At 48.6% G+C, this 239,169-nt stretch overlaps 13 protein-coding genes, 1 long non-coding RNA gene and 1 other non-coding gene across 45 annotated transcripts; 8 read left to right on the top strand and 7 right to left on the bottom strand.

Annotated features, from left to right (window-relative positions):
- The first annotated feature begins 14,159 nt into the window (after positions 1 to 14,159).
- RNF212B (ring finger protein 212B) lies at positions 14,160 to 47,532 on the top strand. 2 transcript variants are annotated; one of them, XR_014810809.1, is made up of 15 exons: positions 14,160 to 14,215; positions 15,993 to 16,093; positions 19,725 to 19,777; positions 20,935 to 21,009; positions 29,224 to 29,339; positions 30,196 to 30,256; positions 31,494 to 31,522; positions 32,400 to 32,446; positions 32,814 to 32,874; positions 33,843 to 33,910; positions 41,813 to 41,852; positions 42,141 to 42,241; positions 43,740 to 43,801; positions 45,913 to 46,662; positions 47,301 to 47,532. XR_014810809.1 is itself a non-coding variant. In XM_021099238.2 (15 exons), exons 2-15 carry the CDS (start codon positions 15,994 to 15,996, stop codon positions 45,976 to 45,978), a joined length of 903 nt encoding a protein of 300 aa, XP_020954897.1. In that variant the 5' UTR covers positions 14,163 to 14,312; position 15,993; the 3' UTR covers positions 45,979 to 46,528. The 2 variants fall into 2 exon arrangements, 1 of the variants encoding a protein (XP_020954897.1); XM_021099238.2 differs by lacking the exon at positions 47,301 to 47,532 and adding an exon at positions 32,608 to 32,650 and having other exon boundaries at positions 14,163 to 14,312; positions 33,843 to 33,891; positions 45,913 to 46,528.
- Positions 47,533 to 47,598: 66 nt separating this feature from the next.
- Positions 47,599 to 56,358, bottom strand: HOMEZ (homeobox and leucine zipper encoding). Its single transcript, XM_003482254.5, has 2 exons — positions 56,213 to 56,358; positions 47,599 to 50,349 (listed from the first exon to the last, which is right to left on the bottom strand). The coding sequence occupies exons 1-2, from the start codon at positions 56,250 to 56,252 to the stop codon at positions 48,752 to 48,754; spliced, it is 1,638 nt and encodes a 545-aa protein (XP_003482302.1). The 5' UTR covers positions 56,253 to 56,358; the 3' UTR covers positions 47,599 to 48,751.
- A 6,540-nt stretch (positions 56,359 to 62,898) lies between these two features.
- On the bottom strand, positions 62,899 to 74,804 carry PPP1R3E (protein phosphatase 1 regulatory subunit 3E). 19 transcript variants are annotated; one of them, XM_084969201.1, is made up of 4 exons: positions 68,274 to 69,049; positions 67,218 to 67,971; positions 65,496 to 65,636; positions 62,899 to 64,338 (listed from the first exon to the last, which is right to left on the bottom strand). In XM_084969201.1, exons 1-2 carry the CDS (start codon positions 68,688 to 68,690, stop codon positions 67,549 to 67,551), a joined length of 840 nt encoding a protein of 279 aa, XP_084825327.1. In that variant the 5' UTR covers positions 68,691 to 69,049; the 3' UTR covers positions 62,899 to 64,338; positions 65,496 to 65,636; positions 67,218 to 67,548. The 19 variants fall into 19 exon arrangements, with proteins under 19 accessions (XP_084825327.1, XP_084825328.1, XP_084825329.1 ...); XM_084969202.1 differs by having other exon boundaries at positions 65,496 to 65,633; XM_084969203.1 differs by having other exon boundaries at positions 65,496 to 65,574.
- A 119-nt stretch (positions 74,805 to 74,923) lies between these two features.
- On the top strand, positions 74,924 to 79,855 carry BCL2L2 (BCL2 like 2). 2 transcript variants are annotated; one of them, NM_001444961.1, is made up of 4 exons: positions 74,924 to 74,985; positions 75,286 to 75,373; positions 75,851 to 76,290; positions 76,918 to 79,855. In NM_001444961.1, the coding sequence occupies exons 3-4, from the start codon at positions 75,859 to 75,861 to the stop codon at positions 77,065 to 77,067; spliced, it is 582 nt and encodes a 193-aa protein (NP_001431890.1). In that variant the 5' UTR covers positions 74,924 to 74,985; positions 75,286 to 75,373; positions 75,851 to 75,858; the 3' UTR covers positions 77,068 to 79,855. The 2 variants fall into 2 exon arrangements, with proteins under 2 accessions (NP_001431890.1, NP_001431892.1); NM_001444963.1 differs by having other exon boundaries at positions 74,924 to 75,006.
- BCL2L2-PABPN1 (BCL2L2-PABPN1 readthrough) lies at positions 74,924 to 93,847 on the top strand. The gene is given in 8 exon segments (NM_001444960.1): positions 74,924 to 74,985; positions 75,286 to 75,373; positions 75,851 to 76,290; positions 89,812 to 89,926; positions 90,661 to 90,728; positions 91,027 to 91,133; positions 91,675 to 91,762; positions 91,850 to 93,847. Coding segments are annotated over 6 exon segments (972 nt in total). The 5' UTR covers positions 74,924 to 74,985; positions 75,286 to 75,373; positions 75,851 to 75,858; the 3' UTR covers positions 92,012 to 93,847.
- On the top strand, positions 89,088 to 93,847 carry PABPN1 (poly(A) binding protein nuclear 1). 4 transcript variants are annotated; one of them, NM_001243548.2, is given in 7 exon segments: positions 89,088 to 89,451; positions 89,812 to 89,926; positions 90,661 to 90,728; positions 91,027 to 91,133; positions 91,675 to 91,762; positions 91,850 to 92,001; positions 92,927 to 93,847. In NM_001243548.2, coding segments are annotated over 7 exon segments (921 nt in total). In that variant the 5' UTR covers positions 89,088 to 89,100; the 3' UTR covers positions 92,967 to 93,847.
- Positions 93,848 to 104,507: 10,660 nt separating this feature from the next.
- Positions 104,508 to 110,703, bottom strand: SLC22A17 (solute carrier family 22 member 17). The gene is made up of 10 exons (NM_001436010.1): positions 110,464 to 110,703; positions 109,755 to 110,264; positions 109,558 to 109,661; positions 107,428 to 107,582; positions 106,664 to 106,829; positions 106,323 to 106,468; positions 106,057 to 106,162; positions 105,680 to 105,897; positions 105,283 to 105,394; positions 104,508 to 105,136 (listed from the first exon to the last, which is right to left on the bottom strand). Exons 1-10 carry the CDS (start codon positions 110,557 to 110,559, stop codon positions 104,848 to 104,850), a joined length of 1,902 nt encoding a protein of 633 aa, NP_001422939.1. The 5' UTR covers positions 110,560 to 110,703; the 3' UTR covers positions 104,508 to 104,847.
- A 3,296-nt stretch (positions 110,704 to 113,999) lies between these two features.
- Positions 114,000 to 124,340, bottom strand: EFS (embryonal Fyn-associated substrate). Of its 2 annotated transcripts, XM_003128532.5 has the most exons (6): positions 123,167 to 123,322; positions 118,685 to 118,963; positions 118,337 to 118,477; positions 117,499 to 118,218; positions 117,063 to 117,152; positions 114,000 to 115,255 (listed from the first exon to the last, which is right to left on the bottom strand). In XM_003128532.5, the coding sequence occupies exons 1-6, from the start codon at positions 123,182 to 123,184 to the stop codon at positions 114,821 to 114,823; spliced, it is 1,683 nt and encodes a 560-aa protein (XP_003128580.3). In that variant the 5' UTR covers positions 123,185 to 123,322; the 3' UTR covers positions 114,000 to 114,820. The 2 variants fall into 2 exon arrangements, with proteins under 2 accessions (XP_003128580.3, XP_013833662.1); XM_013978208.3 differs by lacking the exon at positions 118,337 to 118,477 and having other exon boundaries at positions 123,167 to 124,340.
- A 115-nt stretch (positions 124,341 to 124,455) lies between these two features.
- IL25 (interleukin 25) lies at positions 124,456 to 135,158 on the top strand. Of its 4 annotated transcripts, none has more exons than XM_084969218.1 (4): positions 124,456 to 126,281; positions 131,410 to 131,469; positions 131,645 to 131,889; positions 134,366 to 135,158. In XM_084969218.1, the coding sequence occupies exons 2-4, from the start codon at positions 131,461 to 131,463 to the stop codon at positions 134,619 to 134,621; spliced, it is 510 nt and encodes a 169-aa protein (XP_084825344.1). In that variant the 5' UTR covers positions 124,456 to 126,281; positions 131,410 to 131,460; the 3' UTR covers positions 134,622 to 135,158. The 4 variants fall into 4 exon arrangements, with proteins under 4 accessions (XP_084825344.1, XP_084825342.1, XP_084825343.1 ...); XM_084969216.1 differs by having other exon boundaries at positions 131,304 to 131,469; XM_084969217.1 differs by having other exon boundaries at positions 124,456 to 130,716.
- A 649-nt stretch (positions 135,159 to 135,807) lies between these two features.
- On the top strand, positions 135,808 to 138,485 carry CMTM5 (CKLF like MARVEL transmembrane domain containing 5). The gene is made up of 5 exons (NM_001244546.1): positions 135,808 to 136,157; positions 137,139 to 137,291; positions 137,713 to 137,805; positions 138,008 to 138,092; positions 138,196 to 138,485. Exons 1-5 carry the CDS (start codon positions 136,032 to 136,034, stop codon positions 138,207 to 138,209), a joined length of 471 nt encoding a protein of 156 aa, NP_001231475.1. The 5' UTR covers positions 135,808 to 136,031; the 3' UTR covers positions 138,210 to 138,485.
- A 2,650-nt stretch (positions 138,486 to 141,135) lies between these two features.
- LOC100736765 (myosin-6) lies at positions 141,136 to 168,845 on the bottom strand. Its single transcript, XM_084969193.1, has 39 exons — positions 168,524 to 168,845; positions 167,898 to 167,948; positions 167,365 to 167,577; positions 165,752 to 165,895; positions 165,351 to 165,507; positions 165,227 to 165,254; positions 164,850 to 164,961; positions 164,464 to 164,556; positions 163,497 to 163,560; positions 163,136 to 163,234; positions 162,593 to 162,696; positions 162,369 to 162,507; positions 160,484 to 160,752; positions 160,078 to 160,248; positions 158,357 to 158,666; positions 156,966 to 157,036; positions 156,596 to 156,683; positions 156,389 to 156,506; positions 156,147 to 156,270; positions 155,728 to 155,864; positions 154,254 to 154,509; positions 153,866 to 154,108; positions 153,545 to 153,721; positions 153,112 to 153,257; positions 152,776 to 152,866; positions 149,837 to 150,226; positions 149,359 to 149,485; positions 149,151 to 149,269; positions 148,629 to 148,825; positions 147,914 to 148,097; positions 147,584 to 147,749; positions 147,318 to 147,442; positions 145,826 to 146,134; positions 145,408 to 145,611; positions 143,672 to 143,797; positions 143,313 to 143,588; positions 141,819 to 141,914; positions 141,571 to 141,705; positions 141,136 to 141,210 (listed from the first exon to the last, which is right to left on the bottom strand). Exons 3-39 carry the CDS (start codon positions 167,563 to 167,565, stop codon positions 141,187 to 141,189), a joined length of 5,820 nt encoding a protein of 1,939 aa, XP_084825319.1. The 5' UTR covers positions 167,566 to 167,577; positions 167,898 to 167,948; positions 168,524 to 168,845; the 3' UTR covers positions 141,136 to 141,186.
- A 1,895-nt stretch (positions 168,846 to 170,740) lies between these two features.
- On the top strand, positions 170,741 to 176,229 carry LOC146401701 (uncharacterized). Its single transcript, XR_014810810.1, has 2 exons — positions 170,741 to 172,884; positions 173,363 to 176,229. It is a non-coding gene; the product is annotated as an uncharacterized LOC146401701 (long non-coding RNA).
- Positions 172,714 to 194,781, bottom strand: MYH7 (myosin heavy chain 7). 3 transcript variants are annotated; one of them, NM_213855.2, is made up of 40 exons: positions 194,732 to 194,781; positions 193,476 to 193,528; positions 192,859 to 193,067; positions 192,422 to 192,565; positions 191,982 to 192,138; positions 191,793 to 191,820; positions 191,065 to 191,173; positions 190,889 to 190,981; positions 190,722 to 190,785; positions 190,270 to 190,368; positions 189,933 to 190,036; positions 189,135 to 189,273; positions 188,914 to 189,032; positions 188,653 to 188,802; positions 188,247 to 188,417; positions 187,336 to 187,645; positions 186,798 to 186,865; positions 186,117 to 186,204; positions 185,364 to 185,481; positions 185,122 to 185,245; positions 184,704 to 184,840; positions 184,222 to 184,477; positions 183,396 to 183,638; positions 183,069 to 183,245; positions 181,907 to 182,052; positions 180,681 to 180,771; positions 179,510 to 179,899; positions 179,171 to 179,297; positions 178,900 to 179,018; positions 177,980 to 178,176; positions 177,241 to 177,424; positions 176,911 to 177,076; positions 176,644 to 176,768; positions 175,791 to 176,099; positions 175,362 to 175,565; positions 175,118 to 175,243; positions 174,759 to 175,034; positions 173,635 to 173,730; positions 173,387 to 173,521; positions 172,714 to 172,845 (listed from the first exon to the last, which is right to left on the bottom strand). In NM_213855.2, the coding sequence occupies exons 3-40, from the start codon at positions 193,057 to 193,059 to the stop codon at positions 172,828 to 172,830; spliced, it is 5,808 nt and encodes a 1,935-aa protein (NP_999020.2). In that variant the 5' UTR covers positions 193,060 to 193,067; positions 193,476 to 193,528; positions 194,732 to 194,781; the 3' UTR covers positions 172,714 to 172,827. The 3 variants fall into 3 exon arrangements, with proteins under 3 accessions (NP_999020.2, XP_084822848.1, XP_084822849.1); XM_084966722.1 differs by having other exon boundaries at positions 192,859 to 193,119; positions 193,455 to 193,528; positions 194,732 to 194,775; XM_084966723.1 differs by having other exon boundaries at positions 183,396 to 183,663; positions 184,068 to 184,477; positions 194,732 to 194,775.
- Positions 177,757 to 177,836, bottom strand: MIR208B (microRNA mir-208b). Its single transcript, NR_038551.1, has one exon. It is a non-coding gene; the product is annotated as a microRNA mir-208b (primary transcript).
- A 21,403-nt stretch (positions 194,782 to 216,184) lies between the features above and the next one.
- Positions 216,185 to 224,293, top strand: NGDN (neuroguidin). Of its 2 annotated transcripts, none has more exon segments than NM_001244788.1 (11): positions 216,185 to 216,225; positions 216,580 to 216,639; positions 217,243 to 217,314; positions 220,983 to 221,120; positions 221,348 to 221,432; positions 221,513 to 221,565; positions 221,809 to 221,932; positions 222,020 to 222,188; positions 223,317 to 223,473; positions 223,613 to 223,670; positions 224,124 to 224,293. In NM_001244788.1, coding segments are annotated over 11 exon segments (948 nt in total). In that variant the 5' UTR covers positions 216,185 to 216,213; the 3' UTR covers positions 224,144 to 224,293.
- Positions 224,294 to 239,169: the final 14,876 nt, after the last annotated feature.

The following is a 239,169-nucleotide window of genomic DNA, read 5'->3' as shown; positions in this document are numbered from 1 at the left end:
TAATCATCTTTTAGAGATATATGCCAATATATTTATGGATGAAATAATTTGATGTTTTGGATTTGCTTCAAAATAATATAAGGGGAGGGAATGGAGAGGAAGTTTATCAGTGAAAGAAGGCTATGAGTTGATATTGTTTAAGCTGGTGATGGATTAGGAGTCCTTTGTTTATTTCCTTACCATTATCTCCCTAATGCCCAGAGCAGTATTTGGTGTATAGAAAAAATTCAATAAATACACTTTTGTTTAATAGTCATTGCATTTTGAACCAGTTAGGAGAGTATATTTTCAAGATAAATAGTAAATATTTACTGCCAATTATTGAAATCAAAATTCTAAGTTCCAAAGGAGATTTTACAAAGACTTCTAGACTTTGCATCCAAGAATATCTGGATTGTGAGAATGCCAAAAACTAAACTTTTTTTTTTTTTTTTTGGTCTTTTTGCTATTTTTTGGGCCGCTCCCGCGGCATATGGAGGTTCCCAGGCTAGGGGTCAAATCGGAGCTGTAGCCACCGGCCTACGCCAGAGCCACAGCAACGCGGGATCCGAGCCGCATCTGCAACCTACACCACAGCTCACGGCAACGCCGGATCGTTAACCCACTGAGCAAGGGCAGGGACCGAACCCGCAACCTCATGGTTCCTAGTTGGATTCGTTAACCACTGCGCCACGACGGGAACTCCCAAAAACTAAACTTAAGCAATTTTTAAAACTATAGCTTGAGGGAGTTCCCATTTTGGTGCAGTGGAAACGAATCCAACTAGGAACCATGAGGTTGCAGGTTTGATCCCTAGCCTCGATCATTGGGTTAAGGATCTGGCATTGCCATGAGCCGTGGTGTAGGTCGCAGACAAAGCTCAGATCCTGCATTGCTGTGGCTGTGGCTTAGGCTGGCAGCTGTAGTTCCAATTGGACCCCTAGCCTGGGAACCTCCATATGCTGTGAGTGCGGCCCTAAAAAGATAAAAAGACCAAAAAAAAAAAAAAAAAAAAAAAAGCCATCAGAACAAGTCAGGCTTGCTAGACTAGTGGAGGTGAGAGATATGCCTCAAGTCATTGGGTGGGGGATGGGTTAAGCCTGCATTCAGGTTCAGACCCAGAGCAGAGGTTGAGGACTGCCCTTCCGCTGATTTTAATAAGCCCCTTGACCCGATACTAAGGAAGAGCTACTACTGAAAGAAAGAGGAAGAGGCAGTCTTTTCCGACCCCCACTCCCCTTGGATGATAAAATTGTGGCCCATCTGATCCTGGGGGCAGAGCCTCCTTGCCTGCCCACTTGCATCTTTCACAAGTGCCCTCTCTTAATAAATCTATTTCTTACCTATTCAAAAAAAAAAAAATCTACGTATGTATGTATGTATGTATCTATCTATCTATTATCTATCTATCTATCTATCTATCTTATGGCATTCCCATTGTGGCTCAGCGGGTTAAGAACCTGACACAGTGTCTGTGAGGATGTGGGTTTGATCCCTGACCTCACTCAGTGGGTTTAAGGATCTGGCATTGGTTGTGGTGTTGGCCAGCAGCTGCAGCTCCATTTTACCCCTAGCCTGTGTGAACTGAAATTTGGCACTTGTCATCAGCCTCTTACATGGAATAAAACATGAACCACTGCAACTACCAACCCATAGCACCCCCTGAGTGGAGCTCAGGGTGGAAACCAGGAGTGAGGTACCCTCTGCTCTGGGAAAACTGAAGAATAGGCCTCCAGATAGTCACAGTACTTTCAGAAGAAGATTTTATGCGCCCACTTCTTGCATCTTCTCATATCTAGAAAAACACTAAAATCCTTCACGGTGATGTCTGCTCCTTGTGACAGGTAGTAGTAACCTTCAGGACATCAGCAACAAACTTTTGTAAAATCTGTGTATGTTGCATGCACCTCCCCCTCACCTTTACCATATCCTGACATTCCCCCTCTTCCTCTTTGGGTGGTATTTCAGAGCTGTCTGTAGTTGAGAATAAAAGAATGCCACAGCCTTCTGTGCATGCAATCACCTCCAAGGGTGAGAGCCGATGAGTCCTGCAGGCTGTGAAAACTCAGGATACTGGCCCTGATAGCAGAGGTGCATATCAAAGGAATGATTTCCCTGAGCCCAGACCTCTTTTGTTCCAGCTCCCTGCCCTTTGTTGCAAAGACTCCTATATATCCTAGCTCCTCCCTCACTGCTTTGGAGAGGATTCTCAGGGCTACTTGAGATGCTGTCTCTGTCTCCCCTTTGGGCTTAAGTCCTGATTTCACCCCAAATAAAACTTAACTCTCAACTTTCAGGTTGTGGATTTTTTTAAGTCAACACCTGGGAACTTCCATACACCACAGGTGCGGCAGTAAAAAAGAAAAAAAGAGAGAATAAATAAAAATATAGCTTAGGAGTTTCTTGGTGGCCTAGTAGTAAATATCTGGTGTTGTTACTGCTGTGGCTTGGGTTTGAGCTCTGGCCTGGGAACTTCTGCATGCTGCAGGTGCAGCCAAAAACAAAAAAGAAAAAAGAAAAAAAATATATAGTTTAATTTCTTACCTTTTTCTCACCAAATCATGATAATTAACTGCAATCTCCTATACTACTAGAATTTAGTAGCAAAGTTGGGAAGAAAATACAAAAGTCTAATTAGGTGAAAATTTATGGACCCAGTCATTTGAAACTTTTGTGTGGTAATCACTAATATAGAATATACAATCTATAGTAAGAGAATGTAGTCTTTCAGGAAATTTTCAATACTACACAATTAATCAGACTAATACAGGAGTTCCTGTCATGGCACAGCGGACCCGACTAGGAAACCATGAGGTCGAAGTTCTATCCCTAGCCTCACTCAGCAGGTTAAGGATCTGGTGCTGCCCTGAGCTGTGGTGTAGATTGCAGACTCAGTTCATATCCGCCATTGGCTGTGGCATAGGCTGGCAGCTACAGTTCCGATTAGAACCCTAGCCTGGGAACCTCAATATGCTGCAAGTGTGGCCCTAAAAAAAATCAGATTAATACAGGAAGAAATTCTAATAGAAATTCAATATACACTCAGGGATATGCTAAATTAATTTCAGTTGCATATTCAGCCAATATAGATCAACTGTTTACCATGCTAAATACTGGGAATATAATGATGAACAGAGACCATCTGCCTTCAAGGACTTCAAGGACTCTGATGATTATTCAGAGGGTGCCTAAATTAAGCACTATTTCCGGATGTGTTTGTCAGAGTGTTTCTGGATGAGATTAGCATTTGAATCAGTGGATTCAATAAAGCAAATTGTCCTTCCCCACATAAGCAGGCATCATCCAATCTGCTGAGGGCCTGAAAAGTAGAAAAGGCAAAGGAAGGAGGAATTCACCCCTTTCTGCTTCCTATCTGCCTGCTTGAGTAGAGACATCACATCTCATTTTCTCTACTCCTCAGATTGAGATTTAAACCATGGGCTCCCCTGGCTCTCTGGCCTTTGGACATGGACTGACTTACACCACTAGCTTTCCTGAGCCCCCAGCTTGCAGACAAGACCATGGGACTTCGCAGCCTCTGTATTGAGTAAGCCAATGTGCGATAAATAAAACTCTCTCTGGAATTCCCGTCGTGGCTCAGTGGTTAACGAATCCGACTAGTAACCATGAGGTTGTGGGTTTGATCCCTGGCCTTGCTCAATGGGTTGAGGATCCAGCGTTGCTGTGAGCTGGGGTGTAGGTTGCAGATGCAGCTTGGATCCCCTGTTGCTGTGGTTCTGGTGTAGGCCGGCAACTACAGCTCCGAATCGACCCCTAGCTTGGGAACCTCTATATGCCGCGGGAGTGGCCCAAGAAATGGCAAAAAGACAAAACAAACAAACTCTCTATGTGTGTGTGTGTGTGTGTGTATATGTGTATACATACACACACACACACACACACACACACACATACACACACATATATTTTTTTTGTTCTTTCCAGGGCCGCACCCATGGCATATGGAGGTTCCCAGGCTAGGGGTCTAATCAGAACTGTAGCCCCGGCCCACACCAGGACCACAGCAACACGGGATCCGAGCCAAGTCTGTGACCTATGCCACAGCTCATGGTAATGCCAGATCCCTAACCCACAGAGCGAGGTCAGGGACCAAACCCGAAACTTCATGGTTCCTAGTTGGATTCATTAACCACTGAGCCACGATGGGAACTTCTCTCTCTCTCTCTCTTTCTCTCACTTTCTCTCTCTCTCTATATACATATGTCTCCTACTTCTTCTGTTTCTCTGGAGAACCCTGACTAATACAAGGATCTTAGGTGCCAATGCTTTATTTTATTTTATTTATTTATACATTTTTTTGTCTTTTTGGGGCTGCAACTGTGGCACATGAAGGTTCCCAGGCTAGGGGCTGAATTGGAGCTGTAGCCGCTGGCCTACTCCACAGCCACAGATCCTGAGTCTTCATGGATACTAGACAGATTTGTTTCCATTGAACTACGTCAAGAATTCCAAGATGCCAACACTTTAGATTTTTTCTCTTTTCTCCTAAAGTCCATGTACAGCTTAGTTGCCCGTGAGACAGGAGGAAAGGGAGCAGGATATATATATATATATATATATATATATATATATATATATATATATTTTTTTTTTTTTTTTTTTTCAAATTTACTTATTTATTTTAGGACCACACCTGCAGCATATGGAAGTTCCCAGGCTCGGGGTTGAATTGAAGCTGCAGCTGCCGGCCTACACCACAGCCACAGCAACGCCAGATCCGAGCCTCCTCTCCAACCTATACCACAGCTCACAGCTCAAAACAATGGCCAGATCCTTAACTCACTGAGTGAGGCCAGGGGTCGAACCCACATCCTCATGAATACTAGTTGGGTTCTTAAACCCCCGAGCCATAACAGGGATCTCCTAGGGCACAACCTTTAAAAGAATGACTTAGCTATTGAGGATATGACAAAGACTAGTTAGAACTGACTAGGTCTAAGACAGTGCAAGATTCGACTTCCAGTAGACCTTGAGCCTCATTGTAGAATCACTGTCACACATCAGCTAAATGACATGCCCACAGGTGCCATGACAGTTCTGAGGCTGACCATAAAAGGCCAAAAAGTGGGTAGTGACCCAATTCCTGGAAATTCCTGCCCCTTCTCCAAAATAGTTAGAATATTCCTTCCATTCAGAGTATGAAATTACCCAGCCCATAAAAACTAACCACCCCCACAGCTCAGGGCCGCTCTTGCCTTCTGAGACAGCATTGTGCCTATGGAATGTGTAGCTTTCTAAATAAACCGGCTTTCACTTTACCATGGATCGCTTTTGAATTCTTTACTGTGCGAAGGCAAGGACCCTCACTTGGTGGCCTGTATCAGGGACTCACCTGAGACCTGGGACGCGACTATCCTTTCTTGCTACATTTCCCTGCAACATCTTTTTTTTTTTTTTTTGCTTTTTAGCGCCTCACTCATGGCATATGGAGATTCCCAGGCTAGGAGTTGAATCAGCACTGCAGCTGCCAGCCTACACCACAGCCACAGTAACGTAGGATCTGAGCTGTGTCTGTGACCTACACCACAGCTCATGGCAATGCCAGATCCTTAACCCACTGAGCGCAGCCAGGGATCAAACTGGCAACCGCATGGTTCCTAGTCGGATTTGTTTCTGCTGTGCAACAACAGGAACTCCTCCCTGCAACATCTTGATTCCCAACAAAGGATCATTGGACATTTGAGGAAAGCTCCAGCATGAAAGCCATAGACAATAACAAACATGTGATGCAAGGAGCAGAAGAAAACGTCCCTAAATTACAGTTACAGTACTCAGAAAAGGGGCTTAGAGTGAGGAGAAGATAGGACCCAGTTCTGAGGCAGGTAATAGCCCCATTAAGTCATACCAGTCATTGGGTTCAAAACCAAACTCTTCTCAGTTCCCCAGACAAAACCACACTCCAATCTTCCTCTTTTCAGCATAGCGGTCATGATCCTATCATAGCCTCATGCTCTCAAGTCACGCAGGCCTGAGGCCTTCATCTTTTCCCCTCATACTCTCATATGCAATTGGTCACCAAGTTCTGTGGATTCTGCCTCTGAAAATTGTCTCACAGCTGTCTTCATCTTCTTGCATAGATTCTGCCCTATTCCAGAACTTGGAGTTCCCGTCGTGGCGCAGCGGTTAACGAATCCGACTAGGAACCATGAGGTTGCTGGTTCGGTCCCTGCCCTTGCTCAGTGGGTTAATGATCCGGCGTTGCCGTGAGCTGTGGTGTAGGTTGCAGACGCGGCTCGGATCCCGCGTTGCTGTGGCTCTGGCGTAGGCTGGTGGCTACAGCTCCGATTCAACCCCTAGCCTGGGAAACTCCATATGCCGCGGGAGCGGCCCAAGAAATAGCAAAAAGACAAAAAACAAAAAACAAAAAACAACAACAAAAAAAAAACAGAACTCTTCATTCCTCTCCAGTCCCATTGCCATAGCCTACCAATTAATTTTCCATCCCTTCATTCTGTCTTAAGAGCTATGTTTTATAAAACATGCGGTTGTTTGCTGTATACCTGAAACTAACCACAATATTTTAAGTCACCTATACTCCAATAAAACATTATATATATAATATATACCTATGTATAAAAACATATATATAATATATACATATATATGAAAAATATATAATATATACATATACATATATATATATATATATATATATATAAACATGAGGTCGATCATGTTTCTATCCTGTTCAAAATCCTCCGATGGTGGTTCTCTTTTTTTTTTTTTTTAGGGCCTCACCTGCAGTATATGTAGGTATATGTAGCCACCAGCCTACACCACAGCAACTCGGGATCCAAGCCGTGTCTGCGACCTACATCATAGCACCACAGTCAGATCCTTAATCCACTGAGTAAGGCCAGGGATCGAACCTTCATCCTCATGGATCCTAGTCGGGTTCGTTAACTGCTGAGCCACGAAGGGAACTCCTGATGGTTCTCTCTTGAATAAAGCAGTGGTCCCTAAGGCTGGCTGAGTGGGCATCATAATCACCAGAGGAACTTTTTCAAAATATACTGGTCACAGGAGAGTGCTCAGGGAGATCTTCCCCTATGGTACCCTCTGGTGGCAATTTCTTGCAATGGCCTATCTTCATTTCACCCACAAAATTCTCTCTGAGATTCTAATTCAGATGGGTCTGCCTATTGTTTGGGGGAACCACTAGTTTAACAAATAAAAGTCTAAAGTCTAGTACAGAGGCATCAGTCCATATCTCTAACTTTTCCCCATGATATCTTCTTTTCCTCACCATCTGTCTTCATGTCCCATACATGCTTCCCTTTAGCCACACTGGACCAGCCTACACTTCCCCATATTAATGTGTTTACTGGAGTTCCTGTTGTAGCTCAGTGGTAACAAACCTGACTAGTATTCATGAGGATGCGGGTTCAATCCCTGGCCTTGCTCAGTGGGTTAAGGATCCAGTGTTGCTGGAAGCTGTGGTGAAGATCACAGACATGGTTCAGATCCTGTGTTGCTGTGGCTGTGGTGTAGGCCAGCAGCTGTAGCTCCAATGTAACCCCTAGCCTGGGAACCTCCATATGCCTCAGGTGTGGCCCTAAACGTTAAAAAAATAAAATAGGAGTTCCCGTCGTGGTGCAGTGGTTAACGAATCCAACTAGGAACCATGAGGTTGCCGGTTTGGTCCCTGCCCTTGCTCAGTGGGTTAACGATCCAGTATTGCCGTGAGCTGTGGTGTAGGTCGCAGACGTGGCTTGGATCCCACGTTGCTGTGGCTCTGGTGTAGGCCAGTGGCTACAGCTCCGATTGGACCCCTAGCCTGGGAACCTCCATATGCCACGAGAGCGGCCCAAGAAATGGCAAAAAGACAAAAAAAAATAAAAAATAAAAAATAAAAAATAAAATAAAATAAAATAAAATATGTTTACTGATGCTTTCCCCCTGCCTGGTATGCCCTTCCTCTCCACCTCTGCAGGATAAAACTTTCATATTTTTATTTTTATTTTATTTTATTTTTTGTCTTTTTTATGGCTGCACTTGTGGCATATGGAAGTTTCCAGGCTAGGGGTCAAATCAGAGCTGCAGCTGCCAGCCTACGCCATAGCCACAGCAATGCCGGATCCTTAACCCACTGATTGAGGCCAGGGATTGAACCTGCATCTTCATGGATGCTAGTCAGATTTGTTTCTGTTGAGCCATGCTGGAACTCCAACAGTAAATTATTATTTTTTTTATGTATGTATGTATTTATTTATTTATTTGTCTTTTTTTAGCTATTTCTTGGGCTGCTCCCGCGGCATATGGAGGTTCCCAGGCTAGGGGTCGAATCGGAGCTGTAGCCACCGGCCTACGCCAGAGCCACAACAACTCGGGATCCGAGCCACGTCTGCAATCTACACCACGGCTCACGGCAACGCTGGATCATTAACCCATTAGGTAAGGGCAGGGACCGAACCGGCAACCTCATGGTTGCTAGTCGGATTCATTAACCACTGCACCACGACGGGAACTCCCCCAACAGTAAATTAATAAAGATGTTTACTGCATCATGTTTTTGCAATAGGTAAAAACTGAAAACACCTTAGGTCCATCAATATGGGATTGATTAATTAAATTAAGGTAAAACTAATCAAAGCATGAAACTTTAAAAAAGAATGATACATAAAGGTAAAAATGAAATATTAACTAAAAACCAACCATAATATCTATGTATAATATCACATTTTTGTTTAATGTGTATAACATCTGTGTTGTGCATTGGTATATGCATTGAAATTCTGGAAGGATTTATATGTTTGTCTTTGAGAAACAGTGTTGGGGTGATGGGCTTTCACTTTACAATTTATAAACTTGTGGAGGTTTTTTTTTGTTTTTTGTTTTGTTTGTTTTTACTTTTTAGGGCCGCATCTGCAGCATATGGAGGTTCCCAGGCTAGGGGTCAAATCAGAGCTGCAGCCACTGGCCTATACCACAGCTCACAGCAACCCCAGATCCTTAACCCACTGATTGAGGCCAGATATCGAACTTGCAACTTCATGGTTCCCAGTCAGATTCGTTTCCGCTGAGCTACCACAGAAACTCTTGTTTTGAGGGGGTTTTTTTGGCCATGCCTGTGGCATGGGGAAGTTCCCAGACCAGGGATCGAGCTTGTACCACAGTGGTAACCAGAGCCACAGCAGTGATAGTGCTAGACCTTTAACCCACTGAGCCAGTAGGAGCTCCTTCATTTTTTCTAATGGACAGCTAAATGCAACATGTGAGCCTGGACAGAAAAAAACATTTTTGGGAGTTCCTGTCGTGGCTCAGCGGTTAACAAATCTGACTAGCATCCATGAGGACCTTGATCACTGGGTTAAGGATCCAGTGTTGCCATGAGCTGTAGTGTAGGTCACAGATGCTGCTTGGATCCTGCGTAGCTGTGGCTGTGGCATAGGTAGACAGCTGTAGCTCTGATTCGGCCCCTAGCCTGGGAACTTCCATATGCCATGAGTGTGGCCCCCCCAAAAAAAAGGAAAGAAAAAGAAATAAAAACATTTTTTTCTCCTTCTATAAAGGACATTTGTGTGACAATCAGTGAAATTTGAATATGGTTTTTAGATTAGATAATAGCACCATATCAATGTTATTTCTTTGATTTTGATACTGGTACTGTGTTTATGGAAGAGAATGTCCTTGTTTATGGGAAACACACACTGAAATATTTAGGAGTAATGGAGCATTGTGTTTGCAACTAATTCTCAAATGGAACAATAAAAAAGTAATAGAGGAGTTCCTGTCGTGGCGCAGTGGTTAACGAATCCGACTAGGAACCATGAAGTTGCGGGTTCGGTCCCTGCCCTTGCTCAGTGGGTTAACGATCCGATCCGGCGTTGCCGTGAGCTGTGGTGTAGGTTGCAGACGCGGCTCAGATCCCAAGTTGCTGTGGCTCTGGCGTAGGCCGGTGGCTACAGCCCCGATTGGACCCCTAGCCTGGGAACCTCCATATGCCGCGGGAGTGGCCCAAGAAATAGCAACAACAACAACAAAAAAAGACCAAAAAAAAAAAAAAAAAAGTAATAGAATAACAAAGCAAATGTAGTAAAATGTTATCTTTTGGGGAATCTGGGAGTTCCCGTTGCAGTACATCGGAAATGAATCTGACTAGGAATCATGAGGTTGCAGGTCAATCCTTGGCCTCTCTCAGTGGGTTAAGGATTCAGCATTGCCATGAGCCGTGGTGTAGATCGCAGATGCTGCTCGGATCTGGCTTGCTGTGGCGTAGACCAGCAGCTACAGCTCCAATTGGACCCCTAGCCCAGGAACCTCCATATACTGCGGGTGGGGCCCTAAAAAGCAAAACCAAACAAACAAACAAAAAACATTTGAGGAATCTGTATGAAAGTAAACAGGAATTCCCCGGCCAGGCACAGTGGGTTAAGGATTCAGTGTTGGCAAAGCTGAATTTGATCCCTGGCTTGGGAATTTCCTTATGCCACAGATGCGGCAGAAAGAAGGCAAGAAAGCAAGCAAGCCCGCTCCTGGGGGAGGTGGAGGGAGAGGATGCTAAGTAGAGGCGTAGCTTGCCTGACTTGCAGGGAGCCCTGTCTCAGGCTGCCTACGTTATCTTATTTATTTATTTGGTTTTTGATCTTTAGGGCCGCACCCTAGGCTAGGGGTCTAGTCGGAGCTATAGGTGCTGGCCTATGCCAGAGCCACAGCAATGCCAGATCCAAGCTGCGTCAGAAACCTCCACCATAGTTCATGGCAATGCTGGATCCTTAACCCACTGATCGAGGCCAGGGATCAAACCTGCCTCCTCATGAATACCAATCAGATTCATTTCCTCTGAGCCACGACGGAAACTCCAAAATATGGACATTTTCTTACGTATCTGCAAGGTCACTACCACACCTAACAACTAATGATAATTCTTTGGTATCAAACTTTTTAAAAATTGCTTTACATGTATACTGGGGTTAATGAAACAAGTAAATGTATAATGGGTGTTGGGTGTCAGAGTTCTCACTGTCAGAAAAAGAAGGAAAGGAAGCAAGAAGGGAAGGCTGGAATGAATCCTGTGGTAATGGATTAGAGACAGCGCTATCAGTATGGACTTATTTAGCTAAATATACATGCAGATGTGACAGAAATAATGATAGAAAAGTGTGTATCCATGAGTTAGTATACACACATATATTACTTAGTTTTGTCTACCGCGAGGGTGTTAGAAGCAATGACATCTCCTGAGTAATGAGGATCATTTATGCCCAAATTTTGGTTTCAAAATACCATTCTCTATAAAGGCAACCAAGGATCTTTGGAGAAATGTCTAATTTTAGAGCTGGGGCAAGGAAAATAAAAAATGAATCCAGAGCATCTTGTAGTACCAGAAGGGAAGGAAATTGTTAAAAATTTTATTTTATTTATTTTATTTTTTTTTGTCTTTTTGTTGTTGTTGCTATTTCTTGGGCCGCTGCCGCGGCATATGGAGGTTCCCAGGCTAGGGGTTGAATCGGAGCTGTAGCCACCGGCCTACGCCAGAGCCACAGCAACGCGGGATCCGAGCCACGTCTGCAACCTACACCACAGCTCACGGCAACGCCGGATCGTTAACCCACTAGGTAAGGGCAGGGATGGAACCCGCAACCTCATGGTTCCTAGTCGGATTCGTTAACAACTGCGCCACGACGGGAACTCTGGAAATTGTTAAAAATTTTAAAAGGATGTAGGACTCAACCTAAAAGAGCTTCCAAGTGGCCAAATGGAATAATTTGAGTAACAAAATAAATAGCATAGTATTGGATTATAATCCAATGTATGAAATAAATATACATGAGTCCATATGATATAAATAAATGACTGAATATGCAATGGAATTATGGAGTAGAAACAAATCTTTATGGACCAATTACAAATAATGGACATACATACTCTTCCTTACAGAGGTAGTACTTAACCACTTTTTTTTTTCCTTTTTTTAGGACCACACTTTTGGCATATGGAAGTCCCTGGCCAGGGATCGAATCTGAGTTGCAGTTGCAACCTACACCACAGCTGTGGCAACACACGATCCTTTAACCCACCATACTAGGCTGGGGAGTCGAACCTATGCCTTGGCAGCAACCCAAACAGCTGCAGTTGGGTTCTTTACCCACTGCGCCACAGTGGTAACTCCTTCTTTGTTTCTATTTTATTTTATTCTTTTTTCTTTTTCTTTTTTTCTTTTTTTTTTTTTTTTTGTCTTTTTGCTATTTCTTGGGCCGCTCCCGCGGCATATGGAGATTCCCAGGCTAGGGGTCCAATGGAAAAACTAGTATTTATTTTCTCCTGGATTTTTCAGATATACAGTGGTATAATCTGCTAAAAGAGGTATTTTTCTTTTATCCCTTTAAATTAATGCTTTGATACCATGTTAACTCATAGTAGTATTCTTGTCTCATTCCCATCTAACAAGAATGCCTCTACTGTTTCCTCATTTAAAAGACATGTTGGCTTTTTGCATACATGTGTTATATATCTCTTAATTATGTTAAGAAGGTATCAGTTGATTCCAACATCATTGAGATTTTACATCAGAAATGGGATTTCCCCTGGTGAAACAGTGGGTTAAGGATCCGGCATTGTTGCTGCTGTGGCATGGGTTCAACACCTGGCCCTGGAACTTCAGCATGCTGCAGGTGCAGCCAAAAAGAAGAGCTAAAAAACTTTAAAAGACTTCCTATTGTGGTTCAGTAGATTGAGAACCTCACATAGTCTCTGTAAGGATGTTTTGATCCCTGGCCCTTCTCAGTGGGTTAAGGATCTTGCATTGCTGCACCTGAGGCATAGTTCTCAGATGTGGTTCAGATCTGTGTTGCTGTTGCATAGGCCTTAGCTGCAGCTCCAATTCAGTTCCTAGCCTGGGAACTTCCATAGGTCACAGGTACAGCTATAAAAAGAAAAAAAAAAGATTTTAAAATATTGTATAATGAACTATGTCAGTATTTACTATTGCATAATGAAATATGTCAATATGTATAACTCAGTGAACCAGTATTTTCCAAATGACCAGTTGGGTCTAAATGTAAATTGTTACATGTTCATTGAAAGGATGTTGGGTCCCATGCTGCAGCTAGCTTTTAACAAACTCCCACTACTCGATTTTGGTGGAGTATCAAAGAAAAATGTTCAGAATTATCTAAATAAGCTATTAAAGTACTACTCCCTTTTCCAACTGCATATTTGGATGAATCTAGATTTTCACACACTTCAACCAAAACAATATACTCTGACAGTGATTGCAGAAACAGATGTGTGAACCCACCTTTCTATTAGGTCAGTGAGTAAGAGGTTGTAAAACTAATATGAAAACAGCAAGCACTAGGTTGAAGTTTTCCATCTCTTTTGTGACCACATTTTTCTAGTGTGTTATGACCTATTACCTATTCAACCTTGTCGTTTCTAGTAGCACGTATGGGATTAGATCCTGTTTCTTTTTTTGTTTTTGTTTTGCTATTTTTTTGGGCCGCTCCCACGGCATATGGAGGTTCCCAGGCTAGGGGTCGAATCGGAGGTGTAGCCACTGGCCTACGCCAGAGCCACGGCAACTTGGGATCCGAGCCGCATCTGCAACCTACACCACACCACACCACACTACACCACACCTCATGGCACACCTCATAGCACACCACAGCTCATGGTAACGCTGGATCTTTAACCCACTGAGCAAGGGGCAGGGACCGAACCTGCAACCTCATGGTTCCTTGTCGGATTCGTTAACCACTGCGCCACGACGGGAACTCCTAGATCCTGTTTCTTACTTGTTCCTAGATTTTTTTTTTTTTTTTTTTTTTTTTTTCGCTTTTCAGGGCAGCACCCAGGGCATGTGGAAGTTCCGGGGCTAGGGACCTAATCTGAACTAGAGCTGCTGACCTAAGCCACAGCCACCCGGGATCCCAGCTGTGTTGGCTACCTACACCACAGCTCACCGCAACGCTAGATCCTTAACCCAGTGAGCGAGGCCAGGGGTCGAACCCACCTTCTCATGGATCCTAGTCGGGTTCGTTGATCACTGAGCCATGAAGAGAACTCCTGTTCTTTATCTTAAATGAGGTATACCTTCCTGTACTGTTTACGGGAAGCTGGTTTGCCTTACGGCCGCGCCCAAGCCTCACTACACACCGGCCCCGCCCATTCCCGGGCCCCTCCCACATGCTTAGCCCGCAGCCCTGGGCCCCGCCCACATCGATCACACACCTCAGCGGGCCACGCCCAGCTTCTTGTCGCTCCGGAGTGCCAGGTTTGCTGTTTTTTTCCCGCCATTTTTAGCTTTTTGAGGAGAACTGGTTGTTTTAGGTGAGATCCGAGGCTTTCTGAGAATCACGGCGGCCAAACGGGTATGGAATGTAGTTTAAAAAGAGCTATTGGTAAATTTGAGACTCTGTTAAATTCCCATCACCCTAGAGACCAGGCAAGTCTTGCCCTCACAAACGCTGTTAGCTGGCCTTTGAGGGGCTTCATTTTGTCAACTCATTTGATTAAAATTGTTCTTTGTGCCCCTAAACAAGCCAGGGCATGAGTACTGGGACCTTTTCAGTAGTTCTTTATACTTACTTTCTGGTAGCAATTAGTATTATCTGTGAGAAACAAATAGAAATCTGAAACTCACGCCTCTATGTAATGTCTTTGCACTGAAATGTTTATTCAGTAAGTTTTTATCGTGAATCTTGCCCTCTTGTGACAAAAACGTTCAAGAATGGCACAAATAGCCAACATTCTTTGAGCAAATGTCTCCATAAACTACTTAAAACAATTGTTTTAAAGAAAAAATTTAGGGGAATTCCCGTGTGGCTCAGCGGGTTAAGAATCTGGTGTTGGAGTTCCCATTGTGGCGCAGTGGTTAACGAATCCGACTAGGAACAAAGAGGTTGCGGGTTCGATCCCTGTCCTTGCTCAGCGGGTTAAGGATCCGGCGTTGCCATGAGCTGTGGTGTAGGTTGCAGACGTGGCTCGGATCCCGCGTTGCTGTGGCTCTGCCGTAGGCCGGTATCTACCGCTCCGATTAGACCCCTAACCTGGGAACCTCCATATGCCGCCAGAAGCGGCCCTAGAAAAGATTAAAAAAAAAAAAAAAAAAAAGAATCTGGTGTTGCCAGTGGTTTGGGTTTGCTGCTGTGGTGCAGGTTCCATCTCTAGTCTGGAAGCTTCCAGATTCCGAGTATGGCCAAAAACAAACAAAAACACCCTCCCCCCCAAAAAAACTTACCAAGTTATATTTACATAATTACATATTTATCAAATTTATGGAATTCGTTTTGGCAGAAAATATGGGATGTATGGTTGCCATGTCTAACACAAAAACTTACTTATATGGTAGGAAGAACTTGACACAGAAAGTGAGGAGATTTGGATTCTAATTGCAGAGGTGCCACTAACTAAAGAGGGGACTTCAAAGTTTAATTAAATTTCAGTGAACATCAGGTACATCTTTTGAAAAATTATTGGATTGGACAAAACATTAAATGATTTCAAGTCCTTTCTGGATCTAAGATTTTGAGTTTCTGTAGCGAAGAAGGAAAAATGAACAAGCTGAGATATTGTCATTCACAAGCCATGTTTCCCTTAGATAAAATGTGTCCCAAGTAACTAATATGTGATCTTCTGTGTTTGGCACACTGCCTCCTTGCTCCATCTTGTCATATCACAGGAAGCTATTAGGAAAGAAATAGATTTTTTTTTTTATCCCACACTCCCAGCATTCAGAAGTTCTCTGGGCCAAGGATCAAATCCACAGCACAGCAGTGACGCAAGCCACAGCAGAGACAACGCCAGATCCTTAACCCACTGAGCCACCAGGGAACTCCCTACTTTTTCTTTTTAAAAAATGGTATAGCATAGTCTTCAGTCTGCTTTTTTCACTTCAGAGGTATGTGTACTTCCTTATAACCAATTGGAATATCCGTAATAATATGCCTACATCCCAATAAGTTAGCAGAAGCTAAGCAAACATTGTTAAGTAGATTTTAGAAGAGCTATAATGATGTTATGCCCTGGGTTATTATCTTTCTCTTCTCCAGAATGGATTGGTTTCACTGCAACCGGTGTTTCCGAAAAGATGGGGCCCATTTCTTTGTTACCAGCTGTGGTCATATTTTCTGTAAAAAATGTGTGACTCTAGGTAAGTGACTTAACTGTTTTCAAATCAGGCAAAATGTATATTTTTTTTAACCTAGAAATAATGATTAGTCATTTCTCTTTGTAACTTGGAAAAAAAATCACTTAGTAGGCCAAAGATAGTGTGATATATAATAGGAAACTGTTCCTTATGAAAACTGAAGGAATCTATTAACAAAAACTGATTTAGCAATTGGAGTATTTATTATTTGAGCATCAAAATGTTCTTGTCAGTGTTCTGAAGCCTGTAGTAGGGAAAGCCTCAAGGTTATCAGACTGATGAGAGAAATGAGAAAAAAATAAAAATACTGAGTAGAAATTGGGAAAGTGGTTGATAATAAGCCATTTTTGGCAGTTCCCATCATGGCTCAGTGGAAACGAATCTGACTAGCATCCATGAAGATGCATCCCTGGCATCGCTCAGTGGGCTAAGGATCCGGAGTTGCCATAAGCTGTGGTGTAGGTCGCAGATGCAGCTCGGATACCGAGTTGCTGTGGCTGTGGTGTAGGCAAACAGCTACAGCTCCAATTCGACCCCTAGCCTGGGAACTTCCATATGCTGCAGGTGCGGCCCTAAAGACAAAAAAAAAAAAAAAAAAAAAAAAAAGAGTGAGAGAGAGCCATTTCTACTGGTAAGTGCCATGATCTGTAAAATAATTTTTTTTTTTTGGTCTTTTTTTTTTTTTTTGCCATTTCTTGGGCCGCTCCCACGGCATATGGGAGGTTCCCAGGCTAGGGGTCGAATCGGAGCTGTAGCCGCCAGCCTACGCCAGAGCCACAGCAACGCAGGATCCGAGCCGCGTCTGCGACCTACACCACAGCTCACGGCAACGCCGGGTCGTTAACCCACTGAGCAAGGGCAGGGACCGAACCCGCAACCTCATGGTTCCTAGTCGGATTCGTCAACCACTGCGCCACGACGGGAACTCCCTGTAAAATAAATTTTATTAGAAATGTTGATGATGATGGTGGTGGTGTTATCTTTACGGTTTAAAAAGTATTTTCACATGTACCAATTTTTTGTATCCTTACCAGAATCTAGGAGGTAATTATTAGTGGACATATTTTACAAGTGAGGAACAGGTTCAACTAGTATAAGTGATTTGACCAAGTTCTTAACAGCTATTAGTCTTAGAATTCTTAGAAGTGAGGCTTAAATTTAAGGTTTTGTGTGTGTGTGTGTGTGTGTGTGTGTTTAATGCTAAAATACTTAAAAGGTATGTATTGAATTCTGTATCTATGTATTCTGGGAATGTTTGTCCAGAAGAGGGACTTAGGATGCTTTGATCAGGGAAGGTTTCATAGAAGAGGTGTTGCTTCAGTAGGTTTTGAATAATAAACTGGAGTCCGCCAAGTGAATTAAGCAGGGAAGATCATTCTAGTTTAAGAGAACAGCACGGGAGTTCCTGTTTGTGTCTCAGGATTAAGAACCTGACTAGTATCCATGAGGAAGTATGTTCTATCCCTGGCTCCGCTCAGTGGGTTGAGTATCTGGCATTGCTGCAAGCTGTGGTATAGGTCACAGATGTGGCCTGGATCCTGCATTGCTGTGACTGTGGTCTAGGCCGGGAGCTGCAGCTCTGAAGTGACCCCTAGTTTGGGAAATTCCATATGCTGCCAGTGTGGCTCTAAAGAGAAAAAAAAAAAAAAAAAAAAAAAAAGAACAGCAAGTATAAAGGCATACCCTGTCATAAAACTTAGTACAGGGGAGTACACATGGTTGGGATTGGTAGAGTTTGTAAGAATGAGGTAAGAAATGGCCAGAGATGAGGCTAGAGAGGCAGGCAGTGGCCAGATGATGGAAGGCTCTATATAGCAGGCTAAAGAACCTGAACTTTGTCCTGCAAGTGATGGAGAGCTATGTAAGTTTCTTCGGTTTTTCTTCCTTTCCCTTCCTTCCTTCCTTCCTTCCTTCCTTCCTTCCTTCCTTCCTTCCTTCCTTTTCTTTTCTTTCTGCTTTTTAGGGCCGAACTAGCGGCATATAGAAGTTCCCAGGCTAGGGATCAAATCGAAGCTATAGCTGCCAGCCTACACCACAGCCACAGCAATGCCAGATCCAAGCCGAGTCTTCGACCTACACCACAGCTTACGGCAACGCTGGATCCTTAACCTACTGAGCGAGGCCAGGGATTGAACCCACATCCTCATGGATACTAGTCGGATTTGTTTCAGCTTCGCCACAACAGGAACTCTCCAATTTGTATTTTTCTTAAGTAGAAGAATGACTTGCACTTACTGGCTCACTCTGGCAATAATATGGAGGGAAGAGGGGAAAGCTTTATGCCCAAGGAAAGAAGAATCAGGTTAGGCAGCCTTTGGAGAATCTCTTTCTCCATGTCAACCTTATGAACCTTTTAAGTTTTCTGCTAATATAACAAAGCTATTTACTGTGGTAGCAGAAGCGTGTGTCATGTGATGTTTTCTCCTTATATGTCATTTATCTTAATAACCAGCACCACTACTAAAATTTCAACTAAAAAGGGAGATTAAGAATTTTAATTTTCAGAGTCCCCATAATGGCTCAATGGTAATGAAATTGACTAGTATCCATGAGAACACAGGTTCCATCCCTGGCCTCACTCACTGGGTTAAGGATTCTGTGTTGCTGTGGCTGTGGTGTAGTCCAACAGCTATAGTTCCCATACGACCCCTAGCCTGGAAACTTCCACATGCTGCAGGTGCAGCCCTAAAAAGAATTTTTTTTTTAAATTTTCACATCTTACAGATTGGGTTAATTAGAGAATGAGAGTAGGAGAGCTTTAAAACAATAGGAATATAGCAGAGTGAGAACAGGGCAACAATAATTGGAGAGTTTCTTACGGTACCGAATGTGTGCCTACTGTCAGGTAGATGGAATAAAAAAATAGTAACTTAAAGTGGAGATCGGGGGAATTCCTATTGTGGCTCAGTGGTTAATGAATCTGACTAGCAACCATGAGGACTCAGGTTTGATCCCCGGCCTCACTCAGTGGGTTAAGGATCCAGCATTGCCATGAGCTGTTGTGTAGGTTGCAGACCGTGACTCGACTCCTGCATTGCTTTGGCTCTGGTGTAGCCCCGCAGCTACAGCTCCAATTTGTCCCCTAGCCTAGGAACCTCCATATGCCAAGTGTAAGGCCCTAAAAAGGAAAAGAAAAAAAAAAAAGTTGACCTCGGAGTTCTCACTGTGGCACAGTAGATTAGGTATCTGACTACAAGGGTGCAAGTTGCTTCAGAGGCAAAGGTTCAATCCCTGGCTGCGGTACTTCAAATGCCACAGGTGTGGCCATTAAAAAAATAATTATAATGAAGTTGAGATCACTGGTACTTTTGTACCCTCCCAGACCATTGTAAATGTACTCCAGTATTCCTGTTGGAAGTTTACTCCCTCTCCCCTGTAGAAGAAAACTGGGAAAAGGGAGATGGCTAGAGATACAGTGTGAAAGCCTTACTTCTCATCAGCATAAAAGTTTGGAAAGAGTGATTTAGAGAACGGAGCTCAAGTTGATGTCCTTTTATAGCACAGTGACATTCTGAACTCAGTAAGAACCTGCTTTTCTTCTTTAGCTAGCCTATTTGACTGTATCATGTATTTTAGGAAAATCTCACCTCATGCCCATGAGAACAAAACATTTTTTTTTCCCTTTCCCCTTTAGAAAAATGTTCTATCTGCGGAACTGCCTGCAAGCATCTGGCTCTTTCTGATAGTGTAAGTTTTTTCCTCCCCTCCCATGAATCATCTTATCCCATTCCTGGCCTATAGGAAGTATACAAAGAATACACTGACTAAGAACTGAAAATTGGAGTTCCCATTCTGGCACAGTGGTTAGAGAATCTGACTGGGAACCATGAGGTTGCAGGTTAGATCCCTGTCCTTGCTCAGTGGGTTAAGTATCTGGTGTTGCCGTGAGCTGTGGTGTGGGTCGAAGACGCGGCTCGGATCCCGCATTGCTGTGGCTCTGGCATAGGCAGGTGGCTCCAGCTCCGATTGGACCCCTAGCCTGGGAACCTCCATAAGCCATGGGAGGGGCCCTAGAAAAGGCAAAAAGACCAAAAAAAAAAAAAAAAAAAAAAAGCGAACAAAAAACAAGACAAAACTTGTAGATAGCAATTGTTTAAAAAAAGTGTTGAGGGGGAATTCCCATCGTGGCTCAGTGGAAATGAATCTGACCAGCATCCATGAGGACACAGGTTTGATCCTTGCCCTCGATTAGTGGGTTGGGGCTCCCACATTGCTGTGACTGGCATAGGCCGGCAGCTATAACTCCGATTCGACCCCTAGTTTGGGAACCCCTATATGCTGTGAGTGCAGTCCTAAAAGGCAAAACAATACAAAACAAAACAAAAAAAAGTGGGAGGATCAACAGTAGATAGAAGAATGATTTGTGGCCCTGTCACAGAGCACGAGGTTAAGGGGAATTAGGACTTATAGTCTATGTCTAGAGCAGTGGTCCTCTTAGCACAGTGAAATTATTTAATACTGGGTGCTTTAGAAAGGGTGGTACAGGAGTTCCCGTCGTGGCTCAGTGGTTAACGAATCCGACTAGGAACCATGAGGTTTCGGGTTCGATCCCTGACCTTGCTCAGTGGGTTAAGGATCCAGCATTGCCGTGAACTGTGGTATAGGTTGCAGACTCGGCTTGGATCCCGCATTGCTGTGGCTCTGGCGTAGGCCGGTGGCTACAGCTCTGATTGGACCCCTAGCCTGGGAACCTCCATATGCCGCAGGAGCGGCCCAAGAAATGGCAAAAAGACAAAAAGAAAAAAAAAAGAAAGAAAGAAAGAACGAAAGGGTGGTACATCCTTCACCATATTTGGCAGTATTTTATTTTGTTCCATTGTGGATGTGTCTTGCTCTCTTCATAGCTGAAACCTCAGGAGAAGATGTACTTCAAAAGCCCTGTGGAGACAGCTTTGCAGTATTTTAGTCACATCTCTCAGGTATGAGAAATCAAAGTGAAGAAAATCTGATTTTCCAGGCAAGTCCTGATTGCATCTTATTTCTTTTCCAAAGGTTCTCTTTAAACTGCATTTGTACATTTGCACACAATGGGGAGAAACTGGCTGCCCTGTTTGCTTTATTCCCTGATGATATAAATCTCAACAGTTAACTTTTTACTGACCCCGAATCTGTGATAAGCTGTAAAAACCACCATGTAAGAGTTCTCTTGTGGCACAGTGGGTTAAAGATCCGGTGTTGTTACTGTAAAAGCTTTGGTTGCTGTTATGGCATGAGTTCAGTCACTGGCCCAGGAACTTCCATATGCCACAGGTGCAGCCAAAACAAACAAACAACAACAAAACCCCACTACGTAGCTAACATCTTGCCTTGTATGTCCTAGTACTATTAGGTAACTGTAGAGAATAGAGAGAGTTCTAAGGGGAGTTCCCATCATGGCTCAGTGGTTAAGGAGCCTGACTAGGATCTGTGAGGACTCAGGTACGATCCCTGGCCTTGCTCAGTAGGTTAAGGATCTGACAGTGCTGTGGCTGAGGTGTAGGCTGGCAGCTGTAGTTCCAATTCGACCCCTAGCCTGGGAACTTCCATATGCCAAGGGTGCGGCCCCGAAAATACAAAAGAAAAAAAAGGGGGGGGGGTTCTAGGGAGCTTTGTCATCTTTCTGTGCAGATTAATGAATCTTCTAAAAACTGCTTTGAATATATAGGCCTGATCCTGCAAACGGGTTTAGTGGCCTAAGTTGCAAACTTTTGCTTATAGACCTGAGTTCAAGAAGGGATTTCTTGTTCCTCATTATTATTATTATTATTTTGTCTTTTTAGGGCTGCACTGCAACATATGGAGGTTCCCAGGCTAGGGGTCTAATCAGAGCTGTAGCCGCCAGCCTACGCCACAGCCACAGCAATGCAGGATCTGAGCCGCATCTGTGACCAACCTACACCACTGCTCATGGCATCGCTGGATCCTTAACCCACTGAGCACAGCCAGGGATTGAACCTGTGTCCTCATGGATATTAGTCGGATTCGTTAACCACTGAGCCATGATGGGAATTCCTATTCTTATTTTTTCTTTCTTTCTTTTTTTGGCCGAACCCATTGCACATGGAAGTTCCCGGGCCAAGGATCAAACCCACGCCACAGCAGTGACAAAGCCAGATCCTTAGCCAGCTGGTCACTAGGGAACTCCCCCATTCTTATTTTTCAAAAACTCTTATTAATGCATATATGTTTCATTCTTTATTTAGTGTTTACAACTGGTTGCCTGAATTTTAGAAGATATTTTTCTTTTCCTGATGCATAATATGTTGTTATGCCATTGACTTGGTCAGGAGCAATAAGATTGTAGAAGGAAGTAGGAGATAGGACAACCATTTGAGAGAGCCCCCAAATTGTAAAAGCTTAGGTTTTCCCTTTCACTCTCCAGTTCTCCACAGAGATCATTTCATAGCCTTATGGGATTCCAATCTGGGCATGGTACTTGAGATTTTTTTTTTCATTTTTACGTCTGCATCTGTGGCATATGGAAGTTGCCAGGCTAGGGATCTAATCGAAGGTGCAGTTGCAGCCTACATCACAACCACAGCAATGCCAGATCCCAGCCGTATCTTCCACCTGTGCCACAGCTTGTGGCAATGTTGGACACAACCCATCGAGTGAGGCCAGGGATCCAACCTGCATCCTTACAGAGACTATGTTGGGTTCTTAACCTGCTGAGCCACAATGGGAACTCCTATTATTTGAGATTTGAACACTTTTTCTTCTCTATTTTTTTTTTTTTTTTTTTTTTTGGCTTTTGTCCTTTTTAGGGCCGCACAGGTGGCATATGGAGGTTCCCAGGCTAGGGGTCTAATGTGAGCTGTAGCCACTGGTATACGCCACAGCCACAGAATACCAGATCTGAGCCGAATCTGTGCCCTACACCACAGCTCACAGCAATGCTGGATCCTTAACCCACTGAGTGAGGCCAAGGATTGAACCCCAAACCTCATGGTTCCTAGTCAGATTCGTTTCTGCTGCGCCACAACGGGAACTCCTTTCTTCTCTATTCTTACTTCTTATTCTTTTTTTTTTGTTGTTGTTGTCTCTTTAGAGCTGCACCTGCGGCATATGGGGGTTCCTAGGCTAGGGGTCCAATTGGAGCTGTAGCTGCCAGCCTACGCCACAACCACAGCAACTCGGGATCCGAGCCGCATCTTCGACCTACACCACAGCTCACAGCAACACCGGATCCTTAACCCACTGAGTGAGGCCAGGAATCGAACATGCCACCTCATGGTTCCTAGTCAGATTCACTTCTGCTGTGCCATGACGGGAACGCCTTACTTCTTATTCTTATGGGACTATTCCTATATTAAACATGAAAATTGTCCTTTGTCATGTTTGGCTGAAGTTAGTAGATTTAATTTTTGGTGTCTCACCCCTCAATCCTGATTCTGTGGATAGAGTGAGGGAAATTAAGGCTTTCACTGTATCTTGACTTTAGCTGTTTGGGTGAGCCATCATATTTGAGATACTATTTAACATTATGGGGAGATAAAAATCTAGCTGAGACTCAAGGAGAAGTGTAAACAAGGTCACATGAATAAGAGAAAGAGCAGACCTTTGGTTAATAGCTAAACCCAGGGTTAGTTAATGATCAGTGGAGAACTTCAGTGTAGTCTGAATTCTAACCTGCCTAATCACGGGACCAATTACACATGGTCAAGTAATCAAGTTAAAATAAATGGAAAGGGTCAGTTAATCATCACTTAAGTGAAGGGCCAGTTTGGTGAAGTCAGCAGTGTCTGACAATGTGTTTTCCTAATCCATGAAGTTGAATAACTGATCCAAGAATATTTAGATTGTCTGATTCAGGCTTCTGCTCACATTTTCCTCCCATAGTCACACCTTTATTGACCCTCATATCTCAAATATCAGCCCCAATTCTACTTCTTACCCTGCTTTATTTTACATCGTAGATGTTACCTCTCACATTTTATAATGTACTTGTTTATTGTCTGCTTTTCTTAGCATAATGTTTTTTCAAGGTTAATCCATGTTGTAGCTTATATTAGAACTTCATTAATACCTCATTCCTATATGACCAAATAATATCCCATTATATAGATGGATATGTTTTGTGTATCCATTCATCAGTTGAGAAACATTTAGGTTGTTTCTACTTTTGGGCTGTTATAAATAATACTGCTATGAATTTGTGTACAAGTTTTTGTGTGGACATATATTTCACTTCTCTTGGATATATACATAGGAATTGGATTAATGGGTCACATAGTAAACTTTCAAAAAATTTTTGTTATAATTGATTTATAATATTCTGTCAATTTCTGCTGTACCCAGAAATTGACCCAGTAATACATTTATGTATATTCTTTTTTTCACATGAAACTTCCATCATGTTCCATCACAAGTGATTAGATACAGTTCCCTCTGCTATACAGCAAGTAAACTTTTTTTTTTTTTGGCTGCACCCGTGGTATATAGATGTTCCTGGGTCAGGGATCAAACTCAAGTCTAAGCAGCAACCCAAGCAACTACAGTAACTGCCAGATCCTTAACCCAATGCACCAGAAGATAACTCCTATTCATTCTCTCCCATTTTGTTGGGCCCTTCACTTTATTATTATTATTATTATTATTAATGGTTGCTTTTTAATTTATTTTTAATTTTAATTAATTAATTAATTTTTTTTTTTTCTTTTCAGGGCCACACCTGTGGCATATGGAAGTTCCCAGGCTAGGGGTTGAATCAGAGCTGTAGCTGCTGGCCTAAACCACAGCCACAGTAATAATAGTTCCAAGCCATATCTGCGATCTACACCACAGCTTGCAGCAATGCAGGATCCTTAACCCACTGAGTGAGGCCAGGGATCAAACCCTCTTCCTCATGGATACTAGTCAGCTTCATTACTGCTGAGCCACAAAGGGAACTCCAAGGGCTCATCCACTTTAAAATTAAGTACATGAAGTTCTGGTTGTGGCTCAGTGGAAATGAATCTGACTAGTATCCATGAAGACACAGGTTCAATCCCTGGCCTTGCTCAGTTGGCTAAGGATCCAGCATTGCCGTGAGCTGTGGTGTGGGTCACAGACGCTGCTTGGATCTGGCACTGCTGTGGCTGTGATGTACATAGGCCATAAGATCCAATCTCATCCACAACTGCCACGTCACAGCTTAAGTGCCAATGTAAGGTCTTACATAGATTATCTATTACCTAATTTACAGGGTAGGTTTAGATCTTTGCAGTTCTTTTATACATCATGTAGTTTCATACCTCTATGCCTGGAATGCCAGCCTGGCTTCCACACTGAAGTTATCTCTTAATTATTATTTCTATATTTTATACATACTTCTGTGCTGCCTATCAGCTTGTTTTAGCTATTGGTTCACATGTCTGAATGTCTCTTGTACTATATGGCGGTAGCTACCAAAGGATAGAAACCCATACCATGCCACTTAGCAAAGATTTCAGAGTGAATCTTTAGAAGATGGGTACTCTTTTATTAAATATAACCATGTTTTTGCTAAAATAATGATTCCCTAGTATTGTCCAATAATCAGTCAGCATTCACATTTCCTCAGTTGTCTGCTAATTATTTTAAAACTGTTTGAATCAGATTTCAGTAAGGTCTATATAGTTGAGTTGGCTATTATGTCTCAAGGGTTTTTTTGGTTGGTTGGTTGTTTTTGGCTGCACCTGCAGCATATGGAAGTTCCCAGGCTAGGCATCAAATTGGAGCTGTAGCTGCTGGCCTACTTGACAGCCACAGCAATGCCGGATCTGAGCCACGTCTGTGACCTATGCCACAGCTTACGGCAATGCTGGATCCTTAACCCACTGAGCAAGGCCAGGGATCAAACCTGCATCCTCATGGTTACTAGTCGGGTTCTTAACCCACTGAGTCACAACAGGAACTCCAAGTTTTTTATAAACTATAAGTTTCTTCTCCTTTCTTTTTTATGTATGTATGTATGTATTTATTTTTGTCTTTTCAGGGCCGCACCTGCAGCATATGGAGGTTCCCAGGCTAGGGGTCTTATCGGAAACTGTGGCCTAGGCCAGCAGCTGTAGCTCTGATTTGACCCCTAGCCTGGGAACTTCCATGTGCTGAAAGTGCAGCCCTAAAAAGCAAAAAAAGAAAAAGAAAAAAAGAAAGAAAGAAAAGAAAATGAATATACACATATATATATATAATATATATATAACATATATATATAAAACTAAATCACTTTGCTCTACAGCAGAAATTAACACAACATCGTAAATCAACTATACTTCAATAAATTTTTTTTAAAAAAGTAAAAATTAGGAAAGCCATTCTTTTTTATTATTTTATTAAAGTATAGTTGATTTACAATGTTGTGCCTTTTTTTTTTTTTTTTGTCTTTTTGTCTTTTTCCAGGGCCACACCTACGGCATGTGGGGGCTCCCAGGCTAGGGGTCTAATCGGAGTTATAGCCACTGGCCTACGCCCGAGCCACAGCAACTCGGGATCTGAGCCGTGTCTGCAACCTACACCACAGCTCACAGCAACACCAGATCTTAACCCACTGAGGGAGGCCAGGGATCGAACCCGCAATCTCATGGATCCTAGTCAGATTCGTTAACCCCTGAGCCATGACGGGAACTCCTGATTTACATGTTGTGCCATTTTCTGCTGTATAGCGAAGTGACTCAGTTTTACATATATATATATATTCTTTCTTTTTTTATATTATTCTATCATAGTCTACTTCAGGAGATTAGCTATAGTTCCCTGTGCTATACAGTAGGACCTCATTGTTTATTCATTCTAAATGTAATAGTTTGCATTGTGGTTGCCAAAGGAGAGGGGGAGGGATTGGGATGGACAGGGGAGAAATTCTTTAGTTAAAAAAAAGGTTGGTCAAGTTAATATTCATTTCCAAAGTATACATTTTAGGGAGTTCCCTTGTGGCTTAGCAGGTTAAAGATCTGGCATTGTTACTGTTGTGGTTACATCTGTGGCTCAGGTTTGATCCCTGGCCCTGGAATTTCTGCATGCTGCAGGTGTGGCCAAAAATAAATAAATAAAGTTTTTAAAAAAATCTCTTCAGTAAATAAAATAAAAATTATGTCCATGTTATCAATTCTAGAAGGAGTGGGAATCCAGAGCATGAAGACCATGATACCCTTAGCCGGTCCCAGTATGGAAATATAGGAAAGGAATCTGAGTATTGAAGTAGACAGTTGCATGCATTGTTCCGATAAAACAATATTTAGCATTTGGCATTATCCAATGTTTAGTGGTATCAACAAAACTACTTTTACTATTATCTGCTCTAAGTTATTATTTTAATAAAATAATCCCAACTTTTAAAAAAAGCCAAGTAAACAAAACTTGTTCTTTTTTTTTTTGCTTTTTCGGGCCACACCCAAGGCATATGGAAGTTCCCAGCCTGGGCCTCAAATCAGGGCTACAGCTGCCCGCCTAGGCCACAGCCATAGCCATGCCAGATTCAAACCGCATCTGTGACCTACACCATAGCTCACTGCAACTCTGGATCTCCGACCCACTGAGTGAGGCCAGGGAGTGAACCCACATCCTCAGGGATACTAGTTGGATTTGTTTCCACTGTGCCACAATGAGAACTCCCCAAAATTTGTTCTTTAGGGGAAAAAAAAGAAACTAACCTTTTTATGAGGCTGAAGAATTTGAATAAGACAGAATAATGAGTTTGCTAACAGTCGAGATTTGTAAAATACTGAGATTCATTCCCGAGTTAGGGTTTAGAATCTTTGATGGATGTGTTTGAAATAGGCTAAACATTTGTACTCCAGTATGGGACAGAATCCCTTGTTTGTCTCTAACGCTTGTTCTTGTTGGTGGTGGTTTTCTGGATTGGTCTTTCTTCCTCTTGGAATGGTTAGCTCTGAGATTTGGGTTTGAGTTTAGGGGGTAAGTAGGTGAAGCATGCAGGCATGCTTAGGCCTAGGTAAAAGCACCCACCGCCCCCTACCCCATCCCTGCCGGGCATAGTCCAGTCTGGCTCTCTGGAGTTCCATGGAGTGTCTGTTCCCCCTTCACACATGACCCTTGGTGATCTTTAAGATCTAGGGCAGGATTTGGGCTTTCTTTGCTCAAGACTGATACTAAATTTTACCACAAACTGATCCCAAGAGCAGGTTAGGATGTTTGGGATGCCGTTTCTTGGCTATATGCGATATCTATCTGTACTATCTATTGATCCTTAAGCCTTTGCCTTTTTAGATAACTCCCAGGGTTGAGTGCCTTTTTTATGCTTTGCATTATTCACATTTTCTAAAATGAATATATTTTACTTTCATTGAAAACAGTAACTTAAAAAATAGACTACAGTGAATTCTTATCTGTGTAGAATTAGTTTAGTTTGCTTTTGAATGGAAAGGAAAGAGGCTAGAGACTATTAAAAACTCTGAAGTAGATTTCTTTAGTCAGATGCCAAGAGCAACCTGCAAATTAGGTGAGAACAAAAAGTTTATGACAAAAGTACCAGATCTAGGAAGGACCTTAGACAAAAGGTTTATAGTCTGAGTAGGGAGGAAACAGATGAGACATAAATACTGCTGTGTATTCAAAAATAGAGCCTGACAAAGCTAAAACACCTTCTAAATATTAACTTTTGATCTGATTCAATGATCGCATGATAGGCACATCAGTATATCGAATGGTAAACTAAAGCAAAAGATAAAATTATTTGCTCATGCCCAGAAATAGAATAAAATTCTGGAATAGGTAATCTCCTTCTGCACCTCTTTGCCCTTTACTGTAGTGGAATAACAGCCTGCAGATGTCTTCATGTGAGTATCTGAGGGAAAGTAAATTGGTTACCAATACTTTGTAATAGCTAGGAATGTGGAAGCTGAGTCCAAACTAATAGTAAACAAGTGAGATCAGAACCACTTCTAAGCTTGACACTCTTCTTGCTCAAGATGAATGATTATATTTTTAAAGGGCTATTCTGTGCCAGAATATTCTCATTAAGATATTAGGAAGGCATTATCCTGCAGAGGAAAACCTTTGGCTTTTCCTAGAGCTTTGTGTCAAACCCTCTAGTTTTGGGGAGTCATGAATTAAGTCAGACACTTCAGAAGAAAATGGTCAGTAATAAAGTATGGATGGATTTCCTTTTGTTGCCAGGAGTAGGGGAAAAAGAGTTCTGGGGCATATGTCAAAGGTGTGTTTTTTCCTAGTAGGTGTGGAGTTTCCAGAAGAAACAAACAGATCTCCTCATTGCCTTTTTTAAGCATAGAATTACAAAGTTAGAAGCATCCTTACAGGAGGCACAGCAAACATTGACCAACAAGGACAAGTAAGTGACAAACCAAATCACTAGAGAGCTTTTTTTCTTTTCGGAGAAGCTGTAGCCCCTATTTCCTTATGGTTGCAAAGCCTGAAAATTGCTCCATATGTGTTATATTTGTCTTGGATACAGAATTTTTGGTCCCTCAATCTCCATTTTATTTTTCTCTTTCTTCCCTCAAGGGACCCTCCTCACTTTATAGCTTTTGTCGTCTTCATCCTCTATCAAAAATTGCTTCTTCAGAGAAATCAGACATAGCCTTTCACAGTGATAATGATGGGAGATGGCTTTTTTTTTTTTTTCTTTTTTAGGGGTGCAGGAAGTTCCTACGCTAGGGGCAGACAGAGCTTCACCTGCCAGGCTGCACCACAGCCACAGCAAGGCCAGGACTGAGCCAAGTCTGCAACCTATACCATAGCTCACGGCAACACCACCCACTGAGTGAGGCCGGGGATTAAACCAGAGTTGTCATGGATACTAGTTGGGTTCATTACCACTAGTAATGAGACACAACAGGAATTCCCAGGAGATGCACTTAATACCCTCTCTAGGAGGGTATATTTTGGAAATCTTAAGCTAAAAGATAAAAATCTCTGATGGAAATTTTCAGACATCAGCAGGCCAGGGGTACTTGTGGAGAGGAAATGCAATCCTGTGTAGACTCCTCTGAAATCATTCCAAATAACTGCTTATTTTGTTCACCTGATTCTTCTCACCACCAAAACCTCACTGAATGCCTGGATCTCTGGCAGAAACATCTTGTAAAACAGCAAGCATTAACTAGATGCTGATAATAATAAAAATCAGGGTTTTTGTTTGTTTTTTTGTCCCACTGACCTGCTGATTGTTTCCATCTTTTGCCTAGAGAGCTGTCAGTCTTAAGGAAAGAGAATGGAGAACTGAAGAAATTTCTAGCCATCCTAAAGGTGAATAAAACAGATTTTCCTTACTATCATTTTCTCTCCTATTTTGCCCCTCTATCTAGCTGACTGTATAGTGTTTCTTAACCTTTTTCACATTATGGCACGTACAGCTGATAATATTTGTACAACAAGCACACCATAGTAAATGGACAAGGCCATGAAGACCTTAGAGGGATGAAAGGACTAAATTTAGCATACTGGTAACCCAATTTGTTTTGCTTTTTTTTTTTAGGGCTGCCCCTGTGGCATATGGAGATTCCCAGACTAGGGGTGGAATCAGAGCTCTAGTTGCTGGCCTACACCACAGCCACAGCAACGTCAGATCTGAGCCGAGTCTGCGACCTATGCCACAGCTCATGGGAATGCAGGATCCTTAACCCACTGAACGAGGCCAGGGATCGAACCTGCTAGTCAGATTGATTTCCACTGAGCCATGATGGGAACTCTGGTAACCCAATATTGAACATCAGTGAGTGATGACATGCCACTTGGGAAGCCTTCTTTGTTTTTGTTTTTTGTTTTTTTTTTTTTTGGTTTTTAGGGCCATTTGTGCAGCATATGGAAGTTCCCAGTCTAGGGGGGTTGAATCAGAACTGCAATTCCTGGCCTATGCCACAGTCACAGCAACGCCTGATCCTAGCTGTGTCTGTGACCTAACCACAACTCACGGCAATTCCGGACCCTTAACCCACCGAGCAAGGCCAGGGCTTGAACCTACATCCTTATGGATACTGGTCAGCTTCATAACCTGCTGAGCCACAATGTGAACTCCGGAAGCTCTCTTATAGAGGAAATGTCTGTTAGAACTTAAAATTTCTCTTCAAGAATCCCAGGACACCTCAGGATCCTTCCTCTCCCTCAAACTCTATTTCCTACACGTTTCTCTCTTCCCAAAGTTGTTCTTTGTGTTTATGTAACGTTCCTTTTGATCTTACTCTCGTAACTATTCTAGCATGTTGTCATCCTGTCATTTTCCTTTCTCTCCCCATAGATTATTTCCCCCACATGTATCAATCTACAGGGTTGCCAATGTGTTTTTGTGAAGAGGAACTAAAATTTTCTTCTCCTAAAGCTAATAATTTTCTAAGGAAACATTGCTGCTCTTTTTTCTCCTATTGGGAATCTTAGAGTAATCATACAACTAGAGGACTTTGCAGCTTAGTTATGAGACAAGCAAGATCCATTAATTGGGACCCTTGAGCTATATAGCTTCCTTCACTCCTGTTTTTTTCACCTACAGGAATCTCCAAGTTGGTACCAAGGAAGCAGGTGAGTTTTATCAGGCCCTGTACTAGCCCTCTGAAAATTTCTGTCCTTTCTTGACTCTTGGCTATATCTCCTATGTAGGCTCTGAGGTGGAGGAAATGGTTTATGAACTTATCTTTTATGTTTCCAAGAAATACTGATGTAAAATCTGTTTGTCTGTCTGTCTCTCTTTTTCTTTCTTTCTTTCTTTCTTTTTTTTTTTTTTTTTTGGCTTTTTAGGGCCGCGCTCATAGCATATGGAGGTTCCCAGGCAAGAGATCAAATCAGAGCTATAGCTGCCAGCCTGCACCACAGCCACAGCAACTCAGAATCTGAGCCCGTCTGTGACCTACATCACAGTTCATGGCAACACTGGATCCTTAACTCACTGAGCAAGGCCAGGGATCGAACCTGTGTCCTCATGGATGTTAGTCGGGTTCATTAACGACTGAGCCACAACACAAACTCTCTAGTTATCTTTGTAACCTCAGGGTCTGAGACATATAAGCACTAAATAAATGCTTGTAGACAGATGGATGAAGGTATGGGAGGGAGTAAGGAGGTGGTAGATGAATGAATGGATGGACAGATGGATAGATAGATATATAAAGTTGGGAGTACGTGGCAAGGCACTGAAGGAAGGGAGAAAGGATTTTAGAACTTCTATTACAGGCAATAGAGAAGTGGAGAATGTTTCATTTAGGGAGGTGGAGAGTCAAGGAGTCCCATATGGAAACCTTGCCTCCATATTTTGGTCTGATAACTGTACTACATGATAGTAAACAACTTGTATTCAGTGAGGAAGCGATATCTGTAAACTGTGATCTGTTTGATCCTTTAAGGTGGCGCTAACATCTGCTTAGAAAAATTAGTACTGCCTTTCTTTCTTTTTCCCTTGCAGATCAACCACACCTCGACCAGTGGGCATTACCTCTCCATCACAGTCAGGTAGAGACCATGTTTTGTCCAAATATCTGTGTGAGATGAGTAAATATCCTTTTCTCATATGGAAGGTTGTACTTTCAGATACACACTTGCAGTAGATAGGCTAGGAAAACATGCCACACTATTAATGGCAGTTTTTGATTCTTCATTTTATTCCCTTTCAGTTACCCCACGACCCAGTTCTCAGCATAGTAGCCAAGTGGTCAGGTGAGAAGAAAACTACACAGCAACATTAACACTGTTGGCAAAAGTTGAAACATGAAAGAAATGCCTAGTTGTGGCTGGGGTAGGGACTGAGGAGCCTTTGTGCCTATGTAAAAGTTTAATACCAGGTTTGTTTATTTTTCCTTTTTTGTTTCACCTTATATAGTCGATCCTCCTCAGTGGAGTCTATCCCTTATAGAGTGGCTGGCTTTAGTAACTTGGGACAAGTAAGTATTATTTACTTGGTCTTTCCAGGTAGAGATTTCTTTTTTCTTTTTCTTTTTTTCTTTCTTTTTTTTTTTTTTTTTTTTTTTTTTTTTTGCTTTATTTTATGGCCACACCTGTGGCACATGGAAGTTCCCAGGCCAGGGATTGAATCTGAGCCACTGCTGCGACCTATACTGCAGCTACGGCAACACCAGATCCACTTTGCCAGGCAGGGGATCAAACCCGAGCCTCTACAGCAACCAGAGGTGCTGCAGTCCCATTCTTAGCCCACTGTGCCATTGTGGGAGCTCCCAGATTGAGATTTCTAATACTAAACAAAAGCCAAGATTAAAACAAGAGTAAACTTGTATTGGTTTTGGCATGAATTACCTGATGCCATGTCTGGACTCTCTTTTCTTTTGGCAATGCAGACCTGATGTTAGAAACTGACCTATTTCATGACTCAGAATGAATATAGTGGGCTGCATTAACAGCTTCCCTCATGTTCATTTTGGAAGAAGTAATGTGTGGATTCTTCTTGGACCAGCATACCCACTCTGGGAGAACAACATATGCTTTGGTGTATAGCTATAGCAAGAAATATGGAAGCCAGGTGTTCCTCTTGTGGTGCAGCAGAAACAAATCCAACTAGTATCCATGAGGATGCAGGTTCAATCCCTGGCCTTACTCAGTGGGTCCAGGATCTGGCATGGCCGTGAGCTATAGTGTAGGTCACAGACACAGGATCCTGAGTTGCTGTGGCTAGGCCAGCAACTGTAACTCCAATTCAACCCCCAGCCTGGAAACTTCCATGTGCTGCGGGTATGGCCCTCAGAAGCAAAAAAGAAAGAAAGAAAGAAAGAAAGAAAGAAAGAAAGAAAGAAAGAAAGAAAGAAAGAAAGAAGGAAAGAAAGAAAGAAATATGGAGGCCAGAGAACTGGGATATATTCTGGGATATATTTATTAATGTTTATTATTTGTCCCTCAGGGAGTCAGAGGCCTGCAGGCTAGGAGCACTCCCAGAGACTCTTATACCGGTGAGCAGGGGGAGAAAAGGTATCAGAAACCAGCATATTCTGTGCAGATACCAGTAGATTTCTGATTTTCTGTGCATAATATAATGCCATTTTATTTTGCTTTTTCTCCAGACAGTGATTCTAGGTATCCACATATGTATTCCTCCTTTTCAAATAATGATATATTTCTTTTCTCAAACTGATAAGGGGAAACTTGAAATGTGAGTAAAAGAAAGACATTGAAAATCTCTGGTCAGGAGACAGATAACTTTGAGTAAAATAATTGATGTGGATTTTTTTTTTTTTTTTTTGGCTTTTTAGGGCCACACCCACAGTGTATGGAAGTTCCCAGGCTAGGGGTCAAGTTGGAGCTACACTACAGCCATGGCAACGCCAGATCTGAGCAGCATATGCGACCTACACCATAACTCACAGCAACGCCAGATCCTTAACCCACTGAGCAAGGCCAGGGATCAAATCCGCATTCTCATGGATACTAGTTGGCTTCATTACCACTGAGCCACAACAGGAACTCCTGACGTGAATTTTTAAATTGCCACAAGATGGCGGTAGAAGTTAAGTCTAAAAAAAAATAAACTCGATGCTGATTATGTTAGCCTGAAGGGTATCTGGCTTCTTCATTGTGTATCAAACATAAAAATAATTTCAGAGAAGAAATATTTTGATTCCACCCAGTTAAGCTCTTGTCTCTTTCTCCGTAGAATTATTACTGTTTTCAAAGTATTGCGCAATTAATAGAGAATACTTATCAGAGAGGATTTCCCTTTCTTTCCCTAGAGGCAGTTTTGAAATTTACAGATCTCTTCTTGAATAACCATTTTTGAAATGTCATCAAATGGTCTCTCTCCGATTCTTTCACATCACCCCTTTGAAAAATGTAGGTGTTCTAGCCAATTTATTTCTGCCAGATTAGTACTAATACTTTCTCTTTCATTCCTGATTTTGTTATCTTCTTTTTCCTTGAGCAGACTGACTAAAGATTAGTTAATTTTATTGATCATTTCTATGAAACAAATTTTGGTTTTCTTGATTTTTCTACTGTTATCCTATTCACTATTTCATTTATTTCTGCTCTAATTTTTATTTTTTTCCTTCTTCTTTTGGGTTTAATTTTTCAAGTTTCTTAAAGTGGAAGATTATTGACTTGAGATCTTTTTTTATTTACCTCGCCCACAGCATAGAAAATTTCCCGGGGCAGAGGTCAAACCCCTGTCACAGCAGTGACCCAAACCACATCAGTAACAATGCTGGATCCTTAACCCTCTAGGCTATCAGGGAGTTCATATTTATTTGTTTTACCCATTATTGAAAGTGGGGTGTTGGAGTCTCCAACAATTTTTTGTTGTTGTTGTTGTTGTTGTCTTTTAGGGAGGTTCCCAGGCTAGGGGTCCAATTAGAGCTGTAGCTGTCAGCCTAAGCCACAGCCATGGCGACACCAGATCCAAGCTGCATCTGCGACCTACACCACAGCTCATGACAGCAACACTGGATCCTTAACCCATTGAGTGAGGCCAGGGATCAAACCTGCGTCCTCGTGAATGCTAGTCAGATTCTTTTCCACTGAGCCACAACGGGAACTCATTCTTTTTTTTTTTTTTAGGGCCACTCCTGTAGCATGTGGAAGTTCTCAGGCTAGGGGTCGAATCAGAGCTGAGCTGCCAGTCACAGCCATGGCAACTTGGGGTCCGAGCTGCATCTGTGACCTAGACCACAGCTCTCGGTAATGCTGGATCCTTTTTTTTTTCTACTTGCTTTTTAGGGCCACACCTGCAGCATATGGAGGTTCCTAGGCTAGGGGTCAAATCAGAGCTGTAGCTGCGGGTCTCTGCCACAGCTACGTAGGAGCTGAGCCGTGTCTGTGACCTGTACCACAGCTCACGGCAATGCCAGATCCTTAACGCACTGAGCAAGGCCGGGGATCAAACCTGCATCCTCATGGATGTCAGTCAGATTTGTTAACCACTTAGCCACGACGGGAACGCCACAAGGTTGTCTTAAAGTACATTTGTCTGATATTAGCCATTCCAACTCTCTTTTGTTTACTGGTTGCATGGTGTATTTTTTCCTGTCCTTTTACTTTAAATTTATATGTGTCTTTGAATCTAAAGTCTTTTGTAGGAATTCCCACTGTAGCCCAGTGGGTTAAGGATCCAGCATTATGGCAGCTGTGGCGTAGGTCCCAGCTGCAGCCCAGATTCCACCCCTGGACCAGGACCTTCCACATGCCTCAGGTGCAGCCAAAAAAAAAAAAAAAAAAAGTACATGTTTTGTAGATAATGTATAGCTAGATCTTTTTTCACCATTTGGCCAGTTTCTGCCTTTTAAATTGATGACTTTAGGAGTTCCTGTCGTGGCGCAGTGGTTAACAAATCCGACTAGGAACCATGAGGTTGTGGGTTCGATCCCTGCCCTTGCTCAGTGGGTTAAGGATCCGGCATTGCTGTGAGCTGTGGTGTAGGTCGCAGACGTGGCTTGGATCCCGTGTTGCTGTGGCTCTGGCGTAGGCTGGTGGCAACAGCTCCGATTAGACCCCTAGCCTGGGAACCTCCATATGCCATGGGAGTGGCCCAAGAAATGGCAAAAAGACAAAAAGTAAATAAATAAATAAATAAATAAAAACTGACGAGTTTAGGAGTTCCCATTGTGATTCAGTGGGTTAAGAACCCAACTAGTATCCATGAGGATGAGAGTTAAATCCCTAGCCTTGCTCAGTAGTTTAAGGATCTGGTGTTGCTGCAATCTGTGGTGTAGGTTGCTGATGTAACTTGGATCTGGCATTGCTGTGCCTGTGGTATAGGCCGGCAGCTGCAGTTCTGAATGGACTCCTGGCCCCCAGAACTTCCATATGCCACGGGTGCAGCCCTAAAGAGACAATAAACAAACAAACAAATACATAAATAGAAGAGTTTAATAATTTACATTTAATGTAATTACTGATAAGAAAAGACTTCTGTCATTTTGCTATTTTCTTCTTTTTTTCCCTTTATTACTTTTTTTATTACTCAAATGAATTTATCACGTCGTAGTTGTATAATGATCATAACAATCTGATTTCACAGGATTTCCATCCCACAGCTCAAGCACATCCCCCACCCCCCAAACTGTCTCCTCCGGAGACCATAAGTTTGTCAATGTCTGTGAGTCAGCATCTGTTCTGCAAAGAAGTTCCATCTGTCCTTTTTTCAGATTCCACATGTCAGTGAAAACATTTGATGTTGGTGTCTCATTGTATGGCTGACTTCACTTAGCATGATAGTTTCTAGGTCCATCCATGTTGCTAAGCATGCCAGTATTTCGTTCTTTTTAATGGCTGATATTCCGTTGTGTATATGTACCACATCTTCTTGATCCATTCCTCTGGTGATGGACATTTAGGTTGTTTCCATGTCTTGGCTATTGTAAATAGTGCTGCAATGAACATTGGAGTACATGTGTCTTTGCGAGTCGTGGTTTTCTCTGGATAGACACCCAGGAGTGGGATTGCTGGATCAAATGGTAGTTCTATGTTTAGTTTTCTGAGGAATCTTCATACTACTTTCCACAGTGGTTGCACCAATTTACAATCCCACCAACAGTGTACTAGTGTTCCTTTTTCTCCACACCCTCTCCAGCAGTTACTGTTTGTAGACTTTTGGATGATGGCCATTCTGGCTGGTGTACGGTACATCAACGTGGTTTTGATTTGCATTTCTCTAATAATGAGTGATGTTGAACATCTTCTCATGTGTTTCTTGGCCATCTGTATGTCTTTGGAGAACTGTCAGTTTAGATCTTCTGCCCATTTTTTCATGGGGTTTGTTTTTTTGGTATGGAGCTGCAAAAGTTGTTTGTAAATTTTGGAGATCAATCCCTTGTCAGTTGATTCACTTGCAAAGATTTTTCTCCCATTCTGTGGGTTGTCATTTCATTTTGTTTAGGGTTTCCTTTGCTGTGCAGAAACTTTGAAGTTTGATTAGGTCCCATTTGTTTATTTTTGTTTTTATTGTCATTACTCTAAGAGGTGGATCTGAGAAGATGATCTGAGAGTGTTTGGCCTCTGTTTTCCTCTAAGGGTTTTTAGTGTCTGGTTTTATATCTAGGTCTTTAATCCATTTGGAGTTTATTTTTGTATATGGTGTTAGGGAGTGTTCTAATTTCCTTCTTTTCCATGTGGCTGTCCGGTTTTCCCAGTACCACTTATTGAACAAGCTGTCCTTTCTCCATTGTATATCCTTGCCTCCTTTGTCGTTGATTAGTTGGCTATAGGTGCGTGGGTTTAATTCTGGGCTTTCTATCCTGTTCCACTGATGTATATTTCTGACTTTGTGCCAGTAGCTATTTATTTTCTAATAGGTCTTATGTTTGTGTTGTGCCTCACTTCCTCCATTATTGCCTTCTTTTTTTCTAAATAGCTGTTGTCTAGTATACCACTTCCCTTCCCTCCTAGTTTCTTTTACTATATATTTTGAGTTATTAGGGATTATAATTAACATCTTAATTTATAACAATCTAATTCAGATTAATACAATCTTAATTTCAAAAGTGTACAAAAGCTTTGCTCCTGTGTAGTTCCATTCCCCTTCCCATTCCACTGTCCTGTTATCATATAAATTATATCCTTAAAAATTGTGTTCTCTTCAACAAAAATTTACAATTATGTTTTATGCAGTTGTCTTTTAAATCAGAATGAAGGAAGTTACAAAAATACACTTAGGCTTTATGCTTACTCATTTGATTATCTTTACCAGTGATTTTTATTATTTATTCATGAAGATTTGAGTTACTCTCCAGTGTCTTATCATTTATGCCTGAAGGACTCTCTTAAGTATTCCTTCTAAAGTCAGTTTGATAGTGATGAATTCTCTCAGTATCTTAATTTCTCCTTCATTTTTGAAGGGTGATTTTGCTAGATTTAAAATTTTTGGTTGACAGTATTTCTTTCAGCATTTCAAATATATTATCCTCCTATGTTCTGTCCTGCATAGTTTTTGAGGAAAAATCAGTGCCAGTTTTATTGAGAATCCCTTGCTTGTGATAAATGTCTCCCCTCTTGCAGCTTTCAAGGTTTTTTTTTTTTTTGTCTTTAGCTTTCAACAGTTTATGATGAGTCTAGGTGTGGATCTCTTTGATTTATCCTCACTGGGGTTTGTTGAACTTCTTAGATGTGTAGATTTATGTTTTCATCTAATTTGGGACGTTGTTCCCAGGCTAGGGGTCGAATTGGATCTGTAGCTGCCAGCCTACACCACAGCCACAGCAATGCCGGATCTGAGCTGCATCTGTGACCTACACCACAGCTCAGGGCAACACTGGATCCTTAATCTACTGTGGAAGGCCAGGGATCGAACCTGCATCCTCATGGATGCTAATTGGGTTTGTTAGCCACTGAGCCACAACGGGAATTCCTGGAACCCTCAATTTGCACATGCTGCTATGCTCGGTGTCCCACTAAGGTCTCTGAGGCTTGGTTCAGTTTTCTTCATTACTTTTTCTTTTTCTTTGTTACACTGATAATCTTATTTAATCTTTAAATTTGCTGATTCTTTCTTCCACCTGCTCATATCTCTAGTAAAATTTATATTTTAGTATCATACTTTTCAATTTCAGATTTTTTTTTTTTTTTTTTTGCTTTTTTAGTGCTGCACCTGCAGCATATGGAGGTTCCAAGGCTAGGGGCCAAATCAGAGCTGTAGGTGCTGGCCTACACCACAGCTCACAGCAATGCCAGATCCCTAACCCATTGAACAAGGCCAGGGATTGAACCTGCGTCTTCATGGATCCAAGTCAGATTCGTTAACTGCTGAGCCATGACGGGAACTCCTAATTTCAGAATTTATATTTGCTTCTTTTAAATATAATTTCTATTAATAGTCTCTATTTGATGAGATCATTCTCATACTTTCATGTGCTTTACACATGGCTTCCTTTAGTTATTCGAACACATTTGAAATAACTGGTTTAAATTATTTATCTTAAAGATCCAATGTATCTGGGCTTCCTCAAAGATAGTTTCTATTTATTATACTTTTTTCCTTTATGTGGGTGATACTTTCTTATTTCTTTGCATGCCTCATTAATTTTTTTATTGAAAACTGTACATCTAGGAGTTCCTGTCGTGGCGCAGTTGTTAACGAATCTGACTAGGAACCATGAGGCTGCAGGTTCGATCCCTGCCCTTGCTCAGTGGGTTAATGATCCGGCGTTGTAGGTCGCAGACTCGGCTCGGATCCTGTGTTGCTGTGCCTCTGGCGTAGGCTGGCCCCTAGCCTGGGAAACTCCATATGCTGCGGGAGCAGCCCAAGAAATGAAAAAAAAAAAAAGAAACTGTACATCTAAATAATATAACGTGGCAACTCTAGGAATCAGATACTTCCCTTCACCAAGGTTTTCTGTTGTTTGTTTTGGTAACTTTCTTTTTACTTTTTTTTTTTTTTTTTTGTCTTTTTGCCATTTCTTGGGCCGCTCCTGTGGCATATGGAGGTTCCCAGGCTAGGGGTTGAATCGCAGCTATAGCCGCTGGCCTACACCAGAGCCACAGCCGAGCTGCGTCTGCAATCTACACCACAGCTCACGGCAACGCAGGATTGTTAACCCACTGAGCAAGGGCAGGTATCGAACTTGCAACCTCATGGTTCCCAGTCAGATTCATTAACCACTTCGCCACCACGGGAACTCCTGTTTTGGTAACTTTCTAAAACTAGTTCTGTAAAATCTGTATTCCTTGTCATGTGTGGCCACTGAAGTCTCTATTTAGTTAGCTTAGCAGTCAGCTAATGATTGGACAGAGATTTCCTTAAACACCTGCTACTAATAAGTCTCTAAGTCATTGCTTAGGGACCAATGTGTGTTGGGGTGTTCTTTGAACACTCAGCCAGGAAATTGACAACTGTGTGCCTTAGCCTTTACTTTCTGCTTGATGACCTCAAGGTAAACCCAAGGTGAGAACTTAGGGCCTTTTCAGGTATTTCCTGATCGTGCACACAGTGCTGTGCATGCACATGGCCTAGACTCCTAAGAACATGTTGTTCTTTTTCAAAGCCCCAGTGGACAGCTCATTCCACAGCTTTTCTTTGATGCTTTTTGGTTAGCCTATTATTTGCCCCAGTTGATATTTACCTCCTCAGGCAGCTGAAACAAGTGCCTTTAATTGTTTGCAACAAACACTCCCAGGAAAATGCTTTTCACACTTGGTGAACTCTAAACTCCAAGTCCTGGTGAGTTTGGTTCCAAGTCAGGTCAAATAAAGGCAGCTTTGCAAGTGAAGTCTTCCAGTGAACCATTAGACAGGTCAAGTAATGACAGTTCTCTGGGAATGAGGCTTTGAAAGAGCTCCCACCACATTACATCCCCTCTGGTGACTGCCAGACTATTGATTTTTCAAGGCTACCATGGAGCTGGAGCGGGAGAAATGGGAACAGGGCAAGTTAAGATGCCACAAACCTCACTGTTCTTACTCACATTCAGCTATTTTTCTGGAATAAACATCCCTCAGATTGCTAAAAGCACTTTGCTAATTTCAAGAATTCTGAAAAAGTTGGTTCCAAAATTTTTTTTCCTAGTTTTCTTATTCTTTTTATGGATAGAATCTGTGGAGGCCCTTATTCTGTCATTTTTGCTGATGTCACTTCCAGCCAATTTAATGACCCTTTTTGCCGTTCTTCCCAGTAATCTTCACCTTAGAGGGGAAACCAAGGCACAGATACATTAGGGCACATCAAGGCAGTGATGGGCCTGGCACACAAATTCATGAAAAGGAGAAGAAAGCACCTTTATGATCCCCTGCTAGGTGATTTGTGGGTGTTTTTACTTGCCATTCGTCCCTTAGCCTAACATGTATACAGGAAATCTTTGACCCCCTAATCCTTTGCCCTGACCTCCAAAATACCTGAATCTCTTTCTTGGTTCATGGATTATCTGATAGGTTCATTTTTATGCTTTCCAGAAACCCCTTCACCAGCTTCTACTCACAGCCTGTCTTATAGGTAAGTAAAACTGTACTTGAGATCTGTTCACACTGACACTCTGCCAGCAGCCCTGGGGTTACTCCTCTACTGGCCTATACCACTGAGGTTTATAATCTACTTTGTAAACAAAAGAGAAGGTTGAATAGGACTGTGTCTAAAATACGTCTGAATTATTTAATTGTATTCTCAGTTGCAAGCAGGGGATTTATTTCCTCGCTGGCTTAAATGTATAGACTCTTCTTTTACATGTGCTTTTTACTTTAACCTTTCTTTTTCTCTGCTGATGCTTTTATTTTTCCTCCTTAGACCTTCATCTGCCTCCTCCGGACAGGGGATTTTTTCTTTCAGACCATCCCTAAATGGTGGGGATTCAGATCTCACAAGAGTCCTCACCTCCAACAATTCAGGTACGTTAAATAACATTCCCAAAGGAGTGGAGCTTCAGTCATTGACATATACACTAAAGTGAAGATTTTCAAAGTGAAAAATTGGGGTTTGCACACTCCATCCCCTGCAAAAAGCACTGACTCAAGTTTGACGCCTTAATATTCTTTAAGAATTACTCCATTTCCTTCATAGTGAAGGAAGGCTTTGGATTTTGCCTGAATCTCACTCATCCTGTATCACCAGGGGTTGAGTTCTGCTATTTAGCCAGAAGGTCAGCACATAGAATTAAACTGGCTTGGAGTTCTCGTTGTGGCGAAGTGGAAACAAATCCAACTAGGAACCATGAGGTTGAGGGTTTGATTCCTGGCCTCGCTCAGTGGGTTAAGGATCCAGCATTGCTGTGGGCTGTGGTATAAGCTGCAGACGTGGCTCAGATTTGGAGTTGCTGTGGCTGTGGCCTAGGCCGGCAGCTATAGCTCCGATTTAACCCCTAGACTGGGAACCTCCATATGCCATGAGTTCAGCACTGAAAAGACACACACACATTCACACACACACACACATAAAACACAAAGAATTAAACTGGCTCTTTGTTTGTTTCTTTTGAGATCCCTGTCTTGGAATGTTGTGGGGAGGTCAGTACTAAAAGAGAATGATAAAACAAGCTTGCTTTTTTCTCCTCATGTTTTCCAAAAAGGTATCTCTGCTACCAGTCCTCATGATAAGGGTCTGTCATCTTCCCCTTTTTTTCTTTTTCATGGCTACACCTGTGGCATATGGAAGTTCCCAGGCTAGGGGTCCTATCAGAGGTGTAGCTGCTGGCCTACACCACAGCCACAGCAATGCCAGATCTGAGCCTCATCTGTGACCTACACCACAGTTCATGGCAACACCAGATCCTTTAACCCACTGAGCGAGGCCAGGGATCAAACCTGCACCCTCATGGATACTAGTTGAGTTCTTCTTTTTTTTTTGTCTTTTTGGGGCCAAACCCACAGCATATGGAAGTTCCCAGGCTAGGGGTTGAACTGGAGTTGTAGCTGCTGGTCTGCACCACAGCCACAGCAATGCAGGACCTGAGCTGTGTCTGTGACCTACACCATAGCTCACGGCAACACTGGATCCTTAACCCACTGAGAGAGGCCAGGAATCGAACCTGCGTCCTCATGAATGCTAGTCAGATTCATTTCCACTGAGCCGCAACAGGAACTCCCTAGCTGAGTTCTTAACCCGCTGAGCCACCATGGGAATTCCCAAGGGTCTATGATCTTCCAATCAAAATCTTTACTGCTCTCTCTACATCTTTCTACTCAACTCACAGACCTCCATGTCAGCACCCCGTCCTTACAGGAAAAGAATGGACTTTATAACCCTCTTCTTGAATTGCTTAGCTAACAGTCTTTTCCCTTCTGAGTAGTGTACTACAGATTAAGAACCACTTATTTATCCTGATCCATAAATAACAATACTGAGGAACTGCTCCAGAAAGTTCTTTCACCATTCCATTCTATATTTTAGGTCAGAGAGAGAGCAGAACCACCCTAGAGAGTCTTCCTGGTTTCCAGCTACCAGTCCTGCAGGTGAGCCCTGGCTAGACTAACTTGGCTGCACATGAAAAACACACAGTTAGGCCTGCACACTAAATGCCTCATTCTGGTCTAGTGTTAAGGTGATAGAATGTAACCAGTGGAGAATGACATGGATTTCAAGTGTGGTAATGATATGTACACAGATATGTACACAATTTTCCAAAGTGGTCTTGGTTTCAAAGATTTTATCCTACTGTCAGATTAGTTTCCTAGTTTGGGGTTTAAAAATTAGGTCACATGGTAGTGAAAGGCTTTAATTTTTTTTTAAGGGCTGTATCTGTGGCATATGGAAGTTCCCAGGTTAGGGATTAAATCAGAGGTACAGCTGCCGGCCTACACCACAGCCACAGCAACTTGGGATCTGAGCTACCACATACCACAGCTCACTGAAACACCAGATCCTTAACCCACTGAGCGAGACAGGGGATTGAACCCAAGTCCTCATGAATACTAGTCGGATTTTCCACTGCTGAGCTATAACTGGAACTCCTAGTGAAAGGTTTTAAACTGAGAGGTCCTTGAAGGGTACACTAAGTATGTGACACATGACATTCCCAAAAGGTTCACAGCTAATTATTTTCAGTGGGATATGTCTTTTGGATAGAGGTACTGCTTGAACTAGGAAAAATTATTCTCATTTCTCCAGTGATAGCTAGAATAATTAATGTCTTGTTAATTTATGAGACTATGATTCTGATCCAGGAAACAAGAGGAAAATGGCACGGGAATGAGGAGTGATTTGTCAGGAGCTCTATTAAATGAAAAGTCCAATTGGAGTTCCCACTGTGGCTCAGTGGTAACTAACCCAACTAGTGTCCAAGAGGACTCGGGTTCTATCCCTGGCTTCACTCAGGGTTGAGGAACTGGCATTGCTGTAAGCTTCAGTGTAGGTTGCAGATGCAGCTTGGATCTGGCGTTGCTGTGGCTGTAGTATAGGCCGGCAGCTACAGCTCTGATTCAACCCCTAGCCTGGGAACTTCCATATGCCAGGGGTTTGGCCCTAAAAAGATAAAAGAAAAGTCCGGTCTTGCTTTTTAAATTCACTTTTAAGGCTTATGTTTTGAGAATATTTAGGCCAACCTCTTGGTGACCTACTAAGAGGTAAATATTTTGCTTTCAAATTCCAAAATGCCCTTTATTTTCATCAGCAAGAAATTAGGGTCTAAGCCCTAAGAGGCAACACTAGGGAAATAACATCCCTCTAATATCCTCATAAGGGATTAACCTGCAAGTGAAAAAAGACTTGAGACATATAAACCTTCTTAAATAAATGCCCCCCACTTGGATCTTTTTTTTTCTTTCCCTGTCTTTTTTGTCTTTTGAGGGTCACACCTGCAGCATATGGAGGTTCCCAGGCTAGGGGTCGAATCAGAACTGTAGCCTCTGGCCTATGCCAGAGCCACAGCAACAACAGATGCGAGCCGCATGCGTCTGTGACCTACACCACAACTCACAGCAACGCCAGATCCTTAACCCACTGAACAAGGACAGGGATCGAACCGCCACCTCATGACCTCATGGTTCGTAGTTGGATTCATTTCTGCTGCACCACAAGGGGAACTCCTGTTGAAAGTTAAATGATTGGGTTTTGCTTTGATTTAATCTAGTTGAGAGGGGCAGTGAGAGAGTAGGAATGAAAGAAAATTGGCTATGAGTTGATTGTTGAGTGATGAGTACATGTAAGTCCATCATACTACTGTATTTTTGTGTTTTGGGAAATTTTCCATAATAAGCTTTATAAAAGAAAGTTATTGAAGAAAGTACCACTTTCTCAAAAGCATAAGAATTCTGCCTCCCTGGTGACTGTCTCTGGGTATGGTAGTCATGTGTTCCAGGTTTCCCAAAACAGAGTTTGATTTTCAGATATTCTGCTTATCACCACCATAAACCACTGAAATGTTCCAGGGTCATAAGTAGCCTTTGTCACACTAGATGTATCAAATATTAGTTTGGAAAAGTTAGTTTCCATGCACTGGAAATCATTATGGAGAAGCAACAGTGGTGGTTTACTGTCATGATAAATTTCATATAATGACTTGCAAGGGCCTTAATAGCCTTTTTTGTTACAAACACCCTTAACTGCCTTCCTGTCCTTGCTGCAGAATCTCTACCAACAGAGGCAGATGGGATTAGCCAGGGGGAAAGAAGTATGGAACACTCCCAGATAGACCATGTTCCAGGTCTGATCTATATATACGGCTGAAGGACGGACGTTAGCATCTAAACTCGTTTAGACCTGATGGCCTGGGAAAATGCACCCCTGCCTTATTTCCTGGTTTCACTCTGTATCTTCTTTCAGTCTTTACCCTGTATACCCTGTATTACTTCCTACAAAAGGGATCAGGTCAGTGCTTCAGAAAGATGTCAGTATCTTTCCTATAAGATATACGTAGCTCCCTTATTTCCTACAACTTGAAACAAAGGTTATAAAAACAATTCTTGGCATGGGGGGGTGATGGTGGTAATATGCTCATTAACCGTGTTTTATTTCCGGATTTCACTTTTTAGCTTTGGATATATTCTCCCATTGCCAGTGTTAACAAGCAAAAACTCTGTTCCTTGCCCTAATTGAGTATACGTTTTCTGTTTGCCTCTTGTTTCCTCCATGCCTGGTTACTATTAAATATGTTAATTTTTCTTTCTGTCTGGTACCAGTTGGAGGCACAGGCTTTCAGCTTACTAAAGTACACAGATAATAAAATAAAGAGGATGCCCTTTTACTGCTACTGCAACTATACTGGTATTACAAGCTCTAGAATGGTGGGATGGGCAAAGAACACTACCACTGAGATCGAACATTTATTTTTCTTTGGGTACCAAGGGGTAAAATGAGGAGTTAAGGAGTTCCTGTCGTGGCCGCAGTGGTTAATGAATCTGACTAGGAACCATGAGGTTGCGGGTTCGGTCCCTGCCCTTGCTCAGTGGGTTAACGATCCGGCGTTGCCGCGAGCTATGGTGTAGGTTGCAGACGCAGCTCAGATCCCATGCTGCTGTAGCTCTGGCGTAGGCCGGTGGCTACAGCTCCGATTCGACCCCTAGCCTGGGAACCTCCATATGCCGTGGGAGCGGCCCAAGAAATAGCAAAAAGCCAAAAAAAAAAAAAAAAAAAAAAAAGAGGAGTTAAGTGGGTGGGCCACTGGCAGGCATACCTTAGGCGAAAACATTGGTAAAGTGTTAAAGAGAGCATCTGCCAGAAATAAATGAGGTCTTGGTAATGACGTTATAGCTGAATAGGACCCCACTACCCTTTCTGAAACTGGATTTTTTTTTTCTTTTTTGTCTTTTTGTCATTTCTTGGGCCACTTCCTCAGCATATGGAGGTTCCTAGGCTAGGGGTCCAATTGAAGCTGTAGCTGCCGGCCTATGCCAGAGCCACAGCAACACGGGATGCAAGCTGCATCTGCAACCTACACCACAGCTCATGGCAACACCGGATCCTTAACCTATTGAGCAACGCCAGGGATCGAACCTGCAACCTCATGGTTCCTAGTCGGATTCGTTAACCACTGAGCCACGATGGGAGCTCCTGAATTGGATTTTTAAAGGCATTTCTAGACTCCCCCTCTTCTGAGCAAGAGGCTCTGCTGTAGCAAGTGCAGGAAACAGTCTGCCTAGTAATAGATACTGATCTACTGTCTTTTAAAATTTTTGTTCTTTTACTTTAACTCAATATATCCTGATGCTTAAAAGATAAATAAATAAAAAGTATACTAAATCAGAAAGTTAATGGATTTGGCTCCATTAATCTCTAAACGATTAAAGTAGCAAAGTGGAGGAGAGAGAAACAATTTTATTTTTGGCCTTTTTATTATTATTCTAGTAATTGGGGGCTTCCAACCTTTTATTTCCAGATGGTTAACCCACTGATATTGTTATAGGTGACCCCATCTGATGAAAACCATTCTAAAACATCAATTAATTCAGTTAAAGACCATGGTCCCTCTGTCCCCAAGACAGATCCTATCAAGAGAGGGAAAAGTCTCTTCTCTGGACACAAATTAAACTAACATGAAAAAGATAAAAAATCAGTCTCTGTCAAGCTAGGCAGGAGGGAGTGTCAGGTTTGTAAAACCAAACCTGGTACCTACCTTCACCGTCCTTCCAAACAGTAGAAACCATTCCCTCTCCTCTTATCCCTCTGTAATCTAATTCATTTTTAAAAGGACATCTCGCCTAAATCCCACCTCCAATAAATATCCAGTCTAAATTATTCTCCACCCAATTATTAAACTTTTTCACAAGCTCTGGGGGGAAGATTTACCCTGAGACAAATAATAAACAGAATGGGGATTCTGGAAAGATAAAAAGGTACAAGGCATAGTGGTCCCAGCATCAGAAATGAAAACATTCTGCTCCCTGTGTGACTCGATAAAAGCAGCAGGAAAACATATAAAGTCAAGCTGATATGAGGGAGAGGAAATATTTGTGACTGATGGGGACATGAGATTCTTAGCTGCATTATGCAAGGACCTGTGCTTGGAGAGAAAAGAAGGGGTGCAAGGCAGCTTTATGTTCCAGGGAAAATGGTGGGACTGGGGGATGTACTGGAATCATCAGTGAATCAAAATTCTTTACTCCTCCTTTGCCTTCCCCCATAGACATGGGCCAAAGCCTGGCCTCTCTGTAGTACAGTAGGGAAAAGTATGGCAGATCTGAGAGGAGAGCAAGAGCCTTTTCCGGCCCCATCATTTGGACCAGACCCTTGGCACTCTCTTCATTGAGGCTGCAGGCCTGGATTCCTGCCCATCCAATCCCCACCTCACTTTGTGCCTTGGTCATCCTTCCTGGTTTCCCTCACTACATCCCCCAGTCCCGACCCTCAAGAACACAAAGCTTTTCAGTTCTTTGCCACAAGGTAATTATAAAAAAATGTGGTTTCTTTGTTTAAACAGTTACTAAGTTGGTTCATCTTTTAGTAACAGACCTCCCCTCGCCCCCCACTCAGTCCTGGATGATCACATCATCGTCATCATCATCATCGTCTTCTTCCTCCTCCTCTTCATCCTCACAGTCTTCTGGCAGTTCTTCCTCCTCCTCTTCCTCCTCTTCATCTAGACAAACCACCACTTCAGCTGGCTCAGGTAATCGAGAGTCAAACCAATCCAATACCTGCTGGGTGCTCAGCCTTGATGCCTGACTCAGTTGAGGGATATCGCTCTGCCGTAGCTGTTGGTGGGTTGACCAGTACCTCTCCAGGGGTCGTATATCCGGTGGGGGTGGGGGATTCGGCAGAGGTGGTGTCTCAGCCCAATCATTCAAGGAGCGGGTTGAAGGTGGTGGTGTGGGAATTGCTGGATCCTGGAAGCTAGGGGCCCCAGGTACTGCGTTGTCCCGAAACCATTTTAGTTGCCCATGCTTCAAGGCATAGCGTGTGTCACCAAACCACTGAATAATCTCAGGCCGAGGTAAACCAGTGATCTGCTCTAATTTATGGTAATCCTCACGCCGTGCCCACTGGCACTGTAGGAAAAATGATTTGAGGATAGCCAGCTGCTCTTTGGTTTTGCGCTTGGTCTTTCGCTGGCGCTGCATATCTGGGGAAAGGTACTCTGCAGGGCCAACCCTCCCTGGTGCTGAGTTATGCCTTAGCCCCTGGGGCCAGGCTGGCTCCAGATGTGGGGGTAGTGCCTGTTCCTTGGGTGATGGTGGCTGTGGGATACAGCCCAGTGGCTGGAGGGGTTTAGAGGTGGCAGTAGCTCCATTAGCCAGTACCTGGAAAGAGGAAGAAGAGGTAGAGGAAGGAGGAGTCACATTAGATGCGGACTCCTTCTTGCAACTACTGGCAAGTAATGAGATGGGCGGGGGCTTATCCCGAGCTCGGGGCTGGTGGACAGCTGTGGAGTGGTTCCAGGAAGCAGTACCTAGGCCGTGGGACTGGTCGGGATCCCTGCCTGCCTGCCCTTTAGAGAAGCCACTGCTCTGAAGATCCTGCCAAAAGTTTGATTGGTGGGGGAATGTCCCAGTGCCAGGTACCAACAGGGGCTCTTTTGCTTTCTGGTGACTCAGTGGCTCTGAGGACTCCTCAGGCTCTACCTTCAATCCTTTCTTCTGGGTGGGCTCGCTAAGAGTCAGGGGCACTATTCCAAGACCCACTTGTTCTGGAGGTGGCATCGGAGAAGGAGGCACCTCCTCTGGGGGCCGCCCTGCATGATGAGTGAAAGAGAGAAGGGATTTGAAGTGGAGTTGGTCCCGATGGTAGACCACACGGGCTCGAGTCTCTTCTATTTCTTCGGATGACCAGCTAATGCCACAGCGGAGGCGCTGGGCCATGAACCAAGTCTTGACTTTCTCCATCTGCAGCCCATAGCGTAGGCAGAGAAGGGCAATGTCTGCTAAACTGGGATAGGGAAAGTAGCTGAAGGTTTGTAGCAAGTGTTCATTGCCATCCAGCTCACTGGTCTGGGCTGCTTGGGTCCACACAAGCTGTAGCTCCTCAGAAATTGGAGGGAGACAGATGAGCCCCGCAGGGGAGCTATTAAGACTGCTGGCCTCTTTATTAGGAGGCATGGTGCTTTCTGACTTGTGCCCTTCAGAGATCGCTGTAATAAGAAGAAAAACAGTTCAATCACTGGGGCTCCTCTTTCAGCCCATTGCTCACTTTCTACCAAACAAAATGTTTGGAGTCCAAAACAATCAACTTTCTAGGTGTACTGTGTTGGATTGCTTTTAAAGTGCTTAACAATTTCTCATTTAATTTTCATAAACTTCTGAGTCATCAGAGCCTGCCATAATTCCTGCTATACAAAAAAACCCCCAAAGTCCATAGAAATTAAATTATCCCAAGTCACAAGACTATCAAGTGTTGTTACCAGGAAGAAAAATCTGTCTTTAGAGGTTAAGAAGGAAAACATCCTTATAGCCTTTATCATTCCAATTCAGTTCACTTCATCCTCTAAGTTCATGGAACCAGCGTGACAAATTGAGGACTCAGAATGAAAACAAGAGGTGTAATCTCAGAACACTTTAGCTCCTAACAGATTATCTCTAGTTATCTCTGGAATTACCTTTGTGGCTCCACAGGTCAATAACCTGACCAATATCCATGAGGATACGGGCTCGATCCCTGGCCTCACTCAATGGGTTAAGGATCCAGCGTTGCCACATCCAGTGTAGGTTGCAGATTTGGCTCAGATCTGATGTTGCTGTGGCTGTGGCGTAGGCCAGCAGCTGCAGCTCTGATTTGACCTCTAGACTGGGAACTTCCCTATGTCGCAGGTTTGGCCCAGAAATAAAAGTAGTTATCTCTATAGATTACCTCTAGAATGTGGAAAGGTTGGGAATACAACATGTGAAAATCTAGAAGGTGGGACAGCTCTGTTCTCTGCCCAGCCCCCAGCCCCCTTTTCTTTCCCTTCTTGGGGGTACAGTGGGGATTGATAGTACTTTTAAACCCTTTATTTTTTCAATCAGCAGGGTGAGATAGGCCAAGTATCTGAGATAAATGGGGCTTACTCTCCCCAGGTTTTGGTCCAGGGAAGGTAAAGAGAGGGGAATGTTTCCTTCTGCAAGTCATCATCCTGGGAACAAAGGTTTATCCCCCTCCCCACAGCCTTTGTCTCTTCGAGCTGCTGTGTCTCTCTCTCTAGGGAGCCCAGAGAGCTCCCTCAGACCTTGACAGCCCCCTCCACACAGGGTGGGAGGCCTGCAGCCTCTTATCTCTTCAGTTCAGGTGGGCAGACTTAATATAAATTATAACCAAGCTACCCAGCAGCACCAGGGCTCCTAGGGTCGTCATGGGTATGGGGACTGCAGGGTAAGCCTCTGACTGCTTCATTCCTGGAGTACCCGCTCAAGTTATTTCCCAGAATAATTCTATTGACCAAATTTTAACTCTGATCCCATATGTGGGTATTAGCAACTTTAACACATCTTTACTTTTAGAGGAATCTCATCTGAGTTTATAAGTATTACTTCTGATATGTTAAGGATAGGACAGGATTCCTGTGTAAACGTTACATGATGAACTAAGAAAAATCTCAAGTCCAGAAAAGTTACAGATAGAGCAGTATGAGGGATTTTATATGATGATCAAAAAAAATTTGGAAGCATTCTAATGTGTGTCACTATCCTCTTTCAACAAGCAAATCTTAACAAATTGAAGGTCATGCAAACCCTAAAGGCACTACAGCTTGAAGAGAACCTTAAGAGGCTAAATGAAGGTAGCATGGCATTGTGGCTAAAAATATGATTAAGGTCAACCTGCAGTTTGAATCCCAATTCTTCCACCAGCCATGTGATCTTGGGCAAAAGCCACTGAATTTATAGGAGCCTAAGTTTCCTCATGTGTAAAAACCGGAGATAAGGAATTCTCTGGTGGCTCAGTGGGTTAAGGACCTGGTGTCACTGCTGTGGCACAGGTTCCATCACTAGCCTAGGAACTTCCACATGCCACTGGTACACCCCCCCACCTCCCCCAAAAAATAGAGACAGTGTTGAGTGTATGTAAAGTTATGTATTTTTACAAAGCACCTATTATGTGCTAGCTGTCTTATACAGGTGGGGCCTAAACCTGTTAGAGGTAGATGTCTAGGGTGAGGCAGATTTGAGGTGAATCACAGCTTAACCACTTGCTAGAGGGCTCTCAGTTTCCCATTAGAATAGAGGTCCTAACAGCATCTACTTTGTAAGTTTATGACTAAATAAAAAAATACACCTGGCATTATGCCTGGACCAAAGTAAAGGCTCAATAAATAACAGCTTTTATCAGTTGCTTTAGCCTCATGTGATTCTGATATAAGGTACTACTCCTAGACAACAGGGGAAGTGAGGCAAAGACTCCTTTAAAATTACTGCTATTGCAGTCTTAATTCTAATGAGTAGTAGAGAAAACCAAGGTAGCTCGGATTTTGTACTTTTTATATTTGCAGAGTTGGATATAATTCCAAAAAGGACTTTGCAGCTTTAAGGAAATATCCAAATCACTGCTTCAGAACTGAATCCATAATTTAGATATAAATCCTTTTCGATTGCTAGGTGAATTGCCAGTGTGGTGGCTCTGCCTTTATCCTTCGGGTTCATCCCAGGATCAGCTGTGAGGAATTCATTGCAAGGCCAGGCACTAAACCACCATTTATTTATTCATTTATTTATTTTTGTTTTTTAGGGCTGCACCTGTGGCATATGGAAGTTCCCAGGCCAGGGGTCGAATCGGAGCTACAGCTGCCTGCCTATGCCACAGCCACATGGGATCTGAGCCGTGTCTTCGATCTACACCACAGCTCATAGCAATGCCAGATTCTTAACCCACTGAGTGAGACCAGGGATTGAACACACATCCTCATGGATCCCAGCTGGTTTTGTTAACCGCTGAGCCATGAAGGGAACTCCTAAATCACCATTCAGAAACTGTGGCCGACCAGGAACACCATCAAATCTAAACTGGAGAATATGATCCAATACTTGACATCCACGTAACATTATCTGTGTCCTTTTCTTCAAGGCAATAGTAACACTTCAGATATGAGGAAAAGGTGGCATAAGGAATAAAGCAGTCCAGTGTGAGAAGACTGCCAGATGAGAAATAAAGCAGGCACAGCTTATCAAACAAAAAACTTAAGTTTTTGCTTTTATTCATGTGGTCTGCTATCCTTCATATTCTCATGGCATCAGTTTGATAGTTCAGTATAACAAGGCCCTATTTGTTACACTGCATATATCCACAGTTTTCCAACTACACAAAACACAGTTGTAGATTTCCTGATACAGAATGGTGGCTTAAATCAAGGCACAGCTGTATAGCTGGCAACTCCCTACAAGAATCTGGCTTTGAAATAAGAAGAAACCAGGGAGTGGCTTATGAGAACTCCAACAAGAAGGGTAGATTCTACAGTAATCACAACCACAGTGAAGACACTACAGTGTCTTGTGTTCTTGTACCTCCTTTGGAGAAGGTAGGAAAAAAGGGAATCAGAGCTAGAGAAATAAATCCTCTGGGCAGAGGTGTCCATGTCAGTGGTGGTATTATCAATTCTGAATTACTATTAAGTTTGCATCCTTATTAAAAATGCCCCCAAAAATTGCCACATATGTCCCACTGCTACTTAAAGTCATCAATAAATACAGTCAAGATAACACTCTTACTTCCCTTTGGGCTTTCCATACCCCTGGGCAGATGGCAGAAAAAAATGGGTTGCCTTAAACTTCTGATGTTGATGTTCACAATAATCCTAGAGAAAGGAGGTCTTCAGAACTTGAGCCTAGGAGTTCCTGCTGTGGCACAATGGGATCAATATTCTGTAGCACTAGGACCAAGGTTCAGTCCCCAGCCTGGCACAGTGGGTTAAAGGGTCCAGCATTGCAGCTGCAGTGTAGGTCGCAAACTGCGGTTCAGATAACAAACTGCAGCTGGGATCTGATCCCTGGCCCAGACAAAAAGGAAAAAAAAAAAATTGAACTTGAGCCTAGACTTGTGGTTAAAGCAAGAGATCATTCAAATAAGAGAACAGATATGATCCTGCTAAATTCCCTAAATGTTTACTCAGAGAACTGAAGTATGTTTTTGAATGAAATGTGTTTTGGTGAGAGTTTTCAGGACCTTAAGGGGCTTTTAGTGATATTCATGTGCTTCTTAAGTTTTTGGATCAAGGAACTCTTTGAAAATCAGAAATTACAGACCCTCAGAAAGTTATGACTTATACCCCCCCACCAATAAACATTCACACTCTCATATTATATATAGTATAATCTCAGGGGGTTCACTGAGTGCCCACAAGCCCAGGTTAAGAAACTCTGCCTATGTCCTCCCGATTTAATAAATAAAGGCAATGTGTGGTAATTGCTTAAAGAAGAAACAACTTTTTATGAATGAATCAAAAGAGTGGATGGAAGCCTCAAGAGAATCTGAATTAGCCTTGAAGGGATTAGGTATTGGTGATATTAGTTGGAAAGAGTGGCAGCCAGGGATGTTCAACTGGGCCAGGAGCCTGACTTAACAGATCCTCACTGGATTACATGGTAATCCACACCCACAGGGCACTGGAAACTAGAGGCTGTTAGGCTACTTTCCAGTGTGCCAAAATCACCTGCTTCCTTCAGTCGTTCTGTGTCCTCAGGCATGGTGTGTGATATTCCAAGCCTGCTTAGGCCTATTGTTTTTCTGTGTTTATATAAATTCAACATCACATAAACCTATGAAAAAATTAGTATGTTAAGAATTGTTCCTATGAAAACAGTCACATGCTTTCAAAAGACGTAATACAAAGGAGCGTACATTTTAAAAAACTTGAGAGTAGGCAAGACAACTGTAAAAGAATGGAAGGGGCAGGGGACTTAAAAATCTCAAGAGGTATTCCATTCAGATTTAAATGTTTTTAAATTTGTGTTTAAATTTCCACTTCACTATAAAGAAACGAAACCTGGAAATCACAGATGAGAGGCAGTGGCTCCTGTCTCAGACTGCACATTAGAATTACCTGGAAAACTGAAACCAGAGCATTCACCTCCTCACTCCGACTTAATTAGCCTGGACTAGGGCCCAGGCATAAGTAGTTTTAAAAAGTTCTCAGGGTGCAGTCAGATTTGAGATTTGCTTATGTAGTTTATACTACAAAGGCAACTGGGACTGCCAGTCAGCAGAATGTACACAAAGAAAACGCCTGGACACTAACCCAAGAGATTGGTGAAATGAATGTACTTTTAATGACAATGCTTAAGATGTGTATGCATCATTTAAAAATTCCCAGCTGGCTTTTTTGTTTTCAATTACTGCCACCTACCTATCTTAACCATAAAAAGCGCTTCAAAGGTATGGTGAGAAGGGGGGTCATATGATAAAAGATCTCATCTGGGCCCACATTACCAAATAGGTCTCAGCTTGAGTCTTTCGGTTCAGAAGTCTCAGATTAGGACGCAACACCAGGAACCTCTGAAGACTCAGGTTCTCACTTTACTGGTTTGATTTTCTGAGTATGGCTGGGTAAAGGGGTCAGAAGGAGTAGTTTCTCTTAAACCTTTCATTCCCAAAGGCCACTGCTCCCCAGGAATAAGGCCAGGTTTCTGTGCGTGTGTTGAGGTCGCCAGGAGGTAGTCGTGGAGGGGAGGAGGGGAGGCCTTGGGAAGGAAACGTTTCTCCTATCCTCCATTTCACAGGCAGTCTAGAAGGCTCCGAACTGGGTCAGAGAACAAAAAGTTGCTGCACTTGGGGCGATGAGCCCCAGAGAGCAGGCGAATCTTTATCCTCCCCTTTCCGAGGGCGTCCCAACCCTGCTTTCCCCTCCTCCCTACACACCCACTCACCCTCCCCCAGTTACAACAGGGAACCGAAAAGTCCAGAGGAGAAAGGAGAGAGAACCGGGCAACTTCGAACCCAGAATTCTCCTCCCCCTAGCGCGGGGATGGAACTCCAGAGGTCGGAGATCGTACACGGGCTGGGAGGGGAAGTCGAAAGGGCTGGGGATCACTCACCGCTGTCCGGCCCGGGCGGCGGCTCCCAGCCTCGCACCATGGGCCGGGGGGAAAGGGGGAGAAAGGGCAGGGGGCCTCCGGGGTGAGAATAGGGTTGCTGCCCGGTGCGGCCTGCTCCGAGCCCACCCGCGCCGAGGGCCAGGACCGGGACTTGCCCCCCTCCCGCCCCCGAGAGCGCGCCGGTCAAGCCCAGCCCAGCTCCAGCGAGTTGGAGGCGGGGCGGATGGGTGGGGCGGGCCCCAGGGGCGGTGCCAAGGTGGCCAGAGTCCTGATTGGTGGGTTTAAGGAGGCGGGCCCCGGCGGAAGGGGCTGAGCCGGCCATTGGCAGCGTGGGTCTCTGTTGAAGTCCGCTATTGGCTGCGTTGTGCCTCAGCCGGGGTGACTATTGGGTGCGTGGGACAGGGAAGATGTCCCCCCGCCGCTAGGGTGCCGTGAATGGTACTCCGCCCCGCGCTCCCCCGCCCCCCCCACCTTGTGGGCACCGGATCTTCGGAGTCCACAGGGCCCTGTTCCTGCTGGAATTCCCCAAGGAATTCACAGCAGTTTGTTGAACTGTCCAGACCGCCTACAAACTACTCCTTATTTGTTTCCTCCGGAAGGAAGACTTTTTCTGTATTCCTTTCCCAGCTCACACAAGGAGGCGCGCGTTCCCAGCTGCCGTCGGCGGCGTCACTGTAAACGCGTAGAGCAACCGGGAACTTGTATAGAATGTCTTGGCCACCCCGAAAGACAAGGATCCTAGCAGCCTGGCACCTTGGGCCGCTTCCCGGGTCCAGTTGTCACCAGACGGATGTTCTCAAAGAGGAAGTGCTGGAGGGGTCACCTTGTTTAGGACACTCCACACCTCCCCAGGCCCCCCTTTCTGCCATAGTAAAGAGGACCTGGAGCTGTAACTCATATTTGGGACCGTGGGTTTTGCTGTCAAGAAAGGGTTTACACTAAAACAGTATTCCACACCACAATTCTGGGCCGTAAATTTGTATAGTCAGGATTCTCAGTCTTCTGACTAAAACTTGGGAACAGTACTTTTTTTTCCTTCTTTCTTATTGTAGTCAATTTACAATGTTCTGTCAATTTCTGCTGTACAGCAAAGTGACCCAGTTATACATATATGGGAACAGTACTTTCAGAAGTGACTCTTCTGTATTCCACAGACTTCACCCCTTCTCGTGTACCCCCTAAAATTCAGCCATCATAACTGCTACTTCTGATTCTTCACCACTCCACACTAAGGTCTAGAGCTTTTTTAGGATTGCAAAGCATCAGAAATATATCTGTGCTTCAGCTCAGAACCCTATTTTCTTTTGTGTGCCTTGCGTTTGCCCATTCCTCTCCTCTCTCCCTCAGCACATTTAGTAACAGTCTCAGCTCCTAAAAGCTGTGTCCTTTAAGCTAGTATCCCACAAAAACATCATAGGAGTAAGCAACAGAAACAATATTCTCAGTTTTAGAATTAGAAACTTTTAATCTCTTAGGATTAAGCCAGGGCTGTGGCATATACAGATCTTCTCTTAAATCATGACTTATTACAATATCCCAATGGTTTGTATGTAACGAAAGAAGGGAAAAGTGAAATATTTCAGGCAGTGGCTGCTCGCAATTGTCAGTTCATTCTCTTATAATCCAAACAATGAGCTTGTTTGTCTGGAAAGCCGGGCAAGCACTATAAGAATTTAGTGGTTGCCCCTGAAGGTTTCAATCAGTCACTCTGGACATCACTGATCATGGGCTGCGAATTACGAAGGGTAGACAACTCAGCCACCTTTCTTGTCTCAGAAGGATACTCATTCCCAAGTTAGGAGTAGGGAACAGAACTGAAGACAGATTTAGGAGAAGAATCCAAGGAAAGGAGAAGAAAGACCTCTGGCAGTTCTGGAGAGCAGGCTAAAGCCTCCCTCTTTTGTGTGGGTTTCATCCTAACACTTTAGAAGATGGAGTAGATTGGGATGGGGGAGGGGAAGAGAGGAAGCGGTCCAGACTGACATTATCAGAGAAGGGAGGGTCCCACCTTTTGCAAGACAATAATCTTCCCAGCTCTTCTAAGGACTAGGGCTGCAGAATTTGGATTTACCAGGTCATCCTCAACCTTTGGTGAAAACACCCTCTCCCATTTGCAGGGTTCAGTAAGATTTGCAGGGCTGATCAAACACATAATTTACCCAATAGCTGAGAAAGCTAGAGGAACTTAAGGCCTCTCCCTTGCACTCTTCCAAAGCACTGAAAGAGTCCTAATAATGTGTTAATATAGTCATAGGTTTTTGTAGAATTTGAGAAAAAATAATTTAAACCGCAGTTGGTCAATATTGATGTCTCTTTCCTTTCTGACTTCCCCTCCATCATACTTCTCCTTTTATACAGTGGCAGTGGAGAAGCCATGGGCATTTTGGGATTGACTAACAGTGTTGAGTTGGGGATGTATTTAGTTTGGGTTTAGGAGGTATGCATCTGTGGTTTGCAGTTACTTCTGTGAATAGTTAAATATTAAGTGTAGTGTTATGGGCTGAACTGTGTCCCCTTGAAATTCTTATGTTAAAGTTGTAACTCCCAGTACCTTGGAATGTAACTGTATTTAGAGATAAGGTCTATAAGGTAATTAAAATGAGGTCTTTAGGAGTTCCCGTCGTGGCGCAGTGGTTAACGAATCCGACTAGGAACCATGAGGTTGCCGGTTTGGTCCCTGCCCTTGCTCAGTGGGTTAACGATCCGGCGTTGCCGTGAGCTGTGGTGTAGGTTGCAGACGCGGCTCGGATCCTGAGTTGCTGTGGCTCTTGTGTAGGCCGGTGGCTATGGCTCCGATTGGACCCCTAGCCTGGGAACCTCCATATGCCGCAGGAGTGGCCCAAGAAATAGCAAATAGACAAAAAAAATAAATAAATAAAAAATAAAATGAGGTCTTTAAGGGTGAGTCCTAATTCAATGACTGCTGTCCTTATAATAAGAAATTTGGATGCAGATATGCAGGTAGGAAAGACCATGTGAAGACTTAGGGAGAAGATGGCAGTTTACAAGCCAAAAGAGAGGAACCTTGGAATGAAATCAACCCTGCTGACCCAGATCTCAGTGTTCTAGCCTCAAATCTGTGAGAGAATTTCCACTGTTTAAGCCACCCACTCTGTGGTATTTTGTTATGGCAGCTCTAACAAACTAGTACATACAGCTTTCAGCAATACTCCTAATGTCAGCAATTCAGAGTTTATGACATTCATTATTGCAAATTTGAAAATGCACCAAAATCTTACACCACACATATTAAAGAAATCTGGGGGCGTTCCTGTTGTGGCTCAGCAGTAATGAAACTGACTTATATCCATGAGGATGCAGGTTCAGTCCCTGGCCTCACTCACTGGGTTAAGGATCTGGTGTTGCTGTGAGCTGTGGTGTAGGTCACAGACGCAGCTCAGATCTGGTGTTGCTGTGGTGTAGGCCAGCAGCTGCAGCTCTGATTCAACTCCCCTAGCCTGGGAACTTCCATATGCCACGGGCACAGCTCTAAAAAGACAAAAAAGAGAGGGAGAGAGAGGGAGAGTGTTGGTAGTGTTTTTCCAAGTTCAACAACAACAAAAAAATTTTAAACAGTGACATTTTGGAGTTCCCTTGTGCCACAGCAGGTTAAGAATCCAGCATTGTCACTGCAGCAGCTTGTACTGATGTGGCTTGGGTTCAGTCCCTGACCTGGGAACTTCCACATGCTGTGAGCAAGGCCAAAAACAATTGTGGAGTTTCTGCCGTGGGTCAGTGGGTTAAGGATCTGGTATTGTCTCTGCAGAGGCTTGGGTTGCTGCTGAGGCTCAGGTTTGATCCTCGGCCCAGGAGGATCAAACATCCACATGCTACAGGTGCAGCCAAAAAAAATTGTGACCTCATTACTTACAAGGTGTGAAGGTGAAAAATTATCAAGAACACACCTTGGCATATGGAAGTTCCCAGGCCAGGGATCAAATCCGAGCCACAGTTCTTACCTATGCCATAGCTGTAGCACCGTGGGAACCTTAATCCCACCGTGCAGGGGATCAAATTCACAACTCTGCAGCGACCCAATCCGCGGCAGTCAGATTCACAACCCACTGCCCGACAGCAGGAACTCCAAGAATTATTTATTTATTTATTTTAATTTTAATTTTTTTGTCTTTTTGTCTTTTTTTTTTTTTTTTTGCCATTTCTTGGGCTGCTCCTGCAGCATATGGAGATTCCCAGGCTAGGGGTCTATTCGGACCTGTAGCCGCCAGCCTACGCCAGAGCCACAGCAACGCAGGATCCGAGCCGCGTCTGCGACCTACACCACAGCTCATGGCAACGCCGGATCATTAACCCACTGAGCAAGGGCAGGGATCGAACCCGCAACCTCATGGTTCCTAGTCGGATTCGTTAACCACTGCGCCACGACGGGAACTCTGAATTTTTTAAAGTGATCATAGGGAAGAAAGAATTACCTTTTTATGGAAAAATTGTATATAATCATCATATAAAAAGATTATCAAAGACTATGCAGCCAAAAACAAAGTTGTAGTAAAAAAAACCATATAGGTTTGCATGTAGGTAATTTAAAAAATTTATTTTTCTTGATTTTGTGATATTGGTTGGGTTTATTTGTTGTTTTGCCCATGGCATGCAGCAGCTTGACATGGGATCTCAGTTCCCAGACCCAGGGATTGAACCTGGGTGGTGGTGGTGAAAGTGCCAAGTCCTAACCACTGGACCACCAGAGAACTCCCTGTCAGCTTTTTAAAATTGTAATTTGTTTATATCGTCTCTCATTCTGAAATGCAATCACTTTTGTGCCTTATGTATTTATTTTTCTTGAAAAAGACTCTGAAAGCTATATGCTTCAGGCAGTTAAAAACTTATATCTATCCCTGGGACTAACCAAACAGATGTAGTGAGTTTCTGCCCCATTTAGGGAAACTTTCCTCCAATGTTCTATACTCTGTCCTAAGAAATACCAGTGAAAGGGCTAGCTAATCAGAATTGCATGTATTGAGGATTTGGGACAGCAAAAGCTGCAATAAAGGAGTTTGCAGAAGAAAGATTTCAGACAAACCTACCACCAAACTAAGATGTTTGTTTGACAAGTCAGGAAAGACAGCCACAGAGCAACCTTAGGCAATAAGCCATTGAAGGAACCCCACTTACCTCTCCTTGGGTGTCTGCACCTCATGCTGGCTCTACCCTTCAGCATATCTGGTTTCAATTACAATGCATACTAAGGACTGGGTGCTCGGCAGTGACATCACAACTTGGCCATTATGATGTCATGACGAGGCATCTGATTATTCTTGGGCTAGGGCGTCCCTATAAGGAACATTGTCTCATTACTTTGTGGGCAATTGGACTCTTTCATCATTCAGGTGACATGGGAGTTAGTACTTGATGTTTTTCAAGGATGCTTCCCTTAATATATTTCTTGTCACTTTATTTTGGATTAGACAGAGGTCCTTGCTTTTCCTGCCAGTATTTCTCATCCTTTGTTTTGGGGTTGCCCTTGATGGAGAAAAAGGCACTCTTCTCTCCAGTGCCTATGGAGCAGAATGTAATTTGGATGGCCCCCTTAAGAACACCCCACCATGGAGTTCCTGTCGTGGCTCAGTGGTTAACAAATCGGACTAGGAACCATGAGGTTGCGGGTTCAATCCCTGGCCTCGCTCAGCAGGTTAAGGATCCGGCATTGCCGTGAGCTGTGGTGTAGGTCGCAGACATGGCTTGGATCTGGCATTGCTGTGGCTCTGGCGTAGGCTGGCAGCTATAGCTCCGATTATACCCCTAGCCTGGGAACCTCCATATGCCGCAGGTGCGGCCCTAAAAGGACAAAAGACCGGGAAAAAAAAAGAATACCCCACCAAGGGAGAAACACGAGGCTTTTACCTGAGCTGTTCCCTTTTCCCTTTAACTGCACCAGCAGGTGGTGCTGTGTGCAGGGGACCTAAGCACTGGGCCCTGGTAACTTTTTCTATCACTACCCAAAATGGTGGTGTGATACTACTATAGGAGTGTCTCCACGTCTTATTCCCACCCAACCTTTTTTTGTTTTTGTTTTTTTTTCTTTTTAGGGACGCACCTGAAGCATATGGAAATCGCCAGGCTAGGGGTTGAATCAAGGCTGCAGCTGCTGACCAAAGCCACAGCCACACAGGATTCAAGATGTATGTGCGACCTGCACCACAGCTCACGGCAATGCTGGAGCCCCAACCCACTGAGCAAGGCCAGGGATTGAACCTGCATCCTCAATGGATACTAGTCGGATTTGTTTCCACTGTGCTACAATGGGAACTCCCTGCCCAGCTTTCACATAGCCAGATGACTCTAGCAGACAGGGAAGGGAATAGGATTTTTTTTGTCTTTTTCTTCTTAGGGCCGCACCTGCAGCATATGGAAGTTCCCAGGCTGGGGGTTAAATCGGAGCTGCAGCTGCCGGCCTACACCACAGCCAGTAATGTGGGATCCAAGCTGCATCTGCGACTGCAGTTCTAAGCAACACTAGATCCTTAACCCATTGAGTGAGGACAGGGATTGAACCTGCATCTCATGGATACTAGCTGGGTTGTTTATGCTGAGCCACAATGGGAACTCCTGGGAATAGGCTTTTTAAGAAAAGAAATGACAAAATAATGGAGGGTGGGGAAGGAATCTTGCCTCTGCATCTCTTGCCACCCTTAGCCCCAAACAATACTTCTCAATATCTCATGATATACTTTCTTTTCATATTTCAACTTTATTTCAAATATGAGGTCTTTTATCCAGGAGGGAGGTCACTTGCATGAGGAGGCCAAAATGAGGCACAATACCAGTGAGTCTGGAGCCCAGTGAACAGGGCTGCACTGTGAAGGGTCAGAGGAGGTTCTGGGAGAACCTGATGGGAACAGTGGTTTTGGGGGATTCACACAGCAACTTTCATTTCCCCTTGAAGTTAGCTATTAAATGGATTATTTTAGCAACTTCACTGTTCTTCAGCAGTATCACTGAAAGTGCCAAGGCTGGGGACATACCAGCCCCCTTTGTCTCTCTTTCTGCCTGGATGGAGAAGGGAATGGGAGTTAGGAAAAAATGAAACATCTCTGACATTATCCCTTGCCATGAAAAATCCTGGGTCTGACCATGTGGAGAGTGGCCTGTTTTGTAGCCTGGGAATAGGATGTGGTCAAGAGGCCCAGGTCTAAGTCCCATCTGGAGTGGCGCTAACAAATCCTCTGACCCTTCCAGGGTCCCTGCTCATCTCTGAACTTGTGTCCTTATCTGCACCCAATGATCTCTAAAGAGAAGCCTTTCCAGGTCTCTGGATGCTCTAACCTACAGATTGTAAGGATCCAGTGGTGCTCCAGAGAAACAGGAGTTAGGAGCAAGGGAACGCAGGATTAGGTTAGAAAGTTGATTTAGGGCTTATTATGAAATGATAAGCTATATTCATAAAGGAAAACAAAGGAACAGAAGGAATGTGTAGGAAGACATCTGAGGTCTGGATGAGAAGACAGGGAAGGAGTGTTTTTGCTGTGTTTCTTCAAGGACCCAAGCTCCTGACCATGGTAAGGGTTTCTCTTATGGCACTTCCCAGTCCATGGCAGACAGGTTATACCCAAAATTGTTCCTATTCCTAGTCATCAGTCTTTAGAGGAAAGTCCCCACCACACATGACATATCTCTAAAGATTCTGCCAAATTCCTAGTGTTTCCGAAGTCAGATTAGACTAGCAGCTTACCCCTAGGCCCTAGGGCAGCTCTCTTTGGGAAGAACCGGAAGATTCATGTCTTGGCTCTTTAAAGCTGAGAATAGGGGTATGAGTGAGCCATGGTACTTCCTAGAGAAAAAGTTTAGCAACAATGGATTCTCCTTGGTTCTCTGCCCAGAACTTGTTTTCATGTATCTGCTCAAGCACAGACCATCCAGCAATTGTCCTAGTGGACCCCTCGAGTGGAAACTTGAGGGAATTGGCCTGTTCAAGGCTAATAGGGGTGATGGGAAGGTGCACAGCACACCAAGCATAGAAGACTGGCTAAGGCCAGGCGAGAATTCCAAAGTATGGAGAGTGGAGAGGCCGGAGTTCAAATGGGTTCGCAAGTTCTCCAGCAGGCAGGTGCAGTGGTTCCTTGCTGATTCTGCAGAGCTGGGACACTGGCACAGGAGACAACAGCAAGCCCCTGGAAGGAGCAGATGAAGCTTGGGACCTTTAGTGCTTTGCCTTCTCCAAGCCAGTGGGGGAGACTGGGAGGATGGGACATCAGAGCACAATTGGAAACTGGTCTTTCCTAATAAGAGATGATATATGGCAAGGGTTTTTTGTTTTTGTTTTGGCTGCACCTGCAGTATGTGGAAGCTCCAGGGTCAGGAATTGAACCTGCGCCACAGTTGCGATTTATGCCACAGATTGGGCAATGTGGGATCCTTTAACCTGTGGCACCACAGGAGAACATCCTGTTTTATTTATTTATTTTAATGGCAAGATTTTGGGGTTTTTTTGGGGGTCTTCTTTTTAGGGCCACAACTGCGGCATATGGAATTCCTGGGCGAGGGGTTGAATTAGAGCTGCAGCTGCCAGCCTACGCTCAGCCACAGCAATGCCAGATCCAAGCCACATTCTTGACCTATGCAGTGCAGCCTGCAGCAATGCCAGATCCTTAACTACTGAGCGAAGCCAGGGATTGAACCTGCATCTCTGGAGATTACCTAGGTTCACAATCCTAGCTCTGCCATTTACTAGCTGTGTGATCTGGAACAAGTTACTGTTTTTTTCTAAAACAGGAATAATAATACTCAAATCATAGGGTTTTTTGAGGATTATAATGCATGCAAGACACCAGATTTTAGTGGATAAGTAAGAAAATATGAGCTGTTGCAATTGCTAATACAACATAACAGTAATGCACACACATTAAGCAAGAGATTATTATACACCGAGCCTTGGCCCAGTCTCCCGCTCCATTATCCTCCCTTGGGCTCTTCATTGGTGACTAAAAGGTGCATTGCTTGGTGGTGTCCAGTACACTCTCTTCCCTCTGCTGGAACTCTGACCTGGAGGTGATCCACGAGATGCATGAAATTCTTTGTTTTCTTCACCAGAAAAGGATGATGTTTAAATGGGCATTTGAGGAATGATGGGATTTCTCTTTTCCAGCCATCTTTCTTCAAAGGATTAAGGCTTTGGAGAGGAGAGGCACAGTAACAAGTTCCATACTCTACTCTGAATGCATGTATGGGCAAATGTGCCCGGACCCTCTCTCACTGAATGATAAAAGGGGAATCCAGATATTTTTGAGAAATCTGTAACAGACAGAAAGGGGTGTGGGTAGCTAGTTACCTGGGAGCTCCTTGTTCATCTGCAGCATCAGGAACTACTTCTTTTCCTTCTTCTTTCTAGAAGACTGTCAAGGAGGAGCCTGAGGAAGGAAGGTGGATCAACCACGGTCTTGGAGAAAAGGAAGTAGGTTCTCCACCCCTTCTGGAGGGAGAAGGAATAGCAGAGATCAACAAGGATGAAAGGGAAACAGATGGAAATAGAGAAAATGATGGTAAATACCCTATATGCTAAAAGAAAAATGAAAGGGGGACAAGGAAAGAGCTTAGAAATAGGGTGAGAGGGAAAAACTAGGAGTGACATAAAGCATGAATGTGAATGGGTAGGAAAGTCCGCCTTTCCCGTTTCACTTGCTCAGTGTACGGAGCAGACTGTCACCTTCTGGTACCATTTAATTTTCAAGTTGCTCTGATTCTGTTCAGGGGATATGGAAGTTTCTGGGCAGGGGTGGAATTGGAGCTGCAGCTGCCAGCCTACGCCACAGCCACCACAAAGCGGGATCAAAGCCTCATCTGTGACCTACATGACACCTCACTGTGATGCCAGATCCTTAACCCACTGAGCGAGGCCAGGGCTCAAACCCAAATCCTCATAGATACTAGTTGGGTTCATTACCGCTGAGCCACAATGGGAACTCCAAGTTGCTCTGATTCTTGATTTGAACTATTTCCCATTTCTTATACCCATAATCCTTTATCCTCAAGAAAGCCCCCAACATGTTTCCTTTCATCTTTGGCGCTCTCAAGCATTGTTTTCCCCAAGAGAGGCACCTCCCCAAAACTGTCTCAAAGCACCCAGGTTTAAGTCTATGGAGGCAAGAGCAACAGGCAAGGGGCAGAGATGAGCAGGGGTTTGAGAAGCCCTGGAATGCCCCGAGGCTACAGGCTGGTTATTGAATGCTTCCTGAGGTCTGGAACATGTGTCAAAAACTGGAGGACCCATCATCAGCCCCAAGCAGATGCTCAGAGTGCTTGTGTGTTCTGAACTGTAGCACTCCAACTGTAGGCTGGAGAACATGGCTTCTAATCCACACTCTGCCCCTCACAGATCATAAAATGTTAGAGCAAGAAGGGGCCTAATCCAAATCCAGGTTCTCAAAGAGGAAACTGGGGCCCAGAGAGGTGAAGGAACTTGCCCAAATTTATCCAGCTAGTCAATAACTTCCTTTCTTCCTGAGGCACAAAGAATCCCATGACTCACCATTCCCTTGACAGATACAGTCCATAAAGTGCTTAGAGGTCATTAGAAGGCACCCAGAAAAGTAAGGCTGGCATTTTTCTGGAAGCCTGAGTCTACCAACCTTTTAGGCATCACATTACTTGGCTACAAGGACAGGCCTAGAGTTGGTTTTGCTTTCATTTTCATCCCCAGGGTTGTCTGGAGGCTGGAGGAAGGAGGTGTTAATTGCTACCTGCCAACTCTCCTCAGCCAGTCAGTGGAGAATGAAGCCAGGGACTGGCAGGGGTGACAGGGGAATCCTGTCATAATGCCAGGGACTGAGAAGCAATGGCCAAGTTCCTGGGACTTAAGCAAGGCAATTACAGCTGAGTTAAAGCTAGGAAGGGCAGGGCTGGGGGACCTGCAGTGGCAAAGGCCTGTAAGAGGAGGAATGAGCCAGGAGTGTAAATGATTTCAACTGTCGTGGGCTCCTAGTTTACACCAAATACTTCCTCAATCCCAAAGAGGTACCCTCAACCTCTGCCTAGGACTGACAAACCTACTTACTTTCTTCCAGTGCCCCCTCACAGAAGATAAAGTCACCATCTTCCCTTTGCTTTTTTCCCCTAATCTTCCAGCACCTTTTCCATCTCCTTTCTCCTACGCCTTGGGTTACTTCCACTCGCATCCACCCCAATCTCCCGACTTTCGACTTTCGTTGATTTCACCCACTCCCCACACCCCTTTGGTTCCTCCCATCCTCTTCATCCTCCCCGACTTGTCTCTCTTAGGGCAGCTCCCCGCCAATCTCGGTCTCTCCCATTCCTCCCCGCCAAATCTTCGGGCTCCCCTAGCCCCTGGGTGCCTTGGGTTTTTTCCGTGGTTGGCCGTAGGCATCTCAGATAAAGTGGATCCAGCCCTGGAGCTCCGGGGTTCCGCCACTGCCCGGGTGCTCCGGCCCACGTAGAGCATAGTCGCGGCCACCGTTGTTGTCCCAGAACTCGTGGCCCGTCACGCGGTAGCGCAAGGCGAAAAGCAGGGCGCCGCCAATGGGTGGAGCGGGAAGGCGGAAGGCAAAGCGGTCAGCGCGCGGCGGGGGCGGAGCCGGGCCGGCGTAGGCGGCGGGCGCCTCGCGTTGGCTCCGCCAGCCGTCGGCGCTCCAGCGCACGCTCACGCGCTTCTCGTAGGCCAGGTCCAGCACGCGCGCGCTCCCGGCCACGCCCAGCGGGCCCGCCTCGGCGCGTTCCAGGCAGATGCGCTGCGCCTGCAAGCGGGCGACGAAGCCGGGCTCGCTGGCCGGCTCCAGGGCGGCGCGCGCCTCCTGTGGAGAAAGGAGGAGGGAGAGGAGGAAGCCCGAGCGGGGGGAGGGGAGAAACAGGGGGCGGGGTCAGGGCGAGGCACCAGACCAATCCGAAGCCCACCCCGGCATTGGGGAGGTCAGAAGGGGTCCCTGCTGGGAGAGTGACCCAGAGTCACTAGCCACTGGTCACCCAAAAGGGACAAGCAAGAGCCAGCCCAGGGTTAGGGGTGGAGTTGGCCGCTCTTAGAAAAATTGCACTCCCACACGCCCACCAAGGCCAGGTGGGGTAGGTCCGGTGGAAGGGGCGTGCCTGTGCCGCCTACCTGGAGGCCTCTGGCGCGGGGCTGGCACGGCGCGAAGTGGCGGAGGGCGTCCCTCTGCAGCTGGACCTGCACGTGGCGGGGCACCCGAGGCAGCTCTCCCGGGCAGAAGCGGCGCACAGCGGCCAGCTCCAGCCCCAGGGCGTCGGCGAAACGCACTCTCTTGCGGGTGTCGGGGCTGCGGCTGCGGGGCGCTCTGGTCGCGCCGCCTGCGGCGGGCGCCGAGCGGGCCCGGCGCCCGCGACTTGGAGCGTGAGCGCGGGATCGGGCCCCAAGGCGCGTCCCGCGCTCGCCTGGCTCCTCCTCCGGCTCCTCCTCGAGGCTGGGCCGCTGGCTGCGGTAGTAGGCGCGCTCTGTCAGCGCAGCGATGAAGCTCAGGTTGCGGGGGATGTCGGTGCGGGGGGGCCGCTCGCGAGACATGGCACCCCCCGCCCCGGCGGGGCCCTCCTGCAGCGCTGCCCGCCTGGAGTCTCCGCAGAAGCTTCGGCCGCCCTGCGCAGTTTCTTACTCTCCTTGCTGTCACCTCCAGAATCCTCCACCTCTCGCAGCTCTGTCTCACCTCCGTGACAATCTTTCCCTCCCACTGGCCTTCAGCTTCCAGGGTCTTAGACCATCACCTTCTGCGAGCTGGCTCCTCTGAGCGTGCGCTCAGTCGCGCTTGCCCTCCGGTCCTGCGGCCGTTGCGGCCCCGGCTCCCGCCCACTGCCCTCTGACAGGTGGCTCCCCATCTATCTTTGCTGCTGCTGCACCAGGAGGCGGGGACTCCACCCTTAAGGTCCAGAGTGAGACCACTCTGCCTCCCCCCCCCACTTCCTTTTTTTTTTTTTTTTCACTGGCCACAGCCTTTCTGTAATGGTAAGAGTTAACACCGGGAGTAGAGCGTAATCTTTACTTTTCCTTTAGGGGAGGTTCAGAACCCTTGGCCTGTAACTTTCTCTTCAGGGCTCAGCGTTTTCTTTCCTAAGGCCTAAGGCTCTAGGTTTGGGAGGAGAGTGGCGGAGCTGGGTGCAAATTCAAATAGAGGTTGCAATGTGGCCCTCAAAATGATGAGCGGCCCATTGGAAAGAGTTCTGAGCTGAGAGTTGTGTCAAGATGTAGCTCCAGGTCTCACCTCTGGTGCTGTCTAGCTGTGTGACCTTGAGCAAGGCACGATGTCTCTGGACCTGTTTTCTCATCTGTAAAAAAGTGGATTAGAAGAGTTCCTGTCTTGGCTCAGCGGTTAAGGAATCTGACTAGGATCCATGAGGATGGATGCAGGTTCAATCCCTGGCCTCGCTCAGTGGGTTAAGGATCCAGCATTGCCGTGAGCTGCGGTGTAGGCTGCAGATGCGGCTGGGATCTGGCTTTGCTGTGGCTGTGGTGTAGGCTGGCGGTCGTAGCTCTGATTTGAACCCTAGCCTGGGAACCTCCATTTGCCGTGGGTGTGGCCCTAAAAAAGGAAAAAAAGTGGATTAGAATTCTGATTTCTAACCTGACTGTAAACCTTTTGAGGAAGAGGCTGTGTGTGATTCTTGGTCAGTAGGCCAAGCAGTAGGCGCTCAAATAACTGAATGAATCATCATGTATCTCTCTTGGAGTTGAGGCTGTGGGGTTTCAGTTCAAGTAGGAGCTCCAAGAAGGGCACAAAGCTGCTCCATTTTTTTCTATTTTAGTGAAAAAAAAAGTTTTCTTTAGTTCCCCCCCCAACTTCCCTGCTGATCTTATATAACACAATGTACTAGGTACAGTTGTTTTACAAATACCAACTCATATAATAGAGCCATCATAAGAGTAGGGAGTATTATTATGCTATTTTATGGATGAGAAAATTGAGGGAGAGAGGAGATAGGAGTCTTGCCCAGGGTCACACAAGTTAACATTTGAGGAGCTGGAGTTCCCGTGGTAGCACAGAAGAAACGAATACAACTAGGAACCATGAGGTTGCAGGTTCAATCCCTGACCTTGCTCAGTGGGTTAAGGATCTGGCATTGCCATGAGCTGTGGTGTAGGTCACAGACGCAGCTCGGATCCTGTGTTGCTGTGGCTCTGTCGTAGGCTGGTGGCTATAGCTCCAATTAGACCCCTAGCCTGGGAACCTCCATGTGCCGTGTGTGTGGCCCTAAAAAGGACAAAAGACAAAAATAAATAAATAAATAAGGCTCTAGCATTTGCTTTAAAAAAAAATTTTTTTTTTTTTTTGTCTTTTTGCCTTTTCTAGGGCCGCTTCTGCAGCATATGGAGGTTCCCAGGCTAGGGGTCCAATCGGAGCTGTAGCCACCGGCCTACGCCAGAGCCACAGCAACTTGGGATCTGAGCCGCATCTGCAACCTACACCACAGCTCACGGCAACACCGGATCCTTAACCCACTGAGCAAGGCCAGGGATCGAACCCACAACCTCATGGTTCCTAGTCGGATTCGTTAACCACTGCGCCACAACGGGAACTCCTAAAAAAAAATTTTCGAGGAGCTGAAATTAGAACCTCAGCCATCTGGCTCTAGAGTTTATCTTTTATTCACTTAATTATAAGTAGATTAAAAAATTTCATGGTAGGAGTTCTGGTTGTGGCTCAGGGGGTTAAGAATCCAACATAGTGCCTATAAGGATGCAGGTTTGATCCCTGGCTTTGCTTAGTGGGTTAAGGATCCAGTGTTGCTACTAGCTGAGGTGTAGGTCCTGGATGTGGCTCGGACCTGGCATTGCTGTGGCTATGGCGAAGGCCAGCAGCTGCAGCTCTGATCTGTCCCTAGCCTGGGAACTTTCATATGCCTCAGATGCAGCCCTAAAAAGAAAAAAAAAAAAAAAATTCATGGTAATATTTAACATTCTTAGAGCATTGAAATGGGGATTTTTTTTTTTTTTTTTAAATGTCTGCACCTGTGGCATAGGCTAGGGTTTCCCAGGCTAGGGGTCCAATCAGAGCTGTAGCTGCTGCCGGCCACAGCCACAGCCACAGCCACACCAGATTCGAGCCATGTCTGCAACCTACACCACAGCTCATGGCAATGCTGGATCCTTAACCCACTGAGCGAGGCCAGGGATTGAACCCATGTCCTCATGGATACTAGCTGGGTTCGTTACCTCTGAGCCACAACCGGAACTCCTGAAATGGGGAATCTTAAGAGAAAAAATAGAATCTAAATTTAAAGCATTGGGACTTCCCCAGTTAAGGATCCAGCGTTGTCACTGCTGTGGCTTGGGTCACTGCTGTAGCATAGGTTTGATCTATGACTTCGGAACTTATGCATGCATGGTGCAGCCAAAAAAAGAAAAAGAAAAAGAAAAAGCAGCAAGAGACTTTAACTGTAAAATCACAGGTGACTAAGTTGGAAATAAACAGTAAGACATACAAGATCTCATTATTGTACTATTCATTCCTGCTTGCATTTTTTTTTTTTTTTTTTGTCTTTTGTCTTTTTGTCTTTTGTTGTTGTTGTTGTTGCTATTTCTTGGGCCGCTCCCGTGGCATATGGAGGTTCCCAGGCTAGGGGTTGAATTGGAGCTGTAGCCACCGGCCTACGCCAGAGCCACAGCAACACAGGATCCGAGCCGCGTCTGCAACCTACACCACAGCTCGCGGCAACGCCGGATCGTTAACCCACTGAGCAAGGGCAGGGACCGAACCCGCAACCTCATGGTTCCTAGTCGGATTCGTTAACCACTGCGCCACGACGGGAACTCCCCTGCTTGCATTTTAATTCCAGTATTAACCATAACAATGCTACTTAGCCAGGACTCATTTTTAAAGTGATTGAGTTTTATTTTCTTATTTTACACATATGCATATAATCCACAGACATTCTTTTCATATTTTAGGGTGTAAAATAATGTTATACTAATTTGTATTACAGCCAAGCAATTTAAAACTGTCTTCCTTGCTCTGCTAAAATATGCAATTCACATAAATAGGTAAGGTTCATTGTCAGCCTGTACAGCCTGACGTTTTTAGGAAAAGTTCTCTGTTGCCTTGTCTACAGTTTGAACTGCCATTTCTTTGCTCTGTTGTTATTGTTTTGAAAAGATCCTTAAGGTACACAGCTTTGGACCTGGTATAATTTGTTGGTCCAGCAGTCTTTTTTTTTTTTTTTAGGGCCACACCTGCTGCATATGGAAGTTCCTAGGTTAGGGATCGAATCAGAGCTGCAGCTGCCAGCCTACACCACAGCCACAGCAACACCAGATCCGAGCTGCATCTGTAAATGCTGCAGCTCAAGGTAACACCAGATCCTTAACCCACTGAGAAAGGGCAAGGATCAAACAAACCCACATCTTCATAGATGCTAATCAGGTTCTTAACCCGATGAACCACAACAGGAACTCTGGTCCAGCAGTCTTTGTTTCTTAAACAGCTACTGCAGTGATCAAATGTCTGACTGGGCCTGCTCAATAACTAACCAGAGATATTGACTGATTCATTCAATCAACATTTTGAGGGTCTATTAGGCTATGAGAACCTATAAGTGAATAAAATTCAGTGCCTGCTGTCACTGAGCTTATAAATAAATGGCGGAGAACTGAGTTTGGCCTTGTAAATGACTTGATAACAACATTGATTACCTGAAGCAAAGAGGGACTCTGAAGCAATACAATGTTAAAGTTAAGACAAACTTTCAAATCAGAATTAGGTTGAGGCCCATCTTCTCAGTATGTGGCTTTGGGCAAATTACTTGACCTTGCCAAGCCAAGCCTCACTTTCTTCATCCATAGAATGAGAGTAAAACAACATAGGGATTGGTATCAGGATAAAGTATGCATGTAAAGAAAGCACTTAGTGCCTAATAGGCCTTCAAAATGTGTCAGTTGTTAACTATTGTTACAGAAAAGATCTTTCTGGAGTTCCCATAGTGGCTCAGTGGTTAACGAATCCGACTAGGAACCACGAGGTTGCGGGTTCAGTCCCTGGCCTTGCTCAGTGGGTTGGGGATCCGCCGTTGCCGTGGGCCGTGGTGAAGGTTGCAGACGCGGCTCAGATCTGGTGTTGCTGTGGTTCTGGTGTAGGCCAGCAGCTACAGCTCTGATTGGACCCCTAGCCTGGGACCCTCCACATGCCGTGGGAGCGGCCCAAGAAATGGAAAAAAGACAAAAAAAAAAAAAAAAAAAAGAAAGAAAAAAAGAAAAGATCTTTCTTCTCTAGTTACCGTAGGGGCAGATGGGAATACCAAGGCTTGGACTGGGATAGAAATAAAGGGAACCAGCAGGAACGGAGAATTAGGTTACTTTTTCTGGGCCTTTGGTTAGAGAGTCCTCCAGATGGAGTTGAAGGAAGTGCCAGTTAAGAGTTGGTGGGCTCCAGTCAGAACACCTGAGTGTGCCCTCATGTGGATCAGTGATGGTCAGATGGCTTGCACCCCGTCTAAACATATTGCCATATTTATTTTTTTAATTTTTTTATTTAAAAAATTTTTTTTTGTCTTTTTGCCGTTTCTGGGGCAGCTCCCATGGCATGTGGAGGTTCCCAGGCTAGGGATCCAATCAGAGCTGTAGCTGCTGGCCTACACCAGAACCACAGCAACACCAGATCTGGGCCGCGTCTGCAACCTTCACCACGGCCCACGGCAACGGCGGATCCCCAACCCACTGAGCAAGGCCAGGGACTGAACCCGCAACCTCGTGGTTCCTAGTCGGATTCGTTAACCACTGAGCCACGACGGGAACTCCAACATACTGCCATATTTAAATAATAGACATTCATATAGGTGCATATATATATTTACACGTAACCTGAAAGGACAAATATCAGTTTTGACACTGGCAGCCTCCAGGAAGGGAATGGGAATTGTGGAAAAGGCAGAGGGAGGAAGATTGAGGACTTGTATTTTTTTCTCCGTATTTCTATACTGTCTGACTTTTTCATAGAGAGAACATATTCATGTGGCGTTCTTTTGTGGTTGCAGTGGGTTAAGGGTCCAGCACTGTCACTGCAATGGCTTGGGGTGCTGATGTGGTGCAGGTTCAATCCCGGGCCCCAGGAACTTCCACGTGCCAGGGGCACAGCACACACACCCCTCCCCCCAAAAAAGAAAGAAAACAAGTTCATGTGCTGAGTAGAAAGAATTAAACAGAAGATCTGATTACAAAAAAAAAAAAAAAAAAAAGAGAGAGAGAGAGAGAGAGAGAAAATGAAGAAAAGTTACCTGCAGAAACTGCCTGCGATCCAAGACCTGGCTCCTTGGTGCCTGGCTAAAGCCCCAACGCACAAAGAGACAACTGGGTTAAAGTTCCTGGAGAAAAGAGGAAGTGAGGTGTTTGGTATCTGTATCACATCTGCCAGGCCCACAGGGTGAGACACCTGGCAGGCAGTTAGTTCCCATTGGAATGGGAGCTGATCCTCTTTTCTGGCCCGCTGCTTCAGGGCTGGAGAAGTTCAACAAGTGCATGGAACATCAGAGACCTGGAAATGCTGAATTTGCTCTGAGGTTTCTTGAGGCCCTGTCGGCTTCTCTGAGTAGCCTCCAGGCTCAGGAGCCCTGCCCGGGCCCTCAATGCCCTCCTGGCCTGTGCTTCTCAGTCTCCAGCCACCCGCTTTCTTCCTGAGTGGTGGCCTTTCCCAAGCCTGCGTCCCAGCCCCGCCCCTCTCTCTGGACGCATCTCTGGGCCCCATCATCACCCGGCGCCGGGCCCTCCCTCCCGCCCCCCCCTTTCTCCTCCCTCCTTCCTTCCCTCCCTTCCTCCCTCTCTCCCTCCCTCCTAGCTCCTGCACCAGGAAACGGCCCGGATCCCGGCAGCGGCCTGACCCGTGAGATCCTTAACCTGGCAGGCAGGCGGGGTTGCAGACTGGCTGAGGGTGGGGGTGAGGGAGGAGCTGGGCCTTTGGGCTGCACTCGGGGGGAGCCAGGAGTAGAGATGGTGTCGGCAGGAAGCCCTTGGCCCTGGGTTTCCCGGGAGGACAGTCATTAAACATGGATTCGGCCACACAGCTGGTAGAGCGTTGGGGGCAGGGCCCTTGTCCCGGGAGCTGCAACCCCAGCCCTTCTCAGCCCGGACCCTGATCCCTGGTCTTTCCCATCTAGCTCTGATCTCCCCCTCCCCTTCCCAGGGCTCCACGCTGGGCAAGAGGATGAAAGGCCCCAGCTGGGGGCTCCTTGCCACCAGCGCTGGGTCCTAAGAGCTGCCATCCAGGCTGGGTGAGTGTCCCCTTCCTTCTCTGTCCTGGGCAACCCTTGGCTTCTCCTTCTTTCCCTTCAGCCCTGTCTCCTCCCCCATCTTGTGCCTCTGTCAGCATCTTCACATCAGGCCTCTGGGGAGGCCCTAAGCCCCTTCCTCTAGCCAAAAAGGTGTATACCGTGGAGAGGGGGCTTGTAGGGATGTCACAGCCCTGCTGTTGTCTTCTTATGGAAAGAATCTAAAAAAGTATTTTAATAATGAAATTTACTTGTTTTACCTTTAATTTGGCATATTATGAGTTTTAAGGGCCAGGCCCTCATGCCCTGACCCCTCACCATGGCTTAATTTCCTTGTTCTTACCTCTCCCAGGCCAGTGGTCTCTGAGATTTCCTCCCCGCTCTCTCCCTGTCTCACTGGGCTGGCCAAACCTGAAATGCCCCCTTCTGAGTCTCTGACCCTATAATCATGCCAGTGTCTTTTGTGTTTGACTCTGACAGCCGCCCGGATGGCGACCCCGGCCTCAGCCCCAGACACACGGGCTCTAGTGGCAGACTTTGTGGGCTATAAGCTGAGGCAGAAGGGTTATGTCTGTGGAGCTGGCCCCGGGGAGGGCCCAGCAGCTGACCCGCTGCACCAAGCCATGCGGGCAGCTGGAGATGAGTTCGAGACCCGCTTCCGGCGCACCTTCTCAGATTTGGCAGCTCAGTTGCATGTGACCCCGGGCTCGGCCCAGCAGCGCTTCACCCAGGTCTCTGATGAACTCTTCCAAGGAGGCCCCAACTGGGGCCGCCTTGTGGCCTTCTTTGTCTTCGGAGCTGCACTGTGTGCTGAGAGTGTCAATAAGGAGATGGAGCCACTCGTGGGACAAGTGCAGGAGTGGATGGTGACCTACCTGGAGACACGGCTGGCCGACTGGATCCACAGCAGTGGGGGCTGGGTAAGAAGCTTCTCAATTGCTGTTCTGCACATCCCTCCAAAAAGCTGGTCTCCAGGGAGAAGATGGGGGCTCTGGCTGGAGCTGGGGGCAGCTGTGCTGAGAATGAGATGTGAGGTCTGAGTCTCCCTATTTGGGTGGAATGGAATGCCCTTGTCTGGGCATCATTGGACTCTGCCCTCCAGGGCTGCCATGCAGTCATCACTGGGTGGGCTCAGGGTCCAAAGCAGAGTACAGAATACCCAGTAGCCAGGTAGTGCCTGCAGGGAAAAGGCATCCAACTGTCAGGAACCTTTTATACCTGAGTGTATGGCATGGGGGGAGGGGGGTCAGGGATCAGGGATGGGTGGTGGTCAGGCGAGCCTTGGCAAAGGAGGCCCGTTCTGAGCAGAGTTTTTGGCCAGGGAAAGGATGGGATTAGCTTGAGGTAGAGAAGGACAAATGAGCCAGGCGCTCATGGGGGATCAGAGGGGCTGGCAGCCAGTAGAGCTTTGGCTGGAGAGGAGCTAGGGGTGGGGTAGTGCTTGCAGTGGATGGAACTGGAACTCTTCCTCTCCTCTTTTCTCCACTCTTTCCTCTCCTGATATCCCTTTCTCCTTCTTTCTCTCCTACTTCCCTTCTCTCCCACAGGCGGAGTTCACAGCTCTATACGGGGACGGGGCCCTGGAGGAGGCGCGGCGTCTGCGGGAGGGGAACTGGGCCTCAGTGAGGACAGTGCTGACGGGGGCCGTGGCACTGGGGGCCCTGGTAACTGTAGGGGCCTTTTTTGCTAGCAAGTGAGAAAGTCCAGGGCCAGGTGGGGCTAGGTGTGGCTGGGGGACAGGAGAGCAGGAACAGAGCAGAGGAATGCCCTTGGAAGAAGCGGGGGGTATGGAGGGGCATGGAACGGGGATGGGAAGGGGCAGGGTAGCGTGTGAGGGAGCGGAGCATGCCAGGCAGGCGGTTGAGAGAGTGAGCTGGAGACATTGTGGAATGTATTTGGAAAGTCTGGGGGCCAGGAGATGGAGTCATTCCAGGGTCAGGGGGAGGTGGGAGGGATCATGCCTATAGGTGTAGGTACAGAAAACTACCTGGAGCTTGATTTGCAGCCCCGAGGCAGCCCCGAGGCAGGTGGACTTGCTTAAGGGGTTGGCGATTTCCACTGAATGAGCGAGATTTGGGGAAAACACTGAGGGCACATCCCTTTGGCATGGGAGCTTGAGGTTTTCAGGGGATAGGGAGAGGGCTGTGACCGTGGGCACTGGGGACACAAGTGTGCATGTGCACGCGTGCTCGTGTGCATGCTGGGCTGCTTGTCTAATCTGGTGGTGGTGGGACTCCTCTAGGAGAAAACATTCCCTCTTGCGGTGGCAAGAACAAGGTGTGCAGCTCTCTGTCCCTCCCCCCCACCCCCACCCCCTTATCCTGCTGCCTCAAGGCTGAGGGAGAAACACTGTACCCAGAATGAGGGCTTTGGCTACTTTTCTGCAAAAGGTTGTCAGCAGGGCTTTGGAGAGAAGAGCGGTTCTGTAGCTGGCCTTGTTCCTTCATTATCCCCCTTCCTTGTGCATTGTGCACTTGCTGCTGCCTCCTGGGCTCTGACAGAAAGGCAGGGCTGCGGAGCCCACGGTGGGTGGAGGCTTCGGGAGCTGGAGCTGCCTGTTGCCCTCCTCTCCCCTTGGGGCACACTGGTGCCTAAAGTGTTCCCTATCTCTGGGACCTTCTGTATCCACACTTAAACTCTAAATTGGGGCTCTAACTAATTTTCTTTTTGAGTGTGTGGACCTAAGTCAGATCTGGAATACAGTCTGGGTCCTGCACTGCGTCTCGGTGAGACTGTTGATGCTTTCAGAGAAACATTCCAGCTCTGAACTGTGGGTGTGAGGGTGACATGCACTCTGTGACTGGCCTATTCCATGTGGTGGGCTTTGGTGCTGCTTTATCAAGGGCCAGGTGTCTGGATTCCAGAGTACCTCCCATGATCTAGAAGCACTGGTGTTTTCTTGGAAGCCATGCTGTTTGCATGGGTGTTACTTGTTTGCACCTCAGAGTCTGAGGATGTTAACTTTAGAGCTCACAGTCCTCTAGAACAGATTCGGATGACGGCTTTTACTTTCGAGAAAGACATGATTTCACTCCAGCTGCATGCCCTGAGCCAGACCTCACCGCTGCACTTTCCAAGGTGCTAAAATTGCTGCTCTTCAATGCTGACTTCTTCTGACGCAGTGCTCAAGAACCCTGCCCTTGATCCTGAGCACTGACCAGCTTAGCTAGACCATGGTTGACTCTTGGAGATTTTCACTTGGTCCCAGAATGTGGCAACATAGTTGTACTCACTAGAATGTGGGACCAAAATTGGCCTCAGGTGTTTAGCTCAGACCTTTGCTTTTGAGAGAGGGCTGCACTTTTAAATGGTATTTATAGGGGACGTGGTGGACTGCATAGCCACTTGGTCTGTCGTGGGTATGCTGGTACCAGGCACTCAGAGCCGGTCTGTGGCAGGCAGTTGGGGTGGGGGGGGTCTCTGACTTGCTCAGGACAAACTAGGCCAGTGGTTTTCCAACTGCTTGGCAGAGCCCTGAAATTTCCTAGGGGTTGCCTCAGGAGTCCTTGGGGGAGATGAATAGGAGGGGGGAGGCGCTGACCTAGGCCATTTGCTCTCAAACAGAACAACTCCCCTATAGCTGTCTTATATATCGGGGTTCAGGGTAAGATTTTATTTGCATTAAGGGGTTTGCTGCTGAAAAAAAAAGTTGGAAAGCCACTGACTAGACCATCAGCTCCAAATTGGAGCCTGTGCTGCCCCAGGTTTGGGGCAGACTCTTCCCCTCCTCTTTACCACAGGACACCCGGCCCTGACAGCTCTCTTGGGAGCCTTCCGCAAACAGGGGTACAGGGACCGTGGTCAGGTTATTGGAAAGCCCTGCTCTGAGGCCTTCACACCTGGATGGAAGAGGCTGTTTTCTGAGAGGGTGAAGGGCTTGGTCTGGATTCCCAGAAGCATAGCTTGGATGGGACCACAGTGGGCAGTTTTGATCTGTCCTGCCCTTCTTAGCTTGATGGGCAGTGGAAACCCCAGAGACTCTTTGTCAGGGAAAACTAGCGACTCTCTTCTAGAGCCATATAGTTCCTTGGGATTAGCTCTTGGCCACAAAGGCTGAGTATGGCTCCCAATTTTTAAATCAATTTCACTTTTTAAAAAGTAAGGGAAATAAATCTTATTGCCATTTTTCAGAGATTAAATAGGTGGAGAGGGTGTTTCTTGCTCTCCAGAACCCAAAGGGACAAATAGGGACTTTATTTAGGCCAAGGAAGGAGCAGAAGTAGGGCAACTAGGTCCTGCACTTATTAATCCCACTCCCCACTTATTCTAGGGCATACACTATTTTACTTTTTTAAATCATAAAGCGGCGGGAGAACAGATTTGGTTAGTTTAGAAGAAAAGAAAAAGCTCTATAAATATAAATATATATTCCTGTATTTTTATTTAATAATTTATAAATACCAAGTTCATTTGACTTTTATTTTTGTGTAATATGTAATGGTCGTATTAAAAATAAATAAATAAAGCCCAGAAGTTTAATGAGAAGAACTGAGCAGGGTTTGTGACTTCTATACTATATAGGCTGGGGTCAGGACATTTCTTGATCTAATCATTTCATCATGACTTTGTTAAGGCCAAGAATTAGATTAATAAGGATTTGGTAAAGCATTGAGGTAAAAACTAAAAGAAAAGAAAAGAAAATCAGAGTGGTTTGTTTCCCTACCCCAGACAAATGTCTGAAGCCAAGAATCCATCTGTGCCAACTCAAGCCTTGAGATGCGTGTATGTGGTACTTTGGGATGGCCACAACAAAAACCAAACCAAAACAAAGAAAACCTACCAAAAATCTTTGTGATGGTAATCAAGGCTCCAGTTGTGGTTCAGCTTCTAATCAGAAGTATATGATATAATAAGCATTTTATCCTCAATATCCTGCTGCCTACTTCAGAGGTAAAATAAGTCTGACAAAAATGAAACTCCTGCTTATTTTCCTGGTCCCTTGAGACATTTGTTTTCAGCTACTTTTTTTTGATGGTGCCCACAGGCATGCAGAGGTTTGAGGGCCAGGGATTGAACCTGTGCCACAGCAGTGACTTGAGCCACTGCAGTGACAATGCCAGATCCTTAACCCACTGCACCAAAGAACTCCTGGTTTCAGCCATTTTAACGCAAACTGCCAAATTGAATGGGATCTATAGAAACTATTCAGCCCATCGCCCTGTACTTCTAGTCTAGGACTGTATCAAAGTGATGTCTGACAGGAGTGGTGATCTTAATTTTAAGAATTTCTGGTCTTTCTATAATCCAATGCAATAAAATGGTATTGGGTTTATGCGTTAAATTGTAGTGAGAAATAGACTGCTTAGAGGAATCTAGTGTTGCATTTCTATTCTCTCTATATAGAAAAATCTATGGGACAAGCCATATTACAATCAGAGAGTGGCTTGGTGAACATGGCTTTAGGGAAAAGGGAATTAGATACTCTTTTTTTTTTTGCTTTTTTTTAGGGCCACACCTCTGGCATATGGAAGTTCCCAGGCAAGGGGTCGAATGGGAATTGCTGGCCTCCGCCACAGCCACAGCAACACCAGATCTGAGCCATGTCTGTGACCTACACCACAGCTCACAGCAACACTGGATCCTTAACCCCCTAAGCAAGGCCAGGGATCGAACCCACATCCTCATGGTTACTAGTTGGATTCGTTTCTGCTGAGCCATGATGGGAACTCGGAATTATATGCTCTTAATAGTTAATATTATCAGGCTATCATAGATAGTGCATTTATCACTAGTGCAGTTTGGTTTACAGTTTGCCTGGTTCCAAAAAACATTTGCGGAGTTCCCGTCATGGCTCAGCGGTTAACGAACCTGACTAGGATCCATGAGGATGCGAGTTCGATCCCTGGCCTTGCTCAGTGGGTTAAGGATCTGGCATTGCCTTGAGCTGTGGTGTAGGTTGCAGATGTGGCTTGGATCCTGCATTGCTGTGGCTGTGTTATAGGCTGGCAGCTGCAGCTCCAGATAGACCCCTAACCTGGGAACTTCCATATGCCAGAGATGTGGCCCTAAAAAGACAAAAAAAAAAAAAAATCGTCTGCAACATCTTACTATAATACACAAGACAAAACAATAGGAAAATGTAGATTTTTAAAGTAAGGGTAAAGGAAAATTGAAATATTACAAGAAAATGACAGCAAAAGGAAAATTAATATAGAAAAGCATTCTATAAGCATTATTCCCAAATACTAAATGTAGGCTATGAATTCAATTCTGAGCTTCTTAGCATCTAAAGCAAATTGGAAAACACAATTAGTTTCACATCCCTCTTAGGATTTATAAAAGCCTATCAGTTCTTCAAGATGGGCAAAGAGGGAAATTCCTGATGGCACAGCAGGTTAAGGATCCAGCACTGTTGCCTCTGTGGTATGGGTTCAATCCCTGGCCTGAGGTATTCCACATGCCTTGGACAAAGCCAAAAAGAGATGAGCAAAGAGTTTTGTGGCTCTTCTGAGAAGATACTGAGGAATATAGTGGACACAACCCTCTGCAACACCTGACAGCAAATATGATGTTGAGTTTTACACTACTGTTTCTTGTAGAAACATCAAATCAGGATTTAGTATGAGGCGCATCACAATTTAGCCCAAGTATGTTCTATGATGGCATAGCTTAAAATAGGGCTAAATTTCAGTCTATCTAAATGGACACATGGATTGTTTACCCTTCAGACAGTTCTCTTTGAATGTTATTTTTCCAGATAACACTGGAAACTGGAAAGACACTTTTTTTTAGTTCTTTGCAAAATTTAATAAAATGTGCACATTTCTAGCATAATTCAGATGACACATTTGATCAAAATTGGGCAATATTTAGTTATACTTTCTAGCAAGTGGATGTATTATAGATATTCTGTGCTTTTAGTTGAGAGTATCCCTTGACAACTTTAAAAACTGCTTTTGTGGATACAGATGAGATATAAAAAAATTAGGAGTTCCCATCGTGGCACAGTGGTTAACGAATCCAACTAGGAACCATGAGGTTGCAGGTTTAATCCCTGGCTTTGCTCAGTGGGTTAGGGATCCGGTGTTGCCATGAGCTGTGGTGTAGGTCGCAGACATGGCTCAGATCCCGAGTTGATGTGGCTCTGGGGTAGGCTGGTGGCTACACCTCCAAATGGACCCCTAGCCTGGGAACCTCCATATGCCGCGAGAGCGGCCCAAGAAATGGCAAAAAGAAAAAAAAAATTGATAATATTTTAAAACTCAGGAGTCCCCTTCTGGCTCAGCAAGTTAAGGATCTGGCTGTGGCTCTGGTTACGGTTGTGGCGAGGGTTTGAAAAAAAAATCAACCAAAAAGGGAGTTCCTATTGTGGCACAGCAGAAATGAATCCAACTAGTAACCATGAGATTGCAGGTTTGATCCCAGGCCTTGATCAGTTGTTATCTGGCGTTGCCGTGAGCTGTGGTGTAGGTTGCAGACATGGTTCAGATCCCGTGTTGCTGTGGCTGTGGTGTAGGCCGGCAGCTGTAGCTCTGATTAGACCCCTAGCCTGGGAACCTCCACATGCCTTGGGTATGGCCCTAAGAAGCAAAAAAAAAAAACCAAAAACTCCAAAAAACCATAATATAATCAAATGCTATATAGCTCTTTGTCCACTCAATCATTCATTCATTGAGCAAACATTCGAGCATCTGTGTGCCAAGCACAATTCTAGGCACTGAGATAGAGAAGTGAACAAATAGGCACAAATTTCTGCCCTCATGTTACTTATATTCTAATAATGGAGACAAACAAAAGCTAACTACCTACCTACACAAATAAATAAATTTCACAACATTCATTAACATAACATTTCACATTAGGTGACAATGCTACGGAGAAAAATAATTCACTAGGGCAGGATTGGGAATGTGTGTATTAGGTTTCAGCGTTAAATAGAGTGATCAGGAGTTCCTGTCGTGGCGCAGTGGTTAACGAGTCCAACTAGGAACCATGAGGTTGCGGGTTCGATCCCTGCCCTATGCTCAGTGGGTTAACGATCCGGCGTTGCCGTGAGCTGTGGTGTAGGTTGCAGACGCGGCTCGGATCCCAAGTTGCTGTGGCTCTGGCGTAGGCCGGTGGCTACAGCTCCGATTCAACCCCTAGCCTTGGAACCTCCATATGCCTCGGGAGCGGCCCAAGAAATAGCAACAACAACAACAAAAAGACAAAAGACAAAAAAAAAAAAAAAAATAGAGTGATCAGGGAAGGCCTCACTTTTAAGGTAACTTCTGAGTGAAGTTATAAAAAAATGAAGTTGGAAAAATATTTTTATTCATATAGAAAAATGTTTTATTAGGCAAAAAAGAAAATAGATTAGAATACATACAGTATGATCCCATTTTGATAAAAAATATGTATACACACACACACTTTATACATATTTGTGTGTTGAAAGTTTGAGGAAGGGTATAAGCCAAAATATTAGTGATTATCTCTGGGTGGTGGATTTTATGGGTGATTTTATTCTTTCTGCTATTAGTATTTCCTGATTCTTGATAAGGATTCTGGTACAGTATATTAAAACAAATTTTTCAGGTACAAAGTGTTCTAAAAGTGAACCAAGCAGAATGGAAATTAAGTAGTCCAACAGAGGCTCCTTCTCATTTAAATGGCCACCTCACTTCTGTGCAAAGTTGGACCTAGGGAGTGAAGGTGGGCCGGGCCAGACTCTGCATTAGAAAATTAGTTGACTCCAAAATAGAGGTAAGTAAGTAATCATGACTCCAAGGTTCTGTATTGACACTGTCCAGGAGAAATATAATGCAAGCCATACATGTAGTTTTACATTTTCTAGTAGCTCATTAAAAAAGCAAACAGGTAAAACTACCAGGAAGCAAAGTATTTATGTTATTTAATGAGAAAACTTTTCCTGGAGTTCCCGTTGTGGCTCAGCAGAAACAAATTTGACTAGTATCCATGAGGACGTAGGTTCAATCCCTGGCCTCACTCAAGTGGGTTAAGGATCCGGCCTTGCCATGAGCTGTGGTATAGGTCGCAGGCGTGGCTTGGATCTGGCGTTGCTGTGGCTCTGGCGTAGGCCGGCCGCAACAGCTCTGATTGGATCTCTAGCCTGGGAACCTCCATATACTGCAGCTGTGGCCCTAAAAAGACAGAAAAAAAAAAGGGAAAAGAAAAGAAACCTTTTCCCTTCTGGACAGAACTGGACATGCCCTCATCCATTTTTATTGATTTAATTCTCCTTAGCTCTACTGAGCAGTCACTTTTGTTATCACATTTTTCCTTCTTCTAGGGCACGACATCACTGAATTTCAGTTTTTCCAAAAAACTCCAGTGATAGGTTATTACTGAAGGAAAAATATAATAGGTGAATATTATATCATTACATACCAATTTTTAAAAAATTCATTCTCAGAGGAAAACTTGTCTTTGATGTTCTTTATGCATCAGTAACAGGCATGAGATTATATAAGATTATTACAGAAGATCATCCATTCAGTTAACATTTACTGAGCACACAGTGATAGGTAATGGCAACACAAATATAATTAAGAAGGTATCCCTGCCTTTTACAGTTTATAGTCTTAATAGGGAAATAGCTTACAGATCCCCATTCACATATCTTTTTAAATGTGTTTGTAAAAGTAATCATACTTATTAGAGTAAGTTTGGAAGTTGGAATATTCTTTTGCCTTTTTTTTTTTTTTTTTTAAGTTTTATGGCCATGCCTGTGGCATATGGAAATTCCTGGGCCAGGGATGGAATCTGGGCCACAGCAGTGACCCAAGCCACTGCAGTTGGATTCTTAACCCAATGCACCATGCTAAGAACTCCTAAAGTATTATTTGTTCTTTTTATTTTTTGAACATGCTTGCAGTATGTGGAAGCTCCTGGGCCAGGGATTGAACCCATGCCACAGCAGTGACATCACTGAATCGTTAACCTACTGTGCCACAGGAGAACTCCTGTAGTGCTTTTTTTTTTTTAATTTTAAATAAAAATAATATGGAGGGAGTTCCTTTGTGGCACAGTGGGTTAAGGATCTGACATTGTCACTGGTATAGCTCAGGTTGCATCTGTGGCATGGGTACATTCCCAGGCCCTGGAACTTCACATACCTGTGGCCAAAAAAACAAATTAATCACGAATAAAAATAGTATATGATATTGTGAAAAAAAATCATAGAACATAGAAAATTATAAAGAAGATCAATCCTAATCCTACTACCCAGAGAGAACCACTATTAACATGTTGGTATATTATTTTCCCCATCTGTTGTCTGTGTTTATATTTTATGATCATACTGTAAATACAGTTTTGTATACTTCACTTCTGCTTACCATTGCATTGCTAGCATTCTTCCTGGTCATTAAAAACAGTTTGAAGGCAGGAGTTTTTGTGTGGCTCAGCTTATTAAGGATCAGGCATTGTCACTGAAGTGGCCTGGGTTTGATCCCTGGTCCGGGAACTTCCGAATGCCATGAGTGTGGCCAAAAAAAAAAAATTCGGCTTTCCCATTATGCCTCAGTGGGTTAAGAACCAGACACAGTCTCCGCGAGGATGCAGGTTCGATCCCTGGCCTTGCCCAGTGGGTCAAGGACCTGGCATTGCTGCAAGCTGTGGCATAGGCTGGCAGCAGTAGCTCCGATTCAATCCCTAGTCCAGGAACTTTCATATGCCACAGGTTTGGTGATAAAAAGAAAAAATATATTTTTAAAAAATTTTTAAAAATTTTTAAAAATTTTAAAAAATTTTTAAGTGTTTTTAAGGCATAATCATTATATAAAGTGACATATATTATGTACAATAATTTTCCTTAAAAGGCCCACTTGGGACACTTTTTCACTTTGACAAACATCTTTATTTTCAAATGTTTGTCTAGTTTTCAGATTATTTTTTTCTTTTTTTCTTTTTTTTTGTTGCCACCCTCACAGGATGTGGAAATTCATGGGCCAGGGATCAAACCTGAACCACCACAGTGACAATGCTGAATCCTTAACCACTAGGCCACCAGGGAACTCCCAGAATCTCAACATTTTAAAAGCTTTTGTTATATATTGCCAAAGAAAAGATCATACTTTTTTTGTTTTGTTTTTGCCCCAAAACCCAAATTGGTTTTTTTTTAAAATCAGATATACATAATTTTAATAATACTTAAATACAATTTTACATTCTCTGACCTACCGAAAATTATTTTTGCAAGTTTATCACACGTTGTGTGTAAACTTTTTTTTAAAAACAGGTGCATAATAATTTTTGGGTATAATTATAGTTTGCCTGAACATTTGTCTATTGCTGGAATTTAGTCTTCTCAATTTCAACACTTGCGAACTATAATCTTTGTGTATTAAAACAGACCTTATAGTAATTTTGATCTGAGCTTTGAAAGCTGGCTTTGAATTCTCTACTCATTTCTAATTAGTTCCTTGACTTGGGCAAGTTACTTCATTCCTCATCTCTAAAAAAGGTTATGGTTTTTAGACTCTTACTTCATGTGAGAATTCAATAAGAATATAACAAGGAGTCTAGGATTGGTGTCTGTTAACAAAATCAAGTGCTCAACAAAATCGAGGTTCAAGGGCATTATTTTAAAAAATCACATTTCCCTTAATTGGCTTTCTTAGTTTAAATTAGGTGCCAATAGGCGCTCCCACTGTAGTACAATAGGGTTGGCAGCAACTCTGCAGAGCCAGGACCCCTGCTGGGTCCCTGGCCTGGCACAATGGGTCCTCAGATCCTGGCCCAGGGTCCGGTGTTGCTGCAAACCGGGGCTCAGATCTGATACTTGGCCTAGGAACTCCATATGCCTCAGGGTGGCCAAAAAAGAAAAAAAAAAAGGTAATTAGGTACCAATAAACACCTAAGACTTGGTTTGCTTAAAATCAGTAGAGAAGATTTTTCTTCCAGCAAACTCACAATTGTTTAGAGCTTATCTTCGGTGTTCAACTAAGTTCTCCCAGACCACTGAAGCTGAGATGGCTGATGAAGTAATTTTCAGTGAAATTTTAAGCAACTGTGACTCTGCTCCAAGTTCCCCTATTCCTGAGGTAAGAATTTGTGTGATAAAATGAGGGTGTGGGGAAGAATGGGGTATACTGGGAAACTTTTGACTTTGGTTTGCTAATAGGAATCTCTTCTCATCCAAATCCCCCTACCCCAGCCATGCACATCCTGTCCAGGTTGTTTAACTATTTGGTTGAGCTCATGTGAATCTGGCTCTGAAACCGGTAGCTTGGTCTGGCTATAAATATCCCTCTTGCAAACTTAGCACCGCCGTTCCTTCCTTTTTAATAAATGAGTAGCATCACCCCTAAACTGTAGCAATCCTGCCTTCCAGGGCTAGGTCTCAGTGGTATCTCAAGAGTGCAGCAGTGCGGTGGAATTCCTCTAGGGTCTATAGGAGGGGCTGGGGGCTGGGAAAGCGTTGAAGATGAAGGGTGGCACCCAGATCCTCAGCCCATGCATCCTGTGGTCAACCATTGAAAACTATGTTCTAGGCATGTTGCCCCCATGGTGGAGGTGCAAATTTAGAGTCCAATCTCGTCTCCAAGCTCTTGCAAACTCTAGTTAGGAAAGGCAGCACAGAACACTCAAACGCACAGCGGAGGAAGGACCGCTTGTCAAGGGAGAAGACGGGAGGCTAGTGGAAGGCTTCCGCAGGGGAGGTGAAGACGGGGTTTGTAGCTGTCTGCTTGAAAAAGGACTGACTGCATGTAGAGGCACAGACCTGGGTGCAGATACACCCGCTGGAATGAAGATTGTGGAAATAACACCAAGTAGTCTGGTCCTGAGGTCTCTTAAGGCCTCAGCAAGGAATTTTAAGACTTTACCTGGCCAGCAAAGGGGAGCCAGTTCGGTCTGGTAGTGGTGTGGATTGAAATGGTGACACTGGAAGCTGACACATTAGGGAGTTGTAGCAAACATTCCAAGCAAGAGAAAAACAGGCTGAAACTGGGACATAAGCAGAATGCTTGGAAAGTATGCCTATGTAGGAAGACAGCACGGTTAGAACTTGTGACTGGTACTGGAGTGAGAATTCCTCCCTGCTTTCTGGTTTGGGGAGACCTAGTGCATAATGGTGCCAATAACCTGAGTGGGAAAGGTAAGCTCCTTCCTGGAGAGCGCCATTCGGAACCCTCCATTTCCAGCAACATCCCACCTACTGGGGCATTCCTGGTGCCCAGAAACAGGTTTCCAGAAACCGCCGCAGAGTTTCCGACCTCTGCCTTTCAAAAGTTCAACCTTGATACTGGCAACCAACAGTATCAAGATGGCGGCACCCTAAAGACTAGTCATGTGACCTAGGGTTTCCCTCGCTGGAAGCCGAGCAGTTCGTTTGGGGGCAAAGTTCACCTGTCACAAAACGGGGGTCAGCCCTTCGAATCTCGCGAGCCAGTCGGCGTTTGAGACTGGGCCACTCCGGCGAGGGGATCGCTAGATTGGTCCTTTCCACTCGCTCAGCCAGCGGCCAATCACGGAGCGCCATACTTTGCGGATCCGCCCGTAGGCGGGGGAGAAGCAAGAACGTCGTCACAGCGTGGCGGCATTGTTACCTAAGGGCTTGAGAGGAGGTGGTACGTGCGTTGATTGACAGACCGATTTCCCCTACCGGGATTTGAGAATTTGGGGCAATCCCCCGCCTTAGGGGTGGGGTCTTATTTGATTGCCAAGTAATATTCTCCAATGGACTCCTAGCTCGCCGTGATGGGCAGGCTGCTTGACTAATGAATCCTCGGCGTGGCCGGCGCAGCTCTCCAATCGTTGGGCGGCGGGCCCCAGTCTGAGCGGCGATGGCGGCGGCGGCGGCGGCGGCAGCAGCAGCGGGGGCTGCGGGCGGTCGGGGCTCCGGGCCGGGGCGGCGGCGCCATCTTGTGCCCGGGGCCGGTGGGGAGGCCGGGGAGGGGGCCCCGGGGGGCGCAGGGGACTACGGGAACGGCTTGGAGTCTGAGGAGCTGGAGCCTGAGGAGCTGCTGCTGGAGCCCGAGCCGGAGCCCGAGCCCGAAGAGGAGCCGCCCCGGCCCCGCGCCCCCCCAGGAGCTCCGGGCCCTGGGCCTGGCTCGGGAGCCCCCGGCAGCCAGGAGGAGGAGGAGGAGCCGGGACTGGTCGAGGGTGACCCGGGGGACGGCGCCATTGAGGACCCGGTGAGGGAAGGAGGGCGAGCGAGCAGGCCGGCGACCGGCCGGCCGGGTCACGGGAGGCCCAGAGCTCGGGCGAGCGGGAGGCGGGCGGGGGGTGGGGGTGGGCGGGGAATAACGTGGCTGGGGCCGGGCTGGGGACGCAGCATCGACCGCCAGAAGGGGCCCAGCCGGGTGGATTCGGACGTAATGGGTGTCTAGTGTTGTTCTAAAAAAGGTAGCTTGATTTTCTTTTTATCATGACCCTCGCGTGGGGCAAGGGAAATGGCAGAGCATGGCTGGGGCCGCGCGCCGATCGAGAGCAGGGCAAAGCCCCTGCGTTGGTTCCTCTTAAGCTCTTCTCCATACCCTCCCCACTCATTGTAGGAGCTGGAAGCGATCAAAGCTCGAGTCAGGGAGATGGAGGAAGAAGCTGAGAAGCTAAAGGAGCTACAGAACGAAGTAGAGAAGCAGATGAATATGAGTCCACCACCAGGCAATGGTGAGTAACTGGCGGTTACACGCGGATCCCAGGTTCTCGCATTGGAAGGGTTATGGGAGCACGGTTCATATGGGATTGGATGCTCCATACCTTGGAGCTGCTTGTCTGAGCAGTTATTGGGCAGGTGCCTCGGTCGTAGTCCGTTGTGTGTTTCTGACCTTTGTGAGACCGAGTCTGTTTTGGTGATGGTAGTCTTGTGCCTCCCTTTGTTCCTGTTACAAATGTGTTGCTCTTTGTTCTTAGTCTTTCTCTGCCCTTTGTGAAGGTTGCCAGCTGGCATTTGACCTTCAAGTCCAATAGTTCTCTCAGTTGGAGACCCTTTAGTTAGGAGTCTTAAGAGAACTGCTCAGCTTCAGGGGGCTTCCTCTCTAATCCAGAAACGTCCAATCTCAGCCCACTTAATTTTGTTCACTTTCCAGATCATTGCAACCAAAGCTATTCAATAGGGACTTGATTTGGGGTTGGGAGGGAATTCCTGTACTGTTGTGGTTTTTTTTAGTTTGTTTTTTTCTTTTAATGTATTGATCTCTTCTTTCGTTTGTCAAATATTTAATGAGCACCTACTGTATGCTAGACTGTTTTATTGTGTTCTAAGCAGTGGGAATAGGGGCTAGAATAGACCAAAATCTTTGTCTTTGCTAGTGGCGGTTGTGGTAATGGTGTGCATATATTGGCTAAGTAAAAAAAGGATTTTTTTCTGATTTTTTTTTTTTTTTTTTTTCCTTCCCTCATAGCTGGCCCAGTTATCATGTCCATTGAGGAGAAGATGGAGGCAGATGCCCGATCTATCTATGTTGGCAATGTATGTACTAGGACCTTGATTGAGGTTGGGGAAGCTCTTATTGTGGGGGGGATTATTTAATGGGAGTCTTGAATCATCTCCAGGATAGGTGGTGGTGGATTTAAGGAGTAGAGGGAGGGTTGGAATGAGGTGAAAGTTAATGGTGATTAGCAGAGGCCATGGGATTGGAAAGAAAAGAGTTCCTTAGAAAATAGAGTTAATTGCTTTGGTGTTTATAGGTGGCCTAGCCCAAAGGCTTGGCCAGTACTTGTTGAAATGGGAGTTTGCCCATTATCTGTGAGATGTACCCCCCCCACAGGTGGACTATGGTGCAACAGCAGAAGAGCTGGAAGCACACTTTCATGGCTGTGGTTCAGTCAACCGCGTTACTATACTCTGTGACAAATTTAGTGGCCATCCCAAAGGGTAAGTGAGGAAGTAAATTGACATTTTTTAACCATAATTTTATATTGAGCAGTAAGTTAAATGGATGTTAAAATAAGTGGTCTTTGTTTTTTAATGGTAATAGGTATTAGGATTTCACCTAATTGCCTTAAGAGATCCAACAGACAACTAAGATGGGGGCTGCATGTGGGTGGGATCTTGAACTGAATGGGGGGAGGCCAGCTTCTGCTTGGCTCCACCTTGTTCCACCATGTGGAAACCCAGGTTCTCTGTATCCTTTTAAAATAATCCAAGAATAGCTGCAAATTTTGATTAGACTCTTCTATTTGAAAGTTCAGAGGGCAGTTCCTTTGTGGCACAGCTGGTTAAAGAACTGCACAACTGGTGCAAGGTTTGATCCCTGGCTTGGGAATTTCCACATTCCCAAAGTTTCCATTTTTTTGGACAAATACGAATACATTGTACTCAAAGCCCGCCTGCAAGTTGAATTTGATCTCTGACTTCTGTTTGCAGTCTCAGATAAGCAGATTATAGTAGATAAAGTGACAATTATTGTTTTCAGGTTTGCATATATAGAGTTCTCAGACAAAGAGTCAGTGAGGACTTCCTTGGCCTTAGATGAGTCCCTATTTAGAGGAAGACAAATCAAGGTAAGCCTCATGCTCATTGCTGTTCTGATCTATGTAAACTCTTTAGGTTAATTCTAAGGCTTTCTGTTGTACATCGCTCACTCTCAGGTGATCCCAAAACGAACCAACAGACCAGGCATCAGCACAACAGACCGGGGTTTTCCACGAGCTCGATACCGTGCCCGGACCACCAACTACAACAGTTCCCGCTCTCGATTCTACAGTGGTTTTAACAGCAGGCCCCGGGGTCGTGTCTACAGGTCAGGATAGATGGGCTGCTCCTCTCCCCCGCCTCCCGTGAACCCTGTATGCTTCCTTCTCTCCTCATCTCCCCTCCTTTACCCCCTCCCCTTGGTTCCAGGGACTTGGTTTCCTGCCTGTGCAGGGTAAGGAAGGTAGTTGGCAGGCTAGGCCAGGAGGCCAGTCTCATCTTTTTCTGGAGCAGGAATTGGTGATAAGGGCTGGATCTCTCCACCCTGTTCTGAGAGATGCTTCTTTCCCCAGCTTTTTTTTTTTTTTTTCCTTTGAGAGTTGATGGCAGTGAAGGTATTTACACAGAAGGCCGGGAAGAAATAGGGCCTCAGAGCAGCAAGAGCACTGCTTGGACATTTGCTACTTTTCCCAGAGTTAGGGAAGGGTTGAAGTTTGAACTTCCCTTGGAAGAAAGCCAGAGGCTAGTTGATTCTCCTCAGCAGCCATGTGGGAGGGTACTGAAATATTTACTCTTTAGCCAGACTTTCAGGAGGTTAAACATTCTTGCTGGGTCTAGTGTGATGCCCATATCCTTGCTTTTCTTTACTTCCATCTCTGCATTTAAATGGACAGGTTAGGTATTACGACCTTGGCTTTTCATAAGATTTACCTGTCTGCTTCCCTGAGTTAGGGAGGGTCTGTTGGTGAGGGCCTAGAATTTAAGAACTGTGGAGAACTGAAAACTGGATAAACAAGTCCTTTTTCTTGCCCCTATGTCTCAGATGCACTTCTTTATTTGCCACTGTTTGGCGGAAGTAGTCTGTTAATTTCCCCTCCCATTTGCCAGGTGTGTCACTATTTCTGGGATTGTGGGATTAAAAACTTCTTTCCCCACTTCCCTTCACAATAACTGGGGCAAGGGCCCACGGGGAGGGGCTTGTATTGAACTATTTAGTGATCATGTTAACACCTAACTCTCCTTCTTTCTTCCAGGGGCCGGGCTAGAGCGACATCATGGTATTCCCCTTACTAAAAAAAGTGTGTATTAGGAGGAGAGAGAGGAAAAAAAGAGAAAAGAAGGAAAAAAAAAAGAATTAAAAAAAAAAAAAAAAGAAAAACAGAAGATGACCTTGATGGAAAAAAAAAATATTTTTAAAAAAAAGATACACTGTGGAAGGGGGGAGAATCCCATAACTAACTGCTGAGGAGGGACCTGCTTTGGGGAGTAGGGGAAGGCCCAGGGAGCGGGGCAGGGGGCTGCTCATTCACTCTGGGGATTCGCCATGGACACGTCTCAACTGCGCAAGCTGCTCCCCCTGTTTCCCTGACCCCCTTCACCCTTCGGGGGCTGCTCAAGGGTAGGTGGGAATGGGCGGTAGGAGGGGTTTTTTCACCCAGGGCTCTGGAAGGACACCAAACTGTTCTGCTTGTTACCTTCCCTCCATCTTCTCCCTAACTTTCACAGTCCCCTCCTGCCTGCTCCTGTCCTGCCAGGTCTGCCACCCACCCCACCCCTCTTTTCTGGCTCCCTGCCCCTCCAGATTGCCTGGTGATCTATTTTGTTTCCTTTTGTGTTTCTTTTTCTGTTTTGAGTGTCTTTCTTTGCAGGTTTCTGTAGCCGGAAGATCTCCGTTCCGCTCCCAGCGGCTCCAGTGTAAATTCCCCTTTCCCCTGGGGAAATGCACTACCTTGTTTTGGGGGGTTTTGGGGCATTTTTTGTTTTTCAGTTTTTTGTTTTGTTTTGTTTTTCTTTGCCTTTTTTTCCCTTTTATTTGGAGGGAATGGGAGGAAGTGGGAACAGGGAGGTGGGAGGTGGATTTTGTTTATTTTTTTAGCTCATTTCCAGGGGGTGGGAATTTTTTTTTTTTTTTTTTAATATGTGTCATGAATAAAGTTGTTTTTGAAAATAAAAAATGTTTGGCCTTTTGGGTGTATGGATTATTTATCTATCTTCCTGTTCTCTCTTAGATCCCAGATGGCTGTTAATTCTTTCTGGAAGTACTGGTGTTGTGGAGGGCAAGTTCCCACTTAAAAATTAAAGAGTAGGAGTTAAAATTACAACTAGCAGGAACATTATGTGTTTAGTTGAGGTTGATGGGTTTTCTGGAAAGCATGTAACCCTGATTGGCATTTGAGAAATAAATTAAACGAGCCTGGGAATATGTAATAGGATGGCCAGATTAGAGTGTTGTAATAGCACGTTTTGTGTGTGTGCTCCTGAAAAAATTAATGGGCAAATGAATTATCTACACCAGCAGCACTAGATTCTTACATTAGAGTCTGAGTTGCCTTTCTTTATCCAAAGATGGGCTCAAAAGAAAAATTTTTTTAAAGTTGAGTTAGTGAAGATAATTGCGTTTTGTAATGTTAGATTGGTCTTAAAACCCTTGGATACTCCATCATACCCTACACCGTCCAAGCCTTCATCCATTCTCCATTATTTACAGAGGTCCTAAATACTTAAATCTCCGTTGTACCATCCACTTGGGTTCCTAGGATATTTCGTTCATGATTGCCTCTGCCCTAGATGCTCTCTTGGATAATCTTAGGTTAAAGAAATGGCTCTCCAGGTCCATGGAGCCTTAGCCCACCTCTCCAGTGGCTTTGTATTCTGAATTTTCAGGTCAGTATCAACCATGTAATTTAGTATTCGATCACTTACTGTACCACCTCCTGTCATTTGTTAGGCATTTGGAAGTCTTTAACTAGATTTAGCTAGAACAGTGTGTTCAAGGCTGAGTATGGAAACTTCTGCAGAGGCTGATTAGCAAGAGACTGGATAGAGTGTTCAGTGTTAACCATTTTTAGCAGAAAATGGTTGATATGCTAAGTGCTTGATGCTCTTAATGCTGGGAAAGTCTTGCCTGTCCACCAGGGGGCACTAAGTGGCTATCTAAAAAAACCCTGTCAACTGTTGGATCTTGGTGAATTGGTTTCTTTTAACCCTTTATTTTTAATTTTCTGTCTTCAGTCAGTTGTCAATATTCTGTCTATACTCCATTCTACGTAATTTAAGCAGCTCTCCATCTTCATTGTAGTGGAGTCCTGGCAGGTAATCTCTGGCTCCATGTTTCCAGAAGGACCCCTATACTGCCAAATGTGGAGCTAAGACCTTTCCCAGTTTGATCCCAATTGAATTTTCCTGCCACATCCTGCCCTACATCTGAGGGACTCTGCATTCCAGTTGAGTTTTGCTTTATTTTCATGTATTGCTTATGTTGTTCCTCCAGCCTGCTATGTCCACCTCACACCTACTCTATCAATCATAAGATAGAAGCCAAGGTGTATCAGCCAAATATTGCAATATTTTGGGAAACTTTCTTGATTCCCTGGGCAGGGTGAATCACTATGCATTCAGGGCAAATTTTTCCTCTATCTTGTACTTCATGGTTTCATAATTGAGATAATTACATCCGTTTCCCCAACGGTGTCTTACCCACTTGAGGGCATGGATTGTGCCTTTGTATGGCCTCACAGCACCTGCCTTCCATTTAGTAGGTGCTCAGAAGGTGTTAATCCACCTTGGAGGGTGAGGGTCCCTTTATTCCTGGGCCTGGTGATTGCTATCCTTACAGGAATCAGATTTCCTACTTGACCTGCTCTCCATTTTTCCTTTATCATCCTCAGTGATGTTAGAGGAAGTGGTATGGAAAACCGGTTGCTTTCTTTGAGGAAAATTGGTTCCTATGTCAATCATTCCTAATAAGCTTTCTCTTGACCAAGGGATAGGAGTAAGCCCAGTCTCATTTGGATTCCGTGGGAGGGAAGTGTCCTTCAGGAGGAGAGACTGGGGGAGCCTGTCTAAGATTTCTCTGGAGTGAGAGTCTGAATCTGAGAACTTTAGAGGGACTATGGGTTATAAAAAATGAATGAGGACAGCCCTGTGCTCTCAGCATTTGCCCAAACTGAGAGCAGCAATAGAAAAAAACAGTAGCTGGGTTTTCTCAATTGTGTAACAGCTTCCCTCGCCTTTTTTTCCTCTTTGAGCTGTGGTGTAGATTGCAGACATGGCTCGGATCTGGCGTTGCTGTGGCTAAGCTCTGATTCAACCCCTAGCCTGGGAACTTCCAAATGTTGCAGGTGCAGCCGTAAAAAGACAATGAAATGTCAACCCTGCTAATTTCTCATGCCTCTTTCCTCTTCTTTATGCCTATGATAATCATTCATTCAACAAATAGACATTTACTGAGTACTTACCAAGTGCTGAGCACTGTTCTAGGTGCTAGACTTTGTTATAGAAAAAGAGTCACTAGGAACTTTATTTGCTAAAGAAAAGTCAGCTTGCCATACTTCTGACTTGCATCCTGCCAAAAAGATGTGGAAATTTTTTTATATGTATATACAATTCACATACTATAAAGTTTGCCTTTTAGGTGTACAGTTTTACTGATATTTAGTAGATAGGTTTATAGTAACCAAGGTATTTATACATTTATATATATATATATATATATATATATATATATATATTTTTTTTTTTTTTTTGTCTTTTTGCTATTTCTTTGGGCCGCTCCCGCGGCATATGGAGGTTCCCAGGCTAGGGGTTGAATTGGAGCTGTAGCCACCAGCCTACGCCAGAGCCACAGCAACTCGGGATCCGAGCCGCGTCTGCAACCTACACCACAGCTCACGGCAACGCCGGATCATTAACCCACTGAGCAAGGGCAGGGACCGAACCCACAACCTCATGGTTCCTAGTCGGATTCGTTAACCACTGCGCCACGATGGGAACTCCTATACATTTATATTTACATACATGAATTAATAACTATCACAATTTAATTTTAGAGTATTTTCATCATGCTAAACAGAAACCCTGTAGCCATTAACAAACATTCTCAATTTTTCCTTTGTCTTAGTCCCTAGAAACCACTGGTTTATTTTCTGTATCTATAGATATGCCTTTTCTGGATATTTAATATAAATGGGATTGTATAACATGTGTCCTTTTCTGTCTGGCTTCTTTCACTTAGCATGTTTTCAGGATTTACCCTTGTAGCATTTATCAATATTTCATTCCTTTTTATGGCTGAGTAATATTTCATTATACAGTTGACCCTTCAGCAATATGGGTTTGAACTGCATGGGCCCACTTAAACGTTTTTTTTTTTTTTTTTTCAGTAAATATGTACTTCAGTACTACATGGTCCATGGTTGGTTGAACCCACAGATGCAGAACCATGACACAGAGGGTGGACTGTAAAGTTTTTTTTGTTTGTTTTGTTTTTGTGGCTGCCCTGCAGCATGTGGAGTTCCTGGGCCAAGGATCAGATCTAAGCCGCAGCTGCAGCAACTCCAAATCTTTTAACCCACTGTGCCAGGCCAGGAATCAAACCTGTGTCCTAGCTCTGCAGACACACTGCTGATCCCGTTGTGCCACAGCAGAAACTCCAGTCTATAAAGTTTTTGCAGATTGTGAACTGCGTGGAGGGTCAACACTACTAACTCCCAAGTTCAACGGTATAGGTATACCACATTTTGTTTATCCATTGGTCAGTTGGTGGATACTTGGGATGTCCCATTTTTGACTGTTAATAGTAGTACTGAAGCAAACATCTGTGCACAAATTTTCATGTGACCATGCCTTTTCAGTTCACCTGAGTGTATCTTTTCATGTGCTTGCTGGCCTAGCCATTTACCTATTTTCTGTTCAGATCCTTTGTTCATTTTTTAAATTGGGTTTTTTGTCTTTATTATTGAATTGTAAGAGTTCTTAATATATTCTGAATACTAGACTTTATCAGGTATGTGATTTACAAAGGTACATTTTCCCATTTTGTGGGTTTTTTCACTTTCTCTCTTTTTTAAAATTGTTTTTTGTCCTTTTAGGGCTGCACCAGCAACATATGGAGGTTCCCAGGCTAGGGGTCTAATTGGAGCTGTTGCTGCTGGCCTACACCAGAGCCACAGCAATTCGGGATCCGAACCTCATCTGCAACCTACACCACAGCTCACGGCAACGCCAGATCCTTAACCCACTGAGCAAGGCCAGGGATCAAACCCGCAACCTCATGGTTCCTAGTGGGATTCATTTCCACTGTGCCACGATGGGAACTCCCCTTCACTTTCTTGACGATGTCCGTTGAAGCGCTAAAGTTGCAAAGACTTATGCCTATATTTTCTCCTAAGACTTTTATAGTTTTAGCTCTATATTTAAGTCTATAATCCATTTGGAATTCATTTTTGTATAAGGTGTGAGATAGAGTTCCAGCTTCATTCTTCTGCATGCAAATAATGCATTTGTCCCAGCACCATTTGTTTAAAAGGCTATTTCCCCATCGAATGGTCCTGGCACCCATGTTGAAAATTAATTGACCATAAATGTACAAGTCTCTTCCTGGACTCTCAATTTTGTTCTGTTGATCTGTATGTCCATTTTATGCCAGTAGCACGCTGTGTTCATTACTGGAGTTTTGTAGTAAGATTTGAAAATGGGAAGTATGAGTCCTCCAGTTTTGCTCTTTTCCAAGATCGTTTAGCTATTCTTGGGTCTTTTACATTTCATATGGGTTTTAGAATCATCTTGTCAATTTCTGTAAAAAAGACAGCTAAGATTTTAGCAAGGATTACGCTGAATCTGTAGATCAATTTTTAGAGGATTGCATTTTAACAATATTAAGTCTTCTAGTCCATAAACACATTTTGTCTTTCCATATTTTTAAGTCTTTCATAATTTCTTTAAACAATGTTTTATAATTTTCAGTGTACAAGTGTTAACTTCTTTTATTAAATTTATTCCTAGGTATTTGGGGTTTGCTATTTCATTTTTATTTTGGCTACAGTGTACAACAGTTTGGTATGGGATCTCAGTTCCCAGACCAGTGATTGAATTTAGGCTGCAGCAGTGAAAGCAGTGAGCCTTAACCACTAGACCACCAGGGAACTCCTGGGTTTTGCTAATTTTATTTTCAGATTGTTCATTTTAGTTGTATAGAAATACAATTGATTTTGTATATTGATTTTGTATCCTCCAAGTTCAATTGTAAGTTTAGTAACCTTGCTGAATTTATTTAGTTCTAATAGTTTTTTTTGCAGATTCCTTAGGATTCTCTATATACGAGATCATGTAACCTGCAAATAGCAAGTTTTACGCTGTCTCTATCATTCTTGGTGCTTTTTACGGACATAGCTCATGTTTTGGGCTTTGCTTTATAGCATTTTGTAGATAGTGCGTTTTTTTACAAATTGTGGTAACCCTGTGTTGAAGAAGAAGACTATTGGCACCAGTTTCCAACAGCATTTGCTCACTTTGTGTCTCTGTCACATTTTGATAATTTTCACAATATCTCAAACGTTCCACCAGTGTAAAGATTATGACTCACTGAAGGCTCAGATGCTGGTTAGCATTCTGTAGCAATAAAGTATTTTTTAATTAAGGTATGTGCATTGTCTTTTATAGATACAATGCTATTGCACACTTAATAGACTACACCACAGTGTAAACATAACTTTTTTTTTTCTTTTTAGGGCCACACTTGCAGCATATGTAAGTTCCCAGGCTAGAGGTCGAATTGGAGCTACAGCTGTGGACTATGCCACAGCCACAGCAGCGTGGGATCCTAGCTGTGTTGGTGACCACAGCTCATGGCAACACAAGAACAGGGCTTAATCCACTGAATGGGGCCAAGTATCGAACCTGTGTCCTCATAGATACTAGTTGGGTTCGTTACCACTGAGCCACAGTGAGAACTCCTAAACATAAATTTTATATACACTGGGAAACCAAAAAATTTGTCTAACTTGCTTTATTGCAGTGGTTTGGAGCTGATCCTGCAGTATCTCTGAGGTATGGCTGTATTTCATTTTCTTGCCTCATTTCCCTGGCTAGAACCTCCAGTACAATGTTGAATAGAAGTGGTGAGAAAAACAAAAAAAAGTTGTGAGTGTAGACCTCCTTGTCTTGTTCCTGATCTTGAGGGAAAAGTGTTCAGTCTTTCACTGCTTTGTGTGATGTTTGCTCTTCTTGGGTTTTCATAGGTGTCCTTTATTCCGTGTTTAAGATAAACACTTGCTCTTCTCCATGCACATCGTGTTCTGTTGTGTCTCTAAGCTCTGCAGTTTCTTCTTTTCTATCCTGGCAAACTCAAGACTTTTCCCTCTATTTCCCTGTAAATATCTGAGAAGCTTTCCCTTGACTGCTTCCAACGGTATATGCTGCCCTCCTCAGAGCTGCTGTGGAACTTTTTACAATTCTCTGCATTTTTCATATGAGATTGTAATTATTTGTCTTGCAGTGTTCTGAGCTTTTGCAGGTCAGGACCATGCCCCAGACTGGAGGCAACACCAGACTATAGTAGACAATCAACAAAAATTGGTTGCATGTTAGCCAGGTAGGTTGACTGAATGAGGAATGGGAGTGGCTTTCGCGTCACTTGATTTACTTTTTTCTTTCTTTTCTTTTCTTTTCTTTTTTTTTTTTTTTGGTTTTTAGGGCCGAATCCATGGCACACGGAGGTTTCCAGGCTAGGGGTCAAATCAGAGGTGTAGCCGCTGGCCTACACCACAGCTACAGCAACACCAGATCCGAGCTGCAGCTGCCAACTACACCACAGCTCATGGCAATGCTGGATCCTTCACCACTGAGTGAGGTCACAGATCAAACCTGCGTCCTCATGGATGCTAGTCAGATTAGTTTCAGCTGAGCCATAACGGGAACTCCCATGTAACTTTAAGGTTAGAAATGTACTCTGTGTGTCCTTTTAATTTTCTCCTCAATAATCCATTATGGCCCTTAGTTGTGAATCCAGCCTAAACATTTCATGTTTCATCAGTACAGCCTCTCCAAGGAAAATCCTTTCCTTGTTTATCTGAAAATGGTCTCCAAGTTCCTGGGGTACCTTCTAAACTCAGGATAAGTAACATTCTTTTCTGGTGTTTAGAATTATTTTCTGTCTGGTATGCAGTAAGATTGCAGGCTCTCAGGTGTCAAGATCTGGCTATGGTAATGACCAGTCACCTCAAAAGTTACCTCTCCAAACCTCAATCTCTCCATCTGTAAAAGCCTAAAAAATAATAAGTGTTTTTCATGGAGTTATTGAGGAGGATCCGGTGAGATCATGTTGGTGAATTTTAGACCATCTGACAAGAAGCCAGTTGCAGCGACACACCTTGGACCTTTCCACCTAGACCACTAGTGGCTTGGGTGTGAGGGATTGTATCTTCCTCTCTGCTTCCTTGATGCTTCTTGAAATCTCCCATTTTCTTTGCCTTTGTGTCTTTGGTTGAAGAGAGAGAAGCTTGCTATTTGACCTACCCTCCTACAGGAGCTCCTCCAGCTTTGTGAGTGTTTTTGTTTTCCTTCCCTGGATCTTTTTCCAGTGGTGTGTAAAGAAGGTGTTCGTTGGAGTTCCCGTTGTGGCACAGTGGTTAACGAATCCAACTAGGAACCGTGAGGTTGCAGGTTTGATCCCTGGCCTTGCTCAGTGGGTTAAGGATCTAGCGTTGCCATGAGCTGTGGTGTAGGTTGCAGACACGGCTCGGATCCCGCGTTGCTGTGGCTCTGGCGTAGGCTGGCAGCTACGGCTCAAATTCTACCCCTAGCCTGGGAACCTCCATATGCCATGCGGGAGTGGCTCAAGAAATGGCAAAAAAAAAAGAAAAAAAAAGTGTTCGTCGAAGCACCTCTTTGACACCATTCCTCACAGTGTGCTTTGGACAGTGTCCTTAGCATACAGTAACTCCTTGGCTTTACATGGCTTCTTCCAAAAAGTGCGTATCTACCATCCTGTTGGTTCTCACAGAATCTCTGGAGACTGACTATGATCTCTTGTGTTATCCTTGGCAATTCAGAGCTAAAAAGTCAACGTTGGAATCAGTTCAAACTGCATAGACATTGTTCTACAGAACGTGTGATGCAGAATGTCGATTAACTGTGCGAGAACTGTGGTGGAGTAGAAAGCGCAGCCAGAAGGCCTGGGTTTGAGTCCTGGCTCTGCGTCTTCATGGCAGTTCCTTCCATTTCTCTCATTTCCATTTCCTCAGTAGGAAGAATAAGCTAGGATAAAACCAGTAATACCTATTTCAGGGGACTGTGAAGATTAAATGAGAAAGGTTCTTATGAGTCGTTCAGTAACACTGTGGTTATTACTGAGAGCCCCGAAGTATGGCTTAGCTCATAGAGCTTTGAGCCTTGGACATGGACTTGCATGGGGAAGGAGACAGGAACACTGGTTCTGCAGGCATCTGTGGGTAATGGGCCTCCCTTCTGTGGGAAGAGGATGGCATCAAGACTTGGTTTTCTGAAGACTCCCTCTCCCCAGGACCACCTCACCCTTTCCTGCCTCCAGGCCTTTGTTCTCCCTATATTCTTGGAGTTGAGAGCAATGTACCTGTCTCCTGGGCCCTTGCTTGATGTCTTCCTGCCTCTCTGAGGTTCACCTCTTTCAGGAGGCAGCTTTTTTTTTCTTTTTCATTTCTTTACTTTTTTTCTTTTTTCTTTTTTTTGCTTTTTAGGGCCATACCCGTAGCATATGGAGGGTCCCAGGCTAGGGGTCTAATCAGAGCTACAGCTGCCAGCCTACACCACAGCCGCAGCATCGCAAGATCTGAGCCACATCTGGGACCTACACCACAGCTCATGGCAATGCCAGATCCTTAACCCACTGAGCAAGGCCAGAGATCAAACCCACAACCTCATGGTTCCTAGCTGGATTCTTTTCCACTGAGCCAAGACGGGAACTCCAGGAGGCAGCTTTTTTTTTTTTTTTTTTTTTTGTCTTTTTGCCTTTTCTAGGGCCACTCCCGAGCAGCATATGGAGGTTCCCAGGCTAGGGGTCTAATTGGAGATGTAGCCACCAGCTTACGCCAGAGCCGCAGCAACTCAGGATCCGAGGCACGTCTGCAACCTACACCACAGCTCACGGCAACACCGGATCTTTAATCCACTGAGCAAGGGATTGAATCCGCAACCTCATGGTTCTTAGTCGGATTCATTAACCACTGAGCCACAATGGGAACTCCAGGAGGCAGCTTTTTGATGCTTCAAACCATTGGTCTCTCTTCTTCCTCATTGATACTCCCAGTGTGAGATGGATTTTAAGCTCCTTGAAGGATGGCCCATGCTCTAAATAAGTAGCCAGGATGGTACTGGTCAATAAATCAGGTACAGGAAACATTTGCCGAAAGACTTAACAAATACAGCTTTTGGAAATGTCTCTCATGGGTCAGGCTTGGTGTTTCAAAGTTGAGTGAGGCAAAGTTCTTGTCCTCAAGGAGCTTACAAACTAGTAGGGTAATTTGAGACGAACTTGCAACATATTGTTTAATCCTCATAGCAACCACTGAAGGAAGCTGGAGATTAAGAGATTTGCCCAAAGCAGTAAAGCCAGGCCAGGGCTGGTCTGAAAGGCAGGCCCTGGCACTGAAGGGGAAGGCCTAGTTTCCTACTGCCACCTCCCAGGGGACCTGGATGTTTGTTCCTTACTTCCAAGGATAGCACACAGATTGGAAGGACTTGGGAAGGCAGCCATGGTGTTCAGCAGTGAAGAGGTCTGACTCTAGGATTATATCATACCCCAGTTCCATCACTCAACCTTATAACCTTGGGCAAGTTACTGAGTCTCTCAGTGTCAGTTTTGTCACCTGTGAAAGAATAATGGTGTTCTCTGGTGGCCTAGCAGGTTAAGGATCCCGTGTTGTCACCACTATGGCGTGGGTTCAATCCCTGGCCCAGGAACTTCTGCATGCTGTGAGCACAGCGCCCCCCCAACTCCAACTACTGGGCATCCATTGTTTGGTTTTTGTTTTTGTTTTTGTCTTTTTAGGGCTGCACCAGCAGCACATGGAGGTTCCCAGGCCAGGGGTCCAACTGGAGCTGTAGCCATGGGCCTACACCACAGCCACAGCAACGCAAAATCTTAAGCTGTGTCTGCGACCTACACTACAGCTCACAGCAACACCAGATCCTTAATCCACTGAGCGAGGCCAGGGATTGAACTGCATCCTCATGGATACTAGTTGGGTTCGTTAACCACTGAGCCACAACAGGAACTGCCTGGGCATCCATTATTTTTACCTGCACAATCCCAGTCCTGCTTCCCCTCCCCAGTTGTCAGTAATAGGGGCACAGGTGGCATGATACTCAGGCTAGCCAGTCACTTGCTCTTGTCTTTTCTGGTTCCTTGCTTTTTATGACTAGTTCGGCTTTTCCTTCTATTCTCTGAGTTTGCCACCACAGTGTGCCCCACCAAGTCCCTCTAGTAAGTCCCCTTTGTGTTTAAGTTCATTAGAGTCAGCTGGTTATTATTGCTTGCAAAAGCAAACCAAAAAAAAAAAAAAAAAACCAAACCTTTAATTGATCCAAAAACCTACCTTGCCATGTTGTAAGGATTAAATAATTCAATGAAATTTGTAAAGTGCCTTGCCCAGTCCTAGCAGCATAGCAAGCAATCAGTCAGGGGTGGTAGTTGTCTGAGTTAACAAGGGGGTGGGTGTGAGGGTGAGAAGGAAAGGGCAGGCACAGGGAAGGGGTCAGGGAGGGAGATGGTGACTGGTTTGGGTTCCACGGAGAGAAACCTTCCCCGGGGAGGTAGTCAGAAGGACAACGGAAGAAGGGAGGGAAGTCCAGACTGTGGTATGCTCATTTATTCCAAATGTCTTTATTGAAACAGGATGATAAAGGGAGAGAGAGTGAGGTCTGGGAGGATGTCTTTGAGCACAAGATGGAGCCCAGACCTGGTGGGTACAGTGTGGCGTTCTCTCCCTGTCCCCTGACTCTTGCCAAGGAAGTGAACACAAAGCAGCAGGGAGGAAATGGGGGTGAGGGCAGCCCTCTGAGCTCCTTGCTGGCTGGCCTGAGGTGCCTGAGCCTTCCAGACAGCCCTGCCTTCCTCACTCAGTCCTCCCGCTCTCCTTGCCAGGGCCTTGTGCCACCTTCCTGTATGGGCTAGCCTCCTGCCAGGGTGCTCAGGGGCCACTCAGAGGGCGGGGTTGGGGGTGGCAAGCAGCGGGACGTGGTCACAGCGGTTAGGGGGTGGCTGCCGCAGCAGGGAGGGCCGGCGGCACAGCTCCCCATCCCGGAGCACCTCGGGCAGGAGCTTGCGCTTGGTCTCCGGCAGAAGCATGATGCTGAGGATGCAGAGGAGGGCACAGGCCGCCAGCACCACATGCTGCAGGAAGGCTCCATGGCCCATGTGGAGGCGCTGGGCTGGGCCACTCAGCCCACCAAGTGCCCCTAGAGCCATGATCAGGCCCAGGCCTCGGCCCCTGAGGGAGATGGACGAGGCACTGAGCCTGTGGCTGTGGGCCTCCCCCCGACCATTCTCCAGCAGCTGGCCTTCCCTCCTTCATCCCTCAGGCCCTGGCCTCAGCCAGAGGCCAAGAAGATCCCCTGGCAGCACCCCTGCTCTCACCGGACGGTGGTAGGGATGACTTCAGCAGCAAGGAGGGTGCTGAGGATGCCAGCCGCTTGGGAGGAGAAGAGACCAAGGACGGAGAAGGTGGTGATGGCGGCCTCGTTCAGATCTGGAGGACCAAGAGGAAGCACGTGAGTGGAGGTGGAGGGATCATGCTTGGCCTATTCTCTGCCATTGGGTGGGTCTCTGATCCCTAGCTGGGTGGGTCTGAACCTTCCCTAATGGGTTGAGAAAACAGACAGGATTGTGCGGCCTGGGAGAGGACTGTGGAAGATCTGGGCAGGGTCTGGTTTGATCTTGGGAGGCTGGTGCTGGAAACAAGTGGCTGAGACTGAGGCATCTCTGCTGGGGTTCCTTTGCTGAGCCCACACTGTGGGAAAGGGAGGATGCTCACAATCCCACAGGCCCAGCAGGACCAGGGACGCAATGCCAGTGAGGGTCATTGAGAGAAGCAGGATGCCCCGGCGGCCAAATCGGTCCACGGTGACCCCCAGGAAGACGCAGGCCAGGGCCGCTGTGCCGCTGGCCAGCAGGGAGCACAGGTAGAAGTCGGACGGGCTTCCTCCTCCTCCCACAGGCTGGTAGCAGTGGCGAATGGCATGGGCAATAAAGCTGTGAGACAGGGTGGGAGGCAAAGACCGGTGTTGAATCCCCAATCCAGCCTTTCACAGCCCTGGCTGCCCTCTGCAGGAGTCCTCAGGGTCCCCCCTCCCCCCGCCAGCCCCCATCCCAGCTACTGGCCTGGCCCGTGGCTCAGACACCCAGGCTCACTTGGTGAAGCCCAGGATAAGCAGGTTTTTCCAGATGTTGCGGTAGTTGAGGAGGGAAGCGAAGGAAAAGGAGGATGTTGTGGGGAGAGGGCAGGTGTTCTCCAGGTCTTGGGAGAGAGAGAGGAGCTGTCTGTTAGAAGGAACAGCTGAGAACCCAGCGTCCTCCCACATGGGTGGTGGGAACCCTGGGAAAAGGTAGCACAACTACAACAGAGGGTACCGTAGTGTGCATACACAAGGTATTGCCCGGAGGGACCCCTGTCTTACCCTGCAAGGCCTCCTGGGCCTCCTCGCCCAGCATCTGCCCATGAGGCCGGTTCCGCTCAGCCAAGATCCTTAGCACAGATTGGGCCTCCTCAATCTGTCGCTTCACTATCAGCCACCGTGCAGACTCCAGAAACAGACCAGGCCAGCTGGGGGGAGGGAGGGGGTACACTGTGAGGCCACCTCTCTGCTGACCCAGAGATGGACAGCTCCCTCCTCTGAGGGGCTGCGGCTGGAGCAGGCCTGGACGAGGGACAGTGGGGAAGAGGAGGGGTCTCCAGGCTAGAGCTATGCTGGAGGGAAAGATGGGAATGGCCAGGCAGGAGGCGGAGGATGATACTGACCCATAAAACAGGAAGAGGATGCAGGGAGCGGTGATCATTCGTTGCAGAAATCGCCAGTCCTTAGAGACAAGGGCCAGGCCCAGGAACAGGAAGTGCCCCCCTACCCCCACCAACTCCCCTGCCAGGGCCACCCGAAGCCTCTGGGTTGGATCGCACAGCTCCAGGCCTGGAGATACAGCAAGGACAGGGAGGAGAGGCCAGGGAGGAAGGAGACGTGGGAGAGAAGAGGGGAGAGGGAGGGAGGGAGGAGGACAGAGAGCAAGGTCAGACCCTGAGTGGAGGCTGCAGCCATCACCTCCCCCAGACTAACCGCTAAGACAAGGAGTAGAGAGATTGTTCAGTCCTCTCTCCTCCCTTGCTCAAACCTGGGAGGGCTCAAGGATCAGAGGCCCTGGTGGGTGTTCAGCATTCCCAGTTTACCAGCCCTTTCACATCAGACCTCTTATTTGACCTTCATATCAACCATTGTTCAAGGTCATATGGCTACTTAGGATTTCCTTTTTAAAATAAAGTTCATTCCCTGACAGCAGTAAGTCCGGGGCAAGGAAAGCCTTCAAGGTCGTGGGAGGAGAGGGGTACGGAGAAAAGCAAGACCCCTGGATCCTTCAAAGGCCTGGGCAGGAAGACAGCTGAGATTCTGGACAGCCAAAATTTGGGGCTGAAGAAGGGACTGAGGGGGTCCTAGTGAGCAGTGGGAGTAGCCTAGGGATGCAGACAGCAGGTGTGAGCCCCTGGGGAAGGAGCTCTGGGAGGGTGCTACTCACGCATCAGGTAGACACCGAGGTCAACACCAGCAAGCAAAAAGCCCAGGAGGAATCGGAGGGCCATGACACCTGTGGAGGAGCCTGCCGCAGCCCCTCCCACTCCACAGGGGCCCACCAGCCCCAAGGTCAGCAGCACAATCCCACGACGGCCAAACCTGGGAAGCAGGGAGGGCCTCTGGTCACCCAGACTCCCTAGGGGAGGAGTTGCTGGGGCCCAACTGCCTACTTTAAAGTTGGAGGTAAGAGCATGAGGCCCTGGGAGCAAGAGGTAGACTGAGGCTAGAGACTGGTTCCATCAGAGAGGATGGGATATTGCTTAGGGAACTTAGAACCATTGGTCCTTGGGGATGGAGCTATTAGTTAGTGGGGATGGAACTTGTCTTGCTCAGACTGGTCAGAGGAGATAGGGTCATTGATGTATGTGGTTGGAGCTCTTGATCTATGCAGGTAGGCCATGGGTCACTTGTCCATGGGGGTAGCATTGGTCAGTGAAAATGGAGCTCTTGAGCTTAGGACACTGAGTAATTGATTATGGGAGATGAAACCATTGTTCCATGGGGTTGGCCCCTGGGTCTAACCCATAGGGGTGGTCAGTGGGGATGGGACCACTGATCTGTGGGAATGGAGATACTATTGATCAGTAGGGATAATCACTATTCTTTGGAGATTAGACAGTTGATCTTTGGGGATGGAGTCATTGATTCATGAGGTAGGGATCTCAGTCCATGTGATTGGGACTGTTGACTAGTAGGGATGAATCTATTAATCCACAGGGATAATCAGTAAGGATGGGGGTCATAGACCAGAGGAGATGAGACTATTGGCCACTGATGACAGTTACTAACTATGAGTCAGTGAGGACAGTGCCACTGATCCTTGGAGGCCGGGCTATTGGCTTGGGGGGAATAAGATCACTGGTCTATGGGGATGTAGACTGGGTTCACTGATCAGTGGAAAGGGGGCACCAATGCCTAGGGGCAAAGCTACTGATCCAGTAGAGTGGGGCCATTTTTCCATGGGGATGAACTTATTGGCTAAGGCAGCTGAATTTAGGAGACTGAAATATTGGTCTTTGAGGATGAGGCTATTATTCCATAGGAATGATGCTACTGGTCTGTGGAAATGAGGCCACTGATACATGAGGATGGGCTATTGACCTATGGATTTAGGATCATTTGTCCACAGTGATGTGGGACTCTTGGGTAGTGAGGATAGGTATTGCTTTTCGGGAACTGGATTATTGAATGTTGGGTTGCCTTTGATCCATGGGAGTTGAACTATAAATCCATTTGGATGGGACTCTAGATCCCATCTAGTGGAGATGAATCTAATAATCCACAAGGATGGTCAGTGGAGATGGAGCCACCTGGTCAGTGGTGATGGTGCTGAGAGTCAGAGGAGATGGGAATTTTGATCGCTGGAAAGAGTGATCAAATGGTTTTTTTTATCTTTGTGATGAGGCCACTGATTCTAGGAAATGGGGCTTTTGATCTGAAAGGTCCTGAGAGCACTGAAGATCCATGAGGATAGGACTGTTAACCTTGAGGGAGGGGTGCTAATGTGGTCATTGATTCATGGGGTTCAACTATAGATCACCATGAGGGTAGTCATTTGTTTGTAGAGTTAACTATTGATCATTGTGAATGGGGCTGTTGATACTTAGAAATTAACATAATGATCTTTAGGAATGAAGCCATTGAGATCGAGTTTAACAGTCTTCTTCGTGGATGGGGCTATTAGCTGAGATGAGTCTGTTAATCTATGAAGATGGTGAGGGAGGTGGTTGGTGGTGATAGGGACAGTAGAGGAGGAACTAGGGTTTTTGATCTGTGGATATAGAGGTTTTGGTTAGCAGGGATAGGGCTGTCATCTTTGGTGAGCAGGCCACTGATCTGTGGATGGAGGGATTGGGAGTGGGGGAAGAGTTATTTCCTTATGTAGAAGAGGTATGGAAGGAGTATTTCTTGATGGGGAGTGAAGTTGAGACAGGGATCGGGCTGCATATCATCAAACAGAAGAAATCCAGAAAACATCACACAGTCCCATGACTCTGCTTCAGCCTCTTGTGAAGGCTGGCTGCCTGGACCAGCCTCCCTAGCATACCCTCCTCCCTGCTCGCCCAGCCCTCACCTGTCTGCTGGGTAGCCCAGGAACAGGTAGCCAGCAGCAAAGCCCAAGATGAAGAGGATCTGCTCCAGGATCACCTGCCAGCCCAGGTCACACACCAGATCCCACTGGGGATGTGAGAAGGATGGGGTTGGGTGTGAGGCCCCTGGAAGGTTGCTCTCAGCCCACCCCTAGACCCACGGCCCACCAGGCTGCCTCACCTGGCCGATGGCATTGGTGGTGAGCACAGGGAGGCCGTTATAGTCCCAGTCCTTGAGGCAGTGGTTGAAGTCTGGTGGGGCGAAGCCACTGCACGAGGGGTCCGTACTGGTGGCGACACGGCTGGCGGCGCTGGCTGCTAGGGCTGCGCTGGAGACGCTGACGCCGCTGGCGTTGGGGGGCTGCTCCCAGCCAGAGCCGTTGGGGGCAAAGGCCCCATAGTGGCAATGCAGCGGGGGCGCCAGCGTGAAGATGGGGTCCGAGGCCATGCCCAGCGCCACGAAGAGCACGGGCAGGCAGCAGAGGCCGAGCTGCAGCTGCTGGCCGCCGCCCAGCGCCCCCACCTGGGCGAGCAGCGCCTCGAAGCTGAGGGGGCCAGGGGGCACGGCCAGCGACAGGCTGCTGCCCATCCTGTCGCCGCCCGCGTCGCCCTCCCCCTCCCGCTCGCGTTCGCGCTCTCTCTCACCCTGCAGCTGCTCCGTGGGCACCGCATCTCCGAGGGTCCCGACCTGCTGTGGGCGGTGGGGTGAGGAGTTGGGGGGATGCAGAAGAAGGGTGAAGCAGAGAAAACCGCAGAGTAAGGGAAGAGGGAGGGCACGAGGGAGCGCGAGGAAGGTGGTGGGCGGCAAGAGATGCGCGGGAGGAAAATGCCAGGCTCCTGGCGGGGGTTCGGGAAGATGATGGCGTAGCCCCCAGGGCGCAGGCACTTACTCCGTTGGGGCTGGGGGTGATCTCTACAGTGCTGTCGATCTTGCTGCCGCCCCCGCCATTGGGCTCGGGGGTCCCGGTGGCCACCCGGGGAGCCAGCTTGCCGACCGCAGGGGCCCTGCCGGCCCGCACCGAAAGGATGCGCTGCCCTCTGGCCCAGTGGTGCGCCCGGTGCCCGGACACAGAAGCCGGAGAGACCCCGCTCTGCAGCTCTGCAGCCGCAGGCGTCTCCTTCCTCTCTGCGATCTCTGCGCTGCTTTCCCCTCCCCTTCCTCCAGACTCTCCTCCCCTTCCCACGTCAGCAGAACCTTGGGTCCAGACTCTTCGTCAGAGAGAGGAAGGGGGGCCAGGGCCCAGGGGAGGGAGAGGATGGGGTTCTGTCTCTGCTCCCTGGGTCTGCGGGCCATTGCGGTATAAAGGAAAAAAAGCTGAAAGATAGTAGCTAGCCCAGGCAGATGCCAGCGATTCCTCCTTTGCTTCTAATCCTTCTCATCCATCCATCCATCCACCCACCCACCCACCATCCAGTCATTCTTCCATCAGTAGAATTTATTCAGTGTCTGCTATGTTCTTGCCTTGTGCTAGGCATTGGGGATAACAGGATGGACAAGACCGACCTTGGAGTACCTTACCGAGGAGTCAGACAGTATACTGGAAGTTATCACACAGAGCTTGTATATGGTGGACCGGGCTGGGCACTGGACTCAGCCTTGGCTTTGGTCCTCTACAAAACCACTTCTCTGGTTTCATCACCATCACCCTGGCTGAGTCTCCATCATTTCTCAACAGCATTTGGCACTGTTGGCCACCCCTTCCTCTAAACACTTTATTTGTTGGCTGCTAAGTGCCACACTCTCGGATTTTCTTTCTCTTGCTCCTCTTTTCTCCATTTTAGGCTCCTCCTCCTCAACAATATTTAGTGTCTGTGATGTTCAGAGGGTCGGTCCTAGGCCATCCTCTCATCTCACACTCTTCTTTCCACCTCAGGGTCACACCTGTGCCCATGGCTTCAATCATCCTCAGTGTAAATAATCCAAGCCAATACAAACCTGATTCCTAGATTTACATCTCCAGCTCCCACCTCTCTTCTGAGCACCAGACCCATGAAGCCACCTCTTATTTGCCCTCTTACCTCGGCTAACTCACATAGACCTCAAACTCAATACATCCTAGACTAAACTCATGGTCTACCACCCACCCCCTGCAACCTGGTTGTCTTCTAGTGCTTCTTTCCTCACTGAATGGTACCATCTCATCCAGTTGTGGCCAGATGCTCAGGTAACAGCCCTTAAACTGCCCTCTTCCTTACCGCTGTGTCAAATCTTTTACAAAATCCTGTTCATTTTACTTCCTACATAGTTCCCAGATATTGTTTCTCTCCGTGTCTACCACCGCTAGTCAAGGGACCTGTTGTACAGAAGCCTCCTAATTCTTAACCAGTGTTCTGCATCTGCTTTATTGCCATCCCTTTCCCCCCATCTGTTGTTCATAGTGCAGATGGAGTGCTCTTTTCAAAATGCAGATCTGTGAATGTCCCTTTTCTGCTTAATGGCCTTCAGTGTCTTCTCACCATCAAGGTAAATGCTAATATTCTAGACACTTCATACAAGGTCCCATGCTCTCTGCAGCTCACTCTCCCCAAACTCACTTCTCTCCCCAAACTCTCTGCACTCTGGTCACACATTGGTTTTTCCAATGCCACAGGGCCTTTGCATAAGCCTGTTTTTATGCTTAGAAATCTTCTCCTCCCTTGGTCAAGTTCTCATCCTTCAGCTGTCAGCTCAAGTATATTTACCCGAGGGATTTCCCTAACTCCTTGAACTGTTACTCAAAATGTGATTAACAGACCAGCGGCACCCATATCACCTGAGATCTTATTACAAATGCAGAACTGCAGGCCCTTGAGTCATAATCTGCATTTTAACTAGATCCCCAAGTACATGTACATTAAAGTTTGAAATGCCTTTCTCTAAAAGGTTTTTTGTTTGTTTAATATATGCACCTGTGGCATATGGAAGTTCCCAGGCTAGGGGTCAAATCAGAGCTGCAGTTGCAGGCCTGCACCACAGTCACAGCAACACCAGATCGAGCTTCATCTGCAACCTGTGCTACAGTTTGCAGCAATACCAGATCCTTAACCCAGTGAACAAGACCAGGGATTGAACCCACATCCTTACAGACACTACATCATGTTCTTAACCCACTAAGCCATAATGGGAATGCTTCCTCTAAAAGATTTGATACCTAATAGACACTTTATTCTCTAATCTCATGTAAGGCCTGGAAAGAAGCAACCGTCAGTCTCAGCCAGGAAGTCCATCTCCTCCTCTCTCCACCCGATCACACACTTCTAATCTGTCTCCGCTATTGAGAAATTTCCCAAATATGGGAAACTCTTCCAGTGCAATAAGCAGCCTCCCTTCACTCTCCCTTCCCCAACTCATTTTAGCATCTCTTCAGGATTTACTTTGTTGCTGTCACAGCCAACCTTCCTTGGGGATTATTTGTGTCATTGTGTCTGTTTTGGAATTATAATCCCTTTAACTTTGTGATGCTGGGCTATTCACATGCATTATCTTGTTAGGACCTCACAACAACTCTGTGAAATATTATGCTCATCCTCATATTAAAGATGAAACCACAACTCAGAGGGATTGACAGGATTTACCTGCAGACACATAGGTACATGGAGACTTGCACTGAGACCTCTGACTCTAATTCCAGGCTGATTTCTTGAAATTCCTCCTGGAAGGTGATGAAGGATGGCCTCTGTTATAAGTCTTCAATTTTGGTGGCCCCAGAATCTGGAAATGAGTTTTCTTTTGAGAGTTAAATGAGAACAAAGAACCCAAAATGGAGTGGATTAAAACTGTGACTGAATTTTGGACACCTCAAATCCAGTCACTGTGCCAGGGTAGCATCTTGGGAAGGCAGAACTGAAGCAGTGGCTCTGTGGCTTGGACCTCTTTCCCTGTGGCAGGTGGCTGGAGTGATTCCCCCATCTAAGCCATGGCCCATCCGTTTCCCCAAAGTGCTGTGGACCATGGACTTCCAATACATTGCATTTATTGGCCCCTCAGCCCCTCTAAAAGATGTGTCTAGAAGGATGGTCAGCAGGAAGCCTGGAAAGGGCATTTTGTAGCCCCTTGGGTTAAGCTAGGGGAGAGGGTGGCCAGGCCAACAGCCCTCTCCAGTTGGCCTATGGAGATGTGGCCTGTGGTGCAAAGCTAAGGATAATTGGGGTGACCTCTTCAGCATGGCACCATCAGGCTCTCTTGTGGCCAGCCTTTCCTCCTGTGCACGTCTCTAATGATGTCATTTGACAATGAGGTCTTGGAGGAGAGAGCTCAGTCAGTAATCAGGGACTACCTTCCTGGAAGGCTACATCTCAGACTCTTCCTGGTTCTCTCATCATCAGGGTCTCAGCACAAATAGCACCTCCCCAGCCATCCTGTCCAAAGTCTCCTTCAATGGCCTCCCCCCTCCTCTAGTTACTCTGGCACATCACCCTGTTTATTTCCATTACCAGCACCATCAACGCTGTGGCAGGTTTCTTTTTTATTTACTTATTTTAGCTGACTCATTTACATCCAACCCACCCCCACAATGTACCTTCAGAACTGTGCCCAGCCCATCATGGGAGCTGAGAACCTGCCAGATGAATAGCTGTGAAAGAAACAGTAAAATTTCCCAAAAGACCCTACAGGCAGCCTGCCCTCAGTGGGTGTCCCATTGTTCTGGCCAAGGGTACAGGTCTATCCCCCATGCTCTCAAGAAGCAGAGTCAGGAAACCAGACAGCTGGGTTTATTGAGGTGCACACCAGTGCTGGAGGCCCAGTTCCTCCACCTCCTGCCGGGAGGCGTCCTCTGGCCTCTCTCAGACCTTCCTGTTCTGGGTGGCCAATGTCCCGCCCTCACTCTCAGGTGGCAGTGAGGTGCTGATGTTCTAGTCAAGGCATAGGACAAGAAAGGGGCTCCAGGTGGCCCCAGGCTTCAGCCACCTGGTTCTCTGTGGGGCCAAGCTACCAGAGGTGGGTGGCTGTGTGGCGCCAAGAACCTCTACCCCAGGCTGAGGGAGGAGGAGGCTCCAGTTCCTCCCTACCCTGGAGGACCTGGCACCTGCCCCTAGCAAAACAGAGAATAACATTAAATATAAATAATTTATACAAAATGGCTTGTACAAAAAGCTGAAGGGTAGGGGGAGAAAGTGCCTCTGTGAGAGGCTGAGATGACTGGAGGGGGTAGGAAGAGGGGAAGGGGCCTCCCCCTCCCCTAGTCCCCAAGACGGAGCCCTCCAGCCACCCAAGGCCCTAGGGGGGGCTCTGGCAGGCAGGCAAGGGCAAAATGGGGGCCAAGGAGGTCAGGGGGCCAGGCTGGTGAGCAGGGTGGTGAATTGCAGGGCCCGCCCTGCCAGCTCTGCCACACATTGCGACATCTCTTGGGCTACAGGGCTAGATGGGTAGCCCAGGGCAGCCCCCTTGACAGCCAGCACAGTGGCCCGCAAGGCCTGGTCCAGTGCTGAGCCTGCAGCCCCAACCTGTGCTCGCAGAGGGCCAGAGGTTGCCAACCGGCCCAGGGTGTCCCCAACAAACACCAGGCGGTGAGCAGCCACCACCACCCGCTTGCCGTGGGGCACAAAGAGGCGTGGGGGCTGGTTGGCCTGGGTGCTGGACATCAGGGCTGCCACAGCTGCCTGCAGAGCAGAGTAGTAGCTCTGGCACTGGCCCGCGTAGAAGTGCAGGAGCTGTAGATCACCGGCGGGCAGAACCAGTGGCTCTTCTGGGGACAGGGGGTCCTGAGGGCAAGAGGAGTGAGTGGTCAGTGGGACAGTTGTCATTAGCACCACTTTCCTTCTTGTTTCCTTTCTCCTTCCCTCCCTTTGTTCCTTATTCTTATCTTTCTCCCTGAGTGCAATCCCTTTAGATTTTGCCTCTGCCCATCAGACAATTGAGATTCTCATAGCAAGGTGCCCAGAATTGATGTCAGGTAAGTCTGGATTCAAAAGACCTCAAAAACAAGTTCTGAACGTCATTGTTTCCTAGCTCTAAAATGGGGACCCTAGTAGGAGTTCCCACTGTGGCACAGTGGGTTAAGTATCTGACATTAGCTGCAATTGTGGCATAGATTGCAGCTTCAGCTTGGATTTGATCCCTGGCCCGGGAACTTCCATGTGCCTCCAGGGTGGCTGAGAAAGAAAAAATAAAAATAAAATGGGGGAGTTCCCACTGTGGCGCAGCGGAAACGAATCTGACTAGTAACCATGGGGTTGTGGGTCCGATTCCCGGCTCGCTCAGTGGGTTAAGGATCTGGCGTTGCTGTGGCTGTGGTGTAGACTGGCAGCTGTAGCTCTGATTCGACCCCTAGTCCGGGAACCTCTATATGCTACGAGTGTGGCCCTAAAAAGCAAAATAAATTAAAAGGAAATGGGGAGCCTAGTACTGTGCTGTCCAATGTAAACACAATGTGGAACCACACACATAAAATTTTTTAGTAGCCATGTTAAGAAAAGTGCAAAGAAATTGGTAAGTTTTTCTAACTTCACATATTAAGAAAGTTGTAATTTCAACATTGTAGTCAATATAAAACTTGAGATTGGTTTTGGGTTTTTTTTGTCTGTTTTTTTCTTTAGGGCCGCACCTGTGGCACACGGAAGTGCCCAGGCTAGGGGTCCAATCGGAGCTACAGCTGCCGGCCGACACCACAGCCACAGCAATGCCAGATCCGAGCCACACCACAGCTGCGACCTACACCACAGCTCACGGCAACGCCAGATCCCCAACCCACTGAGCAAGGCCAGGGATCGAACCCACAAACTCTTGGTTCCTAGTCTGATTCATTTCCGCTGCACCACGACATGAACTCCCAAGATTGTTTTTCATACTGTCTGATAAATCTGTTGTACACTTGGTGTTTACAGCACGGTTCAGTTTGGCCCAGTCGCATTTGGAGGGATGAGGAGCTGCATGTGGCTGGTGGCTACCATAATGGCTAATGCAGCCTCCTAAGGCTACAGTGAAGATGAGGAAACAGGGCTGAGAACAGAGCACTGCGCGCCGCAAGCACCCCATGAACGCTAACCATGGCTGTGATTAGTGCTGACGTATGTGATGTGCTGAGCACAGGGTCTGGCACTTGGTAAATGACCACCAAATGGTAGCTGATGTGATTAGGACCATTCTAGACCATCTCACTTTGCTGAGGCCCAGAGAGATTAACTGGCGGCTTCAGAGCCCCCAGCGTCTTAGTGGTGGAGCTGGGATTAGGAGCCAGGTCTCTTAGGAACCCAGGAATTCACAGAAGGAGCCTCAGAAGTCACCCAGCCCAGTTCTGAGCTGCGGCCCAGAAACTTTCTGCTTCCCTAACTGCTAGGGTTTCTGACTCCTCTCCAACACATTCTTTCCCCTCTTTCTGAATTCCTGATATCCTTTTATAAGTTCCAGCTCCTTCCTGAATTCTAACTCCTTTCTCCTCCAGCTGTCCCCTCTCACTGAACTCTTAATCCCATCCTAATGGATTTCCCTTGATGTTTCAGTAAGAATACTTCTAAGTCCCTGCTCCTCCTTCCCCAGGCCCCCTCCTCCAGCACCACCCCCAGGGGTTACCTGCTGCTCTGGCTGCCCCCTCTCCAGCAGTTCAGGATCACCCGGGGAGGCCTTATCCGGGGGCCTGGCCTCCTGAGCTTTATCCATGCCCTGCAAGAGGGGATGGGGGTCTCAGTGCAGGGGTGGGGAGCAGGGCCAGGTGCCTGCATGGTCTTCCTGCTCCTCCCCACTCCCACTTCCTCCCAAGGTCCCTCCTGCCGTCAGACCTACAGTCCCTTGACTCTGGGTCTGGAAGAGCTCTGGTAGTGGCAGGTCAGAGGACTCAGGGACCCCAGGGGGGAGGTTAGGAATGTGGCACTGAGTGGTGTGGCCAGGTACTGGGGCCCCAGACAAAGGGTGTGGGGCCAGAGGAAGGGGAGAGAGAGGAAGTGGGGGCCTACGTCTCCAGGTTCTTCCAGAGGTGCTTCTGGGGGGGCTGGCTGGAGGCGGAGCTCACCTTCAGGTGGACGTAGTCGTACTCCTCAGCCATCGGGATGCCCTCATACTCATTGTGGTATCCTGGATGGTCCTCCACCTCCCCACCCTCTGGATCCCCCTCGACCTTGGGGCCCCCATAGCCCGGCAGGCGGGGCGGTGGTGGGGGCAGAGGCCGGTCCTGGATACTGCCCTTCCGGCCCGGAGCAGGAGAGGGAGCTGGGGAAGGGCTGGGGGCCTCCGGAACAGGTAGGGCAGGCAGAGGGCGGCGGGACAGGCTCTCGGCAGAGGGCAAGCGGGGCCTGTGTGGGGCTGGGGGGCTTCTGGCCAGAAGCAGGGCCAGGGTGTCCAGGTCATGAGAGGCAGAGGCTCCCAGGGGCTCTGGAGAAGGCGGTGTCTCTGGCCCCAGCAGGGGAACGTCGTAGATGCCCTCGTCAGTGACCCCGCCTTCCCCATCTTCCAGCAGTTCTTCCGGAGCTTCATACAGATTGAGCAGGGCTGATGCTCGTTTCAGGTTGGAGGGGGCAGCATAGAGGGGGGGCCCTGGCTCCCGGCCCCCCTCCCACTCCAGGTCCAGCTCCAGCTCTGAGGGTGGCTTTGGGGCCAGAGGCACGTCATAGGGAGCTTCATCCTCTCCAGGGAGCTCTGGGGCCACCCGGGCCAGAGGGCGGGAAAAGGAGGCTGGGGAGTCATAGGGGCCATTGGAAGGAATTCGGAGGGCAGTGGGGGGCACATCATAGACCTGGAGAGGAAGAGTTAGTTACTCTAAGGCTCAGCAATGGGCTCCCCATTTTCCTAACCCCCACCCCCAAGAGCCGTCTGTTTCCTGCCCAGCATAAACACGGACCTCTAGCCCTCACCTCCAAGGCATCTCCAGGGACAGCCAGTTGTGTCCCACTGCCTCTGGGGACCTTGTAGATGGGATCAGGGGAGGGCGGACAGGGTCCAGGTGGAGATACCAAGGTAGGACAGGGCCGAGCTGGGGGTGGCACCACATACACCTGGGGGATCAAGACAGGCTGGTGGGTCAGGAGTGGGGGCCAGAGACTCGGATAATATGCACCCAGGAGGAGCTCAGACATCTTCCAACCCCCTCCCTGTACCAGTGGGGAAACAGCCCAGAAAGGCTTGGCAGGGTTCATACAGCAGCTGGTGCAGAGCCCCACCTGCAGGCACAGTGGGCTTGTGGGAGGGGCTCCAACTCTCACCTCCTGGTCCTCGTTGCTGTTCTCTGGAGCTGGATGTGGTGAGCCAGGATGGGCTGGGGGCACCTGGGAGAGGCCAGGCTTGGGTGCTGGGCCGGCAGGAAGGAGCTTCACTCTGTTGGCGGGCACAATGCCCTGCTGGCCATGCAGGGAGCAGAGGCACCAGCCGTCCAGGCCACCAGCGCCTTCCCTCTGCAGTACTCGGAGGACATCCCCTCGGCGGAAGGACAGCTCCTGTGGGGACTCAGCAGTGTTGTCGTACAGAGCCCGGGCCAGCTGAGCCTGGTGGGGAGGCAGGAGGAGGGAGAGGGGTCTTCATACACGTATCAGGTTGTGTCACCCCCTGCTCGGAGCATGCTCTCGAGCTCCCCACTTTCCTCAAGCTAAGAATCTGACCTTCTGACTCAGCTCTTCCTGACTGGGCGCTGTCTGTCTCCAAATTCATCCCCTGCAGACTTCCTCTTCCTTCCCAGCCCTTGATCTAGACAAGTTCTCTCCCACCTTAGGGCCTTTACATTTCTTTTGCCTGAAACACTCTTCTGCTGACTCTGACTGGCCCTTCTTCATCCTTCAGTTCTCCTTAAATGTCTCCTTTTCAAGCTTTCTTCTTCATTCTTTCCCCTACCCCATTTTATGTCTGTCTCCACCCACTGTTTCTTTTGCAGTACTTTATACTATTTGTCTACTTACTTTTAATTTATTTTATATTTTTTTGGCCACGTCCAAGGCAAGGGAGCAAACCTGCGAACCACAGCAGTAACCAGAGCCTCAGCAGTGACAATGCCATATCCCTAACCTGCTGAGCCACCTGGGAACTCTACTATTATTTATTTATTTATCTGCTTTTTTTTGGCCGCACCTGTGGTATACGGAAGTTCCTAGGCTAAGCGTCCAATAGGAGCTGCAGCTGCTGGCCTACACCACAGCCACAGCAGCACCGGACCTGACCTGTGTCTGCAACCTACATCACAGCTCACGGAAATATCAGATCCTTAACCCACTGAGTGAGGCCAGGGATTGAACTCATATCCTCATGGATACAAGTTGAGTTCGTTACTACTGAGCCACTGCAGGAATCTCCACTGTCTGCATACTTTTAAAACTTGATTTCTTGCCATGTATTGTCAGACCCATGAGAAAAGTGACTGTTTTAGTCCTCACCCCTGTAATAGGCCTGACCAGGAGTCAGTTCTCGGTGAACATATGCTGAATGAGTTCCATGAGGAAGTCCCACAGTGGTCTCCCATAGACTCTCCTTTGCCTTCCCTGTTTCCCAGTCAGTACCCCCTACAAACAGGTTAGATTAAGCAGCTCCAGAGACCCTCATTCTGAGAAAGACGGGGAGAAGCCCAGCCCAGACAGAGCCTCGGCATAATAAGGAAAACAGAAACCAAAGCAATTGTTTTCTTCTCAGTCTGGGCAAATAAGGTTCTACCAGCAGAGGCTGCGGTTGCCATGGAGAAGAGAAAAGTATATACGCTTGTGTGTGTACCAACCAAGAGCAAACATTTGTCAGCCTGTTTCCAGTTCTGTGTGATGGGGACATCTAAGGTTTTTCCTTTGAGAGCTACCTACTCAGGTAAGTCACAGACACCAAGTACCAATTAGAGATCCAGACACTGTTCGAGTCTCAGTTACACTAATTATCTCATTTAATCCTCACAACGACCTTAAGAGGGAGGCACCATCATATTCCCTATTGGGAAAGGAAATTGGAACAGAGATGTTGGCACTTTGCCCAATGACATACAGCTGGTGCAGCTGGTGGAGTGTGATTTGAACCCCAGGCTTCATGGTTCTAGAGCCTGCACCCCCAATCACTCCTTTGCTGCCACTTCAAAAACACAAACATAAGGATTTAGTTTTCTCTTCTTGTATTAGTAAGAGTATCAAGAGGGCGCATGACTCAAACATGACTCAAGCTCATAGGAAGTCTTCATGGTGCCCAAGTTCCCTTTGCTAGTCACTCTTCACCAGGCACTGGTTCCACAAAGTCCTTTGATAGAATCGAGCTTAAACTACTCGCAATATCAAAATATATTCTGCTTCAGTTATGTTTGCTAAGTGACCCACACCTGCTGGCAGGAACCCAAGCAGTGGTGGCTTACACAGTGGTGATAGAAAGTAAGTAAGCATAACTGAGCAGGTAATCCATGTGAGCTGACTAATTTGGTGAAACTTCTCCAGCTCAAGATCTCTGACGGGCTGCATTTGGTCACCAGGCTCTGGGGGAGGGATGGCCTGTTCAGCCAGCATAAGTGCATGCTCCTCCTAGCTGGTGTTTCCCTTAGGTAGAAAGGGTGTTCAGCCATTCATGGCTGGGTGATTTTAATAACAAACTGACTTTTCCTCTTGCCTGATTCCAAACTCACCAAACCCTTTCTGATGATAGTTTGGCTTCTTCTGCTTCTTCTTCTTTTTTTTTTTTTTTTTTTTTACCTCGGCCACCACAATGTTAGTTCCCTGGCTAGGGACTGACACACACCACAGCAGTGACAATGCCAGCTCCTTAACCTGCTGAGCCACCAGCGAACTCCAGATTATACTTTGGTTTCTAAAGGATGTGCCACAGAAAGAGAACATGCTAGCCAATGGCACAAATTCCTGGTTAACTTGGCACTTTCTAACTGCAAATTAGAAATTGGTGTTTTGGATTTAGCCCGGGGTTAAGAGCATGGTTCTAAAGCAGCAGACCTGGGTTTGAGTTTTGCTCTACCGCTTTCAAGCTGGGTGACTTTGGGCACTTTGTTTAACCTCTCCGAGCCTTAGAGCCTCAGTTTCCTCCTTTGTAGGATTCCATACCCATATCCAAATATCCACTTTCAGATAATAACAGTACTAGCCTCATGTGAGGACTGGATGAGATAATGCATCAAAAGACCAGGGCAGGAGTTCCCATTGTGGCTCAGTGGAAATGAATCCGACCAGTAACCATGAGGTTGATGGTTCGATTCCTGGCCTTGCTCAGTGGATTAAGGATCTGGTGTTGCCGTGAGCTGTGGTATATAGGTCGCAGACACGGCTCGGATCCCGTGTTGCTTGTGGCTGTGGTGCAGGCCGGCAGCTGTAGCTATAGCTCTGATTAGATCCCTAGCCTGGGAACCTCCACTTGCTGCAAGTGCGGCCCTAAAAAGCAGCAAAAACAAAAAACAAACAAACAAAAAAAACCCAAACAGGACAAAGCTTAGGGCCAGCACAGGGCCAGAATACGCTCAATAAATATTAGCTGTTATTAGGATCCTGTGAGTTTCATGAACATAAATACCATCCCTGTACCCAACCCCCACAAAAAGAAAGATCTACCTCTGAGACTTCAGTGCTGACCAGCTGACCAGTTGGCTCCCGGTCAGAGTACCCCACTCTGTTCAGGACCTCCCCCTCCTCTGGCTCTAAGTGAAGGTCTGCTTACCATCATACAGATGGAGAAACGAAGGGGAGTTTGAGAAGGAGTGAAAAATCTAACTCATTCTCAAGGGTGTGGGAGGATGTCAGGAGCCATGCTTTTCTTCCCAGGCTCACAACCCTCCTTTTAGAGTGCACATTCAGAGGGAGCCAGAAAGCAGGTGGCACCCTCACCTTCCCTGGGAATCCCAGGGTAGAGGGAAAGGTGGAAAGGGCACAGAGCAGCAGGGATTCAGAAAGCAGGGGTGAGGCTGTGGAGAGCTCCTCCCAGTGTCAGGTTTGAATTCTGTCCAATGGGACCAACCCTCCGGGTCTTGCAATTGAGGGAACCCAGGCCAGAGTTCCTGATAGTCTGATTGATGAGGGGTGTGGCCACCCCAGCTCTACCCCTTCCTTAGGGCCTCTGACTAGTGAGGGAGCGGCTGGTTGCCTTAAAGGAGGGTGGCAGTGGGCCACACACTCTCAGGGAGGCCTCCTCCCACTGTCCCATCATGCCAGCTGTCTCCTCCCTTTGTCACCAGTCCCAGAAAAGTGGCCAGAGGCTGGCTGACATCACCTCCCCTCCTCCACTTTTTTTTTTTTTGTTCCCTGACTACTCTCCCTCTTTTGCTCTATTTTCCCCTTTCCTCCATCCCTCCTCTGGGAAGGGCCTCCTTGGGTCCTCTGGCCTCTCCCACTTTTCTGGGAGCTATCTCCGTTCTTTCATCCCCCTCCTAACCTTTTACTAGCCCTTCAATCACAAGCCCCTGCCAACAGCCAGTGGCCATCTGTTCCTGTGGCCACCGCAAAGGAGTAGCTAGGATTCAGGCTTGCCCCCTCCCTTCCTTCCAGGCACAGCCTCTAGAAAGAAAAAAAGGAGGATGGGGAGGGGGAAGGGAGAAGGGGAAACCAGACCCAGAAGGAGCTTGGGACGAGGAGTAAGAGGGAGTGAGGGAAACAAAGTGCCAGGAGGGGGACACAACCACCTAGAGAAGCAAGAGACCAAGGAGCCAGACAAAGAGAAGGCAGAAATCAAAGTGACAGGAGTGCAGGACAAACTGTGGAGGTCTCTGCCCAGCAGTCTCCTCTCTCTGGTGGACTCACCGACGTGGCTATGGCCATGGCCTTGGCCTTCCGCGTGGCCAGCTCCAGGCCAGGCTGTTTCGCTGACTTCAGCAGCGGCTGCCCCACACCATGGAGGCGGCCCCCAGCAGCGGCGCCTGAGTCGTGGCCTCCGCGGAGGTTGGAGGAGGAAAAAGAAAACCCACAAAACTCCCCAAATGGGAGGCAGCTTGGTCGGGCAGGAGGAGGAGCGGGGCGGGCCAGGGCGTCGCTGCGGGACCTCATCCAAGGGCGCGCGCTCTGCACTGTCCCGCGGCCTCCCGGGGGCCGCCGGGTGGGCCAGGCCGGGGAGCTGCCTGCCCTAGGCCGCGGGGGCACCCCGGGTCCGCATGGGCCCAAACCTCCCTTCCAGGGCCGGGAAAGGAGAAGAGGCGGGAGCTGGGGCTGCGCCTCGACGCCTCCCCGGGCCGCTCAGGACGGCCCCGAGGGCAGGGAGAAGCTGCCGGGACGGTCGGGCTGGACGAGCGAGTTTAGGAGCCAACCCTCCTTAGCCGGGAGCCGGCCTGGAGTGCGGTGCTCCTGGGGCTGGGGTCCGGCGCCGAGGGAGGGCGGAGGGATCAGGACGGAGACGTTCGTCCCTCTTTAAACTCTTCCGAGTTGCTGAGCGGAGGCCAGGCTGGCGCCGAAGGGCTCTGAGACCGCGGCCGCTGGGGAGGCGGGTTCCCACGCAGGCACACTCGCCCGGGGATCTGGGGGCGCGGCGACGGCGCCTCGCCACCCGCGCGAGGGCCCGGCTCGAAGGGGCGGAACGGCCTTCCCCACGCGCCAGAGGGGCCCACCCGCCCCTCTCCAGCCCTCAGCCCCCTGGCCCTCGGAACCAGCCCCCTCGTCCTGCTCACTCGCACCCTTTGTGGGGCCGTTCCGCGCGCCCCAGGGCTCGGGGCAGCCCAGGTGTCTCTGGGAACCGAGAGAAAGGCCACAAAGCAAAAGAAGGACCAAAGAGAATGCGAAGGAGGAGCAGGGACCAGGGTCCTGCGGACTCGCCTGAAGGTGGGGTTTGGGGGACACTGAGACGACTAGGAAGGCTCCGGGGGGAGGGGTGGCGCGTGGCCCCGAGGCTCACCCCCGGCTCGCAGCTCCCTTTCCCTCCCCTTCCCGGGCTCCCGGCGCCCTCTCAGTGCAGCTCCTCTCTCCTCCCCTCGGGCCCTCTCCGCTCCGGCGCGGGGCTCAGTCCCAGGGATTAAGAGAAAGGAGGGAGGGGAAAAGGGAGGGGAAGAGAAGGGGCGGAGGGGAAAGGGGGACGTTCCCTCTAAAGGCGGGTGTTGAGTTTCAGCTCAGGACCCTCGGGCCAAATTGCACGCCCCCTCCTGGCTCCTCTCCCCGGCGCCTGCTCCTGCCCGACGTCGCGGCGGACCTCCCGGTGGTCTGGTTCGCTCCCTCCGGAGAGCTTTCCTCTCCCGGTCACGCTCCTGTTCTCCCCCGCCTGCCCCGCGCCTCTCTGCCCGCCTTTCAGTAGCCCCACATCTGTCTTTCCCGTGGGAGGGAGCGCGCCTCTTCCGTCTTTCTGGGGTCCTCCGCGGAGCCGCTCCACTCTCTTGGCTTGGCCTCTCTCTGCGGGGGAGGCAGGTCGCGGGGCTGGGGCTGGACACGGATTCTGGACCTGAGGAGAGAACGTGCTGCCTGAGCGTCGGGTCCCAGAGCTGCCGCCCCGCCGGTCGTGCCGCCTCAGCCAGTCCGGGCCTGTCCCTCGCCGTCACTCTGGCTCACTCCTGCTGCCAGGAGGAGGAGAACTGAGGACAGCGGATAGGACTCTTTCAGAGGAGCTGCGTTCTGGCCCCTCAGGAGCTTCAGCAGAAAGGGCGGGGCTCTGGGGTCCCCACACCTCTCCTGCCCTATTACTTACTGCTCCTTTGTGGGCGCAACTTCCCTCCACCTAGCCCCCACTCCGCGTTCTTCCTTTGGGGGCATACATCAAGGCCCCTCAGAAACTCCAGAGAACCTTCCTTCTTCCGTTTTTGAGCTTCCTGGAATTTAAAAAGTGAGATGCCAAACAGGATTGAAAAGCTGTGGTATATTTTCAATGTTTACATTTAGCGCATTAACACTTCAAACACGTGAACAGACAATGGCTCTGTGTAAAACCTCATTTGGCGATAACATCAGAAGTCTAATTTAAGGCGCTTTGTGAACTTGAGGCCTTGGATAGAGGCTCCCTACCTTTCCTCCCACCTACCAGCACCCCCCCACCCCACATTCCGGGCCCACGTGTCCGTGTCCAGGTAGGTGGGAGGAAAGGTAGGGAGCCAGTAGGGGAGGGGGGATACCTGCCCCAGCTCCATCCGACCCCCTCATTGCTTGGGCACCTATGAACAGACTCAGACTCTCTTAGGATGGGAGAGGAACTTTATTTTGCTTTTTAGGGCCACACGTGTGGCTTATGGAAGTTCCCAGGCTAGGTTGAATCCAGGCTGCAGCTGCTGGCCACAGCAATGGCAGATCCGAGCCCTGTCTTAGACCTACGTCAGAGCTCACAGCAATGCCAGATCTTTAAACCACTGAGCGAGGCCAGGGATCGAACCTGCATCCTCATGGATACTAGTCAGATTCCTTTCCTCTGCGCTGCAACAGGAACCCTGAGAGAGGAATTTTTAAATTTACAGATGCATCTGAAGAGAGAGCTCCCCCATTCCAGCTCCAGCCTGATGCAGCTTCTTCCAGACCACAGCCCTGGGGGGTCTGGCTGCCTGGAATTTAGCAGCTGGAGAATGACTTGGCATGACCACTGCCCAGGGGGCTGCCAAGGCACAAGATGGAGGTGGGGCTCAAGATGGAGGTGGGCAGGAAACCCAGTTCCCAAAGATGACCGCTCTGACTGGCACAAGGGGAAAATAGATGGAAGCCAGAAAAGACTAAGCAGGAAGGAAGTGCTGGCAAAACGGTGGTTTGAAATGTGGGCATTGAGGCCCTGTGCCTGCGGCTAGGTGACTGGGGAGCCGAGTGCAAACCTGCAGGAAAACAAGTCTGTGTTTCTGGAGTGCTCAGGCAGGGAGTGGAGCCAGTTAGACTCAGGAGTGAATCCTGTTTTGTCAGCTGGGTGACCTTGGTCAAGATCTGCAACATCTCTGTTGCTCAGTTCCTCATCTGGACAGCGACTTTGGTGAGTAAATATGTGTAAAGTCCATGGCACAATGGCTCTTCCTCTTCACCTTGGCTCTGCATGGCTCCCCACTCCCCCCACAGCTTGAACCTTGGTGAGAGCTCAAAGTGTTTGTTGAGGGCAGGAGGAGACTTCTCCCTGTTCTTAGGCCTCATCTCTGCCCTCTTGTTCCCAAACAAAAGTTTAACATGATTCTGACTTGTTCAGGGAGGGTTCTGAGCCCCAGGTTAGTTTGGGTGGGTTGCTAAGACCCTGCCTCAGACAGGAGGGCCCTCAGCTTCAGGCTTGTCTTTGCCATTCTTCAGGGGGTAGGAAGGAAGGAACCTCTCCATTTGGCCTTCTGGGTCCCAGTCTTCTCTTCCAATCTTGTCCCTTCCCAGCAAGGCCAAGCTCATCCACAGCTGGTCTCGTCCTCATGCCATTCCGTCATGACTTTCTTGACCTGTTCTTGTTCTTCTTGATTTGCGGAACATCTCAAGTGCTTATGAATTCTTCCAGTTCTCCTCTCTTTAGCCCCATTAGCATCCAGCTTCCCTGAGTTCTAATCCTGGTTCCAACCCTGGCAAAGTCCAACCTGGGCAAGCTATGTGACCTCTTGGAGCCTCAGGTTCCTTGTCCGTCAAGTAGGATAATAATGGAACGGAGGATTAAGAGAATCCTGAGAACCGTGCCTGGTCCATGATGTGTAAATGTTGGCTCAAAGCAAATCTTACTGTCATTTGATGCCAGCTCTATGGGGCAGCAGAAGGTCAAGGACATGGTGCCTGCCCTGAAGAAACTGCCATCACGTAGATCATGCTTGAATACAGTTGATACCTTCTCACTGACCCTGGGTAAAATCTAAATGTTCCACCACAGCCTGTAAGACGCTATGTGATCTGGTCCCTACCCATCTCTTCCCTTCACCCTTAGCCTTTGTTTTTCTAGCCATACTGTCCTTTCTGTTTCTCAAACATGCCAAGCTCTTCCACCTTTGGGTGGAATGTCGTGTGCCCTCTGCCTGGACCACTCTTGCCCCAGACCCTTTTCCATCATCATGTCAAATCCTGCATCTTTGGAGCCTTCCCTAGCTTTTTAAGCTAAAGGTGCCCCTTCTCACTACCCACTCCCCACTGTCCAGTAATTCCCTGTCTTCTAACACTGTTTCATTTTCTTCATAGCACTTATCATTATCAGAAATTATCTCACTTCCTTGTTTGCCATCTGTTTCCTCCTAAAACCTGAGATTCCTGATGCAGGGACCTTATCTGGATTGTCCTCCTCTGCATTCCTAGTAGCATTTAGAATGGTACCTGGTGGATAGCAGATGCTCAGTAAGTGTTTGACAAATGGATTGATGAACAGGGCAGCCACGACTGTTGGACAAAGCTGAGTAAGCCAAAGGCCTCGCTGGGCTGGGGGAAGAAGTTGCTGGACTTTCTGTCCTGTTCACTCTGATTCTCTGCATGTCTCTCAGGCCAGACTGGGTTCCCTGTCTCTCTCTCTCTCTCCCTCTTTTTTTTTTTTTTTTTTTTGTCTTTTTAGGGCTTCACTGTGGTATAGGGAAGTTCTCAGGCTAGGGGTTGAATCAGAGGTACAGTTGCTGGCCTATACCACAGCCACAGCAACATGGGATCTGAGCCACATCTGCAACCTACACAGCAGCTCCGGATCCTTAACCCACTGAGCAAGGCCAGGGATTGAACTCACGTCCTCATGGATACTAGTCGGGTTTGTAACCGCTGAGCCAGAACAGGAACTCCCAGACTGGGTTCCCTTTGAAGGCAGGCTCCGGGCACCTTTGTAACTAAAGGTGATACTACAAATAATTAGCAACCAGTCCCATCATCATCTACCCATCAGGACATGGGAACCTGTCCTAGAGGTCCCCATCTGGCCCCCATTTAGTTGCAGGATCACAGGGAGGCTGTGGCATGGGGGTGCTCCAGCACTGAGCACAGCATCTGTTTACTAGCAGGGTCAGAAGTATTTCAGCATTTTAACCACCAGTGCCCCTTCCTCCCATCAGGTGAGCACAGATGAGCTTCAATAGGCCCAGGGGAGTCCTATGCTTTCAGCACTATTTCAGGAGCTGCCAGGCTGGTTGGCCCTTTTGTGGCCATGCAGGTTGCTACCGCCGTCCCACCGCTTCCCAACCTCCCTCCCTCCAAACACCCACATTTCTGCAAATGAGAAGAGAGAGTCCTATAGGAGAAGAGCTGGTCAAGGGCAGGGGCAGGACTTCAAGGGAGTGGGTGGGGTGAGAACTTGAATGATTTTCTGAGGAAGGTCAGGACAGCATCTTGCAAGCTTTCCTGGCCAAGGTGGAGTACCCCCTATCATATCTTCCCTGCCCAGGGCTGATCTCTTTCCAGAGGCTCTGGGTGGGACTGCCAACTGGTCAGACCCAGGCAGATGAGGACATATGTGGAGGCACCCTTGATGTCAGGTACTGGGCAAATTTTCCTCTGCTTCCCTCTCCAGCATTCTCCCCATTGCCACCCCTATCTCCCCACGCCCCCAAGGATTCCCTGGAAGCTGAAGTGACTCAGGGATTCCCAAACTAGTCACCCCAGGAGGAAAACCCTCTGGAAAATGTTTCTCACGGCAGGGAGTCACCCTGAGGAGACCCACAGGTGCGACTGAGATAAGGGCTGAGACTGAGCAAGTGGGAGGGGGTGGGGGTGTGTGTGTGCGGCTTGGAGCACAGGTTCTGGGTCAGGGCTGCTCATCACAGGGGAGACTATGATGACCAACCCCGGGGGAGACTGTGTGCTTCAAGGGTCCTCCCTCAGCTCTTCAGGGCTTTCCTCAGAGGAGGTCCTGGTCCACACAGAGGCAGGGGGACACCCCAAAGGCCCCTCCTGGAGGGCATGTCTCATGCAACCAATGTGGATCCTTTGCAGCGTCAGCAAATAAAACAAGTAGCTGGGATCACTTCCAGCTCTTTCGAGCACCCCGTCCTGGATGGAGGCCAAGATCAAGAGCTCTGGTCCAGGGTCAGGGTCTGAGGCTCTGATCGGTTTGGGGGAGACCCTTAGGTTTCCAGTTCTTCTGGAAGAACACTGCCCCCTCAGAGTCTTTTCTGGTATTGGGGGCTGCCCAGAAATACCAGATGCCACCCTGGGGCCATGTGCCAGACCAAGGGCTGGGAAGGAAGAAGCTGGATCTGTGGAACCCGGCCAGCAGGGCTGAATGCCTGTGTGGGTGGGCATGCCCTAGGGCCTCAGGCAGGTTCAGGTGACACCTGCCTCAGCCCACCACAGGTGAGTGGGAAAGCCCACACTGCGGGGGTAGGGGGGGCTTCCCTTCTATTTGCAGCCAATCAGGGGTCAGCACCATGTGGCATCTCCATGCCAGGAGCTTAGATTTGGAGCTGGTCAGAGATGGGGTGGGAAGCCAGTTCTGCTTGTTCCTAATTGTGTGGCCTTGATTACGTTACTCGGTTTCTTTGGGTCCTAGTTTCTTCATCTTCATATGGGGATAATCGTTTCCATGTCATGGTTTTATTATTAGGGTAAAATGAGCTGATGTGTGTGCAGGGCTTGGCACTGTTCTGGCACACGATGCCCAGGAGCTGAGGCCAGCAGTGGTTGGAAACGAGAGGGGGCCTGGGAGCCCAGGGGCAGAGAATGGGGCAGAGAGTGGGAGCAGGGCGCTGTATTCCTGGCCTTAGTGCTCTTCCTAAGTGCCCCTGCTCTCCCAGCCACCACCTGTTTCCCCTAAGCCCCATCCCGCCTCCACTTCTAGGTCCCCCAAACTCATCAGAGCAGCTTCTCCCCCTTCCCCAGAATGCCCTGCTGCTTTGGGGCTGCCTTGTTCTGAAGCATTCAAAGGATTCCTTCTCACCCTGAGTTTAAGTTATTCCTGGTTCTCTTTGTTTATTTCCCGAGTCCCTGGTTACCAGAGGAGTATTTTCTAAGGGAAAGCACATGCAAATCAGGAAACATCATTCTAGAGACAATGTCTGTGTATGAGTGTGTTGGCTTGCGGGGTGGGGGGGTCGTGGGTGTGGGGATGAAGGGGGTTGGCAAGCAAGGATGAAAAGAAGACTGGAAGGAAGTAGGCAAAGAGCCTCCCAGATGGGGTAGCCCCTTGCTGACCCATGTCTTTGGGGCCAGGCCCAGCTGGAGCCTTGCCAGAGCACACATATCCCTGTCCTGGCTGACAGTGGTGGCCCCTGGAGCTGAGACTGGGTGGGCTTGCTCCATAGCCTGAGAGTGACAGCTCCCTCAGCCACAGTCCTTATCCCCAAGGCCCAGCAGGGATCTTGATCTGGGAGCTGGGTGCTCCTGTTAGGTCTCAGCTGAGGATGTCCCCTTGCCCCTTCTCTTCTTGGCTCGGTCTTGCCATTCATGAGATGGGAACAGTCATCTACAGCTTCTTCCACCAGACCCTGTACAACAAAGCAACAGACTGATGGGGTCCGGGCCTTCCTGGCAAGCTGTGGGCTTAGGTCTGTATCGCTAGCCCAGAGGAAGTGTGGGAAAGTAGGGGTGGGGATGGGAATGGGGTGGCCCCCAAGGAGCTCGAGGAGGAAGTTAGGGAGCGGGTGATGGACAATGGCTCAAAGTCCTAGATGATCGTGGTCAAAGAAGTCAGGGTCATCAAAGGTGAGGAAAGGTCAGAGAACAGAAAGGGTCAGAGAACAAGGGGTTAGAGGGGAAATGCCCACTAAGATGGGTGATCAGGAGGATAAATGAGAAGAAAGAGAAGAGAAAAGACTCTGGGTGGAAGCAGCAGGGATCATAGAAACGATGCCTCTTGGTGAGAGACTGGATGATGTTCCCTAATTCTGGGTACCAAGGGAACCAGAGAAATGCCCATAATGCCAGTTCTCAAAGGCACAGAATAGTAGGATGCTGTTGCATTGACCCCACGCCCGGAAAGATGCAAAGAACAAAGTTTACCCAATAGGCTACCGGACTTACAATGATGTTAATCACAACTTCCAGGAGTCTAGCATTTAAAGTAGCTTTTGGAAACCCTTTCAAGTTTGTCGATTTTTTTGGGGGGGGGGTTTGTTTTGTTTTTTAATCTCAGGTCACACCCTCCAAAAGGTAGTGGAAATAAATTTGAATAAACAAAACAGGATTGCTGAAAATAAAACCAGGACTCCTAAACTGCTCCAGTCAACCTGCTTCTACAGGGTCCTGCTGTCAGGCAGCACAGCAGCGAGGCTGGGCCAGCAGCAGCCAGCATGTACCAGGTAAGAGTGCGCAGTGGCCCCGCTGGGATGGTGCTGAGCTGGGACAGGAGCAGAGAGGTGGCTGGAGGTGGAGGGAGCTCCCAGGTGGGGCAGAAAATCAAGATCCCAGGGAACAGCTGGGGAAAGGGACAACCAGACCAATGGGAGCAGTTTTCTCACTGGCCTTTTCTTGCAGGCGGTTGCGTTCTTGGCAATGGTCATGGGAACCCACACCTTCCATTTGTGGTCCCAGAAGGGCTGTCCCCACTGGCCCAACTGCTGCCCCAGCAAAGGACAGAACCCCATAGAAGAGTGGCTGAAGCAGAATGCTGTGCTCATGCCTCCTCTGGAGATGGCCAGCCCCACTCCCCACCCAGAATCCTGCAAGGCGAGTGAAGACGGACCCCTCAACAGCAGATCCATTGCCCCTTGGAGATACGAGTGAGTCCTCGGGCCCTTGTCCCCTCCTGAATGCCTGCTCTGTGCCAGTCAGAATATGTGTGAGGGACCAGGGGAGTTCCACCCGATTCCAGCCTACCTTTCCCCTTTTAACCTCAGGGAGGCTGTTAAGTTTGGGTGCTAGAGGGGGCCTTGCTCTGACTCTTATTGGGTGACTATGAGCCAATTACAAAAGGGTTCAAAGCTCAGTTATTTCCCACTTGCAAAACGAAGTAATATCTCATGGCTAATGGTGCAGATCATATGAAATAAGGTGTGAAAAATCTGCACTTAGTACAGAAAATGTTGGTTTGCTCCCTTTATTCTGTCTCTACTTCTCTTCCCCCCCGCCCCCATCCTCTTCTTTTTTCCTACAGTGGCCACATTTTTCTAACTAAAATATCAGGGAATAATGATGTACAATATAGGCCTGAAGCTGCCCAATACCAAAGGCCCTGAGCCATGAATGGAAGAGAGTATATGAAGAGATTAAAACCCTCCCTCCGCTTTGGGTGGGAGGTGTTGGGGCTTGAGCTTCAGGCTGGTTATCTTTCATCCTGAGCAGTCTTTTGTTTGTTTGTTTTTGTTTTTGTTTTTGTTTTTAGGGCCACACTTGTGGCATAAGGAGGTTCCCAGGCTAGGGGTTGAGTTAAATCTACAGCCGCCAGCCTACAACACAGCCACAGCAACGCGGGATCCGAGTTGTGTCTGTGAACTACACCACAGCTCACAGCAATGCCAGATCCTTTACCCACTGAGTGAGGCCAGGGATCGAACCAGAAGCCTCATGGTTCCTATTTGGATTCATTTGTACTGCACCACGACGGGAACTCTTCATCCTGAGCAGTCTTATTCTTTCTCTGTGTGCCATGCATATATTCTAATTCACTATTTGTGTCAGGATGTAAAAAACATTAGGAAGCACTGAAATCAGGATAATGAATTTAAAAATTAAAAATGAGTGCCTCAGGGATCCCCAACATTTCTCCTTTGTCTTGTGTCTTCATGGGGAGTCTGTGTTCCCACTCACTATAAGTCTAGTTCTGACTTAACCTTGGCTTTGGGGATGGATGGATGGAGAAGGTCTGTGGTTAGGGAGGGGGTCAGCTTTGACTGGCAGTAGATCCATGGTGGAGACTTCGGCTTGTTACGATGCTTTGAAGTGGTCTCAGGGGATTGGCTGGGTTCTGGGCTAAATCCAAAGAGGTGGGAGCCCCTTTGAGGGGGTTGGGTGCTAATTGGCTGACTCAGCTGGGGTCTAGACTCCTGATTGGGAGAATGCGAACCCCCAGTAACCACCGGACTAGTCTTCCCCAAAGGGTGTTCTTTGCAACCCTTGTCCTACAAGCTGCTCCTCAGAAAAGAAGTGATGATGTCGAGAAAGTGTGGGGAAAGCTGCTGCAGCCCCCACCCCTTGGGGGTTCCCAGTGTGCTCAGCAGGTTCAGGTCTGCAGAGAAGAGACCATTAAACTCAGTGCTTCCCAGACCCATTTGGCCACAGACCCCCTTCTGCTGCACCGTATTTATTAGGGAACCCACTCTAGGTGATGCTGCACCAGCAAAAGAGCCCCAGTTTGCTAAGGCCTGTCTGTTTGGAAGATGGTTTTATGACCAAGCGGCTGTTTCCCACTGGGCTTCTAAAGTCCCAAACCTTTGTAGGACCTGCAAAGGGGGGCCATGATATCCTTTCAGAGTAAGTCAATGTCTTAGTATCCACTCTTACATGTGCTTATAATACATGCACACTGGTATCTAGAGGTGGTCGGCAACCTTTACTTGATGCTTTTTTGGTTTTTTGCTTTTTAGGGCCACATCCACAGCCGCATATGGAGGTTCCCAGGCTAGGGGTCCAATCGGATAAGTGGAGCTGTAGCTGCCGGCCTACACCACAGCCACAACAACGCCAGACCTGAGACACATCTTCGACCTACAGTGCAGCTCAGGGCAATGCTGGATCCAGATCTTTAACCCACTGATAGGTGCCAGGGATCGAACCTGCATCCTCATGGATACTAGTCGGGTCACAACAGGAACTCCCACTTGATGCTTTCTTGTACTTCCCGATCTAAGAGCAGATTTCACCTTAAAATTAAAAAAAAAAAAAAAAGCACTGAAAGTAGAATAACAATTACACAAAGAAACCTCATGCTAGAGCCCAGCATATATATATCACATGAAGCTGAGCAGGTCTGGTAGAGGCTCAGGCAGGAGTTGTCCACCAGCTTGTGCTGCCCTTAGGGCTCTGGGATCAGTTGGAAAGTCTTTCATCCATCCCTGACCCTCCCTTACAGTTGGGGAAAATAAACCCCAGAAGAAGGGAGGCTTATTCAAACTACCCAGCAGGTGGGTACCAGAGCTGGGACAAGAAGCCAGGCCCCTGACAGCCCTGGCATTTCTACTCTGGCCCTCGCTGCTCCCAGCCCATCCCCTATCTGCTGGCCAGCCTCCCTCCAGGACCTGACGCTTGCCACCCCCACAGGTTGGACAGAGACTTGAACCGGCTGCCCCAGGACTTGTACCACGCTCGTTGCCTGTGTCCACACTGTGTCAGCCTCCGGACGGGTTCCCACATGGATCCCCTGGGTAACTCAGAGCTGCTGTACCACAACCAGACCGTCTTCTACCGGCGGCCGTGCCCTGGACAGCAGGGCGCCCATGATAGCTACTGTCTGGAGCCCAGGCTCTACCAAGTCTCCCTGGCTTGCGTGTGTGTGCGGCCCCGTGTGATGGCCTAATGGAGCCACCCATGGCTGGGCTCTGGTCGAACACTGGAGCTGGGTGTACAACCACCTGCCACTGTGAGCTAGGATGCCGGAGCATTCAACCCCTCCAAAGCACCACCAAAGTCTCAGGATCTTGGGAAAGGATTTTGGGGGGGACCGCACTTTGCACTTTTTGAAGTGGATGGAAAATGCAAAGTGAGTCCAGGGGAACAGTGGCTGCTTATGGCCCCTGGAGGCTGGTGTCCTGGCATTTCCTCCTGGGAAAGGTCTTCAAAGCTCTGCCTGTTTCCATCTCTTCTTTCCTCCCATCCCCAGCTGCCCTGGTACAGCACAGGCACTTTCTGATATTTTCCCCTTCGCCATGGAGAACCCTTCATTTCGTTCATTCGTTTGCTCATTCATTCATTCATGAAACACTCGGTAAGCACCTACTTTGGATGCTCTATTTTATACATCCTGGTGTAGTTACTTTTGACATGGGTGCCTCTGAGGAAGAGACTGTTCCTGAGCATGAGGAGAATTATCCAAATAAATCATCTGTATTTAAAAGTGGCCTAATTTGTTGTTGGCATCCCTCGTGCCTGAGCATCTTGTGGTCCCCAGCCTGGCCCCTTCTCCTCCCCACTGGCAGCCCTCACCTACTGCCCTCTCCCACTGCCCTCCAGAGTTTCCGCTGGACCCCCCCAGCCTTCCCCTTCCCTGGATCCCTGGCCCAGCCGTCAACACTGGGGTGGGGGTCAGGCTGCCCTCCTGGCATGCTGGAGAGACAGAGGCCCATTGAGGCACTGCAGCAGGCACACAGCGCCCCCTTGTCCCCCCAACAATCTGCCTTTGTCCTCAGTTTTGGCTGCTGTAGCTTGGTTCAGGGGCTGCTGCCTGGGCTGGGCTCCAGCTCCCACCCTCCCTAAAAAGGAACTGGGAGAGAGGACGGTGAGGAAGAGGTTTAAGGATAGGGAAGGGGGACACAGACTTCCTCAGGCTTGGGTCCTTGGGGGCTCCTAGTCCAAATGCTTCTGGGTCACCTCTCAGCTCCTCCCAGTTTCTCCAAGGACCTCCTCCTCCCCCCTCCCTCTTCTGCCCTCAGCAGCAGGGTTGGGCTCTGAGTGAGGGGAGGGTTGACCACTCCCCCCTTCCCTGCCCCTCCCTTCCCATGTGCCTCCTGGGGGGCAGTGCAGCCACCAGCAGGACACTCCCAGCAGCTGCATGAAGGCCCATCTGGGCAAGCCTCCTCCGCAACACTACAGCCGCCTTCTCTGGGCCCCACAGCAGGCCTGCCCACTTCACTTTCAGGTTTTGCTTCACTTTCAGGTTTCAGTGTCTTCCTGTGCCTGTCTGCGTCCCCATCCTTCCAGGTTTCCATCTTCCTGTTTCCCCTCCTGGGCTGGTGGCAGTAGGGGGCTGCGCCCAGTGGGCCCTGTGGAGATGCTCAGTGCTTGGGATCGCCGGGACCGGCCCCGTGAAGAGGTGGCAGCTGCAGGGCTCCAGGGCTTCGCCGTGGACAAGACCTTCCTGTCCTCCCTCAAAGGCATCCTGCTGGAAACTGAGCTGGTAACAGCTGCCTCCCCAACTTGGAACCCTCGTCTCCCAGCCTTGCCCCCCCTCCAGCCAGGGCTCACCCCTCAGCCGCCTCCCTCCCCAGGCTCACAGACACCCTTCCTGCCCGGCTCCCCTCCCCGTATCTCCTCCCCTGTCTTCTTGCTGCCTCTCCATCTGGAGGTGGTCACAGTAGGCTTCAGTTGCAGCAGGAAGGATTGAAGTTAGAGGACAGCTCTCTGGGACATTGGGGAGTGTGAGGCACAGGAATGGGACAGGGGTGACACCAGCCAGCCTTTCCCTGAGCTCTAAGATGGCCTCTTCTTGGCCTTTTCCACTATCAAAAAGGGCAGAATTCCTGCAGCCCCTCTTTATCTGTTGCCTGCTCCCTATGAACGTCTGTCCTCAGGAAATGATCTTCCCCGTGTCACTTGGCAAGACCTAAGTGTGAACTTAAGTCTTTTGCACATATGCCGTCCTATATCATCAGAGCTGAAGGGACCCCAGAGTCCCCTGTGGAGCATCGGCTTTTTAAACCTTGCCTGTTGGTGTGGAACCAGAGGCTCTGGTCCTTGTTAGAGGAGTTTTAAGCATCTGGAAGTAGGGAAAGTGTTAAGGGCAGGGGTCCCTCCTGGCGCTGCAGGCTGCTGTGGGCACCACTCCAGGGGGCGGTGTTCCCATTGTTCTCTATGTTCAAAGGGGACCCCTCTCTTGTGGCTCTCATAGAATGGTGCCCCCCGGAGCCATGCAGCTTGGCCAAAGCGCTGGGGCTGCTGGGATCCTGGGGCAGGGGCAGCCAGGGCTGGCAGAGGCAGGAGGCTGGAGACAGCCACTGATGGGCAAAGGCCCTGGATGTGGCTCCTACCACCAGGGATGGGGAGACCTCTAAGGCCAGGTGGTGGGGCAGGCCGAGGGAACTTCTGATAAGGGGAAGGCAAAGGCCTGGCTCTACCTGCATCCCTTCCCTGGTAAGCTTCCCCCGCCTCGGTCCTGCAGGTCCTGACCTTCATCATCTTCATCTGCTTCACGGCCTCCATCTCCGCCTACATGGCTGCCGCGCTGCTGGAGTTCTTCATCACGCTCGCCTTCCTCTTCCTCTATGCCACCCAGTACTACCAGCGCTTTGACCGGCTGAACTGGCCCTGTCTGGTGAGGGACCCTGCCTTGCCCACCCCATTCTGGTCCCTTTAGTCTCCTCTGAGCATTGACTTTCCCTCTCCTCTCCTAGCCCCTCTCCTTTTCCTGGGTGAGTATGGAGTCTGGCCCCTGCACCTTGCATCCAAACACTGCTTTGGCCCACATCCCCTACCTCTGCTCCCTCATCCAGGCCCGGCCCCAGCCCAGGCCCCTGGCTTCTAGTCCTGGTGGCTCTCTACTCCTCTGCCTCCCTCCCTGGGGGAGCTGTGTGAGCTCTATCTTTCTGTCTCTCCAATGCTTTATGTTGTGTCCAAGTGAGTCTCCGTGTAGGAATTCACAGCCCCAAGAGTCAAGACACTGACTAGCCTGGAAAACCGCAGGGTGATGGCCCCTGCCCTCCGCTTCCCTTTGACTCCGCACCCCCAACCCCCAGGACTTCCTCCGCTGTGTCAGCGCCATCATCATCTTCTTGGTGGTTTCCTTTGCGGCTGTGACCTCCCGGGAAGGAGCTGCCATTGCTGCTTTCGTGAGTCCAGCCCCACAGAGCTCTCCAGCTCCCCAAAGACCTCTGGCTGGTGGTGGCACACTTTCTGTTCCTCTCTCCGCCCCAAGCTCAAGCCAGTGCCAGGGGTCTGGCTCACACATTGCCCTATACCACCCCCTCCCCGTCCCTAGTATCTGATGGCCGGGTGGCCTTTGTGGTGCCATCCCTGCTCCTGCTCCCACAGGTGTTTGGCATCATCTTGGTTTCTGTCTTTGCCTATGATGCCTTTAAGATCTACCAGACTGAGATGGCACCCAGGGCCACCCAAGGTGAGTGCTGGTGTTCTGGGGAGAGGGGATCCCCACTCCCACCCACCCTGCCCCAGCTACCCCACCCTGACTTGCCCTACCTTGCCTGGCTCCATCTTCACAGGGGACCAGCAGTGACCCTGGGCTACCTGGCTCCCAGGTCCAGCCAGAAAAGGGGGACAGCACAGCCCAGAGACATCTCCTTTGGATTCACTCACTTTGTAGCCTACGATCCCCTACCCCAGGCCTACAGAAATGGAGCCAGGCCTGAGAAGTCACCGGGGACTTGTCTGTGGGACCTGGTGCTCTGAGATCTGGCTCCTGATGAGGCTTAGCTGGGGAGGGGGTTTTAGGGACAAAGGGGAAGGTGCAGGAGGAAGCAAATCGTTCCCAAATTAAAAGCTTCGGATCCTACCGGTGAGTCTTCTTCTTCCCCAGAAATTAGGCAGACAAGGAATGCTAAGGTGTATTCATGCGGATGGTGTGTGCAGGTCATGGTCCCTTCTCTGGGACTGGGCCAACGAGGAAGTGGGGGGTTAGACTGAAGATGCTGAAGACATCCATCAACACAAACATTCCATGCCACAACTGCATGCAAGGTGACCTTGTGATATGCCTGGTGGCTGAGCACCCAGAGTTGTGTGTCTGAGGAGGCACACACCTGCCTTCCCAGTGTGAGTGTGTGCCCATCTGCCCAGCCTCCCACGCACAGGTTTTAGTGGGTTTAGAGGTGAGGTGCTTGCCTGGGGCGTGTGTAGAGCTCCCCCTGGTGGTGTGGGGCGGACCTGGCCAACGGGTGGCAGGAAAGAGGTTAGCATTAGAGGGCAGAGAGACCCCAATGCTGGAGCTGGACAAATCTTCAGATATCAGCTGGTTTAATGCCGTCATTTCAAGTAAGAGAGGACATGCCCAGTTAAGGGAAGTGACCTCCTTTTTTTTTTTTTTGCTTTTTAGGGTTGTACTTGCAGTATACAGAGGTTCCCAGACTAGGGGTCAAATTGGAGCTGCAGCTGCCAGCCTACACCACAGCTCATGGCAATGCTAGATCCTCAACCCATTGAGTAAGGCCAGGGATAGAACCTGCATCCCCATAGATACTAGTCAGGTTCATTACCACTGAGCCACAATGGGAACTTCTGGAAGTGACCTCTTTATTTGTGACAAAGGGCTGGAACCTAGTTCTCCTAACATCTAAACAGGTGTTCTGGATATTGTACTGAGCCCCCTATAGCTCAGGAAAAATGGCCCAGCCTCATCTCCAGCTCCCTCCACTAGTGGGTCCATGTTTCCAGCTTGCCAGCCCCTCAGCAGACATTGTCCAAGGATCTCCCGCATGCAGAACTCATGCTGGGCCTCAGGGATTCAGAGGCCACCAACAGGCCTGTTTTGAGTGCTCAAAGATGGGAAGATGGTTTAGTAAAGGGCAGTCATGGCTCAGGGGCAGTTTGGAGTTAGCCGTGCCCGTCTCATGGCAGCCCAGTGCTGCGGGGCCATCTCTGCCCAGCCCTGCAGAGCCAAGCATGGCCTAGCTTATCCAAGCTGACTTGCTAGCCCCTCTGCAATGTTTGTGCATCCCTGCCCTGAAGTACCTTCCTTCTTCGAGGGTGCTCCTTCCAGATGCAGGCCCTGGTCCCCAAACCCCACCTGAACCCAGAACTCTGGTAGTGGTATTCTGCTCCCCCGGGTGCTGACCACTGGCCTCTCTTGGTCTTGGCTTTTCCTGCCCCCAGGTTATCGATCTCCTTCCTCAGGTCCTGGCTCATCAGAGATGGTAGCCTCTCCAGGGCTAGAACTGATTGGCTTTTGTCTTTCTCTGGTGTCTGCTCAGTTCTCAGGACTTTATGTACAGGCCAGTCTCAAGACTGGTGACCCACCTTGGGCAGGGGGCAGTCAAGGCTTCAGAGGAGGGATAGAAAGGGCTTGGCCAGGGGAGTCCAGGAGCTGGAGAGCCAGTGAGGGGATGGGAAGGTGGTCAGGAGAGCCTGGCCATAAAGCCCAGTAGGAGGCAGAGGTTTACTTAGAGCAGAGTGGGGTCAGGCCCAGCTCTGCTCCTGAGCGGCTGTGTGACCTTAGCCAGCCTGTCTCTGGCAGGAGCTCAGAGGGAGCAGATGTGCAGTGTACGGTGTGCCCTGCTCATCTGTGTCTGGTGAGGGGTCACGATGAGACAGGAGGGGCCTGGTTTGGTCCACACAGGGCAGCAGTTCAGCCTGGCATCAGCTGGCCCCAGAGTCTCAGGCTGCCCTCATAGTGAGGCGTGGCCCACAGACCTGGACCCCAGTCAATTGCACCTGGAGTGGATGGCGAGGGGGGGTCCCTGGGGCTTACTTCTATAGGGCTGACAGAAAGGGACCTGTACCACCTGCTTTCTCTGCATCTCCATCCCCAGCCAGCTCTGAGCCTCTTCCAGCATCAGTGGGAAATTCATTTTGGAGGAAAATGCTGTCCCAGAACGCCTTTAATTCCTGTGACTTCAGAGGCGGGCAGATGGAGGGTAGCTTCGGCTTCAGCATTGAATTCTGTCTCCTATGTCTACAATTGCTGCACCCTTTGGTACCTTTGTTTTCTCCACTTTTTTGTCTTTTTTTTTAGGGCTGCACTCACAGCATATGGAGGTTCCCAGGCTAAGGGTCCAGTCTGAGCTACAGCTACCGGCCTACACCAGAGCCACAGCAATGTCAGGTCCCAGCTGCATCTGCAACCTATACCACAGCTCATGGCAACGCCGGATCCTTAACGCACTGAGTGAGGCCAGGGATCAAACCCACAACCTCATGGTTCCCAGTTGGATTCATTTCTGCTGCACCACGATGGGAACTCCCTGTTTTCTCTACTTTTGAAGTTTCTCCCTTTTGTCCCTTGTATGGTTGACTGAGCAGAACCAGGACTCCCGGCTCTACTGCATCAGGGATAGGACACATTACCTCTCTGGGCCTCAGTTTCCTCCTCTGTAGCTGTGGGGGGTCTTGGCTCCCCTGGCTCTGACATGGGGTGGGGCCGCCCTCCCCCCCAGGAGGCCAGAACAGCTCCTGGCTGGCCAGCAGGAAGAACAGGGGCTCAGGCAGAGTCTGGCGCTCATGTTTATTATAGGTCAGCGAGAGCGAGGTTCCACAGGCAGTCACTCCTCATCATGCATTTTTTGCTGAGAAAGAATAAAAGGTGTGAGGGGGCAGCTGGCAAGAGGGATAAGATTTGGGGAGGAATCTCCAGGGCTTTCAGGGGCCTGAGGGAGATCCCCTTAGGGGGAGATGTTCAGGCCTCAGGGATCTTGGGGTCCCACCTAGGGGTCCTTGTGGTTTGAGGGGTGGGCCTGGGCTTGCTAAGGAGGTACCAGTCTGTAGGGGGCTTCTCTGAGCAGGTGGGGGGATTCTCAGGTGTGGGGGCTGCAGGGCCCTCAGGGCTATCCAAACACAGGGCGAGGGGTGCCCATTCTGAGGGGCGCTGATGTCCTGGGGCATGCGCTGCTATGGGGGTGAGTAGCGGAGTCTGGGGAGGGACCCACCTTGGCGCCGATGTCACGGCTCTTGGCCCGAAGCTTGTTGACCTGGGACTCAGCGATGTCCGCCCGCTCCTCCGCCTCATCCAGCTCGTGCTGCACCTTGCGGAACTTGGACAGGTTGGTGTTGGCCTGTTCCTCCTGTGGGGGTTCGGGGGTGGCAGGATGAGTGAGAGGGGCCAGGGGTTCTTAGCCTCCCATCCTGGAGACCAGCTACCTGCCTCTCCAGGCCCGGGCCCCACAGGGTCACTCACCGCCTCCTCGGCCTGGCGCTTGTAGGCCTTGACCTTCAGCTGTAGCTTGTCCACCAGGTCCTGTAGCCGCAGCAGGTTCTTCCTGTCCTCTTCCGTCTGGGGGCAGATGGGTGGGAGAAGCCAGTTTTGGGTGAGGACCACAAGCAACCATCTTTCCCTCCCTCATCACCCCTTCTTCTCCCCATGCCTTAGCTGCCCCTCCCTCCAATGAGCAGGTCAAAGAGGTGGTGGGGAGATTTCATCTCTGATGCTACTTATAGGTCAAAGGGCCATGGCAAGGTCCTCAGTTCAGACCTAAAAAGCAAGGAGGGCTGTGGCCCCAAAGCTGGAAATGCAAGAAGGGGCTCAGAACCAAACACAATTTCTTCATATGATAATATGGAGACAGTTGGGCTGTTCCAGCTCCAACCTGAAGCTCCATAGGTGCTCCTGGCCAGTGGTTCTACAGTGATCAGAAAGGCCAATGAGGAATGCAGAAAGAAGGGATTATCTTAATCCAGACCATTTTAGTTCATCACAGCCCATTATTCTAATATTTTGATCCTGGGCCAGGTTTTGGGCACCAGGATCAGTGGTTCCAATGTCACCTGATCATTCCTAATTGGTATGTGCTAGGGCACCATTTCCACTCATGTCCACAGTATACCTGTGGTTCTACATCTGTATCTCTTTCCTGTGCCTCTTATATCCAGCTGTCAAATGGACCAGTACCCCCTTTCTCTGTCCTTCCTGCCCAGGCACACTGTGAAAATCATAGGTCAAAGGCAAAAGCTCTGAGCTATGCAGATGGAGGTCTTAGAACATTCTGGGATTTTTTTTTTCCCTCTAAGGCCTTCTATCTATTGTCCCATAAGTTCCATGGAAGATCCAAATCTTCTCCCATCCTTTACTTTTCTTTCTTTCTTTTTAGGGCCACACCTGCAGCATATGGAGGTTCCCAGGCTAGTGGTGAAATCGGAGCTGTAGTGGCTGGCCTACATCACAGCTACAGCAATGCCAGATCTGAGCCATATCTGCTCCCATTGTGGCAACACCGGATCCTTAACCTACTGAACGAGGCCAGAGATCAAACCTGCATCCTCAAGAAGATTATGCTGGGTTCTTAATCCATTGAGCCACAATGGGAGCTCCCTGACTTTTATTTCTAAAATGCCACACAATGTCCCTGCTGATGGAGTTTCTTTGGACTGTCCTAAAGCCTTCATGGTAGCACTTCAGGTTATTAAAAAAAACTGGGGAAATGCTGGTTCAAAGAGCTTTCAGGAAGTAGAAGTAAATTTTCCATCACTAGAAAAATTCGTGGGCTTGAGCCAGACTGTTTCCAGAGAATGTGAAAGAAAAACAATCTCAAGACAGCTTCTCAAAGGGCAGGAGGGTGGCCTTCCTGGAAGGTGGCTGTGCGTGGGGCCCTCGAGGGTCAGGAGGTGGACTGAGGGACACGCTTTCACATCCACTCCTGAGGGCCCGGTCCCAGCGTGGCCCCCGTGCCCGCACCTGGTAGGTGAGCTCCTTGATGCGACGCTCACTCTTCCTCATGCCCTTGACCGACTCCGCGTTGCGCTTCTGCTCGGCCTCCAGCTCATTCTCCAGCTCCCGCACCCGGGCCTCCAGCTTCTGCAGCTGCTTCTTGCCGCCCTTGAGGGCGATCTGCTCGGCCTCGTCCAGCCGGTGCTGCAGGTCCTTGATGGTCTGCTCCATGTTCTTCTTCATGCGCTCCAGGTGCGCGCTGGTGTCCTGCTCCTTCTTCAGCTCCTCCGCCATCATGGCGGCCTGTGCACGGGACACAGGGTCTGAGTCTTCCAGCTCAAGGGGACCCCGGCTTGGAGCAGACAGTCTGGGGTGGGGGGACTCACATCCGTGATGGCCTTCTTGGCCTTCTCCTCGGCGTTCCTGCACTCCTGCACCGCCTCCTCCACTTCTGACTGGAGCTGCGTCAGATCCGACTCCATCTTTTTCTTCTGGTTGATGAGGCTAGTGTTCTAGATATGAGTAGAGAAAACTCAAATTGTCACCTGATTCTCTACCTTTATCCAGAGAAAATTAGAACCGATCATCTTTTGAAAATATGTCTTCCATATTTTTGTATTGTCCTTGTGTTGCATTTGCTTTCTCTTTACCTATGGAAATAGATATATTCTAAATGTTATGTCTAAAATGACTCAGCTCTGAAGGGAGACTTCAAGCAGGAAAGGGTCTTAGTTCTACTCCTGAGCTCTTTAGTAACATGCCTATGCAGGAGTGGGAAAACATCCCAAGAAAAATGAGAACAACTTTTTTTTTTTTGGTCTTTTTGTCTCTTTAGGGCCACACCTGCAGCATATGGAAGTTCCCAGATTAGGGGTCCAATCAGAGCTATAGCTGCCGGCCTACACCAGAGCCACAGCAATGCCGGATCCTTAACCCATGGAGTGAGGTCAGGGATGGAACCCGCATCCTTGTGGATACTAGTCAGGTTCGTTAATCCCTGAGCCACGACAGGAACTCCTGAGAACAACTTTTTAAACCAAGACAATATCCTAAAAGTGATTATAGTTACAGAAGTAGTATAGTAGGCTAAGGAAAAGAGGACCAGGTCAGTGGGTGATGTCATCCCTATACCTACTAGACGATGGAGCACAACTCCACAGGAGTAAGATGGACACAAAACCCCACTGCTGTGTATAGCTGTGTTATGGGACTGCAGAAAAATGGGGTGCCGTGGAGAATTGGTTTAAAATAGATGCAGTTGTGCTTTCTTTAAACTTTGAAAGTCTGCTTGTTTGTTTTTTCTTTTTAGGGCCACACCTGTGGCATATGGAAGTTCCTAGGCTAGGGGTAAAATTGAAGCTGCAGCTGCTGGTCTATGCCACAGCCATAGCAATGAAGGATCCAAGCCTCATTTACGACCTACACCACAGCTCACAGCAACGCCAGATCCTTAACCCACCGAGTAAGGCCAGGGATCGAAACTTCATCTTCATGGACACTAGTCAGATTTGTTACCACTGAGCCAAAATGGGAACTCCCCCAAAGTCCCATTTTTAAGTGCAAGCTGAGGCTGTCTTCTTGATCTAGACTATCATGTAACAACATGCATTCCATGACTCCCAGATCTGTGACTTTGGCAGGCATCACCAATCAACCATGACTCTCTTAGCTTGTAAGTGTAGATCTCCTTCTCAAGGCAGTGGTTCCACAACCATGATTAACAGATGTGGAGTTCTTGTTGTGGCGCAGTGGTTAACGAATCCGACTAGGAACCATGAGGTTGTGGGTTCGATCCCTGCCCTTGCTCAGTGGGTTGAGGATCCGGCGTTGCTGTGAGCTGTGGTTGCAGACGAGGCTTGGATCCCACGTTGCTGTGGCTCTGGTGTAGGCTGGCAGCTACAGCTCCGATTATACCCCAGCCTGGGAACCTCCATATGGGGCGGGAGCGGCCCAAGAAATGGCAAAAAGACGAAAAAAAAAAAAAAAAAAACAGAAGTGAATTGGCCCAAGAGATGAATAACTTATGATCCTGGTTGGACAAATGCTTACTCAGGGCATCTGGTTCAGAACATCACTGCATGTCCCAGCTCTGCCACTTGGTAGGTTCCCCTGATCTTCTCACCTGGGAGTGCAGCAGCTGCACCCGCTCGCTGGTCTCAATCAGCTCCTGCTCAGCCAGCTTCCGGGACCTCTCTGTCTGTTCCACCACGGCCCGCAGCTCCTCCAGCTCGGCCTGCAGCAGGTTGTTGCGCCGCTCCACGATGGCAATGTTCTCCTTCAGGTCATCATTGGCACGGACCGCGTCATCCAGCTGGATCTGGGTGTCCTGCACATCACGAGAGTGGGTGTGAGAGAGGGAGCTGGCCTCTGGATGCCCGGGAGAGCCCATGGTGGAGGCTAGGAGGGGTCTTGGGGGGGGGGAGTCTGCAGTGGCCCAGGGGCAGGAGGGATCTGGAGCTGTGATGGGACACCACTACCCAACTTGGCCACTGCCCCTCTCTGGGTGAGGGGACTTCCTGCTTCCAAGACTCTCCGTGTACCTTCAGCAAGCTCTGCAGGCTCTTGACTTGCTTCTGGGCCTCAGCGGCCATGCGATTGGCGTGGCTGAGCTGGATCTCCATCTCGTTGAGGTCGCCCTCCATCTTCTTCTTCACCCGCAGGGCCTCATTGCGGCTGCGTGTCTCTGCGTCCAGGGAGGTCTGCAGCGAGTCCACCACCCGCAGGTGGTTGCGTTTGGCCTGTTCCATCTCCTCATCCTTTTCCACTAGCTTCCGCTCAATTTCTGCCTTGATCTGGTTGAACTCCAGCTGGGCCCGGAGGATCTTGCCCTCTTCATGCTCCAGGGAGGCCTGGAGGGGGATGGGGAGAGGGTGTGAGGGAGTCAGGACTCAGGGCACGAGGGGAGGGAGGCTGAGAAGATGCAAGGTGTCAGCCTGGAGAGGGAGAGCTGGAAAGAGATGGCGGGGTGAGACCTGCATCTCAGGCCACTCAGGTGTTCTGGGGGAGGAAGTACTGGATATTCTTGGGCTTCTTCTGTCAAGGTAATTGTTTTAACCTCATGATTGCCAAGACTCTCCAGCACCAACATTGCATGATCCTGACCTACCTAAAATATCATGGAGGAGTTCCCATTGTGGCACAGTGGAAACAAATCTGACTAGGAACCATGAGGTTGCAGGTTTGATCCCTGGCCTTGCTCAATGGGTTAAGGATCCGGTGTTGCTGTGAGCTGTGGTGTAGGTCGCAGTCGCAGTCGGATCTGAGATTATTGTGGCTGTGGTGTAGGCTGGCAGCTGTAGTTCCAACTCAACCCCTAGCCTGGGAACCTCCATATGCCATGGGTGAGACTCTAAAAAGCAAAAAAAAAAAAAAAAAAAAAAAAAAAAATCATAGAAAAGGAAAGGATTTTTTATATCAACAAACTTTTCTCTGTGTCCCACGTCCCTCACTCTGTAGTGAAAAAAATTAGAAGCCCTAAATTTCAGGGCTATCACAAGGCTCTTAAAAATGAACAGTTACAACAGCTATTAAGTGCTTAAGTGTGTTACCTTGTTGAATCTTCATAATAGTTATGTGTAAAATATCTCATGAGGTAGGTACAGGTCATGCCATTTCACAGATGAGAAAACTGAGGTACAGAGAGGTTAAGGAATTTGTCCAATGTCACAGTAAAGGTCCTGAAGCCAAGTTTCAAACTCAGGTCTGTTTGATTCTGGAGCCCATGCTCCCATCCCTGTCTGGGGAGTTGTTAGATGGCCCGGTTTTAACTTTATAAACCCGGTGGGAAACAAAACCTATGGCCTATGATTAGGTTGTGGCATTTCCCTTATGTAGACCTTGGCTTTGGAGGTTAGTCATGGAAGTGGGTAGATGACATTGGATTATGTATGAATAATGAGCTAATATCTTTTGTCTTGGGTCAGTGTCACCCCCAGTTGAGGGAGAGTGGGGAGTCAGAGACAGGATCATGGGGGTGGAGGGGGGGGTAGGAGAAGGTCCCAGGCAGTGGTTTAGGCAGAGCCAGGCCCTTACCTCAGCCTCCTCCAGGGCCGACTGCAATTCCAGCTTCTCCACCTCCAGCTGCTTGCGGACTTTCTCCAGCTCATGGATGGTCTTTCCACTGGAACCCAGCTGCTCAGTAAGGTCGGAGATCTCCTCTGTGGGAGAGGAGGGCTGCTCAGCTGGGGGCTGCCCTGGGCCCACGGTGGGGGGTGCACGTCTCTAGGAGCCGCTGGGTGGCGCCCCTTGTCGACACCGCCCCCCCAACCCCTGCCCCTTCTGGGTGTCCTGCTCCGCACCCTGCAGGTTCTTGTTCTCCCGCTTGAAGGTCTCCAGGTGCTCCAGAGACTCCTCATAGGCGTTCTTGAGCTTGAAGAGCTCGGTGCTGAGTGAGCGCGCCTCCTTCTGCGAGGACTCCAGCTCTGACTGTGACTCCTCATACTTCTGCTTCCACTCGGCCAGGATCTGCAGAGACGCGACGCGGCTCACTGCGCAGCCCCGGCCCCGGCCTCGCCGTCCAGGGGCGCCCTGGTGCCTCTCCTGGGCTCAGGCTCTGCCTCTGAGGGGGACGTTCCCTACTGCCGCCCGCCTGCCCTGCCCCCTGGCCGGGGCCCCCAGCCTGGGCCCACCTTGTCGAAGTTCCTCTGCTTCTTGTCGAGGGCGGCGGCGGCCGCGTTGGAGCGCTCCACGTCCACCATCAGGTCCTCGATCTCATTCTGCAGCCGGTGCTTGGTCTTCTCCAGCGAGGAGCACTTGGCGTTCACGGCTTCGACGGCCTCCTCAGCGTCCTGCAGCCGCTGGGCCAGCTTCTTCCTGCCCAGGGCAGTTGGGTGTGTATGTGTGACTCTACTTGGGAACAGCAGGGTATGGGACCCACTGCCTCCTTTAACTGCCAGATGAGGAGGACTCAGTCCTTCCTTGTAGCTTTCTGGAACACTGAGCAGCCTTTCAGGCCATGGAACCCTCCAGGGAGCCAGGGCTGTGGGTGCCTAGAGCAGAGTCTCCCCACTACCAGCAGTGGCATCTGTGTGGGAGCCCCCAGCCCTCCCCACCCAGGCTGATCGGCGGTAGCTCCTCTGACCAACAAGCTTTTTGCTCGTCTTATACGTGAGCATCAGGTATAACCCGGGCCAAAAGCTCGCCCGTCACAGGAAGTGAGTCAGGGCCAGCCAGGGTTCACTCAGAGTGCAGGATCCAGGCTCTCTTTCACGCTCCTCTGTTGCCCACCACAGTTTTCCCACCTCAAGTCTCTCTTCCGTGCCCACTCTGTCTGTCCCCACCCAGGTGCTATTTGTTGCTCCTTCCTCTCTTAGAGTCAGGGTTGGGGGTGCCGCGGTGACTCACTTGGCCTCCTCCAGCTCCTCGGTCCTCTGGATGGCATCTGTCTCGTATTTGGTCCTCCACTGGGCCACTTCTGAGTTGGCCTTGGACAGCACACGCTGCAGCTCGGCCTTGGCCTCTGTCTCCTCCTCATACTGTTCCCGAAGCAGGTCGCAGTCGTGCCGGGCTGACTGCAGTGCGTGGGCCAGGGCGTTCTTTGCCTGGGAGAGGGGGTACAGGGGGTGGGCTCAGCCCTGGGAAGGTAGGAGGGAATGCCTTCCCCTCCTCCAGATCCTTTTCATGTCTGGGAACTTCAGCAGATCCCCAGCCTCCTTCAGGGTGAGGGCTGGTGTGAAATCGCAATGTCTTGGGGTAGCTTCCCAGTTTGCCCACCCCTCACACATGAGAAAGGAAGCATTGGTGATTGTGGCTTAGCTGAAGCATAGAAGAACCTGGCCTGGGGGTCTTTCCATTCCAGAGGACTCTTTGCAGTCTCTAGGCTCCATTTCTGGCCTTGAGATTGGTGGCCCCCGAGCCAGGCCTCACCTTGCCCTCCTCCTCCAGCTGCCTCTTGAGGTCCTCCAGCTGCTGGGTATAGGAGAGCTTCCCTCGGGTCAGCTGGGAGATCAGTGCCTCCTTTTCCTCCAGTTGCCGGGACAGCTCACCTGGAGGTGGGAACGAGGGTTTGTAAGCCATGGAAAGGGGCCTGATGCCCTGCCCTGGGGCAGGCGCAGCACTGGTTAGGGGCACCCACCATTCTCGGTCTGCAGCTTGGCTCGCTGGGTGGAGAAGTCATTGAGAGAGCGCTGGGCCTCTTCTAGCTTCGCCCGGTACTCGTTGGCCTGGTCCTCCAGCGTCCGGGACATCTTCTCCAGGTTTGCCTTCAGGCAGTAAGGGACACAGGAGAGGTGGATGTGGGAGGGGCTGGGTCCACCCGTGGAAGGAAGGGAGGGAGGGCCAAGTTGGGGAGAGCACAGAAGGGGCAAGGGGTGGGGGGGTTGAAATGGGGCAGGACTGGAGAGGCGCAGTCTGAAGAGGGTGCATGAATTAAAGAAGGGAGAGGTGATGAGGATGGAGACACAGGTGGAGGGCATGGAGGATGCAAGGGAGAGAGAGACCAGAGAGTGGTGAAGGGGGTGAGAATAAGAGCGACAGCAGGGAGAGGAAGTGGAAGGAAGGTGCCTGTGAGGCTGTGAGAGAAAAGAGGGCAGGGAGAGCAGAGCACAGCCCACCTTGGCCTTGATGATCTGCTCCATGTTGGAGGTGACATCATCCAGCTCCAGCTTGAACTCGCTCTTCTCCTTCTCCAGCTTCTGCTTCACTCGCTGCAGGTTGTCGATCTGCTCACCCAGCTCGGCCACACTGTCAGCGTGCTTCTTGCGCAAGGCAGCCGCCGTGGCCTCGTGCTGCAGCGTGGCCTCCTCCAGGTCCCGCCTCATCTTCTGGAACTCAGCCTCTCGCTTCTTGTTCATCTCGATCTGCACGGACGTGGCCCCGCCAGCCTCCTCCAGCCGCTCGCTGATCTCCTCCAGCTCCCGGGACAGGTCTGAGCGCAGCTTCTCCACCTTGGCCCTGGCGGTGCGCTCGGCCTCCAGCTCCTCCTCCAGCTCCTCGATGCGTGCCTGGGCCAGACACAGGGGGCTCAGACCCATCACCCAGACCCCTCCATTGGAACCCGCTTCCCAGGGCTCTAGAAGGCTTCTGACCCAAGCATCCAAGTTCTACAGAGCAGTAGTTCTCACCAGGGGACATTCTGTGCCCCAAAGGACAGTTGACAAGGTCTGGAGACTTTTTTTTTTTGGTCTTTTTTTAGGGCCACACCCATGGCATGTGGAAGTTCCCAAGCTAGGGTCAAATTGGAACTCCACCGCAGCCACAGCCACGCCAGATCTGAACTGTGTCTGCAACCTACACTGCGGCTCATGGCAACACTGGATCCTTAACCCTCTGAGTGCAGCCAGGGATTGAACCCGCATATTCATGGATACTAGTCCATGGATACAGTTCATTACCACTGAGGCACAATGGGAACTCTAGAGACATTTTTTAATTGTTGTGACTTGGGGAGGGGGTGTTGCTACTGGCTTCTAGTGAGTAGAGGCCAGGGAGGCCACCAGACCGGCACAGACCGGCAATAAGAACTGGGTTAAAGCCAAGTCTTCAGGCATTTCCTGGGGGCATCTCAGACCCAGTCTGAGCATCTGCGATTCTAAGAATCTGTGTTCAGTGAGGGATCCTGAAATCCTGTGAGATCCTGAATCTCAAAGTTTCCACTGATTTGCTAAACTCTGCTCTGCTAATGATAAGGCAGGAAAGTGGATGCTTGTATATTTACAAACATTTGCAACAAGATGACTTAATTTAAAAAAACTTTTGTTATCTTTTGAGTTAACCACAAAGTCTAATGAACCAAGACCTCACTCTCCAGGTCTTATTTTATTTATCCAGGGCTAGGTTCCAGCTTCATTGTTCCCTTCCAGCTTCATTGTTCCCTTCCAGGGTGGCCTCCTCTGTATCATGCCCCTGCCTCATTTTTCTGGCCTTAGCCTTGGCCTTGACTAAGTTGGGAGAATGTCCCATCTACCATTTTGATCTGTTGTCTGACTAGCCAGGAGCAAAGGGGAGGGTTGGTGGGATGCCTTCATCTGTGGTTGTGGATGGTGTTGACGGAATGTGTGTGTGTGTGGGGGGGGTCCTGGGAGCAGGAGAGAGAGGGCCACCATGCCTCTCTTCCCAGGATGGAGAAGAGGGGACTGAGTGCCAGAGCCTGGGCAGGAAGAAGGAGGAGCCGCAGCCCGCTGCCAAGACCTAGTGAGGATGACAACACTGTTGTTCTGGGTCCAAGAGTCAAAGAAGTTGCCCAAAACTAGGGTAGAAGAACCTGGGGCTATCCTAATATTCTGGCCGAAACCCAGAATGGGCACCCCAAGAAGACAGGAGGGAAGAGCATCACTGAAGGCAGGCCATCTCCTAAGCTGCCCCCAGAGGAATGGAATGGTGTTCCTGTGTTACTTGCAGCCTGGGCCATCGGCCCTGAGTTCCGAGGGGGTCCTCTCTCTCCACAAGCTGTGGCCTCATCAGAAAATGAGAGGACAGGAGTTCCCATTGTGGCTCAGCAGTAACGAACCCGACTAGTATCCATGAGGACGTGAATTTGATCCCTGGCCCCGCTCAGCGGGTGAAGGATCTGGCATTGCTGTGGCTGTGACATAGGCCAGCAGCTGCAGCTCCGATTGAACTTCCATATGCTGCAGTCCTAAAAAAAATGAAAATGAGAGGACAAATAGCTGAGTCCCTGCTGCCCTTGGAGTCACCGTGTCCAGTCATGGCCATGCAGCTTCTGCAGCTATAGAATGGGGATACGAGTTCCTGTCTTCCTCGCTTCCAGGGCTCTTTTGACAAACAGGAGGCTAAAAGCACATTAAAATTCAGGGTGCATTACAGGCAAGAGAGACTCTGGCAGTTAATTTAATCTCCTCCTGCAGAGGAAGACAAAAGAACATCTTGCTAGTGGCTGGCTGACTTCTCTAACCTGAGCTGTATTGAAATGACATACATATAGCGCCTCCTGTTTGACAGAGTGGATTCCTGTACAATATCTCCTCTGGTCCTTTGCAAGGCAAGGGTCATGAGTCCCATTTTACAGATGAGAAGAGAATCTGAGGCTCAGGAGGAGAAGTGGTTAGCTCAAGACTGCAGGAGTTAACTCCATATCACGGTGCTCTGTGGGAATTCGGCCTGAGTTAGTGACTGGGGTGAGTACCTGGGAAGAGTAAGAACAGAGCTCCCCAGGGGAAGGTGGTCCATGAAGGCCTTTCTCACCCCCATGATGAAAAGGAAGGGTTGGAGGAGAACTGAAAGCTAGCAATTGTAGAAAACCCACAAGGCAAAGCACAGCTCAGCAAGAGAATTCCTTTTAGTAGGTATGACCCCCTCCCCCCACCCCCACCCTCACACGAAACAGCCTTGCTGAAATAAGGCATCATTGCTCTAATGGGAGAGGACTGCTGTTCCCAAGTGCCGTTAACTCAGGAGGGGAGAGGGGGGTTCTTCAGGTGGCATGGAGTTCTAGATACTGTCTGGAACTGTCTAGAACCCTTAGCAGATCCTGCAGCCTCAGCTGCTTCAGCACTATTGAGCTCCCAGTTGGCTAAACCCCGAAGAACTTCACCTGGTTTTCCTTCAGTTTCTTCTGCAGCTGAAGAGCCAGTGCCTGCTCATCCTCTATCTTACTGTTCTGCTGATTGATCTCAAACTCCTTCCTGAAGGAGAAGGGGGTGACAGGTGGTTTTCCTTCCTCTGCACCTGACCTCTCCTCCTGCCTCGGTGTGCCAGGGCCAGTCCCCTCCTCCTGGCCCTGAGGTTGAGGGCGGGGAAGGTCTGTGATTGACCTCCTTGTTCCCACTGTGCCCAGGGCACCCTTGGCCACAGGCAGTTCAGCACCCTAAGCTCTAACCCTCAGTCCAGACACCCCCAGTAGCCTCTCCTGGCTGCCACAGGCTCCTACTTCTTCAGCTTTTCTTCCAGCTGCAGCTTGTCATTCTCCAGGTCCATGATGCTCTCCTGGGTCAACTTCAGGTCACCCTCCAGCTTCCGCTTTGCTCGCTCCAGGTCCATGCGCACCTTCTTCTCCTGTTCTAGGGACCCCTCCAGCTGGTGAAGAGAAGAAAATGAACAGAGTGTAGAAAACCTGAAATCCACGATGCATCCACTTCTGCTCCCTTCAAAACTTGAAGTCCAATGAGACTGGTAGTTAGACAAGCAGAGAAATCCCTGCAGGCACAAAGGATTCAGAGACCCAGCCTAGTAAGGAACTGCAGAGAACAAAGGGCCCCAGAAGTCATGGAATTTAGTTCTAGGGATCAGGAACCCCTTGGCCATAGGTGTTGCCTGTAAAAATTCTGACCTGAAAGAGATGGAGTGTGGTAATTACTACTCACGTCATCCACCTGTTGCTCCAGCTTGACCTTAGACTTGGTCAGGGTGTTGACCTTGTCCTCCTCAGCCTGAAGGTCATCCAGGGCCTGCTGGTGGGCTTCTTGCAGAGCTTTCTTCTCCTTGGTCAGCTTGGCGATGATCTCATCCAATCCAGCCATCTCCTCTGTCAGGTTCTTCACCTGCCGACCAAGAGCCCCAACCCCTTTAAGGTCAAAGGTCACCAACCTAGAAACATCTGTGGAGACCTCCAATTCCAAGGACTAGGACCACACTAAGGAACCCTGAGACGTCTTGGGTCTGGAGCCAGAGAGAGCTGCCCTCACCTTGTTCTCTGTGGCATGCTTCTCCTTCTCCACCTTGGCCAGCGTCAGCTCCAGGTCATCAATGTCCTTCTTGAGCTCAGAGCACTCATCTTCCAGCTTGCGCTTCTTGGCCGTGAGCTCAGCGTTCATCTCCTCCTCGTCCTCCAGCCTCTCGGTCATCTCCTTCACCTTGGCCTCCAACTGGATCTTGTTCTTGATCAGCTGGTCACAGCGCTCCTCTGCATCGTTGAGGTTGTCTTGTTCCTGGGAGTAGAGGACAGAGAGGAGAGCTGGTGATGAAAGAGAAGAGAGACCTGGGGTCTTAAAGAGAGCTGGAGCTCCAAGACATCTTGTCCCTGGTGATGAGGTGGGCTCTAATCCAGGGGCAGGAGAGGAGACATGGCCTCACCGCCTGCACTTGGAGCTGCAGGTCGTTCTTCTCCTGCAGCAGGGACACCATCTTCTCTTCCAGCTCCTTGCGGCGGGCCTCTGATTTCTCCAGCGTCTCTTTGAGGCGCCCAAACTCCTCCTTCATGGTGGCCATCTCCTTCTCTGTCTCTGCGCTCTTCAGCAGCGGCTTGATCTTGAAGTAGAGCTTCATCCAGGGCCAGTTCTTGACCCCCATGAAGGCCCGAATGTTCCACTGAATTACCAGCAGGGCATCCCTGGGCAAAGAAACATGGAGGCAGGGATGGGCATTGAGAAAGAGCACTTCCCAATCATGCGACCAACTGCACTCAGCTCCCAGCCCATCTAGGCAAGTTTGTAGGTACCTGTGGGCAGAAGCCTTGTCTTGTCGCCTTGATATGCACCCCCACCCCAACATTACCACACTGAACATGGAGTTGCTCCATAAACATTTATTAATTGATCGATTCAATGACAGGGCCATTTATACCTTCATTACTGGGGCATTACTAGCTATGGAAGCTACCACTTGTAAACCGTCTACTGTGTCCAGTGTTTTTAATCTTATAAGAACCTCAAATATGCTAAAATATGATGTTTTCCATTTAGGAATATCTATAATACATGTGTAAGTTATGAAGCATGAAACAAAATGACTGTCCATGAACTCATCACCAAGATAAGAACTAGAACAATGGAGTTCCCTTATGGAGCAGTAGGTTAAGGATCCGGTGTTGTCACTGCAACAGCTTTGGTAGGTGCCGTGGCACAGGTTTGATCCCTGACCCAGGAACTTCCACATGCTGTGGGCGTGGCCAAAAAAACCAACAAAAACTAGATCATTGCCTTCAGGGCAGGACTTTCTGTGCGAATGCACTCAGGAGTGGAACGGAAAAGTATGTAATTGCTCAAAAAGAAAACGACAAATTGTTTTCTAAAGAGATTGCATGAATTTATTCATCCGTAGCAGGAGGTCTGACTAATCGATTTTGGTCAGTCTAGTGTTTTAAAATGTTATCTCTCTCTTTTTTTCTTTTTAGGACCACAACTGTGGCATATGGAAGTTCCCAGGCTAGGGTCAAATCAGAGTTACAGCTGCTGGCCTACACCACAGCCACAGCAAGCGGGGGATCCAAGCTGCATCTGTGACCTATACTGCAGCTTGTGGCAATGCCAGATCCGTAACCACTGAGGGAGGCCAGGGATCAAAGCCACATCCTCATGGATACTAGTTGGGTCCTTAACCTGATGAGCCCCAAGGGGAACTCTTAAAATGGTATCTCTTAATTTCCCCTATGGGGAATTTTCTTTTTTGAAAGAATTCAGAATGAGACACAGAGTGCTGAAGTCACTTGCCCAGACCGGCTAGTAAGTGTCAGAACTTGAACTCAGGTCTTCTGACCCATACCAGTGGGTTCTGCTCGCCTCCCTCTTTTGTCTTTTGGGAGCACCTTTCTCTTTCCCTCCAGCCTCACCTGCGCTCCAAGATCTTCTTGAACTCAATGCGCATGAGCTGACCCCGGGCTTGTGCCTGGATGCGGGTAAGGATGCGGCTCAGCCTCTCATCCCGCATCTCCTCCAGCAGCCCCAGCAGCCCCGCCTTGAAGAACACCTGGGGGTAAGGGGTAGAAACAAGGGGGCCACAGCCTCAGAGAAGGGTAACCAGGGCTGAGGAAGAGGGTGGGAGACTCTGGTTGGGCTTTCTGGGACCCCATCACCTGTGCATTCTAGACCTGGGAGTAAAATGTGAAAAATAAGACAGGAACTCAGGTTCCAGCCCTTTGGCTGAATAGGAAGCCAGGAATTCGTGGTCTACCTTTTGAACTCCCAGCTGCTCCACTCAACCCAGCCAGCCACACATCTTGAACTCCACCCTAAGGGGTTCTAGACTCACCTTGGTGTGGCCAAACTTGTACTGGTTGTGGTCAATGTCCAGGGAGCCCAGCAGCTTCTCTGTTCCTTTCCTGCTGTCAATGAACTGGCCCTCAGGGATGGCCGCTGGGTTCAGGATGCGATACCTGGGGAGGAAGGTGCCTGGATTCACCCAAGTTCTGCATTGGTCTGCTCTGCCCACAGAATCTAAGGCCACGCAAGTTCCCCCTGTTCCCTGAGTCCCAGGGGCGCCCCAGGACCCACCTCTGCCGGAAGTCCCCGTAGAGGATGCGGTTGGGGAAGCCCTTTCTGCAGATGCGGATGCCCTCCAGCACGCCGTTGCAGCGCAGCTGGTGCATGACCAGGGGGTTGTCCATCACCCCTATGGCAGGAGAGGAGAGGGAGAGAGTCAGCCTCAGGGCACGTGGATGCCCCGTGCCCTCTCTAGACTGGACCCTTTGCATCGCTCACCAGGAGCTTTCCGTTCATTGGGGATGATGCAGCGCACAAAGTGAGGGTGGGTGGTCCTCAGGTTGGTCATCAACTTGTTCAGATTCTCCTGGGGGTGGATGAGATTTGGAGGTCAGGAGACACAGGGCCCATCCATTTGGTCCCTGGGCCCCAGATGACCTGTCACGAGAACCCTCTAAGGGACAGGGATCTGACACATAATTTCTGATGTTAGTTCAGGCTTGTGTGGAATTTACACCCCCAAACAACCACATAACTCTAGCTTCTTTCCTCCCCACACTCAGAGCATCAGGTTAGGGTGGAGCAGACAAAATACTCTGGGCTGGGCCTTCCCACCACATGTTTCTTGGCATCTCTGGGCCCTTCTTACCCGGTGGAGGGCTGACACTGTTTGAAATGATGAACCCTTTTTCTTGCCTCCTTTGCCTTTACTGCTGTCCCCTAATAACAAAAGAAGGAATGATGAACAAGAGCTTGAAAATAGAAGGGCCCTTTGGAGTTCCTGTCGTGGCCCAGAGGTTAACGAATCCGACTGGGAACCATGAGGTCGTGGGTTCAATCCCTGGCCTTGCTCAGTTGGTTAAGGATCTGGCATTGCTGGGAGCTGTGGTGTAGGTAGCAGTCGTGGCTCGGATCTGGCGCTGCTGTGGCTCTGGTGTAGGCCAGTGGCTACAGCTCTGATTAGACCCATAGCCTGGGAACCTCCACATGCCATGGGAGCGGCCTTAGAAAAGGCAAAAAGACAAGAAAAACAAAACAAAACAAAAAAAACCCAGAGGAGCCCTTGGACAGGGGCATAGCTCTGCTGCTCACCAGCTGTGTGGCTTTGGGCAAGTTATTTCTTTTTCTTTTATTATTATTTTTTCTTTGCATGGTCACACCTGTGGCATATGGAAGTTCCCTGGCTAGGGGTCAAATCAGAGCTTCAGCTTCAGGCCCATGCCACAGCCACAGCAACACAGGATCCGAGCCACATCTGTGACCAACACTGCAGCTTGCAGCAACGTTGGATCCTTAACCCACTGAGTGAGGCGAGGGATTGAACCTGCATCCTCACGGACACTATGTTGGGTTCTTAAACTGCTGAGCCACAATGGGAACTCTTGGGCAAGTTATTCTCCAAGGCTCAGTTTCCCATGAGGAGGAGGGCAACAAGCTTCAAATGATGTGAAAAAGATTAGGAAAGATCAAGAGTGTAGGGTGCCTCCCCAGTGCCTGGCACATAGTAGGCATTGCAGTAGGATCAGTGGTCTCCTCTCAGCCTCTTCTACCCCACGCTCCATGTCAACATCTTCCCACTTTCTACTTTTCTTCTCATACTTTATCTTCCTCGTTTCAGTCTATACCCTTTCTTTTCCTTCTTTCACCTGGAGGCCACTATATATGTCATACAGTATGTGTGTATACATGTGTACTGTACATATGTTCTACCGTATAGGCAGTGATCTCCTTCACAGTTCCTGCAGCCTCCTGCAGGCACCACTCTATGCCAGGCCTGCTGCAGTGATGCCTGTGCCACCCTCTCTGATCTTTGTTTGCTCACAGTCTTGAGGAGACATACAGCGTGTACACTGACATCCATAACACAAAGTGTAGAAGATTGCACTTCCACAGAAGGGGGCACAGAGGGCTGCTGTGGGATCTTCTGACCCCACTGTCCATGGCTCCCTCCTGCCTTTGGGGTCATGTACATTGAAGCAGCAGGCCCCTGGCCCCTTATACTTTAGAACTGCTCTGCCCCTGTGCAGGCTACCTTCTTACCCACATCAGCAGAGGCATACGAGGAGAAGAGTGTGGCCATGAGCTTGAGGGAGGACTTCTGGTACAAGCCCACCACTGTCTCATTGAGCGGGTCTTTGTTCTTCTCCAGCCAACCTATGATGTTGTAGTCCACGGTGCCAGCATAGTGGATCAGGGAGAAATGCGCTTCCGGCTTCCCCTTGATGTTGCGTGGCTTCTGGAAGTTGTTGGACTTGCCCAGGTGGTTGTCGTACAGCTTGGCCTTGAAGGTCATGTCGGTGGCCTTGGGGAACATGCACTCCTCTTCCAGGATGGACATGATGCCCATGGGCTGGGGGCAGGGAGGGGAGAGAGAGAGTGTTACTGAGTGCAGGCCCAGGCTTGCAGGGTCTCCCACCTGACAGAGGAGAGCCTGCAGCCCAGTGTAGCTGGCAGGCCACAGAAGCCGTGTGCTGGTACCTCTTGTCCCAATAAAGGAAGCCAATATTCCTGGAGTTAATCTAAAACCAAATACATTCAGATCTGGCCTATGTAACCTCTTTCTGCCCCACTGGACCCAGAAAAGAGCCCTATACTTCCCGTCCCCCTCCCACCTGGGGGTCCCTCAGAGCTCACAGCACAGCCCCTTCCTGGATGGCTCCCTGCCCTGGAGTGGGATGAGGGCCAGGAAAGATGTGTCAGGGGTGCCAGACTGCAGGGCAGGCCAGACCCGTCTATATGACAGGTGCCAATCCTTCAAGGGATGGTTAGAGGGATCCAGGTTCTGCCCCATGTCCTGCACTTCAGAAAGTGTGGTGGTTCCTGACTTTTCTTGGGACAGGAATCCTCCTGAGAGTTTGATGAATCCAAAGACTCCCTCCCCAGGAGTTCCTGTTGTGGCACAGTGGAAATGAATCCGACTGGGAACCATGAGGTTGTGGGTTCAATCCCTGGCCTCGCTCAGTGGGTCAAAGATCTGGCATTGCCGTGAGCTGTGGTGTTGGTCACAGATTCGGCTCAGATCTGGCATTGCTGTCAACTGTCATGTAGGCCGGCAGCTGTAGCTCCGATTCGACCCCTAGCCTGGGAACCTCCATATGCTGCAGGTGTGGCCCTAAAATATAAAAACAAAAAATAAAGACTCCCTCCCAGAAAAAGGCACACACACACATACACGCGCGCGCGTGCGCACACACGCACATGTTTTCTATACAATTTCAGGGGACTCTGAGGGCCTCTGGAAGAGAGCATCCTGAAAACCATACAAAGCTTGTGGGGAAGCCACTATTTTCTGAGTGGCCATGGCTGGGCTGGGACAAGGTCGGTTACCACCAACTCTGGCCACCATCAGAAGAGCCCAAAGGCATGGTGAGAGCAAGTGAGCACTGGGAGGGGCTGAAGATCATCTTATCCTCAGTCAATAGGGAGAGGATGGGAGGCCAACGTGTCTAGTTTCAGCCTAGGTTCCTTCCAGAATGATGCTTCTCACAGGGTGTCAGAGGGGCCAGGAGTTCTCTCCTTCACTACGTCCCCCTCTTAAGACCCTGGGAGGTCACCACCACTCAGGACAAGGTCCTAGGTGTTGGGGAGAGAAGGAAGGGCTGGACCTGTGTATACCCATGACCTCACAGTGGGTGGAAGTGGGGCCTGGAGGGAGGTTTGGGATGCTGAGGACTAGCTTCCCAGATGTAGAAGAGATGGGGCTGCCACTTTCTCTGGGACAGCAGGGGAAGAGGACCCTGGCGCAGGGGCCGAGGCAGCACCTTCTCAATGAGGTCGATGCAGGCCTGCAGGTCCATGCCAAAGTCGATGAACTCCCACTCAATGCCCTCCTTCTTGTACTCCTCCTGCTCCAGCACGAACATGTGGTGGTTGAAGAACTGCTGCAGCTTCTCATTGGTGAAGTTGATGCAGAGCTGCTCAAAGCTGTTGAACTGCGGGGCAAGGAGGGGAGGGGGCAGGTCAGGTGGCCCATGGGGTCAGCCCAGGGCTGCCTCTAGCCCAGCAAGGGGAGTGGCTGCTCCCTCCCCTGAAGACACACGACCGACCATCTGCATCACTGCTGAGCCTCTGCCCTCCCTGCCTGGCCTGTAGCCAGCTCGGCCAGCAGTGGCTGCCTGTGTGAATGAGCAGGTTGTTGCTCTCCCGCCCCCAGGGTTCCCGACTCACATCGAAGATCTCAAAGCCAGCGATGTCCAGGACCCCTATGAAGTACTGGCGTGGCTGCTTGGTCTCCAGGGTGGCATTGATCCGTGTCACCATCCAGTTGAACATCTTCTCATACACGGCCTTGGCCAAGGCCCCAATGGAGTAGTACACCTGCTGGACATTCTGCCCCTTGGTGACGTACTCATTGCCCACCTTCACCCGAGGGTGGCACAAGCCCTTGAGTAGATCAGCTGAGTTCAGCCCCATGAGGTAGGCAGATTTGTCGGCATCTGGTGGAGAAATAAGCAAGCACTTTGAACAGACCCACCTTCCCTGCCCAGGGCCATCAGGTCCTACCCCTCATTAAAGCATTGCAAATTGGAGTTCCTGTTGTGGCGCAGCGGAAACGAATCTGACAAGGAACCATGAGATTGTGGGTTCGATCCCTGGCCTCGCTCTGTGGGTTAAGGATCTGGCATTCCCGTGAGCTGTGGTGTAGGTCGTAGACACAGCTGGGATCTGTCGTTGCTGTGGCTGTTCTGTAGGCCAGCAGCCACAGCTCTGACTGGACCCCTAGCCTGAGAACCTCCATATGCCTCTGGTGGGGCCTTAAAAAGACAAAAAGACCAAAAAAAAAAAAAAAAGTTGCAAATTGAGGCCTGAAGAGAACAAGGCTTGCTATGGTGACATAGCCAGTGTGTGCCTGAGTCAGGCTGGAGCCCAGGCCCCTCCATCACCCCCAATCTCCCACCACACAGCCCCCTTGCCTCCATCTTTACATCTCCTGTGTGGTGTGTCCCTGGGACCGTGGCTGATGAAAGGAGATGTCCTCTGCTCCCTGCCTCCTTTGTCCCCAATCCCAGGATCCAGCCCAAGACTGGGCATGCTCTACTCTGAATCCATATGTCGATCAACTTGACTGGCTGGGAAATCAAGGTTCCTAACAGCATGTTGTTCACCACCCCCAACACCCAGCTCTCCAAAATGTGCCTTCCAACATACGATCTCTATTTAAAGGGAATTTGTTTGGTTTAATTTCAAGAGTTTTGTGATAACTGGCGACATGCTCTTGTGAAACTCAGGGTTAATATTTTCTCTGGGAAGACACAGAGACGGGGTCCTTGAAGGTAGGCCAAGAGGAATGTTTTTGGGCATCTGTCCGGCCCTGTTCACACCTTTACAACTTCCCCCAGAGGGAGCTGGGAAGGACTATCACTCCATTTCACCGAGGAGGAAACAGGCCCAGTGATGTGGGTGACATGCCAACGTCCTGAGCTGTGTCATGAGCCCTGGCCTCCTGCCTCCCAAACAGAGCATGGCCTGGAGTCTGTGAGGGGCTCAGCCGAGGGCTGGGTCTCCCTCCCTTACACATTGCACTAGTGACGGGGATGTGCAGAGCTCAGGTCTGTGCTTTCCTTGGCTTGGAGGAGTCTTGGGCACAGGAGGAAATCTCTCCAGTTCTGCTCCACGCTGCTAGGGTGGAGAAGCTGGTGGGACCCAGAGGCGCCTCCCTGTCTTCCGACTCCTGCCATGTCCCTGTCCTCACCCACCCACAAGCCTCAGTTCCTTTGGGAGCCAGCCTGTCTGGGATGAAGGGTGGCCTCTGGCTGGGTTCTAACTAGGAGAAAGCCTAGAGTCCGCGGTGGGTGGGGAGGGGGTGGGGCCGAGCCCGCCCCTGGGAAGACGCCCCGCCTTCCGACCGCCGCGACTCCTACTTCCGGTTCCTCCCACTTTCTCCACAGGCGCGCTAGGGTCGCGGTTTTGAACTTAGCTCGTTAAGAATCGTGGAAAGGCACCGATTTTGGCTGCAGCCAGGGAGACCGTGCTCCCAGGCGTCCGTCTCTGCATGACGGGCAGACACCCAGCACCTCAGGCCTTCCGAGCGCCTTCCCTCGGGCTCTCGCACCTTCCGTGCCGTCAGGCTCGGCCTGCTCCTCCCGCTGCTTCTGCTTGAACTTCATGTTGCCGTAGTGCATGATGGCGCCCGTCAGCTTGTAGACGCCGGCTTTCTCCTCAGAAGTAAAGCCCAGAACGTCAAAGGCGCTCTGCGGCAGGGCGAGGGAGGCAGAGTGGGTGGCGGGAAGGGTGGCCCAGGAGCCCCCGGAGCCCTCCCACTGACCCCGCACTCACATCCGTGGCCACGAGCTCCTCGGAATCGTCGATGGAGGCCACGGACACCTCCCCCTGAGACACGAAGGCGTAGTCGTAGGGGTTGTTGGTGACCAGCAGCATGTCTGTCCAGGCGAGGGACAGGGCAGGGGACCAGAGGGCACGGTGTGGGAGAGAGGTGGAGAGAAGGGAAAGGAACGGGAGCAGATAGGAGGACAGTCAGCAAGTACCCAGGGGAGGATCCAGAAGAAAAGGAAAAGTGGGCGGCAGGGACCCAGACAGGGAGGATGGTGGGAGAATGACAGGTGGGGGAAGGGGCGACAAATACAGAGAAGGAGACAAATCTAGGAGGAGGAGGAATAGGATAAGGAAGGGTGGAAAGGGAGGCAAGAGTTGATGCAGGCAAGTCCAAAGTGGGGGAGGAAGAGAAAGGCAGTGGGCAGATGGAGGGAGAAAGGGGGCGAGCAGGGCTGGGGGAGGTTGTGGGTGGGGAGAGGGATCAGCCCTGCACCAGTGGGCTTTAGAAGGGTGCCAGGGGCTGGGGAGGCATCCGGCCAGGCTCACCCAGCAGCTCTGGCTTCTTGTTGGACAGGATCTGGTAGAAAATGTGGTAGTTCCTCTCAGCCTTCAGCTGGAAGATCACCCGGGACTTCTCCAGGAGATCTGAAGTGAGGAAAGGGAAGAAGGCGGGTTAGGAGGGAAAGAGAGGTGAGCCAGCAAAAGGGTGGAGGTCTGGGGAAAAAGACTTCAAGTGGAGAGTGTCAGAAGAAGGACACGGTTTAAAGGAAAAAGAATTCTAAAGCCGTGAGGCAAATAGAGACAGAGACAGAAGATGGAGGGGAAATGTTGAGATGGGGTGGCCGGCGGGGAAAGAAGGCAGAGATGGAGGGGATGAGGGTGGGGGCAGGGCTCCCTTTGTACTCACAGGTCTCTATGTCCGCAGAAGCCAACTTTCCAGTGGCTCCAAAGTGGATCCTGATGAATTTCCCCTGGGGGTGGATGGGGCAAAGAGTGAGGGAGCTGGCCGGAAAAGACAGATGGAGATGCTGGACTGCAACCCAATGCACAGTGCCCTGGCTGGTTCTGGAAATGTAAATGACCTCTTTGGGGTCCCAGGTTCATATCAGTAAAACAGGGAAAAGGATGCCCATCCCCACGTATCACCCAGGGATCTCTGTGCAGAAACAACAGCACGGGAGTGAACACAGGTAGAATGCTTTTTGTCTGTACCTCTGATGTGATCTCATGTAATCCTCCCAATAACCTACAAGGTAGATAGTATTACTTCTCTCTCACAGATGAAGGAGCTGGGGCTCACAGAGGTGTGGAGACTTGCTGGGTGGGTAGAAGCTGAGGAATTGCCTCCAATGCCCATGTTCTCTCTCTCTCTCTCTCTTTTTTTTTTTTTTTCCTCTTTTTAGGGCTGCACCTACAGCATGTGGAAGTTCCCAGGCTAGAGGTCAAATCAGAGCTACAGCTGCCAGCCTATGCCACAGCCACAGCAATGCAGGATCCCTGACCCACTCAGCGAAGCCAGGGATCAAACTCACATCCTCATGGATACTAGTCGGTTTTGTTTCTGCTGCACCATAGCAGAAACTCCTGCCCCTGCTTTCTTCCCACTTCCAATGTGGAAGAGCTTTGGAAAATCTAGAATGTGACTCAAATCGGTCTCATTACTTGGCTCTGGAGCAGCTGTAATGGCTGTGCATTCTTGTATTGCCAGAATTCAGGGGCCAGACTGAGTGGGAAGGGTTTAGAGTGTGTGCACGCTGATTAATATCCCAGAACCAAACATGGGTGGAGACTGTTGGCAAAACTGCACCCCCCCCCCCGCTTTCTTTTTGGTTAAGGCTGGACAAGGCCAGTTAGCAGTGGTCAGCTGCACTCACGAAGCGGGAGGAGTTGTCGTTCCTGACGGTCTTGGCGTTGCCAAAGGCCTCCAGGGCAGGGTTGGCCTGAATGATCTGGTCCTCCAGGGTGCCCTGTGAAGGGAGCAGAGCCATGGGGCTTCATCTCCAGTTCACCTCCAGGCTGTGCTGGGGAGGGGGAGGGGCACGGCTCTGGGCTGGGGATGTGGGTGGGGTTGGATGGGCTGCTGGTGGGTCTGTGGCTCCACAGGGCATATTTGGACCTCAGAGTATATGTCTCCCACCGGGAAGGTCTTGAGTACTGGGTTCAGGGCGCTGTCCGCACTGTTCCCCAGGGCAGGTTAGGGGTCACCTGGTCAGCCTGACCCCCCAGACCCCTTCTGTAGAGCCTGTGGCCCACCCTCTACCTTGTTTGCATTGACATTGTCCTTCTTGCCACGGTCACCTATGGCCGCGATGCTGGCGAAGTACTGGATGACACGTTTAGTGTTCACAGTCTTCCCTGCCCCGGATTCTCCCCTGGGGGCAACAGGGATCCGTCAGAACCCAGATTCCCCATTCGGAGCTCTGCACCACACCCTCCTCCCTCAGTCCATCCATCTAATCTCCACCAGGGCCCAGCTCCCTGCAGAATCTGCCCATCACTGCAGGTCACTCTGGCCTCTTTGGAGAGCCCAGCTCCTTGCAATTACAGTCTTGAACCTTTCCTCCCACCCCCACAACCCCAGAAATCAGCCTAGGACTCCCCGCCAGGCCCCTCTAGGGGTGGATGGTGCTCACTCACGTGATGAGGATGGACTGGTTCTCCCGATCTGGAAGAGAAAAGAGGAGAGGCAACGGAGTCAGGGCTGAGGGCCCAGGTCCATGGGTGTGGGGTGAGAGGACGCAGGTCAGGGCTGCCAGCCCACCTGTCAGCATGTACTGGTAGGCGTTGTCAGAGATGGAGAAGATGTGAGGCGGTGCCTCGCTCCTCTTCTTGCCCCGGTAGGCGGCCACCACCTCAGCGTTGTACACTGGCAGCCACTTGTAGGGGTTGACGGTGACACAGAAGAGGCCTGAGTACGTCTGAAGCAGGAGACCAGGCAGTCAGAAGTTGGAGTGGAGAGCCCAGGATGGGCAGTGGTGGAAGTCAGAGGAGTCCCTGGTCACCCCAGCTGGCTCCTTTCTTCCTGCAGCTGACCAGAAATGAGAGGGCAGAGGGATCCTGCCCCCTTGGGAGGATTCTGACCCCCTCTCCTCGAGAGAGTGACCTGGCCTACTTTGGGCTCTGTGCAGGACAGGCTGCCTGCTGTGTGCAGGACACACTCACATAGATCATCCAGGCCGCATAACGCTCCTTGAGGTTGAAAAGCACTGCAGGCTCGTGCAGGAAGGTCAGCATGGCCATGTCCTCGATCTTGTCAAACTTGGGCGGGTTCTGCTGCAGCACCTGATCCTCCTTCACGGTCACCGTCTGGGAGGGCAGAAGGACAGGGGGTGACCACACTCCCACCGGGACCCTGCCAGCCTCATCCACTTAGCTCCTCCCAGAATGCAGGTGTTACCCAGACTCGCTCCCCCAGCTCGTCTCTTCTTAGCCCAGAGCTCCCCAAGATGCCAGGTAATTTACCTGCCCACTGTCTCTCCCATCCTAGGGACTGTCCTAGAGTTCCTGTGTCTTTTTTTTTTTTTTGGATTTTCTAGGGCCATACCCACGGCGTATGGAGGTTCCCAGGAAGAAGTTTAATTAGAGTTGTAGCCACTGGCCTATGCCACAGCAATGTGGGATCTGAGCCGCATCTGCGACCTACACCACAGTTCACAGCAACGCCAGTTCCTTAACCCACTGAGCGAGGCCAGGGATTGAACCCGCAACCTCATGGTTCCTAGTTGGATTCATTAACCACTGAGCCACGACGGGAACTCTGAGTTCCTGTGTCTTGCAGTTCCCCAGATCCTGTGCCCATGGGCATCATTGTGCAGTCCCTGCTTCGAGTGTCTAGGAGCAAACTCAAGAGAGGCTGGCCACTCTCTGATCTGTGCACCCACACCTTACCCTGATTCCCTGGGGGCAGTGCTCGAGGGCATCAGTTCCTTCAGGCAAACCTCGATGCTACCGGAAAAACATCTCACCTATCTACTCTACACTCTTCATTGGTCACTGTGAAATGGTTTGATCACCACCAGTCAGTTTGCCATTCCCTGATGTCATGAGATCCTGTGAGTAAGTATTCCAGCATTTTTTACAGTAGAGGAAGCTGTGGATCGAATAATTAAATGAATCGCCAGCATGGTCGCTGCTAGTGGCAGAGCTGGGTTCAGGGTCAAAGCCCTCAGCGGGTTATGGCCTGTGATCGCACGCCTCTCTGGGATGCAACAGTTAGCCAGTGTGTCTGCATCTGCGAGGCACACAGTTCTCAGCAGCTGCTGCTGACCAGTTGCAGTCCTCATGGCTGGTGTGAGGGACCAGGGACTGTGGACTCCTGAGTGCCAGTCGCCAGCCAAGGATTGGTGTTCAGCTCAAGGGTTCCTGCTCTTTGTGTTCCTGGGTCTGAGAGTTTGATCTTTGGGGAAGATTGGGGAGAGTTGGTCCATGCAGGAAACTGAGGCACAGAGGAGAAGGATACAGGTTCGAGAAGGGATGCTGTGTCTGTGCCCTTTATGTCTTTAACACCCCCTGAAGAGGAAACCAATCAAAATTTGCCCCCAGCATCCTCTCTGGTAAGGGGCATGCATCCCTGGGGTGGTACCTCGTTACAGCTGCTCAGATCTGATGCGAAAGTTCAGGGTTCTCACTCAGATGCTGGGCTTCTCGAGAGGGGCTCATCCTGCACCCCCACTGGCTTTGGCTCTTCTTCAGGCCCCTCAGCTCCCAGTGCAAGTGGCTCCATCCCTGCACACACACACACCCCTGCCCCCCCCCCCTCCCCGTGCCTCACTCACCTTGCCATTCTCTGTCTCAGCAGTGACCTTGCCTCCCTCCCTGGAGAGGATCTTGGCCCTGACGAACTCCTCCTTGTCGTCGGGCACGAAGCACTCCGTGCGGATGTCAAAAGGCCGGGTCTGGGCTTCCAGACGCTCCTTCTCTGACTTGCGGAGGTATTGGGCTGCTGCCCCAAAATCAGCCATCTGGGCATCAGTCATCTTGTCGCTCCTCTGTGGCCCAGAGAGGAAGGCCTGGGCCTTAGTGGGTGGCACTGCCCTTGCCCTCTGCAGCTCTACTCCCTGCCCAGCCCCTCACCACCTGGGTCCTATCACTCTCACCTCCTTAACTGAGAAGCACCTGGCTTGGGTCCAGCCCTCCCCAACTCGGTTCTGCTTCCCTTGCCCTCTGATGTGACACCGAAGGAGAGTCTGGGGGAAAGTCTATGTGAGGCGGAATTGGCTGCAGTTTGCCAAAGGGAGGTGCTCAGAGAGAGATGGGGGCCCCTGGTCCAGCAGCCTGGCTCCCAAGAGAACTTTGGGGTGGCTCTCACCTGGTTATCTCTTCACAGAGAATCCTGCAGACTGGACCATGGGCAGAGTCACTGTGGGACAGCAGGCAGAGAACAGACAAGGAGGAATAAGCCTGAGGCTCCAGGCTCAACCCTGAGAGCCACTGAGCAAGACAGAAATGGGAGATGGGGGGTGAGATGGGGGGAGTATGAGAGGCAGGAAAGAAAGTATGCAGAGTTAGGAAAAGTGAGGAGTGGGGTGTGAAATCCAAGTTGGAAACGGAGAGAGGTGAGGAGATTAGAACATACAGCCAGGAAGGAAGGGCAGGGGGAGAGACGGACAAAGAGTATGATAGTGACAAGAAGTGACAGAGACCAAGAGAGAAAAATAAGCCTGGACAAAGAGGGTTATTGAGGAGGGAGAAAGATGGAGAAAGCGCTTGGAGGCTACAGAAAGCAGGAGAGGACGGGGAAAGGGATGCAGAAAAGAGGAAAAGAGCTTCCTGGTTTCCCCCTTGGAGCCTCCCTTCTGTCAGTGGGAAGTCCCCAGGGTTGGAGCAGTCAGTTCTTGCAGAACCCTTGGGTCTCCGACTGGCCTGCACCCCATTCCCTCAGGCTGGGGGCTCTGAGGGCTGGCTACAGAGCCCCCACCCCAAGCCCTGTCTTACCTGGTTCAGAGGAGTGTCAGTCTGTCCTTGGAGGCTGTTTCTTTATATCCTGCTGCCCCCACCCCCTGCCTAAATTTGGAGTCCTTCCGGAGGGAACCCCCCTCCCCCCTCCCTCCCCCCTCAGCTCCTCCTCCTTTGATCCCTTGGCTCTGGAGGTGACAGGAGGACAACAGGGCCTCCAGATTTGCCCATGAAAGGTCTGTCGCCCTAGCCCCTCTGGCTCCAGGGCCTTTTTTTAGTCCTTGGGCACATTCCTGCCCTCCAAAGAGCTGATGGGCAGATAGTGGCAAGACAGGACCTCTCACTCCACCTCCCCCACCCCACCAGGCCCTTACCTTGGTTATTTTTAACCCGAAGGGTGAGTTGAGCACACTGGGTGAGGGCCACCTTCTGCAGGCCAGATGCTTGTCTCCTGCCCCCCAACCACGGGATCCCCTCCCTTCTTCCCCACCCCTCCTTTCTTCCCTGTCCTGTCCTCACACAGCCCCAGTCTGGGAGCAACCCTGCTCTCTCTGGACCTGGAGTCCCAAGGTGCCGGGGACAGGGAGCTGGAGCCAGGATGCCCAGGGAGGGGCTCTACTGACTGGGCGCTTGACTCAGTTTCCCTTTCTCAGGAAAAGAAGTTCATGCTCCTCTCTCTTTCCCTGTGGTCTTGGTTTCCTCCTGGCAGGTGTCCTCTTGGCAGGTGTCCTCCTGGGGACTTGAGGCTGCATTACTTTGGGGACACATCTGGAGCTCCCAACCCTTCCCCTGATGCTCCTGGTACAGTGCCACTGTCCAACATCTCAAACTGGGGAAGGGACCCCACGGGGAAGGGACCCCCCCTGCCCGACAGCAGATTTGCACCCAGACCCACAGTCCAGCACCCTCATGTATGGGCTTTACCACCACGGCTCCATGCCCGTTCAAACATACACGTGCAAATTTTTACACTTACACACTGAAGTTGGTAGATTTTCCTACTTGCTGTTATGCACACTGAAACACATTTGCACACATAAGCTTTTACCGTGCCCCTCCCCACAACTGCCACCCTCTGTTCCCTGTGTGGGCAATCTAGGGGTGAGGAGAAGCAGGAGGCGTTAATCCTGGGGGCCTGAGACAGGAGGAGTGGGGGTGGGGGCTGCTCCCTTCCGCCTCGCTGGGCTGCCAGAGGGTGCAGGTGCTGCTGAGGCCGGCTGGGGCCCTGGCAGGCCTGGGGATTTACACCAGCTGTGCCCCAGGCTCTGCATTCCATGGGGTGGGGGTGGGGCTCTGCAGTCCACTCCCCCCCTCCCCAGGTAGAACTCCAGGGTCCTCTCCCAGCCCCCACAGGGCTCATGCTCACATGGCCTTCTTCATGGGTGTCCCCAAGCACCCCAGGCCCTCAAGGCCCCCCTCCCCAACCTCCAGTGATGCCACTTCTTAGAGGCAGTAGGTGTTGGGTCTTCAGCAGGCCGTGCCTGTTAATGACTAAGTGGACATTGTGTTCAGGAAACAAAGCCAGACTCCCCTGCCCTGGCTCTTCCCCACACCCTCACACCCAGGAACACTCTCGCAGCTCCCTCTCCTAGTCCATCTCCTGTCACCTCTCAATATAGCTCTAGAGTGAGGAGGTGGGGAGGATGGGCCGGGGTCAGCTTTTCTGGGTAGGAGAACTTTCTACCAGATATGTGGTCTCTCCAACTCCCTAGGACCCTCCACTGCCCCATTACTGGACTCAGGAATCCACATCTATCTCCAGGGAACTTGGACTCCATATCCAGTGAGCTTGGGGGGACCTGAGTCAACCCCACATTCCAACCTCCTGCCGATGCATGTGCCAAATCATTACCCCCAGGGGATGCAAGCTACCTGTCCTCAGCCCTGGGTCACTTGAGGACCCAGAGTGCAAGCTTGGGGGTTAGCCCATGGCCCAGTGCGTCACTGCCCAGTTCCATTGCCCTGGGGACGTGATAAGGGGCTGAGAACACCAGGTCAGGCTGGGTCAGGCCCAGGTGACAAGGACTAGGCATTGTCCTCAGGGAACTCTGTGTCCTGAGGGGACCACACTCAATATAGGAGTTGGGGTGAGGGGGAAGCAGGCAGTCTTCGCTGTCTCCTGTAGCTGGAGGAGGAGAGGTTAACTGGCTCCAGGGCTCTGTCCCCTGCCTGGTCCCGTTTGCTTTCCTCTCCCTTTCCTAGGCCGCTTCCTTTCCCCCACTCTCACATCCATCCCTGCTCTCCATCCCCCCTCAGCTGCCTCCTGAAGCAGCTCCTCATTCTGCTAGCAGTCCTGGAGGGCAAGGGCACCGGATGGAGACCACTGCCACAGGTGAGGGGATGAGGAGGCAGGGCCAGCGTCCTTGGCACCAGGTCACCCCTCTTTTGCCTGGCTCCCCATGTGTCTGTCTGTCTCCCTTTCCCTCTGCCTGGTTCCCTACCTCCAAGTCGGACCTGGCCTCCAATTCTCCCTGGTGCTGTGTTTCTGCCCTTCTCAGGGTCTGACAGGCCTGCTCTTCCACATGTCTCTGCTTTTCCTCAGCCCGACCTCTGCTCACCCTCTGCCTGTCCCAGCTCTGCCTCCAGGCCCTGCTTCAGGGGCTTTATCCATCTCTCTCTAATCTAACTATTCTCCGCTGTCCTGATTTTGCTTGCATCTGAAAAGACCTGGGAGTCTCTCCTCTGTCCAGTACCACCCTGTCAGCTCTTCCAGCTTGTCAATCCAAGGCTCACCCTCCCTGTCTCCTCTCCCATCCCCTTTCATCACCCTGCTTCTGTGTCTGGACTGCCGGGCCTCTTGCACCCCACTGTCTTTCTGCACAGTCACTGGCCATTCTCTCCACCTCTCTCTTCTCTGCTCTGGGCATCCCCTGCATCTCCTTTTTAAAGTGTGTCCCTCTCTTTCCTCCACTTATCTCCTTATTGCTCTCAAGTCCTTCCTAGGAAGAGGAGTGGTGCCAGGCAGGGCGAATGGAGGAGTGTGTGAGGAGGGAGGTGGGACAGCTCTGAGTCTTTCCGACGCCTCCTCCCTTCCCCTGCCTTTTCTCTCTGTTGGTTACCCTGGTCACCCTCCTCCAGGTTCCGGAGCTCTCTCCCTCTCTCTCCACTTCTCCCCTCCTCAGGTCTGTCTTATTTCTTCCCTATTCCCCCTCTCCCTTCTCCCTCTCTCTTGCTCTCTAATTCTGGCATTCCCTCCTTCCTGGGATGGGCCCTCACTCTGGCTGCTGCACTGGGAGCTCCGAGCCTGGGGTGGCTAGGAGTGGCTGTGTGGAGAGGGTGGGAGAGATTCAGGTCAGGGCTGAACCGGGGCTCCTGGGAATTCCAGCTGGAGGCTGGCAGTCCCACCACCTCCCAAGTGCCTGCCTCTGTGGCCCACAGTCCCAAGCCTTCCCTAAGTAGCCAGATGTGGCAGTGACTCCAGGGAGTGCTTGCTCCTTCTTCCACTTCTACCCTTCCTCTGGTGACACATCCCGTCCTCTCCCCAGGGTCCTGCTCACATGTGGCTCTTCTCAGTCCCTCATCTGTCTGCCTTCCCTCCAGATGGCCTGCTCTAAAGGAGCCAGTGAACCTCCATCTTCCAGCAGGTCCAGAAGAGGAGGGTCTTGGGAATAGAAGCTACCATGGGAAGAAAGGAGAAGAGTGTAGTGCTAGAGAAGCTGGAATGAAGAGGAGAGGAGGGTGGGCTAGGGTACAGTTCTCCCGGTGGTGCTGGGGGAGGAGGCGCTGGCCTCTGGGGTGGTTGGAGACCATGGAGGCCATGTCTGCAGGGATGGGCTATAGCTGCAAGACCTCGTGCCCTTTCAGACCCTTGCCTTGGACCAGGGCTGGGAGCCATTATCCCCTGTCCAAGTTGGTCATGCCTCAGAGGGCACCCCTACATGCCCAGCCTCCTCCTCACAGCCCTGGTGTTATCAGCTGTGGGGGTAGTGTTGATCAGATCTGAGGTTTAGGTTCACAGCAGGTGGGCTTACATTTTCTAGGAGAGCCTTAAGGGTTTCCCCAAATCTCCTTTAATCCCCAGTGTCTCTGGGCCAGGGAGAGGGCTGGGAGGAGAGCTTTCACCTGCTGAGGAGGTGCAAGGAGCATGTAGCATTGTTGCAGTAGGATGTTCCGAGCCTCATGGGCTCACCAGGGAAGCCTCCTGGAGTCACCCCCCCCCCCATCCCCATGTCTGTGTCCCTGTGTTCCTGTGGCTGGCAGGCCGTGAAGAAGAGTCTAGAGGCAGCATCTCACTTCAAAGAAAAGTGCTTTATTCTGCTTCCTCCAAAGGGGCTGCTCTCCAGGCTCCAGGACTGGGAGCTTTGTTGCGCCCTCAGGATGGGGCAGATCAAGATGTGGCAAATCTACTCCTCGTTCAAGCCCTTTTAAAAGGAAACAAAGTCCAAATTAGCTCCCGAGAGGTGGGTACAGGGATGGACACATACAACAAAGGGGAGATGGGCACCCACAGAGGGGAGGACCACTGTGTGGCCTGAGGGAGGCCCTGTGGCAGTGGGAGGTGAGTCCTAGGGGTCAGTGTGGAAGGCAGTTCTGGAAGGTGGGCTCGGGTCAGCTGGAGGAATGCTGCTTGGGTGAGGACAAGGAAGTGCATGCATCTTAGGTTGGAGTTACAAGATTGTAGGCCTAGATGTAAACTAAATGGAAGAGAAGTAGAGATAGCAGATGGGGGACATTGGGACACACTGGGTGTATACAAAATGGGGTCTTCTAGGGTTGCTGACCACAAAATCATTGGAAGTTAGAGCTGGAAGAAGCTTAGAAATCACAGGAGACTGAGTTACCTTGCCTCTCGGGCCATGGGGTTTAGTCGTGGGGGATGAATGAAGGGGAGGAATCCTGGTGTGAGGGGCTCTGTCTGAGGGGCACTGATGTTGGCAGGGTGCTGCCATGGGGACAACCCACCTTGGTGCCGATGTCACGGCTCTTGGCCCGAAGCTTGTTGACCTGGGACTCAGCGATGTCCGCCCGCTCCTCCGCCTCATCCAGCTCGTGCTGCACCTTGCGGAACTTGGACAGGTTGGTGTTGGCCTGTTCCTCCTGTGGGGGTTCAGGGGTGGCAGGATGAGTGAGAGGGGCCAGGGGTTCTTAGCCTCCCATCCTGGAGACCAGCTACCTGCCTCTCCAGGCCCGGGCCCCACAGGGTCACTCACCGCCTCCTCGGCCTGGCGCTTGTAGGCCTTGACCTTCAGCTGTAGCTTGTCCACCAGGTCCTGTAGCCGCAGCAGGTTCTTCCTGTCCTCTTCCGTCTGGGGGTCGTGGAGGGGGTTGGCAGGAAGGAGTGAGTTTGGCACCATCATGGGAAGCAGTGTGGCCCCTCCCCCACTCATCTTAACATTAATGTAATATCCTGACCCAATTCAACTTTTGGATCCTCACCAAATAGTTGAATTCTTACAATTTCTTATATATATAAAAAAAGTATGTACCAAGAAAGAATCTAGGGAGCTGATGGGCCTCCTGAAATTACACACAAAACTGTGTGAGCACTGTTCCAGGGAGTAGGCACTGTTCCAGGGAGCAGGCCCTGGGGTATCCTGGGGCCCCATGGAGGATAAACCCTCTATTCCAAGAACCCAGCATGGCTGGCAGAAACTCTGGGACTGCACACCTGATGGGATTTCCTGGGATGCTGGGAAATGACATAGACTTGATCTAGGTTTAAGACGAGTATACACAGTGGGATGGCAATTTTTTGCAGATTGGAACAGAAACAAAATCTAATTGATAGTCTGATTCTAGGAAACATCATGAGAGCTAAAGCCTATACCTCCCTGAGTAGCAGAGAAGTTCTGAGACTCATTTTAATGGCTTGGGTGTATTTTGGTGATGATAACACCACGCTAAGGATTGGCTACCTATTTGCTTTCTGGTGATCATGCTGGGTGAGCTCTGCTGGAGCTCTGGGTATGTCTCCAGGGGACAGGCAGAGGGTGAATGGTGAGGTGGAGCTTGAAGGCCAGGAGGCTCAGAGATAGCTCTCTGAGCCAGGGGAGACTCAGGGTAGGACGGGGCCAGGAAGAGTAGGAACAGGGCAGCTAGGGGCTGTACTCTCACCCCTTGCCCTGGAAGATGCTAAGAAAAAATACTTAATCCCTCTGGGGTGGTTGTCACCCTGGCTTCAGGTCCTGATGCAGAGGGCCCGGCAGGAGGGCTGGGTGGCCTTCCTGGAAGGTGGCTGTGCATGGGGCCCTCAAGGGTCAGGAGGTGGACTGAGGGACACGCTTTCATATCCACTCCTGAGGGCCCGGTCCCAGCGTGGCCCCCGTGCCCGCACCTGGTAGGTGAGCTCCTTGATGCGACGCTCACTCTTCCTCATGCCCTTGACCGACTCCGCGTTGCGCTTCTGCTCGGCCTCCAGCTCATTCTCCAGCTCCCGCACCCGGGCCTCCAGCTTCTGCAGCTGCTTCTTGCCGCCCTTGAGGGCGATCTGCTCGGCCTCGTCCAGCCGGTGCTGCAGGTCCTTGATGGTCTGCTCCATGTTCTTCTTCATGCGCTCCAGGTGCGCGCTGGTGTCCTGCTCCTTCTTCAGCTCCTCCGCCATCATGGCGGCCTGTGCACGGGACACAGGGTCTGAGTCTTCCAGCTCAAGGGGACCCCGGCTTGGAGCAGACAGTCTGGGGTGGGGGGACTCACATCCGTGATGGCCTTCTTGGCCTTCTCCTCGGCGTTCCTGCACTCCTGCACCGCCTCCTCCACTTCAGTCTGAAGCTGGGACAGGTCTGCTTCCATCTTCTTCTTCTGGTTGATGAGGCTAGTGTTCTGCAGGTAGGGGTGGGCAAAGCAGGAAAAGCACTGAGCATCCAGGAGCATCTCCCAGACCTCACCAGCTGGGTCCTGCCTTTGCTTCCCTCTGGGAACACCCCAGGAAGCTGCTCACCTGGGAGTGCAGCAGCTGCACCCGCTCGCTGGTCTCAATCAGCTCCTGCTCAGCCAGCTTCCGGGACCTCTCTGTCTGCTCCACCACGGCCCGCAGCTCCTCCAGCTCGGCCTGCAGCAGGTTGTTGCGCCGCTCCACGATGGCAATGTTCTCCTTCAGGTCATCATTGGCACGGACCGCGTCATCCAGCTGGATCTGGGTGTCCTGCACATCACGAGAGTGGGCGTGAGAGAGGGAGCTGGCCTCTGGATGCCCGGGAAAGCTCACGGTGGAGGCTAGGAGGGGTCGGGGCGCAGGGGGGGAGTCTGCAGTGGCCCAGGGGCAGGAGGGATCTGGAGCTGTGATGGGACACCACTACCCAACTTCCCAACTTGGCCACTGCCCCTCTCTGGGTGAGGGGACTTCCTGCTTCCAAGACTCTCCGTGTACCTTCAGCAAGCTCTGCAGGCTCTTGACTTGCTTCTGGGCCTCGGCGGCCATGCGATTGGCGTGGCTGAGCTGGATCTCCATCTCGTTGAGGTCGCCCTCCATCTTCTTCTTCACCCGCAGGGCCTCATTGCGGCTGCGTGTCTCTGCGTCCAGGGAGGTCTGCAGCGAGTCCACCACCCGCAGGTGGTTGCGTTTGGCCTGTTCCATCTCCTCATCCTTCTCGGCCAGCTTCCGCTCCATCTCTGCCTTGATCTGGTTGAACTCCAGCTGGGCCCGGAGGATCTTGCCCTCTTCATGCTCCAGGGAGGCCTGGAGGAGGGTAGGGAGAGAGGGTGTGAGGCACTCAGGACTCAGGGCACAGGATGGGGGCAGGGGGTCTGTCCATGAATTGCGGTTGCAAAATGAGTTCAAGAGTGCTCTAAGTGGTTCAGTCAAAGAAGTAGAAGGAGGAAGAAAAGAGAATTTAAAAGAAAAAAAAAAAAAAAAGCCTAAGAGAAGGTGATTCAGGCTCTCACAGAGGAGAGCAAGCTATGAAGACAAAGAGGAAAATGAAGAGAGAGGTGTTGCCAAGGAAACAGAAGCAATCAGGCACAGAATGTAAAAATGAAGAGGCAGGCAGTGGTGGAAGGGGGTAGTGAAACAGGATATCTTGTCTAAAGTATTTGTGTGAAAGGAAGTAAGTGACCCATTCATTCGTTCATTCCACAATATTTGTTGAATGCCTGCTGTGGGCCCAGCAGTGTTCTAGGCTCTGAGGAGGCACCAGATGAACCAAACAAAGGAAGAACAAGGACCACAGCCTACAGCTCCTCTTCCTCTCCACTCCCCTCCCCCTTCCCCCCTGTGCACGCACCTCGGCCTCTTCCAGGGCCGACTGCAGCTCCAGCTTCTCTGCCTCCAGCTGCTTGCGGACTTTCTCCAGCTCATGGATGGTCTTTCCACTGGAACCCAGCTGCTCAGTAAGGTCGGAGATCTCCTCTGTGGGAGAGGAGGGCTGCTCAGCTGGGGGCTGCCCTGGGCCCACGGTGGGGGGGTGCACGTCTCTAGGAGCCGCTGGGTGGCGCCCCTTGTCGACACCGCCCCCCCAACCCCCGCCCCTTCTGAGTCTCCCGCCCCGCACCCTGCAGGTTCTTGTTCTCCCGCTTGAAGGTCTCCAGGTGCTCCAGAGACTCCTCATAGGCGTTCTTGAGCTTGAAGAGCTCGGTGCTGAGTGAGCGCGCCTCCTTCTGCGAGGACTCCAGCTCTGACTGTGACTCCTCATACTTCTGCTTCCACTCGGCCAGGATCTGCAGAGACGCGACGCGGCTCACTGCGCAGCCCCGGCCCCGGCCTCGCCGTCCAGGGGCGCCCTGGTGCCTCTCCTGGGCTCAGGCTCTGCCTCTGAGGGGGACGTTCCCTACTGCCGCCCGCCTGCCCTGCCCCCTGGCCGGGGCCCCCAGCCTGGGCCCACCTTGTCGAAGTTCCTCTGCTTCTTGTCGAGGGCGGCGGCGGCCGCGTTGGAGCGCTCCACGTCCACCATCAGGTCCTCGATCTCATTCTGCAGCCGGTGCTTGGTCTTCTCCAGCGAGGAGCACTTGGCGTTCACGGCCTCGACGGCCTCCTCGGCGTCCTGCAGCCTCTGGGCCAGCTTTTTCCTGCCCGGGTTGGTGGGGTGGTGGAGTGGTGGGAGAGGGTGGGGAGGATGGAGGGTGTGGATTTGGACAAGGAGAAACATCATGAGTCTCACAGAAAACAGTCCCTGAAAATTCAGAAGCATTGTTGGCGAAGCCTAAGGGTAGGTCCCAGGGGCCAAGAACCTGATAGGCAGAGGATCTGGGTGGCAGGTTATGAGGACCCACAACCCAGGGAGGGCCTTCCCCGTGGCATCCCTCTGACCCTGGGCCAGCCTCTAGGCTGCAGACATGGAGAACACATGGACTCTGAGCCCCCCATCTTCCCTGCCACGGCACCCTGCCCCAGGTGGGAGCACTCTGCCCTCAGACAAACCTTTTGTTCGTCTTATATTCGGATGAGAAACATAACGCGAGCAAAAAGCTTCCCTGAGAGGAGAAGGTGGGGCTGGGGCAGGGTCCTCTGTTGTCAAAACCTAGCTAAGCATCTATCTCCTGTGCCAGTCTACTGAGGAATGGCATGGGGTGTGTCTTGCCCACATAGGGGCCTCAGCCAGAGGAAGGCCACCCAGGACTCACTTGGCCTCCTCCAGCTCCTCGGTCCTCTGGATGGCATCTGTCTCGTATTTGGTCCTCCACTGGGCTACTTCTGAGTTGGCCTTGGACAGCACACGCTGCAGCTCGGCCTTGGCCTCTGTCTCCTCCTCATACTGTTCCCGAAGCAGGTCGCAGTCGTGCCGGGCCGACTGCAGCGCATGGGCCAGGGCGTTCTTTGCCTAGGAGAGGGGGCACAGGGGGGTGGGCTCAGTTTTCCCCATGATGCAACTCCAGTTCTTGCCCATCTTCTCATCCTAATTTCAGCATCCTCCCATGGTCTCCCCTATCTCCAAATCCCCGGTGGACCTGGAATGGTTTACTAAGTACTGTTAACAAAGAAATTCCATGCAGCACTGCACTATTTACAAAACACTTCGTGCCCAGTCCCTCTGTGCTCCTCCTTGCAGTAGGCGTTATCATCCTCACCCCCATTTTACAGGGGAAGAGATGGAGGTTCAGAGAGGTGATTTCCCCCAAGATCACCAAGCTCTAAGAGGCAGGTTAGGATTTGAGCCCTGGTGTTTTTTTAAGTCATCTCTTTTCCCTTTTTCATGAGCCCAGCAAAGTGCGAGGGATAAGATCCAGTTGAGTTTCTTTCTCCAGTTTTCAGATTGCCCTGCTAATCCCAGGACCACTTGTACAGTTCCTGAATCCCATACCTGTGCCCAGCCAAGGCCATCGCATCTCCCTAGTTTCCTCTCCTCACTTCACTTCCACCCAACCCTGGCACCCTTACTCCGTGCCCTCCAGAGATGGCAGCAGACATGGCATGGGACATAGATTTAGAAGGCACGTGGTAGGGTCTGGGCCTTTTGGAAGATGTCAAAGTACTGGGTAGACAACAAGCCTTATTCTTGGGAAAAGAAGTGTGCTGGACCAAGTGGCCTGAGTCTAGGCCTCACCTTAACCTCCTCCTCCAGCTGCCTCTTGAGGTCCTCCAGCTGCTGGGTGTAGGTGAGCTTCCCTCGGGTCAGCTGGGAGATCAGTGCCTCCTTCTCATCCAGCTGCCGGGACAGCTCGCCTGGAGAGGCACGGGGGCACACTCAACTCGAGGTCAGTTGCTCCTCTTCCCCAACCCTTCCCCTAACCCTCAGGTCCCATTCTCTGGAGAGGTGTATGCACCCAAGCTTAGGGTGGCTCAGGAAGTCAGGAGACCAGGGTGGGGCTGCTCACCGTTTTCAGTCTGCAGCTTGGCCCTCTGGCTGGTGAGGTCGTTGACAGAACGCTGGGTCTCCTCAGCCTTGCTCCGATGCTCGTTCATCTGGTCCTCCAGGGTCCGGCACATCTTCTCCAGGTTAGCCTGGGAGAGGAAGGAGAGTTGTATGATGGATGTGGGGGGCTGAAAGGGGTGTGAGTAGTGCAGTTAAAGGAAAAAGGGAGAGGAAGGCATGGCAGAAGGAAAGTGTCCAAGAACCGGGTAGAAGAAGGGAATTGGGAAACTGAACCATCAAAGAGAGAAAAGTGGAGGCAGGTGGAGGAAATTGGAGGAGGGGAGAGGAGAGTACAGCCCACCTTGGCCTTGATGATTTGCTCCATGTTGGAGGTGACATCATCCAGCTCCAGCTTGAACTCGCTCTTCTCCTTCTCCAGCTTCTGCTTCACTCGCTGCAGGTTGTCGATCTGCTCACCCAGCTCGGCCACACTGTCAGCGTGCTTCTTGCGCAAGGCAGCCGCCGTGGCCTCGTGCTGCAGCGTGGCCTCCTCCAGGTCCCGCCTCATCTTCTGGAACTCAGCCTCTCGCTTCTTGTTCATCTCGATCTGCACGGACGTGGCCCCGCCAGCCTCCTCCAGCCGCTCGCTGATCTCCTCCAGCTCCCGGGACAGGTCTGAGCGCAGCTTCTCCACCTTGGCCCTGGCGGTGCGCTCGGCCTCCAGCTCCTCCTCCAGCTCCTCGATGCGTGCCTGGGCCAGACACAGGGGGCTCAGACCCATCACCCAGACCCCTCCATTGGAACCCCCTTCCCAGGGTGCTAAATAAATCCTGGCCTGTCTGGAAGACCAGTCAGCTTAGGTCCACCAGTGAACAGTAGAAATAAAAGGATCTGGGGAGATGATCTGGACAACTGAGTTAGCCTGCCTTTGGGCCAGAACATTGTACATTCTTTTTATTGCAAAGAAAGTGGTTGAAGCTGGCTCTTGAAAGACAGAACGACCTATCTTCTAGGGATATTTTAAGCAGTTTTGTGGCAAAGATAATAGAAGTTAAAATGAGAGCCAGATTCTATCTGACCAGACAATTAAGAATTGAAGTCACAGACCACTAGGGCTGAAGGGGCCTTAAAAATCACAGGGAATTCCCTGATGACTCAGTAGGTTAAGGATCCAGTGTTGTCACTGTTGTGTTATGGTTTTGACTCCTGGCTGGGAACTTTCATGTGCTGTGTATGTGGCCAAAAACAAACAAACAAACAAAAAAATCACAGGGAACAGTGGAGGACATGAAGACCCAGAGATTGGCAGGGAGCTCCCCAGGTCACCAGCTAAACCAGAAGTGACACAGGAAGGAGGATTTCTGCCCCAAGACCTGAGACCTTTTCAAGATCTCTTCCGGTGTCATCCTTGGATCAGCCAGCCCTCCTGGAGGTGCTCCACTGGGGAACTGTGATAGCTCAGCATTTCCTTTCAGGGACACAGAGCCAGTATGTGTAATGCTGGGAGAGAAGGACCAGCCTGGGGACCTTACCTGAAGCTCTTTGAGCTTCTTCTGCAGCTGGCTGCCCAGGGCCTGCTCATCCTCAATTCTTGCATTGAGGGCATTCAGCTCAAAGTCTTTCCTGCAAGGAAGGATGGAGGGTGAGACAAGGAAGGCCAGTTGAGCTTCAGGAGGGCCTGCCATTGGTTGGAGTTGATAATGAAACAAAGAAGGAGCAGGATTTCAAACAAACAAACAAACAAACAAACAAACAAACAAACAGCTCCCAGGGCTGTTGTAGCGCCCCTGAAAGTGTAACACCTGCTGAAGGATTGAAGTTCAACAGGAAAAGCAACATGAAGAACATTGTAGGTGGAGTGACAGGACCTGAGTTCTGAGATGCTCCCATCTTTGGTCTGTAAAATGAGGACTTAGGACAAGATCATCTCAAAGGCCCCTTTTAGCTCTGATGATCTTTAATTCTGTCACTGTACTTTGGGCAGTTTGGTAACCTTCCTGAGCCTTCTTTTCCTCTTTGGTAAGTAAGGTTAAAGTACCATTCGTAAAAGGGAGTTTGAGGATAAGTGGAATTATATATTTATTCATTCACTCAACAAATGACTGGGGGAGTGTGAAGACTTCCTGGTGAGTGTTGTAAATCATGATGAATCTCAGAGCCTTGCAAAGTCCTGACCCCAAAGCATCATAAGATCCTTGATTATCCCAGTATGGCCTACAGACTCACTGTTTACCAAGTGTGGAAAGTCAATCTACACATTTTGGAAGGACTTGCAATAAGAATTGGAACCACATGATCATAGAACAGAGAAATGGCCTGGACCCAGCACTGCTCAAATGTGGCAGCTGACTGGTTTCCCTGTGGTCCTCTAGGCTCCCTGTGAAGGACCCGAAAGGACTTTCCTGAGAGGCTTTTGTGTGGAGCTTTCCTCTGTGGTAAGCAACTGGTCTCCAAAGAGACTTGTGTATGAAGGGGGTGAGCTGTTATTTTCCATCCCTTTTGAGTGCCCAGCAGGAAGAAAGGGTTTGAGAGATTTGGGTTAGACTTTCGCCAGGAAGGCCTGCCAGGCCCTGATGTGCATGTCTGGGGGAGGAAAACTCTCTTCCTGGAAGTTTTGCCCACAGTTTTGTACCCACTTATCAAGGCTGCATAAGGCTGTTGCCTCTGAGGATGGATGTCTCAGGTTAGCTGGTACTGCCATTGGCGGACCAGACCGCTGGGCAGAAGAGGAAGGGTACTGGGCAGGGGAACACGCTACTTTTTTAGTCGCTCGTCCAGCTGCTGCTTGTCGTTCTCCAGGTCCATAATGCTCTCCTGGGTCAGCTTCAGGTCACCCTCCAGCTTCCGCTTTGCTCGCTCCAGGTCCATGCGCACCTTCTTCTCCTGCTCCAGAGACCCTTCCAGCTGTCAGAGAGAAGGGCCACATGCCCCATTAGGCCAAGCACCCTGATTTGGTGATTTGGGTGCTTAGTCCCTCCAGGGTCGAGGAATGCTGTGAGGTGCCAAGACTCGGGAAAGCTTCCTCAGAATGTGCCGGTTGTTGCCAGGGGACTGTGAGAGTGCCTGATGTGTAGGGATACTCAGTAACTGTTTGATACATGACCAAATGAATGACTGGGATGAAATCCCAAAGCTATGTTCACTCATTCTGCATCCTTTAAGCACCTGCTGGGTTCTAGGTGCCATGCTAGACATTGCAGACACGAATTGAATAAATCCAAGTTCCTGTCTCAAGGCAACTTATGGCTGGGACAGATACATCAGTAATGATAACACAGAGTGATAAAGAGTGATTCAGTAAAGATATGCTCAAAGGACTATCTTTGGGGACAGTGATCTCTGAGGACTAAATCTTGGCTAAAATATTAGAAGTGCAGCAATCCTCCTCATGGAGCTTCACAAAATTCTCAAGAAAATTTATCACGTTATAACATTCTGAATGTGGTTGAAGGTAGAGCTGTATAGGCTTGAGCCTAAAGTGAAATAAGGAAGCCCATCTCTACTGCTGATCTTATCAGTGAGATGAGATGCATAACTCAAAATTGATCATCATTCCCCTTTTTCTATTCCCCAGCTCCCTTTTATTACTATATACACTTTTTTTTTTTTTTGCTTTTTTAGGGCTGTACCTGCGGCATATGGAAGTTCCCAGGCTAGGGGTAGAATTAGAGCTGCAGCCATCGCAAACCACAGACACAGCAACCCCGGATCCTTAACCCACTGAAGCAAGTCCAGGGATCAAACCCACATCCTCATGGATACTAGTTAGGTTCGTTTCCACTGAACTCTCCCAGCTCCCTTTCAGAAAGGTGTCAGGAGAGGGAGTACTCTCCAACCCCATCCAACCCTTAAACACAGACACACACACACACACTCACAAGTGGACATGGTATATCTAGGTTCTGTGACAATCTACTTACATCATCCACATGCTGTTCCAGCTTGACTTTGGCCTTGGTCAGGGTGTTGACCTTGTCTTCCTCGGCCTGAAGGTCATCCAGGGCCTGCTGGTGGGCCTCTTGCAGAGCTTTCTTCTCCTTGGTCAGCTTGGCGATGATCTCATCCAGTCCAGCCATCTCCTCTGTCAAGTTCTTCACCTGCAAGCCAAGAACCCCATCCCCTTTAAGGTCAAATGTCACCAACTTGGAAACATCTGTGGAGACCTCCAATTCCAAGAACTAGGACCACACTCAGGTCTGGGAACCCTGAGACGTCTTGGGTCTGGAGCCAGAGAGAGCTGCCCTCACCTTGTTCTCTGTGGCATGCTTCTCTTTCTCCACCTTGGCCAGCGTCAGCTCCAGGTCATCAATGTCCCTCTTGAGCTCAGAGCACTCATCTTCCAGCTTGCGCTTCTTGGCCGTGAGCTCAGCATTCATCTCCTCCTCGTCCTCCAGCCTCTCGGTCATCTCCTTCACCTTGGCCTCCAACTGGATCTTGTTCTTGATTAGCTGGTCACAGCGCTCCTCTGCATCAGCCAGATTGTCTTGTTCCTGAGGGCAAGGTACAGAGGGAAGGCTGTTTGGTGGGTGGCAGGTGGACGGAGGGACAGGCTCTGCCATCTCTGTAGGAGGAGAGCTCCAGGGTCTGCCCAGCTGCGAAGAACCTCAAGATGGGAAGAGGAAGAGATTTAGGGCAGTGTGATGGGAGCACTAGGGGATGAGAGCAGAAGGGAAGGGGGTCAGAAGTCTCTTCATCTTCTCTGGTCTCCTCCATGGGAGGGAACTGTGTTTGTTGATGCCAGAACTTTACATGTTTACAACCTGGCAAGATGAGCAGCTTTATTCCCTATCTAGAGATGAGGACATTGAGAATCAAAGATAAGGCATCATTTGCCCAGGACCACAAAATCATTACGCCGTGGATTCAGGTGGAAAGCCTGTGTTTTTAAGTTAGTTCTTTCTCCCCTTCCCTCAAGACACCTCCTTGGAGGTCTTTGGAAGCGGTGCTTCCAGGACCCTCTGCTATGAAGGTACAAGGCGGTGAGCCCCAAGGCGGTGAGCCCCTGGGTGGAGGACTTGTGGGAGATGCAGGCAGAGCAGGGCATAAGAGCCAGCAGAGGCCCTGGAGCCTTACCGCCTGCACTTGGAGCTGCAGGTCGTTCTTCTCCTGCAGCAGGGACACCATCTTCTCCTCTAGCTCCTTGCGGCGGGCCTCTGACTTCTCCAGCGCCTCTTTGAGGCGCCCAAACTCCTCCTTCATGGTAGCCATCTCCTTCTCTGTCTCTGCGCTCTTCAGCAGCGGCTTGATCTTGAAGTAGAGCTTCATCCAGGGCCAGTTCTTGACGCTCATGAAGGCCCGAATGTTCCACTGGATTATCAGCAGGGAGTCTCTGTGGGGATCCAGCAAGAAGGGTGGTGAGAGAGCCTCCTCCTTCCCATCCTGAGGTCCTGGCTCTGAGGTAATGGCCCCTTCTGCCACCTGCCCCAAACTCCAACAGTGAGGCCCATCTGGAGTCCATATGCGTGTTGTGTTCCCTTTGTCATTTGAAGACCTGGTGAGTTCTTTCTCTTTACACTGCCTCAGATGCCTGGGAACCTCCTCCTGAGATTTCTCACCTGCGTTCCAGCAGCTTCTTGAACTCCATTCTGGAGAGCACACCCCGGGACTGAGCCTGGATGCGGGTGATGATGCGGCTCAACCTCTCGTCCCGCATCTCCTCCAGCAGCCCCAGCAGCCCTGCCTTGAAGAACACCTGCAGAGAAGGCATGTGTGGTCATGATTAGCCTGGGCAGGAGAAGAAAGAGGAGGGGGTTATCTAGGGGGCGGTAACCAGGCAGCAAAGCACTGCCGGAAGGAGGTCAGTGGCAGCTGAAGCTGGGATGGGAAGCAGTGCCATGTGGTCCCCAGTAAGGGCTAGCATGTGGTTTAGCAGTGGTCCTGAGATGATTGGTAAAAGGGAAGGAGCCATGAGGTGAGGAGCCAAAGGACAAAAGAGGTCTTCCTATAATCAGTTTGTCTCCTCTCTTTCCTCACCTTGGTGTGGCCAAACTTGTACTGGTTGTGGTCAATGTCCAGGGAGCCCAGCAGCTTCTCTGCTCCTTTCCTGCTGTCAATGAACTGGCCCTCGGGGATGGCCGCAGGGTTCAGGATGCGATACCTGGGGAGGAAGGTGCCTGGATTCACCCAAGTTCTGCATTGGTCTGCTCTGCCCACAGAATCTAAGGCCACGCAAGTTCCCCCTGTTCCCTGAGTCCCAGGGGCGCCCCAGGACCCACCTCTGCCGGAAGTCCCCATAGAGGATGCGGTTGGGGAAGCCCTTTCTGCAGATGCGGATGCCCTCCAGCACGCCGTTGCAGCGCAGCTGGTGCATGACCAGAGGATTGTCTATTACCCCTGTGGTAGGAGGGGAGAGGGAGAGGAGTGTGTGGGGAGAGCACAGGATCAAGAGCCAAGGATTCTAGGTTCTGATCCTAGCCCTGCCACGTGTTAGCCCATAACCTTAGCAAGTCAGTTAATAATAATTCTTTTTTTTTTTTCATTTTTTTCTAGCCATATTTTTAAGAGTAACCAAAAGGCTTTCACAGTTCTTACTTTATATGGTTTATGCCTTTTATCATAGGTAGTAGTTAGGACAAAAATAGCCCACTTTCTAGAGAATGAACTAAGCCCTGAAGGGTTAAGGGACTTGACCAAGGTTACAAGGTTACCAGGCTAATCAGAACAGAGCCAGGCCTTGAACCCAGGCACCTGAACTCTTCCATCTCCTTATCATTTAGAAAAGGATAAACAATGCATATGACTCCTGAGGGTTATAAGGCACTTGCGAGGTAATGTTCATCAAAGTGCCTTACATGTTACCCTGAGTTACCCTTTGCAAATGTAAGGTAGCACTGAGGCCGGGGTAGGGGTAGGGAGGGAAGAATGTGACTTGGAAACCTCTGTGGTGGAGATCAGGAGGTGACCTAGAAGGCCCCATGCCCAGGGTCCTGGGTTTCCAGCAGCAGGCTTGGCCCGACTACTTGGCTCACCTGGAGACTTTGTCTCATTGGGGATGATGCAGCGCACGAAGTGGGGATGTGTGGAGCGCAAGTTGGTCATCAGCTTGTTCAGATTTTCCTGTGGCCCAGAACACAAGAGGGGAAAGTGAAAGAAAGAGGTGTTTAAAAAAGGGAGAGGAGAGAAAGAAAGGGAAAGAGATAGGCAGAGAATGTGGGGAACTGGAGTATGAAGCAGTGCTAGGGGAAGCCATGAAGGAGAGGATGGGAGGCAGAAGGGATGGAGAAGAGATGTGAGACGGGCAAGGAGTAAGAGAAGAGGCCAGCTGGAGTTCCTGTTGTGGTGCAGTGGAAACAAATCCAACTAGGAACCACAAGGTTGCGGGTTCAATCTCTGGCCTTGCTCAGTGGGTTAAGGATCCAGTATTGCTATGAGCTACGGTATAGTTCGCTGTAGTGGCTCGGATCTGGCGTTGCTGTGGCTGTGGCGTAGGCCTTAAGCTGTAGCTCCGATTAGACCCCTAGCCTGGGAACATCCATATGCTGTGGATATAGCCCTAAAAAGACAAAAGACTGGAAAAAAAAAAAAAAAGGAGAGAGAAGAGGCCAGCGGAGGGAGGGGAGAGAAGACAGTGCAGAGCTTCACAGATGGCCTGAGGTGGCAGACAGGGAAGGAACAGGGCTGGGGGAGGGGGTCGGAGGTCACACACCCACCCTGTGCAGAGCTGACACAGTCTGAAAGGATGAGCCTTTCTTGGCCTTGCCTTTGCCCTTCTCAACAGCTGTGGGAAAGAGAATCAAGAAAAGGAGATCAGGAGTTCCTGTTGTGGCTCAGTGGTAACAAACCCAGCTAGTGTCCATGAGGACACGGGTTTGATCCCTGGCCTCGCTCAGTAGATTAATGATCTAGCATTGCTGTGAGCTGTGGTGTAGGTCACAGATCTGGTGTTGCTGTGGCTGTGGTGTAGGCGGGCGGCTGCAGCTCTGATTCTAACCCTAGCCTGGGAACCTCCATATGCCATAGATGCGGCCCAAAAAAAGAAAAGAAAAGGAGATAAGTGGACAGGGGGCCTTCACCTTTGACTTCCAGCCCAGGGTCTTTACTGTGGTGCCTCGGTTTCTCCACCCATTTCTATCTCACTGAGCCTCTGAGCACAACATGGCATGGAAGTGGCGGGTGGTAGAATTGACCTGCTGTAGAACCATGGCAGAACCCCTGCTCCTAGTCCCATGGGTCCCCATCTCTACTTACGTGTGTCGGCCCCAGCATAGTTGGCAAACAGATTGCTGAGCAGCTTGAGAGAGGACTTCTTGTACAAGTCTACCACTGTCTCGTTGAGCGGGTCTTTGTTCTTCTGCAGCCAGCCTATGATGTTGTAGTCCACGGTGCCAGCATAGTGGATCAGAGCGAAGTGGGCTTCAGGCCTCCCCTTGATGTTGCGTGGCTTCTGGAAGTTGTTGGACTTGCCCAGGTGGTTGTCGTACAGCTTGGCCTTGAAGGTCATGTCGGTGGCCTTGGGGAACATGCACTCCTCTTCCAGGATGGACATGATGCCCATGGGCTGGGGGTGGAGGGGCGAGCATGACTGAGCCTGCTTCAGGCAGATGGAGGTGGACCCTGATCTAAGGTCAGGATTTGCAAATAGAGGTGCTCCTTTGGGTGTTAATGTATCAGGATCAGTTCTGAGTACAGTGATCTGGTACCTGTTCAAGCCTTCCCAAGATGGGACTTTGATTTCAGAGGGACTTTTGTGAAAGTCTGGGAATGTGGATGCTATAAGTGCTTTACACATCACTCCATCCCCCAGATCCTGGAGATCCTGGGTTTGAAAATAGGTGTTCTTTTATGAACCCCCCATCCCACCCTCAAACTTCCTGCTCCTTGGATGGGCAAACCAGGGCTGCTAAACACACTGGCGTGGGAGACCATCCCTGAGGTGCCCGTCCTCCATGTGTCCATTCTCAAGCCTCTGGGAACTCTTCCATGTCCCACCCTGTCCTGGGTGGCTAGGATAACACAGGGGTCTGGAAACGATGGCTTGGGATTCTTCCGTTATCTGGATCAATCCCCAGAAGTGGGGGAGGGGGCTGCCATTTTTGTCTGGGACCTTCATATGTGTGAGGTGTGAATGGAGAGGTTGGGCAGAGGGGCCGAGGCAGCACCTTCTCAATGAGGTCGATGCAGGCCTGCAGGTCCATGCCAAAGTCGATGAACTCCCACTCGATGCCCTCCTTCTTGTACTCCTCCTGCTCCAGCACGAACATGTGGTGGTTGAAGAACTGCTGCAGCTTCTCATTGGTGAAGTTGATGCAGAGCTGCTCAAAGCTGTTGAACTGTGGGGCAGGGAGGGGAGGGGGCGGGTCAGGTGGCCCATGGGGTCAGCCCAGGGCTGCCTCTAGCCCAGCAAGGGGAGTGGCTGCTCCCTCCCCTGAAGACACACGACCGACCATCTGCATCACTGCTGAGCCTCTGCCCTCCCCGCCTGGCCTGTAGCCAGCTCGGCCAGCAGTGGCTGCCTGTGTGAATGAGCAGGTTGTTGCTCTCCCGCCCCCAGGGTTCCCGACTCACATCGAAGATCTCAAAGCCAGCGATGTCCAGGACCCCTATGAAGTACTGGCGTGGCTGCTTGGTCTCCAGGGTGGTATTGATCCGTGTCACCATCCAGTTGAACATCTTCTCATACACGGCCTTGGCCAAGGCCCCAGTGGCATACATCACCTGGAAGGTGAGAAAGAGGGTGGTGGGGAAGAGTGAATTCCAAAGCTCCCACTGCATCATACTGGACACTCCTCCACCCACCTGCCAATTTAATTTCTGACGATGACCCACCTGCTGGACATTCTGCCCCTTGGTGACGTATTCGTTGCCCACCTTCACCCGAGGGTGGCACAGCCCCTTGAGCAGATCAGCTGAGTTCAGCCCCATGAGGTAGGCAGACTTGTCAGCCTCTGGAAGGAAAGGGCAGGTCACATAGGTGGTAAAGGGATGATGCCTCTGCAGACCTTGGTCTCAGTGGTTCCACAGCTGCCCCCAGCCTCCCTGACTCCCACCTTCAGTGCCGTCTGGCTCAGCCTGCTCTTCTCGCTGCTTCAGTTTGAATTTCATGTTTCCGAAGTGCATGATGGCGCCCGTCAGCTTGTACATGGAGTTCTTCTCCTCTGAAGTGAAGCCCAGCACATCAAAGGCATTCTGTAGACAGGCCCCAGAGAAGGGAGGTGGATCCCAGAGAAAGGAGTGTGGCGGTAAATAAGATCCCTCTCCGTTGGAGAGCCAACCTGTCTCCTGCATCCCTGTGGGTTCTAAGACTCCCATCCCCAGGGGGAACTCCAGAACTAAGATGTGAGGTTCAGGAGCAGGGTGGGGTGTAGACAGCTCCAGCCCCAGCATCATGGTCACAGCTGTTCTCTGGAGCTGCGCTGGGAAACCCACTCATGTCTCCTACCGATGCCTCTCTTCCAGGTCCTACTCTTGCTTCCTGTCTAGACCTTTCATATGTATCTATACCTGTTCTTTACCTAATAGTCTGCTCTAGCCCCGTGCCATCTGCACGACCACCACCACCCCCTTTCCCTTGGTGATGCCTTGTTTTTTGGCTTTTCTGCTTCTCTGTCCCACGGCTTTCAGTCCTCTCTGGTTTGTTTGAAAACATCAAATACCGGCCTGCCTTGTCTCATCATACCACTTCCCCAGCACACTCTGGTCATAGGGCATATTTGGCCCTCAGGGAGGGCCGTACTTTGAACAGCAGACAGCCAGTGTCTTGGCTCTACTCCTGGGCCAATGAACTGGCCCCCATTTGCCCCTCACAGCCCGCCCCTCATCTCTCAGCTGGGTCCTCACACACTTACGTCAGTGGCCATGAGCTCCTCAGCATCATCAATTGAGGCCACAGTGGTCTCTCCTTGGGAGATGAATGCATAATCGTAGGGGTTGTTGGTGATAAGCAGCATGTCTTGGGGGAGAAAGACATGGTTAGAATGTGGGTGCAAACCCCTGGCCCTCCCTGGGGGTGCCTGCTGCAGCACATGGTCTGCAGGAGAGCACATGACAGGGCTTAATGGGGTCCCACGTCCCACAGAACTGAATCCTGCAATGCCATAAACCCAGGCCTGTCAACAAGCAGCCACAAGCTGAGGGGATAGGTTGCCATGGAGATACTGGTCTCGGTTGGTAGCTCTGACTCACCCAGCAGCTCAGGCTTTTTGTTAGACAGGATTTGGTAGAAAATGTGATAATCTCTCTCTGCTTTCAGCTGGAAAATAACTCTGGATTTTTCCAGAAGGTCTGTGAATAGTGGCGGAGAAGAAAGAGAAGAAGAAATGGTTGGAATTTAAGTACAAGGAAATAGAGAAAAATGAATGATGAATATTATAAACAAAGGACAGAGGGAGGGGGGAGAGACGCATACACAGCCATGCAGAGGTCACACACAGGGGTGAAGGTGGAGACAGTCCCAGAAGGAGAGAAAGGGTCTTTGAGAAAAGTCCCAGAGAAAGACACACAGACATGCAGAGACAGATGGAGAACGACCAGAGGGAGATGGATATGCAGACCTTCAGGCACAGAGACAGAAAGGGAGAGGGACAGAGAGGAGAGGTTGAGCTCAGGCTGAGCCCTAGTGAATCCCTGCCACTCACAGGTCTCTATGTCTGCAGACGCCAACTTTCCAGTCGCCCCAAAATGGATTCGAATGAATTTCCCCTGGAGAGATGGAGAAGAGTAGTGAAGAATTGAGGGAGGGCTCATATTTGATGCCAGCCTTTGACCAGCCCAGATCCCAAGTCCAAAGTCAGGGAGCACTCACGAAGCGGGAGGAGTTGTCATTCCTAACGGTCTTGGCGTTGCCAAAGGCCTCCAGGGCAGGGTTGGCCTGGATGATCTGGTCCTCCAGGGTGCCCTGCAGAGGTCAAGAAGGATGGCAAATGAGAGGCTGCCGTTTCCCTCCTTGCCATGCTGGCCCTTGGTGGATAGGACACCTACCTTGCCTGGGGTCTGCTCCTTCTTGCTGCGGTCCCCAATGGCGGCAATGACAGCAAAGTACTGGATGACCCTCTTGGTGTTGACTGTCTTCCCTGCCCCGGATTCTCCGCTGTCCGGACAGTCAGGCATATTAGGCAGTGGACAAACATTGTTTGAGACCAGCAAGCCTCCAGTCAGGAGAGATTGCCTGGTTTTATTTGGCAGTGGGAGCTCTGAAGCAGAAAGCTACCAGATAATATGCTTCCCGAACATACAGCTGTACTCTGACATATATCAGGTCAAGGGTAGCAACCAGGAAGGATGCCCAAAAAGGTGTGGATTTGGGCAGGTGGAACCTGGTCTTAGCTGGGAAAGGTCAATCAGAGGAGACGGGCCTGGGCTGTTTGGAAAAGAATAGGTAGGGGTTGGACGAATGGGGAATGTTTCCAAAGTGAAAGATGAAAGAAAATGAAGAGGTGAAGAAGACACGGTGATACTGGGCTTATGGATATATGGGGGATAAGGTGGAGGAACATGAGAGAAGCAGATGGGAGAGGAAAAATAAGGGATGGGAAGCAGAAAGGAAGAGGGGGGCATGGAGAAGGTCAAGGTGAAGGCCAGAGAAGGAATCAGAGCTGGCATGAAGGTGAGGGGAAGAGAACTGTGGGTCTCTGCATGGGGGCTGTGGTCCTGATGGGGGCTGGATTCAGGGAGATTTTGGAAGGGAGCAGGCTAAGAACCACACTCACGTGATCAGGATGGACTGGTTTTCTCTGTCTGTGGGGAGAAAATTGGGAGGAAAAAGTCAGGAGCTATACAGAGTACTTCATCTGGCTTTCCCCATCCCTGCTCCCTGCCTCTCTCACACAACCCCAAGTGGACTGAACCCCTTGGGAGAAGGAAGGGCCTCAGGAAACCCTTGGCTTGGGGCCTGTCACCTGTCAGCATGTACTGGTAGGCATTGTCAGAGATGGAGAAGATGTGGGGCGGCGCCTCGCTCCTCTTCTTGCCCCGGTAGGCAGCCACGACCTCAGCGTTGTACACCGGCAGCCACTTGTAGGGGTTGATTGTGACACAGAAGAGGCCCGAGTAGGTCTAGGGGAGGAAAAGGAAGAGTGCATTGTTGGTGATGAAGGAAGAGGGATGGTGGTTTTCAAAGTTAGAGAAAGGTCTTAAGAGAGGGAGAAGAGAAGAGAAAACCTATGAATGTACTAAATCTGAGACCTCAGGGTATTAGAACTGAACCAAGGATGTAGGGAGCAGGACAGAATGCAGTACTGCCCAGGCACAAAGGACAGAAACTCTGGCTCCAGGAGGTGGAAATACACAGAGCAGAAGACTGCTAGCCTAAGAGGAATGTCCCAGGGGCCACACTCACATAGATCATCCAGGAGGCGTAGCGCTCCTTGAGGTTGTAGAGCACCGCGGGCTCGTGCAGGAAGGTCAGCATGGCCATGTCCTCGATCTTGTCGAACTTGGGTGGATTCTGCTGCAGCACCTGGTCCTCCTTCACAGTCACCGTCTGCAACAGCCCACATGCAGGCCCTTCTGTCAGCCCCCTCAGCAGGGATGGGAATTGGACAAGTTATAGCACAGTGGTGTTCATGAGAGATAAAGGATCGGGGTCCCAGAGAGGATAGATGTCTGATGCTGGGGATGAGAAGGGCTGTTTGGAAGGAGTAGATCCCTACCCAAAGGAAGGGAGAACCAGACCATCCTCAGGGCCGTAGGGGGTGCCTCCTGGTGGCACCCCCTCCATCCACCCCAGGTGTGGGTGCATCCAGGGTGTCCTCTCACACTGGTCCTGCCACTCACCTTGCCATGCTCGGTCTCAGCGGTGACTTTGCCACCCTCTCGAGACAAAATCTTGGCCTTGACGAACTCCTCTTTGTCATCAGGAACATAGACATCCTTCTTGAGGTCGAAAGGCCTGGTCTGGGCTTCCAGCCGCTCCTTCTCTGACTTGCGCAGGTAGGGGGCGGCCTCCCCAAATGCGGCCATCTCCGCATCTACCATGGCTGCGCCTGTAGCAGAAGAGAGAAGGAGCTGGCTGCCCTCCCCTCCCTGGGGGCATCTCTTTAGCAGGAGCCCCAAGGCCTAGCACTGAGCTCAGGAGTCAGGAGGGGTCACCAAGAGTCCCTTATTCCTTGAGCTTACTCCTTAGCCTGAGAACGGCCTAGCCAACCTGCTTGGGCAGAGAGGGAGGCTAACATTTGTCCAGTCTGGGCGTCTCCCAGAGGAGGAAGACGTATCCTGGGCTTTTCTCGGGAGCAGGAAGCTAACTAGACCCATTTCTAAGCCTTATCCCTCCTCGGCCCCCTCACTAGTCACAGGTGAGAACTCCTGGTCACCAAGCCATGCTCCCCAAGGCAGAAACTCGAGTTCTGTCTTCCCAGATCCACCCCCCACACCCCATCTTCTGCTCTCCTTACCTTGGTTTCTCGAATGTCCCTGGGAGAAGAAAGAGGCTCAAGCTGGCAGGGGCCTGGGGAGAAGGATGGCTGTGTCAGGGCTACTTCTCTGCCTTGCCCTGGCTCTGCCCTCACAGCCCTCGCCCCCAGGCCTGAACATAGGTGGGAGGTGCTGGTAGGCTTTTCTGGTCCTGTCCTCTCTCGCTTTCCAACACTCTCCCCCTCCGGCCCGCCCGGCCCACCCAGGTTTCTGATGTCAACTCAATAAGCCCTTTACTCCTCACTCCTGGGAGATGGTCCCGCCCTTGCCTAGCCCCATCTGGTGAAGCTCGCCTTCTTTGAGCCTCCTGAGATACATTCTTTACAGCCTGCAGAACACTTTTAGGCACATCCTCCTTGTCAATCCTCGCCCTAGTCTATGGCGGAAGCAATCAAGGTGAATAGGCTTCCTTGTCCAAGAGCACGTTAACAATAAGTGGTGGAGCCAGGATTTGAACCCAAGTCTTATGACTCCAAAGCCAGTTCTCTTCCATCACGTCCCCATTTTATTGTCAGTTGTGGTGAACATTGTCAGAGAGGCGCCCCTGTGGGCATCTCCCAGACACACCCATGACACAGCCCAGTGTTCTCCGCAGGCACGTCAAGTGTAGGAGACAGGAATAGCCACACCGCATGCCTGTGCCTGTGGGCGTCTTTTGCAGGGGGTACCCATAGTGACGGTCTCAACCCCTGGATGTGTACACAAACCCCTCAGCGTGTGCGGACATGGGTAGTTACATATTGCAGACCTCACAGAACTAGCTTTTGAGGACACTTTCTAAATAATTGTTCTCTGCTACCCTCTCTGCTCCCACCAAATGGACCTACTTGTTCTCGGGCCAGATCATAAACATGTGTCCCACTTGATATTTCTGCTTTTTAGGCAGTGAGGTCGTGGCCTCCCTCACCGTGCATTCAGACAGTGCACGCTGTTCACAACGCGCGCACCCACCCACCCACCCACACACACACACACACACACACACATTCTCTGAGGCATTCTAGTCTCACATGCTCAGATACAGACATTGCCCCCTGTAACACATGAGCCCCCTCCACCCCCCCACACTCCCATTAGCACATATACTCATGTTTAGACCTGTCCATGTGTGTGTGCTCAGTGACCAGACCTGGTACTTTGCATGAAGCCCTGCATGCAGCTTGCTGTTCCTAGAGGAGCCCCTTCCTAAACCTGGGGCCCCTATCCCAGAGGAAGGCCTCCAGCTCCACGCTCCTACCTGAGAGCAGCAAGGAAAGAAGACGGAGCACGGGAGAGAGCTGTGGAGCTGACCTGGTCAGGGGCTGTATATATGGGGCAGCAGGGCGTCCCCACCCCCACCTGCACCCAGTCCCCAGCCGGATTTAGAAAGGACTGTTGTCACTAGAAGTATTTCCCCCAGGCTCCCCCCCTTCCCAAGCCATGCTCCCCTCCCCACCCCCTCCACCTAGGAAACAATTGGAAGTGGTCGTCATTGTTATGGCATGGAGTGAGCAGGGTCTGATTCCAGGGGGCGGGGATGGCTCTAAGTACAGCCAAAATATCTCCCAGGCCGGGCCTCACATTCCACAGCTGCAGGAGAGGGAACTGACCACGACCACCATGACCTCGGGCAGGCAGGGCCCTGGCCCTTCCCCCAGTGCTCTCCTGGCCCCTGACACTGCTGCCCTCGGGCCCCTGCCCCCTGGGACCAGCCTGGGCCCTCTTGCACAGAGTCCTCCCTGCTCCCTGGCCCAGGTCATGCCTCCAACTGTGAGATGGGAAGGGCTGAGAGTCAGCAGCAGAGGAGCAGAGCAGAGTTGGGCCCATGGGGCAGCTGGAAGAAGATTTCCCAGCCAGATGGCAAGAACAGCGACTAGGGAGATTAGAAATGGGGACTCTGGATGGGGCACTGGTTTCCTTGGACTGGCCTGGCCATGTGTTGAGGTCATGGGACCTCAGAGCCAGACAGGCCTCAGTAGTGGGTCCAAGTCCCTCACTTTACGGAGAGAGGAAATGCCCTCTTTAAGGTCCTGCAGCTGGTCAGGGCAGCAAGATTCAAGGGAGGGGTGGAGGAGAGCTCGGCAGATGGGGATGGAGCCCAGCCTGTAAGAGGGAGGCCTGGGAAGGAGGGCTGGGAGTCCAAGGAGGCGAGGATCCACTGTGTGGAGGCAGGACCCGGCCTCCGCAAAAGTACTATTTTGGAGCCCTTTGCCTGTTTTCCTAGCACTGCCCACAGGTAGTAAATACCCTAGCCCAGGGCCACAGATCATACAGCTGCGCTGATCTAGAAGATCCCTAACCAAGACAACAGTGCCTGCTACACTGCTCTTGTATTCTGTGGGGTGGTCCCTGTCCAGCTCTGGTGAGACAGGTGTTCTGGCAAGTTGGGCAGAGGGACAGGAAAGAGCTCTTGCTTCCCTGCAGGCCTCAGGGGCAGCCACAGAGTCGGTGAGGAAAGGGAGCTGGGGCTCAGCCTGTGAACACAGCACATAGCCGATGCCGCACTCCTCCAGCAACTGGGCGTGCAAGCTTCACTGGCTCCGTGTCTAGGCAACCACCGTGTGGTTTGGTTTGAAATTCCCCCTCCTTCTCAATCACAGCTCTGCAGCACATGTGGGTTAATCCATCTGATTAGCTGTCTCCTCGGAAGGCAAGCTCCCAGCCTGGGGGGTGGGGTGCAGAGCAGGTACACTTTGAAAGTGGGCACAGCAGGGAAGGGCAAATACAGGTGGGGCCCTTGGTGAGGGCTCTTTGTAACCAAGACACATTCTGAGGGCATTGAGCAGCTTTAGTGGGAGGGCGCAGGCAAGTGGGAGGCAGGCCATTGACCATAGGACAGCCCTCCAGTGTAGCCGCAACTCCGCAGTGCTGAGGTATACAGCTGCCTCAGCAGCCCCCAGGGGTCCTGCTCAACAGAGCAAATTCCAGGGGTCCTTACCAGGCCCTACCAGCGCTGAAGAATCAGGCCCACTGGTAGAGACCTCAGCAACTGGCAATGAAAGGCAAAATCTTTTTTCATCCACCCTCTCCAGCTTTCCAAGCTCAAAGCCACTGCCCGTCCCTGATTTCCCGAGGCTCAGACATAGATGCGGGCAAATGAGATGCACAAAGGATGCTTGGGAGGTGGCTGAGCCATTTCAAAGCCACCGTCTTCATCATGGGCCAGCCTCTGGGGTAGTGTGGTGGGGGGTAGCCTTTTATACCTTTAGCAATAGTAAATCAATTGTACTTTGTTTCCCTCCTGTCAGGTCTGGGGGGGCGCTGGCCTATAGTGTTCCTGTTCTACACACCCCACTGCAGAATAGAACTCGTCTCTCTGCCTCAGTGCCCCAATCTGGAGATACACTGGAGGGTCTCATGTCCCTAAAGATCCTTACTCTTTCTCCAGCCCTCCAGCACCTGCTTTTGGCTCCGTCCTGATCCTCAGATCTTGCTGCTCATTACTGTTTGAGGACAGAGCAGCTTCGCCAAATCCTTCATTCAACAAGTATTTATTGAACACCTTTGTGCCAGGTGTTGTTCTAGCTAATAAGGATCTGACGGTGACCAAAATAAAAATCCTTCCACTGGGCAGCTTTATTCCACTGTTTGTAGGAGTGAAATCCAGGCCTGAGCTTATAGCCGGTGCCGCTGCTCACATGCACATTCCTGGTGGGAGGCGTGAGGGGCTAGTGCAGGGTGTACTGCAGAGTGATAGCAGACAAGACAAAGGAGAGCAGAGCAAATTGCTATAAATAAAGAGGGGCGGGAGGGAGCACAGCCTCAGCAAGGTAGACCAAATAAGGCCCGGAGTGGAAGGAAGGTAGTCTGTCTCCCCTGCCCTCCCCTCCCCAGCATTGTGACGGCTTTGTCTGGGCTCTGTCACCACCCTGATCAAGTGTCAGGCCCCAACAGGGGCCATTTGCTGTGAACATGCCAGCGGGAGTTCAGAGGAAAAGTTGCTAAAATTACTACCAGGAATGGGAGGAGGAGGGGCACGCTAGGGCAAGTTAGAGGATACCTCAGCAGGAAAAGAGAGAAATCAGAGAGGAGCCCCCAAACCCAAAGCGATGGGAGCAGGAGAGAGGGACAGAAGGAGGTAGGGGTCCTGGCCCAGGAAGAGGAAGGAGGCATGGGTTGTTTGGGCACACGGGAGAGAGGACCCACCCTGGGATGGGGCCGAACACTCCTGTCTGCCTGCCCCCAGAATCCCTGACCTTGGGGGGACCCCTACCCTGGCTTCACACGAGCCTGGGCTTAGGGCCTGAGCTTTGTGCCCGTCTCAGGTTTCCCTTTACAAACAGCTGCTCCTTCTTGTCATTCTTTTGTCTTCCTGCTGGCCTCCAAATCTTTGTACCCCTCTGAACCCTGCCCCCGCCCCCTTGTCCAGAGTCTCTGCTCTCCGATAGACAGTGGACAGCTGGAAGGACAGCGGGGAGAGGGCTGGTCCAGTTTAGTTTGGGGTGCTTGGGAAGGTAGATGTTGCCTTCAAGGAGTGTTTAGAGGGGCACAGCTCACCAAAAGAGAGGCTTTGTGGGGTGTGGCCAGTCTGGATTCAGACCGTGGAGAACATGCAAGGGGCAGCCTGGCAAAGCTTTGGAGTCAGTCACAAAGATCCACTTTGAAACACAGCCCCTCCATCTCCTAGCTGTGTGGTCAGTGTCAGTCATGGAACCTCTCAGAATCAGTTTCATCACCTGGAACCTGGGGATGGTCACATTTACCTTCCAGTGCTATGAAGACCATTAGAGTTTGCACAAATAAAGGGTCCAATACAACCCAGACACATCGTGGGCCCTCATTGAATGGCAGCTTTTGTTGTTAGGAATGCAGACCTGACTGCAGGCAGGAAAAGCGGTTTCCCTGCTGTGGGTTTTATGCCCACACCTCCCCCAGTCCCAGTATGTCAGTTTGGTTCAAGGGGTGGTCTGGGCCAGGGTAGATCAGAGATCCAGTAGGCCTGTGGTCTCTTTCACCCAAATTGTGGCTGCCCTTGGAAACAGCAGTCCTTAAGCTGTCCCAGGCTCAGTGCAGGCCACAGCCCAGCCCTGAGGCCAGGAGAGGCACCACTCTCTGACTATAGCCCATGGACTTGCACTCACGATATGGCACTGGGCTTAGTGGAGTCCCACCAGGAGTCACCCAGACTAAGTGGTGATATGGGCCAAGGACACTTGATGGGGCAGAGGCTCTGAGGTGGGGGCTGCCTGACCCTTACAACCAACCATCTGTTAGAATGTGTGTGTATCTTGGCCTGAAGCTCTCAGTGATCCTGGATGGAGCTGCCTAATGGAGTTGGGTTGGCCCTAGGGAATGGGATTTGGGGTGTGGAGGGGAGGCAGATAAAACTGAGGCCAAGTTTCCTGGTTTGGACCAAGTTTCCTTCTGCAGTGCTAACCATCCCTGGGCTTGAGCGACTGAGGATGTAGAGGGGCTAGGAATGTCTGGAAGAAGAATAGCCGGGGCAAGGTGATATGACATTAGTTGGGGAAATTAAAAGCTAGCATCCTGGAGTCACCTGCTGGGCACTTTGGTGTTGGACCTAGTGCCCTGCATGCTGCTCTCCCTGTGTTGGGCTTCAGCACAGGCCCCTTCTCCTCCCTCCGAGAACCTCAGCTCTGTTCACTGGCATTCCTGGACCAGTATCCTGTGGCTTCCAGGCCTGGACCAGCCCAGGTAGAGAGTCTATGGGATTTAATAAATGGTAATTGCTCAGTGTGGGGCCAAGAAGTTGAATAATCTGCTGCCCCTTCCCACAAGGAGAAGGGATTCTGTACTTTATTATTATTATTTTTTGAGTTCCCGTTGTGGTGCAGCAGAAATGAATCCAACTAGGAACCATGAGGTTGCAGGTTCCATCCCTGGCCTCGCTTAGTGGGTTAAGGATCTGGCGTTGCTGTGAGCTGTGGTGTAGTTCGCAGACGCGGCTTGGATCTGGCGTTGCTGTGGCTGTGGTATAGGCTGGCAACTGTAGCTCCAATTCGACCCTTAGCCTGGGAACTTCCATATGCCACAGTTTCGGCCCTAAAAAGCCAAAAAAAAGTTATTATTTTTTGGTCAGAGCCCCCTTTTTCTTAAGCAGGGGTTCCTTCCTGGAACCATCACCTATCTCCCCCCTCTCCTCCCAGCCCCCACCATAAATGCAGGTGGGAGTACAGGAGCACACACGCCTGCACACGCCACACATACATGGGTATGTGTACACCTCTGTGCAAACACCTAGGTACAGAGTCGGTGCCCTGTTTGTAGCCAGTCTCAAGGCAGAGTGTTGGTGCTTCTCTCCCAGCTGCCAGCCTATCTCGTTCTTCCTTCTACCCCCCAGCTGGGTCCTAGCAGTCCCTTAATCTGATGCCTTGCTGACCTTGCTGCATGCCCAGCTCTGGAGGCCCCAGGAGGATCACACGGCCTCAGACTCACAGGCACCCCTATCACCTTGGAAAGCCACATGCTGGAAATCAAGGGAGGATGGTTCAGGGCTACTCGGTATGGTCCACCTCCAGAATGACCCCAGGGCAAAGAAGGTCTCGCTCAGTGTGGGCGGGAACAGTCAAAGGTTTCTAGGTGGGGCTTGAAGGGAGAGTACGACTTTGAGAAGCATTCGGAATGGGGAATGGGGTCATGGTCTAGGTGGTAAGCATTGCAGCATGACCGAAGGCATGGTAGGGGAATGGCATGAGGTAGTAAGGACTCAGAGGACATATGCCTGAACAGACTCTAGAGGGTCTGGAGATTTCAGGTGAGGCCACGTTGTAGAAGAGGGGAAAAGGCTGTTGGTGTGTGGAGTGCCCACCTCTGCCAAGCACCACACATGCTGTTTGATGCACATCATCTCCCTTCGTGCTCATGTTTACCTATCGGTTAAATTGCATTTTATTGGTTCAGAGAGTTGAGATGTTTGTTCAAGACCAAGCAGCAAGTGTGGTACCAGGGTTCAAACCCAATTCTGGCTTGCTCCAAAGTGCTTTCTACCGACTCTGCCATGTTTCCCAGACCAGCAAAATGGACAATGTCCTAGAGGCAGTGAAGAATGACTAAAGCTTTCTAGGAACTTCCCTAGAAAATCTTCCCATGGGTTGATCATCCAGTGTTGTTACTGCTGTGGCTTGGGTTGCTACTGTGGCATGGGTTCGATCCCTGGCCCCAGAGCTTTTCCACCTGTTATGGACATGGCCCAAAAAAATTAAAAAAAAAAAAAAAAAGAATGACTAAAGCTATATAGCTTGGGGGCAGTTTCTGTGATATCATGACAGCAGAATTCATAGGCCTAGTACAGGTATTATTGGGTGCTTTGATGGAGAAGAGGCTGGAGTCAGGGAGACCAGAGAGGAGGGTAGAGTATCGATCAAGGTCAGGGGAAGAGTGGGGCCAGCAGACATGAAGAAGAAAGAGTGAGGCTAAAAGGATTTCTAAGGAAGATATAGAAGGTCTTGCTGACAGACTGGATGCCGGAAATGAGGAAGACTCATGACTGTGATGTTGGCAAGGATGGGGGTAGCAGCAAAAGGGCACAAGCTCTTAGGCAGGCAGGAAGAGGACAGAGTGTCTGATTTAGGGGAGTTGGAGGTAACAGTGGGGCATCTGATGAAGATGGTTTGCATCCCTGTAGGAAGTTGGAATTATGGGACTGAGGGCAGGGCTGGTACTCAAGACCAACTACCTTGGAGGTTGGCCATGAGATTAGAGAGAAAAGGAAAAGCTCAAGGAGAGACCTACCAGTTTGAAGATGGGAGAAAGAGAAGCCCACAGAACATGGAGAAGGCAACTCAAAGAGCGCCAAGGAGCACAAGAAAAAGGCAGTTTCCTAGAAGCCAGAAGAAGTGTCTCAAGAGGAACAGGTGGCATAGTCAGATGCCAAAGACAGGCTGAATGTCAGGGAGGTCGAGAAGGGGAACTCTGGTGATCTCGGAGTAAGAACCTTCTGCAGAGTCAAGGAGTAAAGCCAGGCTGCAGCAAGTATTAAGAAAAGGATGAGTGGACAGTGGGTGTGAACCCTGCATTTGAGGAGCTTGGCTGTGAGTTGAGAGATTAGACAGTGACTAGACAGGGAAGAGGGCCAAGTAACACAGTTTGTTTTGTTTTGAAAATCAGGCAATCCTGGAGTTCCCTTCGTGACTCAGCAGTTAATGAACCTGACTAGGATCCATGAGGATTCGGGTTCGATCCCTGGCCTTGCTCAGTAGGTTAAGGATCCAGTGTTGCCGTGACCTGTGGTGTATAGGTTGCAGACGAAGCTTGGATCCCCTGTTGCTGTGGCTGTAGTGGAGGCCAGTGGCTATAGCTCCAATTTGATCCCTAGCCTGGGTACCTCCATATGCCGTGGGTGCAGCCCTAAAATAGCAAAAAAAAAAAAAAAAAAAAAAAAAAAAAAAAAAAAAAAGAGAGAGAGAGAGAAAGAGAGAAAGAGAGAAAGAAAAAAAAGAAAAGAAAATCGAGCACCCCTGCCCTTATGACAAGGGGCCGATAAAAGATGCGCTCATTTTGTTCTCCAGTCCCTTTTACATTTTCTGGTTCTGTTCTGTTGTTTTTTTTAATTCTCTTTCTAGAAACCAGAAGGGTGATTTGGGAATACTTGAAGGACTGAGGTGCCCGCCTCCCTAGAGTGGGCTTGCAAAGGGGTGGAGGCTCAGCCAGCTCATTCCTCATGCCCGGAGAAGAATGTAGGGAGCTCGCAGCCAAACATGAGGGCAGCCACACTCTCACCCTGTGGTCCTCACTGACTGCACTGAGAAGCGACTCAGCCTCCTGTGAGCCACTGAATGAAGACTAACCTAGGGCTAGCCCTACAGAGTGATCTGGAAACAGTAGAATCTGTGACTCAGCGTCTTCTGTTGTTTATGCCTCAGTATTTTTATTTCACCTGCTCTAATGGCACGGGTGCCTCTGTTCCAACCCATAACCTGGTTATGGGATAACAGTTGGTCTCTTAGAACAGAGCTCTCGCTGGTATTCCAAGGGGATAGAAGGTGGAGACTGGCCCTTTTCTGATGTGCCTGTGCTGCATTCCAGCTGCTGGGTTTGCAAGCCCCAGTTTAGTGCAGGACTTTGATTCTGGTCCTCAGCTACACATGCCCCAAAGTTCTACACAAATATTAGAAACTAACTAAGAACGCAAAGAGATACACACATCCTGCAGGTCCTCTCTGGGTCTGATTTGGAAAAAAGGAGGCCAGGAGCTGGCTGCTATTTTCTCCCAAGGGAGCTTTTCAAGGGCAGCAGGCAACCTGACTGCCAGGTTCCCTCAGATCCACAGACCAGACGAGGGATTGAGAGCTGGTCAGGCTCTTTGACACCTCAGAGCCGGGGTCTTGGCTTCCCCACATGCAGCAAGGAAAGAAGAGCCTTTGTCATAGGGCTTTGGACTGACTAGATAAAAAGAGCCTGACCCGTTGTGATCAGGAAGAGTGGGGAGGAAGCAAGATGAGGAGGGAGTGGGTTTGTTGGGTGTGGGGAAGAGCCGGGAAAGGATACGTGGGGACCAGAGAGGGGGCAAGGCCAGGGTGGGGCAGCAGAGGAGCGGGGGTGGGGGTGGGGGGCAACAGAGCTGTGACTATACCAAGACCACAGAAAGAGTGACAGAGCTGGGTAGCTGTGTGTCTGTGTGTTGTGATGGAAGGTGACCTTGCCCCAAGGGCAGAGCCTCATGGCCAGGGGCACAGGTTGCAGCCAGCCCCCCCCCCCAAGTGCCTGGGCCCCTTGTTTCTGAGATTACAGCCTCAGCTGCCAAGAGCGGCTCCATAGATTGGTGTGAAACAAAGCAAAAGGCCCTTTTGTGGTACTGCGTTCCTAAGAATAGCTGGGCTGGGGGAGGTGTCGCCTAAGGCTTGCACGTCCTTGGTCTTGTTCTCAGAGGTGTCCCTTTGCCTGGTGTCTGGTGCTGATTGTTAGGGGAGTAGAGGCTGTCAGTCTACCTCAACCTCTGCTACTTGTGCATGTCCAGCTCAGCTTTGAGGGGGGACCACATAGCAATGGGACAGAGAGAGGGGTAGACAAGAAATGGGTCCAAATGTGTTCGGAAAGGGGGAACGAAGGCCACCGGCCTGGAAAACAAATCTTGTGCCTGAAGCTGAAAAGAGTGAGGAGCCTAGGAGGTGAGGTGGTGGGGCAGAGGAGCCAGTAGGGGAGCAGGCTAAGTGGGGAGACGCGTGGGAAGTGGAGGAAGGAAGCAGATCCAGGCAGAGCAGCAGGGGATGAGGTGCAGGAGGCAGGAGCATAAGTAAAAGGGGATGAAGAATTAGGACAGCGCTGGAGAGGGATGGGGGATAGGACTAGGGGACCAGAACAGATGGATGTTCACAGAGAAGAGCAGATGGAAAGAGAAGAGGAAGAAGTGGTCAGGAGTTCCTGTCTTGGCACATCAGAAACGAATCCGACTAGGAACCATGAGGTTGCAGGTTCGATCCCTGGCCTAGCTCAGTGGGTTAAAGATCCGGCGTTGCCGTGAGCTTTGGTGTAGGTTACAGATGAGACTTGGATCCTGAGTTGCTGTGGCTGTGGTGTAGGCCGGCAGCTATAGCTCCGATTAGACCCCTAGCCTGGGAACCTCCATGTGCTACAGGTGCGACCCTAAAAAAACAAAAAAACAAAAAAAACAAACAAAAAAAATGGTGAAGGTGCAGTGGTGGGCACACCTACAGAGACACAGGGCAGAGGAGGGGATGGGGTAGCTCTTAGAAGAGCTTGGAAAAAAGGCTCCCGAAGGCCATTCCTGTGAGATAACAATGCAGTTCAAATCCCTCCTAATCTCCCATCCTATTATTAGCCCTGCGTCCTCTCAGAGAAGAGGCCACAGGTCCCTGGGCCCTGTCCTTTTCCTCGTGCCCTTGGCTAGAATTAGACAGACGTGCCTGTGTGGTCATCTGCTAACCAGGGTCCTTCTGGCTTTTCTGGCACTGTCACTGGAGAAGAGTGTGGCGAGGTGGCGAGAAGGGGACAGGAAGGTCACAGCACTCCCTTTGTGGACCAGGCAGCACCTAGACACTGAGGGGTTAAGAGGCAGGTCAGAGGCCCCTTTGTCTTCAAAGAGTTTTCAGATCAATGAACACATGGCCAATGTGATCATAGGTCCAGAATAATAACACTTATCATGTGTAAAGTAAGTGAAAATTTGAGTCCGTAAATATAGGAATGCAGAGGCTGGGCAGTGAGGGGAGAGGAAAGGTTTCTGTGGAAGGTAAGCTGGAGGTGGGTCCTGAAAGGGCCAAGTCTTGAGCAGCCCCATCCACTGCCATCATCTAGGGCTGTGTGCATTCTGGGGGAAATAAAGGAGACAGAAGCTTCTATATTGACCTTTTTGGCCCAGCCTCTAGGGGAAAAGGTTGTCATGGCTTAAGCCTCCAGGATTTTTAGGCAGACGGGTATTTGCTGCTATTTACTCGAAACTGCTATTTCTTTCTTGCCCAATATGTTCGTTCTCTGTTTTCCCTTTGTCCTCTCTCCTGCCTCTTGTCCCTCCAAGTATTGTTCATTGTTTTGATATTTTAAATGTCCAGAAAGAGTTCAGATTTTATCTTGAGGTCTTTCAATGCTGACAGATCTAAATAAAATAAATACATGATGAATAATGTACCAAAGAGGGTGAACAGCTGCTGTTCTCTTTTCCTGTGAGGGCTCCAAGTGCTCCTGCAGGAAAAAGGACATAGATGAGATTCCCTGGACCTAATTCAGGGAGAGGGTGGAGGTAGCTTCTCTTTCTGTTTTTCTTTCCTTCTTTCTTTCTTTCTTTCTTTCTTTCTTTCTTTCTTTCTTTCTTTCTTTCTTTCTTTCTTTCTCTCTCTCTCTTTCTTTCTTCCTTCCCTCCTTCCTTTCTCTTTTTTTCTCTCTCTCTTTCTTTCCCTTCCTTCCTTCCCTCTTTGTCTGTCTTTTCTTCTCTCTCAAATCTTTCTCCATTCCTCCTCCCGCCCTTCCTCTTCCTTTCTTTCCTGACAAATTATAAAAGAAATGCTTGTTACTTTAAAAATTCAAACACTACATCTTCTATAAGGCAAAAGAGATGAAACTCTTTCCATCATTCACAGTCCCATTCTACAAAGGAAAATATGGTTAATAATTTGAGTGAATCCATCCAGATACACTTGTTTTTTTCTTTTTTGGATGCACCCCACAGCATGTGGAAGTTCCTGGGCCAGTGATCAAATCTGAGCTGGAGCTGCAACCTATGCCACAGCTGCAGCAACACCGGATCCTTAGCCCACTGCACTGGGCTGGGATCGAACTGGCATCTCCACAGAGATAAGCCAGATCATCAACCCACTGTGCGATAGCAGGAAATCCCAGATACAATTTTTTTTTCATCCAGATACACTTTTATGTGTATGTATAAAATACACATATATATATTTTTTGAACTGGGATGTACAAAAATGAGCTAGTTGCAGTTTTGGAGGCTTCTTAAGTCATGGATGATTCTAGGGGGTCCCTGCTCAAGTAACGAGCATTTGGAAGATTACCAGTTTCTCCAGAGGCTAAACAGTCATCAGTTCTCAAAAAATGAGCCCAGAGCTTTGGCTGTGATGCAGCAGGTAAGGATCCTGCATTGTCTCTGTGCCCCAGGTTGTGGGTTCAATCCCTGGCCTCGCTCAGTGGGTTAAGGATCCGGCATTGCCGTGAGCTGTGGTGTAGGTCATAGACGCGGCTCGGATCCTATGTTGCTGTGGCTGTGGTGTAGGCCAGTGGCTACAGCTCTGATTAGACCCCTAGCCTGCGAACTCCATGTGCTGCAAGTGTGGCCCTAGAAAAGACATGTACATCCTACATGTAAGAGGATGCCAACAAACATCCACTTTCTGCCTCAGCCCTTCTTTGCCCCTGGACATCCGCCTCTCGGAAGACGTGTCATGTTGATAGACTCTGCCTGGGGGCAGAAGTGCAGAAGGTATGTGGTGGGCTTTTGGGTCATGGGAAATTACCCTAACATAGCAGAGACTATATCTATCTCGGCTGTGAAAAAGAGTTTTGTTTTGTTTTGTTTTCCAAAACAGTAACATTGACATAAGGATGTCCAATAATTTTTTTGGCAAAGCCAATTCTGAATTGTCAAAATTTCAAACTCAGAAGATTATCTAGTCATTTTTCTGTTTTGGGCTCTGTAACTTCTCTTTTAGGTTGCATTCGTACCTGTCCTTTGTATTGGAAGTTCTAAAGTAGCCATTGGCCAGAAGTCAATCAAAAGTTCTAACCAAGATCCTAATATAGTCTATGACTCTGCAGCCCTTGAGCTGACAGCTGGTGGATGGATTCCTGATGGATAGATGGATTCCTGATGTGAAAGCATAAACCCAGAAGCATCCGAATGCCCTGCACCCTACTCTCGCCCTGCTCTGTGCTACTTCTGCATGCCCCCACTTCCCATTGAAGACCCCAGACTGAGTCAGTATGGTGAGCCTGGTTCCTGCCACTTCCCAGACACCTATACCCTGGCCATTCAAAGGGAACAAGGCAGGATGGGAAAAAAGAAAAAAATTTTAGATAATTGTTGTTGATCCTGACAGAACAGGTATAGGGTCAGGGCCTGAAATATGGAACCATCCTGTCACTCAAACTGGAAGTTTGTATGTAGAGGATTGAGGTGGGAGGAAGCCTTGAAACCAAGAGATGGGAAGGTGGAAAGGGAGAGTGCGGGGAATGGGGTCAGGAGCCACAAAGGGTTCTGGTGGGACCTAGGAGGGCCTGGCCTCTCTGGTCAGTGCCAAGGATCCTGGTGAGGAGGGTGTGATGGGTGCTGTGGCTCCTACACTGTGTCCTTTTTCTCCTCAGTGTGACGTTGTCACACTGGCAGTGTCAGTCCTGCCCCAGGCTCTAGCCCCATTTCAGGCCCCAGGGATAGAACAAACTACTGCCCACCTTTTAGAATCTCAGCATGAAGTTGCCCTTGCTGCTGTGCTGTAGTTCTGGAAACTCACCTTCTATCTTGTTCCTAAGGCTTGGGCCCCACCCTGTGCCCCAGACTGGTAACTGAGCCCTTGTTTTGTTGCCTCTGCCAGAGGCCCTGTCTTGGTAACCTATTTGTTTCTCTGGCATCTTTCTACTTCTCAGGGATTAGAATTTTTTTCCTTTAAGCCCCAGGCTGGAAGCTGGGGGCCCTGTTTCCTGAGAATAGACAGCATAACTTAATGCCGAAGAGCATAGGGTTTTTTTGTTTCTTTGTTTTTTGTTTTGTTTTGTTTTCTTTTCTTTTTACGGCCACACCTGTGGCATATGGAAGTTCTCGGGCTAGGGGTTAAATCAGAGCTGCAGCTGCCGGCCTATGCCATAGCCACAGCAAAACCAGATCCTTGGAGTTCCCGTTGTGGCTCAGTGGTTAACAAATCCCACTAGTTTCCATGAGGATTCAGCTTCCATCCCTGGCCTTGCTCAGTCGGTTAAGGATCCGCCGTTGCTGCGAGCTGTGGTGTAGGTCACAGATGCGACTCGGGTAGAGTCTTGTGACTCAAAGTGTGGTCCATGGACTAATACATTCACATCACTGGGAGCTTGTTAGCACTGCAGAATCACAAGCCCTAACTCAAAGAATATGTGGCATATTTATAACGGAGTATTACCCAGCTCTAAAAGAAGGAAATCTCATCCTTTGTGACAATATGGATGAACCTGGAGGGCATTATGGTAAGTAAAATATATCAGATACAGAAAGACAAGTACTGCGTTATTTCACATATGTGGAATCTAAAAAAGACAAACTCTTAGAAGCACAGAGTAGAATGGTGGTTCCAGTGGCCTGGAAGGTGGGGGAAGTATTGCTCAAAGGGTATGAAATTTCAGGATAGGAAGGATTGGAGTTCTCTGGTGGCCTAGTAGTTAAGGATCTGGTGTTGTCACTGCAGCAGCCTGAGTCACTGCTGTGTTGCAGGTTTGATCCCTGGCCTGGGAACGTCCACATGCTATAAGTGTAGCCAAAAAAACAGTACTGTACTGCGCTCATGAAATTTGCTCTGAGAGTAGATCTTAGTTGTTCTGACCAGATATTTTAATTAGCTTGTTAGCTTGATTGTGGTAAAATTTCAGAGTATATACATATATCAAAATGTCATGGTGTACATTTTAAATATATACAATTTTTATTTGCCAAATACACTTTAATAAAAATGGAGAAAATAAAAGAAGTCGTAGGCACATCTTCTAACAGTAAGTGGTATTTATTACTTCCACTTGCCTGCTTGGCTTTCTAAACCTGTTCCAGTGCCCTCTTGTTAGAATATCTTCCTGAGTCTGACGGCTTTAATAGATTACTACCTCCTTTTATCTGCCGCCAGGCTGATCCAGACTTCCTTCCAGCAATGACAGTGTTCCAAAGGATCGGCCCCATCTCAGTGGGCCCCGTTTAAGAGTTCCAGGTCCCAGCTCCTTCCAGTTTGACTGTTCAGCTTTCATTAATGAGAATGATAATTCCACAGCCTGGGAATGAACATTCATCCCACCAACACTGATCATGCACCAACTTTGTGGCAGACGCAGTCCTGACTTCAAGAACTCACTGGTATTATGGAGGGGCAGACAACAGACAGGCAGGAACCACATAGTGTGGCAGGTATTATGATGGAGGGGGCATCAAAGGCTATGATGGAAGAAATCCTGGAGCACAAAGCAAAGCCACCTAATCTGGACTGGAGATCAGGAAAGGCCCCCTGGACAAAATGACTTTTAAGGTGAGACTTGAAGGATGAGCTGGAGTAGGTCAAGAAAAGAAGGGGCTGAGCAGAGAAACCAGCATGTCTGAAGGCTTGAGAGGAATTGAAACGAGCTCAGTGTGGCTAAAGAAGGGGAGCAGTCAGAGGAAATATGACAGTAGAAGGCCCGTGAGGCAGGTGAAGGCTGGTCACAAAGGACCTTGTGAACCAAATTAATGGAATTTGGATTTTAACTTATAGGTACCAAGTAGCCATTAATGTGTTTTAAAGTGGTGTTGGTGTATGTGGGAGGGAGTGATGTTATCTGATGTTATAGAGTTGGTGGTATAACCTGTCATTCTTGGGAAAAGGGACACTAAATTTTCTGAGTCATTTGTGGAGGAGATTCTAGATTTCATAGGTAGGGAATGAAGAGCCCTGCACAAAGAAGCTGGGAATTATAAATGAGAAAGAGGAGGGGGCGCAGCAGAAAGGCACCCAACGTTTCTGTTATTCTGTAGACTCCACCTTCAAAACATCGTGTTTCAGCCCTTCTTTCCCATTCACTCCTTTTTTTTTTTTTTCTTTTTTGCTCTTCAGAGCCGCACTTATGGAAGTTCTCAGGCTAGGGGTCAGATTGGAGCTACAGCTACCGGCCTACACCACAGCCACAGCAACGTGGGATCCAAGCCACTTCTGCAACCTACACCACAGCTCACAGCAACACCAGATCCTGGGAACCTCCATATGCTGTGGGTTCGGCCCTAAAAAAGACAAAAAAAAAAAAAGCGGGGGGGGGGGGGAATGTGAGGAGTTCCCGTTGTGGCACAGCAGAAACGAATCTGACTAGTATCCATTAAGGATGCTGGTTTGATCCCTAGCCCCGCTCAGTGGGTTAAGAATCCAGTGTTGCCATGAGCTGTGGTGTAGGTCGCAGACACAGCTCAGATCTGGCGTGGCTGTGGCTGTGTTGTAGGCCTGCAGCCGTAGCTCTGATTGGACCCCTAGCCTGGGAATTTCTATATGCCGCAAGTGTGGCCCTAAAAAAACTAAAATAAAATTATTAAAAAAAAATGGGCAGGAGTTCCCGTCGTGGTGCAGTGGTTAACGAATCCGACTAGGAACCATGAGGTTGTGGGTTCGATCCCTGGCCTTGCTCAGTGGGTTAACGATCCGGCGTTGCCGTGAGCTGTGGTGTAGGTTGCAGACGCGGCTCAGATCCTGTGTTGCTGTGGCTCTGGCGTAGGCTGGCAGCTACAGCTCTGATTCGACCCCTAGCCTGGGAACCTCCATATGCCGTGGGAGCGGCCCAAGAAATGGCAAAAAAAAAAAAAAAAAAAATGGGCAATGGGCAGAGGATCTAAATAGACATTTTTCCAGAGAAGACTTACAGATGACCAACAGCAAATGAAAAGATGCTCAACATCACTAATCATTAAGGAAATGTATATCAAAACCACAATGAGATACTACCTTACACCTGTTAGAATAGCTATTATTGAAAAGTCAAGAAATAACACGTGTTGGTGAGGTTGTGGAGAAAAAAGAACACGTGCACTTTTGATGGAATGTAAATTGGTGCAGCCACTATGGAAAACATTATGGAGGTTCCTCAAAAAGCTGAAAATAGAAGTGTCATATGATCCAGCAATTCCAATTCCAGATATTTATCTGAAGAAAAGGAATAAGTTAACTCAAAAGATATGTGCATCCCCATGTTCATTGCAGCATTATTTACAATACTCAAGACATGGAAACAACCTAAGTGTCCACTGATCGATGAATGGATAAAGAAAATGTGGTATATATGGGCTATTACTCAGCCATAAAAAAGAATAAAGTCTTTGAGTTCCCACTGTGGTGCAAAGGGATTGGATGTGTCTTGAGAATGCTGGCTTGAATGTTTGATCCCCAGCCCAGCACAGTGGGTTAAGGATTTGGCATTGCTGCAGCTGTGGCATAGGTCACAAGTGGAGCTTTTCAGAATGTAAGTTTTGCATCTCTTTTGTTAAATTCATCCTTAAGATTTTTATTCTTCTTAGTGTTGTATTCATCTTAAGGATGAATTTAACAAAAGAGATGCAAAACTTACACTCTGAAAATCAGGAAATATTTTTGAAAGAAATTTTAAAAGAGCTAAACAAATAGACATCTCAGATTCAGTGATCAGAAGGGTTAATATTGCTGACATGACAATACAATACTCTCCAAATTGATCTATGGATTCAACAAAATCCCCATCAAAATTCCAGTTGACTTTTTTTTGCAGAAATTGACAAACTGATCCTAAAATTCATCTGGAAATGCAAGGGATCGAGAATTGCCAAACAATATTGGAGGACTCATACTTCCCACTTTCAAAACTTATTATTACAAAGCCACAGTAATGAAGACAGTGTGGTACTGGCACAGGTGGATGAATGGAATAGAATTGAGGGTTCAGAAATAAGCCTATACATTTATAGTCAACCGATTTTCAAAAAGGGTGCCAAGAGAACTTAATGGGGAAAAGTAGTTTTTTCCATAAATAGCGCAGGAAAAACTGGGTATTGAAATGCAAAAGAATGAAGGCAGAACCCTACATCACACCATAAACAAAAACTGACTCAAGGAGTTCCCGTTGTGGCTCAGCGGAAACAAATCTGACTAGCCTCCATGAGGACACAGGTTTGATCCATGGCCTAGTTCAGTGGGTTAAGGATCTGGCATTGATGTGAGCTGTGGTCTTAGTCAAAGACGAGGCTTGGATCCCACATTGCTGTGGCCGTGGTGTAGGCTGGCACCTGCAGCTCTGATTCGACCCCTAGCCTGGAACCTCCATAAGCTATGGGGGCAGCCCCAAAGGGAAGAAGAAAAAAATGGACTCAACATGTAGTTGCCTTGTGGCACAGCAGGTTAAGGATCAGGCATTTTCACTGCAGTGGCTCAAGTTGCTGCTGTGGCTCAGGTTTGATCCCTGGCCAGGTAACTTCCACATGCCTTGGGTACAGCACCCCCCCCCCAAATGACTCAACATGGATCAAAGATGTAAATATAAGAGCTAACCTCTTAATAGAAACTATAAGCATAAATCTTCATGACCTGGTATAAGGGAATGGTTTAAAAATAACATCTAATGTACAAGCAACTGAAGAGAAATTAATTGGACTTCTCAAAAAACTTTTGTGCTTCAAATGATACAGATGATATATGTCAGGCAAGTTAAAAACAACCCACAGAATGGGAGAAAATATTTGCAAATCATGTATTTGTTAAAGGACTTGAATTCATAATATGTTAAGAAGACTTATAACCAATAATAAAAAGACAAGTAGCCTGGAGTTCCCATTGTGGCTCAGGGGGTTAAGAGCCGAACTGGTATCCATGAGGATTCTGGTTTGAGCTCTGGCCCTGCTCACTTGCTTAAAGGATCCAGCATTGCCACAAGGTGTAGGTTGAAGATGTGGCTCAGATCTGGTGTAGCTGTGGCTGTGGCTGTGGTAGACTAGAAGCTGCAGGTCCACTTTGACCCCTATCCTGGGAACCTCCATATACCAAGGGTGCAGCCCTAAAAAACCCTTGCCCTAAAAAACACAAATAGCTCAATTAAAAAATGGGAAAATGATCTTGCTGCTAAAATATCGGCTACCTCTGTACACCGATGCTGAATAGAAACATGAAGACAGAGTTGGAGGAAACAGAAAAAGTAGCTTTAATCGCCAGGCAAAGAAGGAACTCAGCAGGCTAGTACCTCAAGGACTGTGCCCCCACTGGAGGGGACAGTGTTCAAAAAGCAGGACGAGATCAGCTCATGGACATTTTCCTGATTGGTTGGTGGTGAGGTAATTGGGAGTCAGCATCCTCAACCCTCTGATTTCAACCAGTCTGGGTCAACATGCTTGTGGGCAGCATGCAGTTAACTTTTTCCACTTGGTGGGGGCTTTAGCACCTGCAAAACAGCTCCAAGGACATGACTCAGAATATTATCTGTAGTCCTTGCGAACTAAATGTTCTTGACTTTGTTAAATGGCTAAACTATTATTATTTTGTCTCACTTCACTGTTTGCCTTTTTCTCTGTATTTTCTCATTTCTCTGATTAATTTTTAAATATTTATTTATTTAGTCTTTTTAGGGCCACACCTGTGGCATATGGAGGTTCCCAGGCTAGGGGTCAAATCAGAGCTGCAGCTGCTGGCCTACACTATAGCCACCGCAATGTGGGATCCGAGCCTTGTCTGTGACCTACACCATAGCTCACAGCAGTGTCAGATCCTTAACCCACTGAGTGAAGCCAGGGATCAAACCTGCATCCTTATGGATACTAGTCAGATTCATTTCCTCTGAGCCACAACAGGATCTCCTGATTAATTTTTTAGACTAGAGTTTTTCTATAGACAAAAAGGTAGGCAGAGGATATGAGTGGGGTTCTATTTTGGGAAGGCCTCATTGGGTCCTGCTTGCTTACAATCTGAATAGACATGTCTTCAAAGATATACAAATGGCCCAGAAACACATGAAAAGGTGTTCAAATCATTAGCCATTAGGGAACTGCAGATTGAAATCACGAGATACCAGTTTACACTCACAAGGGTGGCTATAATTAAGAAGACAGGTTATAACAAGAGTTGGCAGAGTGTGGAGAAATTGGAACCCTCATTCATTGCTGGTAGGAATATAAAATGTTGCATCCTCTGGAAGTTCCTGAAATGGTTAAAATTGAGTTATCACATGACCCAGCAACTCCACTCCTAGGTGTATACCAAGAGAAACGAAAACATATGTCTCCACAAAAATTTGTATACAAATGTTCATAGCAGCACTATTCACAATAGCTGAAAAGTGAGTATTAACCCAAATGCCAATTAACTGATGAATGCAAAAATAAAATGTGGTATATCTGTACAATGAAATTTTAGCAACAGAAAGGAATAAAGTACTGATACCATGTTACAACATGTATGAACATTGGAAACATGCTGAGCAAATGCAGCCAGTCATAAAAGATCACGTATTCTATTATTCCATTTTTATGAAATATCCTGAATAGGCAAATCTATAGGAAAACACAAAGACTGATGGTTGCTTAGGGCTGGGTGGGGGTGGGCATGGTGGTTGAGGGGAAAGGGAGAATAACTGCTAATGGGTACTTTTTTAGGGGGTGATAAAAATGTTCTAAAACTGTGATATTTGCCCAACTCAAAATCATTGAATTATATTCTTTAAATGGGTAAATCAGTTGGCATGTGTATTAAATCTCAATAGAGCCGTTAAAAAATTGTTCAGTATGTATGTGCTAATGTTATGAATGATTGCCAGTTCATGTAACTGTTGAAATAGAAAACAATAAATTTAATGATCTTGTGTTCTTTGCCAATAGGTTGAGTCCTGGGAGGAGTTCTATGAAGATTTACTGTATTATTAACTCCAAGATTTTCCTGTAACAAAAGGAATGGTGGACAAGTATTTAATAATTAAAACCAAAACAAGGCAGTGTAGTTTTTGTCACTGATTTCATAATGCATGTAATCAGAATTCCAAGAAAAGGAAAGGCTTGTGACCTAATTAGACAAACATGAGATTTTCGTTGAAATGGAAAATTTTCATAATACATTCCTGATAAACAGCACAAAAACTATTCGTTAATTGACTAAGTAGGCTGTCAAGGAACCCTGAGCTTCCATGCTGTTTCTGAGAAGCAAATAAAAGCTAGAGGCAAAAGCCTGGGGACTGGATACTTAGCCCTTGCCTTCTTCCTGAGCCCAGCAAGATATTTAGAGACCAGGATTTTTCTACCCTGGTTGCTGAGATATGGAAGCTATTCCTTGCTTAATTCCAGAAGATGGTTCCAAGTCAAAGAAATCACTTTTCCAGTCTTAGGTCAGCTCCACAGTTGCAGGTAAAATTCAAGACCATGATTCTCCCCTGTGGTGCTTATTTCCCAAGGCAGACCATGGAACTATTAATGCCCATCCAGTTGATTTTATCAGCCTGTAAGATGTGGGAGTGAGATGACATTTTTCCAAGTATTTCGAAGGGTTCCTTTAATGGCTCCGCAGTAATGAGCCCTACTTCAGTATCCATGAGGATGCGGTTCCATCCCGGGCCTCGCTCAGTGGGTTGCCCTGAGCTGTGATATGGGTCTCAGACGCGGGCTTGGATCTGGCATTGCTGTGGTGTAGGCCAGTGGCTACAGCTCCGATACGACCCCCAGCATGGGAACTTCCATATGCCCCGGGTGTGGCCCTAAAAAGACAAAAAAAAAAAAAAAAAAAAGAAAGAAAGAAAGAAAAAGAAGCATTTGAAAATCTTTCAAAGAAAAGATGAGGCAAAACATGGTGAAATTCCATGCATAGGCTGAGTTTGCACCAGGTTCTTCAGGGACCCCTGTGACCAGGGGAAAATCTCCTAACTCTGAACTGCCTTCCTCAATTGTTAAACGTCTTCCTCTTCATCTCCCCAAACTGGTAGGAGGAGTGTTGGGGCAGCACCCATGGTATCTTTACACAGTGCCCCCAAGTGCGCAGGAAGCAGGTGAGTGACCTTATTGTACGTGTCTAAACTCTGGCTCTGGGCTTCTCTGGGCCAAACTCTCGTACGTCCAGATGAAAAATGCTCAGATATGGAAGGATTTCTCCAAGATCACACAAAGGCCTTGCGGGTCTGTGAGGTGTCTGGCAAGGCCTACATTGGAACAGCCGCTTGGAATGGCGGTTCCATAAGTGGCCACCTTCTTAGACCAAAGCCAAGGCCTGTCACCTAGCGGCGGATTCTGACAAAGCAACGGAAACATCGGGAAAAGAGTCCGGGTACTGCGGCATTCAGGAGCCAATACGCTCTCAGCTCGCGCAACTAACTCCTTTTTTTATTGGACCTTTCCAACAGTCAATCAATCACTTTCTCAGTTTTTATTGGCTTAGCTCCAATCAGTCTACTCAATCTACGAATCAAACGCTTCTTTCCAAGAGCATCTTTAAGTGGTGAGAGCACCTCCTAAGTCTGACGAATTTAGCCAGTTCTTCTATTTCATTGGCCGGTCCCGGCCCTTCCTCTCGTACATCCTGTTCGGGCCGGAAGTAAGAGAGCCCCCATTCCTATTGGCTTAGATTTGCAAGCCAGTTAAGTCCATCAAGACATCAGCTCTCAGGAAGTACGGTTCCGGAAGGGGCGGGTTTTGTGAAGATGGCGGCGCCGGTAAGTGTCGTGTGTATCCTTCCTAGGCTTGCTGTTGTGGACGTTTCTTTTCCCCGCAGTGGTTTGAGGCAAATTATTGACGCGAGGGAAGCGTGGTGATGAAAGTTGCTTCAGGGAGGCGTTCTTCCTGCCACAGCGGGACAAAAACAGTAATAGGGAGACGGGGTTGGGGGTTACAGCTTCTTTCCAGTAACGTGAGGGGCCGGCCGGCTGTGAGGCGAGGCTGCTTGTATACCACAGTGAGAAGGCAGGAAGTCTGGGATGTTTGAAGGAGAGAGGGGACTTTTCCACCACAGACGTCAGGTCTTATAATCCTAAGGAAAGAATGGCTTTTCTTTTTTCTCCCTTCGGTAGGAGGTGCTGGAGTCGGACCTGCCAAATGCTGTGGCACTTTTGAAAAACCTTCAGGAACAGGTGAGTAATGGCACCCCTTTGGAATAGATTAGTATTAGTCACTGATGAGCTTTGACTTTGTGTGCCTCACTTCTAAACTTTGGTGATTTGGGAGCGTATGTTTGAATAACCAAATACCATAAGAGCAAAATGATTTAATGCAAACCTTTTCAGGCTACAATGAAAAGTAATTGATTTCTGCCTCTGAAAGAATACAAAAACTCCAGGAAAAAAGCAAATGAATCAGTTTCTTTTGTTCTTATAGCTAAGGAAACTGAGAGAGGTGATATAGTTTACCATTTGAGTGCCCAGATAATATACTTTTATATAATTCTATGTATTTAAAGTTCAGTCTGTACAAAGCTACAGTGTTCTCATCCCTTTCCCATGGTTTGGTAAGATGGTCTCTTTACCTTTTTAAAGAAGTAGAAAGTTTTTTCTGTCTTTTGAAGAAGTATCAAAAGCTGTTTCTTCTGTTTTCCCAGAACTGAAAATAAGAGAGTGATGTACTTTAGGCAGTGTTCCAGATAGTTTTTAGGTGGCATTGTTTAGCTTTTGCCCTTCACAGCTCACAGAGATGACCTGATGTATTCTAGTCAGTTGTTTTGTTTGGATTAATTTCAGGTGATAGCTGTCACTGCACAAGTGCAAGCCCTGACCAAAAAAGTTCAAGCTAAGGCCTTTCCTACAGAAAAGGTAAGACAATTGAAGAGCAAGCATCCTTTGACTTGATGGTTTTTGTTTTGTTTTGTTTTTACATCTGCACCTGGGCATATGGATGTTCCTGGGCCAGGGGTTATATTGGAGCTACAGCTGGGGCCTAAGGCATAGCCATGACAACACCAGATCCTTAACCAACTGAGCAAGGCCAGGGATCAAACCCACATCCTCACAGAGACAGTGTTGGGTCCTTAACCCACTGAACCACAATGGGAACTCCTGACCTGATGTTCTCAGCAGTTCTTTCCATTGTAGATTAATGAGTATCTTTTGTGTCCTAAGTGCTGGAGCTTCGAAGATGAGTAAAATCCAGTTTCTGTGCTGAAGTCTAGTAGAGGAGGCAGGTGAAAGCAATAGGTATAAGCGGTAGCAGTCATGTTGACTCATGATGAGCGGCTGTGCAGGCTGAGGAGTGAGGTTAAATAATTACCAGAGGAGCAAAGGAAGTTAGGGCGTTTCAAAAGAGGTAATGGAATTGTGAGAAATAAATGGGAGTCAGAGGGACAGAAAGAAACAACGTGTGCAAATTTACAAAGACGTAAAAGCATGGTGATATTCTGGGAAAGGAGGTAAGTCATGTAGGGTGGTTGGCTGTACATTTTGTGTGTGTTGGGGTGGAAAGGGTAAGAAAATAAAACTGGAAGAGTAGTCATTTTGTGTAAAGTGCTTTGTAAGCCAACTGAGGAGTTACTGTTGTATTTCATTTAATTTAAAATACTGTTAATTGGGGATATATCACTTAATATATTAAGAAAAAAATGCTGCTCTTTAATCTATGCCATAATGCTAAGATATCATTGATTTAAAGATGTATCCTGACTTCAGGGATGTCAAAATGTCAAGATGATGTGTATCTTAAAATTAAATATGGTAGTTTTCAAATTTAGATCTTGTAGAACCTTCTCAGGGAATCACTGGGTACGGGGCAATATAGAAGGTCTCTGGATCCCTCATACCTGCTTGAACTGGAAAATTTGGGTGTTACCTATTTTGTGTATTGAGCTTTCTCCTAAAATATTTAAGCAAAATATTCAACAGAAATATGAAAATCATTATCATTAATAAAAATCATTGATGGATTTTTAAGCATGAGATTTATAGCAGATTTGTGTTTTAGAACGATAGCTAAGTGAATTTTTGATGTATCTTCATTTGCCTTTTTTTCCTCATTATTCATTTTAGTTGACTTTTTTTGTTTTTGGCATTTTAGGACCGTACCTGCAGCACATGGAAGTTCCCAGGCCAGAGTGGAATTGGAGCTGCAGAGCTGGCCTCCGCCACAGCCAGAGCAACATGGGATCTGAGAAGTCTTTGACCTTCACCACAGCTCACGGCAATTCCAGATCCTTAACCCACTGAGTGAGCCCAGGGATCCAACCTACATCCTCATGGATACTAGTCAGTTTTGTTACCACTGAGCCACAATGGGAACTCCTGACCTTTCCTGTCATGTTCCCCCCCCCCCTACACACACACACACACACACACCTTTTTTTTTTTTTTTTTTTTTTTTTTTTAAGGGCCGCACCCACAGCATATGAATGTTCCCAGGCTAGGGAGCTAATTGGAGCTGTAGCTGCGGACATGTGCCATAGCCACCACAACATGGGATCTGAGCCACGTCTGCGACCTACACCACAGCTCATGGCAACACCAGATCCTTAACCCACTGTTCAGGCCAGGGATAGAACCTGAGTCCTCATGGATACTGTCGGGTTTGTTAATCACTGAGCCACAACGGGAACTCCTTGTTTCTCATTTTTCAATCTTTGCTTTTTATTCCTTGTTTTTCTCTCATTCACTTGTAACCCATTTTGAACTTGACAGTGCCCAAGCATGTCAGAAGAGCCTATTTCTCAAATTCTTGGCTGTCTTTTTTTCTGAGTGCCATGCTTTGATCCATTCTAACACCTTTTTGAGTTGGGCTGCTCTTTTGTATTTTAGATCACTATATGTTTGTTGAACAGATATTTATTAACTTTCAGGATCGAAGACTTTTAGTAGGTGCTTTACTGGTTACAAAGTGCTCTCACATCTTATTTGAGCCTCATAATTACTTTTGTGGGCAGGAAAAGAAAGGAAAGGAGACTGAGGTAATAATTTACCCACTATTTGACTATTGAATGCCTAATTCAAAGTTAAACTTGATTTGTCTCTCTTTAAATCCTTTCCTTGTCCTCCTGTGTCATGCTAGCATTGATCGCAAGAGCTTAGCATGTTGATTTAAAGATGCCCAGGGCTTGGTTTTTCGAGTCAGACTGAGTATGAATCGCAGCTGTACTCCTATAACTGTGTAATTTTAGGTAGAGTATATAACCTGTCTGAAATAGGTCTCCCACAGGCTGTGGTCTTTTTCATTTTCATTTTATTCAGTCACGGTGACTTTTTAAAAAAACTGTAAGTCTGCTTACACATGTAACTTTTTTTATTTAAAATAATAAATTAGGATTTTCTGCTAGTAAGTGTGAGACACTTAATTTTAGAAAGTTTAGAAGATGCATAAAATCACAAGAAAAACCAATGTAATTAAATTCTGAGATAACCACTGAAGTTCATTTTTCTTTCGTTTATTATAAAAGTTATACATGCTTGATAGAAAAGCACTTTTACAGTACAAGTACTCCAGTTTTTCCTTTGTCTCTATCCCCAAGGATAGCATTTGTTAATTGTGTTATCTTTCAGACATCTTTCTATATATATAAAATGCACATATCATACTGTGTCCCATTAATTGAAACCACATTATTCAAACTTTCTACACGGTTTCTACACCATGTACAAAGTGTATCGACATAGAATTAATTCCATGTCAGTTTGTATAGATCATTGTTCTTACTTGTATCATGTAATTCTATTGTATGGGGATAAAATCAGTTATTGGTTAAACTAATTTAAAATTCACTGTATGGAGACATTTTGGGTTGTCAAAACTTGGGGGACGGCATCAATGGGTAGAGGCTGGGGGTATTGCTCAGCATCCTTACTGCCCAGACAGCGCTAAACAACAAAGGATTATCTGTCCCCAAACGTCAATAGCTCTGAGTTTGAGAAACCTTGCTATAGTCATTTCAGGGGATGCTTTATTGATTTTCTTGCTCTTGTCTTTTTTTTTTTTTTTTTTTTTTTCCGTCTTTTTGTCTGTTGTTGTTGTTGTTGATGCTATTTCTTGGGCCGCTCCCGCGGCATATGGAGGTTCCCAGGCTAGGGGTTGAATCGGAGCTGTAGCCACCAGCCTATGCCAGAGCCACAGCAACTCGGGATCCGAGCCGCGTCTGCAACCTACACCACAGCTCACGGCAACGCCAGATCGTTAACCCACTGAGCAAGGGCAGGGATCGAACCCGCAACCTCATGGTTCCTAGTCGGATTCGTTAACCACTGCGCCACAACGGGAACTCCTGATTTTCTTGCTCTTACTGTCTTCCAGTAATTCTCTGAGTTTTGTTTCTGTGATGTTAGCATAATTTTCTCTGTGGTGGCCATTTTAGGTACAGCGACTTCCTTGAGACTACTCCAGATACCTTATGTGAAGTGATAGGGGAAAAATTTGAACTTGGAAAAAATTATCCTGTTTGCCCTAGGCTCTCTTCCTCATTCTCTGGTTAGAACCGAATTTGCATGTCTCACTGTTTTGTTCAACTCAGGGTCTCAGCCTTTTGGAAGTGAAAGATCAGCTGTTGCTCATGTACCTTATGGATTTGAGCCATCTCATCCTACACAAAGCCTCAGGAGGGTCTCTTCAGGGACATGCTGCAGTTTTGAGACTGGTGGAGATTCGCACGGTATGAAGCATTTGGCACCTTAAAGAGTTTTAGGTTTCTAAGTTCTGAACTCTAGGACCATCATACTATAGCTCTCATTTAAGGGAGGAAAGCAAATGAAAGAAAGCATTTGTCTTCATTTGCTCTGCTTTGTGCCTGTTTTGCTTTATCTGGCATCTCTAATGTAGAGACTTTGGGGTTTGCTTCATGTTAAGAAGGACATGTAATCCTGTTTAACTATATTATAGGTTTTGGAAAAGCTTCGTCCTTTGGACCAAAAACTGAAGTATCAAATTGACAAACTGGTCAAGACTGCAGTGACAGGCAGCCTCAGTAAGTCGGGGGAGCTTTGTGGGGAGGGGTCATTCATAAAGTTCCAAATCCTGTAAAATCTCTTGGGTCTTTTATTTTAGGTGAGAATGACCCACTCCGTTTTAAGCCTCATCCCAGCAATATGATGAGCAAGGTAAGAGGTTCCATTGTCCTGAGGGATCTGAGCCTGAATGAGCCTTGTGATCCTGGACCTCCCTGGATTCTCTTACTACTTCATTGTTGATTCCCACCTTGTGCCTTAGGATGTTGAATGTGAGATTCCCCTTTCTCCTTTTTGTTCATAGTCCCACCTCCCCAGGTACTCTAGCTTTGGGGTTTCTTATTGCTTGTGTGACTAACACTTGCTAAGTTTGTGGACATTATGTTGATTTTGTAGTTGAACTCTGAGGATGAAGAGGAAGATGAAGCAGAGGAAGGCCAGTCTGGGGCTTCAGGGAAGAAATCTGGAAAAGCGATAGCTAAGAAATATGTTCCCCCACGCTTGGTTCCAGTGCATTATGGTATGAACTGTGGCTGCTGCCTTCTCACCATGAATTGTGTTTCTCTTCTCTGTTCTGGGATAACCCTTGCTGATTTTTATCGCATAGATGAAACAGAAGCTGAGCGGGAGAAGAAGCGCCTAGAACGAGCCAAGAGACGGGCATTGAGCAGCTCTGTCATTCGTGAACTAAAGGAGCAGTACTCAGATGCCCCAGAGGAAATTCGTGATGCTCGACATCCTCATGTTACTCGCCAGAGCCAGGAGGATCAACACAGGTCCGAGTTCTTACAGTTAGATATTGTTTTGTGGGAGTTTCCTGGTGTGTGGTGGTTAGGATTTGGTGCTTTCACCGCTGCGGCCCAGGTTCAGTCCTTGGTCTGGGTACTGAGATTCTGCTTTAAGCTGCTGGAAGCGGCAACCAGAAAGAGTCGTTTACATTTTTTAAAAGAAAGAAATTGTTTTGTATGCTGTGGAGATCTGTTCTTTTGCTTTGAATGAGTATGATTCTAAGAGAAGTCTGATTCTAAGAGAACCCACATTATTTAAAAAGTGGAGTATAGGAGTTCCCGTCGTGGCGCAGTGGTTAACGAATCCGACTAGGAACCATGAGGTTGTGGGTTCGATCCCTGGCCTTGCTCAGTGGGTTAACGATCCGGCGTTGCCGTGAGCTGTGGTGTAGGTTGTAGACGAGGCACGGATTCTGTGTTGCTATGGCTCTGGCGTAGGCCGGAGGCTATAGCTCCAATTCGACCCCTAGCCTGGGAGCGGCCCTAAAAATGGCAAAAAGACAAAAAAAAAAAAAAAGTGGAATATAAAACTAGGGGTATGTGTCTTTTTTTTTTTTTTTTAATTTAATTTTCCTCAACTGTTGAGGCTAAGCAAATGCTACCTGGAGATAAATATATGCAATTCTATCTAGTAGGGCTTTAAAATTCTGTTTCACTATCACAGCTCTTAATGTTGTGCAGAAGGCAAGGAAGTCAGGTTTTTATAACAGCGTGGAGAGAGCTAGGTAAGTTCAGGGGAGAAAGTAGAAAAGCGGTTGTAACTTGAACACAGACTCATCAACTTTGCCCAGGTGGTCATCTCTACAGTTGACAGATTTGAGTGAGAGGGCCCGTCTAGGGCATCCTGCTTATGGAGGTGAGACAGCAGTTTTCTGATAACCATGGTGTAAATAATTATATGGATGGGCTGTGAGTTCATCTCTGGGGAGGAGGGAGGTTCTAGCACAAAGAACATTTCATTGAGGAGCACTGATTGTCATCTCACTAAATACCATGTTAACCTGCTGTGACTGACTGAACAAACGGTAAGTAAATGCCTGGGCCTGGTGCTTGGCTGCAGCTTTCTGCCTGTATGGACTGAGCATGCCAGAAACCGTGTCTGTATTTCTCTGGCAGGATTAACTATGAGGAGAGCATGATGGTGCGTTTAAGTGTCAGTAAGCGAGAGAAAGGACGGCGAAAACGAGCAAGTATCATGAGCTCACAACTTCATTCCCTCACACACTTCAGTGACATCAGTGCTTTGACAGGAGGAACCCCTCATCTTGATGAGGTGAGGTCCTGATGCAAGGGTGGGAGGCCACCTTCTTGCATTTCAGCTCAGTGTACGTGGCATTACCGTGAGGAACTTGGGGAGTGACATCAACACATGGAAGTACACTCCATTCCTTCCCTTCTCTTTGTGTCTCCAGGATCAGAATCTTACTAAGAGGCGGAAGAAGATACCCAAGAAAGGTCGGAAGAAAAAAGGTCAGTGAATGGCTAGGATTTGGGTGATCAGGTGCAGGATGGGGTTTACAAATGGAGATGCCAACTCTGGCTTTGCCATCTTAGGTCTTACCAACCCCTATAGTGTCTCTAACATACTGGGCATTAATCTCTTTCAAGGTGTGGCCTTTGTTTTTTTTTTTCTTTCCCAAGCTGAAAAATCAGCATCATTCACAAGAGATTTCTGGATTCTATCTCTGAAGATCCTATAGCTCTTGTTCAGGCTTCCTTAAGTAACTATAAAAGTGTCACTTGAAAGAACCATTATCCCATTTCAGTTTCCTTCCTAATTGTAATCTTTTGTCCTGGGAGAATATAGAGAGTACTGCCAAGAGGAGCTACTCCTATTGGACCCTTCTCTCTAGATGTCCTTTTTTCTGTCCCTTCTGCTTTCCAGCTGTCCTTCACCTCATTCTTGGTTTCCCTTCCTTTCAGGTTTTCGGAGGCGGCGGTGATTATGGGTGTACATATTTATGTCTATTTTTTGTCATCCTGGGATACTTCTAATTTCACTGTATGTGTGTTTTTTCCCTTGGAATTCATTAATTAATTTGCTCTGGACATGTGGAAAGATGTTTATTAATAAAATTGATTTTACTTTTAAATTGAAGCCCCTTTTGCACATGTATTGTATGAATGGAATCACTGGGTATCAGGTGTTTTTGGTGAGATGAGAGGGTGATGGAAAAGGGAAAGATGAGATTTTGGGGAGAATGAGAAAGTTGGTTTTATATGGTTTTCTCTGATAATATATTTTCACAGAAACTAGAAATTGGCTATTTAACCAAAAAATATTAAGAGATTAGAGTAGCATAATCCACTCTTTCAACCCCACATTTTCCCAAATCCTGTATATGTTGTCATAGTGGTAATACAGATAATCCGGAATATATAGATTTTAAGATTTATTAATTTATCTTGCTGGCCACCAGGTGGCATTAGTGGTTCAGGAAACCTCCTTTCCTGCTTGACTGTAATTGAAAGCCAGATAGACCCTTTCCTCATCACCAAGAGTTACTCTTGCCTCTACTTCTCTAATGCTTTTATTTTCTTCCTAAAGTAGCATGGACATAGGGCTATTCTTAGGCCAGTTATTAAGAGTTAGAATTTCTCTGGAGAAAATAGTAGATTGAATGAGAAGAGTGTGAAAAGTCAACATAGTCTTGTGTTTTTCAGCCTCTTTGACCTTCCTTCAACAAAGGCTTCAGTTTACCAGTTAGTAAGAACTTGTGGAAGAATAGCCACCAAGCAGGCAGACAGAAAATTCCTAAAGACCAAAAGAATGCAAATCCCACGGACATATCAACCCAAGTCAGGAGACTGGTGGGAGTTACGTATCTGAAATATTCTCTTCAGAGAATGATTTCTATTAGTGAGAGATCTCTCTTGTCTTGGATAATATAGACAGTGAAAAGAGAAATGGGAAGATGGTTGAGTCTACAGATGGAATTCATTGGAGTTAATGACATGTCATGGAGAGGAATAGAATGTGGATCATTGCATCACTAAAACCTTAACTGGTCTGTCCAGTTGGAGCAGGGGTCTGTTTTCAGCCAGCTGTAGCCTGGTAGAAAGAAGTTAAGAGGCAAACTAGTAGTGCCTTTTCTTAACTGTGATCTTGGGCAATTCACTTTATATCTCTGGCCTTTATTTTTCTTCAGCCAAAAAAAATTTTTTTTTAGGCTGAATCTCTGAGATTCCTTTCAAACCAAAGAGAACTGTTTCTCATGGATTACATGAAGATGCGCTTACTTCTGGGGTTTTTGACTTAGTCCCTTGCAGAGCTGAGTGAGCCTGATGTGCCCAGATCCCTCATACTTCTATTTCCTTGAGTGAATCTAAGTAAAGAGCCCCAAGATCAGGTTCAGAGATTCTTTATCCTTTCTGGCTAAACTAGACAAGAGGTTCAATTTAAAAATGCTTTAGTTAGGAGTTCCCATTGTAGCTCAGTGGGTTATGGACTTGACTAGTATCCAGGAGGATGTCGATTCGATCCCTGACCTTGCTCAGTGGATTAAGGATCCGGCATTGCTGCAAGCTGTGACATAGGTTGAGGGTATGGCTTGGATCCAGTGTTGCTGTCGCTATGGCCTAGGCTGGCAGCTGCAGCTCCAGTTCCATCTGTCGCTTGGGAACTTCCATATGCCACAGGTGCATCCCTAAGAAGAAAAAAAAAATGCTTTAGTTAGAACTACTGCTTTTTTAAGGACTAACTATTGCGTTTGTTTCTGATTTATTAAGATTTTTGGATTTTAGGGAATTGTCACAGGAAAAGAGGTGTGCCTTTTTTTCTTTTTAAGCTAGTACTTTGTGATACATATTGATCTAAGTACTTAATCCTTACAAAATATGTGTCATCTCTATTATACTAATGAGATTGAGACACTTAGATTCTTTGCCCAAGGTTACACAGCTAATGAGTTAGAGAACCAGTGCGTGGAGAACACAGGAGGCTGGAGAATCACATGAATGTGTCCTGGGGTTCATGAACATCTTCAGATTTTGTTTTGTATATATATATAATTTATTTTGTTTTGTTTTTGTTCTATATATATATAAAGTTTATTTTGTTTTACTTTTGTTTTTATGTATATAAAATTTGTTTTATTTTTGTTTTATATATATATAAAATTTATATATATATATAAATCAGTTGGTAGTTTATGACCTCTTGATCTCCCCTCCCTATTGCACCATTTCTGTTCAAGGCCTTGCCTTTAAAGAAACCACAAATTCCAGGAGTTCTGTTATGGTTCAGTGGTTAAGGAACCTAACTAGTATCCATGAGGATGCAGGTTCGATCCCTGGCCTAGCTCAGTGGGTCAAGGATCCAGTGTTGCCGTGAGCTGTGGTATATATAGATTGCAGATGTGGCTTGGATCCCACGTTGCTGTGGTTGTGGTATAGGCCGATTGTACCCCTAGCCTGGAAACTTCCATATGCTGTGGATGTGGCCCCAAAAAGACAAAATACAAAAAAAAAAAAAAAAAAACAAAACAAAACCCCAAAACAAAAAAACCCTCACAAATTCCAGACACTCTTCTGGCATCCTAGTGTTATGGAGCCAACTGAACAGACAGAAATCTCTGCCTTTGTGGATCTTATATTAATTCGATCCAGCCTTTAATATCAGGAAATGATGTTATCCCTGGTGTTCTAGGTAACAGACATTATTTGAAAGAGGTTTCCACAAAAAGTTGAGTAATTTCTGATAATATTTGCAGCAGAGTTATAATGTTTAGAGTACATTGTCAACAGAATTTTGCATGGATTCTCTACCTGTAAAACGTGTAAGTGAGATTACTTTGGTTGAAGTGGGGGTGAGGTGTCCTGGAGCTTTGTGTTCCCATGGCCCACTTTCCCCAGGATTTCTGAGGCACCACTCAGAACCTTTAGAACTCATGGAAAATCACTTTTGCAGTAGTAGAGCAAGGGAACTAAGAATAAAGATTTCACGGTTTCTTTATGGCTGCTGTTTGCTTTTTTCTTTCCCTTATTCCTACTCAGATTTAATTCTCTGATCACACCACATGACTGTCAGATTTCATCAGTGCAGTGCTAACAGCAGATCACTTCCAGCATTCACCGAGTAATGTATATCCTTAGTGCACATGAGCACTTGTTCGGTTTTAACATGTGATGGTAAGGAGAGTTTTATTAATTTATTAAAAACATGAAGGATCCTTCCTCCCTGGAAGCACAACAGATACCACCGATTACATTTCTCTCTCCCCTCCCTCTGCAGAGCTTTTGCATTCTGTCATTCTTTCCACCCTACCTCCCTCCCCGCCCCAGCTCTGTTTGACTGGTGGGGGTACCCTTCCCTTTCCTCTCAGCTTGGTAGCTCCCTGGAGGTTTCTAATGATGGTTGGGAATCTGAGGGAAATGCTGGGAGGAAGCAGCTAAGTGAGGGGCGTCCATTACCCCAGAAAGGGAGCTGTACTCCAGCATCCGGTGCTGAAGGTAAATCACTTGGAAACAGAAAATCCTTTCACCAAAACCGAGTATTTTAGCGCCTCTGTCTTAGTATTGTCATCTGTGGGGGTAGGGAAGAGGGTTTGAGCAAGGCCTATTTTTGGCCCTAGAGCTTTGTTACGATTTTATCAAGGCTTTGGGAAACGTCTGTCAGGCATTCGCAACAGTCTTCATGGATACCTTATTAGGAAAAGATGTTTTGTTATATGAGTAAAAAAATGACGCGATTGCGGCCATTTTCAGCACCACGGAGAGTTCAAGCTTTCTCATCTTGTTCTTTGCCTGGGGTTGGTGGAAGGTGCATAGCTAAACCAATCCACAGAGCTGCCTGGTGTAGATCTACTTTTTTGCATAGCCCAATTTATTTGTTCAATCTCCAGTTCTGATTGGTATGGAACTGAGTGAGAATCAGCAGCAGCAGTCCTGAGTGTCCCTATCCTCCCTGGGATCTGTTACGTGTGTAAATCTCAGAATCATGTTGAGTCTTATCCAAGGATTTGGCTAACTTGACAGAGGCATGTGAGTGAAATCCTGCCTTCTGCTCTGTTGGTAACCTCATCATACTGTGATGCACAAGATTTTTAACAGCCCATGAGAAAAAACTTTTTTGTCTGTCCCCTACTCTTCTTTGCCTCCAGACCCTTGAGGAGACTTAATGTTGCTTTTTCATTCCTTGGGCTTGGCCTCTTTTTCTGCCTTTGTATAGAGAAAGGCATCATTACTCTGGCTGTCTGCCCAGCCTTGCTTTTGTATTTCTTTGATCTCATTGTTCAGAGGGTCTCAGAGAGGCCCCAAGAGCCATGCCTTTGCATGTTTAAGCTATTGATGCTTTTGAAATAACAGAGCGTCACTGGGTAAGAAGTGTATTAAAGGTCTATCTTGAACAAATTTGGGTCAATAGGTGGCAGTAGTCACCTAGTCCCAAGGCCCTGACACCCCCTGACTGAGCACAAGCACATTCGATGGCCATTATATTTAAGGTTGTGAAAAAGGAGGTCACACTGAAATAAAAATGGGGTGGTGGGGGGAAGCAGTCCCTTTTCGGGGCTCCAGGAAATGCCGAAATGTACTGGATTACTTCTATGAGGATGTTGTGTGTCAGCTATGGAGGGCACTAGTAGGCAAGAGCAGGGAGTACTGGGTAGGTACCAGGACTTCAGAGAGCTAGAGTGAGACTGTTAAATGAGGGCCAGTGCTGAAAGGATAGAGTCTAGGGCTGGGGGAGTAGAGAGAGGGAGGGGATGGAGGAGGGAGGGGCAGAGCTGTGTGAAAGGACCACGGAAAGGGTGGGCTGTGATGGGGAGGACTGCGGTTAGAGGGGGAGGGGAAGGCTGCTGCAATACGGAGCCTATCTAATGGGGGAGGGGGAGGGGAGATATTGGTCTGTGCTACAGCTGCATTGGCTCCCCTCCCCCACACTTCCCAAGGAGCCGAGCAATGCTGGCAAATCTGTCTTCATGTATTTATTATTATTAAAAATGTGAAGGATCCTTCCTCCCTGGAAGCACAACAGATATCACCGATCACATTTCTCTCTCCCCTCCCTCTGCAGAGCTTTTGCATTCTCTCTCTCATTCTTTCCACTCTACCACCCCCCTACCCCCCAGATCTGTTTGACTGGTGGGGGACCCTTCCCTTTCCCTCTCAGAGCTTGGTGGCTCCCTGGGGGTTTCTAATGATGGTTGGGAGTTTCAAGGAATTGCTGGGAGGTAGCAGCTGAGTGAGGGGCGTCCATTGCCCCAGGGAGGGAGCTGTACTCCAGCATCCAGTGGGGAAAGGAAATCACTTGGAAATAAAGAGAACATCCTTTCTCCAGCTAATGAAAAAAGCAGCCAGCGCACACATTCCTTTCAGTACCTGGTATTTCTCCTCTTCCTTACCCTTCTCTTTTCTACTGCCTGGATTCTTGAGAGGAAAAACCCCCTTGGAATGGAAAAAGCCAGGAGTTCTCTGTCCTCCCTCCCTTACCTTGTTAAATCCCTTTCTTCCCAGGAGAGCCATGTAGAATTTATTCTTCTATCCCGCCTGTTAGGTTACTGAGAGGTCTGAAGGGCAGAAGCCGGGACTTCTCCCTCCCCACCTGCACTCCAGACACCTGTGCCTAGGCGGGGGGCCTCTTTTGTTGCAGCCTGTAACCCTCCGCCATGCCCATAGGTGGTGCTGCTGTTGCTCTGCACGTAGGGTCCTCCCCACCCCCTGGCGCCCTCCCCCTCTACTGCCTGATTGTTATTCCACCAGCGTCTCCTCTACTGTTCCCTTCCTCAAATTAATTTTGTGGCGCTCTTTTTTCTGCAGTACCATCTTCTTCCCCTCCCCCCTGCTCCAGCTCCATGGCTTTCTCCATTTCTCTCTGTCTGTCTGTAGGATTTCCATCTCACTCCCCTATCTAAAATCCACACTCTTCCTTACTCCCTTTATTTTTCCTTATCTCTTCTGCCTTTGGCATCTTACGGATGACTCTTCTAATGAAAAGGGGCCTCGGGTGAGAGTGGATTAGAAGAGAACAGGGTCAGGGGAACTGAGGGGTCCGTGTTGAAGGCTAGGTCAGGAGAAGGCCAAGGCTCTGTGAGGAGAATGAATGGAGAAGAGAAAGTAAAGGCATCCCTGGCTGTCCAAGTCTATTCAGTGCCTGGATTCAGATGGAGTTCAGCTGGCAAGGGACACTGTATTACTCGAAGCTACAGAATTTGGTTCCGTGTGCCAGGAAAGTGGGAGATGGGGAGTCATAAGAATTCAGATAATTAGAGTTGCATTCAAAAACCTTTGGTTTAGATTGCTAAGGATAGCTATGCTTTTGTTAATCCTCTATTTTGTAGACTCTGGAGGAAAACCATGCTTTAAAACCTATTCTATGCCCTGTTTTTGACCTTTTGAGTCCTCAGAAGGTCCTTATCAGGGCAGCCGTGACACCTACTTGATGGGCACCCCGGCTTTCTGGTCACTGCTGAGCTCAGTTCCTACTGCAAGACCTCAGTTTTCCCTTGTGCCTGCTTCCTCCTTCTGTCATTCCCTGTCTCTCCTTTATCTCAGCCAAGTTTATAGGCTTGCCCCACTCAGCCATAGCTCCCTTTATTTGTTTAGTCTTCCCAGAATATGGTGCAGATTAATCAGATGTTACCCTTTGTCTTGCTTCGCCGCCTTCTTAACTTTGTCTGCAGACCACTCATTGTGTGACCAGTATGGCCGCCCAGCTAACTCAGCGGTGTTTGTGGGTTGTAAAGTTATCCAGTTTCTAGGATGGCTAATTACCTTCTTACCGAGATATTGTTATGGATTAATAGTGTCCTGGTAACTCCCTGGATAATAGTGCTAAGTCTTGGCCTTGTGTATGGCCTAGGAGTTGTCCACGAGATGGACAGTGCGGCCTCTTTCCTTAGCTCTCTGTTGGGAGGAGGCCTTTCTTAGCTTAAATGGCAGTCTCAGAATGACTAGCTCCCATTTCCCTAGCATGCGTGAGTCAAGGCTGACTCCTGGAGTCAGGCAGAGTTTGCCTGTGAGGCAGAGCCCTAGAAAGAGCCTCAGTGCAAAACGCCCCATCCTTCAGTGTGTTATCTGAGCCTTGGAGGTGCCTAAGGAAACCTGTCTGTCTTCTGCCTGCCTCTCCTCCTTCCTAAGGTGTGTATATTGGTGGAGGCAGGTGAGCCAGTGGCCTCTTGTTTCCTCAGCTGATTTTCCTGCCGCCCTTTTCAGAGACCTCTAATTCTATTCTTGGGACTCTAGTTAGGGTTGTGGACTCATGTAACACAGATGATGAAATCTTTAAGATCCCTCTCCTAAAAGCATGGCTCATAAGTATTTGTTGCAGTTTTCAGCTTTAGTACCTTCTGCCAGACTCATAAATTAAGTTTTAACTGTTTCTTCTTTAGGTGCTTATGGTACTGTGGCTAAAATTGGATTGGCTAAAATTTTTGTTTCCTTCCACTCAGATGCTGTAGAGGGAAGTGGTTTGTCTAAAACCATACAAATAATTCATTAGCAGAGCTGGCATAGATTCTGCATCCTCTCAGACATCTAGGTCTGACTTTGTTGACTACCTCTTGAAAACTAGTGTTCCCATTTCACCCCCAGAGTCACTGACAGCCTTGAAGCCAGCAGCACAGTCAGGTTTAATGTCTACGCCAGCCTGGACAGGCCTGCTGAGGGAGGGCTTCAGCCGTGAAAGAGCTGGGGTGTGCAGGCCGAGAGGGTCCCCGGCTCCCTGGGAAGGGCCAGCACCCCCCTCAGGTTACACAGCCCTGCCTAGTGGAGGCGCCTCAATGGTGCTAAGATAGGGAGTCTCCGAAGTCCTGGCTTCAGTTTTCCATCCCAGATTTAATTTGACCTCACTGCTCATATACTCCTTCCACTAAGCCTTCTCCCTCTTAAAAATATCTCAGGGCTGAATAGCACATGGTGGTGGATACAGGGGACTCTAAGCACTGCTGCTCATTTGCAGCTAACTCTTGGGTCTGGGACCACTGAAATAACAAAAGGCTCTATGGACCACCCACTTCCTCCTGCTAATGCTGATAACCTTAAATCTTAGAGAATTTCTACTGTAAAGCCATCATTGTGCCTCTATTAATAAATGTTCCTGTAATTTTTATTGTTAATCAAAGCCTAGACTAGAAAATAAGCTCAGAAAGCATTCATGTATTTCTGACTGAGCCTATAGCAACTTACTCTGAGCAGTGCTTTGTCTCATCTGCCAGCCTTGGGTTTAGCCCCCTGGGTGACCTCTGGAGAATAAAAAGCCCTTGAGTGTCTACTTCCTCTCTCCCAATTTCGATTCACTCACTGCTAGCTCTTGCAGGAAGCCCTAGGTGGTAAAGAGATCAAATCAGAATTCCCAGCCAGGAAAACCCTGTCTCTTAGCTACAGTGACCCTTATCTGCCATTGCATTCAGTTCTGTGGCGGTTAACACCAGAGAAGCTTCATCTGGCTTCACACCCTCCTTCTCACTTTCTTTCAGTCAAGTCTTATGTAATCTGTCACTGATGGCAGACTTCCTTCTTACCCTTTTATTCCCTCCCAAGGCTTTAAGCTCCAGAGCTTCCTAGATGCCTCCCACCAAAAGGACGCTTTCTGAAACACAGCCTTTCCTCTCTTTCTCATCCCTCAAATCCTCAAATCCATCCCCTAATGGATGTATTTCCCTCAGTGTCAAGTGACACTCTTAAAGAGCCAGCTGGGTGCTGCTAAAAATCCCATTCCTCACCCATCTCCCTGCTGGAGCTCCTGGAATTGGATTCTGCAGCTTCCTGTCATCCTAGCCTCCTTTTCTGTTCATTTGAAAGCTTTGCTCCATTGCTCTTGATAAATTCCTGGTTTGGCAGAAGTATCCAGAATTTTGGAAGATCTGTAGGACGAGTCCTCTGGCCCCCCAGTTGACCCTCAGAGGGATCTGCTCTTGCCCCCTCCCTGCTGTGCTGACGACTCCCCCCCCCCCCAACCGCCTGGCCTGGGCTAGGCGGAATCAAATGTGAAAGTCCTCTGCACAGACACTCCAGCCAGCCCTCTTTATCCTTCTTGGCAAACAAAGCATGGCTCTGCCCCTGACTTCCTCCTCTTCCTTCTCCAATATTTATTTCTTCTCCTTTGCTTTCTCCCACTTCTCCCTTCCCTCCACGAGTACCCTTCATTCCTCTTCCTTTAAATCTCCGTCTCCACCTGCTCACTGTTGCCCATCTGCACCCCCTCCCTCCACCCCCCCATCTTTCATTTTCCATTGCTGTCTTCCTCATCGCCTGCACATGCTGAAGAAGCAGCGTGGTGTGGGAGGAGTGGCTGCAGATGGGTCACTGATTGTCAGAGTGGGCAATCCCTTTTTCTCCAGAGGGTCAGTGGCTGTCTTCCCATCTTGTCCTCAGTGGTCTTTAGGAGCCAGGGAACCCCAAGACGCTGACTCTCTTTTGGGATGAACAAGCTCTTTCCTCGTTGCTTCTTCCTGTTATTTGGCTCCGACACCCCCTTCCTTAGCTCTTCCCCAGCGTGGTCTCTCCTTGTTTCTCCCACTCTTTCCTTCGTTTTCTCCCTCTTTCTGTCTCTCCCCAGCACAAAGCGGCAGCGGGACTGAATGAGTCTGTCTAGAGGCTCTGCCAGGCTGTGCCCCTCACTTTTGCCCCTCCCCCGTCGCCGTGCGTGCCGTTGAGGGGGGGAGGGCGGTGGCATGGTGCCAACCAACCCAGAACCATCTGCGGTGCCTTCTGCACTGAGGCGGGCTCTGTTTCGCCTACCCGCCTCCTCTCCCACTCTTCCTCTCCCATTTTTAATTAGCTGCTGAATTAATTAAATCCCACGTGCTAATTAACATTCCTACAGGGAAGAATGCTAGGTCAGAAAAGTAGGAGGTAGTAAAGCCAGGCGTCTGTCCATTTAGGTTAGGAGACTGAGGGATGGGAAGGGGGCTGAAGGGCTGAAGAGGAAAGAACAGTGGAAAGAAACCTGAGGGAGGTGTGAAGAAACAGAGAAGGGAAATCATGGTGAGTGGAACCTATTGAAAAGGAAAATAATTAGAATTAGTAACAGTGGAGGAATGAAAGTGTCTTGAAGCCTCTGAAGGTTAGAGGTAGAGCTGTGGGTCTCAAACATTAGCATGCAAGAATAACCTGAGAAATAATGATATAGAGGATGTTCATTTGCTGCCTTGAACATCTTCTAAGAAATAAATCTCAATTTTAATAGGAGTGCTTTGGGTTAGAAATGAAGGAGAACTTCCCCCTTACGTGCTCTACCAAAGGAACTCTTTGGAAGATAAAGTCTTAAAGTTTGCCCAAAGCCAGGTGAACTTTGAAAGTTGTTCTAGAAAGACAGATACTAATCCTTAAATGTGTCTGTGTCGTGGAGAACAAGAAAATCCAGGATGGAGAATTCAAGACATATTCTCAGTTCCCTTTCCTCATTGCATTCAGGCTGAACTTTGAGTTTGGTCTCTGTGGTCTTGTCAACATTTTAGGGATGAGCCATCCCTTCAAATCAGATAATTGCTTCCCTGGGAGGTTTAAGGCACTGGTTCCTAGTTGGGACTTCAAAAAGACGACTGTCTATTGGCTAGCATGGCTTCTGTCCTTGACCAAGGGCTGGAGAGGCAGGATAACAGCTGGAGATACATATGGAGCAGAAGAAGGGAGATTGGGGTGTCAATGCCGAGGGTAAGCTAGGCACTGAGGCTTCTGTCAAGGTCACTACTGTGATCCAACCTGAAGAAAAGAGGGACAGCTTGCTTGCATTGCTTTTCTCATCTGAAAAGTAAAGGAAACTATATTCAGTTCAGTTCTAGACTTCCCCGCCTCGTCTAGCCCCTCACCAGAGAACTGAAGTCTGGGAGGAGTCCATTGAGTTAGCAGAGTCCCCTGATGGCAGCTACCTCAGTGTATCCTAACGTTTTCAGTCTGAAATACACCAGGAGCAAGTTCTATCTTATTTCTTCCCGAAACCACCATTTACCTCGGTGCATTCCCCACTGTTACTCATACTGCAGTAATGAGCTTGCACAAACATTCGCATATTAACTCTACAAGAGCATAGAGTATCATTAATTTAGCAACATTTATTAAGCACTTACAATCTGCCAGACACACTAGACATTAGGTTTAGATATAAAAATAAGGAATGAGGAAGTTTACTTGTGGCTCAGTGGGTTAAGGGTGTGGAATTGCCTCAACTGTGGTGCAGGCTGCAGCTGTAGCTTGGGTTCAGTCCCTGGCCTGGTTACTTCCACATGCTACGGGTGCAGCCAGAAAATAAATAAATAAAATCACCAATGGAATCTTCCTCTCCTGGATATATATCCAAAAAATAAAATAAGGGATGAGATAGAACTGTTGTATCTGAGGGGTTCATATTTGGTTCAAGTGGGGAAAGGGAATATTCAGTAAAGGGCAGTAACTCACTGTGTATCTTCGTGCAAATGTGTATGAACTCTTTGTAGCACCTATTCCCTGTTCTGCTTTTGTGTCCTCTTGTTTTGTGACTTACTCTTTCTTATATATGTCTTAGCTGTCCACAGAGAGGAGATAGTAGCTCCTTGGCAGAAATCCAGGTCTTTAGAATGGGGTACATGTAGCACCAGCCTAACATCTTACATGGAAGTTGTGTTGATTAGCATAGAGCCATATATCAAGGTATAATAGTTGTTTTAGAGTCTGTAACATTCCTAGTTGTGGCAAATATTTGTCCTCTGGAGGGAGGACCCAAAAAGTTACGGAAAGTATGATGATGAGTAAGGTAATTGTGTGATGACTAAGGGAGGTCACTGCATGGTATAATAGTGCCTCGGTAGGATTTGAAGCCAGTTTCTGAAGAGCGACTGGGGCTGAGGAGAGGCAATGGAGGGCAGAGAAAAGGGCACAGGCTTGTTTTTACATGTACTGTATTTCCTTTGAATTTTTTTTTTATAGACATTTCTCTCCATCTTCCCAATCCAAAATTATGATTAGGCTGTTTGTACACATTTTTATCCTATTTTGTTCACTTAATATTGTGTCTTTATTTTTATTTTTATTTTTAAAGAGCCACAGGTGAGGCCCTAAAAAGAAAAAAAAAAATAAGGTTAAAAAATACTTAGTGGGAGGAGTTCCTGGTGTGGCTCAGTGGTTAACGAACCCGACTAGCATCCATGAGGATGTGGGTTCGATCCCTGACCTTGCTCAGTGGGTTGAGGCTGTGGCATTGCTGTGAGTTGTAGTGTAGGTCACAGGTGTGGCTCAGATCATGCTTTGCTGTGGCTGTGGTGTAGGCTGGTGGCTACAGTTCCGATTTAGCCCTTAGCCTGGGAACCTCCATGTGCTGTGGGTGTGGCCCTAAAGAAACAAAAAGACCAAAACAAACAAACAAAACAAAAACCTAATGGGAGTTCCCAACATGGCTCAGTGGTAACTAACCTGGCCAGTATCCACGAAGATGCAGGTTTGATCCCTGGCCTCGACCAATGGGTTAAGGATCTTGTGTTGCCGTGAGCTGTGGTATAGGTTGCAGATGCAGCTGGGATCTGGCGTTGCTGTGGCTGTGGTGTAGGCTGGCAGCTGTAGCTGCGATTAGACCCCTAGCCTGGAAACTTCCATATGCCTCTAGTACAGTCCTACAAAGCAAAACAAACAAACAAACAAAAAAAACCAAAAACAAAAAAAAACAACAAAAAACAACGAAGATGTAATATCTCATCATATACATAGAAATTTATAAAACCATTTCTTCTTTGTTAGACATTTAGGATGTATGCAGGTTTGTTTCGGTAATTTCCTCCCATGATGGATTCCCCACATCTTTGTACAGAAGTCTTTGCAGTTGTTTGAAGTGGAATTTCTGGGCAAAGAATAAAGACCACCATTCTGGTCTGTGGATTGACTGCACTAGATTCACCTTGAGGAGCTTATTATTTTATTCCTTAAAAGAATTTATTTTTTGAATAGGTAAAAAATTTAAACACTGCAGAAGATAGTACAGTGAAATCTCCTTCCATCCTTGTCCCTCATTTCCCTCCTAGAGGTGTTCTATGCATGTATAAACACCTGTGTGGATAAAGAAGTTTTGTGAATATAGGCTCATTCAGTCCCACCTCCCAGAATTTCTAAAATCTGCTCTGAAGTAGAGTCTTGGAAGGTCTGTTTTCCTCCCTTAAAGCTTTCTAGCTAATTCTCCTGTGCAGCCAGATTTGGAAACTACCAAGTCAGATGAATTCTTGGGATTCTTTCCAGCTCTGTAATTTAATGACTGAAACTCACAGAATTAGTAATTTAAAAAATAATAATGATTAATGTTAAGACAAATCATCAAGGATCATAAAGATTCTCTCTGAAATGATCTCAGAGATCTAATTTTTGATACTGAATTTATTGCTTTTATACAGATAATGGCTACTGCATACTTTTCTGTGCCAGGCTCCATGGAAAGTACATTGTACATTCTCACTTAAACCCGATAGTACCCCATGAACTAAGTAGTTCTTAAATCAAGGCGTTGGAAGAATTAAGCTGCTTACCCCTGATCAAGGGACCATTAAGTGGCAGAGTGATTCGAACTCAGGCCTCTTACTCCGGGCTGATGTTCATTCCCCTCCACCTCCAGCCCCCATCATTAGATTATACTATGCCTAGTGTTTGGTAACTTGCTTTTTTCACTAAGAACATATCTTGAATACCTTTTATTTTATTTTATTTTACTTTTTAGGGCTGCACCTAAAAAAAAAAAAAGCATATGGAAGTTCCCAGTCTAGGAGTCGCCTTGGAGCTGCCTGCCGGCCACACTCACAACAGCAAGGGATCTGAGCTGCGTCTGCGACCTACACCACAGCTCACAGCAATGCTAGATCCTTAGCCCACTGAGCAAGGCCAGGGATCGAACCCACATCCTCATGGATACTAGTCAGATTCACTTCCACTGTGCCACAATGGGAACTCCTCATTGTACATATAAAGGTGGCCTTTACATTTTGGTTCATATTTAGGGGTGGAGGGGTTTTTTTGGTCATTGTTTACTACACATGAATACATTTCTAAAACAAATTGTAACAATACAGATAAGGGAAACCCCTTTGATCCTTGGTCCCTCAAGTCTTGTAACCACTAGTATCAAATTCATGTATATCTTCTGTGTTCTTTTCTATGTATTTATGTATATACAGAAATAAATGGTTTTGTGAGTGGTAGTTACTTTTACATAAATGGGAGCACATTATACATGGGGTTTTGTAACTTGCCTTTTTACCTCTTTCTTTTTTCCTCTTTTTATGGCTGCACCCACAGCATATGGAAGTTCCTGGGCTAGGGGCTGAATTGCAGCTGTAGCTGCCAGCCTCAGCCACAACAACTCAGGATCCAAGCTGCATCTGCAGCCTACACGGTAGCTTGAGGCAACACCAGATCTTTAATCCACTGAGTGAGGCCAGGGATGGAACCTGCATCCTCATGTTTTCTAGTCAGGTTCTTAACCCACTGAGCACAATGGGAACTCCCTGTTTATCTTAATAATATATCTTAAAGATCTTTCCACATCTGTACCTAAAGATCTTTCTCAATTTTTGAACTGCTACATAATATATACAGTTTATGTACTATTTCCCTAATGATGGGAATTATTTTAAACACTTACTGTAAAGAGTGTTGGAGTTCCCACTGTGGTACAGTGGGTTAAGAATCCAACTGCAGGGAGTTCCCGTCGTGGTGCAGTGGTTGGCGAATCCGACTAGGAACCATGAGGTTGCGGGTTCGGTCCCTGCCCTTGCTCAGTGGGTTAACGATCCGGCGTTGCCGTGAGCTGTGGTGTAGGTCGCAGATGTGGCTCGGATCCCGTGTTGCTGTGGCTCTGGCGTAGGCCGGTGGCTATGGCTCCGATTCAACCCCTAGCCTGGGAACTTCCATATGCCGCGGGAGCGGCCCAAGAAATGGCAAAAAGACAAAAAGACAAAAAAAAAAAAAAAAGAATCCAACTGCAGCATCTCGGGTTCTGTGGAGGCACATGTTGATTCCTGCCTCAGTGCAGTGGGTTAAGGGACCCAGTGTTGGCACAGCTATGGCTCAGATTCAATCC

This window comes from Sus scrofa, chromosome 7 (genome assembly GCF_054392235.1).
Source record: "Sus scrofa isolate SSC_HxYL_T2T_F1_AM1 chromosome 7, Sscrofa_HxYL_maternal_Yorkshire_Landrace_v2.0, whole genome shotgun sequence".
NCBI lineage: Eukaryota > Metazoa > Chordata > Mammalia > Artiodactyla > Suidae > Sus > Sus scrofa.
Note: the sequence above shows the minus strand (reverse complement) of the source record. Positions and strands in the feature narration are given on the sequence as shown.

Coding starts and splice junctions, on each gene's coding strand:
- RNF212B (XM_021099238.2), top strand. CDS start 15,994: ATGGATTGGTTTCACTGCAACCGGTGTTTCCGAAAAGATGGGGCCCAT. Junction 19,778..20,934: donor ATCTGGCTCTTTCTGATAGT/GTAAGTTTTTTC, acceptor CTCTCTTCATAG/CTGAAACCTCAGGAGAAGAT. Junction 33,892..41,812: donor TCCCAGAGACTCTTATACCG/GTGAGCAGGGGG, acceptor TATGCTTTCCAG/AAACCCCTTCACCAGCTTCT.
- HOMEZ (XM_003482254.5), bottom strand. CDS start 56,252: ATGGTGCGAGGCTGGGAGCCGCCGCCCGGGCCGGACAGCG. Junction 50,350..56,212: donor GCCGCCCGGGCCGGACAGCG/GTGAGTGATCCC, acceptor TTCTTATTACAG/CGATCTCTGAAGGGCACAAG.
- PPP1R3E (XM_084969194.1), bottom strand. CDS start 68,690: ATGTCTCGCGAGCGGCCCCCCCGCACCGACATCCCCCGCAACCTGAGC. Junction 67,972..68,273: donor CCCGCGCCAGAGGCCTCCAG/GTAGGCGGCACA, acceptor CTTTCTCCACAG/GAGGCGCGCGCCGCCCTGGA.
- BCL2L2 (NM_001444961.1), top strand. CDS start 75,859: ATGGCGACCCCGGCCTCAGCCCCAGACACACGGGCTCTAGTGGCAGAC. Junction 76,291..76,917: donor TCCACAGCAGTGGGGGCTGG/GTAAGAAGCTTC, acceptor TCTCTCCCACAG/GCGGAGTTCACAGCTCTATA.
- EFS (XM_013978208.3), bottom strand. CDS start 123,409: ATGAGGTCCCGCAGCGACGCCCTGGCCCGCCCCGCTCCTCCTCCTGCC. Junction 118,964..123,166: donor CCATGGCCATAGCCACGTCG/GTGAGTCCACCA, acceptor CCTCCCCACCAG/GCTCAGCTGGCCCGGGCTCT. Junction 115,256..117,062: donor GGGGGCAGCCAGAGCAGCAG/GTAACCCCTGGG, acceptor TCTTGCCCTCAG/GACCCCCTGTCCCCAGAAGA.
- IL25 (XM_084969218.1), top strand. Junction 131,890..134,365: donor ATTGCCCCTTGGAGATACGA/GTGAGTCCTCGG, acceptor CCACCCCCACAG/GTTGGACAGAGACTTGAACC.
- CMTM5 (NM_001244546.1), top strand. CDS start 136,032: ATGCTCAGTGCTTGGGATCGCCGGGACCGGCCCCGTGAAGAGGTGGCA. Junction 136,158..137,138: donor TCCTGCTGGAAACTGAGCTG/GTAACAGCTGCC, acceptor TCGGTCCTGCAG/GTCCTGACCTTCATCATCTT. Junction 137,806..138,007: donor GAGCTGCCATTGCTGCTTTC/GTGAGTCCAGCC, acceptor CTGCTCCCACAG/GTGTTTGGCATCATCTTGGT.
- LOC100736765 (XM_084969193.1), bottom strand. CDS start 167,565: ATGACTGATGCCCAGATGGCTGATTTTGGGGCAGCAGCCCAATACCTC. Junction 158,667..160,077: donor GCATCGACCTCATTGAGAAG/GTGCTGCCTCGG, acceptor CCCTGCCCCCAG/CCCATGGGCATCATGTCCAT. Junction 153,258..153,544: donor TGGAGCAACAGGTGGATGAC/GTGAGTAGTAAT, acceptor TCTCTTCACCAG/CTGGAGGGGTCCCTAGAACA.
- MYH7 (NM_213855.2), bottom strand. CDS start 193,059: ATGGTAGATGCGGAGATGGCCGCATTTGGGGAGGCCGCCCCCTACCTG. Junction 192,139..192,421: donor ACGCCTCCTGGATGATCTAT/GTGAGTGTGGCC, acceptor TTCCTCCCCTAG/ACCTACTCGGGCCTCTTCTG. Junction 191,821..191,981: donor CTACCAGTACATGCTGACAG/GTGACAGGCCCC, acceptor TTCTCCCCACAG/ACAGAGAAAACCAGTCCATC.
- NGDN (XM_021098198.2), top strand. CDS start 216,324: ATGAAAGTTGCTTCAGGGAGGCGTTCTTCCTGCCACAGCGGGACAAAA. Junction 221,566..221,808: donor CCAGCAATATGATGAGCAAG/GTAAGAGGTTCC, acceptor TTGATTTTGTAG/TTGAACTCTGAGGATGAAGA. Junction 223,671..224,123: donor GAAAGGTCGGAAGAAAAAAG/GTCAGTGAATGG, acceptor CCTTCCTTTCAG/GTTTTCGGAGGCGGCGGTGA.